This window comes from Bubalus bubalis, chromosome 8 (genome assembly GCF_019923935.1).
Source record: "Bubalus bubalis isolate 160015118507 breed Murrah chromosome 8, NDDB_SH_1, whole genome shotgun sequence".
In the NCBI taxonomy this organism is placed as follows: Eukaryota; Metazoa; Chordata; class Mammalia; order Artiodactyla; family Bovidae; genus Bubalus; species Bubalus bubalis.
In genome coordinates this window covers 5,223,177-5,465,847 of record NC_059164.1, presented here as the reverse complement: position 1 = coordinate 5,465,847, position 242,671 = coordinate 5,223,177, and the positions used below count along the sequence as shown (strand labels likewise).

The following is a 242,671-nucleotide window of genomic DNA, read 5'->3' as shown; positions in this document are numbered from 1 at the left end:
TCCTGTCTTGTCAGGCCTAGACTTCATCTCCAGACCCCGCAAGGCTTGAGGTGCCCAGAGGGAAGGAGTTCAGGTTGCAGAGGGAAGAAGACACACAAAGCACCAGCCAGCAGGGCTTAGCCCCTGGAGGGTGTGCAGGCCAAAAGGGAAAAGTCTTCTGGAAAGAGCACGATGTCAAGTGGCCAGGTGGCTGCGGAGCTCTTTGTAGCGCTTCCAGGGACCACCCAGGCTCAGCTATCCGCGTAGCCTTAGCCGCTGCTGTCTTCTCCTGGGGAGCTTGGGGGATGGGGCAGAGCTCTGGAGAGCCACCCCCAAGGACCTGCTCCCACATGTGGCCTGGGGGTGTCTGGCTTCCTCAGGCCTCGCCTGTGCCCTGGGAAGCTGGAGGAGCCCACCAGGCCCGGAGCAGCACGGTGAAGCCCCCACAAACCTGGCTTATGCCGGGCATTGATCGGAAGGTCCACAGGGCAGAGGCAAGTCTGCAACAAAGAGAAGATGGTACATGGGAGGGTCAGGGTCTGGCTCCAGGCTGGCCCGCCCCACCCAGCTGTCTAAACGTCTCTCTGTTTCTGTCTGATCTTTTTCCCTTAAGGCCTGTCCTTTCCTGGATATTAGAAGTCACAAAATTCCCCTTATCTTTCCCTGTGGTTCCCCAATTTTTCTTTCTGTCCCTCTGAGATAATCTGCAGAAGACGTTGCAAGAGGCAAGCACAGAACGGCCAGTCAACCAACACCAGTCAACCCAGCCCCCAGTCCCGCCTTGAAATTATGAGCCTCAACACCAGCCCAAACGAACCTCCTGGCGTCTTTGTAGCAACGGTTACGAGGACAGGATGTGAGTGTGTGCTAAGTTGCTTCAGTCGTGTCCGACTGTTTGCGACCCCATGGACTATAGCCCACCGGGCTCCTCTGTTCAAAGGATTCTCCAGGCAAGAATACTGGAGCGGGTTGCCATTCCCTTCTCCAGGGGATCTTCCAGACCCAGGGATCAAACCCAGGTCTCCCGCATTGACAAGCGGCTTCTTTACAGCTGAGCCACCGAGGGAAGCCCCAGGGATGTGAATGTGCATCACTTAATTTCCCAAACAGCAACCAAGTTTTGTGTGTCCCAGAATTCATGAATTCACTCATCTGTACAAGACCCACCAGTCAGGATGGAGAGATCAACTACCTCCAGCACTCAGGCTCCCCTCACTCAGCGACAGACTCAATTCCTAGCACAGAGAAGTCAGATATCCACCTGGGTCTGGATGCTCTGGCATCCGGGGGTGGAGGACCACACACCAGCTCTGCAGGATCAGGGGTGCCAGCAAGAGTCGGGGGCTGAGCACACAGCCAACTGTTCTGGAGCTCATGGCTCTGCTTTAGGATTGAGGCTCCACCCCAATCCTGCAGATTTGGCCCCAGGGAGTCTCAGCAGGGTTCAGAGTAGGAAGAACAAAGTTCGATTTGGAGCCAAATGCAGAGCAAGGATTCAAGAGGAGGAGCTGGTGACAAGGAGAGAAGTTCGGGATCATTTCAGAATCTCGTGTGAGGAGGAAGCAACTCAAGATTCCTGGATCCTCAGCAAACACTTCCTGCTGTCTCAGTTTCCAGAAGGTGCCCCTGCCAACCCCCACCTGTGGCCACAGGTGAGAAGCAGGAACTGACACCTTGAACTTGGCATCAATTTGGGCATAGAATCAAAAGAGTCTTGGGGTGTCTGGATTTAAGAATATTCTGCCCCTGCAGTGAGGAGCCAAGAATGTGGGTTTACAGAGAAAGAGGAGTCACAAGTGAGTAGCAGCTTGGGGTGTGTGTGTGTGTGTGTGTGTGTGTGTGTGTGAGACAGAGAGAGCTGAAACACCTTTGGTTCCGAGAGAAGCATCTGTGTACAATGCCATCATAAACTTTCCTACTTTGCCTCCGCTTCCCAAAGCTGACCTTCGCTTCCAGTCTTCAGCCCGTCCACCTAACGCTCCCCGCCCCACAGCCATTCCCCAGGGCGGTGTCTGCACTCCCATGTCAGGCCTCATAGGGGGAGTGTGCAGGCCTTGGGTCCCCACTCCGGCTTGGCCGATGATGCTCTGAGTGACACTGGGCAAACCACTTCCCACTTTGGCCCAAACTTCCCCTTCTCTGACATAAGGGCTGAGCTTGGATCACACCCCGGACCCAATTCAGCCCTCAGGCCCCCGCAGCTCTGTCCTGATGAGCCCAGATCTGACCTCTGATCCCTTGGATTTTGCTGCCTCCCAGGGTATTCACTCTATTTTATCATGCTTTGGCGCCCTTTGATCTTGGTGTACATAAATTAGGCTGGATGATAGCTGCTTCCAAGCATGGGCAACACTTGCCTGCCCGCCCCCCACTGGGCTGTGCATTGAGTAATTCCAGAAGTCACCCATTCCATGGACCACTCTAAGAAGGTGGTTCTTCTGGGTGTCCTGGTGGCCTCACTTCCGTCTCCTTACTGAACACTTCTCTTTACAACAGCCATGAGAGCAGAGGAAGGGCCAGTTAGATGTAGCATCAGAGTTTGTGTGGTACTATCCATTGAACAGAGGTCAAGAGACTTGTCCCAGCTTGTGCTGTGTGTTAGTCACTCAGTTGTGTCCAACTCTTTGCAAACCCATGGACTGTAGCCTGCCACACTCCTCTGTCCATGGGATATTCCAGGCAAGAATATTGGAGTGGGTTGCCATTCCCTTCTCCAGGGGATCTTCCTGACCTAGGGATCGAACCCAGGTCTCTTGCATTGCAGGCAGATTCTTTACTGACTGAGCCACCAGAGAAGCCCGAAGTTTTTCTCAGAAGTGCAATGTCCCAGCTTAGCACAGTTATGGGCTTTCCTACCTTGGGACCAGTTCTGAAGCTGTGGAAGTTGGAGGTGGTCTCCATGGCACTGGCTGGCATGGATTCTGTGATACAGTGGGTCCCCCACATATGAATCTTCAAGCTGTGAGCTTTTGATGAGAATGTGCATTCCATCAAGGTCAGGAGTGAGTGAAACTGCAGCTGGCCCACCGCCTCCTGTTGCTGATGGTCCTTCAGCTCCACTGTCTCCTACCTTCCCTTCCTCCTCCAGTCAGTAACCCTTCTGGCCTGTTCACCTGATGCCAGCCCCTGTGTGCCTGCTGTTGCCCTGCACCATTGTACTTTTCAAGGTACTATGCTGCAAGATGGAAAATCTTTTTGTATATTTGTTTTTGATGTATTGTTTATGTGAAAAGTATTATAAACCTGTTACAGTACAGAACTATATAGCCGATTGTGTTAGCTGGATACCTCGGTTCAGTTCAGTCTCTCAGTCATGTCCAACTCTTTGCAATCCCATGGACTGCAGCACGACAGGCTTCCCTGTCCATCACCAACTTGGGTTGGGTACCTAGGGTAACTTTGTTGGGCTTAACAAACAAATTGGACTTCAGAATGCACTCTCAGAGTAGAACTCATTGGTATAGAGGGGACTTACCTTAATGACCACTCAGGATAGAGACCTCATGGGAATCTGGACTTTGAGTACCATTGCCTCTCTGATTCGTTGGGGAAATCATTCACTGTGCCAAATTTCTCACCAGAAATCCTACCACACATCAGTTGGCTGGGATGTCCAGGAAAATATGCCAGAAATTATGTTTAATGTTCCCAAGCAGCTGCTCTGTAACTCACACATTAAATATTTTTATGGTGGGCTCTCTCTATGAGTCATGTGTTTGAAGCCTGAGCCCACTAAGACTTGAATGCAATGAGTTCCCCCATGGCTTCCTTGGGCATCAGAATGCACACATTTCAGATGTACAGAAATAAGCAGGCCAGCTTGGATGCTTTAAGTTGCTTTCAAACCTGAGAGGACGTTGTGCTTTATTGGTGACAATAACAGTAACTGGGCAATCTCTCTGTTTTTTTCACCGATTGCTGGAAGAGACAAAGTTTAAATGCCTGAGAGAAGCACCGCCTGTGAAGATGAATCGGGAGGGCTATGATGCAAACTCCTTATCGGGGTTGCATTGCGTGCTTGGCATCTATTTCATTATCTCCCGTTTCCTACTTATAATGTAATGACCAGCCTTTTCCTGTTGCCCAAGGGTAGCAATTTCCACTTTAGACAACATATTTCTTACATATCCTTTGGTAATCATGGACACCTTGGTGATTTCCCCTTGTTCTCTCGACAAGAGTGCCCTGCCCTCTTTCAAGCAGAAATGCCAGACTCTCGTCTGTCCTTTGCAGGCAGGAAACCAGTGACCTCTAGTCAACAGTCTGAGATTTCACAGCTCACATGGCGATGAAATTGAAGTCGTCTATAAATGCTAAGAAAATAGCCGCTTCTGAGGGTGCCACCAGGTCAGCCAGCCTTTGGAAGAAACTTTTCAGAGGGACAGTCCATCAGAAGAACAAAACATACTCCTAAAATAAATGTAGACCCCATCAAGTGTAGAAACAAGATTTTCTCACCACATCCAAACAGCAGCCTTGCTGGGTGAAAGAGGTGAAAGACGGCGACTGCCCTCCCTGGATGATGTCACAAAGTGCAACTCAGTCAGATGCACTCAGAACTCCCAGGCTCAGGAAAAGCCCATGTGTCCTCTGGTCCAGGGGCCAGAGGAAGGGTCACCACCAGGTAAAAAGGGAGCTGGGGCCAAACCAAGGGGCTAGCTGCTGCCTGAACAGGGTGAATGCTTTTGAAAAGGTCCTGGAACAGACGTACTGAGTCTGCCTGGTTGGATCACACAGAGAGAGACCAGAGACTGGCTGGAGGAGAGACTTAGATGGGCTGGAAGGAAACAGCCCGGTTACAGAGCATTCCTGTCCTCTGTCCCCATATGAGGCAGGGAGGCAAGGAGTGTGCTCCCCCAGTAGACACAAAACTGGGCTCAGAAAGGGAAGGAGTTTGCCCAGGGTCGTGGACTGACAGTGGAGGAAACCTAGACAGCCACTCAGGACAGGGAACCTCCAAGGTCCACCTTTTTGACACTAGGGCCTCATTACTTGAGGTCCTCAGACCAGCAGCACCTCAGTCTCCTGAACGCTTGCTAGAAATGCCCTGAGCCCTGCTTTGAATCCGAGTTGCCTTCCTGTGGTTCGTCTTCAGGTCCTTTAGAGTCAAATCTCAGCACCCAAGTCAGGTGGTGGCACATTCCCAGGTCAGGAAGGGGCTGTGGAATCTCTGGAGAAGAAGTTCTATGAAGCAGAACAAGCGAAGTTGCCCTGAGAAGCCAGTGTTCTAATGTGCAGACCGAAAGCGATGATTAAGTGAAAGCTCGTGAAAGATTAAACAATCAGTAGATGCTGCCTCTCTCATTGATTTCGAGATTAGGAACTCTGTCCATCTCTGCATCCAACCATTCACCAAAGTTACTGAGGGTAAAAAGTCTTATAAGGATATAGGTTATGTCATACTAGTAACTTATTTTGCCAGCTTGGTCAGTACAGAGGAGTTAAAGTAGCATGTCTTCAGAGTGAAGCTGAGCTTCCAAGTTTAAATTATCAGAATTCTCACCTAATGGAGAGGATCACTCTCCAAGTCTTTAGGAGACGGAGACAGAGCAAGATCATGCAGGAATCAAATAGACTGAGAAGCAGCAGATGGTTTAGGAAAGAGAGGCAGGGGGTGATGCGGGTGAGTGCTTGTCTACAGTACCACCCCTCCCCCCAAAATGAGCTGATATTACCATTCAAGAGACCTAAGTAGTACCAGCAATTGTCCTGGGACTTTTCCCAGGGTCCTCAAATGCCATCCATTGTCCTGTACCCTGAATCCTAGCAAAATAACTATAATTTGGCATCTTTTGAGTTGTCATGAGTTCAGGAATATCATGAATTCATTTCTGAGAATGTGGGCACTTCAAGATTCACAAAGTTGATCCTCTCCAGCCTGAAAACCTTTGCTGACATGATGCTGTAAACTCGCTACCCCATATCTGTCCCATAACTTTAAACATATTCATTTGAATAACCACTTGTACCCACATATCCACTCTCTATCCCATTCTTAGGTCCCGAATCAACTTTCTGAGATGCTCAGTACTTAGTATTGTCCTCCCCATTCAAGCAGGGAGAATTTAACACCATCACTGTCCTCACTAGGTTGAATGAGAAGCTCCTGTTCTGGTCCCTGGGTGCTGGTCCCTGTCCTGTGGGCACCCCAGTTTGCGGACAATTTCTTTGAGTCCCTTTTGCAGTCTCCATCCCTCTGGCAAACTCCTTGTTTGGGGCAGAGCTCACGCCCCTAGACTTTGAAGCCAGGCCTCTGGACACCTCACAAGATGGCTAGGACTTCACCTTTGGAAATCAATTTTCCAGATGCTTTCACCCCACCAGGCATCACGTATTCAATACACTGAAAGTCTACACTCCATTTACCACTGGGATCCTATCACCTCCTACCTATCATAATCACATTCTTAGCGTTGACCCCTGACTGAAACGTGCCCCTTGGACACTGTTGTCCAGCCTCCCTTACCCCAGGCAGCATCCTCAGCCCTGTGGGTTCCTCCAAACTCTGTTTGCTTGCCCCGGCTGGCAGACTAAACACTACGTAGACCCACCAATGTATTTCCCTCCATGGCTGAAGATGGAATTCCTTCTAAAAAGTTCACTTAATTTCAAGGCAGAGGAGCTCAAAGGACCCACCAGCATGGAGGAAGCCACATGGTAGAGTTTAACACACGTCATGAAGATGAATTTAGGAAAGGGGTAGAATAGTACCTCCAAACAGAGGAAGTGGGGTAACGCTGGCAGGGACTAGGCAATCACCAAGCTCAGCAGGAAATGGAAAGGAGATTGGTTTGTGGGGAGGCACCCAGATGGAAAGTGGGGAGGGGTGTGGCCGCCTGGAGCATGCAGCTCTCCCTGAGAGCTCGAAGCCCCTCCCCTCCGGGAGGAACGGTGGGGGGAGACCACTTCTGTGCTGAACATTCACTTTTAGCATACAAGAAAAAAATAAAATAGCCGAAGTTAAGATTTCAGGGCTCAAATCTATGTCAGACCCGCTATGAAACTATAAAACAATCTAAGTTGAGAAATTGATTTTCATGTACCATTTCACTTTTTAAGCCAGTGAAATTTTGATGATAGACTTAAACTAACTTGATTATCTCTGTGCATCATCTCATAATTCCCACTAAGTGTTCAAAATAAAATTGCATTTAATCATATATGGAAATAAACATATTTATATATACAGTATATATAATACATATATGTGTATATACAGACACAATTTATTGGGGAGAAATTAAGTGAATAATGCCATGTAGTTACAAACTCAAAACTGGCAGTATTATAATGTTGCTTTCCAGTCACTAATTCCAGTCAATGTAGTGATTAGAAAGGCATGCTAACATCACTGGAATCTGACTTCAGCCAAACATAAAGAGATAGGCTTATGCTATTTTTAATAGACTTTTCATGATAATCCCACAAATATAAAGAAACAAACAAAGGGATTGGGAAAAGTCCATTCAAAAGCACATTATATCCCTGATACAAATACAAAACCTAACTCCTCTCTTTGGCCAACTCAAAAATTAGCTATGTAAATGGGATAAAATGGATTAAGACAGCCTTAGTATAAGTGTCAAAGATAGACATAAAATGCAATATATCCTTTCCTGCTCATTCTGCATTGTCTTGTCATCTGAAGAAACTTCTCTGGTTGGTTAATAGCCTTGAATCACTTGTAATCTACCCTTGCTCTTTGCCTTCTATGAATTCTAAAATCCTTATTGTCACCAGAAAAAGGAAATGTCTTTTATAAATATAGATGCTGAAACTGTGAACAAAATACTAGCAAAATCTACCAACATATTAAATGAATTACATAACATGTATAAACACCAAGTAGGATTTATCTGAGGAATGCACAGTTGGCTTAATATCTGAAAATCAATTCATGTAATATAACATATCAATTTAAAAAAGGACAAAGAAACATATGACCAGTTAAATTAATGCGGGAAAAGCATTTGACAAAAATCCAACCCCTTTCCTGATTTTAAAAAACTGAAAACAAAAACAAGAATAAGTGATGTATTCACCCTCTAGGGCTGCCATAACAAAATATCATGAAGCTGGGTGCCTTAACCAATAGAGATACATTTTTCACAGTTCCTGAGACTAGAAATCCAAGATAAAGTTGTCAGAGTTGGTTTCTGGTGAGGTCTCTCGGGTTGCAGGTGGTGGCCTTCTCATTATGTCCTCACACAACATTTCCTCCATGTGTGCATGGAAAGAGAAGGAGAGAGAACTCTAGTGTCTCTTCCTCATCTTATTAGGACACAAGTCCTATAGAATTAGTACCCCACCCTTATGGCTTCATTTAAGCCTAGTTATCTCCTTAAAGGCCCTATCTTCAAATGTAGTCACACTGAGGGCCATTATGGCCTCTACCTATGAATCTGGCATGGACACAATTCAGTTCATAACAAATGGAAATATCCTGAACCCGATAAAAGGTATCTATGAGAAACCCACAGCTAACATCTTACTTAATAGGAAAAGACTAAAAGCTTTTCCCTAAGATCAGGAATAGGACAAGGGCTTCTACTTTTATTGCTTCTATTCATCATTTCACTGGAGGTTCTAGCTAGAGCAATTAGGTAAGAAAAGGAAATAAGTATATTCATATTGTAAAGGAAGAAGTAAAACTATCTATTTGCAGGTGTTATGATTTTGTATATAGACTGTCCTAAAGAATCCACAAAAAGATATTTGAATTAATAAGTGAGTCCAGCAAGTTTGCAGGAAACAATATCAATATGTAAACATCAGTTGTAAGTCTATACGCTAACAATGAACAATGCAAAAATGAAATTAGAAAAAGAATTCCATTTACAATAGCATCCAAAGAATAAAATACATCATAAATTTAACAAGAAGGGGCAACACCTGCACAAGGACAACTACAAATTACCATTGAAAGAAACTAAGGAGATATACATAAATGGAAAGACACATCGTGTTAATGGATGGGAGAGTTTAATATTATCAACATGGTAATACTTCCTAAGGTAATCTACAGATTCAGTACAGTCCCTATCAAAATCCCAATAGTCCTTTTTATAGAAATGGAAAATTCAACCCTAAATTCCATATACAATTGCAAGCCACCTTGAATGCCAAAACAATCTTGACAAGGAAAGAAGAACAAATTTGGAACATTGCTACTTCTCATTCTTGAAACTTACTACAAATCTACTCCTTCAGTGGTAGTGGCATAAGGATAGACATATAGGTCAATGGACAGAATTGAGAGTCTAGAGATAAACCCATATACCTATGGCTAATTGAGTTTTGATAAGGGTGCCAAAACCACTCAATCAATAAAGAACTGTCTTCCATAAATAGTATTGGTGCCATTGCATACCCAATATGCAAAAGAATAAAACTGAAGCCTTATCTCATAAAATATACAAACATTAACTCAAAATTTATCAACAATTTAAATAATAAGGACTAAAATATTACAACTACTTGAAAAAAAAAAACCTAGGAATAAACATCCATAACGTTGATTTGGCATATTTCTTAGACATGACACCAAAACACAAGCAACAAGCAGATATATTGGGTTTCATCAAAGTTAAAAACTTTTGTGCATCAATGAATACTATCAAAGAGGGAAAAAACAACTCACAGAATGGGAGAAAATAATTGCATCTTATATCTGATGAGGGTCTATCACCTAAATTGCAGTTAAAGAACTCTTACAACAGAAAGACAAACAACCCAATTTAGAAATGCACAAAGGATTTGAATGACATTTCTCCAAAGATGATATACAAATGGCCAAGAAGCACATGAAAAGATGCTTAGTATCTTTAGTCATCAGGGAAACTGAACTCTAAACCACAATGAGACAGCACTTTATAGTCACTGGGATGGCCAAATTAGAAAGTGGAAAATAACAAGCGTAAGTGAGGATATGGAAAAACTGGAAACTAATACTCTGCTGGTGGGAATGTAAAACGGTACAGTTGCTGTGGAAAACTGGCCATTCCTCAATAACTTAAACATAGAATTATCATTTATTGCTCTTGTTCAGTTGATAAGTCATGTCCGACTCTGCAGCCTCATGGACTGCAGCATGCTAGGCTTCCCTATTCTTCACTGTCTCCTGGAGTCTGCTAAAATTCATGTCCACTGAGTCAGTGATGCCATCCAACCATCTCATCCTCTACTGCCCTCTTCTCCTTTTGCCATATGACCCAGTAATTCCACTCCTAAGTATATACCCAAAAGGAATCAAAGCATGTGGCAAACAAAAGCCTCCACATGAATATTCATAGTTGCACTATTCATGATAGCCACAAAGTGGAAATAACCCAGACGTCCACTAACTGATTAATAGATAAATATTAATAAAATGTGGCCTTACCACATAGTGGGGAATAGGGAGTGACTTCTTAATGGATATATTTGGGGTGACAAAAAATTCTGAACTAAGGGTAGTGATGTTTTATAAGCCACAATTTTTTAAAAGTGTAATTACCAATTCTGTGTCATGCTTTCAACTTCATAAGATGTCGGCACATGACAAATACTTTGGAACTCAAGGAAGTAGCATCACGGGCATTTGACAGAAGAAGAAAGACACAAGTGTGGTGTCTTCCTTAGGCCCTCAGACTCTGCCTGGAACTTAGTACAAACTCAAAAGGGGAATGAATGAATGACTGAGCAAAATAATGAACAAACCAACTGGGATTCAGGAAGCATAACTGACTTTCCCAAGTTGATATAACCGGTGAGGGAGAGCTGACATGCATTATGAGCGAACTGCAGTTCAATTTTATGTTATCTTACAGGAAGTTGAGCCAGAATTTAAGCCAACACCTTCAGTCTTTGCCTGCCACATCCATTCCACTGCATCATGCTGTCTGCCAGAAATATATTATTTTTTCTGTACTTCAAGGAATTGTTAATAATTTAGTAGAACAAATGATACACATCCATCATTCCCCATTAGTTTAGGCAGCATATAACAAAATACAACAAATTCTTCTAGAAAAGAAGCCAATTTTCACAAAGCTAAAAGGCAAGATTTTCCTAAATGTAGTTTTGATAAACTGAGATATGTTCTCAAAATCTAACCACATACACAATCCCACGCGACCAGCCTATTGTCAGAGTCTGTGACATCCCAGGGCTCAGCTGTAATGCTCCCAGGCATGAAGTGGCCTCTCCTGTCCTTCATAATTGTATGGTGAAGCAGAAATAGTTATAACAAGGGACTTCGTTGCTTATCACTTTGGCCCCTGCATCATGCCATGTAATGTTAGCTAGAGACTTCTTCCACAGGACCCTAGGCATCTGCTTAAAAATAAAAAGTAAGTATCTACTTGTCAAAAGGTTTGTTTACTTGACACACAATATACAGACATGGATGACTTGTTGGATTAAGAAACTTCAGTCTGGATACTGAATCACAGGTTCCTATTTACATACAAAGACTTGACATTAAGAAGTTAGACAAGTGATGAGACCACTCAGGATCCAACACAAGGAAGGTGATAAAGTGCCCTGGCTGAGAGCTCTGCATCTAAAGTCAGACAACCTGAACCAGGACGCTAGCCAGGACCTACCTTCCCAGCAACACCCATCACCCTGACCAAGTCTCACTGGGCTCCGTTTTCTTTATCTGTTCAATGGATTAGTGACACTATCTAACTCAGAGTGTTAGTATGAGAACTGAAATTAAAATACACAGTGTATGTGAAATACTTAACATGGTGCCTGGCAGAAAATGATCACTGGAAAATATAAGGTATTATGAAAATCCACACCATTTGTTCATATATGTTAGTCCAGAAATGGCATTAAGAAAAGAGTTGAAAACCATGATAAAGGTAATAGTTTGAGCCTCTGATGCAAGGAACTTACAAGTGCAGAATTTCTCCCTAAAAACAGGTATCTAGGCACAGTGTCATCAGCATGAGAAAAACAATTGAAAAGAAGCTGCATTCCATGGCCCAAGACTTTCGAAAGGAAGTGTGTTGAAGGAGGTTTGGGTGATGCTCAGGAATGTTCAGGGATTCAGCTTGGGTTGAAATTTTCAAAGAATATATACAAGATGGAAAGAGCTCGCAGTCCAGGACGAAAACATGAGCTGATGCTTGGCCGTCCGAAGGCAATGGGGCTTCTAGAAAACTGAATACAGCGAAGCCTGCTCTTTAAGCTCTGTTCAGAGGAAGAAATGCGGGGGAGGAGCGGCCGGAGCTGGCGGTGGAAAGTGTGGGGAATTCCTAACAAAAGGAAAATGAAGCCCAAGATGAATGGGGAAATGAGAGCCTAGGGCTGTGCTGAATCAGGTCAAAGCCAAGAAAACTGCATTCCAGGCAATGGTGCAAACTTCAAGTAAGTTGACTCAATAATAATGCAGACAGACCGGGGATCAAATTCCTGTTCTGCCTGTTTCACTTTGGACTCATCTTTTTTTCTCTCTCTCAGCTCCATCTGTTTGTCTATATGATGAAAGTAGTAGTATTAGGTTGTTGACAATTTAATGACTCAATCTAATATTTAATTTGCCTATGTGTTAACAATGATGAGATTAGATAACATAATTAATTTCACTGTGCTTAGTTCACAATACAGGTTAGCTCCGGCTCACCTATACTGGAAGACTTGCCAGATAGCTGGACATGGGAAAGTACCAGAAAATGTTCTGATTTTATACAAATAGAATACTCATACTTTAAAATTTTAAATATGCTAAACAGATCACTTAAATTTCATAATTACAATAAAGTCATGTATATCATTATGCCCAGGGTACCTTTTTTTCATAACCATTCTCTTATTTTGATTCTTAAAATGATCTTTTGAGCTGTGTGACTAATATGGGTCCCCTTGCCGTATCCCAGAAAGTGAGTGATTGGTTTGAAGACAGTCCATACATGGTAGAGATGAGACTCCCAGCAGAGGCTTTAGTACCTGTTCACTGCATCACACCCCCTTTGTATTTACAAGTGAAAACCCCCAGAAATGGCTCTTCAGCTCTAAAGCAAAGCAAGCCCTCGACTGTGAGGTTCCCGGGCCATCTCCAGTGTCCCTGGAAGAGGGAGCTCTGGGTACTTGGGAGCTGGCTGGGTGGAGCAGGGATTCTCTTCACTCTCTTAAGAGGGTGGTAAGTACCAAACATTTTCCAATATGGAGGGAATCTTTCAGGAAAGCTGATCCATCTGAGCTGCTATTAATACAGAGGAATCCCTTGCGTCATTATCTAGTGGAGGGGAATAAGGATTTGGGTTTTAAGCTGGTAGTTCTTAGAATTAATTTCCTATTTTCAACCAAAGGTCACCTTCCCCATTTTGTTCGTTCTGTCATAGATTGTAACACTTCCTGCCTGACTCAGTGTAAAAATGGGGAGAAGAGGAAAAGTTCACTTATTTATTTATTTGGCCACTCAGCTTGCAGGATCTTAGTTCCCTGACCAGGGATTGAACCTGCACCCTGGGCAGTGAACCTAACCACTGGACCACCAGGGAATTCTCAAATACATGTGGTTAGATATGTAAGCACTGAGCAGTAAGGGTGAGTTTGGAATACCTACAGTAGCATCAAGTCAACGTATCTTTCATGTCTGTCTCGCTGCTTGCCTGAAATAATCCGATTACAATTCATAACCGGAAGAGCAAGCATATTCATGCACAGCCCACTGTGTGCCTGGCCCTCTCCCCAAAAAGTAAGGCTGTTGTGAATGTTGCCGCTGTCTTGGGCTCACTTTCCAAACAGTTTGAACCTCCCTGCAAGGCCTGCTCTCCATCGCATGTTCGCTTCAGTAAATAAGAGACAGGATGCAAACACCAGAGCCAGTTCTCTTTGGTGAGGGCTAATTGTTGAAGGCTTCTTCAATTTATTCATATCAAAGAAGAAAATAACAACACACCACCCACAAATGCCTCTTTTAATGTGTCACCTCCTCCTCACTCAATCTTATCCCCACCGAGGATCCAGAATTGTACTTTACTCTGCGTTTGTAGTACAAGAGAACTTCATCCTTATCTTGTTAAATACAGTTTGTATTGCTGCTGCTGCTGCTAAGTCGCTTTAGTTGTGTCCGACTCTATGCGACCCCATAGATGGCAGCCCACCAGGCTCCCCTGTCCCTGGGATTCTCCAGGCAAGAACACTGGAGTGGGTTGCCATTTTAAGTTTCCACTAAAACTGTTCTTCTTGTTAAATGAGAAAAGCAATACAAACTCTTTCCAGTTAAGTGTTCCTCTTTTCTCTAGATCTTCAGCAGTATTTTAGGGTTTAAAGGAAGCAAGTCTCGTCCTAAAATGTAAATATAGATCTTCCATTGGCTCCAGACATGGCTTTGCCTTGTGGCTGAATTTTGCAAACAGACAAAAACAGAATAGCCTTTCTGCATTACTCAAGTTCTCAAATTACTCTGTTAGACATTCAATCATTCATATTCATAATGAAGACAGAGCTTAGTATGAAGGGAATGTGCACTATTTTTTCATTCCAGGATGTCATTGATTATATCCCTACCATAGATTTAATCACACCTCTAAGCATTCAAGGTGAAGAAATACGAGATTAATTTCCTACATGTTAACCTTTATAATTTAGAATGCACTATATGATCACAATACATATATCAGTCATATATGTTTTATATAGATCATAAAATGCATCTCAATATGAGGAATGTGAGCATATGAGAAAACTCCATATCTTGGCTTTGAGAAACTTAGTGTTTGCTTTCACGCTTTCCTGTTTGTTTATATTCACTGTTGCCCCTTGTCTCACCCCAGTTTGTGTTATTAATTAAATTGTAAAAATTATATTCCTTCCTGTTGGTGAAAATTAGATTTCTGAAATACACACCAGGCATCCTAAGAGTTGGTAAACAGGAGAAACGTAAGAATGAGTAAGGATGGTGAAGAAAAGTAGCTGTTTTTAGAGAGTATATTTGGGAAGAATGCCAAATCTATCCAGGGTCCAGGATGGGTGTAGTCAGAGTAGTTTTGTCTGTTTGCTTGTTTTTAAGGCTTCAGAGTCAGAATCATCTCTGGAAAAAATGTTTCTACATAGAGGAGGATTAATAAAGTGACTGTGTGAAAAATCCAGGTATCCTGGGATCGCCTGGTTGCAAAGGTAATTTATACTGAAAACTGAGAGGTCATTACTTGGACCCCAGTAATAAAGGGCCCATGATGGAAGAAAACAAATTACCTTGCTTTGGAGAGATATCAGAGGCAACTAAAAGAAAGATTATTGGGTTAATTTGAGTAGGTCTCTATTCAATGAATTATCTGTATATACATGGTTTAAGTAATCCACTGGGACCATGTTATACTCAATATATGCCAAGATTGTTCTGGTCATTTTCTAATGTGTTTCCTTGTCTCCATACACTATTTAATGCATCATTTTAGAGAAGCCTCATTGCAAGTGGATGATTGGATATTTTAGAGGTCAGAATATTCATCAATTCCAAACACAGTGCTCTTCTGTTAAAGAAATAAGATGATCTCTACAGGCACATGACAGAATGGAAACATTCAGGAGCCACACTCATCTTGAAGAGAGGCATCTCAGAAAAGAACTAAGCCTGCAATTATAGGGATCCACCACCAGGTGGCAGGAGTGTTGAATCGCCGCCTGGTAGTGGTTCTGAAGCAGAAATCTGCATCCCATCAGTGTGGAGCTCATGCCTGAGGCGTAGCAACAGACATGATTCAATAATTTAGATTTCTTTATTTTTAAAATGCTCCTCGGGATATTTTTCTTAGATGAAGAATTATAACCAATGCTCTTTATAAATATTTGAAGAAAATCAGATCAAATCAGATCAGATCAGTCGCTCAGTCCTGTCCAACTGTTTGCGACCCCATGAATCGCGGCATGCCAGGCCTCCCTGTCCATCATAAACTCCCAGAGTTCACCCAGACTCACGTCCATCGAGTCAGTGATGCCATCCAGCCATCTCATCCTCTTTCATCCCCTTCTCCTCCTGCCCCCAATCCCTCCCAGCATCAGGGTCTTTTCCAGTAAGTCAACTCTTCCCATGAGGTGGCCAAAGGACTGGAGTTTCAGCTTTAGCATCATTCCTTTCAAAGAACACCCAGGGCTGATCTCCTTCAGAAAGGACTGGTTGGATCTCCTTGCAGTCCAACGGACTCTCAAGAGTCTTCTCCAACACCACAGTTCAAAAGCATCAGCCTTCTTCACAGTCCAACTCTCACATACTTACATGATCACAGGAAAAACCATAGCCTTGACTAGATGAACCTTTGTTGGCAAAGTTATGTCTCTGCTTTTGAATATGCTATCTAGGTTGGTCATAACTTTCCTTCCAAGGAGTAAGTAAGCGTCTTTTAATTTCATGGCTGCAGTCACCATCTGCAGTGATTTTGGAGCCCAGAAAAATAAAGTCTGACACTGTTTCCACTGTTTCCCCATCTATTTCCCATGAAGTGATGGGACCAGATGCCATGATCTTAGTTTTCTGAATGTTGAGCTTTAAGCCAACTGTTTCACTCTCCACTTTCACTTTCATCAAGAGGCTTTTGAGTTCCTCTTCACTTTCTGCCATAAGGGTGGTGTCATCTGCATATCTGAGGTCATTGATATTTCTCCCGGCAATCTTGATTCCAGCTTGTGTTTCTTCCAGTCCAGCGTTTCTCATGATGTACTCTGCATATAAGTTAAATAAGCAGGGTGACAATATACAGCCTTGACATACTCCTTTTCCTATTTGGAACCAGTCTGTTGTTCCATGTCCAGTTCTAACTGTTGCTTCCTGACCTGCATACAAATTTCTTAAGAGGCAGATCAGGTGGTCTGGTATTCCCATCTCTTTCAGAATTTTCTACAGTTTATTGTGATCCACACAGTCATAGGCTTTGGCATAGTCAATAAAGCAGAAATAGATGTTTTTCTGGAACTCTCTTGCTTTTTCCATGATCCAGGGATGCTGGCAATTTGATCTCTGGTTCCTCTGCCTTTTCTAAAACCAGCTTGAACATCAGGAAGTTCATGGTTCACGTATTGCTGAAGCCTGGCTTGGAGAATTTTGAGCATTACTTTACTAGCATGTGAGATGAGTGCAAGTGTGCGGTAGTTTGAGCATTCTTTGGCATTGCCTTTCTTTGGGATTGGAATGAAAACTGACCTTTTCCAGTCTTTTATATTTTGAAGAAAATAGAATATCTTAAAAATAATCTGCAATATCACCTTTCTGAAATTGTCTTATTTTGTATTCCTTACAGTCTTTTTCCTTTGTGTATGTATTTTCATAATTAGGATATATGTGTATGTGCATTCATACATGTCAACATATATATGCACATGTGTATCTCTCTACATATAAACACACACACATTTTTATATACATTCATCATTTTACACCCAGTGCTCAGCACAGTCCTTGGCATGTAGTAGGTTGATATAAAATTAGTTAAAGTAACTGATAATTGGATTTGTAGATTTAAAAGATTGGAGGATTTAAAACACAGCCAAAAAAAAAAGAGAGAGAGAAAGAGAAAGAGAGAAATAGAATTGCTCAAGGGTGAAAAATAAGCAACAGATTCCTTTTGTCCCTGCTTCCCTGGTGGCTCAGACAGTAAAGCGTCTGCCTGCAATGCGGGAGAGCCGGGTTTGATTCCTGGGTCGGGAAGATCCCCTGGAGAAGGAAATGGCAACCCACTCCAGCACTCTTGCCTGGAAAATCCCATGGATGGAGGAAACTGATAGGCTACAGTCCATGGGGTCGCAAAGAGTCAGACAGGACTGAGCGACTTCACTTTCACTTTCACATCAGACATAGGCTATTGTCTTATAGGTCCTTACCTTTGTTGTGCCTCTTAAAGAAAGATAAACTCAAGGAAAAAACATGCAGTTACAGGTTTGGGAGGGTGGTCATAAGTTTTTGAACCCACAAATTAATCACACAACTTCCCTTCATAGGAAACAAATGATCAGTTTATCAAACGGAAAGGCAAGATCACTGCCCTCAGGTAATAACAAGGTTAGGGATGTGGCTCAGGGTAGAAGTCCCAAACTGGACCACTCAGATTCTCTTTCATGAACTCTGTAGGTGAGTGGTTGAGAAAGCGTCTCGGTGATTGGAGGTTAGCGTAAAAGTCAAACCCTCTAAGAAGTCTGACTGCAATTCCCTACTTAGGAGAAGGTAGAGGGTCAAGGAAGATACACTAAACTCCTTAGAGAGAAACCAAGGGGTGGGGAAGACACATCCCATTTATTTTCCCTGTAATGTGTCATCTGTGTGTGCCCTAATCAGACATGACCTCTTACTTAATTATTTCTCTTATGTCCAGTGCAAAACTTCTAGGGTCTTCTTGTTCTGCTCTCATGGATTTATTACAACATAGTTTATAATTTCGGCTGATGCTGTCCCTGTCAATGGGATCTTCTACAGATATTTTTCCCATTATTTACTGCTAGGATAAAGAAATTCCTCTGTATCTGTTCCATTTACCAAACTTTATTATTGGTTGTAATAGTTTTTACACTTAATATTCTCATATTTTCTAGATAACATTATACTATCTACAAATAATGAAAATTTTGTCTAGTCTCCAATACTTAAATCCATTGTTTCTGCTTTATTCCTTGCTTTATTGGCTATAAACTCTAGTATAATGTTAAACAATGGGTACAATTATCTTTTGACTTTGTTATATGAAGTCATTTCTAATGGATCACATTTAAATAGGATATTGGCTGCTGCTACTACATACATGGAGTTTACAAACAAGATCTGTAATTTTAGAGTATATTTTGCTCAAAATCAGCTGGAGATCTCCAATTAAACTGTTCAAGTGGAGGACTAAAAATCTTCAGCCTTTCTAGGTTTCAACAAAAGGAGTTCTTTGAAATGAAGCTGAAAACACCCAAGGACCTATCTAGTTTCTGCATCCAGCTCAAAGTTGAAAGCAAAGAAAGAACTGAACAAATTTAAGCAGTAAGAGTGCAAACGATACACTAGATTTAATTGTGAGTATCTACAACTGAGTTTTGGATTATCCAAACGTGTAGAAATATTTCAGCAAAGCTTTTATATCTTTATTTTGAATAAATTCATATTCTACACCAGAATAGTACAGAAGTCTCAGCTTGTGTCATCTCAACTCAAAACAATCATGTAAAAAAAGACTGTTTATCTCATGAGTTTTATCTTATAAATGTTTGTCAAAAGGAGGTGCTAATGAATAAAGGCAAAAAGTTGATGCCTATGAAAATATTTAGACTTCAGCACATACCCATTTTAGCACAGAAATGTTAGACTACTCTTCATTTAACAGGATTTACTCAGAAGTACCAGATATCTCAGCTCTTTTGGAGAATTTTTTTCTCAATTAAAAGTAAGTTCTAAAGAGAAAACTCAATTAAAAGTGACAATCATTTAAATTATATTAACCATAAAATGCATCTATGAAAAAGTTTATATTTTTAAGCCAATAAGAAAACAGTTTTTAAAAGTGTTTTGTAGAAAGGCAAGATGTTGCAGTCTACAAGGAGCGTTTTGGTGTTTAGAGTAAACATCAACAGCACTGATAGTGGGCAAACACTGAAGACTTTGTCCTCCACTGCCTCTGATTATCACCTGACACAGTTAGCTTACAAATTTGATTCTAGATCGCAGCTCCCAAGCCTGAAGAAATTGTTGTTTTAGACTTTAAAAAAAGTTCAGATCAGATCAGTTGCTCAGTCATGTCCTGACTCTTTGCGACCCCATGAATCGCAGCACTCCAGGCCTCCCTGTCCATCACCAACTCCCGGAGTTCACTGAGACTCACGTCCATCGAGTCAGTGATGCCATCCAGCCATCTCATCCTCTGTCATCCCCTTCTCCTCCTGCCCCCAATCCCTCCCAGCATCAGAGTCTTTTCCAATGAGTCAACTCTTTGCATGAGGTGGCCAAAGTATTGGAGTTTCAGCTTTAGCATCATTCCTTCCAAAGAATATCCAGGGCTGATCTCCTTCAGAATGGACTGGTTCATTTTGAGAGGTTTCTATATTCTTGGTACCCAAATGAAATAAAGTCCATTCAAACAAAGAAAAATGTATAAGTCCATTTCATGTGTGAGTGAGGGTGCAAACATCTTAAATAAACTACTGCTGCTGCTGCTAAGTCGCTTCAGTCGTGTCCGACTCTGTGCGACCCCATAGACTGGCAGCCCACCAGGCTCCCCCGTCCCTGGGGTCACTAAATCCATTAGAATGTTTAAAATATTGCCATGAAATGCTAGGAACAGAAGTACACTTCAATATAAGAAAATCTATAATGTAATCTGCCATGTTAATATGTTAAGGACAAATATGCTATGATTATTTAAATAAATGGAAAAATGGTAACCTGTAAATAGAACACAACTTCATATTTTTCATCAAAAATTTATATTCACTTGAAGAAAATTTTGATGCATTTGATTTAAACCGGTAATCAAAAGTAATAGTCATAATCACCACTACCATTTAACCTAGTGTTGGTATAGGATTGGGAAGGAAAACATAAAACTATGCTTATTTGCATGTGACATGACTACCACTGCAGAAAAAGTATCAGATAACCTATTAAAATCAACAGGTTTTTAGCAACTGTCCTGTACACAAGGTTCATCTACAAAATTCAATAGCATTTTCAAATACCAGCAAAAAACCAGTGACTTCTGTTGTCAGTCATCATTGTTCAAGACAGTTGTTTTCTACAAATTCAGCATGAGGACTGAGATGGCAAATACAGAATTATCACTTCTGGAGGAAATACAGGCTTAAGCTCCTATGAAACTCTGGTTACAACAATTTTATCAACTGATCAATATATAACTTGATTTTGCATGCACTTCTGTTTAAAGACACCTTAGTTAATATACATTATTGATTCATTAATGCTGAACACAAGGCCAACACACACAAACATTTTCTCCATAAGGCAAGTTCTTCCTTTGGTTATCTAATTTATGGTAGTCGTTAACTTTATTTCAAGAAATCTTATATTGAAGTTAACTGTAAATTGATTTTTGTAAAAACTTTCCCAACACTCATTCCACTAGCATCAACAAGTAACACAAGATTCTTAAATTAATTTTCTTCTATTTCTTTCAACCCTTTCATAAACCATGGATGATCCATAGCCTTTGCACTAGGTACTGAAAGAAATTAACAAATATATTCATGATCCTTTAATTAAAAGCTTCAAAAAGTTGAGCAAAGATACTTGCAATATTTATCAAACTGTAGAATGAAACCATAAGAGAAATATCAATCTCTTGCTTTAAAATTCTAAGAAATCCACATTTTTAACCTAATATGGCTGGAACACTGTTTTCATTGGAATTAATTTCTCCATGTCTATCAGAAATTACACTTAGAAAAAGTGTAAAACATTCAATATTATCTATGCCACAAATTCAATTTTCTGGATTGTAAATTGACAGTATTGCCATATAAACTTGGAAGTTCTCTGAGATAAAATATACGAAAAGTATTAGCTGAGTAGCATTTCATAGCAGGTAACGCCACCTCTAACGCTAGAAATTGTGTTTACAGATTTTCAACTGTTGAGTCAATTGGTGTTGATATTCTTAAAGGAGTGTTGTACTTTGTGGCCAATTATTTGATAGCTTAAATGAAGGTTTTCACTTATAATAAAATATCTTTACTATGTATTTGCTTTATAATTTTCTAAGAAAGGTTCTATAGCTCAATAATTTCTTTTACTAAAATCTTTCTTTTTTTTTCTGTGCAAGAATTTAAGCTGTTCTATAGATGGCAAAAGTTATAAGTCCAGTTTCTCTTTAAAATCATTTAAAATTTTTGTGTTGGTCATTTAACTCTGATTTCAAGTGATTAATTCTTATAGATTATTTTTCTTATCATTTTTATATTTGTCTCTTAACATTATCATCCTTCTTATGTTTAAATGTTATTTTTTTTTGCTGTGCTAGGGCAATCTGTAATTGTCATTCATCACAAACTTTGTTACATATGTTTTCCAGTCTCTAACTCTCTCTTTTTTTAATTGGTTCTTATTGTTATACACATCCACATCTCCACTTGATTCTGCATCAGTGGTTTGGTTTCCTTTTAAATGCAAACATCTGGTAACACTTATTTTTAGACTCAGAAAATAAGTTAAATACATTGACTAAATAGTAATAACTTTAAAATGTATTTATTAATTACAATTTGCACAAGTATCAGACTAGCTCTTCCTTTTTCATAATGTGTTTAAATAAATACACTACAATGCTCCAACAGCATATAGAAAAAAAAATCTTTTTAACTAAGCCAGTTGGTTGACACCAATCATTAACAGGTCTATAATAAGTTTACACATAATAATAGAATGATGCATGTGCCTGACGACACACCACACTAAAACAGAAATATCTTACATAATGAAATAGTTAAGTGCATGCCTATCAAAACAGTTATGTGTGTTGGAAAACATTTTACATTATTTCAGATTTTACATTTAAATTAATCAAAACCAAATAAAATTAGAATTCAGTTCCTCAGTGGTAACCTAAGTGCACAGTAACAAGAGCTAGCAGAGTTCTAGAGGAATTAAGTATTTCAGTGTGGAAGAGAAAAATTTACAGTTAATTGGGGAAAATGTAGGGCTGTACCTTAATGATCTAGAAGAATGACAAAAGCATAAAGCTTAAGTATGAAACAGTCGCCAACACATTATTATCAGATCATATTAAAATTACTTCTGTCTAATGACCAAAACTGTGAACAAAGTTAATAGATAAATTTGAAAGCAAGATAGAGCCAAGCATTAGTAGAAATGTGAGATGTAAATCCCTTCCTAAAATACTGGTGGAAGTATAGGCTGGTTTTGCTACAGAGCTCAATCTAGCACTATTAGTCAAGGGAGTATAGCAGTTCTTCAGTTGCAACCCAGCAGATCTCAAGCTCTCACATGTTAGTATGCTTCTTGCAGCATCCTTATAATGCTGGAAGTTGGGGGCCAAAAAGGAATCTTTCCTAGAGGAGTAGGTATGTAAATGTGGTAGATAACTTCCACAGAGAATTATTTAATATTGGATTGGCCAAAATGTTTGGGTTTTTTCTGTACCATCTTATGAAAAATCTAAATGAAGTTTTGGGGCAACCCATTAGTGAGAAGAACCAATTGTTGACCTTCAGCCGCTAAGTCATGTCTGATTCTTTGCGATCACCTGGACTGCAGCACGTCAGGCTTCCCTGTCTTTAACTGTCTCCCAGAGCTTGCTCAAACTCGTGTCCGTTGAGTCAGTGATGCCATTCAACCATCTTGTCCTCTGTCTCCTCCTCCTCCTTCTGCCCTCAGTCTTTCCCAGCAGTAAAGTCTTTTCCAATGAGCTCTTCAAGTCAAGTGGCCAGTGTATTGGGGCTTCAGCTTCAGCATCAGTCCTTGCAATGAATATTCAGGGTTGATTTCCTTTAGAATTGACTGGTTTGATCTCCTTGCTGTCCAAGGGAATCTTAAGCGTCTTCTACAGCATCAGTTCTTCAGCGCTCAGCCTTCTGTGTGGTCCAGCTCTCACATCTGTACGTGACTACTGAAAAAACCATAGCTTTGACTTATGGATCTTTGTTGGCAAAGTGATATCTTTGTTTTTAATATGCTGCCTAGGTTTGTCATAGCTTTTCCAATTAGATGTACATAATAAACATAGAGAAATCTCTAAAACAAATAGTTCTTAGTGGGAAAAAAAGTAATAAACAAAATGGATATTATGATATCATGTGGATAAATTAAAAATACATGCCAATCACAACAATACCAATAACACAGTTTGAAAGAATACTCCCAAAATATATATTAAAAATATCAGAATTATTGTCTGTAGGATAAGAACAATTGCAATGAGGTGGACTAATGGTTACAATGTGTCATAAGCTGGGAGTATGATTAATTAAATTTTCCATTTTTGAGAGCCAAGAAAATTGTTCTGAAGGACACTGTACAACTGGATGACTTGAGATAACTTTGCACACACACACAATTCAGTATAAAACATTTTTAAGACTATGTTCTAAAGCATTGCTCAGAAGCAGGTAATAAAGTGTGAAAAGAATCCACAGATGTAAGTAGGCACTTAAGCCCTTTTCCCTCAGAAGCATTGGAGGAATACTATTGAAATCAACTTTCTGATTTTATTTCCACACATGGAGCACAAGAACAAGAGACAAAGTAATCTCCGAAGTTGGAGCATCAAATATATGCCCACTTAAAGTCAAAATTCAAAGGGATAGGGCAATTTAGAAACAAATAACGTCACACAGAGGGACAAAGGGGAAGCTCACCTACCTTGGTTTTAGCACCACACAGAAGGGGACTACACTTCCCTTGATATTTCATCATCTCTACTGGCTTTCACACACATTTTCAATTCAAATTCCAGCTGTCCCTATGTTCTGAACAATGTCAAGCCAGAAATTCAAGTGGTCTCAGGTTAGTAATATTCAAAATTGCTTAGAAGGAAAGACAATCCTTTCCAGGAAATCCAATCACTCAGTTCTCAAAGAATTCCCACAGATAAATTTCAAAGGAACATCATAAAATGTAAAAGGAAATATAGCAGAATGAGTGAAAACCAGTTGACCATAAAATATGGCAAAGAAAGAAATTCTTTCTCCAAGTATACTGGAAAAAGAAGGAAGCATACCAAATTTCTGAAACTATTCTCTAATTCTGAAATTCAAAAAGTAATAGCAGATTAGATACAGTTGAAGGCAGAATTATTTATCTGAAAGTTAAATCTGAAGAAATTATTGAGACTGCCACACAGGATGAAAATGAGATGTTAAATTTGAAGATGAGCTAAGATATGAAGAATAGATTGTCATGGTTTTACACACATTTATTTTGCGTCTATAAGAGAGAAATGAAGCAATGTTTTTATTGGTGATAATATCAGTATTCTAGAATTGATTATAAGACACCTTTCTTGAGATTCAGGTAGCCCAAGAAAACTAAAAACGAAAATTTATACCCAGATCCAAAGTATCGATATTTCAGAACACCAGTGATAAAGACTTGAAAATTAGGGAGGAAAAAGCAAAAACAGAAAAAATAAATGGCAGTTACACTGACGGTTGACTTGGCAACAGCGGAAGCCGAAGGCAGGATACCCCTGCAGTGCCGGCAAGACAGGGCCGACAATCTAGAAATGACCGTATAGTAAACCCCCTTTCAAGTTCAATCACTTAGAAAAAAGAGAGAGAGAGAAACAGAAATTTTTCTCATATAAACAACAACTGATCTATAAACATGTGGTGAAGAAAATTTTAAAGGATGTTCTTTAAACAGAAGGACTATAAACTTGGATAACTGACCAGCAAGAAGGAATAACAAGAAATGTATTTATAACTGTAACAGGTAGATCTAAATAACCATTGACTATATGGCAAAATAACAACAACAATACTTAAAATTGGTGCTTAAAAGTAGAATTAATCTAAAATATCTGAACCAAAAAACAAAAGCATACTTATCTTAAATCTTTGTGTTGTTTATGAGTAAGGCAGATATTTGGTGACCTATATGCTTTGTTCATTGTCCCTTTTAAAATATCTGGAATAATCACTGAACAACGAGGGTTTGAACTGTGTGAAAAAGTGAAAGTGAAAGTGTTACTTCCTCAGTCGTGCCTGATTCTTTGCGACCTCATGGACTGTAGCCTGCCAGGCTCCTCTGTCATGGAATTCTCCAGGCAAGAACACTGGAGTGAGTAGTCATTCCTTTCTCCAGGGAATCTTCCCTTTCAAAATACCCAGGATAATCCCTAATGCATAGTGACTCTTAAACAACAGAGATTTGACTGTGTGGGTCCACTTAAATGTGGATTTTTTTCAATAAACACTCAACCGTCTCTCTGTATGGTTCCACACCCATGGATCCAAATAACTAGTGATCACAAACTTGGTTGAATTCCTGGATACAGGACCTGCAGATAACAGAGGGCCAACCACAGGGCATGAGCATCCCCAGATTGTGGTGCCGTCCATGGATTCTGGCATTAGTCCCCCCACAGTTAGTGAGAGACAGCTATATGTACATTCTGAAAGCATTGGAAGAGAAAGAAAAGGAATGAGAAGTTTAAAGTTTCAATCAATCTGAAAGAAAAAGGAAGGAGAAGAAAAAGAAAAGAAGGAAAGGAAAAAGGAGGTATTAAAAGCACAACATAGGATGGTAGAAATACACCCAACTACACTGAAATAAAAATAAAGCAAATGAACTAACATCCCGGGATAAGTTCCACCTACACTAGAAACAAAAGTTGTAGAATATCTAGGAATAAATACAGTAGAAGATGTACAAATTTAGAAGATCTGAACAAAGAAAGTGAGATCCTTGAATAGTAAGACAATGTAGTGTAAGTGTCCAACTCTTTGTGACCCCATGGGCTGGAGTCCGCCACACTCTTCTCCATCCCTGGGTTAGGAAGATCCCCTGGAGTGGGGCATGGCAACCCACTCCAGTGTTCTTGCCTGGAGAATTCCATGGACAGAGGAGCCTGGTGGGCTGCCGTCTATGGGGTTGCACAGAGTTGGACATGACTGAAGCGAGTTAGCAGCAGCAGCATGTATGGAAGTGGTTGGCCAATGGGTCTTAAAATTACTATGAAGATGTGAAAAGACAATACATGTTGAAATAAGACATTTTGCATACATCCTGGAGCAAATACTTTTTCCTAAAACATGTGAGTATATTCCTAGTATAAAAAATAACAAAAGTGGCAAATGATCCAGTAGAGAAGTGGGCAAAGTATTTCAATGGGTGCTTCCTAAGAGAGAAAAACGTGTGAAAACATGCTCAATCTCCCTAATAAGCAAGGGAACTCCGATCAATACTACAGTAATGTGGATTTTATCACTAGATTGGCAAAAAGTCTGAAGCCTTACAATACCAAGAGTCAGATGCATTGTGCAGTGGGAGTGTAGGGGGTCCTTCCCATGCCTGGAAAGCAGGACGGTGGTGCGCCCACTCATATTAAGGGGGGTGACGTCTGAGCAGGGCGCACATCATGCCACCACTGGCAGCTCTGCAAATGACCCTCTTTCTCTCTTGCTGTCCTCTGGGCCTCCAGCTGGCTGACTTATCATTCAACCTCACCTCTGCTCCCCGGGCTCAGATGCATGTCCCTGCCCTCAGGCACCGATCTCCAAGGAATGCCATTAGACACCTGTCACCCTGGCCCTGGCTGGCGTGGTCCCAAGACCTCCCGCAAACATCACGAGCAGAGCCAGACACCAAGCAGTCTCTCTCCAGGCCTCTCCTGCTCACAGCCTCCCAACCCCAGGCTCTCGCATCATTCTGCCAGCCAGGGACATGCTTCCCTGACACAGTGTGAGGGCTCTGGACATGCATGCAGTAGAATTTCACTTCTCTGAATGATTTAAAAATGCACATAGCCCAGGCATACAAAAATATGAAAGACCCCAAATTACTGTCATTATACCCAATTGTCGAAGCATCCATCTCCTTATCTGCCCTGTTCTCCTTATCCTGTTCCAATGCAGTTCCCAGGCGACCTTCCTCCCACAGTCTCTCGCTGGGTTCCAACTGTCCTGTTCAATGAGCACAGCTCCCTGAGTTCTGATCTGACAGCCTGGCACTTGCTTTACTAACAGTCTTCCTGTCTCGTTAGCGTGTCTCCATCCTCTTCATTAAATCCTCTCTCAAGCTGCAGGAATGATGGTTTCTAAGCTGCAATCTGGACCATAACATTTGTCTCCCTAAGATCCTAAAACCAAAGATACGATCATCGGGCCCTGTGTGATACGGCACTGGATTCAGCACCCACTAGTTCTTCAAATGCATCTTCCATTCCTAACATACTGACTTATATGCAGTTTTCCAAATTGGCCACATCCTTTCTTTTGTAAAATCATGGCTTTTGGGAAACAATCTCAAATTTAGAGACAAGTTTCGAGTACACTAATAAAAAGCTTCTTCCCTGCAGCATCCTTGATACTAGGTTGCTGACCTGATGTTCAATCAACCTTCAAATGTGTTGGAGTACATTTTCTACAGACAAAGCAATTACCCTATAAACCTATGCGTGCATGCCACTAAGTTGCTTCAGTCATGTCTGATTCTTTGTGTCCCTATGGACTGTAGCCCACCTATGGGGCTCCTCTGTCCATGGGATTCTCCAGACAAGACTATTGGAATGGGCTGCCATGCCCTCGTCTAGGGCATCTTCGCGACCCAGGGATCGAACCCACACCTCTTACGTTTCTGTGGTAATGTCCCCCTTTAGTCCTTAATGTTGGTAATGTATGCTCTGTCTGGCCAGGAACTTACCAATTTGACCGGCTTCCTCAAAGAAGGAACTTTCAAGTTCTCGGTTTCCTTTAATCTGAGGTGTAAATCTTTTGTTTTCTTTTTAAATCATTTTTAAATTCCATGTAACAATCGTGACCTTTTTATTTGGAGCATTTTCAGTTTTTCATTTTCATAACTACTATTTTACATAGGTTTAAACCAAACATTTTATAATTTATTTTCTATTTGCTGCACCTGTTCTCTTCTTCATTTTCCTCCTTCCATTCTTCATGTTGGTCTGATTCAACTGGTTTTTTTAAAATAATTTTTTTTTAATTTTTTGGTTTTTTAAATTTTTACAATGCTGTTTGTTTCTGCCATACAACAACACGAATCAGTCATAATTGTACACACATTCCCCGCCCTCCCAACTTCCTTCCCTTCCCATCATCCCTCTCTCCAGGCCATCACAGAGCGCCAGCCTGGGCTCCTGTGCTGCTCAGCAGCTGCTCTGCAGCTCTGCGTCTTACACCTGACAGTGTACAGATGCTGACGCCACCTCTCCTTTCCTCCCGCCCTCTCCCTCCCCCACTGCGCACACAAGTCCATTCTCTACATCTGCATCTCCATTCCTCCCCTGCAAACAGGTCCATCAATACCATCTCTCTAGATCCCATGTACATGCATTAGTATATCATAAAAATCATTTCTTATCTTTCTCTACTTGATAGTTTTACAGTCTTTTATTGTTCTTTCAACAGTTACTCTAGATATTACAACATGCTTCCTTGGCTTATTTATAAGTATTTTACCACTTCCTAAGCAATGCTATAGTTCCCTTCCTGCCTTTAAGTCTTTTGCTTTCATGTTGGAGGGAGAAGGGGGAGTAACTTTTAAATTTGAAGACAATTATAGATTCACATGCAGGTGCAAGAAATAATAAGAGAGATTTGTCTACCCTGCCCCTCGTTTCCCTTATGGCAAGAGCTTCGAAAGCTAGGCATCACAATCATGGTATGGGGCTTGTAGTGATGCTGATACGTTGATTTTATTCAGATGCACTGTGATACGTGTGTGTGTGTGTGTCTCTATCAGTTTTATCACATGCGTGAGTCCGTGCAGCTATGGAAACAGTCAACACACAGAAGAGTGCCCTCACCACAAGAATCCCTGGTGCTGTATTTTTGGAACGCCTCCCACCCTGTACTGCTGCCCACCCCACCCAGTCCTAAGCCCTGGAGACAAGAATCTGTTCTTCATTTTTACAGTTTTGTCATCTTGATTTACTTACGCCATTTTTGAGTGTGCTTTTTGTGCGGTGCTCTGCACGGTGACGGCTCTAGGCATGGCACTACGCACATGGGACCTGCTGTCCACTGTAAGCCTGCTCACCGTCACATTCTACCTGTGGAGTGAGGTGTGAAATCCCCCCGTCACTGAGGTGTCTTGACTGTCCCCACTTCTGAGTACCATGATCTTGAACATCAAGTGTTACAGCTTTTGTTTCCATTATCAAATATCATTTATAAAACTCAAAGAGGAGAACCGTCTCTTGCATGCACCGGTGTTTCTGGGGTATTTTTTGTTGTCACTGTTGTTCCTTCTTCATTCCTAATGCTCCAAAATTGCTTCTCTCCTCATTTCCTTTCCGTTTGAACATTTCCTTTAGCCAGTTGTTAAACATAGGTCTTTATGTGACTAATTCTTTTATTTTTCTTTCACTTGGGGATGTCTTTATTTCCTCTTCATTCCTAAAAGATGATTTTCCTGAATATGAAATTCACGGTAACGGTTCTTTCTTTCCGCATTTGAAAAAGTGGGCTGCATCTGCCCTCCCTGGCTCCAGGCGAGGCACTGTCTTCCAAACTGATGTCCCCTCTAGGGAATGTTTGTCTCAGCTGCTTTCAAGGTGTCTATTTTGTCTTTAATTTTCCAAAGTTTAACTATGATGTGCTTTAGCACAGTTTTCTTTTCTTTTATCCTATTTGTGATTCACATGAATTCTTGAATTTATTGGCTTATGCTGCTGCTAGGTCGCTTCAGTCGTGTCTGACTCTGTGCGACCCCATAGATGGCAGCCCACCAGGCTCCACAGTCTCTGGGATTCTCCAGGCAAGAACACTGGAGTGGGTTGCCATTTCCTTCTCCAATTATATTCCCCTCCAAATTTGGACATTTTCAGCTCCCAGTTTCTTTAGATACCAATTTTCAGCAACATTTCTTCCCTTTTACAAATGTACTCTCTTTCCTTTCCTTCCTTGACTCCAGTGAGGGATAAACCTTTGTTATTGTTCCTCAAGCCCCTACAGCTCTGTTTATCTAGAGTTTATCCCACAGGTCCTGGCCTATGTCTGTGGATGATAGTTCCAATGCCAATGCTATGGTCAGCGCCTTTGCAGTGTTATTTCCCTCTGGTTTGTCTGCTTCTGTTGGGATTCCCTTTAACCCTACCAAGGCTTCCAGAGGGCACAAGGAGAGTTCCCTCCAGCCACAAAACCAGTGGTCTCAAGGTGGGGGAAAGGATTCTCTAGCCCGTGGGATAGAGACCCTTGCCTGGCCCTGAAAATTTCTTTGTTCCCACTCATCTGAGACTGCCTTCCCCTAGCCGAGGTTCCAGGCAGCTTTGAATTTAGATCATTTTGTTTTCCCTCTAACTACTCCTAAGACTTTGGGTCTCAGTGGGCTGGCTGTGAGGTGCTTGAATTTGGTTTTCTTTGTATTCACATTATTTTGGTTTCTAGTGGCTCCTTGAATCTCAGGACTGATGCCTTTTATAACATTTGAAAATTCTTGGCCATCATCTCTTTAAATAATGCTTTTGCTCCAGTGTTTCTCCTCTCCTGGAAATCTAATTACATATATGTGTGACCTTTTCATCATGTCTCAAATGTCTCTAAAGTTTTGTCTATATTTTCTACCCACTTTTCACCTGGCTGCTTTCTTTCAGCTAATTGTCACTTCACATTTGCCTATTTGCTATTAAAGTATCTCAATAGTTTCAATTATATTTTACATTTAAAATTCTTTCCTTGATTCCTTATTTCCTAGTTCTCTGTTATTCTCCTGCTTGTTATTTAATTCTTTGAGTGTAGTAATTAGAGTTAAAATCAGTATCTGAAAACTCCAACTCCTGGATTTCCTATTATTTTGATTTCACTGTATAGTATTCCTACTGATTTTTGGTCATTGGTCTTGATTCAAATGACTGGATATTTAATTGGCTATAAAATTCAATCAGGCCTAAACTCTGCTTTCAAGATATTGGTAGAAATATATGTAAAGAGATATACATTATTTTTTTTAAAGGACCAAATAGAAATTTTGGTCAGAATTATTATCAGAAGTTATTAATAACTTAAAATTTTTACCTCTCTGCAATAGCAAATTTAAGATGGCAGAGAAAAGATTTAGTAACCTTCAAGACAGAGTAATATAAATGATTCAGTATTAACAAAGATAAAAGATTGAATAAAAAGGAACAAAGACTCCTAGATATATGGTACAATAGCAAGCGTATCAATTTGTAGGGATTAAGAGTCCTACAAGAATAAGAGAGAGGGACTATAAACATTTTTTGAAAAAATAAAGGCTGAAAACTTATAAAATTTGATGAAAAATATTTATTAACAAATCTAAGAAGCTTAATAAACCCAAGTTGGGTAAACACTAGGAGAAGCACACCTAGACACATCTAGTTAATTTTTTAAAAGACAAAGATTTAGAAAAACATCAAGAGAAAAAGGACTCAATATGGCAAGAAAAAAATAATGCAGTTAATGCTGTCTTCTCATCAGAAATAAGGAAGGCCACAAGGCATTGAAAAGACATATTTAGAGTGCTAAAAGGAAAAATGTCAGCCAAAATTATACATTAGAAAACTACTCTTCAAAATGAAAGAGAAATAGGAATATTCCCAGCTAGAAAAAGACTTAGAAAATGTGTTGGCAGCAGATCTACCTTTCAAGAACTACTAAAAGACGTTTCCCAGCTAACAGGAAGTAGCACATAAAGGTGACTTAGATCCCAGGAAGAAATACTTACACTAGGAATAGTGCATATGTACTATTGCAAATGCACAACTTTATCTTTTAATTATTTTTTTCTTAACATCTCTAAAATACGTAAGGTAGTATAAAGCAATAATTTATTTTACAATACTGTATTTTTAAATTAATAACCTGTAAGACATAATCTATATGACAATAATAGCTCAAAGGAAGGGTGAGCCAAAGGAGGCATATTGGTATTTCATATGGAGCATACTGTGATAAGATGCATACTGTAATCCCTACTGTAAGTACTAAGAAAAGAAAAATTTTAAGTATAGTGAAAATAATAAATTACAATAATTTAATAAAAAATATTTATCTAGCACAAAGGAAGGCAATTGAAGAACAATAAAAGACATTAGACAAGTAGAAAGCAGATGTTTTAAAACCAACAACCATATATCCATTCATATCAACAATTACATTAAATGTAAATGAAAAAATGCCGTTTGAAAGGCATACATTGTTAGATGATATAAAAGTAGACTCAGTTACATGCTGTCTACAGAAAAATGCACTTTAGACTCAAAGACGCAAATAGGTTGGAAGCAAAAGGATAAGAAAAGATTGCAGCAATAACCATGAGACAGAAGTAGTAGGATACTAATAGCAGATAAAATACACTATTAGAGAAAAGCATATCATTAGAGGCAAGAAGAGAGATTTCATAATGAAAAAAGGGTTAACATATCAGGAAGATACAACAATTATAAACGTATGTGTACTTCATAACAGAGCCAAAGAATACATGAAGCAAAGCTGACAGAATTGAAAGGAAATTCATCAATAGTCATTGTAAATTTCAACAAACTCTTTTCAATAATTGGTAAGATAATTAGTCAGAAAATAAGCCAGAATAAAAGATTTGGAGAAGACTCTCCACCAATTCTACCTTACAGACACTTGTAGAACACTCCACTCATGGGCTGCAAAGTATGCTTACTTTTCAAGGACACATGAAATAGTCTCCAGGATAAACTATATCCTGGGCCATAAAGCAACCTCAATACATTTAAAAGATTGAAATGATATAACATATGTTCTGACTACAGTTGATTTTCATGAGAGATACACAGCAGAAAGAAATCTGGAAAAACCCAAATATCTGGAACTTAACACACTTTTAAATAACATGTGAGTTAAAGAAAACAAAATTGCAAGGGAAGTTTTAAGATATTATGAATTGAATTGAAATTAAGACACTGATATGAAAATTTATGAATGCAGTTCAACAAGTGCTAACAGGGAAATTCACATCTTCACCATCTATGGGAGAAGAATGTCTCAGATCAGTATGCCAAGCTTCCAGCTCTAGAAACTAGAAAAAGAAAGTAAGCTAACCCTCAAACAAGCAGAAGGCGGAGCACAGGCCGAAGCTACACTGGGCATCAGGCTCCGTCACACAACCTCAGATGGAAAACAGAAAAGAGGCCAGGACGCTTGCACTTCTAAGGGCCGGAGTATAAAACAGCGCAGGGCCCCCACTGGCCGCCTGATTGCTCTTTGTGTGAATGGATATGCCTCTACGCCTCGCTCTCCGTTCATCTCACCCTCCTCCTCTTCTCCCCTTCCTTGCCCATAAGACTGTTCTCTCTGTGTGTCTCCATTGCTGCTCCTCAAACAGGTTCATCAGTACCATCCTTCTACATTCCATACATATGTGTTAATGTATGATATTTGTCTGTGATAACCTAGAGGGGTGGGAATGGGCTGAAGGTGTGAGGGAGACTCATGAGCCAGGGAACATATGTACACTTACGGTTAATTCATGTTGGTGTATGACAGAAATCAAACCAATATTGTAAAGCAATGATCAATCAAGTAAACTAAATATTCTTTTTAAATAGCTTAAGCTTTTTAAGCTTTAGGATCTGAGGAGCAAATACTCAGCTCTGCAGTTGTAGCATGAAAGCAGTCATAGATAGCTATTTTAAAAATGCAAAAAACATTCTTGGCTAGGAATAGAATATAAATAGGCAGTGGATGAAATTTTGCCTAGGGCCACAGTTTGCACATCTCTGTATAGATAATAGAGTTAAAAAGAAAGAAAGGAAGAAAGGGAAGGAAGGAAGGAACGTCACTATAAGCATTGAGCCCCATTGAGGAAAGATTACATCGTCTCAGTCCTATACCCCAATTAGTGAAAACATGCGATAACAGAGTTTAGATGTGTGACATCCTGTAGAGTTCCCAGGATGAAAAAGGAGAAGCAGCTGGCTTACCAGTAGTAACAGTTTCTAGAAATGTGATTACTTAGTTTTGGTAAATCTTAGAGGGAAAGAACTAAAGATGCCATCAAACATGTATTAATAGTAACTGCCTAAAATAGGTACATTATTTCATGTCATCTTCACAAGACCCTTCATTTCTGAATACTGAAGTTGAGGTCCAGACAAGTTCAGTTACCTGCCCAAGATTCCATAAATAGAAAGAGGCTAAAACAAAAATGGAAGAGCTTTGTAGCTCCAAAGCTCAACTTTTTTTCATGAAATTGAGACAGGTTGCCTCCTGGGACCTGGGACCCTTTGCTGTGGTGTCTGCACCTGGACTCCTTGAGAGACAAACGTCTCCTTAGAGACAAAATACAAAGAACCTGTTCTAAGGACTTCTCTTTCAGTATTACTACATGGAGATCAAGACCTCCTGTTAGGGAACCATAAGCCTGAATTCTAGCAATGGGTCACTTGCAGGAGGCCTCCTTAGCTGTCACTTAACATGACTGAGCCTCCAAGTTTCCCAGTTGTGCTATGGTCATAAAACTTCTCCCTATCTCAGTGGTCAATTAGGAAGAAGATCAAAGAAGATAATGTGGGACAATGGGAGAAAAATGCTCTGAAAAGGGTTAAGCGTCATCGAAATGATGGTGGAACTTTTCATCATCTTTCATTGGCTTTGGCCTTATCATTTTTTTCCAGGAATAAACACACCTTTGTGAATCAATGATTCTGCTTTACAGGCACATGTGAGCTGTCTCTCTCCATGTGCTGCGTGACTATATGTGGCCCTCGTTTCTCGGCAGGCTTCCGTGTGGGAGAGATCTGTATCTTTGGGTGTTCAGATATCTAGGACACCCTGTTCTGTTGCTAAGTCAATCTTTTACTGATTGGATTTTAAGTCTCTTTCCCCCCTACTAGCTTCATCTGGACAGTATTCTTTCCTGGAAAACGGTATAAAAATAGGGTACTCCCCACCCTCCTCCAAAACCACAGCATCATCGGGACTTGAAAAAATTCTCCAAAAAACAGACATTTGTGATTCTGTTTTGGAATCTGGTGAACCTCAGAATATTTAAACTTTTAGGTTAGATAAGCATCAAGAAGCTGCACTCTTATCTGGAAACTTTGAACTTTCAGTGCCTATTTCGGTAGGAAATCTCACGAGATTAAGTTTTGTTGCCTGATTTCCAGAACTTCCTGACTTTGAACAGTCCAGAAATTCTTTGAAAAAAGGAAAAAGAAAAACCACTGTGATGTCCGGCAGCTTCTGCCCAAGAGTAGAGTAGAGAGAAGCAGAGGGAAGGGTTCAGGGACCACCCCGACAAAGCCTCGCGCACAGCCATCTCGGTACTCACCAGATTCTGAACAAAAGTAGTTGATGCCCTGCTGCTGGTAATCTGGTGCGGCAGGCAGCCCAGACCATCCACTCTCTGAGTCTCAAATTCCTCATGTAAAAAATATAAACAGTGATGCCCATGTCACAAGATTGCCATGGGGATTATCAATAAACCAAGGCACAGTTCTTGGCACTTCTCAAGTACTTAAAATGCCCATATCTTTCCTCTTTTTCCACCACTTTCCATTGGGGGACTTGTGCTCATAAGGCAATTGACCAAGATAAGATTGGTTATGTAATCTGCCAAGTGCATTGGCAACCCCTGTGCATGGGGAATTCTGCTGGGGGCCTGCATCCCAGAGTAGGAAGGGCAGGTGGAGGAGTGGGTGTGCAGAAGAGGAGAGGGGCCCTCAGGGCATGCCTTTGTGGGATAAATCTCCAGGCTTCAGAAACATCCCTAGAACTTGCTTGATCAACTTTGTCTCTCAGTCAACATTTTCTTTCTTTTTTTTTTTTTAATTTTATTTTATTTTTAAACTTTACAATATTGTATTAGTTTTGCCAAATATCAAAATTAATCAGTCAACATTTTCATCTGGACATTTCTAACAATAGCTGTGATTATCTCTGGCTGCAATGCAATGATTCGAAAGCAGAACGAGAGGAAAAGGGAGAAGAGTTTCTCCATCTGTCTCCTGTCTTTCTTATATCAGGCGAGTGAGCCAAAGAGACATCAGTGGATCTGATCCTCATTTAATAGCTGCAAACCTGCCCAAAGTTGAACAAATAGGAAGGGAAATTAGGAGGACAACAATCAACATCACAGGGCAGAGGGCACTCAGCACAGATGGTGTGTACACTGCAAAGAATCGCCACGTAACTGCCAGTCCAGAATATTTCAGAATGACAAATCTGATGTTTTTGATCGGAAAATTTCACAGGCAACATTGTTCATCTTCATCCTCCTCATTTCCCCATATTCTGCTGCTGCTGCTGCTAAGTCGCTTCAGTCGTGTCCGACTCTGTGCGACCCCAGAGACGGCAGCCCACCAGGCTCCCCGTCCCTGGGATTCTCCAGGCAAGAACACTGGAGTGGGTTGCCATTTCCTTCTCCAATGCATGAAAGTGAAAAGTGAAAGTGAAGTCGCTCATTCGTGTCCAACTCTTTGCGACCCCATGGACTGCAGCCTTCCAGGCTCCTCTGTCCATGGGATTTTCCAGGCAAGAGTACTAGAGTGGGTTGCCATTGCCTTCTCAGTCCCCATATTCTACATGCCCCTAAAATTAGAATTGCTCGACGTTTGGTGTCATTTCTCTTTTTCAATCTGTGTATAAATATGTAAGACATAAGCCATGTACATTGAGTTCACCATCGCATCATTAGCATTGGTAATATTCCTACACAGAGAAGGCATAGAATAATTCTATAATTCTGCTTTTACTGTGAATTAAAGCCCCATGAACATAAGTACCCTAAGAACAAATCTCCATTTTTTTTTTTGCCTACACATCCCCCACTATAGGGCTTGGCATCTGATCTTTCACACAGCAAGAGTTCAATAGATACCGAAGGAGGGAATGAATGGACAGAGGCCTTAAACATTTGTTGAGTACGTTCTGGAGAGAAAATAAATATAAGACAAGTCCACTGCACTTCATGAGAATAATATTTAACTGAGGAGGGCTTATACAGATGCAGAGGGTTAGACAACGATGTCAGGGAAGTTTACACTCTATGTAAAGTGTGCATATAGCAAATACTGGAGAAAATTCATCCAAGAAATGATCTCAGTGGACTGAGGTCATGTTTGTGTGTGTGTGAAAGTCGCTCAGTCATGTCCAACTGTGTGACCCCATGGATACACAGTCCATGGGATTCTCCAGGCCAGAATACAGGAGTGGGTGGCCGTTTCCTTCTCCAGGGGATCTTCCCAACCCAGGGATTGAACCCAGGTCCCCTGCATTGCAGGAGGATTCCTTACCAGCTGAGCCACCAGGGAAGCCCAGGGTCATATTTGGAGGATGCTAAGACTGGAACCACCCCACTCCAGTACTCTTGCCTGGAAAATCCCATGGATGGATGAGCCTGGAAGGCTGCAGTCCATGGGGTTGCTGAGGGTCGAACATGACTGAGTGACTTCATTTTCACTTTTCACTTTCATGCATTGGAGAAGGAAATGGCAACCCACTCCAGTGTTCTTGCCTGGAGAATCCCAGGGATGGGGGAGCCTGTGGGCTGCCGTCTATGGGGTCACACAGAATCGGACACAACTGAAGTGACTTAGCAACAGGCAACAAAGACTGGAACAGCCCACAAAGGAAGGACTATAGTAAATGCAAGGTGTAGTAAGAAAACTAACAAATTGCCATCTCCTTAATGTATGTTTTAGTTCATCTCATTCAATAATGTTCTATGAAAAAGAAAAAATAAGGTGAGCTATAGTAAACAGTGAAGGCACAGTTTTAATCCAAATCTATCTGACTCCCCAAAGACTGTGTCTTTTTCCAAATGGGGATGCTTTCCAGTGGCAGAAGGAAGAAGGGTGGGAGAAAAGGCTTTGACCCAGATCTCACAGCTGGGGAAACAGAAGCTGAAATGTGAAGATGGGGTAGAGTTTGCTTCCAGGGAGACAAGTGCTGGAAACAGATAAATGCCAGATAAAGGGAGTCTTCAACAGCAAGATCTGAAGACTGAATCTTGGTCTGTCTTAGAACAGGGAACTTTCAACATCCTTCCACATTATTTATGAATGTGAGAGTTGGACTATAAAGAAAGCTCAGCGCTGAAGAATTGATGCTTTTGAACTGTGGTATTGGAAAAGATTCTTGAGAGTCCCTTGGACTGCAAGGAGATCCAACCAGTCCATCCTAAAGGGAACTGCTGTGGAGGAAGCCGTGCAGGGCCTGCGCTGTCTGTGGGTTTCGGCTGATTTCAGAGTCAGGACTCTGATGGATTGGGAGGCAGCGGAAGAAGAGGTGAGTGCTTCTGGCTGGAGGAAAGAGGAAGTCTTAGGCCTTACAAAGAAGCTTAGTAGGAGGCGGAGGTAGCCCATGACTCATCTGTGGCTTGAGGCCTCTTTCTTTTAAGGGCGAAACTCTTTTCTTTCATACCTTGTGGAATTTCCGAGGCTGGAATTGCTGACAATGCCACAGAACTGATTTGCTGAGCCGGGTGCCTTGGGAAAGAGATTCACATTTACCTTGAACAGCTGTATGTCTGTGAAGTTGGGGAAGGTGCCAAAGAGACAGGATCCTGGTATTTTTCTATCAGAACACATTTGATTAGTTTTCAAGTTCAGTTATGTAGAAACACTTCTCATTTCAAAATAGCTTCAAAGGTGACTCAAAGTTAAACAAAGCTACCTGACACCTGAAGAGGGAAATCAATGAGCATTATACAGAAAGGACCGAGGGCGGTAGGCCAAAACCTCTGTTGAGAATTCTTGGATGAGAGGGCAAACACACAGGAACACAGAAAGGAATGAAGTAACAGACTTCCCTCCAAACTGCCTTGTCTGGTCACGACAGAGAAGGAAAACTGCGGATCCCACTGTTTGATTGGGATAATTCTTGCTGCTTATTCAGGAAAATAACCTTCCTTGGCCCCGAACTTCAAAGGGGTGTATTTGCATAAGCAGAAAAGTTATTACTACTAACATCTCTGATTAAATATTTGCCAATAGGGACTTGCCTGGTGGTCCGGTGGTTAGGACTCTGTACTTTCACTCCTGAAGGCACTGGTTCAATCCACTGTTGGGGAACTGAGATGCCACAAGCCATGTGGTACAGCCGAAAAAAAATGCCAAAGATAACTTCTCCAAGTCCCTGGTGGAGAAGGAATCATCCTGCCAGGTCAGAGTCTTTGCAGGTCTTTGGGGAGCAGGAAATATGGCCAGCTTCTGGAGTTTTGGTTTGCTGTAGTTTAGTTGCTCGGTCGTATCTGACTCTTTGTGACCCCATGGACTGTAGCCCACCAGACTCCTCTGTCCATGGGATTCTCAAGAATACTGGAGTGGGTAGCCATTTCCTTCTCCAGGGGATCGTCCCGACCCAGGGATCTTGCATTGGCAGATGGATTCTTTACCACAGGGGAGTTCTGGTTTAGCACTGGGAAAATCATCAGGTAACCTTGAAGAATCAGGCACCGTGATCTCCGGTCTCCCGGACAATGCTACCTCCGAAGGTGTGGGTCACACTCAGCTGACAGGTGTTCCAACTACTGCTCCGAGGAAAAGGCACGTGCACTGTTGGCCGGCTCTGCGTGCGGGGTGGGGTGCACTGCCTCCCTTGCCCTGGCACCTCCTCCTCCAATGGACCCACCTGTTGCACCCACTGTGATGTACACAGACCCACATTGTGATTTTCTGGTCATCCTTTGCTGGCTGTGCAAGTTGCAAAGCCTCCTCCATCATGAGAAGGATTTTGCAGGGAAAACCATCAGAGCATCTTCCCAGAGAAGCGGATGCCTCTGCCCGTCCTGACGTTCCTATCATGGCAATCCCAACAGGTGCTTTTGATCAGCAGGATTTCACTTTGCCTCTCACCATCAGGAATGTCTGTTCCAAGCCCCTGCCGTGGACGAGGTACCCCCTTGTACCTGATTGCTGCCTTCCCCTGCCTCGGCACTTGTCAAGCCCTTTTCCTCAGACTCTTGCTGCCGTACTCAACCCCCTACCCCCAGCTCTACTGCCTCAGCTTGTCCTGTTTACATTTGTAACAACAACAAAGAAAAATTCAAAGTGGCTCACCGCAAGCCTTCCCTGTATAAAAACACAACTTGTTTTCTATCATCCACAACCTGAATTACACCAGAGCCCTGACACGTACATTTCAGGAGAGATTAAGAATCGCAGGCTGCATTTACATAACATTAAAATCACTGTCTCCACGCACAAAATAAAATGAATCTCTTCCCATCTCTCCCAGGGGTCCTTGCTTGAGATAGAGTTCTGCCTTGCTTTCACTTTCTGAGCTGATGGATGGGGTCTGTCCACCCTTGGCTTTCCTGGCAGCCGCTGGATTCCCTGGGCTCTGGGCTGGGAAGAGCAGCAGGCCAGGCCCGCCCAAGCCAAACCGCCAGAGAAGTCAGGGTGAGGTGGGGCCCAGAGCTATCGCATCTCCTCCCCAACATGCCTTGCAGCTGCAGGAAGCTGGCCACCCCATTTCAGAAACCACAGGCTCCTGTGGGCGCCGAGATCCCCTGTTTTCTGTGCTCTGTGAAACACGCACACCATCTGCTCGCTTTTCGCATTTCGGAGCTGGGACAGGAGAGGACAGCACGCTCTGAGCCCCGGTGGTTGGGACTCCAGCCTCCCCATTGCCCGGTGGCCTTGGGCTAGAACGCCAACTCCTTACCTGCCTCAAAGAGAGCCCTGCTTCCTGCGGTGGGGTCACACCCGGACCGCACAGTGAGGGTGCTAAGCAAGCAGGGATGTGTGTTTAGCTGTCACTTTGGAAGCAGGGATGGGCCACTGCTGAATGAGGAGGGGAGGTCTCCGACTTGGGGCCACGGCTGCAGGCTGCCGCCCCCGCTTCTGCCCAGAGGGCCCTCTTCCTTCTTGCACCTGACTGTTTCATCTGCTGGTCGTTTAGGACTCAGCCCGGGGCCTGCATCGCAGGATGCTGCCGTGCACTTCCTGCTGCTTCTCCTCCAGCTCCTGGGGTCCCCACGGGCTGCCCCAGCCCTGGGCTCTGAAGCCCATCCGTTGGGGGCCAGGAGCCCTCGGGTCACACTCCCAGAGCCAGTCACTCCCACCCCTCAGAGGTGGCACTCTGCAGGGTAGGGGCCTCTGCCCTCAATGACCCCTCCATCCCCAGTGTGCCCTGGGATTGGCTTCCACCTGCAGAAGAGGCAGCTGAGGCCCAGAAAGGTCAGGCTGGTCTCCCAAGATCACATAGCCCCTAAGGATGTGATCGATAAAGCTATATACATTGAGAAATCCAATGTGTTGATGGTTTTCTGTTTCCCTGCCTGCCCATGTAGCCTGGCAGCTGGGCTGGCTCCCTGGGTCTGCAAACTGTGCGGTCGTTCAGGGCCCGGCTGCAGGAAGCCCCACAGTGACTGCTCCACGGCTGTGGTCTGGAGTTGTTGGTCTTTTTACCTTGACTTTGTGTTGTGTATGTGGAGCGAAGGGGGCAATGGAGCGTGTGCTGGGGGAGCCAAGCTCACCACAGGCCCCCTCCCAGCTGCCTCCCCACCCACCCATGGGTGCCCTGCCACCTGCCCCAGCACCCTGCCCATCACCCACCCTCCACCCTGAGCTGGGACTTGGGCCTGGGTGGGCAGACCTGGGAAAGGTCAAGTGCACACAGTAGGGGGTGGGTGGGGGCCTGAGAGCTGGGCCATGTGCAGTTACCCAGCAAATATACCTATGCCTGAGGGAGATGACATCAAATAGCAAATGAAAGCCGCTACAACAAGTTCAGAGAGAGACCACAAAAGAAGGAAAACATGTCTTTATTTCTTGCACAAGGAGTGCATGGTTTCAGTTTGCACGGGGCCCACCCATTACGTTGACTGCCCTGCCCACCCAGCGGGGCCCAGGGCACCTGGTTACCCTAGACCCAAGGCTGTGGACAGATCACTGGCTCTTAGGGGCTGTAGGTGATGCTCTCCTTAAGGAATAGAGTGGCTTCGGAGGAGACAGACCCGCCTGTCCCCTCTCCTGCAGCTTGGGTTCTTTCTACACAAGGGAAGCGCCTCAGTGGCCTGCAAGAGGGGTCAGGCCACCTCCTGCTCAAGGAGGGAAGGTATTGCCCAGGATTTGAGAGCTGCGTTCTCAACGCTTGTGGCTAAAATAAGGCTGTGATTTTGCATCTGTAATTATTTATGCCTGGAAATAAGGAAGTGAAATTCCCACCTACTGGAAAGACAGTTATGAGGGCTGCCTTGTGAGGCAAGTGTGGCTTCAGGCCTTGCAAACAGTGCCTCACACGTGCAGGGAGACTAGGGAGCCATGACAGGCAGCTGTTTTGCTGGTGTCCAGAAAGATAGGGGCCAGGCTCCATGTCCTCACCTGAGATATGGGAAGGAGCATGGACTCCACGGGAAGCAGTCGGGGCTTGAGGAGACGAAGTAGGCACAGGTTGGTCTGTGGAAGGCCTCTGCTCACGTGGGGGCTGTCACCTGTGGCTCGTGTCCTCCAAGGGTCCTCACTACTGGTCACCGGCCATCTTCCCCCCAGGGGACCTGCTCAAGGTGTCCTGGGCTCTGCTAGACTCCAAGTCACTCTGGTGAATGCCTTTCTGTCCAGCATACCATGCTGGTTTCCTATACGGTGCCCACCTCGTGGGCTGTCTCAGCTCCTAGCAGCAGGCAACCTCTTTGGAGCTGACGAGTGTGGCTCGAATCCCACTGTCAGTGCAGAAACAGGCCCTGAATGGCTGACACCACCAACCATGGTCATCAGTTACAGAACAAGCACATGATCCAATCACAGCTGCGACTCTTTCCTGGGGCCTCTGGATAGAAGAACATTGTCGTCTGCAAGAGCTTCAAAGGCTAGCTTTCTCTCTTCCTGTGAATGGCACAATGCAGACATTGGCTCTAGACCAGAGGGTGGAGTTTGCCTGAGCAGAAGCCACCTTGTGAATTCTGAGGCTGACCCCATAGAAGACCGACCCTGGACAGGGAGGCTCTTTGATTTCCTTGCTGATCTGCTGGGTCTTCGTCTTTCTGCGTCACCTGTTGACTTCTTATTTGAGCCGATACACTTTATATATTGTTTAGGTAAAAGTTTCAGGTATTCTTAAATTTCAAAAATGCTATTGACTTAATAGGTACTAACTTATATCTCAGGCTTCCCAGGTGGTGCAATGATAAAGGATTCACCTACCAATGCAGGACATGCAAGAGACTCAGGTTTGATCCCTCAGTTGGAAAGATGTCCAGGAGCAGGAAATGGCAACCTACTACAGTATTCTTGCCTGGAAAATTCCATGGGCAGAGAAGTCTGGTGGGCTAGAGCTCATGGGTTCACAAAGAGCACACAACTGAGCATGCACACACACACAAATTATATCTCAGCATTGTTTAACTTACACTTTGAATAAGCCATGAGATTGACTATTAGTTTCACGTCTTCTTGGCCTCATCTCAAAGGCCTTAGCAGGTAAGTCTGTGGACACCTGGAAGAGAAGACCCTCTCTTGAGCGTGGCTGCATACCTGGGAGAAGGTGACCTTGGTGCCTGCATCCCACCCCACCCCTGGATAGACAGTCTAGACAGCACTCCTAAATGGGAGATGGAGAATGAGGTAGCCGGAATTTTAAGATGACCCCCAAAGGCCCCTCCTCTTATATGACTTCCTTCCCTTGAGTGTGGGTAGAATTTGTGGATAAGATACTCATTCCCATAATTATGTCATGTTACACGGCAAAAGGGGTTTTGGAGATATTATTAGGATTAACAATCAGTTGGCTCTGCGTTAATCGAGCATTACCGTCTGGTTGGACGTGGTCCCTTTCAATCTGGCTCTAGAGGCCGGAGACAGAAAGCAAGTGACTCAGAGTGTGAGGGAGATTTGACTTTAGGGAGAGTTTCCACTGTTGGCTTTGAGAAGGGAAAGGGAGCATGTGGTGAGGACCATGGGCAGCAGAAAGATGCTAATAGCAGTCGCCTGCGGACAGCCAGGGAGGAAAGGGGAACCTCAGGCTTCCAACCATAAGCAGTGACTCTGCCTGTAACCCGGACAATCTGAAGCACATCCTCCCCAGAGACCCTAGGCAAGAACTCAGTCCAGCTGAAAACACCTTGAGTTTAGCCTCAGAAGATGCTGAGCAGAGAACTCAGTCATGCTGTGGCCAGACTTCTGACCTGCAAAACTGTGCCTCCCTAAAAAGGAATAGTTGTATGACTCCAATTGTATAGTAATTTGTTATACAGCAATAGAAAAGGGATGCAGATAGCCAGACCCAAGGACCATCTTCCATCCAGGAAACTGCAAAGCTGTTTGTGCCCTGGACTTTACAGTTGCCTGGGAAAATATGGTCTTCTATTTGCTTAAGTTTATTGAAGCTGGATTTTCATTGTTGGTGACCAAAGGGTCCTACTATAGTCCTTGTTACCATTGAACTTCTTATCCCATGGTATATTTTGATGACTAGGACAACCTGGATGAGCAGTATTAACAGCTTTAGGAAGCTTGATGACAAAACTTCATTGTTTTGTAAAAGAGTGTGTTAACATATCCTGTCATCAAAAAGCCATACATGTGCCATCCTCAGCATAACTGACCCTTTATCATTACTGACGCTTTTACATTACATGATGCTACATGATGACCACAGGATATTAATTTGTATCTCTGGGAGTTTTTTCAACTTTCAAACTGGATAATGTATAAACAACTTGGGTGAATTATCTGTTCATTAAGTTTGCCCAACTTTCTATTGAACCCCTAATTTTTTTCTTACCAATTTTATGAGAATTCATACTAAATCTCCATCATATTTATTGAAAATATTGCCTACTTGGTTTTCCTTTTTATTTCTCTTCTGTACTTTCTTGAGAGAAAATTTCTTTTTTGTGCTCCACGTCTCTTATTTGGTCTCTTCATTTCTTATATTGGATCTCAAAACTTTGGAATTATGCCAACTTTACCTCTGTATACATTTCTTGGATTTTTCTATATCGTTAGTTTTCCCAAAATAACTTAGATTTATTTATTCATGTTGCTTTTGCATGTTTTTTTTTTCTTTTATCCTATTTCTCAGGAGTCTCCCAATTGCCAGTGACAGAAACACAGTTTGAACTGGAATGAACCATCCCAGTGTCTTATGAAAAAGATGCCTGAAAAATAAATAAGGAAAGAAAGAAATTAAAAGATGCTAGAGTTAGAGAATTCCCTGGCTGTCCAGAGGTTAGGACTTTGTTCTCTCACTGCTGAAGGCCCAGGTTCAATCCCATGTTGGGGAACTAAGATCCCCAAAGCCACTCAGTCTGTCCAAAAGGAAAAAAAGATACTTGAATGGTCTGCAGCTCTGAAGGAGTGGCTGGACCATGAGCAGGGTAACTGCCACCCTCCTTTTTTTGTTTAACTCCCAGACCTTGGTGCCTGTTTTTTTCCAGTGACAGACATTTCTCTGTGCTGACAAGGACATGGGGCAGTGACCAGATACCTCCCAGTCCATCCCCTGCAGCAGCCAGGAAAGTCCAGGAAAGGCCCTACTCAGTCACCTTCTGGCCCAATGCACAGAATCAAGTTACAGTTGGTGAGTCTTTACTCAAGAAGAAATTTCCTGACTCTCCGTATTGCAAAGACTTTAAATTCACACTTTTAAATGGTCCAGGCCTCCAGGCCTCCTGGACACGAACCAGGCCACAGACTGACCTCAAAACTGAAAGCATCAGTTCCATCTGAGCAGTTCTGGGGGTTTCATGATGACCCCCAATCACATCCCACATTCTCCCTGATGATCCAGGGTCACCTGCCACAGGTGGAGAAAGGGGATTTCCTTGATTATTGTTGCTAGAGAAGGCCCATATCTGCCATTTATTCTCAGAAAGAGGTCTGGTTCCCTAAATCTGGACTCCTTGAGAAGTGGGCTAGGGTACTGGTTTTATTTAACCAAATCCTAAAGTTCTTGACTCAAGCTTTTCCCTATCATTATGATCAAGAGTTGGAGAAGGAAATGGCAACCCACTCCAGTGTTCTTGCCTGGAGAATCCCAGGGACGGGGGAGCCTGGTGGGCTGCCGTCTCTGGGGTCACACAGAGTCGGACATGACTGAATTGACTTAGCATAGCGTAACATAGCATGATCAAGAGTTGGGCGACTAGGAAAACAGCCTTCTTCATAGAACTGAAACCATTTAACCACCACAAATTCCCTAGGCTCCACTCTGCCTGAACAACTTGGCCCCAGCAACATGGGGTGCCGTGCTGCAATACATAATGATAAATTTTAAGTCACATTTTTTGGAGGGACAAACTTTTCTCAACTTGGTGAAAACTTCTGTTTTCCCAGCGCATGTTGGTTAACTTTATTTGCATCATGTGGGGCTTTGATTTCAGTCAGCACTATTAATAATTTACTTTTGTACTTAATGGTGCTGTTCAGGGGATGAGGGAGGTCCAGATGGTGTGAGTGCCCTGTATGTACAACTAAGGGCATCTGGTGTGAGTTGCCAAGTGCATTACAGTGTAATAAATGTATAATGAGCTGGGCCGCCCCACGTGTGCTAAAGTGAGCTCTGAGTTAAGCAAGAGAGGCATTTCCATTGTACTGCCTCTGTTCTCTGGGAACCTTCCCCAAGCCGTGGAGCCGTTCAGACCCCACTTCTCAGGCGGAGCAAGATGTGTTCATCGACGGCCAGCCTCAGCGTCTGTGAACTCCGGTTTATCTTAGAGGCGCTGCTTTCCCAGTTCTTTTTGTCAGGGGAGACCCTTAGCCACATTCTGGATCCCGTGCCACATGGCAAGGCTATGTGTTCCTTCACATTTAAATCAATTTTTGTTGGGGTAGAGTTGCTTTACAATGTTGCATTAGTTTCTGCTGTGCAACAAAGTGAATCAGCCATACACATACATGTATCCCTTCCCTTTTGGATTTTAGGTCTCCACCAACCATTGAGTAGAGTTCACTGTGCTGTATAGCAAGTTCTCATTAATTATCTATTTTATACGTGTGTGTGTGTGCGCACGCGTGTGCGCGAGTGCTCAGTCAGGTCTGACTCTTTGCAACTCCACGGACTGTAGCCCCCTAGGCTCCTCTGTTCATAGGATTACGTGCAAGAATACTGAAGTGGGTTGACACTTCCTTTTCCAGGGGATATTCCAGACCAAGGGGCCGAACCAGCGTTTCCTGCATTGGCAGGCAGATTCTTTACCACTGAGCCACCTGGAAAGCCGATTATATACATAGTAGTATATATATATATATCTCAATGTACATATGTCAGTCCAATTTCCCAGTTCATCCCACCCCATCCCTTTTCTGCTTCGTATCCATACTTTTGCTCTCTATGTCTGTTTCTCTATTTCTACTTTGCAAACAGGTTCATCTGTGCCATTTTTCTAGATTCCACATATAAGCATTAACATATGACATTGTTTTTTTCTTTCTGACTTACTTCACTCTACGTGAGACTCTCTAGTCCATCCACACCCCTCAAATCGCACCTACATTTTCTGATTTCATTCATTTCTCCCAGCCTGGCCTGAGCCATTTCAGGTCTGCTGGTGAGTGTGAAATGGTTAAACAGTAAAAGCTCACAGGTCTGCAGCTGTGGGCCATGGAGGTGGGGGTGTCTGCTCACTGGAATAGTCATGTTCTGGGAGGATCTGTTCTCCTTCCACTCAATCCAGAAGTGTCATATATGTTCACAGTTCACTCTACTCATGCCCAAGTCACACACACAAAAAAAAACCTGCCAGAACATTCTAGAATGGGAGGAAAGACTCTCCCATAGATGTAGCAACAAGCAGAGTCATTTGGAATGTGTGGCTGTACTGAAAATGTGAGTGTCCATCACTTGCAGAGAAAGCGAGCATCCTTTTCAGTTAGGGCAAAAGACACTACACCGGAAAGGCAGCCTCTTGTCTAGAGTGGGCCGGGAGAAGGGGACACCCTGAGGAGCGCCCACAAAGGAAGTGGGCCTGATGATTCAAGAGGCTGACCAGAAACAGGACCCAAACACTCCACTGTTTCCAGCTGAGAGCCGCCCAACCCTAACAAAGTGGACACTCTGCAAACTAGTTACAGTGTTTCTTTCGTGGGATTGACACCTGCCGTGATCCCAGTTGGGTAGAGCCCCCCCAACTTGGTTCCACTTCATGTGCAGCCACATTGCAACACTTAGATGGTAACTTTGAAGGCACAGAAATAATAGAGAAAACTACAGCCGAACAAGAGTAGGGAGACCAGGAATGCAGCGTTCTTTATAGAACTTGGCTTGAATAGCACTGTCCACTTATGCCATTTCCTATAGAGTCCAGCATTTCCAAATTTTTAAAAAACGGTGAAGCCGAAGAATTGGTTCTGGGTTGTTTTTCTACTATCTCGGTATACTTGGGCCATTTCATTGTATTCTACCCAGCCCTTAGTTCTTAGGTAGGAGCCAAGGGAACCATAGGCCCATGTCTCTCCCAAGGGCCCAAGCCGTCAGTTAGAGCAGGGGCGGGTCATTTTCAAGGGTGGGCCATGTTGTGTGTTCAGGAAGAAGTGGGAGGGAGGTGAATCCACCACTCTGCAGACATTTTCTCTGAAGCAAAGCACCAGTTCTCCTCCAGCACAAACTCTGTTGGATTTTGAGGATGGCAACCTTCTGGACAGCTGGGTCTTCCTGCTAGCATACCCACAGAGGAGCCCACTGTGGGTCTGGACAGTCTCCAGGCCTGGATTTAGCCACCATATTGAATTAAGGACCCAATCTTTACTTATTCATCCAATAAACATTTATTGAACACCCACATATACATAAAAGAGAAAAGTTTCAGGATCCTCAAAGTTCTTAACATAGCTACGATGATCAAATTTGACTTAATGAAACCAAGGTAGGGAGAACAGGGCAGGTTGCATATCTAAATAGCTCCATCCTGGAAAGATCCAGGGTGTCACAAAAGGGGCTTTCTGAAATGTACTCTTCCCTTCATGCAGAGCAGCATTAAACATTTGTCTCGGAAGACAGAGAAAACACAAGAACAGCTGTGCGGAAGTGAACACATGATGTTCTTATAGAATAACATGTTTAATTACGTGCCCGCCACATGCCAGGTACCCTCCTAAGCCCTTCGTGTGCCTGTTTAATCATCACGGCCACACTGGCTGGGGCCAGACTATGTGCTAGGCACGCTTTTACACACTTCACAAACACTAATTCGTTTACTCCTTGAAGCAGCCCTATGGAGAGGTAGTTTATAATCCTCATTTTACAGATGAGGACCTGAGACACAGAGAGGCAAAGTAATTTGGTCAGGGACACATGGAAAAGGAAAGGAAGAGCCAGGATTGGATTTCAGGCACTCTTGCTACGGACCGCACACTCTTAATCACAGTGCTTCATCCCAGGTGTCAGGCACAGAAGCAGAAGCGGGGTGTCTGGTTCACTGAGTGCCTGTCCCCATCACCAGGTATGCAAGTACAGAGACCAGCATAGGACTTTCACCTGGACTGGGGGGACGAGGGGAAAACAGAGAGTGAAGAAAGGAAAAATAAGTTCATACAAAATACATGTGAGTTCAAGTCAAGTCTAACTTTGCCAATGGACCAGCTGCCCCTGGCCTCAGTTTTACTCATCTGCAAAATGGGGATAATATTGTCTGCCTCACAGAAGTTTGGTAGGAATTCAGTGATGCATAAAAACTCTTCAGACAGAGCTAACGAGCAGAAAATTCTAATTACTTCTCATAATCCGGGGCCCTCCCTCACAAATGAAGGTTTTCGGTGGAGCAGGACAGGGCTGGGCACTTACTTAAACAGCTCCCAGAGTGTCTATGGTGCCTGCAGAGATGCTGCTGATGGGTTCCAAGACACAAGCATACAGGCCACTGGGATCACAGTGATATAAGCAAGTAGCACTTGAAGTCCCTTCTGGTTCAAACACTCAGCGTTCTGGAATCAAGGTTACCATACTCAAGGTCATTGCCAACACGCTGATTAATACCTGTGGGAGAAAAATCACATTTGTGTTGGGAAATTAAATGAAGACTATCCTTGGGCAAACTTTCTTTGCCTTAGAAAGAACACATTGGCAGGAAATGAATATATTGAATGTAATACATGCTTGTTTAAATACTAGTACAAATCAATTATTCCTCAATTCTAATAAGTTCAGAAATAACACTTTTGGAAAAAAATTATAGTGACATTGGAGGAGATGGGAATCTCCTTTGTTTAGTTGAAATTTTCACAAGGAGAAGATTTGACACATTTTCAGACTTTCCAAATGGAATCTTCTTTTTTCTTTTTTAGACAAAAAATTAAAAAATAACTATCCATACTCTGATGATGTCCAAAAAGCAACAAATAGCATCACTGACAATTCCAAGCAGCTCCTTAATATCGTGGATAGATGCTATAGCGGTCAATATAGAGGATTATATGAGTGAGACGTTTGGGAGAGAGGAAAAAAGAGGTAAGGCAAAGGTGATACATTTTTCTAATCTGATTTTACTGTGGCTCAATTACTCTCTTTCACACTTCATTTCCTGTGCGCCTCTAAATGTATACAGCTCATGAATGCGAGCCACACCCCCTGGAATATCGCCAACCAACCTCTGTACCTTAAAACCGAACACCTCGGGGCAAACTTTCCTCATCCTCTCTCTTGGCTGGGCTGACTGAGCTCATGAATTGGCCAAAAGCTATTTATTTCTCTCTAATAAATACTTCTTAATTCAATTAATGTCCTTCCTAAAGCACATGCTAAATTTAGAGATTGTGCTTTAACGGCAGAGGTACCATGATGCAGGAAGATTGCTATAATAGCAAATTCATTCTTTCCAGAACATTAGCCCAGAATTTTTAATAACCTCGCAGGAGCAATCAGGTTTGCACAGGAGCACAATGGCTAAGTCTCTGGCCCAATTTATTCTCTTACTCAGATACCCACTCTAATTCACAAGCTTGAAATGTATCCATTTTAAATTGGGATTTTAGAGGTCTTCTTGATAGAAAGCCATAAAGTAGTGTGCTCCAATTCCAGGCATGGCTAATGGAAATCTGATTCCTAACTGTTATTTAATTACCTGGATATTGTGTTCTTGGTTTCTGTGACCCATTACATACCATAACATCTTTATTTAAATGGCATCTTGGGCCATCTTTTCAACAACCTATTAAAGAAGTAACTGAGTTATCTATAGTAAAGGGACTCATTTATTAACAGTTCTAAATTGAATAAATTATTCTTTCCCTTTCAGATGGTCAACAAAGTAAATGATCAACAAACGTTCCCAAAGCATCACGGGGCAGGAGGGCCATTGTATGCCTAGGGTTGGCTGGCCACGGACTCCTTCCAAAGACTGACCCAAACATAACTTGATACCTCCTGTACCTTCTGCTCATTTCTTTATAGATCCAGCTCCCGTTTCCTGTATTTCCTAATTATCCCCAACACTCATTCTGAAAATGTCATTCCTGAAGCTTTTGGAGAAAAAGAAACCTACTAAATTTGCTGATAAGAGAAGTTCATGTAAAAGAAATTTGCATTTGGGTAGCAAAAGGGTTGAAGAAGTTTTAATAAAATGAAGGATCACGCTCACTCTCACGGAATGAAAGGAGGCAGAAATTCTTTGATGTCTTGATTACAGACCAGGATTAGAGACTGTGATTCAGCTAGGGTCATCTCAGCCTCACAGGGAGACTCACTCAGTCCCTTCTCCGCTCCCCCACCACCTCTGGAATCTCTCTTTCTAATTCTCCAAGGTCCAAGACTTCAAGTCTTCCACGTGAAGGAGTTAGAAAGCATGAGTGTGTTTGTTTTGTTAAACAGAGACACTTCCTTTTCTGGAAAAAAATATCAATTTTAAGAATCCAATTTTAGATTTGGTTATATGAGAACTGTCAAAACTTGGGGAACAAAATCCTTCAATGTACATCAGCAGGGAAATGAAGAAGTCAAAAATGATGTGTCTGTACTATAGACTACTAATATCATGCATTTTAAAAAAGAATGAAGTACAACTGAATGTTAGAAGTTGGGAATTATTCACAACATTTTCAATTTTTCTTTAAGTATTCAGTAGACACAAAATTATAAATATACATAAAGTATAATGAATAGCCAACTAATGGTCTTGAACTCACTTGACAAGTTAGGAAAACCAGCTGCATCATTACTTTGAGGGGCTCCCTCCTCATCTCATCTCCTATGGTCCTTATGTTCTTTGGAAAATTATTCTTATTTCTCAGCATCTATAAATAATATATTTAAGTTTTATGTCTTTGGACTTTACAGGACTAGAAACAAACCTTTTATATTCTTTGTGGCTTGCTTTTTCCATTAAAGAATAAGTTCATGACATTCTTTTACATCAGTGTGTAATGTACAGTTATTTCATTTTAACTACTATGTAGTACCTCCTCATAAGCATGTGCCAGTTTTTAAAAATATTCATTAGCCAGTGGACATTCTTGTCTCTTATAGTTTTGTTTTTACAAAGAGTGACACTATTCTTTATATTCTTGAATATTTTAATTTTCCAATCTGGTAATATGATTTTAATTTGCATTTACCTAATTACTAGTGAGGTTGAACATCTTTTCATGTATTCAGTCATTTACGTTCTCTTTTATAAATACCTATTCAAGCCTTTTGTTATTTTGCTACTGTTTTATTATCAACTTTAAAAATCTGAGCTTATGTATATATTTTGAAAACGAGTAGTAAACCATCTTTATATCTTCTGGAAATAACTATGATATGTATTTATATGTACTTGTGAGAAAATCCCTCAGTTTGGAGCTTGTCTTTTTACTCTTTTTATAGAGGTTTTGAATATTTTCCTTTTTGAAATGTGCTTTTTGTGTCAAAACTTCCTGACCTTAAGATTATGAAGAGATTTTTCTATATTGTCTTCTGAAATAAAAGTTTCAATATGCTTCACAATTTGGTTTTTAATGGTTTGATTTGGGGCTTCCCATGTGGCACTAGCGGTAAAGAATGTGCCTGCCAATGCAGGAGGCATGAGAGGCGGGAAGAGCCCCGGTAGGAGGATAGGCCCACTCCAGTGTTCTTGCCTAGAGAATCCCCATGGACAGAGGAGCCTGGGGGGCTACAGTCCATAGGGCTGCACAGTCAGACTCGACTAAAGCAACAGATCACTCACACACGCGCTGTTGGATTTTAAAAGAATGGATTGAGCCAAGTGTTAACTTTCTTTTTTTTCTTAGTCCTGCTGTAGACAACAAATTATTCTCTGATCATGACTTACTGAAAAATCTTTCCTTCTCCATCATTTTCAATTTTAGCTCCATTATAAATTGTTTCCCCATATGTATGAGTCTATTTCTATACTCTCTATTCTGTTCCATTGATCCATTTGTATCAATATACTAAGACCACATCATATTAGTCACTATATTATTCCTAATAATTCTTGTTAACTGGTCAGGAAAATGGTCCCATAGTTTGGATCAGAATTTTCTTAACTACTCTTAACTTTTGAATCCCTTTCACATAAATCTTAGACTCATCCTTTTTAATTCTTTAAAAAGATACAGATTTGGTTGGGATTGAATTGACCTCCTCAATCAATGTGGAAAATTGAGGTCTTTAAAATATTGAGTTATTCAATCCATGAACATGGTACACCACTTTACTTGTTTAAAGCTATGATAGTAAAGGCATCTATTTATCTATTTTAGTCCTATATGTACAATTGTATTGCTAATAATATACTATATTCTATATTAAAATTATTATATTTTTCTGACAGTGATATAGTAACTCTTATTCCCTGTACCTTAAAGTCTCTTTTGATAGGAATATAGCTGCTCTTGCTTATTTGTTTGTTTTTGATCTCTATTTTGGCTACTGTATCTTTTCCCGTAGTTTCATTTTCAATCCTTCTGAAATCTCTGCCTATGTCTATTGTTAAAAGCCCATAGCTTGGTTTATTTTTAAAGTCTACCCTCAAAATCTAGTTTAATCTCAACTAGAAAATTAAGCCAATTAAAATTTACTTTAAGTAATGACATATTGTGATTTATTTCTATCATTTTTCATTTTTTCTTTACTATTTTCTTGTTTGCTTTTGAATTCAGTGCTTTTTCTTTACTAATAGTTTGACAGTTACATACCTTATTCCTGTCTTTGCTTTTTTGTGTGTGTGTGGTCATCATAGAAGTTTTACTATGCACACTTAACACATAAAATTAATAAATATTTTAACCTCAATTCAGAGAATGTTAGGACCTGAAACACCTCAGCATCACATCTTCTTGTTTCTGGTTTACAGGCTAGTGTTGTAGCTGGAGCCCAGCAAAGCCTGGACCAAGGCTTTAGAGGTGATCTGCGTGATGTTTCTTTCTGAAGCTGAAGTTCACTTCTAAGATTTTCTGTTCTCCCAGGATCTTCTATCACCAGTTTTGGATGGAACCAGAGAGCTCATGTATAGACGTTTGTGAAACCAAGGCAAGTGGTGAGAGGAAAACACTTCCAGGGTGAAAATGCACAGGGAATATTCTCCCTATACTTTCCCTCCCCCCAGGTAAATCCAATCCATGTGGACTCAGAGGGTAGAGCAATGAAAGGCTGTGATTATTAGCATCTTCTAGGTTGGGTGAGGGTGGACCTCAATGTAGTTGTACGAATATTAAGTCCTTTTCAGAGAGGGGAACTCTGAGGCTGTGACAGGAAGTGACTGAGGTCACCCAGGAGTCAGTTGGCAGGACCAGAAATAGACTTCAGGTCTCGCTCAGTTCAGACAAAGCAGCGTGTTCTGCTTTGATGATGCTAGAGAGAGAGGTTCAACAGATACCATAGTTGTGAAGTCAATACAAGAGAATTGTTCACCTGAGAGTGGTCCTTTCTTCCCGCCTCCCACTCAAGCCCATCTAAAAGTCCTCTCCTCCTCAGGTCACTGTTAAGATAGTCCTGATGCAGGAAGCCCTGAGTGGTAAGCCTGCAGCTGCCTCCCCTGACAGCTGTGAGCACGTCTTGTGATTTCCGCAGGCCTCAGCCCGTGCCTCTTGGTTGCTCCTTGCCTTGCTGCTGAGTGTGGGAAAACTCTGCGTGGGAGAAATTCTGTCTTGAACCATGGGGCGTGTGCCACTGCCGGCTTTTTCCTTCCAAGGACACCAGAAGTGTCTGTGTCTGCAGGAGGGGTGGCTGTGAAACAGCTTGAAAGCATAGGGAGGAGGCACACTCATGACTTGCCTCTCACCCAACTCTGAAGTCCCAAAGGCAGGGCCTCAAAGAGCAGAGAGATTCTGGAGACAGATCAGGCTTCCTTTGGTTTCCTCCGCGGCAGGGCAGCTTGAGGCCCTACCTGCCCTCCTCCAAGAGACCAAGGCCCACCCAGCAAGGTAAAGCTTGCCTTCGGATTTTCTCTTCTTCCCAGAAATAAGAGGGTGCAGAGAAAACACAAATGGAATCTAAATCTGGTAAGATTTGCAGAACCATGAGGTTTCGCTGGGTCAGGAAGAGAGTAAAAATAGTCTCTCGGGATGAATCTTGGCCAGAAAAAGAGAGACAAGCGAAGGACAAGAAATGCATAGTAAAATTTCACTTTTTTCCAACTTCCTATTTGGTTTCACTGTTTTTTTTCCCCAAACCAGTCATTTCTCCCACCGCCTTCATGCCATTTCTGATGAGCAGACGAGAAAACCAGAATCCACGGGATTGGGGGGGGCGGTGAGGGAATTTCACAGATGGGCTCATAAAACCTGTGATGAAGATGGATCCCAGAAGAGGACACTCTACCCACAGAGCCAGCCAGACCAACTGCTGCAACGCAGACCTCAGCCCTCAGCGGCAGTATGGCCACAAAACAAGACTGGAGGGCAGACTCCAGAGGCTGAGGAGGAAGAGCAACTGAGCGTGCTCCCAGCTGTCCCTAACAAGCAACGGCTCTCTCAGTTCTGGAAATCTCCAGGATGGAGACATCCCTGTTTTCCCCAGACAGCTAGTTCCTCTCTGTCTGACATTTACGACCATTTCCTTTGGGGTGATCCAGCCTGCTCTCACGCAGTTCCTCCTTATCTCCAGATGCTCTTGTAATATCCTAGCATCGTGACTTAAAGATCCCATTCACCTCTCATTGCAGTCATAATTTCCTTTTAGAGGACTGTCTAAAGAAACTCAACTGTTCAAGGTCAGCAATCGTGAGAATAACTCACACTTTGAGATTCTCTCTTAGGACACTAAGTCAAGTTCTTCAGGTTGCAAGTAACAGAGACCCACTCAAGGAGGGGACATGGGTAAACCTATGGCTGATTCATGTTGATGTTTGGTAGAAAACCAATGCAATACTGTTTCTTGCTCCTTGGAAGAAAAGGTATGACAAACCTAGACAATGTATTACAAAGCAGAGACATTGCCAACAAAGGTCCATCTAGTCTGTCCAGTGGTCATGTATGGATGTGAGAGTTGAACCATAAAGAAGGCTGAGCACCGAAGAATTGATGCTTTTGAACTGTGGTGCTGGGGAAGACTCTTGAGAGTCCCTTGGACTGCAAAGAGATCCAACCAGTCCATCCTAAAGGAGATCAGTCCTGGGTGTTCATTGGAAGCACCGATGTGGAAGCTGAAACTCCAGTACTTTGGCCACCTGATGTGAAGAGCTGACTCATATGAAAACACCCTGATGCTGGGAAAGCTTGAAGGCAGGAGAAGGGGACGACAGAGGATGAGATGATTGGATGGCATCACTGACTCAATGGACATGGGTTTGGGTGGACTCCGGGAGGTGGTGATGGACAGGGAGGCCTGGTGTTCTGTAGTCCATGGGGTCGCAAAGAGTTGAACACGACTGAGCGGCTGAACAACAATGCAATGGTGTAAAGCAATTGTCCTTCAGTTAAATAAATTAAAAAAAAAAAAAAAAAAAAAAAAAACAAGTAAAAAGAGACCACTCAGGCTTCTTTAAGTAAAAAGTGTGTTCTCATTTTCTTTTCTTTCTTTGTTTCTTTCCTCATAAGGAATAAGGGATATCTTGTGTTACCCAAGGGCAAAGAAGACCCTGGGACTTATCAGAAGTTAGGACGAGGAACAGGGAAGCCCCAGGTGAACCCAGAAAGGTACCTCAGCTGCTCTCTCCTCCATGCCAGGTCTCACCACGTCTTCCCTCTTCCTCCCTGAGTGCCCCCCATTCCCAGGACTTTGCAAAATGCACTTCCCTGTTGAGACGTCTATGTGCACAACCAAACAGAACCACCCTAACCTCAGTCTCACAATCTTTCTTGGATATCAGTCACCATGGCAGGTAACAATTTCAAATTTATGGGGGTGAAAATTGAAGTGGCTTATTTTGGGTTAGGAGACAAACCCGAGTCCAATTAATTATGCCCTGAAAGAGGAGGGACTCATGGTTGAAATAAAGATATGTGCCCACCTTGTGTGGGTGAGAGCCAGGAGAGCCAGATCCCAACACCTATCTGCTATGGAGTCTAGCAAATGGCTTTCATAGACTTAAAGGAATTAATCAGCTCTGTCCAGGCCACTGTATAAGGAAACAGCACCTCTGGAACCTTGGAGGAGAGATGCACTTGCATTCTTCCCAGACATTCTTTACTTTGTTAGGACTATATTTCCCCAGGGGGAGGCCGTCCTAGAGGGGTGTCCTTGTAGGTAATTGTCTGGTTTGGGGGATTTAGAATCAGAGGGATAGGGAGCTGAATGCCTCCTACCATTTTTTTTTTTTCCCCAATATCTCACATCAGTCGGGCTTTTCTCTACCCTGATATCACTTATCAGATGCTGGCATCAGTGGTCTGGATGTTTGTTGAAGATTTATGAAGTCCAGAAAAGAAGCAGAAAGTGTTCCCAGGCTTTGTGGACAGAAGGCAAAAGAAGAAATCAAAAATTTTTCTGGCTGTCTGTCATCTCTGTGTAAACTCTGACCCTCCTCTGCCCCAAACTATTCATACAACCACCATCTCCACCTTCCCCAGCCCTCAGTCTCCTTAACTTCTGGAGTTGTATCAGGTTTAATTTGAGGGTAGGGAGCCAAAACTGTTGATATGCCATTTTGTAACCTACCCTGGGAATTATAACTCCATAAGTCTTGAGATCTAATGTTCCAGAACAATTCACCTGTGGCATTCTAAATAATCTACCATGTATAGGCTTCTTGAAATTTGAAGTTTATTTTTTATTAAATTACAGTTGATTTATCATGTTGTGTTAGTTTTAGGTGTACAGAAAACTTATTCTGAAAAGAATATATATATATTCTTTTCCAGATTCTTTTCCATTCAGTCAGTTCAGTTCAGTCGCTCAGTCGTGTCCGACTCTTTGCGACTCCATGGACTGTAGCATGCCAGGCCTCCCTGTCCATCACCAACTCCTGGAGTTTACCCAAACTCATGTCCATTGAGTCAGTAATGCCATCCAACCATCTCATCCTCTGTCGTCCCCTTCTCCTCCTGCCCCCAATCCCTCCCAGCATCAGGGTCTTTTCAAATGAGTCAGCTCTTCGCATGAGGTGGCCAAAGTATTGGAGCTTCAGCTTTAGCATTAGTCCTTCCAAAGAACACCCAGGACTGATCTCCTTTAGAATGGACTGGTTGGATCTCCTTGCAGTCCAAGGGACTCTCAAGAGTCTTCTCCAACACCACAGTTCAAAAGCATCAGTTCTTCGGCGCTCAGCTTTCTTCACAATCCAACTCTCACATCCATACATGACTACTGGAAAAACCATAGCCTTGACTAGATGGACCTTTGTTGGCAAAGTAACATTTCTGCTTTTTAATATGCTGCCTAGGTTGGTCATAACTTTTTTCCCAAAGAGTAACTGTCTTTTAATTTCATGGCTGCAGTCACCATCTGCAGTGATTTTGGAGCACCCCAAAAATAAAGTCAACTTCTGTTTCCACTGTTTCCCCATCTATTTCCCATGAAGTGATTGGACTGGATGCCATGATCTTAGTTTTCTGAATGTTGAGCTTTAAGCCAACTTTTTCATTCTCCTCTTTCACTTTCATCAAGAGGCTCTATAGTTCTTCACTTTCTGCCATAAGGGTGGTATTATCTGTGTATCTGAGGTTACTGATATTTCTCCCGGCAACCTTGATTCCAGCTTGTACTTCGTCCAGCCCAGCGTTTCTCATGATGTACTCTGCATATAAGTTAAATAAGCAGGGTGACAATATACAGCCTTGACGTACTCCTCTTCCTATTTGGAACCAGTCTGTTGTTCCACGTCCAGTTCTAACTGTTGCTTCCTGACCTGCATACAGATTCCTCAGGAGGCAGGTCAGGTGGTCTGGTATTCCCAACTCTTTCAGAATTTTCCACAGTTTATTTTGATCCACACAGTCCAAGGCTTTGGCATAGTCAATAAAGCAGAAATGGATGTTTTTCTGGAACTCTCTTGCTTTTTTGATGATCCAGTGGATATTGGCAATTTGGTCTCTGGTTCCTCTGCCTTTTCTAAAACCAGCTTGAACATCAGGAAATTCATGGTTCACATATTGTTGAAGCCTGGCTTGGAAAATTTTGAGCATTACTTTACTAGCCTGTGAAACGAGTGCACCTGTGTGGTAGTTTGAGCATTCTTTGGCATTGCCTTTCTTAGGATTGGAATGAAAACGGACCTTTTCCAGTCCTGTGGCCACTGCTGAGTTTTCCAAATTTGCTGGCATATTGAGTGCAGCATTTCACAGCATCATCTTTTAGGATTTGAAATAGCTCAACTGGAATTTCATCACTTCCACTAGCTTTGTTCATAATGATGCTTCCTAAGGCCGACTTGACTTTACATTCCAGGATATCTGGCTCTAGGTGAGTGATCACAAGACTGTGATTATCTGGCTTGTGAAGATCTTTTTTATATAGTTCTTCTATGTATTCTTGCCACCTCTTCTTAATATCTTCTGCTTCGGTTAGGTCCATGCCACTTCTGTCCTTTATTGAGCCCATCTTTGCATGAAGTGCTCCCTTGGTATCTCTAATTTTCTTGAAGAGATCTCTAGTCTTTCCCTTTCTATTGTTCTCCTCTGTTGTATGTCACTAAAAGATATTGAACACAGTTCCCTGTGCTATACAGTAGGCCTTTATTATTTATCTATTTTATATACAGAAGTGTGTATCTCTTGGTCCCAAACTGCTAATTTATCCCTCTCTCCCCAGCCCAGATCTTACTTTTAAAGCAGTTTTAAGTTGAGCAGAAGGCATCAAGATGCCCTTATCCTTCCTGCTGCATGTGGTCACAGCCTCCCTGGCCATCAACATCTCCAGCAGATGGTACATTTATTACAATCTATGAACCTAGGCTGACACATCATTGTCACCCAGAGTCCGTAGTTTATATTAGCGTCCACTCTTGATGTTGTGTATTTTATGGATTTTGACAAATGTATTGTGACATGTATCCACCATTACATGTTCCAAAGAGTAGTTTCCCTGCCTTAAAGCTCTCTGTGTCCTGTTTATTTCTCCCTGCCCTCTAACCCTTGGTAACCATTGATTTTTTTTTTTTTTAACCTCTCTCCGCATTTTTACGTTTTCCAGAAGGTCCTATAGGGACACATACAGTAGCCTTTTCAGATTGGCTTCTTTCACTTAGTAATAACATACATTTAAAATTCTTCTGTGTCTTTACATGGCTTGATAACTTATTCCTTTCTAGTGCTGAGCACTGTCAATGTCTGAATGGACTGCAGTTTATTTAAACACTCCTTTATCAAGGGACACTTTGGTTGCTTCCAAGTTTTGCCAACTATGGATAAAATTGCTGTATATACACACGTGCAGGTTTTTGTGTGGACCTTTGATGGACAGGGAGGCCTGGTGTGCTGCGGTTCATGGGGTCGCAATGAGTCGCACATGACAGAGCGATTGAACTGAACTGAACTGAAAATTCCAACTCATTTGGTAAAGGGCACAATGGCTGGATGGTACGCTGAGAGAACCTTTAGGTTTGCCAGAAACCTCCACAGTGGCTGCACCACCTGCGTCTGCACCAGCCGTGGGTGAGTGTTCTTCCTGCTCCATGTCCTCGCCAGCACTTAGTGCTGCTAGTGTTCCAGATTTTGGTCATTTAAATAGATCTGTAGCAGTATCTGTGAAAAGAAGAGAAGCAAAAAGCAAAGGAGAAAAGGAAAGATATAAGCATCTGAATGCAGAGTTCCAAAGAACAGCAAGGAAAGATAAGAAAGCCTTCCTCAGCAATCAACGCAAAGAAACAGAGGAAAACAACAGAATGGGAAAGACTAGAGATCTCTTCAAGAAAATTAGAGATACCAAGGGAACATTTCATGCAAAGATGGGCTCGATAAAGGACAGAAATGGTATGGACCTAACAGAAGCTGAAGATATTAAGAAGAGGTGGCAAAAATACACAGAAGAACTGTACAAAAAAGATCTTCACAACCCAGATAATCACGATGGTGTGATCACTGACCTAGAGCCAGACATTCTGGAATGTAAAGTCAAGTGGGAAAAAATCTTCACGACCAAGATAATCATGATGGTATGATCATTCACCTAGAGCCAGACATCCTGGAATGTAAAGTCAAGTGGTCCTTAGAAAGCATCACTATGAACAAAGCTAGTGGAGGTGATGGAATTCCAGTTGAGCTATTCCGAATCCTGAAAGATGATGCTGTGAAATGCTGCACTCAATATGCCAGCAAATTAGGAAAACTCAGCAGTGGCCACAGGACTGGAAAAGGTCCGTTTTCATTCTAATCCCAAAGAAATGCAAGGCCAAAGAATGCTCCAACTACTGCACAGTTGCACTCATCTCACAGGCTAGTAAAGTAATGCTCAAAATTCTCCAAGCCAGGCTTCAGCAATACATGAACCCTGAACTTCCAGATGTTCAAGTTGGTTTTAGAAAAGGCAGAGGAACCAGAGATCAAATTGCCAACATCCTCTGGATCATCAAAAAAGCAAGAGAGTTCCAGAAAAACATCTATTTCTGTTTTATTGACTATGCCAAAGCCTTTGACTGTGTGGATCACAATAAACTGTGGAAAATTCTGAAAGAGATGGGAATACCAGACCACCTGACCTGCCTCTTGAGAAACCTATATGCAGGTCAGGAAGCAACAGTTAGAACTGGACATGGAACAACAGACTGGTTCCAAATAGGAAAAGGAGTATGCCAAGGCTGTATATTGTCACCCTGCTTATTTAACTTATATGCAGAGTACATCATGAGAAACGCTGGGCTGGAAGAAGCACAAGCTGGAATCAAGATTGCCAGGAGAAATATCAATAACCTCAGATATGCAGATGACACCACCCTTATGGCAGAAAGTGAAGAGGAACTAAAAAGCCTCTTGATGAAGGTGAAAGAGGAGAGTGAAAAAGTTGGCTTAAAGCTCAACATTCAGAAAACAAAGATCATGGCATCTGGTTCCATCACTTCATGGGAAATAGATGGGGAAACAGTGGCAGACTTTATTTTTTGGGGTCCAAAATCACTGCAGATGGTGACTGCAGCCATGAAATTAAAAGACACTTACTCCTTGGAAGGAAAGTTATGACCAACCTAGGCAGCATATTGAAAAGCAGAGACATTACTTTGCCAACAAAGGTCCGTCTAGTCAAGGCTATGCTTTTTCCAGTAGTCATGTATGGATGTGAGAGTTGGACTGTGAAGAAAGCTGAGCGCCAAAGAATTGATGCTTTTGAACTGTGGTGTTGGAGAAGACTCTTGAGAGTCCCATGGACTGCAAGGAGATCCAACCAGTCCATTCTAAAAGAGATCAGCCTTGGGTGTTCTTTGGAAGGAATGATGCTAAAGCTGAAACTCCAGTACTTTGGCCACCTCATGCGAAGAGTTGACTCATTGGAAAAGACTCTCTAATGCTCGGAGGGATTGGGGGCAGGAGGAGAAGGGGACGACAAGGATGAGATGGCTGGATGGCATCACTGACTCGATGGACGTGAGTCTGAGTGAACTCTGGGGGTTGGTGATGGACAGGGAGGCCTGGCGTGCTGTGATTCATGGGGTCACAAAGAATTGGACACGACTGAATGACTGAACTGAACTGAACTCTAGGGGTATCACATTGTTGTTTCAATTTGCAAATATGTAATGACATATTATATCGAATACATTTATATATGCTTATTTGCTATCTGTATCTCTTCTGCAGTGATGTGTCTGTACTTCCTCACTGTTTATTCTAATAACATTTCTGAGAAGAAATTCCGTAAGGATGTTTCTGCATGGAATTACTGTAAGGCTCCCTTGTTAGCTTTTATTTGGGATCAATTTTCTCCAAAATTAAAATTTCATCCCCATTTTATAGAACTAAAAACAAAATGAACTCAAGTATTGGATTCCTCACCAGTAACATAGCTGATTACTATTTTTAGAGTCCACGAATTGATATTGTTAATCACATTATCATTTTTAGAATCACTTTGAATCCCTTTTTAAAGTTGGAAACAATGTTTATATTTTTCTTTAATGAATAAGTAATGATTCCATACATGCTGCTGCTGCTGCTAAGTTGCTTCAGTCGGGTCTGACTCTGTGTGACCCCATAGACAGCAGCCCTCCAGGCTCCGCCGTCCCTGGGATTCTCCAGGCAAGAACACTGGAGTGGGTTGCCATTTCCTTCTCCAATTCATGAAAGTGAAAAGTGAAAGTGACGGCGCTCAGTCGTGTCCGACTCTTCGTGACCCCATGAACTCCAGCCTACCAGGCTCCTCCGTCTATGGGATTTGCCAGGCAAGAGTACTAGAGTGGGTTGCCACTGCTTCTTTTTTTTTTTTTTTTTAATTTTATTTTATTTTTAAACTTTACATAATTGTATTAGTTTTGCCAAATATCAAAATGAATCCGCCACAGGTATACATGTGCCATTGCTTCTAATTTCTTAAGTATAAGAAAACAGAAGCCATTGTACTAAACTGCACTGACTAAAATCACATTTTACTTTCAAAAGTACTTTTCAGTTGCTTTCCTTCCACTCATAGCACATACATCTCACCTTTGTAATATAGAAAGCTTTAGCTTTTAGGTCATGGGTTTTTTTTTTTTTTAAAAAGAAAACAAGTAAAACCCATGAAAAGCTTCCAACTTCTGAACTTTACACTAAGGTTTTATTTTCACAAACTAGATGAAGAACATGAAATTTTTAAACAACAAAAATGGAAACAGACATTTTAATACAAATTGTTCCAGGTAAGAGAATACATTTAAGAAAATAATCATGGATGATAAAACACATCAGTTCAGTTCAGTTGCTCAGTCGTGTCCAACTCTTTGCAACCCCATGGACTGCATTGCGCCAGGCCTCCCTGTCCATCACCAACTCCCAGAGTCCACCCAAACCCATGTCCATTGAGTCGGTGATGCCATCCAACCATCTCATTCTCTGTCCTCCCCTTCTCCTCCTGCCCTCAATCTTTCCCAGCATCAGGGTCTTTTCAAATGAGTCAGCTCTTGGCATCAGGTGGCCAAAGTATTGGAGTTTCAGCTTCAAAATCAGTCCTTCCAGTTAACACCCAGGACTGATCTTCTTTAGGATGGACTGGTTGGATCTCCTTGCAGTCCATGGGACTCTCAAAAGTCTTCTCCAACACCACAGTTCAAACGAATCAATTTTTCTGCGCTCAGCTTTCTTCATAGTCCAACTCTCACATCCATACATGACCACTGAAAAAACCATAGCCTTGACTAGACAGACCTTTGTTGACAAAGTAATGTCTCTGCTTTTTAATATGCTGCCTAGGTTGGTCATAACTTTCCTTCCAAGGAATAAGCATCTTTAAACACATGAGAGTTCCTCTTATGGATAAATTTTAATATCTCAAAATACAATGATATTTGATATCAATAAAAGAAAAAAATAGGTAAGTTGGACTTCATCAAAAATTTAAAGAACAATAAATCAGAACATCAATAAATCAGGACACTATCCAGAGAGTGAAAAGACAACCCACAGGATGGCCCAAAATACTTGAAAATTGTGTATCTAGTATGATTCTGGATACTAGAAAATATGGACAGGTGTATATTCAGAATATCCTGAATGTTCAGAACACCTATAACAACAAAAAGACACACAATTAAATGTTTAAAAATTAATGAAGGCTTTGAATAGACTTTTCTCCAAAGAAGATATACAAATGTCCACCAAGCATATGAAAAGATGCTCGGATCTTTTCATATGATCCGGGAAATGAATCAGGGAAATGAAAATTAAAACCACAATGAGATATCATTTCACAACCAATAAAATAGATATAATCCTCCAAATGGAAATTCATGAGCATCAGTGAGGATGTGAAGAAAATGGAACAGTTATACATTGTTGGTAGGAATTTTAGATGGTACAGCAACTATGGAAAACAGTTTAACAGCTCTCCAATAAGTTAAACATGGAATTACACTATATCCCAGCAATTCCACTCCTGTCTGTACCTGAATAATTCAAAACGGGTGTTCAAACAAAATCTTGTACACGAATGTTCATAACAGTTCTACTCATACTCGCCAAAAAGTACAAACAACCCAAATGTTTACCAACAGATGAATGGATAAGTGAAATACCACACGGGGGACATTGCTCAGCTATAAAAAGGAGTGAAATATAGATACATGCTACAACATAGATGAACACTATTCTCAACAACTTTCTCAGTGAAAGAAACCAGACACAAAAGGCCACATATTATATGATTCCACTTATAGAGAATGTCCACAATAGACAAATCAATGGAGATGGAAGTAGATTAGCAGCTGCCAGGGGCTTTGGGAGTGGTGGATGGGAGCAGCTGCTTAATGGGTTTGGGCTTCCCATGGGGTGATGAGAAAGTTCTAGAGCTGATGGTGGTGATGCCTGCACAGCATTGCCAATATACTTAAACACCCCTGAACTGCACACATTAAACTGCTCATGATGTAAATGTTATGTAGTGCTATGCTTTACCACAGTAAAAAGGGCAAGTGCTGCAAAAGCATCATTTAAGTTTGTTTCATTAGTCAATCTCATGGCAGAAACTAGTGCTTCCACTGTGTAAAAATAGAATTTTTCTGAGTTTAAGCCTCTTTCCATGGGAGAGTTGTAACATTTCAAATGTTTCTTACCTTCATCCCACGTTCTAAAAAGGTATATTATTTGTTACACTGGTTTGAAAAGTATGTCTACTTTTCACAGTTAATTTGGCATCCACAGGTGTGTGTTAAATCTTGGAGATCAAGATGTATGATTTGTTCAGTAGCTCAGTCATGTCTGACTTTTATGACCCCATGGACTGCAGCATGACAGGCTTTTCTGTCCTTCACTATCTCCCAGAATTTGCTCAAACTCATGCCCATTGAGTTAATGATCCCATCCAACCATCTCATCCTCTGTCATCCCCTTCTCCTCCTGCCTTCGATCTTTCCCAGCAACAGGGTCTTTTCCAATGAATCAGTTCTTCACCTCAGGTGGCCAAAGTACTGGAGTTTCAGCTTCAGCATCAGTCCTTCCAATGAATAATCAGGGTTGATTTCCTTTAGGATGGACTGGTTGGATCTCCTTGTTTCCCAACAGATTCTCATGAGTCTTCTCCAGCACCACAATTCAAAAGCATCAATTCTTCAACACACAGCCTTCTTTATGGTCCAACTCTCACATCCATACATGACTCCTAGAAAAACTGTAGCTTTGACTATACATATCTTTGTTGACAAAGTAATGTCTCTGCTTTTTAATACGATGTCTAGGTTTGTCATAGCTTTTCTTCCAAGGAGCAAGTGTCTTTTAATTTCATGGCTACAGTCATCATCCCCAGTGATTTTGAAGCCCCCAAAAATAAAGTCTATCACTGTTTCCATTTTTTTCCCATCTATTTGCCATGAAGTGATGGGACTGGATGCCCTGATCTCAGTGCTGTTGGATACAAATAACAAGTGGTGGAGAGGGTGTGGAGGAAAGGTAATCCTTGTATACTGTTGGTGAGAATGCAAGTTGATGCAGCCACTATGGAGAATACTATCTGGGCATATCTCCGACAAAACTTTAATTCAAAAAGATACATGAACCCCAATAGCAGCACTGTTCACAATAGCCAAGACATGGAAGCTATCTAATGCCCATCGACAGATGAGTGGATAAAGAAGAAGTGGTACATATATACAGTGGAATACTATCAGCCATAAAAAAAATGAAATAATGCCATTTTCGGCAACATGGATAGACCTAGAGATTATCATACTAAGTGAAGTCAGAGATAGAATGCCAAATATCACATAATATCACTTACATGTGGAATCTAAAAGAAGATGATACAAATGAAGTTATTTACAAAACAGAAACAGACTCAGACAGAGAGAACAAACCTGTGACTGCCAGGGGGAGAGGGTTGCGGGAAGGGTGGAGTGAATATTTGGGATTAGCAGGTGCAAACTCTTATATAGAGAATGGATAAACAACAAGGTCCTACTTCATAAGCACAGAGAGTTATACTGACTATCCTAAGATAAACCATAATGAAAAAGAATATTTTAAAAATAACGTATGGTTATATATAACTGAATCAATTTGACACAATATTATAAATCAACTATCCTTCTTTAAAAAAAAATAAAAAAATAAGCACTGTTGGAGACATATTTCTGGGTCTTCCTAGATTTTATAGTTTGGGGCTTTATTTCCCAGTGTACAATAAACTATCTTTCATTTTTCCAATAAAGCCGATGATCAAGCTATCAAAATACCTGCATCTAGCACTCTTGGATTCATGGGTATCTTAGATTTAAATTGATTTTCAAAACTATCTTTACTTATTGTATATTTTTTCCTTACAAATGAATCAGTTATCATGATCATTTCCCATATAATTTTGACCCAACTTAGGTTCTTGTTAACACTTTTTAAATTCTATGCTCATGCTCAATCACTCAGTCGTGTCTGACTCTTTGCAACCCCATGGACTGTAGCCCATCAGGCTCCTCCGTCCATGGGATTTTCCAAGCAAGAATACTGGAGTGGGTTGCCATTTCCAACTCCATTTTAATTCTATAAAGTGAGTCAAACAAGGCCTCTTAACTAAAAATTTTTACATGTATTTAGATTAGTTGATAATATTATGTATTATTAATAAATACCACTGTAATACAGTTAAAGAATGTAGAAAATTATCTAGAAGAAAGTATAAGTCACTCAAAAACTTCTCACCCACATGTAATGTTAACATTTTAGTGAAAAGCCATGTAGATATATACATAAAATACCTTTGGAATGCTTAAGCTTATGATTTGCCCATTCTTATTGAGTTAGCTTCTTTCTCTTTTTTTATTAATTTGTAACAGTTCTTTGGCCACCTCATGCGAAGAGTTGACTCATTGGAAAAGACCCTGATGCTGGGAAACATTGAAGGCAGGAAGAGAAGGGGACAACACAGGCTGAGATGGTTGGATGGCATCACTGACTCAAAGGACGTGAGTTTGAGCAAGCTCCAGTAGTTGGTGATGGAAAGGGAAGCCAGGCATCCTGCAGCCCATGGGGTCACAGAGAGTCGGACATGACTGAGCCACTGAACTGACTGATATAGAGACCTTTTTCCATATTCATTACAAATACGATCTCAAAATATCATTTGGATTTAAATAGTGGTCTCCTCATCATTTTTCTTCCTTTCTTAAGAAATATTATCACAAAATTTTCAAATATATATGAAAATAATCATACAATGAATCCCTATATATCCATTGCCCTCATCAATAATTATCAAAGATACTACCGACCTGGTTCTATTGCTCAACTGCTTTTATTTATTTATAATTGTTGTTTTGCTGGAGTATTTTAAAGCATGGCTCATCTTACCCATAAATACACCAGTAGCCACCTCTAATTGATAAGGACATTTTGGTACATAACTATAAGCCATTTTCCAATGTGAAATTATTTTGGATGATACATCTCCAGTTCAAAATACCAACCCCAGGTCATTTTCCTCAGCCTGTTTTGCCTATTTCACTGGAGACAATCTCATCTACTTACTTTGCATACTTTCTGGCACATTTCTGTCATTGTTATCAGACTCTCCTTTCCTACAAAGAGTTTTTTTCCTACTCAAACGTTCTCTGCGCATTCACCACAATCTCTTTCCTGAGCGTCGAATGACTGTAGGCCTTTGAACCTACAGGGAGCTGTAGTTCTGATCTTCATGGCCTCTCTTCAGTTTCTGCTCAATATTTCTAGTTGTAGTGAGAGCATGTGCTAAGATCTCAGGTCTCCCTGCTAATTTTCCACATTGTAGGCATTTACACAGGCATCTGGGGGAAGTTATGGGTTTTCCCCAAAGCATTTCCTACTTACTGACTGCCTACCTCACAGTAGAGTGTAGAATTCCCCCAGATCAATACACTGACTTTAGTTTGATGTTAACTCATCTTCCTTAAACCTCCCCCTTGCTTATGCGGGAGGAAGCCTTTTCCTGAGAGTTCTGTCTTTACCAGGCACCTCTCTCCTTTTACTCAGAAGGACTTTCCCAGGAAAATCTTGCTGTAAGCAAGAAACACCCAACCTCTCTGTGAGGGCACTGCAAGATCAAAGGTTGGGGGATCTTGCTGTCCAGCACACATCTGTCTTAAAAACATTCCAGGTAGGAGAACTGTCCACTTCTTCACTCCTACTCACACAGTCCTGAAGTCACACCATCCAGGCTGAAGGAGTTCAGTCTGTGTAGGTTAGCAGGTGATGGAGAGAGGGGTTGTGTTTGTGCATGTTTCCGGGTGTGCTAAGTTCTGACTGCTTTTAGCAGTGCTTGCTCTCAATGTCCGGGACCTTCTGGGAAGGCACCGCAAGACAGGGGTGGGGGACAGACTTAGAGATCAGGGGCCAAGAACCTGCAGAGTCATTCTCCTAGGCTCTTCTCAGGTCCGTGCAAGTCCACAGGAAAACTCTCCCAAACCTAAATCAGTCATGGAGGATCATTAAGGGAGACTGAAGATACCATCTTGTCAACCACGCCAATCTTAGGAATGAAGGAACCAGAACTTAGGAAGATGACCTGAATGACTTACCTGAGGCTGGAGAGAGAATCATGGCCAGAGCCAGGTCCCCTGACTCTTATGAGCAACATTCTCCACCTACCCAACCAAACCACTCTGTCCCCAGCTGGTAACACTCTCTACCTACCCAACCTATACCAAAACTCAGAAGACCAGTGATGCTTCTCTCAAGTATCTCTTCTTGTCCTCAGCCTAAAACCACCTTGACAGGGTTGACCACCATGGTCAAGCTAATTCCAAGGGACTTCAAAGATTACTTGTTCCATCTTGGGTCCCATCAACTGCAATTGTAGAAGTCTCTCATCATGGACATCAGGAAGATGGCATCAGATACGGGTCTGTTGGATGAAATAAGGTCTACTGAAACAAAAGAAAATGGTGTGCATAGGATAAGAAGAAAAATACACTTCAGGGGGAATCAATTACTAACCCTGGTATGCTCGGGAGGCCCCAGTCCAACACTTTAATTTCATTCTACCCTTGACCTGCCTTAGTTCTTTAAGTACTCAGTCTTTTGTCTGTGAAAAGGCAACAGTATTGGGTCTTTAAGAGAAGAAATAAATACTAAGTCGTTCTCCAGGTTTTCTGCAGCTATGTCTCATATTTGACAATCTCACACTCACCGACTTGACAGTCTGCTTTCACTAATCCATATGCATATAAGGTGTATATTACCCCCACGTCTACGAGATTCTCACTTAGCCAACGACATCTGTCTGTGAACTGTCATGAAATGCTAGAATGATTCTTTTTCTTTTGTGGTGTCAATTCCTTTTTCTGTCATTATGAACCTTGTTAAATACCCTCTTTCCTCCCCTTATGAAAGGCATGAACTGAGTGCTAAGTTTCAAACATACCCCCTTAGCACATCCAGATGGGGAGGAAAAAAAGCACATCTAGCTATCTACTTAATCAAACATCTACTTTTCCTCCATCAACGGGGAGGAGGCCCTTTTGTACATTTAACAAATTCAAGCAATTTAGCAACTGGGTTAAAGCCTATGTAAAGTACTTCAACAACATGGGGAATAAAGACACTGGTCTTCTGTCTTAGAATTGGTTAATGGAAGACGTGAAGTCTCAAAGCACGCACAACCGTGAGTTCTTACCGAGCTGCCTAATGCACTGCTGGGAAAACCTTGTGAAGTTTTCCATCACGGTGGGGGGAGGGGGGCTGACAGTTTTTGCCTTTGCTGTCAGTTCCACTGTGGGAGGCTCCTAAATTTATTATATCTAGGAAGTAATTCTGCTGCAAGCCTGTCCTGGAGGAAGCTAGGCATGTAGTACACTCTTCTGAATATATTGTCGGTTATCACTTCAAGGCTGTGGGGGCTGAGCTTTGATAACTCCATAAGCGGTGACCGTGGGTGCGTCTCTGTCCAACTTGGTCAAGGGGACAGACTTCCCTGGTGGTCCAGTAGCTAAGACTCTGAGCTTCCCCTGTAGGGAGCACGGGGTCGATCCCTGATCAGGGAGCTAAGACCCCAAATACTGCAGTCAAAAAATTAAATTTAAAAAAAAAGTTGTCAACTTGATCAAGAGGAAGCAGAGCAAGAAATAGATCCCATCAGCCTTTCTACGTCAACCAGCTTGCCAAGCCTTAGATGAAAAAATATATTCAGAGAGTAAAATGGTATCATCAGAGTGGGCAGCAGTGTTTTCCACTGGTGTGCATATCTCCACAAGGTACCATTTCTTCCAAGCCTTCAAAATGCTCAACACCACCTGTTAGAAGATTAGATGTCAAATGTCACTTTCAGATCATCTAGAAGGAATTTTGCCTCTTTTTGCAATCTCCTCATTTTGGGAGGCTCCTTCACCTCAGTTTCCTCATCCACAAGATAAGAACAATAACGTGGTCCAGCTTCCTGGGGAGGAGAAGGAAGATGGATGGGAGCTTTTTGCTGACTAGCTGATAAACCATGCAAACATCAATCGCTGAGCACTGCCCATTGCCTCACTGCTGCCGTAGGCACCCGTAGCTGGCACCGAAGCTGACGGGCGCTCCAGGAGCCTGCAAGAAATATGGGCTGGAGAGCCGAGGATAGCTGCTGTAGCGGAGGGGCAGATTTAAGTGTATGATTATCGACCACCAGACTTGGACCTGCTCTAAGAACGCTGCTCCATCAGGCTCTCCAGCTCAAAGGACATCAATCATTGAGTGCAACACTGGAATCCAAAGGGCCAGAGGCTGCCCTTGGAAGTGAACAACGCTCACAGACCAGAGGAGTAAGGAGCAAGGTTGACCTCACTTTTGCTTCACAAATCATCTGATAATAAAGGGATTAAACCAACACCCAGTTCCTATTGATCTATAATAGTGATTGAGTGACGATAAATGCACATCTGCACTCTACACCTGAGCCAGTGGGGCCATATCTCTCAGTTGCATCCTCAGGTTAGTCACCTAGCTTGCCATCTTTCAATGACTGCGGACTACGTCTCCAACTACCATCAATCGTCTTACAAACATACAAAATCCCCCATCTCAACTTGTACCAACAAGTATTAACAGTGGCTCTTGCTACATTATCTATCAATCAATCAATACAACATTATCCCTTCTCATAAAATGCAGGGACATTTACTACAATGTACTGGAAACACGCTGCTTGGCAGAGAATGTTTATGAGATATAATCATAGAAAATAACGGGATATTGTAATGAGAAGCCAACCCTTCAGTTTAATTGCAAAAGACTGTTTAAGCTAAAGGAAATTGTGTATTTGAGCTCTGAAGTGGAAATAAAGTTGCCAGTTTCTGAGATGCATATCATAGTAAATGAGTTCTTTTTCTTCATTAGGAAACCATAACTGCAAGTAATAAGAATATTGCAAATAAATACTAAAAGAATACATATCCATCAGTCTGTGAGTAGCTATGGAATATATTGTATCTTTAAATAATTCTTAAATCACTGACTTAGATAAATACTGACTCCTGTCCCTGTATTCTGATCCTATAGAAATGAAAGATCGTCACCCCACACAACACAACTCGAATAGGATTAGAAAAAGTTCATTATGAATCTGGAGTTGCATTTTTACATTATTCTTTGTCTCCTTTTTGGAAAATAGCTTAAAATGAACAGAATAATATATGCATAAGGCTAGTGTGAAATAAAACGTCAAATTCCCTACAGGCCCAAGAAGGAAAGAAAGGCGGAACTTTCTGTGCTGCGGTTATCACCGCTGAGGAAGCACTAGAACAAGTGAAGATGAAACCCTACGACGTGCATGAGCTTGGTGCCCCAGATGGACTGATGAACAAAGAGAAGGCGGGTCCTTTGCGGTCTAAGGCCAATGAAAAGTAGTTTCTATGCAGACTGGAAAACGAAGATGACAGCTCTTTGTTGTTTGATTTAAATAGAATATTTTTTGCTGAGTTAGAGAAGCCAGATTAAGCCTTCAAAGTTGTACTCATAAATGGAAACAGTGGTTAGCTGTTCTGGTCACTGTTCAGGCACTAAGGGAACAAAGGGGGAAATCTCTGTCTTCCTAGAGAGTGAACAAGAGATGCTGAAGGACAGGGAAGCCTGGTGTGCTGCAGTCCATGGGGTGGCAAAGAGTCAGACACGACTTAGTGACTGAACAAGAAAGCAAGGTAAGTGTTAACTTTACAACATGTTACAGATGATAAGGGCTGTAGGAAAAAAATGTAAAGGAGAGCAGGAGATGTTTGGGCAGGGTGGGGGGAGTGTCGCTATATCTTATAGAGGGTAGAAGTGATGGTCTTTAAGCCAAGATGACATCAGGGCAAAGATCTGAAGGTAGGAGGGCAGGCAGGCAAGTACCCAGAGGATAGTGAGCTGGTCTAGATGCTTGAGGAGCAGCAGAGCAAAGTGGCTGGAGACCAGTGGGCAAGGGGCACGGAGTTGCACGTGAGACACAGAGGAGAGCTGTGAGGATGGAGAGAAAAATCACACATTCTCAGGACTTCCTTCCTCAGAGTCGGCACACCAACCAGCAAAGAAGTGTGACCTCGGAGTTTCCCGGACTCTCCCCAAGTGCTGTTAGGGACAAGGACAGAAACAGAGTGACTGGGAGGGACCACAGCTTGCAGATGGAAGGTGACAGTAATTTGGACCAGTGTGGTTGCCATGGAGATGAGAGGGGGTTGGGTTCTGGATGCCTGTCAGAGGCAGAGCTGGCAGAAGGCACTGGTAGATGGGATGGGAAGAGAAGGACACATGTAGGATGCCTTCAAGATTTTTTGGCCCCAGCAGTTTTCATTTGCTATTACATAAGATAAAGCAGGTTTGAGGGGAAATATCAGGGATTTGGTTTGAGAACATGGTAAATGTGAGAAGCCAATTAGACCAAGCCAATTTGTGCATCCAAGTAAGATGCACAAATTCTGATTTCAGAGGAAGATGTGAGCCTCAGATGTCAAGATACACATTACATTGAAAACTATGTCCAGGGCCTTGTCTGAGGAACTCTGGCATTTCAGTAAGGAGACTGAGAAGCCCTTGACATAGTAAAAAACCTGGCAGACATGGCCTCATGAACTTCTACCTCCTGATATCATCAGGGTCAAAAGAAACGTTTATGGGCATTTTTGCCCATAAACCCTAGATCAGTGCTCACTTACTATTCCTGGAATCAGCCTCACTTTGCACCAATCACTTTGAATTACTTCTTCCCAGATCTTCTCAGATAAAGAAACAATCGATTTGCAACTTGGTCAAGGTGAGTCCCAGCTATGAATCTGCCAACCCCTCTGGGCACTGGGCCTTCTTTCTCACCTGTTTTCTGCTGGTTATCACCTTCTAAGAAACCTCATGGACCCCTCCATTTAGAGGAAAGGGAACAGGGGGTACTATCACAGATACTTAGGATTAAAGACTTAGATCCAGGCTCTTAATCTTTAAGTCAACTCCATGATGCAGGATTGGCTCTCTGTTGTAGATACAAATGAGAATATGATGCTTAGAGTGGTGACATAATTCAACCAAGATCCCACTGTGGCTTTACATGGGCCTGGGAGAGATACCAAGATTTTCAGGATGGTTTCCTCTGTAGAGTCCCAAAGCTTAATCCCCTCTCCAAAACCAACCCACTTCCTCTATAGACTGGATAGGAAAGATCTATGACTTTTTAACACTGAAAAGGGCAAGTTGCTATACAATACAGAAATAACTAGATTCCTGAGAGTCCCTTGGACAGCAAAGAGATCAGATCAGTCAATGTTAAAGAAAATCAATATTGAATACTCATTGGAAGGACTGATGCTAAGGCTGAAGCTCTAGTATTTTGGTCATCTGATGCAAACAGCCGACTCATTGGAAAAGTCCCTGATGCAGGGAAAGATAGAGGGCAGAAGGAGAAGAGGGTGTCAGAGCATGAGGTGGCTGGATGGCATTACTGATGCAATGAACATGAACTTGGGCAAGCTCCAGGAGATGGTGAGGGACAGAGAAGCCTGGCGTGCTGCAGTCCATGGGGTCGCAAAGAGTCGGACACAACTGGGTGACTGAACAACAACATACTCGATGTCTATGCACTTTACAGATTGGAAAGCCCATTCACAAAACTTCATCTTTTCTGGATATGTTGATCTGATCCCTTTACCAAGACTGGTGCTGCAAAGCACCATGGGTAGACCTAGAGATGATCCTGCTAAGTGAAGTAAGTCAGACAAAGACAAATATCATGTGATGTCATTAAATGTAGAATCTAAAATAATAGTACGAATGAGCTTGCTTACAAAACAGAAACAGATTCACAGACATAGAAAACTATGGTTACCAAAGGGGAAAGGTTTCAGAGGGGAAAGGTTTCAGAGGAGGGATAAGTTAGGAGGCTGGGATTAACATATACAAACCGCTAAATATAAAATAGATAACAGATACAGCACAGGGAACTCTACTCAACATTCAGTGATCATTGTATGAAAAAAGAATCCTAAAAAGAATGGATACGTGTGTGTGTGTGTGTGTGTGTGTGTGCATAACTCAGTCACTTTACTGTACACTTGAAACTAGCACAATATTGTAAATCAACTATGCTGCTGCTAAGTCGCTTCAGTCGTGTCCGACTCTGTGTGACCCCACAGATGGCAGCCCACCAGGCTCCCCCGTCCCTGGGATTCTCCAGGCAAGAACACTGGAGTGGGTTGCCATTTCCTTCTCCAATACATGAAAGTGAGAAGTGAAAGTGAAGTCGCTCAGTCGTGTCTGACTCTTAGCGACCCCATGGACTGCAGCCCACCAGGCTCCTCCGTCCATGGGATTTTCCAGGCAAGAATAATGGAGTGGGGTGCCATTGCCTTCTCCAGAGTAAAATACAAAAAAAAAAAAAAAAAGGACTCGTGCTGCCAAGATTGGTTATTTGGTCTTGCTGTTGTTGTTCGGTTGCTAAGTCATGTGAGATTCTTTGCAACCCCGTGAACTCCAGCACGCCAGGCTTCACTGTCCTTCACTATCTCCTGGAGCTTGCTCAAACTCATGTCCATTGAGTCAGTCATGCCATCCAGCCATCTCATCCTCTGTTGCCCCCTTCTCCTCCTGCCCTCAATGTTTCCCAGCATCAGTCTTAGAGGAAATAAAACACTGAAAGTTAGCTGGAAAGAAACATTTCCCACCAATGGGAGGAGGATGTCTTAAAGGACCTTAATGAATCCTGGGAGGGATCTTAGTTCTTTGCTGGGAAACAGGGCATAAATTGGGGGAAAGGGGCGACAGGTGCATAGCTGAGAGAGGTGACCAAGATTTGTATTCCAGCCCAAGAACTTAGAAACTGAATACTTCAGAAATATCAAACACTGATTCAGGGTTAAGTATCCACCCAAGGATGCCTAGAAAGCTCTAAATCATTGAGACCACAGATATTACTCATTAAGCTATGACTCTTAGTGGTATTCGGAGAAGGCAATGGCAACCCACTCCAGTGTTCTTGCTTGGAGAATCCCAGGGATGGGGAAGCCCGGTGGGCTGCCATCTATGGGGTTGCACAGAGTCAGACACGACTGAAGCAACTTAGCAGCAGCAGCAGTTGGTGGTATTGGTGTATTCCCACATTACAGAAGAGGAAACTGAGGCATGGGGAAGGCTAGGAGTTTGCCAAACTCCCAAACTCAAGTAGATTGGCTCCAGAGTCTGATCATTAATCTTCAACCCCAGGCAAGCCACTCTGTCTGAACTTGAGTGTCTGCATTGCATCGTTAGATGGAAAACAATGTTCTAGCCATGTCCTCCGCAGAGTTAGGCTCAACAGGGCTGTTTTTTAAATATGATTATTAGTCTTTGGCCACCGGGTGCAAATAGCTGACTCCCTGGAAAAGACCCTGATGCTGGGAAAGATTGAGGGTAAAAGGAGAAAGGGGCAGCAAAGGATGAGATGGTTGGATGGCATCACCGACTCAATGGACATGAGTTTGAGCAAACTCCAGGGGGTCACGAAGTGTCAGACATGACTTAGCGATTGAACAACAACATATCAGTTTTTGGCTAATTGAGTTTTTTGAGAAAGCTCTTCTGAAGCCCCCACAGGGAGAGAAGCTCAGCATTTCCTCCACCAGCTCAAGTACCACTGAGCAGCTTCACCCTCTGTGTGTCTGCAGGCTTTGTGTTTGAATTTACCACCACACGTTTCACATTGAAATGCAATTGTTTCTGCTTGTCTGGATTAGCAGCAGGAGGTCCTTTAGGGATAAGATCACATCTGATGTTTTATTGGGACTCCCTGTCTCTCAAATTTTGTCACCCACAATGGTAGGCACTTGATAGATACATGCTCTTTGACTAAATGAATAAACACATCCCAACAGAAGGTGTGATACCTCCAGAAGTAGAGCTTCAACCCTACTACTAAACAATCCACAGTCGGGTGGGGTAGGCGGAATGCGTGACATTCAGCCCTCTGGTGTTCTTTATTCTGGTCTGTTCTGGTCACATCAATATCTACTTTTTTTTTTTACTTATACAGAATATTCACACAAAACATTTTTTTAAAACCTTTTCACCAGAAAGTTTTTGAGTGAATCTATCATCCAAATCATTACATCAGACTCAATTTGTTTTTCAGTTGCTTCTAACCAAACAATATTGATTGAAAGTCACTGTTTTTTATAATCTAAGCATTTTCTCCTTACAATACCAAAGGGAATAAGGTGAAAGAAATATCATAAAGTGAGGAGGATTTGGTTGTCACTTAGTTCACGTCCTTAATTCAAAACTCAGAGTCAGAGTTGTGAATGATCAGCAGAACTACTGAACTTCTCAGGTTTCAAAGCCAGGAGTCATGGAGTCTTCCTTTCCAGGTGGCGCTAGTGGTAAAGAACCCGCCTGCCAATGCAGGAGACATAAGAGATGCGGGCTCAATCCCTGTGTCAGGAAGATCTCCTGTAGGAGGGCCTGGCAATCCACTCCAGCATTCTTGCCTGGAGAATCCCTTGGACAGAGGAGCCTGGTGGGCTACAGGCAATAGGGTTGCACAGAGTCGGACACGATGGAGCAACTGAGCACACACGGAGACTCCGGAGAGGACACAGTGCACCCTGAGGGGCCTCCTTCTAGGTCCCTGCCAGCTGGACAGTCTTGGTTCTGCACGAGCTCCCCGCCCTGCCCCATTTCTGCATCCTGGTTCTTCACTTCCAGAAATAAAGTGAGAACCAGCAGTTGGTGATTACAAAGAGCCAAACTCAAGGAGTGAGCCCTAAGAAAAAGGATTGAGGACCTTGGCCCAGGCTGGAAAGTTTTGGTTTTCAAAAATGGAAGAAGCAGAAGCTGGAGATGATAAAAAACTGAGGAAAAGAAACCAAAGCAGCAGGGCCCTTATTGCAGAAGTTTTATCAAAGTCTTTGGTCTCGTTCCTCAAATCCATGATCCTTTTCAGGCAAAACCATGTGTTCTGTATGAGTTTCACGTTACAGAAAGATAAATAGAATTTCAGGTTTTCTTTTTAACAAAAATCTTTTTCTGTTATTTAACAATATACTTACTGCTACTCAACTGCTGGAGGAAAAAGGATGCTCATTTCATTGCTATTTAACAGATTTTTCTTAAACAAAAAAATGCCATCATTATAATAGCTACTTACATACATCATTTAATTTAATTTCACTATATTCTGGCACCATCATTCGAGAAGTAGGTACGCTCCAAGATGACAAACTGCAACTCAGAGAGGTTAAGAATTTGTGAAGACTCACATAGCTAGTGTGAAACAAAACTATCAATTATATCTTATCACCTCCCCTATCCTTTTCCTCCATAAAACTCACTCTCCTTTAAAATGCCATCCAGGCTCTGCCAGAACAGAAGTGCCTGACTCCATTATTATAGTAAATTCTGAATAAGTAGACTTTGATTAATTCTATAGGTGCTTTTTTTCTTTTGATAAGATTATCTCATAACAAAAACATGGTAATTTGACAATTATTGTCTGAATGAAGGAAGCTATTTTTTAATACTCTAACATTATGGAAACAGCTACATATATGTATTCCTAAAGAAACAAAATTAATTGAGACCTATAAATTTTTAAAGGATCACACCTGTTTCAATTTCCACTGGTATATTTTCTCTCCAGTGTGCTTTTATTTAAAAAAATTATCATTTTAAAATTTTACTTTATATTGAATGATTCTTTAAATTCTATGGTGCTTTGCAATTTTCAAAAGTTTCACACACATGGTTTCATATAATACTATAATAACCTTTTTTTTAAATCCCCTACCCCAATATAGACCCTCTGCTGCTGCTGCTGCTAAGTTGCTTCAGTCATGTCCCATTCTGTGCGACCCCATAGACAGTAGCCCACCAGGCTCCCCAGTCCCTGGGATTCTCCAGGCAAGGACACTGGAGTGGGTTGCCATTTCCTTCTCCAATGCATGAAAGTGAAAAGTGAAAGTAAAGCCGCTCATATATAGACTCTCTAATATGCTTGTATCATTATCTATATCAGTTTTAAGTTTTGATGGAAGGGTTCTCCCTGGCCCCATGGAGTCTATCCACAGACCCAGATTATATACCAGGTTCCTTCTGGTCCACCTCTTTGAGTGGTACACAAGACAGGTCAATAACAGTAGGGTTAATAATAAATATTAATCACTGCTCACAGAGTCCTCCTCTACCTAGGCATATGACAAAATCCTCCATATAGAGTGAGCTTTATCCACCAACAATTCCAGGAAGTAGCATATATGATTACCATCAATGTATAGATGGGGAAACTGAGGCTCAGAGAGGTTAAGGACCTAGGCCGATATCACAAGGTCAAACCATCTGGGCTCCTAGCCTCATGCTCTATTGCTTCAGAATGTGCTTTGCATTGGTCATATGAGGGTGAGCCTGTCAGTCCTTGACATACAGTCCTGGGGACCACGGCACACATTTAAAGAGATGAGCCTGGGGGCCAGGACTAAGGGTGCCACACTCATTCAAGACCTGGAGGGGTGTCAGGACCCTTTCGCTGCATCATCTGTCTCCTTTGGGGCCCCACAACGTTTATTGTCTCATTTAATCTTGACAAGGACTCTAGGATAAAGTAGATTTCTCTTGCACGTAAAAAGACTATGATCACAGAGTTTCAATAACTTGGCAGAAGTCATATAGGTAAGGGAAGGACTAGGAATTAAATCAATGAACCTTTAAAGCCCACCCCCCGCCCCTGGGCTTTAAGCAGGGAGTTAACTGGCTCCTTTCAGCACAGGGGAATTTCAGGAGGAGCTGAGCAGTGTTCTTGCTGAAGTGGTTGAGGAAGAGTTCGGTAGAACTTGTTTGTAGCTCCAAGACTTCATCCAGGAATGGCAGAGGCCAAGGTGGTCCACAGGGCCCCTAGCGCTGCCACCAGCAGCCTCCTTATATGCTCCTCAGCCTTCCCTGGCCTCACTCAGCTGCACTTTGCCCCACTTGGAAGGCCTGCCCGGCCCCTTTCTTGAGGCCACAACGCCCTTTCTCACTCTTCCCACGGAAAGACCCGGTGTGTCTATCCTGCTGTTAGGGATGCTCCAGCATTTATCTTCGCTTTATGTCCCAGCAAGTCTTGAAGGGCCGAGACCTTGGCTCTTGCAGCTCCGTTCCTAAGGTGGCACCTGGGGGGTGGGGGTGGGGGGGCGGGTGGCACTATCTTCTACTCAAACACTCTCGCCAGGCTCCTGTGGTTGGGGGTGGGGGGGGCGGTGCTGACTAATCAGAATGATGGATTCTTCGTGGAGGGCGAAGAGGTGAACCTCAGAGCTGCCATTCTTGTTTGAACTGATACACAGCGCCTCACACTCGTGCTTCGGGGCTCTCGGAGGGAGCGGCTGAGGCTCAGAGACACCCGGAGGGGGATTACAGGTCTCCCTTCCGTGTCCCCTCCACCGCCGCCGCCCTTTCACACTCGCGTGTGCACACAGGCCAAAACTGAAGGCGCGATCCTAACTTCTGCCTCCAGCGGGTGGGAGGGAAGAGAGACGAGAGGTATTCCATTGGTTGTCTGGGAAAATGAATCGCACCTTCCCCTCACTTGCGAAGGATCAACTTTTCCCACCCCCTCGGGTGGGCACTCATAAACTGGGGTCGCAGCCAGAACCAGGGAGCCAAGTGGGCCCAGCTGGAGGGAAGCGAAGCCGGGCGGGCAGTGGAAAAGGGCATCACTGGGTTCCGAGTCCCGGGGTAGGGCGAGCACGCGGGTGCCCCGACGAGCGGCCCGGGGCGCAAGGCTGCCGGTCGCCGGGAGGACGCCCCAGATCCGGCAGTCCTCCACACGCCATCCGCGCCGGACCCCCAGGGGTTAAGCGCGGGTCCTGCGGCGCGGTGGCGGACCCTCTGGCTATGCCTGGCAGCGGTGGGATGAGGAAGCACGGCGGCGCGGGGAGGGCAGGGGCGCGCAGCGCGCGGGGTGGCGGCGGCGCGCCCAGCGGGCCCAGTGCCGGCGAGCGGGATGCAGCGGGCGGCTGCGCGAGCAGGTACGGCCCGTGCCTGCCGCTTCCCTCGTCGCCTGTGTTGGGGCAGGCCAGGGTCCAGCCCCGCGCGGCGCCAAAGTTTGCGCACGCTGCCCCGGAGTTGCGCTCGGGACGGCGCCGCGTGAGCGGGCGACGGGCGGCTGGGGCGGCGCGCCCCGACCGGAATCCCTCTCCAAGTCCCGCTCGGAGTCCCGCACCGTGCCCGGTTCGGCGTCCAGTCCCGCTCCCCGTCTCAGTCCCTCTCCTAGTCCTGCTCGCGCCACGCCCCGGGCCCCGCTCCTCGCTTCTGTCCTGTTTGGTGCCGGAGCGTGCACGCGGGGCGAGGCAGGGGCGAGGCAACGGCGGGGCAGGGCGCGCCGGGACCGGTGTGGCGCGCAGCCACAAAGTTTGCGGAGCGCGGGTAACGGGCGCGCGCTCGGGCCCGGGCGCTCGGAGCAAGCGGCCGCAGGTGACTGAGCGCTGGCTCGCGGGGGCGCGGCGCGGGGCACAGGTGCGCAGCCCGTGGGCGGCGCTGTGCACGCGGGACGGGCAGACCGGCCGCGAGCGCGAAAGCCGGGTGGCGGCCGGCTGGGGGTGGGGATCGCGGCGGAGAAATGGGGAACAATGAGAGTGAGCAACTTCAGGAAGTCATTGTGAAAGAAAGCTGGGAAGAGCTGGGCAGCCGAGCAAGCCGGGCGCTCTAACAAGTGCCTGCGCGGCCCGCGCCCCGGCAACCGCTGCGGCGAAGGTCCTGGGTCCCCGCGGAGCGCAGCCGAGCCGGGGCGGGACGATTGGCCGCGACAAGGGGGCCCACCGGGCGAGCTCGGATCCGAGGTTACTCTTCGCGCTTGAGGATCAGTCTTGGACCTGCAAAGTGCGACGCACACATCCACGTGAGTGTTTTCAGACTGAATGTCCGTAGAAAAACTTGGATTTGAAAAGAAGGAAAGAAGGAAAAGACGGAGGCGGTCACATTTGTGAGTCCTGGTTTCGCTCGGGTCCACCTCTCCTTTCTGGGGACGGTGGGAGCGCTGACTTTCGTCAAAGCCGTGGCCATTTCGTGCTGTGACCGCAGGTGCAGGGCAGGCCGGCCGTGGGACGCTGTGAGCCGCCCCTCTGTCCCCCGGAGGAGGACGTGATCTTGTTTAAGTCGATCCACGCTTTTATAGTGAGATCACGGAAGTCAGCCTTTATAAAGTCATTCATAACGAGCTTTCTTTTCTTATTTTTGACGCGAGAGCTTTTTGCTTATACTGTAAAATAATTAGGTTGAATCTGAACTTGCTTTCTGCAGAATAGGAATTATTCCGGTTTGAAAAGTTGGTAATACTTTTGCTGAGTGCAGTTTTGGCTCTCGGATTAGGAAACCGCTCGGCCAAAAGGTGTCAGGTTACTTGGGGCTGTCTTTGAAATAGGCTTGAAAAATTAGGATGCTTGGTGATTCCTATGGAATCTCCAGAAGGTGTGATTTTTTTAAATTTTCTTCTGATTTGGAGGCACGGGGTGTGACATCTGGAGAAGTGAAAAGGGTTAGGATTCGATTCGCGTGTCTGATCTGGCACTTCCAAGTGTAGCTTTCAAATGCGGTTTCCTTTCTCCCTGGCTGCAGCCCCCCCGGAGTGAATGTCAAACCTCTGTTCTTCCCTCAATTTCCACACTCAAATTCCCCACCCTACACCCCAACGGGTAGTTCAGTTGTTTAAACTTGGGAAGACACACTGGTGTTGAAGAAATATCTCCTAACCCATCAGATCAACTTCTGTTGAAAGTTTATTTAAAAAAAAAAAAAGGAAGCTTAAAATATTTAATATGCATAACGTTTAAACTTTCATGGAAATTTAAGTGATTTTAAGACTTGGTTCACTTTGGTTCTGAGGTGAGAGGAGAGTGAGGCATACAGGAAAGGTCCAAGCCTCTTGAATTCATTGCTTTGTTGGAAGATATTTATTTGATGAGATTATTGGGACTCATCTTTTATGTGGGATTTTGAAAGGAACAATTCAAGTATAATGTATATTGTATGTGTCAGAATTGTTTCAGTAAGAAATTAAATTATTGTATACGTGGCTTAAAATTTAAGTAGTCACAAATATCTCTGACCAGAAGACGACTTGCCTACATCATGGTTATACAGAAAGTGTTAAAAAATAATTTGTGTGCACAAATACACATAATGAGGCCGTGTTTAAAAATTCTGTACAGTTTGGGTTTGATGTAGTGTATTCAGTTTCAAAACTTCTCATGATCATACATGTTTATATTTTTTTTACCTGGGAAAAAATGTATTTCCCAGCCTCAAAGTCCCCAGAGCTGAAGACCAAAAGATGTAACTGAGTTAAACCGTCTGGTTTTCTTCCCTTCCCTGCCCTACCTCCCATCCCCATTTCATGGTGATAGTTGAAGGCAGGAGTTTCAGAAACTCCACCAGGCTTCTATAATTCATCAGTATTTTAATTAAAGCACTGCATCTTGGGAAATGACATATCCTCCAAAATTCAGGAGCATCAGGACAATAAAAGCCCATCATCACGGTCTCACAGGAATCGAAGGTCCATGAATACAAGTGTGTGTGTGTGTTATGTTTGGGTCTTTTGAGAAGTTTGTCTAAAGTCTCCGGAGAGAAGGTAACTAGTGGTTTCCTTGCAGCCATTTCCCTTGTTGAAAATTAAGATCACAGCCAATTTCCTGGCCAAGAGGCCTGCAGCCAGTACTGCTAGGGCCACTGCATCTTCCTCACTGGAGCCTTAGAGTCTAAGGATCGTGGTTCTGTAGTTTGGGGAGCTTTCCCCTTGGCTTGGATGTGTGTCTGTCATGTTGGGTCAGTGTCGACATAAATGTCAAACTCTGGAAGTTTAAGAGAACCTGATGCATATATACACTGTCTACTACATGTCATTGCTAAGAAACGCTGCCAAGCCGCCCGCACACGTGTTGTGTATATCCTTCACGGTTACGTGTGTATTAATAGATACAGGAAATAAAGACATTATGTGATAGAATGCACACAGACACACAGAGAGCGTACGCATAGCATGGGCAGACACAGAGGCCAGGGGGGAAAGGGTTTTAACAATCAAACACACCTGACCTGAGTAATAAAGACCCTCCTTTCTGGCTTGGTTGGTTGGTTGGTTTGATTTTTACCTTTTAGTAAAACAAAAGAGATTTTCCTAGTTGGAATGGTGAATGTAAGCATCAATGATGCCAGTTCTTTGTGTGTCTGCCTAACATACTTGCAGTTAACCCAGAACTGGTCAAGGGCAGAAGCATTCAGAGGTGGTTTTTATTCCTTTTCCCTCCTCTGATCTTTGTAATTATGAAATAATTTCACTACAACATAACTCTTGGTTTTGTTGTCTTATTTGAATGGGCACTTACGTCAGTGGATCCAGTTCACAGGGAACAGCTGTTTGGGGCAGCCTTTGCTATTTCTTTTTAAAAAATACTATTTTTAAAATTGTATTGAAATATAGTTGATTTACAATGTTGTGTTCATTGCTGCTATTTCTACCTGCGTTTTCGGGTGCTCCTGTACTGTGTGAGTCCCGCCTGTGGCTCTGAGATGCTGCGCCTCCTGCCCCGACAGTTACCGTTAGCCCCTGCCTGGTGTCGGTCTATTTGTGTCTGAAGAGCCCTCAGGCGCGCGTGTGTAACATAGTCCATCTCATGGGAGAAAACACAAGATGTAAAAGCGACAAGTGACCCATTCTTTGTGGCTGACAAGGGGAGAACCGTTGATCCAGTTGACACCTTGAGACCAATCATTTTGGTTTTGCTTAGAAAAGGCACATGTGCACACATGTGATCCAGACCTTGGGCAGATTGTGTTTCAGAGCATAGGCCTTACACACACACACACACACACACATACACACACTTAAAATCCAGATAAGGAAGGAGACAGGAATGGAGTTCATCAGGGACGTGGGCCCCCCCAAACCAGACTCAAGCAACAGCAACCAAACTGATTTTACTATGGGGTTGACCAGATGCCCATACTGTTGTTTGTTTGTTTGTTTTTTTCCCCACAGAGACTTAGGCATGTTGTTCTGGCAATTTAATAAGTGATTCCACACCATAGCTTATCTTTCTGCAGCTCCTTCCATCTTCAGTGTTGTTGCTTTAATAGCTTGTGTTTGACACTGTTTTGAAACATTTGATGATATTCTAACAAATATTTGTAAGACATTATGAAACATTAAAAGTGAAATGCTGCATGATTACAAGTGAAACAGAGCAAACAAAAGGAGCTTTGCAGAGCACGCTGGAGAGGAGAGGTGGGTAGGGCCCAGGGCTCACCCTGCTTTGGTTTGTCCTGGGTGAGTGGTGTGTAGGGGGCCCACTGCTGAGGAGGGCCTGGTGGGGAGGCAGCCCAGACTTCTCTGTAGCAAATGGCCTTGTTCCTTCCATCCAGCCTTTTTTCCTTCTCCTATTTTGCTGTGATGAACAGGTGGGTGAATGCTTTGGGTGCCTCCCATTACGTGCCTGGGGATGAACCATGAAAAATGGTGAAAACTCCAAGTCCCAGGCCTGGGGGCCCCTTGCCTTCCTGTCACAGCCTGTCTGTGTCTCTCTTCTTCTGGGCTGATTGTCTGCCTCTGGGGAGCCCATCATGCCTGGTGACTCAAAGAGGTCCCTCTCCCACCTACCTCAAGCCCGCCAAGTCAGACGTCCTAATAATCTCTGAACCCATTTTGGTCGGGACAGGAAGCACGGGCTCCCTTTCTGCCTGTGTTTTCCTGAGAGAAAACCATCTTCCCTCCTTTTTTGCATATTTGGCAAATGGGTCCACCTTCCTCTCCGCCCCAGTGGAAGGAGAGGAGGGTGGTGGCGAAGGAGGCAACAGGGTCCCTTCCAGGTGGCTGAGTCCAGGGGGCTCCGAAGGCCCCAGGCCTCCAAGGTAGGACTGGGGGTAAGGCCCGCCCCTCGGGTCTCTGGGGGGCACAGGCTTCTGGGTGAGGTCACTGGTTTCTTTGCTGTTCTGCACAGATGGGTACTTGCAGAGTGCACTCTCCTCCCTCCCCGGGGTAGCCTGTGCCCCCAGCCCCTGCCGGCTTCCCACTGACTGTCTTGGGTGATGGAGAGTCTCATTACCTTCCATGTGCTCTCTCTGCTTTCGGGGTCCCCTACTCCACCTCCTGATGGCTCACGGAGCAGGGCCACGGCTTAACAAATTGCTGAAAATGGGTCCTAATTAGTGGGAAAGCGCCTTCTTCATCTTTTCTCATTCAAGTGTGCAGTGGTTCGTTTTTCTTCAGCAATCAAGTCACTGCTGAAGGAAATCTGACTCTCTTCCTGCCACATTCGCGTCAAAAGTTAGCTCCATTGGACATGCAGTTGGTGCGGGTCTTCTGGGGGCTGTTGAGGATGGGTGCAGTGTGCGGGGGTCCCAGCGTTGTTCCTTAGTCTCTTCCTTTCCCTCTCTCCCTCCTTCCTTTCTGCCTCTGTCTCTCATGTGTGTGGTATTTGCAGAAATAACTATGAACTGCATCAAGAATTTGTAAACGACCTTACACATACTGAAATAGACTTCTGGCCTCCATTATTGAGCTCACATGGTAAAATGACACTCCAAAGCTTTATTGGGTAGTACGAAGCTGGCTAAAACTGAACAAGATGGTTTGGTTTAGAGCCCTCTTCTAAAGCTAGGAGTCCTGTGGTGAATACAGATTCATTGGTTTTGGGTAAATTTTCATTGTTACATCAGATTTTCACTGGCGCTCTTGGAGCAAATGAAATAGCATGTAAGATACCTCTTTAGTCCAAATGGAGAAAATGTTGAATCTAGAATCTTTAGGAGAAATGAAAATGAGGGATTGATCTTTTATAAACTGACTTTGGAAGCACTCTGATGAACTCCAGTGCTTTTAATGGAAACTAGAAAGAGCCAGCGACCCCCTGGTGCGAGCCCCACTTTGAGCCTGAAAAAGTGACCTTTTCCTCCTCCTTGTGCTGAGTTTTGTGTCGGGCAGAAAATTAAAGTGATATTCAGAGAGATCCACAGTGAAAACATTGATAAATTGTGTATCCTACTTCATTAAACTAAAACTCATACTGCTAATTATTGCAGGTTGTTAAGAGATAAGGCAATTAATTACCATTTAAAAATGATTGGGGAATTTCTAATGCGTTTCTACCTGCGTTTTCTCACTTCTGTCTGGAGTTTGTGTATGTTTAACCTGAATTTCAAGACTTTTCAGTTTAATATAGAGCAGAGAGGTTTTTGTAAAAGACGATAATTTACTGGGGGGAAAAAAAACATTGAAAATAAGCTCATTTAAGGGCTGCAGAAAAATCTGACTGTAGTGTTTAAGAGTTTTCCTGTACTTGGTTCCCTGATGGATATGAACATTTTCTGCCTGATTTTAAATAAAGATGTGCTGATTTTTGTAGGCCGAAAACGAGGAAGTTGTAAGCCTCTGTGAGGTTCTGCTCATGACACCCCCACACCCCCTGGGTTTGCATGAGGACTTCGTGGGCTAAAGGTTGTGGATGACAGGCAGTCCTGGTTGGGCCTGATGCCCACTGGGAGCATGTGTACATATGGACTTTGTTATGTGTGGGGCATTTTTTCCTTGGGAGCCTATGTTGGGTTATAGGACATCTAAGCTGTCTGTCCATCGTCGAATACTATGGAAATCTAGAACTTTTTTTGCTAATTTGGTCCAACTAAAGAGCCTATTCAGAATAGCAAATGTTATTCTTTTCAGTGATTATCATATTTACTGTCCATAGCAATCACTTGCCAAATCATTGATACATTTGTATTCCTTTAACCCTTCTCAGACACAGCTGAACTCACTTCAGCCAACCCGTTTTAGGTTGGGGAAGCCAAAGTAAATTCCCAAAGAGTGCTGAAGTTGCTACAATTTAAGGAGCCAGATTTTTTATTTTTCATTCTGTATGCTCTGAACATGGTTTTGAAACGTGAATAGAGATGATTTTTTAAAGAATCTTTGTAAGAAGTTGCTTCATTTTAACTCATTGCTGCTGATAACCTTAATCATTACAACTGATAATTTGGGGATGTTGTGAACAGAACTGAGCTCAGAATGCAAGTCCTTCAGGGCGAATTTCCAGTAGCTTAGAAACCACGTGGCCATAACACAGAGAGTCAACCATCGATGTTCACACCCGTTCCTCTCTGGAGCCGCCACCCTGTGAAGCTGCCTTAGAACACATTTTCTCTCTCTGTTTCTAGATTTGTAGCTCTAGTCTCCCCACCAGCTTGGTAGGAGTGAGTTTTCTAAATACAAAAAAAAAAAAGGAAAAAAAGATTGTGCAGCACTGGGATGGTGTCCTCAATAGAAAAATAAAAAATAGCTTTTCAGTTGTTGTTGATAAATAGGTATGTCTGGGCTGTAAACACCAGACCTTCCTGGGGATTAGAGTAATTGTATTTCCCTGGGTCTAAATAACATATAACTTTAAAAAGAAGTCCAGAGGCATTTGTAGAAACCTTGGTATGACAGGTATATTTTGGGGAGTGCTATAGGACTTCCCTGGTGGCTCAGACAATAAAGCGTCTGCCTGCAATGCAAGAGACCTGGGTTTGATCCCTGGGTTGGGAAGATCCCCTGGAGAAGGAAACAGCAACCCACTCCAGTACTCTTGCCTGGAAAATCCCATGGACAGAGGAGCCTGGAGAAGGAAACACCAACCCACTCCAGTACTCTTGCCTGGAAAATCCCATGGACGGAGGAGCCTGATAGGCTACAGTCTGTGGGGTCACAAAGAGTCGGACACAACTAAGCAACTTCACTTTCTTTCTTTCTTTTCTTTATAGGTATATAAGTGGATTTTTTCTACCATGTACAGTATTAAGTTTGAATTTTTCACGTCCACATAAAGTGATACTGGTATGTTAAGATAGCTTCACTACTAAGAAGGCAAGAGGAGATACTGTATGTATTCTTTATGCCAGCATCTTACCTTGCTGAGTGAAAACTGAGTTCAGATTTGTGTTTATCTGTAATTTATGTTACAGTAACTTAGCTATCAGTAACTTTGTGCTTATCTGTTTTATAAAAAACGAGAAAAAAAATCTTTGAAAATAATAGGAACACAAAAGTTCTCCCTGGGCTCCTCTGTCTCTTCACTTCGTGAGGATAAGAGGTCAGCACTTCTGAGAATATCCCTGTAAATCATTATTTGGGCCCAGTTCCTGCTTTTTTTAAAAAAACAGAGGTGTCACTTTCGTTGCACAGTTGCTGGCCAAGCATGAAGGCTTCTAAAATCGGGACGAGGGTAGAAGAAAATGATTCTAAAGTTAGCCTTTTTACTTAAGTGATGAAGTGTAAAAGGCCATTTATATTTGAGGAAGCTACTTAGGAAATGGCCTCTGATGAGGGCCAGCATCAGGAAAAGTCCTCTAAAAGCATATGTAAATTCGGAGTGTCTGCCTCTCCGGGGCTGCTGAATAAACAGCAGTTCCTGTTAGCGGTTTGAGAGCCAGTGTACAGCGGGGCACACGAGCGGACCCGGACACACGATGGGCATGCAGCGCGGGGACCTCTCCTGGGCCGCTCGAAACCCAGCCCCGGAGCTGCTGTGAAAGCACAGATTGTCCCCAGCTCCATTTGCCGTATTATTTTCCGATTTCTAACGTCTCACGTCTTTTTTCTTGGCCTCACTTCTAGGCAGGTGGCCCCGTGATGGCTTTTACAAACAGCCTCGTGGTTCTGTTCGTTCTGTATTCAATCCTTCCTCGCTGAGAATGTTTTCAGACAGCAGGATTTTCAGCTGTATTTTGAAAAGGCTTCCTGAGTTCCCCCTGACCCTTCCTCTTTTGCATATCAGTTCCTGCCCCTCGGGGGGGAAAAAAATGTGAGGACAGAATTGCACATGGGAGCTAATTTGCCCTCAAAAAGCAGGTTCACAGTAGAACAAACCGCTGGAGGAAGAGTTCTCTGTGGCTCAGTTAAAAAAAAAAAAAAAGTGTCCGTGTGTGTGTGTGTGTGTGTGTGTGTGTGAATGGCTCAGTTAAATATGGGGGGAGGGTGTGAAAGCCAAATTGTATTCCCTGCCATCCTGTTTAAATCTTGTTTTTCATTGTTATTTGTGCCAGCCCTAATCTCTGTGGAATAATCATGAAAACGTGTAGATTGGCAGCTAATTTTGAAAAAATGAAAAGACTCAGAAATGAAATAAGAGGACTCTGAAGTTGTTAGCTTCTCCCAATCTGTTTTGTCAAGTTGTTAGGGAAACCTCTAAGGTCTCCGGAATCAGACACAAAGATCCTGCATATTACCCTTGCTTTCTCGTGGAACATTTCCTTTTTTAAGATATGGTGTAATTCACAGCAGTAGGGTAGATTTTCAAAAATAAAATCTACCAGCCTGAAGATGAAAAGACTTTCTCTCAACAGGAAGAATGAGTGTTATTAAAGAGGTCTGTGACCTAACGCATCTTAAATAGATTTTAGGTTTGGCCTGTTTCCCCCTTCAAAATAAGTATTGTTTAAAACATAAGGAAATAACCCCAAAGGTATCTCTAGTGCAACCTCACTCATCAGGGAGGAAAATAATCAATAGCATCCATTTGACCAAATAACCAGAATTTAACTGTATTGTAGAAGTTTTGTCATGGAGTTCGCCTTAATTGCAAAGTATTACCAAGAGCTTGCTTATTTTCTGTGGCGATACGGGTAATACCCATTTCTGGTCCATTTGTACTTTTAAACTTGGGGACCACTGCCTGAGTGGTCCTGGGCTCACATCTCAGCTCTGTTGTCTGTTGAGATGTGAGACCTTGGGCGGGACACTTCTTTCTTAGCCTTGGTTTTCTCGTCTATAAAATAGAAAGAATAATGTGGATCATGTATCAGAAGAACACAGTTTAGATGTAAGGATTAAAGTCGCACACATAGCAGATGGGGATTGAAAACCCGATCGGCCCTGGACGTTCTGCCGGGCGCTCAGATGGAACAGGGGACGAGGTGGCTGCTGTCCACGCCTGTGGGGTTTAGCAGCTAAATGCCAGGCACGTGGTAGTTCCTTCAAGAAGGCTGACTAACACCAACGTCCTTTCCTTTACCTTCTTTTTCTGGCGTTATATAAGGTACTCAAGAAATGCTATGAAATATTACTGGACAGAAACACACAAAAAAGGAAAAACAGTGTATGCTGTTTAAACCCCAAAGAATGGTCTTTTGAAAAGTTTGGAGAAGAACTGTGTGCTCCCAGCAAATGGGCTGACTTTGAGGGACCATCTGTGGTTCATCACAGTTCGTTTGGCGGGCTATGAACTCAACTCTTTAACCGCCTTTAATCGGGGTGCTTTGGGAGGTCACCAAGTTGGGGTTCTTGACAAGCATCTGGCTTTTACTTCTGACTTCATTAATCCAGACTCAGCTTTCTTGGATTATGGGAAAGTCCTGTCATCTCAGAGCAAGTGCTAGGAAGAGAGAAAAGAAGAGATGGGGTGTGAGGAGGCTAAGAGGGCCTGGGGACCATCCTGGCCTTTCCCCAGAGCAGCAGCCCCCGCAAGATCCCCGGCTCTGGCTGAGCCTTTGTCCAGGCTGCTCGCTCTCTGGCGGGTAGGAATGGGCCAGTTGTCCTGGAGACATGCCCAGAAGCCGCAACTGCCCAGGGCTGTTGGATGCTTCTCCTCGGAGGCAGCCAGGCTCCAGCTCCCGTGGGTGGGAAGGAGGAAAGGCAGCTGAGGTCGAGGAGGGGGCTTCCCGAAGGTTTCGCTGTCCCCCGCAGGCTCCATCTCCACTGGCCCTGGGAGCCTGGGCGCAGAGGTGCAGTGGGCCTCTGTGTGTGGTCCCCACCGTCCCCCGTTCTCCAGACTCGTCCTGTGCCAGCTTCAGAGAGGGTGGCTGCTGCGGGGGAGACGGGGCTCCTGGCTTGGGGACCCCGTCCCAGCAGGAGTAGGACGAGTGAGGGGCCTGACTCCTGCTCTGCCTCCTGGAGGGACGGCCTATGACCGGCCTGTCACGCTGGCTGTCCTTTATCTCTGCATCTGTTTCCCCATGTGCGAGATTCAGGACTGCGCGCTCCAGAGGCACAATAAAAGCATTCATGTCTGTAAGAAGCACCCGGTGACAGGTATTTACTGACACTGCTGCGTTCTTTCGTTTGTATGTGAGCTGCAGCCTCGGGTCACTTGGGTTCCCCATACAGAGCAGAAGATGGCAGAGCTCCTTGGTGTCTCCCTGGACAGGCCTGCCGTGCTTGGTTTGGGCTTAGGTGCAGGTTTGTGAAAATGTGGGGTTAAGTCACTCTGGGGATGAACGCTTCTTCCTGACGGCCAACTTTTGTACTGAGATCGGACCAAGCCTGAATCCCTTTTGCACTCAACACTGGACACTGCTTCCACGTGTCTAAAGAGAAGCACAGTGCCTGGGTGGTGCCTGTTCCCGGCGGTGGGGTTACTTCACTGTCCCCCTTGGTGGCTAGGTCTTGGGGTGGGGGCTGGTGTTTCCTCTCCTTCAGATAGTTCTCCATTGTCAAATTATTTCTTGGTCTTTGCATAAGAGCAAAGTCACCTTTACAAAAAAAAAAAAAAAAAAAAAAAAAACCTTACTACTTTTTAGTCCCAAGAAATGCAAATTTAGATCTTGAGGAAGTTTGAGGGAGTTTGTCAAACTACCCCACCCTCCCACCTCGTGATGTCAGAAAGACAGGCCATGGAATCACAGGACTGCCATGGACTGTGCCCTAATTCTTAGGAATTTCAAAACGATGGTGACAGCTGAGCATTCGTCCAAGCATGGGGGACCCCCAGGTACAGCTCCAGCCCTGGTGCGGACCACAGGCTGGCTGACTGGGTCCATGCAGGCCTGGTTGAGGAGCTGTTTGAAAGGCTAAGTGAGGCTGATGAGCTAACAGAGTTCCATGCAGACATTCCGTGAAAATGGAGACAGGCCTGCAACACAGATCCTGGGTGCTCTGCTCTCGGGGTCTGCTCTCCACCGTGCCCACTGTCCACTGCCGAGGGGTGCTAAGACAGGGCGGGGTTCAGGGAGGTGCCCTCTCTCTGCCCTGTCGGGACACATGGACACAGCAGAGCCGGGTCTGGGCCTCAGCTGCAGGCCCAGGCATCCTCTCGCTGCTGCGTGACCTGTCCTCACATCTCCCCCCGGAAAGGACTGATCACACGGGGCAGTGTGGTGTGGATAGATCCTGCCCAACAAGAAACCTGGAGGATCCTTGCAGCAGCTGGAAGGCACCTTCTCTGGCAGCACTGGGCTGGGGACCCATCACCTAGCTGGGCTTTAGGAAACATTTTTTCCTTTTATTTATTATATATGATATAATATATAATATAATTATATCATATATAATAATATATATATTATTATATATTATTTATATAATTTCCTTTTCAGAAATTACTTGAAAATACAGTTGGGTGTTGATGAAATCAATCGCTGCCATCAAACACTGCATGAACTTTAAAACGAGAATGTCGGTGCACATTTGTCAATGAAAAAGATACATACAGTATTAGATGAAGAAAATATTTTACAACAGTTTGTTTGCAGTACATTCAGTGTCCTCTTTTTCTAAAAAGTTCTGTGTGTATACACACACACACACAAAAAATGTAGTAGTCTTAAGTAGTGGAAAAGTGTGTTCGTCACTCAATCAGGTACAAGTCTTTGCAACCCCGTAGACTGTAGCCCTCCAGGCTCCTCTGTCCATGGGATTCTTCAGGCAAGAACACTGGAGTGGGTTGCTGTGCCCTCCTCCAGCGGGTCGTACCGACTCAGGTATGGGCATTTACTGGCCTTTATTTAAAAAGTTGTAAAATATAATCACTTGCATAGAAAAAAAGAAGTTCAAAGTCAACATGATAAAAACTGGGAGTTTAGAGTAGTATTTGTTGCAGCAAGATTCGCGTTCTGTCCACAGTCTGCTGCGTGTGCGTGCTCAGTCATGTCTGAGCAACCCCATGGGCTGGGGTCCACCAGGCTCCTCTGTCCAAGGAATTCTCCAGGTAAGAATACTGGAGTAGATTGCCATTTCCCTTTCCAGAAGATCTTCCCAACCCAGGGGTCGAATCCTGGTCTCTTGCGCCTCCTGTGCCTCCTGCATTGGCAGGCAGATTCTTTACCACTGAGCTCCCTGGGAAGCCGTCTGTCTACTATACATTTCCCCTATCAATCCGGGGATACCTTAGAACTGGTTGGTGATGTTTCACCTTAAAATACTACATTTGTCTTCAGAAAACTGAATCTCATATTAATGTTGCAGAGCAAACACAAAGGTTTTTCTCCTTTGAGTCTTATTTCTTTATTAATAGAATTGTTTGGACAGTTTCAGAAAAATCATAGGTGTTTTACGTTTTTTCCTGTAGAAGGATGTGAGACTTTGGACCCGTTGGTTTTTGGCAACACTAAGCACTAGACTGGTAAAGAACCTGCCTGTAATATGGGAGACCTGGGTTCAGTCCCAGGTCTTCAATCCTGGAGAAGGAAATGGCAACCCATTCTAGTATTCTTGGCTGGAGAATCCCATGCACAGAGGAGCCTGGCGGGCTACAGTCCATGAAGTCACAAAGAGTGGGATGTGATTGAAGTGACTGCACGCGTACACACAGACTGGTCTCAGGTTTGCTTCTCGAGCTGGTTTGTCTGCCTTGCTTCTTGGTGAACCCTCATCTTGGGGCTGAAACACATGTGGGCCATGGATCCTTTTGCCCTTCTGTGGTCATGAACTGTACCCCTAAGGCCCACACTGGCCCTGGAAATTCATGTCACAACCCAGAGTCGTGCCATGGCTTGCAGAAAGAGATGCAAACCCATCTGCATCCAGAACAGGGCCGATCATCCATGTCTTCTTTGTGACCAATACCAGCATGACTGAAACTCAGAGTATGTGTGCCAAAGGCACCGTGAGAGCTGTTATACACACACACACACACACACACACACACACAATACACACACGCACACACACACGCCTCGTCTGCTCAGACCCGGGGCGGGTCAGGCTGTCTAAGTGTCCATCACAGAGCAGGCATCTGCTGGAAACAGGCCTGAAAGCTCACACTCACACATCTGGACTGGAGGGACAGAGGCGTCCCCCAGAAAGAAGCAACCTGATTTCAAGTCAACACACAGGCTCTGGTGGCTGGTCGGGGAAGATGCTCCTGTGGGTTGTCCAGCAGAGCATAAATGAGCAGACTCCATGGCGCTCACCTGCTGCTGGGCCCCAGCTTTCTTATCCTCAGAGCCTCCAGATGCACCTGGTGGGGAGGGGCGCAGGCCGAGAGACCTGAGAGGTGGAGGCTGGGGCCTTGAGTGAAAAACGCAGCCCACCCCGCCCTCCTGCTTGGCCGAAGTGGCCTCTCCCCGGGGTGTTCATGGTGGCCACAAACAGTGATCCCCACCGCCACCCGCAGGCAGCTCCAAAGGCTAGCTTTCTTTTTTCCCACTGCTCCGAGGAGCCAGCTGTCTGTCTGCCCACAGCAAGGTCTGGGCGCTCTCCGAGCCTGGTGTGGCAGCCACTGTGGGCCTTCCTTCTCCTCGCGTCAGAGTCTGGAGGAGTCAGAGGCAGGGGCCTGAAAAAGTGGGGGACAAAGCCAGCGGCGGCGCGGCCCATCTGCCAGGCTGGAGGTGTATTTATTATTGATGGGGGGAGCGCCGCGGCGGCTCAGCTATGCAGCCCTGCCTGGGTAAATGAGACATTCTTCAGCAAATTGCTTCGTTTTTTGATTGCTGATTGTACGCGTGTCACCAAGCTGACTCAAGGTTCATCGATGCATGCTCAGTAAATTAGAAAGAACATAACTATGGATCAGCCAAGAGAATGAATTCTGTGCCTACAATGACCCAGGGCCATTTAATTTTCTGCTTAATTTTGTTGCAGTCAGTTTGCATTTTGGGTTATTATGCAGTAGGAAATTAACAATAAATAACAAATTTGGTCCTCCTGTGCTTGTAATGATATTTTTATAAATCTTTGTAATGCCGTTTTTAAAAGGATCAAGGTCTGTGCCAGTCTGATACTCCAGAGAGTGTGTGAAGAGGAAAATGCATTCTTCTTGGTAGATAGCCTTGTTGTTAAATAGCTCGGGCCTTCTTTATCTCTCTTTCTCTCTCATATCTTAGGAGTAATTTGCTTTCAACTAAAATCCCTTCCTCTGTTTTCTCAGATAATCCAAGGACCATGGACGCTGACGAGGGTCAAGACATGTCCCAAGTTTCAGGTGAGAACTGGTGATTGACCTATATGGGGAGTCCAGGCTTCGCTGGGTAGCAAAGCCAAGGAGCTTATGGGATGGTGGGCGAGGAAGAAGGCTGTCCTGCTAAAAAGGACAAGATGGACTTGGAGTCAGTGTCTCACTTCAGTGCTGAGAGATTATCCAGGTGTGACAGCCTGCTTAGAAAATTCTCCAAGAGAAAACGAGTTTTCCTGTTACACCCAAAACGACTTGGAAAAGATACAGTCTATGTTGATATTCTTGGGAAGGAAAAAGGACAGATTGACCTCCCCTAGATCCCAAACACAGGCCAACAAACGCGTTTAAAAAGAGAAAGAAAGAGGGAGGGAGGGAGGAGGGGGAAGGGACAAAAGGAAAAAGCAGCTTGGAAAACAAAGTTTGGGGAATAATCCCGAATGCTTGTTAAGTGTGGAGACACCACTTCCCATCATCATGTGTTTATTCCAAGCCATACTGGACACAGCTCTTACCATCCCAGGAGACCCAGGGCTGGGGACGGTCCACAGCCCTGGGTCTGTGGAGATGGGAGATGAGGCCCACAGCCAGATCACACTGTCCCACCGGGTGAGGCCGGGGAGGGCGGACCTCCAGCCAGTCTAGCCAAGCCTGCCCAGCGCCATATCACAGTCCTAGGAAACCCGTGCTGGCTAGCCCTGAACTTGGACGTGTCGGCAGCAGTCGGGCTCACAGTATTTTATATTTTCCAGTCTCAGGACAGCGGGCAATCCTGGGTAGCCTCTGTACTAGAATGGCCCATGTGGTTCTCTGGGAGTGGCCAGCATGTCGCCACCGATTTCCAAGTTATGACTCAATTCTGGCCCTGGGACTCTGTCCCTTCTGGTGATGGAGCCCAGGGCTGAGACTGTGGCTGCAGCCCTGCCTGCTTGCTCTTAGGAGATATGCAGGACCGGGGATTCAAGTTCTCTCAACCTGAAGATGGCCTGCTGCAGACCACGGCACTGTCCCAGCCACGCCTGTCATTTAGAGAGTCTGCATTGAACTCTCCAGGCTGTGAGGTAAAGGCCAACGCTTGGCTTTTTGGCTGTGGCATGTAGGCACCTGATGGGCCATTGGTAGACAGCACATCAGTCAGCACGCTTGGCCATATCTGTAGGAAGTGAAGCTGTGTTGGGGGAGTCGGCTGTGGAGACATGCTCTCCCATGGGCATGGGCAGTCTCCAGAGATGCTCCCTGCAGCCTGGTGCTGACACTGGAGAAGTTGGTTCCCGCCATGCCCTTGTTCACACAGCACTGAGCAGGAAGGACCATAGGAACAGAGGTATGGGGAAAGACATCAAAGATGTATGTAAAGGTGAGAAGAATGTGTCTCAGGATGGTTTGCAAAGTGTGAATCCATCCTTTAAAATGAAAACACATCACACGCGCACGCGCACACAGACACACACACTTTCCACATGCCTGTGTATCCCTTTAGGAAAATTCTGGAGTGATTATTTTAAATGTGTGCTTCCTCTTAGAAGATTGAGGGTGGAAGGCAGGGATGGGTTAGGGGAGAGGGTGGGGAATTTGGTTTTTCATCTTCTCCCTTTCAGGATTATTTGAATTCATTTCCCTTAAGCACATAGTTTTGTTCTGAAATCTGAGTACAATGACAACAATAAAACTATTAAAAAACAAAACTTTGGCCCTTTGAAGCCTGTCCTTTGGCTTGGCCAGGATGTGGTAGCAGCTGGTAGATGAAGCCTGAGCTGAAGGAGAAGTGGGTCCTGCCAGAGGAAGCAGGGTCCCATCCCCAGATTGTAGACCATGGCTGGAGGCGATAAGAGGGTCAGAAACGCTGGATGGTAAACGTCCCAGAAGGTGCAAAGAGACCCCTTCGTTGTCTCTGGTCCTCTGTGTCCCCTCGCTGCATTCCTCTTAGGTGGCTTCTAGAGGGACATCTTACATGATACACTGAGGATCCAGGCATACTCTGCTGTCCCAAAGACAAAGCCGAAAGCCCGACGCCGGGCTGGCATCTCCAAAAAGTTTTGTAGGAGGAACAGCCAGTCAGTACTCTGATCCCCTATGCTGGTAACAAACGTAACAAAAGCCTCATTTTCTTCTATTCTTTTTGCCCTTAACATTATGTGGAACACTCAATTTGAATAGTGGCTCTTTGAAGACAAAGGTGTCAGGGAGTGGAGATGAGGGTGAAAGTTGGCCTGAAAAAGATTCAAGATTTGTTCTAAAATTTAGTTTTGTATACTCCTAGCAAAGGAAATGGTGCTTCCAGTCCTTTACACGATTATTCCTTTGGTTTATGTTAAACCTGGAGTGTTCCAAACAGAGATTAGGGCATTTAAAGAGTTGTGCCATTTTCTCTAAAGATTTGAAGAATACTTTTTCTGTGTTTTGCTGTTTTTGCAGTAAATACCCAGTCATATCAGTTTTCATTTTCCATTTCTAAAATAGAGAGAAGTTGGCAGTTAGTTGTATTATAAGGATGTGCATTTAGCAAAACAGAAGTTGATGTTCTTGATGCAAAATATGAGGAATGTGTTCTGAATCATCCCCTTTTCCCATGAAACTATTCCTTGTTATGCCCTGTTCCCAAAAAAGAAAAACAGATTTGAGTCAAACTCTATGAAATTGCCATTATCATAGATGAAAAAAAAGTTCCGATATCAGCGATTTCATAGGAGTGCACCTAATCTGTGTGAAATACTCGCTTGAAAAACAGACAAATACTTAATATCTAACTTTCTTTTTTCAAACTACCTGGTTCTTTCTTCCCTGGGATTTATCCTGAATGTGGACTGAGCCCTGGTTTACAGTGTCCTATAGATAAAAACCACTCTATAAATATGTGCCCTCTTAGATCTCCTCTAGTTGGGAATGCTGTTGAATGGGCCTGGAGGAAAGTCTGTCTAAAGCTGGCCGTCCTGTCCTTTAGGGCCCCTCTCCTTCATTCTTTTGCTGAGTTTTTGTTTGTTTGTTTGTTCTTTCTCTCTTCTTCGGCACTCATTCTAAATTATTGGTTATGTACTGTGAATTGTTGTCTGTTTTGGTCTCCACGGGAAGAGTCAGCCTGTGGGAGAGCGGGAGTTGTGAGGCCTGCATCAGCGTCTCCTCTCCGCCTCCATCCCTGGGACCTGAGACGGTTCTCCTTGCCTCCTGGACCACTGTGTGTCCTCTGCAAAATGGGGGACTGGAGCCAGTTGAGCTTATGCGATGTTCAGGCTCCTGGGGCCCTACTGGACGTTTTCTTCCTGATCATCTATAATGTTTGTTGAAGCAGAGAAACAACAAATATGCTCTGTAGACATCCTTCCCCTGCCTGGGAAACGAGGCTCATCCATATCCATGTGTCAGTGCAAATGTCAATCACGGGAAATCACACTGATTGAATGCTTTAAATTTACCCAACACCTCCGTAAGCATTTTTTCTCATTTCAACTTTATAAGACCCCAGTGAGGAAGATACAGGCAAGCATCTTAAGTTCTCAGGGAGCTGAGACTCAGAGAGTTTCAATAACCAAACAGAAGTCCCATGAAAGCCAGACCTGGTGTAGGGTAGGAGCTTCCCCACTGTTCTGGAGAGTGGACAGTCTATATTCTGAGTTTTATTTACACCACCCCCCCCAGAAATTGTTTTTTTCTGAGTAATTGTACACAGTACAAACTCATGCACTGGAGACATGAGGAACCACAGAACTTTGTTGGTTGAATTATAATTTACTTGAGGAATTATTCACTTCCTGTTGATAAGCTAATTAAACAATTTTCTCATCTAAGTTGCCCAAAACACTTTTCATAGGTAAAGCTTTATTTGAAACATAGGCAGTAAGTAGATTAAACAGAAATTGGTGAGAAGTTTCTTTCATTTTTCTAAGTAAAATGACATCACACCTCCTAAATCCTTCCATTTAAATCCTTGCTTGCTCGCTGTCTGCAGTTCTTTATGTTTGTGGGGCGCTATCCATGCTCTTGGCCATATGGGCACTTGGGGCTGTGCACACCTGTTTCTAGAAGATGTTTCAGTTTACAAAATAACACTGTGAGCTTATTTAGCATATTAGATTCCACACACATTGTTATTTTATTCTCACAACAACCTTTTAAGCTAAGCCAAAATCATGTTCTTTAACCTCATTTTACTCCTGAGGAAAGAGTGTAAAGAAGGTGACTTGCTGTGGAAACTGTCTTCTCGTTGGTCAAACCAGAGCTGTACCCTGGGTCAACTGATTTCCAGTCACAGTGTGTTAGTATCTCCTGTGCACTGACTTGGTTTAATAACTTTATTTACTTATCATTTATCATCTTTTCATGGTTTTGTATTTTCAATGGTGAACTAGGTGGGTCTAAATAGGTCTTGTTGCTGTTCAGTCGCTAAGTCATGTCCGACTCTTTGTGACCCCATGGACTGCAGCACACCAGGCTCCCCTGTTCTTCACCATCTCCCGGAGTTTGCTCAAACTCATGTCCTTTGAATTGGTGATGCCAGACTCTAAATAATCCTAAAATCAACACACAAAGATATGTTTGCTCCTCATGAGGATTTTGACAAAGTGATGGAAGGTCTCTGTGGACCTTTCCAGCAGGGAGAGGATCCCAGGGTTGCTGAGTACAGAGGCTCAAGCCAGTGATTGATGGCTCAGCAGCCACTGCTCAAACATGGGGGCTTTTAGGCAAATCAGATGCGCTCTTACGAACTGTCACAGTGGCGGCAAGGCAAGGCTGTGTTCCAGCAAGCATGTGGGTGGCCATTCCACTCACTCTCTTACAGTCCTGACTTTTTACCTCGTTCCACTGCACACGCCGGGGCTGTGCTTTATTCTCTCATATCTTCACAGGGAGCTCCTACTGATCGACCTGACCCCAGGATATTTACAATCATGGTCCCTACTGTTTCCATTATTCCTTTTTCTGCATCGTATATGAAGCAGTGAAAACTGCTGAGATGCTGGCATGTAGCTCAGCACAGGGACCAGACAGACAGAAGCACACCTAGCATCTCAGCAAGTTCTAGTTGGTCTTGTTCCCAATAGACGGAGCGGATAAATTTGAAGAAAAGTGACTTGGATACATTTTCACATGAACTGAGCAGAGGGATGACAGCCCTTCACTGGACAAGTCCCAATTCTTTCTGACCCTCTCATGGGTCCTGCATACCTGACTGTCTAGATCGATCCCAGAGTTCTCCAAAGTTATCCTCAGGAAGCCCAGAATTAAAAAAAAAAAAAGAAAGAAAGAAACAATAATACAGGAATTCAGTCTAGTTTCTCAACCTTCTGCTTCCACCTGTCACCATGGCAGCTGGTTAATCAGAAAGGTGTACACGCACACCCCTCACTGTGCATCTTTCAGGATCCCATCACTTTGTTAAGCTGGGGTCCCCAGAGTCAGTTCTGTGGGAGCTCCCCGGGGGTCTTCACAGAAGCAAGTGGTCTGAGTCTCTGGCGTTTCAGCCTCCTTACCCTGCAGTGTCCCCACTTCACCTACGAGACAGGTTTCATGTATTAAAGTTCTGTGTAAGAACTAGAGATTTTCATCCAAAGTGAAGTCAGACAGAGAAGATAGGTATCATATGATATAACTTATATGTATAATCTAAAAAAAAATGATACAAATGAACTTATTTACAAAACAGAATCAGACCCACAGACTTATGGTTACCAAGTGTTGTTGTTGTTTGGTCACTAAGTTGTGTCCGACTCTTTGCAACCCCATGGACTGTAGCCTGCCAGGCTCCTCTGTCCCTGGGATTTCCCAGGCAAGAATACTGGAGTGGGTTGCCATTTCCTACTCCAGAGGATCTTCCTGACCCAGGGATCAAACCTGTATCTCCTGCATTGGCAGGCAGATTCTTTACCACTGAACCACCTGGGAAAACCATAGTTACCAAAAGGGGGGATAAATTAGGAGTTTGTGATTAACAGATACATGCTACTGTATATAAAATGTATAAACAGCAGGACCCTACTGTACAGCATGGAGAACTATACTCAATACCTTGTAATAACCTATAATGGAAAGGAATCTGTAAAAGAATGTTATGTGTGTGTGTAAGTGAATCACTGTGCTGTACATCTGAAACTAATACAATACTATAAATCAACTATATCTCAATATTAAATGTCAATATTATTGAATATTAATATTAAATGTCAATACAAATATTTTAATTATATATTAAATAATTAATATTAAAATGTCAATATAATTTAATATGTCAATATTAAAAAGCAGAGACATTACTTTACCAACAAAGGTCCATCTAGTCAAAGCTATGGTTTTTCCAGTAGTCATGTATGGATGTGAGAGTTGGAGTATAAAGAAAGCTGAGCGTCAAAGAATTGATGCTTTTGAACTGTGGTGTTGGAGAAGACTCTTGAGAGTCCCTTGGAGTGCAAGGAGATCCAACCAGTCAATCCTAAAGGAAATCAACCATGAATATTCACTGGAAGGACTGATGCTGAAGCTCTAATACTTTGGCCACCTGATGTGAAGAACCACTCATTGGAAAAGGCCCTGATGCTGGGAAAGATTGAAGGCAGGAGGAGAAGGGGACGACAGAGGATGAGATGGTTGGATGGCATCACCGACTCAATGGACATGGGTTTGAGTGAACTCTGGGAGTTGGTGATGGACAAGGAGGCCTGGCATGCTGCAGTCCATGGTGTCACAAAGAGTCGGACACAACTGAGCAATTGAAGTAACAATACGTCAATAATTTTAAAAAGATTATTCTTACCTAAAAAGAAAACAAAAAAAGAGTCCTCTGACAAACTCCCTAAAGTCCTCAAGATTTGAAGATGATTACTTTAGGAAATCAGAAGGAGAAAAAAGAGTCATCAGGTGGTTCATAGGCCTCCTGCAGGCTCCTATTCAGAGCTCTTTGCACTTATGAAGTAGGTGAAAGTAACACTGAGTCTTCCTTCAGCTGTTGCTCCTTTTAAAGTGGTCTACTTAGGGCAATGAGATTATTACTGATGTCATGCACATTTAGTGTAACACAAGAACTGCGATCAGTTTCCCTCTGGCTTTTGGTTTTTCCCTGGGAAATTCTTACCACGCTGCCCCCTCTCTAACGCTCCATCTTATATTGGCTATCCAAATATATCCAATAATGCTCTTTCTGAAAATATGCCAGTTGAGGTAATTACAGCTAAGCTGAGATATTAAACTGTGATGTCTCTTTGCCAGAGAATGCTATACTCTTCCCCAAAGCCGAGGTGCCTGGCAGTTTCTGTTTTAATTATTCCCCGAAGGGTCATCTCCTGTGCTGGGAATACTCCCACTGCACCTGCCTGTCCCCTGAAGGGCTGTGTTGGTCTTTCAGGTGGTTTATGCAAAGACGCAATACAGTTTCCCACTCTGCCTCGCCCTGTCTCCCAGACATGCTTTCTTCATCATCAGTACACTTTCCTGCAGGCCTGGGCTTCTGGGTGGGACTATCCTCTGTCTGTGAAGCCAGCTTGCCAGCCCAGCCAGCAGCACACAACCCCAGCCTGTCCCTTTCCCACTAATCTTCTTTGATGCTCCTCATCCCTGTGTGTCTTCCATGGCAGCGCTCATGGGCTATTCTGCCTCTGCTAGGGGCCTCACTAGCTCTTTCCCTGCCTGGGTTTATTGTCTCCTGACTCAATTTTAGGTTACATCTATCTTAGAAGATACAGGGGCTTCAATTTCACAAAAGAGGAGCATTTTCTCCCTGTCTTGGCTTCCCAGTGTTGAATTTCTGGGAGTGGGAGTGAGTTTCCCATTTCTGGAGTTTCTGGTGAAACTTACTAGATACAGGCATCCTGTAAAACCCTATCTCACTGGTAAATCCTACTTTGTGAAGCAACTTCTGGAGTTGCGTGGGTTCTATTTCATTTTCATATTTTGAAGATAAGAATTGCTAGTAGAAGACTCACCATGCACATGGGGTGGGAATTGTGTGAATTCCTTGTCCATCCTTCTTTCGTTTCCCGACCCCACTGAGTTAATCAAATTGGGCAGTTGGCTAAATATTCTCTGGCTCTGGAAAGTGAACAGACCCAGAATGTGTCGCTGTGAGTAGGATGCCCAGTCTGGTGACCTTAATACAGAGGTGTGATGAACAGGCTTGTCGGAGGGTAAGGTGGAACAAACGTACAGGCAAAATTTGGCCTGACACATGAAGAGTCTTAAAAACATTCATGCCTTTTGACCGGGCCATAAAATTCCCCAGGGTTTATACTGTGGTGATTCTTAAGAACATGGGCAAAGGCTGGCTATTAGGAGGTTTACCACTGTGTTGTTTCACTGAAAAAAAAAAAAAAAAAAAAAAATTGAATACAATCTAGGTTCAAAAGCAGAAAAAGGATTTAAATAAATCCTACTGTGCCAATGCAATCAAGTGTTATACAGACATCACAGATAAGAGTCACGGAAGCAAGGCTATGCTGCTAAGTCGCTTCAGTCATGTCCAACTCTGTGCGACCCCATGGACGGCAGCCCACCAGGCTCCCCCGTCCCTGGGATTCTCCAGGCAAGAACACTGGAGTGGGTTGCCATTTCCTTCTCCAAGCAAGGCCATAAGAATGTCTAAAAACTAGTTTATTTTGATCAAGAAGGTATGTCACCACATATTATCCATAGTATATAAGTGTCTGTGTGTGTATACACACGCACACACATCACAATTTTAATAGTGGGTGATCTCTAGGTGATTGAGGGCTTCCCTGGTGGCTCAGAGGTTAAAGCGCCTGCCTTCAATGCGGGAGACCTGGGTTCGATCCCTGGGTTGGGAAGATCCCCTGGAGAAGGAAATGGTAACCTACTCCATATGCATTTTTCATGTCTCCGTTGTCTCATGTTTTGGTGTGGCAATGATATTCTTTTATAAACAGGATAGCAGGTTCCAATCCCCACAGAGAAGCATAAACTCAGTCCATAACTTGAAGCGAAGCCATGTTGCTGGTGGGTTGCAGTGACCACCACCCTCAGGGCTGACCACGTCCCCAGAAACTCCAGCTCTTGCTTATGTCCTCAGGGAAGGAGAGCCCGCCAGTGAGTGACACCCCAGATGACAGCGATGAACCCATGCCTGTCCCTGAAGACCTCTCTACCACGTCTGGAGGCCAGCAGAGCTCCAAGAGTGAGCGCGGACTGGGTAAGTGGGCTGCCCGCCTCTCACTCACAGGCCATCACGGGCTCGAGGCCAGCACCCTTGTCTCTCTACGTCCCTCCAAAGACCACAATGAGCGTGTGTGAGTCCCGTCACCTGCGGTTTCCCCTCAGCCCCCATGTGAAGGGAACACTCAGTGCAGGGCGGGGCCCCGTGGTGGGGCTCTCAGCCCCACGTGGGGTGCAGTGTGGCCGAGCTGAAGAGCATCCCTGAAGGCGGGCACGTCACTGGTCCCCCATCCTCAGAGCACTGCAGCAATGTGCAGTTTACGGATTGTACTCACAGATGGGAAATTTATCCACTTCATGTGTTATGGCAGTAGGGCTATTTATTTTCATAGCTTTGATGTAGAAGGAGCCAAACCTGGCCCTTCTGTGTTATCCCTCTCAGACATTCACATACCTTTCCCACAGAACAATGGGTGTGGAGGTATTTGCAGTCTCTCCCCTGGTGAGCCTGCCTAGGCTATGGAGTCCATGGTGAGAAGTCTGAATCCACCCTCTCTAGAAAAACGGAGACCCAGAGAAGTTCTGGGAATTATCCAGGGTCACAGAGCAGAGTCAGAAGCAGACACCATTTCTGACTAAAGACTGGTGTTTATTCCAGTAGACCCTGTTCTCATCAGCTAATGAGTCAGCAGTTCCTTGGAATACCTATTTTCTTTTGCATTTTATAAAGAACCAAGTGTGAAGTTGAGAGCCCCTTATCTGCAGCAAAGAGTGTCCTGAGCGGTGCATAGGTGGCCATGAGACCGGACAGGCAGGAGAGATCTCACAGCATCAGCTTGTAAGACCCACAGCCGAGGAGGGCACTTGTCTGAAGTTCTGAAACTCACAAGTTATTTTCCTGTAGGACATCCTGATGTGATGACAGAGAAATGTATTTTGTATGTTTTCATGTGCCTTGGAAACCAGATAGACTCTGGGTAATTTTTTTTAAACTTAGCTATATAGTTCGCTGAACAAACGGGGATAGTGGCTAAAGTCTTGTGACATAGGTGAACCAAGAAAACAAGGGCATTTCTGAATTCCTTTTCCCTGTTAGATAGTGGCTACTGTATGTGGGCAAGTAGATGAAGAGTGTGCCCTCTTTCTATACACATCCTCTCGGGGTTTCCCAAAGCTAGGACGCAGAAGAGCATGCATTGTTGTAATTGATGTATTTGTGTTTAAGATTGTCTTCTGTTTATTGCAAGAGATACTGGTTTGTCATTCACTTGTACTGCTGCAGTTTCCTTTCAAGACACGTTTACAGAAATTAAAAGATCAAATTTAAATAAAAACATTAGGACAATGAGGGTGTGTATACATGATAAAGACTTCGAAAACCTCAGGGACTGACTGAAAGGCAGAAGAAATTATGTGGATAGGTACAGGTTAACCGTTTAAATGAGCGGAGAGCGCAGACACCAGGGTTAGGACTCTGGGGTCACTATGAAGAAACTGGGGAGACCCCCCCACTCCCCGAAATCCCCGCAGCTGACAGCCAAGGTCACCTGGGGCGTCCAGTAGAGAACTGAAAGTCGGGCTGGTTCCTGGAGAGTGAAGAACAGTCCTCCTGGTGCAGTCAAGCAAGTTTTTGTTATAAATGCCCTCACAGCCTAAATACACCTCCTCCCGTAAACTTCAGGTTGTGGGAGCTCTGCGCTGGTAGGAGGTCACCGAGCCCCTGGCTCCCAGGCTTCGTTCTCTGGGTGAGACGCGGTCTGGGTCCTAAAGGAGTCCCTGCAGGTGTGGCTGGTGGAGCCTGGGTGAGGTGAGGGGTGGGGTCGGGGCGGCCTGAGATCTGCGGGCTCTTCTCTGCCTCCCCACCGCCATGGGACACGACGCTCACTCCTTTCCGCATCCGATTTCTAAACACTGAATTTTAGAGTTGTAAAACTTCAGACATCTGAGAGCCATCTTTCCTTGGCTTGTGAATGGCAGCTGCCACGGGGACAGGCAGGGAAAGAGGTTGGCAGTGGTGGAGGGGACAGGGAAAGAGGTTGGCAGTGGGGGAGGGGACAGAGGAGTGACGGGTCACTCCCGGGAAAGCAGGAAGGACAGAAGCACAGATGGGGAGTGGGGGAGTGGCGGGGGCGGGGGGTGGGGAGTGGGGGGGCGGGGGAAGGTTTGTGGAGACAGGTGAGCGAGGGAGGGAAGCCCTGAGACCAGGGAGCACAGAAAAGCACCAAGGAAATGGGCTCCCCTTCACACTGGGCGCTGAGCTTTAGGCACTCGGCTTTCTGGCTGTTGAAGAGTCAGCCAGCTCAGGTGCGCAGTGAAGGCTGCCTGGGCAGCACTGAGAGCATGAAGTACGTTATGTTGATAGCATTACGGTGATGGTGGTTTAGTTGTTCAGGCGTGTCCGGGTCTTATGATCCCATGAACTGTAGGCCGCCAGGCTCCTCTGTACAGGGGATTCTCCAGGCAGGAATACTGGAGTGGGTTGCCATTTCCTTCTCCAGGGGATCTTCCTGACCCTGGGTTTGAACCCAGGTCTCCTGCATTGCAGGCAGATTGTTTACCAACTGTGCCACGAGGGAAGCCCTTGATAGCATTAGGACTTAAAAGATGAAGGGATTAGTAGCTGAAAGGAAATGCACTTTAAGGCCTATTTCATCAGCACACTGGGAAGAAGGCAAAGAACCCAGGGCCTGAGACCCACAACAGGAAGCAGGGCCCCTCCCTAAGCGGGCCCCTCCCTGCCAGGGCTCCTCCCTGAACGGCAGCAGGAGCAGCGTAGCGGGGAGAGAAGGGCCTCGGGGGAGGCGCAGGGGCTGTAGAGGGCAGGGCTGGGCGGAGGCCGGCCCTGGAGACCCTGCACCTGGGCGAGGAAGGGTGGAGTCGGGCCCCTCCCCTCCAGGTTCTTACCTCCCTCATTTCAAACTGGCCAGAGCATTGGAACTCAGCTCGTCTCACAGGATAGTCTCCAGGGTTAACTGAAAACACGCACACAGGCTTTGCTGAAGACAACAGCAAAGACACAAGTAGAAACACAGTAAGAGGCAGAAAAAGGTCTCTTAAAGATTTTTAAAGGAGTCTGTTGTAGCTTCCCTGGAGAGAAGGAAAGAGAATGTATAAGATTTGCAGAACCAGGAATAGAAGAGGAATTTATTAATTAAAAAAAAAAAAGTGATCCAGAGAATAGGCAAGCTGAAAACAGAGCCAAGAAGATGGGGAGGAATCCGTTAGGAGAGGGCAAGACCAAGAGAGAGACTGAGGTGCCAGCCACTCCTAGACCAAGATCAAGTTGGGGGTGCTGGCCCCTCCATTGGGAACATCAGGGAGAAATGGCGAGAGGGTAAAAGATGGTAAAATATGTGAAAGTCTTTGGTAATAATAGACCACCAGGTGTCTGTTTTAGGAAAAAAAAAAAAGATGCTTTTGAAAAACTCAGAGCCCCCACTCCCAGTCCTAGACAAGTGTGACCTCAACCAGGAGAACAGACGAGAGCAATGAACAAGTTGTTGGGAAAGAGTAAAAACCATCCCCTTAAGATGGGGAGAAGTGTCTCACTCACTGGTGGAGGGTCGTTCTCAGAAATAAGAAGAGTAATGGTTTTGTACCGCAAGACTTCCCTCCGTGTTGACGGAGCTGCTCTAGGACTGTGTGCCAAGGTGAGCTCCTGAATTAAAAAAAAAAAAAAGATATGGGAAAGAGGTGTCGAGGCAATAACTTGTCAGGACAAGGGGTCTGAATAAGAGGAAGCGAGGATCTAATGTACAATGTGAAGGATTTAAGCTAGACACAGGAGAGAACTTCCTGGCCCTGAAGGATTCAGTATTTAGTCATCAGGACAGTCTATTCAATCAGATGCTAGCTTGTTCTTCTGAAGTGGTCTCTTTAATAATGAGAGAAATCTCGCCTCTCTGAAGTGGTTGTGTATGAAACTGCTAAAAGGAGGATGTACCCAGTGACCTCCTACGGCAACCCCCAAATTTACCCACTCATCCATGGCAGGTGCCTTCGAGAAGTGGAAAATGGGTCAAGAGTCTTCTGACAGCTGTTGACCAGGGGCAATTAAAAGTGTCCCACATAGAAATGATGCCAAGACTGGCATCTAACAGAGCAGATAAGTGCTGTTAGTGAAGGAATGAAAAACTTCTTTTCTTCCTTTATTCAATAATCTATAGTTTCTTTCTTCCTTTGAGCATGGATTTTTGCCTATCACTGTTTTGTTCTCCTTTTGCTTGTGTGCGGGCTTCCCTTGTGGCTCAGTTGGTAGAGAATCTGCCTGCCATGCCAGAGACCTGGATTCAATCCCCGGGTTGGGAAGATCCCCTGGAGAAGGGAACGGCTACCCACTGCAGTATTCTGGCCTGGAGAATTCCATGGACTGTATAGTCCATGGGGTTGCAAAGAGTCAGACATGACTGAGCGACTTTGACTTTGCTTGTGTGAGTGGCCTTGTCCTAAAATTGGGTAGGGGTCCTCTAGCTCTCTGATGCTGTCAGTGAGCACACAGTCCTGGAGTGGAGGCGGGCTGCAAGCTGGCTGATCCCAGCAGAAAATCAGGCTGTGAATAAGGTGAATCAGGTTGTGAATAAGGTGGGGGGTAGGAGCCCTCACCCCCTTTGACTGTAGATGGTGGGCAGGGGGAGGGGAGGCTTACCTGGCTGGAGCAGGGAGAGGCCATGGGTAGAGAAGAGAGGTTCGGGGCCGGAAAACCAAATGACACCCTGAGAGAGATGCCTGGCAAGTTTAGGATTTAGAATGGAATCACAGGGAAAACCCAGGGGCAGAAGCACAGCAATGCCCTGGGACTGAAAAGGAGAGATGATTGACAGGAGCCACATGGGGTGGTTGAATTAGCAGAGGACCAAAGACTTGCGGTTGAGGAAGACTTTCCAAAAGGCTCAGCTCTGTGGACAGACAGTCAGGATGACCTTGTGTAGTAGTCATTCTAATGCTGAGAGAGATGTGAGGGGTGGATGCCTCTAAATATGGGGTACTAATGTGTGTTTGTACAAGCCCCTCCATGTTCTAGAATGTTCTTCCTTCACCTCTACTCACTTTCATGACCTCATCTCCAAAGAGGGAGGGAGGTGACAGCCAGCATTTCCTGGTGGTTTATTGTAGGCCCTGATTCCTGCAGGTCGCATCCTCCAGCGTGGGGTTTAGAGCATTCTTGAAGCTGAATTCTCACACCTCGAGTCCTTCGCTTGGAAGGCTTTGACCATGATTTGATTTACCCTGGTAGAAAAAGAAAAGGGAAAAAAAAAGTAGAAAAAAATCTGACTTTCTTCCCTGTGGCATCCAGGAAAATGATTAAGTGTGTCTACACATAAATTTTTTTTTTGATCCATTCACTCAAAATAAGCATTCCTTCACTCCTTCGTGAGTTGCAGGACTGGAGTGTAAATTGTAAGAGGATTCATATGTTTTTCCCTGGTGCTTCTGTTACCAGATCTCTCTTTAGTTCTAGGGAAGACACCAAGCCAGTCCAGAGGGGAAGAGTGGGTGAGGATGGGTGGAGGGCATTAATGCAGCCTGGGAATGAGAGATGCTGGAGAGACCTTTTCATGATGGAAAACCATGGGGCTTGAGTCTAATTGGAGCTGGGGCACTGGCGTCTGAGTACGGATGCTGCACCCGCTTATCTAATCAGCAGTTAGAGGAAGTCGTTTTTATCTGTGCAATGCATCTCCTCTGAACCGAGAAACCCTGCTTGAGCTCAGGAGAATTATTATCTGGCAGCATCTGAGCACTGGCTGCAGCTGAGCTCAAGCTCGCTCTGATGGGATGTGTGCTGTGAGAATCTCACAGAGAAAACCATCCAGGCCCGAGCTCCGTCCAGGGTCCAGGTTTCTCAGTTTCCAGTCTTCTTCTGAGGAACAACTCAAAGTGTGTCATTTCCATTCGTGTTCGCCTCTCTGTTGCAGTTACTTAGTCCTTTTCATAGTTGACACCCTGCTCAGTGCTTTGGGAGCCAAACCCAGAGGAGACCAAAATCCTAATTTTCCTCAGTTTCCCAAAACATGAGACATGGTATCAGAGAAAAATCATTTTGCCTACTCCCAAAATCTTTTAAGTTTGAAAAGAGGGGCTCTTATGATGTAACAGTTTCGTTGCTGCCCGTTTAAAACTAAATGTTAAGTTTTTCCTGACCTCGGTTTTGTAGGTCAGTGCCAAACATTTGGAAATCATGGTCTTTGCAGACCATTAGGACACATTAGTACATTAAACTAAACTGGAGACCGTGTGCTGCATGGGGTGCCATCCTATCCTGGGTTTTGGTATAGAAGGTGGGGCCAGATGGCAGAGGCTTAGGAATCTTCCTGGGGGAAAACTGAAACTGGAGTGTGTGTGTGTAATGCCTGTAGTGTGTGTGTGTGTGTGTCTGTGTGTCCTGAGTGGCAGTTGACAAGACCCCACAGTTGGTCACTCTGGGGAACATCTCTCTGCTGGGACCCGGCTGCAGGGACTCTGCTGCCCCCTTGCATTCTGGCCCTGGCAGGTGGCTTCCCGGTTGGGGAAGGCCATCACCTTGCCCATCGCTGTCACATAGGACAAGCGAAGCAGGGTGAGGCAGGCTGCGAGGTGGAGGGCATCTGTGCGGCTGCTGTGGGTGGCACCGTCATTTGCATCAGGCGAGTTCCCTGGGAGACACCCTGAGGATCTGGAGATGGGCTGGCCAGGTGCTGGGGTCACCTCCTGGCTGGTGACTTCAGGGAGAAGCACCGAGGTAGTGACCTCACAGAACGCCTAAAATTCCCAAGAAAGAAAGCAAACTCAGGGAGCAGCGCACGATCAGCGTGGGAAGACAGAAAAGTGTCAGGGTCCTTCCCAGCGGCGGGAGAGACTGGGATGCAAAGAAAGGCCTGGCTGGAGGATGGAGGGGTCGTGACGCCCCCACAGAAGTGAGGGCGGGCCCGCCAGAAGGTCAGGGATGAGGGGTCACACACTGCCCTGTTCTGCCCTGTGGGGGCCTCTGTGTCCTTGCCTGCTTGTCCTTGGAGGTCAGTGACCATAGTGCTGGAAGTTGTCAAGGCATGTGTGGCTCCAAGCAGAGCCTCCTGGAGGTCAGGCTGCCCTGGGCCCTGCCCTGCAGGCACCTCCCCCATAGAGGTCACTGTAGGATTTGGGACCATACCGTTTAGGTTGACTTTGTGCTTTGTTTGGACTTGAGTTTCTCTAACTCTTAAGAAATGAAGAAATTCCATCCAAAAGGAGTAATATTGACCAAGTCCTTCTCCCTGGCAGGCTGATGCAGCCGCTGCCTTGAGGAGCTGAGCAGTTGAAGCCTGCAGCCCAGTGACCATAAGGCACTGCATAGCACATTCATGGGACTTCAGGGCTCCTCCATGGAAAGCACAAAGGCTGGTTCCCAGCTGGGCTGTGGGGGGCTGATGGGGAGACTCAGGGAGCTGAAGGTCTCACAGGGGCGAGGAGGTGTCACGTTTGACCTTAGGAAATGGTGGTAGGTGGGTGAAGGGGACGGGGTGGGCACAGTCCCAGCAAGGCCCCTGGGTTCTGGGAGGGGGGTGTGGGTTTCAGAGGGACCCTGCAAAGTGTTTCCTCCGGAGCTGAGGGCTGGAGTGACCATCGGGGACAGCACACAGCGTGTGTCCACGTGGCGTGGGCATGTGAGGGAAGTGGGTAGGGCTGCCCCGTGGCAGTTAGGGTGGCAGGGATTCTCTTGGAACAGCATGGGAAATGGACACAGAGTTGGCAGTTGGGGTGGACTTGAAGTTCATTGACAGTGTGTGGCCTGTCCAGCTGTGCTGAGGGATGCTGCGCTCCAGGGCTTTGAGAGTAAATGTGTAAGACTGTCTGAGAGAGAGAGAGCAAGGGAGGAGGCAAAGACTGAGCCGTTTGATTCAGATGAAATTTCTGGAAAGAAGCATGGCATGAAAGTCCATGCGGGAGGGAGGAAGACTTTAAGGAAGATGGGGAGAGCTGGCACTAGTGATAAAGAACCAGCCTGCCAATGCCGGAGACCCGGGTTCAGTCCCTGGGTTGGGAAAAACCCCTGGAGAAGAAAATGGCCACCCACTCTGGTATTCTTGCCTGGGAAATCCCATGGACAGAGGAGCCTGATGGGCTACCGTCCATGGGGTCACAAAGAGCTAGACACAGCTTACTGACTGAACAAGCAAGCATGGGGAAAGTGGAAGGGTGGGCTTGAAGAGGGGCTGGGAAGGGGCTTCGGGAGGATGGAGCTTCCCCAAGGCAGCTGGGCAGGGGAGGAGGCCCAGGTCAGAATGTAGGGGAGCGCGAGGGGCCGAGGGTTCAGGCAGCCCTGCGCATGAAAGAATACTGGGAGGAGAGCTGGCAGCAGCCCTGGAGGACGCTCAGTGGCCTGTGTGAGACAAGGGGGAGTTTAAGTCTGTTAGAAGGCGGGTAGGATGGAGCGAGAGGAGAGAAAGAACTAGAAAGTCACCGCCCAAGTGGTGTCCCCAGGGAAGGAGGACCAGACATGCAGGAGCTGGGTGGGGGGCTCTGCCTCAGCCTGCCCACACCCCGGGGACCCTGAGACTGTCCCCCACTGGATTCAGTCTGCATTTGGGAGCCCCACATAAGAGGGGCCGTCCCTGACTCCCACTCCTCACCTGGCCCCGCTTCCAGGGAAAGCGTGCCTCTGGGATCTGTTCACTGCCTCCTCAGCATCCGGTAGGTGTCCGAGATGTGTGGACCGAAGGAATGGGATGCTGGCCCCGCTTTCTCAGGGAGAGGGCAAGCAGGACAGTAGAGAGACCTTTTAAATTAAGGTTGAGGGAGAGGAATGTAAGGCTGTATCTGAATTTAAGGTTTGTCCCGTGGATTCTTTTAGGCCCCTTTTCTCAAGAGGGACCATTGGTATTTGGGACCCAGAGGCTTTCCCAGGCTGAGACTACCCCCAGGGGTACTGGGCCAGTTGTATCACACCCCAACTCATCATGCCACCCTACATCTTCAAGTTTCTCGGCTGAGAACGATTTGTCCCTGAGAACACAGTCATCCTCACGTGGCTCCGTGTGTCCATTCGCACGAACTTCACAGTCAGATGGGTGTTTTGTGGCTGATTGTTTAAGAGTTTTTAATAGAGTCAGTGGGGGCTTTCCAGGTGCCTCGGTGGTAAAGAATCCACCAGCTAGTGCAGGAGGCACAAGAGTCTTGGGTTCAATCCCTGGGTTGGGAAGATCCCTTGGAATAGAAAATAGCAACCCGCTCCAGTATCCTTGCCTGGAAAATTCCACAGACAGAGGAATCTGGTGGGCTACAGTCCATGGGATTGCAAAGAGTCAACCATGACCGAGCCCACACACACACAATGGAGTCAGTAGTGTTCCAGAACTCATAGTAGTCTTTTTCAAAAAGGGAATAGCATGTAGAAAAACAGGGCCCCGGAGAGGCTGGAACAGCTGAGCCTGGCATTTCCAGCCACACTTCTAGCTTTCATTTTGTCACTCCAGAGGAGCAGGTGAACTCAGCAAAGCTGGTAATTTTTTACAAAGAGAAAGCAGCGATCATCTTATCTCCATCTCTTCTGACAACCTAAATTCAGGATCACATTGTACCTAGTTGGTTTACCAAGGGAAGCAACAACAGATTCTTATCTGCGGGAGCAGAGAGATCAACAGTAGTTTCTGTTCTAGGGTTTCTGGTCCCAGTTTTATTCTCCACTTTGTTCCATCTGTGCTGAAAGCATAGTTAGCTCTGGGTATAAAGCAGCCAACCGACATTTCGTTAACTTTCCTTCTACATGGGGTTTCAGAAAGAAATGGAAAAAAAAAAAAAAAAAAAACTTTTGAGCTGTGGTTGCCAGTTACCACCTGTCCTGTCTGGTTAGGACATTTCTGATTTGGGAAGTGTAAATATAACCCAGAAAAAAAAAAAAAAGCTTCCCCTCCTTTTATGCAAAAGTAGAAAGGCTTAAGCACAGTGAGCCCTAACCATTGCCCTGTGAAGTTTCCACAGCACCAGGTTGATGAGATGAGAACACTTGCCTGGTGGAGCCAGGCCCCAGGAAACTGCCTTCCTGGCTCCCACAGCCTGGGGCGGGGTTGAAGCCGAGCCACTGTGGCCTCCAGATAAGCCCAGCGCCCTGCAAAGTCTTAGCAGGAACTACAGTTCACACGTTACTGCAGAGCCAGCCGCTCAGAATTTTAAGCCCTTTGCCTCCTAGGACTGGAGGGGAACAGGAGCTTACAGGAGCTCAGAGACTGTGTTCAGGTTCTCAGGCTGGAGCCAGAACTGCCAGGACTGGGGAAGTGGGGGCGGAACAGGAGCTCATAGGCAGCTTGGAGACTGTGTTCAGGTTCTCAGGCTGGAGCCAGAACTGCCAGGACTGGCGGGGAACAGGAGCTCATAGGCAGCTTGGAGACTGTGTTCAGGTTCTCAGGCTGGAGCCTGAGAGCTGAGTTCTTGTTATCTGTTGGTAGCTGAAGGCCTACTGCGGTTGGAAGATTTACACTCGAGAAATGGGCAAACACTACAAGTTAGGAGTTTGGGTTTTGTTTCTTTCTGAGAGCTGGTTTACCTGCATACAGGTGCTAATCTATGGTTGTAATGTCTTGACAGCACCAATGGAAAGCAGGAATTTTCTTGCTGATGGGGCTTTGGATGTGTCTGTTTCTGTCGGGGGTGTTAGAAGACCCAGCCTGTCAGGGAGACCGGGGTCAGTGAGGGGTACATGCAGCTTGTCCAACATGACTTGATTGCAAATGACGCTTTGCTGTTGGTATCACACACTAGAAATGACACAGCGACTAGATTCTCTGTATTAACAAGCAGAATGCTGCCTTAGCGATTTAGTTTTGTTGCTGCAGGGAGTGTGATTAGAAAGGATTCTGTATCTTATTTATGACACGGCATTATTATTCTTATTGCCGTTATTTGGAAGAACTGTAAATGCAATGGGAGACTTGTCTGCATCCCATCGATTTGTCACTAAATTACAGTGACTTTTCCAGGAAAGCATTGGCCCGATGCTCTCCTACAAAACACGTGGGACTCCATCTTCTCTTTGTATTGAGTTCCCTGGATGAAAGACAGCTCTGAGATGTGGGCACAGATGTCACAGGAGACCTCTTCAGTGGTCCCTATGTTGTGGCTTCCTTGGGACATTTCCTCAGCCAGGGCCCAGCAGTGTGAGTGGCCCAGGGAACAATCAGAAAGCTAATCACAGCTGGAAGACCAAAGTGGCACTTTCCAGCATTCGTGCCCTGAAGCACCTGACCGAGACAGCAGCTAGATTAATGAAAGAGTCTTGGTGGCTTAGTGGTAAAGATTCTGCCTGCCAGTGCAGGAGACATGGGTTCAATTCCTGGGTCGCGAAGGTTCCCTGGAAGAGGAAATGACAACCATTCCAGTATTCTTGCCTGGGAAATCACGGGGACAGAGGAGCCTGGCAGGCTACAGTCCATGGGGTCGCAAGAGTCAGACATGACTGATCGACTCAACAGCAGCAACTTGGTGTCCTCCGTTCAGGAGTGAGTTTAGCGGCAGGGATCTTTGGGCAGGTCCAGGGCGTGTCTCTGTGAGGCCGCCTGCCAGGAGAGAACTTCCCCTGCAGGGGATGTGGCTGCAGGCTGCTGATTTCCACTGAAATCACCCGGGCCTGATTCTGGTGAAGCCCTGAACGTCCGGTGTCCTCCCCGCAGGGTGGGGTGCGATGGACGGAGCCTGCAGCACACGGCCGCACTGCACTCACAGAGCTCCTGGGGCAGGCGGCCACGCTCCTTTTCAGAGTGAAGGACTGCCACACTAGAGGTGAAACCCTGCTGAAATGAGAAAAGGACTTTTATGACAGCCTTGCAGGCAGCTCTATGATTATTTTTATTATTATTCTTGGAATCCAGCAGCAATTTCCTGCCTTCTTAATATCTCTAAGTCTCTCCAGTTAAACACAGTAACGGTAAAAATATGACTTCGCCAATACCCCCTCAGCACTTCTGACGTCCGTTTTCTCCCCATCATGTGAAATGATGACAATTAACTATTGTCCGGTATAGAGAGCACTTCGGTAACTTCAGCATTATGGTTCACGCGGTCTGGCAAAATTCATGTTCAGTCGACAACGCTGTGGTTTTAAGTGAAGTGGTTTTCATTCTGAGATGAGAACAGAGTGAGTTGGTTACGATCAGCACGGCACTTACAGTTTTAAAAAAGGACTATTACTACAAATATGTGGACTCAGGGCTGAGTTTTATACCTGAAGCTGGAGATGCTGGTGTTAACAGTTCTGTTAAGGGTTTGTATTTGTTCATTTGTGTGGCTTTCCCATTTCAGTAACTTTTTTTTCTTTTTTTGTAATTACTGAGGGAGTGTCTCCTAACAACACATCCTTAAAAGCAGCCTGCCCTGTGCATGGACATACACACACACTCTCTGCAGTGTGTGAGAGTGTCCTCCTGGGCAGCTTGGCCACAAGATTCTCAAGCCTCTTGAGCCACAGTGACCTTGAACAGGCCTTGGGTGGGGAAAGGTTTCGTGGATGGAATGACAGCCAGCATTTCTGGAACATATTTGTGAAGTCTGGGAATCCCCTACTCTAGAGTCCACGGAATATAATGAGACACATGTAGGTAATTCTCAATTCTCTAGGAGTCACATTAAAAAAGAAAAATGACACAGGCGGAACGCATTTTCATATATTTTATTTAACCAAGTGTGCCCCAAATTTTATTGTTTAAACATGCACTTATAGAAAATCAGTGACTATTTTACCCTTTTTTTTTTTTTTGTACTGAGTGTTTGAGCCCCTGTGTGTATTTGAGGCTAACAGCGCATCTCAGTTTGAATCACCCACATTTCAAGGCTCAGAAGCCTCCTGTGTCTAGGGGCTACCTGGTGGTTCAGACAGTAAAGAATCTGCCTGCAATGCAGGAGACCCGGGTTCAATCCCTGGGTCAGGGAGCTCCCACTCCAGTTTTCTTGCCTAGAGAATCCCATGGACAGAGGAGCAGCCTGGTGGGCTATAATCCATGGGGTCAGGAAGAGTTGGACATGACCGATCGACTTTCACTTTCACATACTTTTCAGAAGTGTGTCATTATATCATAGCAAAAATTAATTCTTGCAGAAATGAAGCCTTAGACTAGTTATTCATCCACTTTCTAAAGTAGTCTTTAACTCAGTTTTATCTTCAAAACATTTTCCCAATTGTCATCACAAAGGAATTGGAAATTTTGTATTTTAGTTCTTCTGGTTTTGGCCACATTTGATTTAGAGAAAATCTAGGTCCAGTTCAATGTTTTACATCATTTGGATTTATTTAATGTAGTTTGGTTTCAACCATAGATTTTGTAGGTGTTTGATTAAATGTGTAAAACAAAACAGTTTTCCAAAGCATAGAGGCTAAGTTAAACACAGGAATTTATTATTTTTTTAGTTTTCGTTTTCATCCATTCATTTTATTCTCATGCACTTTTTATGGTCACTCGGGTGGTGGGAAATCCCTTTTAATTTTTTGAAGTTTTTTGAAGTTTTTGAAATTTTGAAATTTTTGAAGTTTTCTAGATGGAAAGGATATCCCATGAGAGTGCCAATGAGACTGGCACCACGTGAACTGATCTCCAAAAATGGGCAGCATCACATGGTGGGCTTGTTTGCCAAAATTGTGGAGAAGGAAGCTTCTTGAAAGCTTCCTAGGACTGATATGTATACACTACTGTGTGTAAAGCAGGCAGCTAGTGGGAAGCGCTGTATAACACAGGGATCTCTGCAAACTGTTCTGAAATGACCTAGAGGGTGGAGATGGTGGAAGGGAGGTCCAAGAGGGAAGGGATATATGTATACATATAGCTGATTCACTTCTTTGTACAGTAGAAAATAATGCAACATTATACAGCAATTGTACTCCAAAGGGAAAAAAAAAAATGCTGCTGCACTGTGCTGAGGCAATGGGGCAGAGGTGGTAAAGGAGAGGCTTTTTTTTTTTTTTTTTTCACTGTAATAGGGGAAAGGGAAGCAGCCAGCTGCCTCTACTGCACCCTGAGAAAACAAGCCTGGGGTGTCACCTCGGCACCACGTCCTGATGCCCCTGCTTGAGGCACCCTGGCACCCGGCCAGGCTGAGCTTTTCGCAAGCCAGACCCCAGCCTTCCTGTGCAGGGACGCCTCGTGCTCACTTACTGGCACGCGGCTTGTGCTTCGGGAGACAGCGGTGCCTGTGTGGCTGCGAGGCTTCCTGAGCTCAGCGCCATCCAGGGAGCCGCAGGCAGAGCTGTGGCTTCGATTGTGCTATCTCTCTTTTGGCTGCTTTCTTTCTCTCCTCCTGTCTTTCTTTCCTTCTCTCTCTCTTTTTTCCTTTCCTTTTTCCTTTCTCTGTCTTTCTCTTTTCTTTCTTTTCCTCCCTCCTCCACTCCCTCTCCTCACCTCCCTCCCTCCCCTCTTCCTTCTTTCCTACCTGCGTTTTTTTCCTTCTTTACTCTTTTTATTGAATCAGTTTCAGAGTGTGAGGAAGGGTAGCAGCCTTTAGTTCAGGAACAAGGGGGCCTCAATGAGAGGCTGCCCCAGTGCCCTAGGTGCCACCCGCCTGTGTGATGGGTAACCTCACTTAGTAGTATGGTTGGCAGTGAGGGAAAGACTCAGAGCCGCCGAAGTCCATGGTCACTAGCTCTTGCTTTTTGCTGCTTGTTAAAGGGAACAAACGGGGGCTATCTGGTTCATGATTTTTTGACAAGAGCTACATCTTTGTGCAAAAGGGTTGTAGCAGGAAGAAATCACCGTGAGGAAAGGTTGCCATCTGGAACCGAAGAAAACAGCTTTCCCAGGTGTGCGGGGAGAGATGCTAGTGTGCAGGGTGGTGCACCCAAGCGAAGGCACCAGGACTTGTTCCGAGGGATCCAGATATTTACATCAGTCACACAGACGTTGCAGCTTCTCTGCTGGCATCCCCTGCCGAGCCCCAAGACTTACTTTCGAATATTTGAGGGGAGACTTTCTTTTTTACTTTAGGAATAGTTAAAAGTGCATCTGGAGCCTTAGACCTTGGTGTGAAAATGTTGAGTTCATCTGGGAAGAGCTGTTGTTTGGTTCAAAAACAAGGTTTAATCGTAACGTAGTGAGAAGTGTTTTCTGGGTTGATTTGTAAGTTCACCCTGAGAAATCACCCCTGGCAGATGACGAGCCCGCGTGTTGTAGGATCTGAGGCGGAGCGCCCTGCCTGCACTCCTTTGCCTGCAGATGCACTGAATCAGATGCTTCTCCTGGTTCATTCCGTGTACAGTGGTCTTTCAAACAGTCTTTAAGTTCTTAGCTGGCTTGGGAAGGATGACCAGTCTGTTTGCTTCGCGCGGCTCCTCGTGCCTGTGGTATGGACAGGCTACATCCTTTGTTATTCTAAGTTAATCTCTTTGTCCCTCCCTGTGAGTCCCTGATGAAGCCCTGTGGAGCCTGTCTCCCTCCTTCTCCTTCCAAGTAGGTGCCATAAGGACCCATCACCCACGTCTCAGCTCTGTATCCACTGTGCTCAAGGAAATGTGTTTCCCAGCTTCCACACTATGCACCTCAGCTCACCTGCGCACACATGCCTCCCTCTGCGCCACCGGTACCGCAGGTGCAAGACCAGCATGCAGATGTCGTGAGGCGCGTGCGCGGGTGACGGGCCGCCCGAGGCACCGGGCGTCCTGTGCCCGTGTGCTGCAGCCGGCTAGAAGGAGGGGTTCTCGCAGGCTGCCCCTCTCCCACTGCTTCAGCTTCTGCTCCAGCCTGAAACACAGTATGAGGAAAAGCAAACCGTCGTGAACAGCCTGCCACTGGGAAGTAACGAAGCGCAGTGTCTTGTGAAAATCGTCTTTACTGTGTCTCTTCCTGAGACTGGCTGTAGAAATAGAAAATCATCTCAGTTGAAAGTTTGGAATAACTATTTTAAGTATTGAAGGAAAATAATGAACACAAACGGGAAGGAAGCAATGCTTAACACGGTCGACGGGAAATATCTATAAAATGTGTCATCTAAAACTTTAAATAAAATATATATGGGAAGAAAATGGGAAATGAGTATTTTCACTTTTGCTGTGTAGTTAGGATTTATTTTGCTGCCTAGAGTCTGAAGGTCACTCCCTCTGAACTTCTCCCAACCTTCAGAGAGACAAAGAATCCACATTAACAGCATCCTGGGATCTCAGAAATTATCAATGTGCCTTACGTGGAAGTGCCACCTTTTTAAATGTTTACCGGCATAGACTATGGGTTCGTTTGATCCTCTTCAGTCTTGAAAATTGAAAAGAAGTCAGATGGCTCATTGACATGTTACTGAAAACCATATCTTCAGAGTGTGTCACTGCATCTAGACAGGCTGCTAGACTAGTTGTAGTGGGAAGTCAAAGCCTGGGAGAAGTGGTGTCCACAGGGGTTAAGTGCACAGCAGGGACCTACAGGGTCCCTGGTAGGTTTGCGGCTAAGTGACCAGCCTCAGTTCTAAGTGGTGTCAGCATTCCAGAGTGCAAGGGAGCAGGCTGGAGGTGGGATTAACAGAGGATCAGTTGAGGAGACAAATGCTTGTAACATACTTGCTCTGTCCCAGCACCCTGCTAGGCAAAGGGTGACCAAGAAAGGTGAGATTCTGGGGCCCAAAGCGAGAGAAAGGATGCTGCCGAGCAGAGAGAGAAAAATAGTAAAAAGGGAAAAGATAGAAATAAAATAGACAACAAACTGTCTTCTTGTCCAGCAGACAATTCTGCCTGGTTATAAACCTCAGCTCCCTAGACATGAAAACATTTAGCTTGATTCACTGAAGTCCATGGCAGCTCCTATTGATGGCACGGACCGCAATGTGACTAGTCCCCAGGGGAGAAGGTGAATGAGCATCTCCATCTGCACGTTGTTGAAGCCAGAACAGTTTAGGAAAGCTTCTGAGGCCGACACCTTCCCCCACCCCAGCACCCACTGAACCAGCCATGCACACAAGTTGTTTTCCCTGTGCTTGGTGGCTGAATTTGGATGGGTTCCCAACCCTCTAAAGCACTCCAGACCAGGACCCCTGAGCAGCCCTGAGCCCAAGACTCTGCAGCCTTAACAGGGAATAGCCAGCCTGTTTGGATACCTTATAAGACAACCTGCATGAGGTTTAAAGAGGCCCTGAACATTAGAAAAGACTCAAAAGAATCCTCTGTCCAGAGCCAACTCTGCAGCTGTCTGCTATAGCCATACTTTTTCCTAAGCATGGGAGCCCCTCCAGTCATGGAGACAGTAAGTAGACCAGGCCCTCTCAGCATCCCCTTCTCCTAGCCAACATGTCCTGGCTCCTTCCGAGTGTGATGAGGTAAACAGAATCCTGTATTTGCACTCCATCTCCCTACTACTCTCACGGTCCCCGGGCATGTGCAGTGTGCCCAAGCCTCCTGAACCCAGCACTGAAGGACCTTGCTGGCTTTGGACCAGGATGCAGGTGAGAGAGAAAGCCCAGTCCCTGCCGGGATGTCTAGGCCTGTCTCTGCCCTTGGAGTGCGCAGGGAGACCACGTGACAAAGCCAGTTTCATAACCACATAGGACTCTCCACTGTTAGTTTATAAACGCATGGGCATCAAACATATCTTCCGTGCTTTTGGACTTTAATGTTCTACTTCTTAAGGGCAGGGAGCCAATGTGATTAAGGTCTTCCTTGCTTTGGCATGGACTCCTCCTGGATGCACTGTAGGGTCAGCAGAGGCCCAGGTTGAGGGCCAACTAAGAACTCAGCATCAGTTTTCAGAGCAGTTCTGAAGACTGTCTCCCTCCTGTTGCATCTCCGCCTTTGGTGTTTGGAGTCTCACGTGCTGCTGGGTGCAGTGTTTCCCTGCAACCTGTCAGTGTCCTTCTGGAAGCACTGTGGGTGCCTCCTGCAAGTACAGTGGAAAAGAAGAGGGTGTTTCCCTTGACACGTTGGTTCCACAGCAACTTTGTGAGATGTCTGCTGAAAACGTAGCCTTTAAAAAAAAAATTTCAGATAATCTAGTGCTTTTTTTTTAAGATGAAACTAGCATACATGTGCTGCTAAGGACTCCACTGTGTCTGATCCCTGATTCCCTTAGCACCCCTGGCCTTGCTGTCAGGACAAACTGGTACAAAAGCGTGCAGTTCATGATCGTTTGTCAGCAAACCAGGCCTAAGGTGAAAGTCTTGCTTTTAAGCCAGAATTTGCAAATTTCTTAAGAGGGGCAAAGGGCACGCTGTGCATCAAAGCAGAAGCAGAAAAATATGCTATTGTTCCCACGGGCACACTCCCTCCATCCTACTTGATTCTACATAAAGCTAGACTTGCAAACAGCTGGGTCTGTCAGAGCGTTCATTGGGTCTGTTTTACTTTTGTAAATGGAAACGTTATCTTACAACAGATCGGTCCGTTCCTTCGATCCAGAATTTTCCACGGCTCAGTTGAAAGGTCCTGTGTCCTGCCCCGTGATTCTGTGAGTCACTCACGTGCGGGTGGCACACCATGGAGACAGAAAGATTTCTCAGGAAGTTTTAAGCGAAAGGGAAGTCGGGTAGAAAGAGTTGCTTTGCAACACTTGTCCTCTTAGTGACACTTTGTGCAGTCCTCACGGCGTTGCTGCTGGGATCAGAGTCAGGAAGGCTCACATGCTAAGACGTCAGAGAGACAGGGGGAGTCTGGAGGGAGGGTGGGATGCTTTACTGTCCTCAAAGGATAAATTCAACCCATTCCTTCGTTTAAGAATGAAGAAAATGCCAAGATTTCCCTATGAGGTCCCAGAGGCACTTCGGGGAGAATTCCCTTCAGAGGGACACACCTGTTGATGCCCGTCAATTGACTATATCTTGCAAATTGTCAATAGGAAAAGACACTCATTTGTTGAGTCTGCCAGAAAATTTTAATTCTTCTTTTAGTATTGTATTTTATTTGCGTGTTTGGCTGCCCTGAGTCCTGGTTGCGGCACACAGGATGTTCATTGCATCATGCGGGACCTTTCATTGTGGTACGTGGGCTTCTCTCTAGTCATGGTGTGCGGGCTTAGTTACCCTGCAGCATGCAGGATCTTAGTTACCCAACCAGGGATCAAACCTGTGTCCCCCACATTGCAAGGTGGATCCCTAATCCCTGGACCACCAAGGAAGTCCCAAAATTTCATTCTTTGAAGTCTTCCAGGGCTGCCCCTGGGAATGACAGCCCTGACTTTTCAGAGTCCACGGAAAGAGCATGTGATTCCTACAGGAAACAGAAAAAGAAGAGGCAGGGTGGCTGATGAGGGTGGCTGTAAGACATCAGGAGATGTCTTACAAACTGACTGTTAGCAAATGTTCTCGCCTCAAAAAAAAAAAAAAAAAAAAGGAGTGGGGTATGTACACGAGAAACAGATATTTTTGGCACATTCTTTGAGGTCAAACACCTCTGTGAGGGGCTGCTTCCTTACTACTATGGCACCAAGGTCAGAACTAGAACGAGGTGTCTCTGAAACCATCAGTGGCGATGAGACCAGCTGGAGAGGACCCGGCCTCCTGCGCAAGGAGCCGGCCCCCGTGTTGGTTCAGAGAGACCTGCGCCTGGTGTGACCAAAGCAGGCAGTTCCTCCGAAGACACACCAAGGGAAACATAAAGAAAGCACTTCTTGAGATGGTGCAAAAGAATTTCAGTAAGTGGACTGTTATCTTGCACATCATACCCACTCACTCCATAAAACACCCCGGAATCATGCCCTGCAAGACCCTGCTCTTGGATGACGCACCATCATTGGAGGGAGATGGAGTGCGCATCGTGGAGACAGGTGGGCAGGTGGGCATCATGCAGTTTTACAGAGGAGAGTGTTCCCAGCACCTGCCCGGACCCTAACACTGCTTAGAAGGGTGGTTGGTACTTGCAGTCTTCACCTTGGGTAGGTAGTTTGTTATACAGTTAATGAGGTTAATTAACTGATCTTCAAATCAGACAACCCATGTGAACCCAAGTTTGTTGATTTTAAATCTTTTCATTCTTTTGACTTTCACCTTTTTTAAAATTTTACATTTTTAAGCCTGCATGTTTATGATATTTGTCACCATTCAGAACACAAGCGTTAGCTGCGTGACATTAAACAGTACTGTCTTAGATTCTCAGTGGGACTGAGCTGGTGGGAGAAAGTGGTCCCGATGGCTGTGCTCCGACCGGCGTCACTGTGCAGCATTCACAGAGCCCAGAGGGGAGAAGAGGGCGGCACACGGGCTGCAGGAGGGTCACTGTGCAGCCCAGAGGGGAGAAGAGGGCGGCGCACGGGCTGCAGGAGGGTCACTGTGCAGTGTTCACAGAGCCCAGAGGGAAGAAGAGGGCGGCGCACGGGCTGCAGGAGGGTGCGGAACACGTGCAGTGCTGCCGGAGCCAGAAACCCCGCAGCAGGCCAGGAGGGGGCCAACTATGAAGAGAACAGTGCAGGACATGACATACACTCTGTCCCTTCAAGAATGGGTAGAGTTTTCAGAGCTTGATGGGAGAGGGGATCAGTGGGGGGCAGATAGCACTGCAGCTGTGGGGTCTGCGTGGGCCGAGGGGGGTCTTGATCTGACCTCAGAGGAGGCGCTCGGAAATGTATTCCGTGGGCAGACACAGTTGTGGTGATACCCGCTGGGGTGGGTGTGGGGTCACTGGCTTACCTTAGTCCCCAGATGATTGCAAATTTGGATCTTTTATTCCATTGCCTTTCACCAAGAGATCTTGTAGCCTGGATCACCCTAATTAAAACCCTACCAATTCAAGGCATTCATTCTTCTGTGTTATGTCATGTTCTCGAAGCTGTGGGAAAGGAGTTGTGGGCAGTTTGGGACCCCACCCCCCTCCCCACCACCATGCAGTTTGAGTCAAGGCTTTGGAAACCAGACAACTTATCTTATCTCTCTTACAGATTCATCCAGAAAGCTGTCGGTTTGAGAATACCAAAGTTAGGGATGAGAACCCATGTGAGAAACCCCCAAGGTCATTTCATGAGAAATGACCCCCAACTCGGACTGAGGTGTCAGAGCAGAGCTTACTGGGTGCAGTGGCAGTGAGGAGGGGGTGGCCCTGGGTGGGCCCTGCGGATGGGCGGGCCTGGGTATGACTCACCATCGCCGTGGCAACGGCATGGCTTTAAGGCAGCTCCTCCCTCCTCCTCCGTCCCCCTACACCAAGCGCCTGGCACTGCTGCCCTTGGCTGCAGAGGGCACAGCGGGAAATTCTGGGACATGGAAGCCCCTTTGGGGGTCCCAGTGGTCGTGGCCACGCTGTGTTTCTCAGGAAGACAGCACAGACCTCTTCCTTTCCCTGTTGCCACCTCCATGGGTTTTCCCGATGTGGATGCCAGTCGACTCTCGGGGCCCATTTGGAAATTGAGTGAGCTGAGCAGGTCAGCCAAGTAAAGTCTCTGAACCCATCGTAACCCAGGCTGTGGTCCATCCTGCGACCTCGAGACAGCGCGCAGGTGATTCTGCAGGTGGGGAGAGACCCGCCCAGGATGTGGAGGCAGACAAATGAACAGGAGGATGATTCTGAGTGCTTGTGTCCCTAGCAGACTCTAACATGGGTGCACACCACGCACAGAGAACCGCCCTGACCTGGGCCATTGGAAGTGTGTCACTGAAGTGTAAAAACACTTATGCTGTTCGGTTTCCCGTCATTTTCTCTTCTTTCACTTCCTCTCGTTTGCATTGGTTACTCACAGGTGGAAACTGACAGTGTGATTTGTACAACTGCTCTGTGTGCCAGGCTGTAAAAAAAATCTTGGGGCCAGCCGAGCCGTCGGGGCCACTCTGCCCCTTATGCCAAGTGCCAGTGGGGTCACAGTGGGCGGCCCCATCAGCACACGGAGGACATGGCTGCTGGCTCACCCACTCACCGTGGAGGAGCTGCTTTGGAGCATTGAGCTGGGTCTTTTAGCAGGAGCGTCTGGAGTTTTCACACAGTGGCTCTAGTCGTTTAATTCAATTTGTGGATTACACCTCTGAGCAAACCCAGTGATTATAAACTTTATATGTTCTGATTTGAGATCATTGAAACACTCATTGTGTCACAGTTGCCCATTAGATACTTTCCCTTTTTTTATTATCTAGTAATAAGAAAATACCCAAGCATCCAGTACCTTAACCATTGTATAGTTGTTTTAAGTTTAAAAAGTCATTAATCATGATGAGATATCGTATGCCTTAACCTTGATAAACCATGTTTTGCATGATTACACCTTAAGGTTGAAACACATTTCATTTCATCATTTCCCAGAAGGGGCACCGAATTCACCCATTTCCTGTTTTTAATCTCAGAATGTTCTGTATTTCCTCCATACCTGCTTTCCTGGCAGCAAGACCCTGGAAGCAGCTGACACCAAATGCATTTACCTCAGGTGTTTGCACTTTGTATGAAGTTGCAGTCAGATACACAAGACTTTTGCACAGAAATGGAGGCATGAGGCCAATTCACTCTCCCCACCGGGCATTAATCATTCAGTGAACTGGTCCCTGAGTGCCTGTGATGTGGGTCTGACCCTCACAGCCAACAGTTCACAGCCACAGGCCGCCTCAGCCAGCAGCGCATTCACACATTTGGGGAGGGAACATTTCTTCAGCATGTTCCAAACTACTCAAGTCTACTCCGTTTTACTTTCAGTGTGTTTTAACCCTTCTGACTAAGGAATCTTTCTGGAGTTGCTAAACCACCCCCCTGCCCAAGATCCTTTGAAGAATATCTTGAAAATGCTTTAGCCTTTTTATTTTCAGTCCAGCTCACTGTAGTAAATGCTTAGACCCAGTATGATGGACAGAGGATTGCATTCATACACCTGGCAAAGCCTGCCAGCAGGGAGGTTTGTATTGTCGGGGCGTTCGTCATTCATTTATTCAGGCCCTCAGGAGACATTTCCCATGCCTGCGATGTACCGTGCAGACCACAGGTGTGTATTTTTCTTGCGTCTGGTGGCCAGAAAACTCACTTGTACATGTCTGACCCCTGGGTCTTGAACATGGCTTCAGAAACAGTCACTGTGTGTATGGAGCTTATCATTCACCGCTCCTTAAATGACCCCGGCTGTGAATTCTCTTATCTGTTTGCATAGTATTTTCAGTCTCTTCCTCAACTTTCTAATTTGCAGCTTTGAATCTGCTGAAGATAAGAAAGAACCATTTAATCGTTTTCACGACAGTGAAGGGCAGATGCCCCCGGCAGGTGTGGAGGGGCTCACCCACGAGTAGACAAGTGGATTTTAGTTCAGAGGTTTCTCAGTTCCCTTTCATTGGTTGTCTCAGAGGCCAGTCTTGCTTTGCTTTCTCATTCCTGACCTGCTGCCGTGGGTCATTGTGGACAATAGCTTCGCCTCTGAGTGAGGGTAATGTCACTGGCGTGAGGTCAGCTATGGACAGTGATGCTCTTGAGTTCCCCAAGCTTATATTTTTATGTTTTCATTCTCTCTCTCCTTTTCTGTGGCTGTGCTGTGAGGCATCTTAGTTCCCCGACCAGGGATTGAGCCTGCTCCCTGCTGCACCAGGAGCACAGATTCCTAACCACTGGATCACTAGGGAAGCCCAGTCAATCTCTTTAATCTATATTTCCATCCTTCCAGCTTTTGTTGCACTTCTTCCAATCACTTAAATCAGAAGCCTCCAATCGAAATGAATGGCTCATAACAATTCTTTATCTCAAGGGCAAATGTGTCTTCTTAGTTTTTTCACTGGAAATGTTATTTTACTTGGCTCTCAACCATGACATACGTGGGAATAATTGGCAACCTAAATGTGAGTGTTCTGTCTTTACAGGGAGTAAAACTTTCTGTGAATTCCAAGGAGTGTCTATTTTTCCATCTTATGTATTTAGACTTTTTGAATACTTAGTTGTCTGAAAATAAACTTTTGCTCCTCAGCAAGGTTTGTCTTGCTCTTGTGCTTAGTCACTCAGTCATGTCAGATCCTTTGCAACCCTTTGGACTGTAGCCCTCCAGGCTCCTCTGTCCGTGGAATTTTCCTGGCAAGTATACTGGAGCGGGTTGCCATTTCCTTCCCTAGGGGCTCTTCCCAACCCAGGGCTTGAACCCACATCCCCTGTGTCCCCGGCATTACAGGTGGATTGCTTATCTGCTGAGCCATCGGGGAAGCCGCTGAGTCCCCTTTTCTTGCCTCGATGGCAGAATCTCCTCATGGGAGTTGAGCTGGAGAGCCGGAGTCCAGAGGGGAGATAGGAGGGGCCGGCAGGAATGTCACCCCGTGGGACGAGCCTGGGCTCTCCACTTTCCCGCATCCCATGGAAGTTGTGGTTTCACTCTTCCCAGACTTCCAAGGCACTCGGCAGAAGAACTTGCCTTTCTGCCCCCTCACCTCTGCTGATCACACCTCTGTGCATAACGTGCTGTCCTTGTCTGCAGACCTTTGACCACCACTGCCCCTCCCCAGGGTGGGGGCTGATGTCAGTCACCCACCCGCTGCACAGACGTCTGTTACTCTTTGCTTTGTCCTTGGCCTGTGAACTTAAGGCTGGATTCCTGCAAGGCTTGCCTGTGAGGGAGAAAAGCACCCTGCCCCCTCCCTGCTCAGGCCACAGCGCTCGGGCTCTCTGATGTCACCAGATGCTGCAACTGACCCTCGAAGCCATTCCTCTGGTGGGGACACCGAGTCTCCTTTGGCCCACAGAGGCTGCAGAAACCTGACTGCCCGGGTTCGGGGGCTGCAGCTCTGGCTCCATGATCCGTCGCATGTGTATGCTCAGTTATTCAGTCATGTCCGACCCTTTGCGACCCCATGGACTGTAGCCTTTAGTGAGTCTCTAAGTTTCTTCATCTGTTGAAAAGTGTCAAAAACCCTTTTCCCTGTTTCTCCCTGGGCCTCTGTTACAAGGAGGGAGACCCATTCATCCCAGGGACCCAGCCTGTCCCAGAACCAGGATGCGGAGCTGTATGAAAACTCTGAATGAAAAGATGATCCAGGGAAGGGGAAATTCCCTCCCCTCTGGGAGCTGGTGGGTTCTGCCCGTGCTTATCTGTAACGCAGAACTCACATCCCCATGGCGACTGTGTGCAGATGAGCTGCTTCTGGGCTAGAGCCCCTCATCTGGAAGAGCTCAGTGGCCCTCCCAGCCCAGGTTCCCTCTGGGGCCGCCCAGCATGAGTGCTGTGAGCAGGCATTTCATTTCACTTAAAAGATGAGCCTGGGGAGGGGGCACAGAGGAAGGCGCTGGGCAAACGGAGAAGAGAGAACCTGCACACAGGCAACCACCGTGCCTCCAGGGTGCTCTGGGTGCCAGGCTGGGTGCGGGAGGGGTGTGTGAGGTGCCTGCCGAGGGCTGCCCTGCGGGAGGCGGGGGGGAGCGGGGAGCCTCCCGTTACCGATATCAGAAACCAAAGCACCAAAATGCAGGGTTGAAAAAGGACTCAGACTCCAGGAGTCCTGAGCCTTAAGTGGCCCTCTAGCCTTTCTGCTCGTTGTCCTTGACTTGGAAGGGACTTAAAAGTCAACAGTGCCCTTGATGATAGGCTGTGGTCCCTGGTGGCTGTGGCATCCTGGGTGACGCAGAGAGTTGGCTCAGCGGGTGTTCGGTGAGAGCTGGTTGAGCAAGTTTGCCTAGCACTGAGTCTTGGTTTGAGGTGAACACTTGGCCAGTGTCAGGATGAAAGCATCATGTGGGGGTAGGAATGATGGGTGATGCACAGAGTCATCTAGAATGTTCACCCAGAAGGCCTGGAGGTGGAGTCCTGGGGTCCTGCACCCCAGGGGGCATGCCCAGGAGTGAGGTGATGCCTGCAGGTTAATTGGCCACCATGTCCTTGGGACGTGGCCTGTCTTGTTTTAGATTCGTGGTTACAGCTTGCAGGGTTGTGAAGAATAACTGGGAAGATGCTCCTCAAACGTAGTCTCAGGAGATAACCAGTAGTTTTCTGGAAGAACAATCATAGTTCCTGGAAAATAAGGAAGATGAAAGACAGTATGTTCATTTTAAAACCTGTGCCTGGAAGGGAACTTTCCATCTGAATTCAGAGACCTCAGAGACTGGCGGACAGGGCTCCCCACCTCCACCCTGGAGCCGCACACGTTGGAAACTCTAGATAAGCAGCCTCCAGGCTCCTCCGGTGGGAATGCCTGGTGCAGGGCTCATCCGCTGCTTATCTCCACGCACAGAAGATGCCGCAAACGGGTTCATTCCGTCTTTTTCTCAGTTTTCCCTAGATTTCATGCTTTTCTCTCTCAGCCTGTTCTCATCTCTTAAATGCTATTTGGGGGTCCCAGAGGGGAGCTGCCTACATATGCTTTCTATACCTTTGGTCCACTGTTTTGGTCTCAACTCCAAAATTATGTGTGTGATGATGCAAGGCAGTGTGACCATGTTTTACTCCTGCTTTTTAAATACAAGAGAAAAAAAGATTGTCCCCCACTAATTTGTGGGGGTTTCTGAATCTAGAACAATATAGGGCAGACATGCAGGTACCCTGGACCACCCCCCTAAACACTGGGTGCAGGACAGACGGCTCCTTCCCACCAGGGCTCAGAACTAGGAGACGGCCCTGCCTGCAAGCTTGACTGGAATGCAGTGAAGTGTGTGAGCCTTTGTGTCTGGGGTGTGTGCATATGTCTGTGTGTGTGTATGTGTGCACCTGTGTGTATGTGAGTGTATAGCTGTGTGTGTGTGTGTGTGTATGTATGTCTGTGGGTTGGGTGTCTTTGTAGCTGTGTGTGTGTGTGTGTATGGTGTATGTGAGTGTGTTTTCGTATGTGTGTGTGTGTGTATGGAGATGTCTGTGTCTATGTCAATGTGAGTCTGTCTGTTTGTGTATGTGCAGGGGGCATGCGTGTGTATGTGAGTGTATCTGGCTCTTTGTGTGTATGTGTGTATGTCTGTGTGAAGGGGGGCGTGTGTGTGTGTCTATATATGTGAGTGTGAGTATGTGTATGTGTGTCTGTGTATCTATGGGGTATGTAGGCATGTTGTGTGTGAGTGTGTATATGTGTATCTGTGTGTATGGGGTATGTGGGCATGTGTGTGTGTCTGTGTGTGTATGAGGTATGTTGGCGTGTGTGTGTGTATGTATGTCTGTGTGTGTGTGTGGGGTATGTCAGCATGTGTGTGTGAGTGTGTGTGTGTGGGGGTATGTCGGTGTGTGGGTGTGTGTGAGTGTGTATATGTGTGTCTGTATGGGGTATGTCGGCATGTGTGTCTGTGTGTGTGAGTGTGTGTCTGTGTGTGTGTGAGTGTGTGTCTGTGTGTGTATGGGGTATGTCGGTGTGTGTGTGTGTGTCTGTGTGTGTATGGGGTGTGTCGGCATGTGTGTGTGTGTGTGTGTCTGTGTGTATGGGTGTGTCGGTGTGTGTGTGTGTGTGTGTCTGTGTGTGTATGGGGTGTATCGGCATGTGTGTGTGTGTCTGTGTGTATGGGGTATGTTGGCGTGTGTGTGTGTGTGCATGTGTGTCTGTGTGTATATGGGGTATGTCGGCGTGTGTGTCTGTGAGTGTATATATATGTGTCTGTGTGTGTACGGGGTATGTCGGCATGTATGTGTGTGTATATGTGTGTCTGTGTGTATGGGGTATGTTGGCATGTGTGTCTGTGAGTATATATATATGTGTGCGTGTATAGGGTATGTCGGTATGTGTGTGTGAGTGTGTGTCTGTGTGTGTATGGGGTATGTCGGTGTGTGTGTGTGTGTGTGTGTCTGCGTGTGTATGGGGTATGTCAGTATGTGTGTGTGAGTGTGTGTCTGTGTGTGGGGGTATGTCGGTGTGTGGGTGTGTGTGAGTGTGTATATGTGTGTCTGTGTGTATGGGGTATGTCGGCATGTGTGTCTGTGTGTGTGAGTGTGTGTCTGTGTGTGTATGGGGTATGTCGGTGTGTGTGTGTGTGTGTGTGTGTGTGTCTGTGTGTGTATGGGGTGTGTTGGCATGTGTGTGTGTGTGTCTGTGTGTGTATGGGGTGTGTCGGCATGTGTGTGTGTGTGTGTGTCTGTGTGTATGGGGTGTGTTGGTGTGTGTGTGTGTGTGTGTCTGTGTGTGTATGGGGTGTATCGGCATGTGTGTGTGTGTCTGTGTGTATGGGGTATGTTGGCATGTGTGTGTGTGCATGTGTGTCTGTGTGTGTATGGGGTATGTCGGCGTGTGTGTCTGTGAGTGTATATATATGTGTCTGTGTGTGTATGGGGTATGTCGGCATGTGTGTCTGTGAGTGTATATATATGTGTCTGTGTGTGTACGGGGTATGTCGGCATGTATGTGTGTGTATATGTGTGTCTGTGTGTATGGGGTATGTTGGCATGTGTGTCTGTGAGTATATATATGTGTGTGTGTGTATAGGGTATGTTGGTATGTGTGTGTGAGTGTGTGTCTGTGTGTGTATGGGGTATGTCGGTGTGTGTGTGTGTGTGTGTGTGTCTGTGTGTGTATGGGGTATGTCAGTATGTGTGTGTGAGTGTGTGTCTGTGTGTGTATGGGGTGTGTCGGCATGTGTGTGTGTGTGCACAGGCTCCACCCGGCCGCCCCCCCATGCAATTCCTGCTCTGCTTCCCTTTCTGTCACTTCTCCATAACTCTCTGCTTTTCGGTTGGGCTGCTGTCCCCGGCTTCCTCTTTTCCTGCATTCCTATATTTCATTATTCGCCCTTGTTCCTCTTCTCGGGCTTGTACAACACAGCCAGGAGGATGTGGAAACGCAGTTACAATATGACACCCGAGCCACGGTGTCACAATCGTGCTTGGTGGGGCCTGCGTCCCGGCGGCTTCGGGATGAGGCGGGAGAGGGGAGCTGGCAGAATGCAGAAGTCCTGGCGATGCTGGGATGATTTTCCCCTAAAGCCCCGCGTTTCCGATTAGCCGAGGCCGTGGAAGCCGTTGGCCACCGTTTTTGCCTCGGGAGCCTGAGGCACCTCAGAAATGCCTTCCTGAGTCACCCCCTCCTCGCCCTGGGCCACCGCTGAATCCCAGCTTCACTGTCTGTCTGTCTGTAGGCTTTTTGTCTCCTCAGCATCCCGTCTGCCCAGCCCACGGCTGCAGCCCCTCATTCTCACACCTACCAAGGCCCCCCCCATGACGTGGCCTCCTGAGCAGGGACCTCGATGGCCCCCTCTGGCCTGGGAGCCTCATCTCAGCTTCCAGAAGCCTCCATAGCCTCATCTCCCCCATCCCCCACTGTCCGGAGGACCCCCGCCCTGCGTGTCCTCTGGGAATGCCTTCCTTCTGCTTCGTGTTTTGAACATGATCCTCCGAGGTGGCCAGGCCCCGTGTCACTCACCCAGCTCCAAGCAGGAGGATTCCCCGGTGCTGGACCACCTGAGGTGGGGGGCTCCCTCCTCTTGCCCCTCTTAGACTGAACCCTCTTGCCCTCAGAGACCCTATTCCCCACTCAGGGCTCTGCACGCACGCTCTGCACGGCCTGAGCATAAACCATCTTGGAGTGCTAGATGCCACATCTCCTCCGAGGACTCCCTCCACAGCCTCCTTCCCTACTGGCCCCGGAGGGTCTGCAGAGGCTGGTGCAGCCCTGGGGCCTCAGGGAGGATGGCGTGCAGTGGCCCTGCCCAGTGACCCCCGATCTCAGGCACCGCGGTTCAGTCCCTTTCACCATCGAGCAGGCATGAGCTGAGTCAGGTGAGCTGCCGAAAGCAGGCATGGGGTGGGAAGAGGCAGGCTCTGCTCCGCCCCATCCGTATCACCGCTGGCGGCCCTGGGCAGGGCAGGGGTACTGTCTGAGGCTCATTTCTCGGTTTGTAAAGTGGGTTTGTAGGGCTCCAGGATAGTTCCCAGCTGGGAAATGGAGGGGGCAGTTTCCTCGTGTGATTTCCTCACAGGACTGCTTCAGAAAGGAAAGAAATGGGTGCCCAGAAAGTATTTCACGTGTTCGCTGCCCCTAGTGACAAGCACAGAGCAGAGGGGACTCTGGGCGGTGGCCGGGCCACCTTTGGATTTTACACGGGAGGAACGTGTGACCTGAACTGGTCCTTTTCACACGGTTCTCAGTAAATGGCGTTGAATCATAAAGCTAGGAGGGGCGGACAAAGGGGGAAGGAGAAACCTTCCTTATTTCAGAGAAACGTTGCCTGAGGGAAGGACAGGACTTTTTGAGAGATCCTAGTCCTAAGAAACAGCTGAAACCTACTAGGAAAAATGTGATGCTTCAGGTTCTTCCCGCGAGATGTGAGATGTGGGCTCAGCTGCCAGGAAGCTGAGCTGTGAGTAACTGGTGGTCCCTTGGCAGGGCATGAGGTGCCCATGCCCTGTGGCTGCCAGGCCCTCACCCCACCCCCCTGAGGGTCTGGACCCCTGGCCCGGCCTTGTACACTGGTGTCCCATTCGACGGTACCTAGCCTGAGGCCCGATGACCCTCTCAGGCCCTGGAGGCCCTGAGGCAGAGCTTTCTCCAGCACCTCCATGGACCAGAGCACAGAGTCACAGCCCGGAGCTTCATTGCCAGGGCTGGGTTACTGGCCTTGTGTTGGGCATGGAGCTGAAAGTGGGAGAGTGATGAGAGAGGGGAGAGGGGAAAAGGGAAAAGTTTTAGAGTTCCCTAAGAGAACTGTCGGAGAAGGCAGTGGCACCCCACTCCAGCACTCTTGTCTGGAAAATCCATGGACAGAGGAGCCTGGTAGGCTGCAGTTCATGGGGTCGCTAAGAGTCGGGCACGACTGAGTGACTTCACTTTCACTTTTCACTTTCATGCATTGGAGAAGGAAATGGCAACCCACTCCAGTGTTCTCGCCTGGAGAATTCCAGGGGTGGGGGAAGTCTGGTGGGCTGCCGTCTATGGGGTCGCACAGAGTCGGACATGACTGAAGCAACTTAGCAGCAGCAGCAGCAAGAGAACTGTAGACTGCAGAGTATTCAGGCTACTTTCACCATGGTTCGCAGTAAGTCCACCTTGGACACTGAAGAGCTTGCAGGAGTTGTGTCTCCAGCCTGTGTCTCCCCTGTGTGTGAGTTTACTGTCAAGATGGTAGGGTTCCTCACCCAGGAATCCCTGCAGGATAGTTCCCAGCTGAGAAACAGAGGGAGCAGGAACCTCACCGTGACTTCTGGGTGGTGGAGACTCTCGGATGGTGAGATGTCATCTGCTTGTGGGGCTGGGGAGTGGGGTGAGAGGAGTGGGACCCATCTGTGCTCAGGGCCCCGGGGACTCTGCCCTTCACTGTAAGAGTCACTGTTGCAAACGGGCCCTCTGCCTCTGAGATTATTTTTCTAAGCTGACTTTGTAAATATGTGGGCAGGAAGACTGGGCTTTGCCATTGACACGTGCATGCACACACGTGTAAGCCCTGGCACACTGACCAGGAGCACCCACCCCCCGCATGTGTATCCCAGCCTCCAACCTCAGCCCTGCCCGTCCCCAGACCCAGGTTGCATCCTACTTTCTGCCGGGTCCTCCCCCATCCTAGCCTCTGCTGCCAGTGCTTTTGGGTGGAGAACAGGAAGAAGTGGGAAAAGTAGGGTGAAGGCTTGTCTCCTCCCTGGGCCTCCAGGTAGGAGTGTTGCCCAAGGTCTCAGCCCCAGAACCCACCCCAAGCAGCCTCTGCTTACAGACCCGCACCCTTGAGACAGCGCGCTGCTGTACCCGCGGGCTCAGGACAGCGGGCCAGGGGGCAGAACCCTCCTTCCAGACCCCCGCCTCCCCTGCTGAGTCACCTCGTGCTTGGAATTCCGTCAGGGACCCCTCCGAGCTTCTGGAAGGGAGGGACAGCCAGGGACCCGCCCTCCTGTGTCCTGGAGGAGATTACTTTATCTCTGGCCTCCCCGAGGCGGGGCCCTGGCTCCTGGGATCTGCGGGGCTTGACACGGTGCCAGCTGGGGAGCTGGAGGGAATGGCCCGGAGCATCTGCAGAGCCCCACAGGAGCCCCCTCTAAGCCCCTCTGCCCCCTCTGTGATGGAGCAGCCTGTCCTGTGCCTCCTCCGTATGCCAAAAGTGCACACAGCGACCGAGCCTCGGAGGCCAGGCACAGCTGACAGTCAGGACTCTCCCAGCCTTCAGCGCTCCATTCCCTCAGCAGTGCATTCCGCCTGCTGTTTCAGTAGGAACGAGCCCTGGGAGAACCGCATCAGAAACACGCTTAGAGTCACGTCGGCTAAAGCACTTGTGCGGACCCCGGGCGGCAGTAAGCTGCCTGTGCCCGCCCCCACCCCCGCCTGGGTGCTCAGGGACCCCGCACCCAAGGCCTGCTCGCCCCTGTCTTCACGGGGCCCCGATGCTGCAAGCTGGCCCCTGCACCTGTGCCGGCCCGCCCGTCAACACCACCCACAGCCCCGCGTGCGGCCTGAGCAGAGTGTCCATCTCGGACTGCTTCGGCCTGTCTGATCCAGTGTAAATTCCCCTCCCTGGAACAAGATTTGGGATGGAGAGAAAAAATAAGTCAAGGTCTCCGTACACCCAGGCCCTCACGCTCTCTCAGCCTCCCCCCACCAGTCCATGCTGACACTTTTAGGGCTTCTCAGGGCTTCCCCAGTTGTCTGAATTTTCTTCAGTCCTTATTTATTGCCTGAAAATGTCCATTTCCTTCTGTCTTTTTAAAGCTTGAGCTAAACTCTCTCACTCTGTTTATTATTATTATGTTCCTATTTTCTCTTTTTCATAGTTTTCTTTAGATTCCAGGAGTTGGAGGTGAATTTTAGAAACTTCATCTTGGTATTTACGTATACTTGCTGTCTTTGAAGAGGCAAATACTAGTTTTACCAATCGGAGAAGGCAATGGCACCCCACTCCAGTACTCTTGCCTGGAAAATCCCATGGACGGAGGAGCCTGGTAGACTGCAGTCCATGGGGTTGCTCGAGTCGGACATGACTGAGCGACTTCACTTTCACTTTTCACTTTCATGCATTGGAGAAGGAAATGGCAACCCACTCCAGTGTTCTTGCCTGGAGAATCCCAGGGACGGGGGAGCCTGGTGGGCTGCCGTCTATAGGGTTGCACAGAGTCGGGCATGACTTAAGCGACTTAGCAGCAGCAGCAGTTTTACCAATGCGGCTTCCCAGGTGGCTCAGTGGTAAAGAATCTGCCTGCAATGCAGGAGACTCAGGAGACCCCGGTTCGATCCCTGGATGGGGAATTTCCCCTGGAGAAGGAAATGGCAACCTGCTCCAGTATTCTTGCCTGGACAATTCCATGGACAGAGGAGCCTAGCGGGCTACAGTCTGTGGAGGCAGTCCATGGGGTCTCAAAGAATCAGACGTGACTGAGCAACTACATGTGCACATTCTTACCAATAAAAATGTAATTTCCATAAAAAAAAAAAAAAACAACTAGAAGGACATAACTTTCTGAAAATATCCCTAAACATATCCTTTAACCAGTTCACCCCGAGTGGTGGTGAACTCTGTCTCAGAGGGTGAGTTAAGGACACCAGAACAATGGCTGCAGAGGCACTCCCATGAACAGAATCCTCATTTTTGAAACACTTTGCTCAGATGTACTCTTTAGAAGAAGAATCTTTGCTTATCCTGGTTTCTCTTTCTACATGATAGGTTTGTCAATCAGAGCTTTTCCACGCTATTGAGTTCACTGTGAACAATTCAGTTGTACTAATAAAATATAAACAAAAATAGGGCTGGTCCCCAGCTGTGCTACACGGAGAGAAGATCAGGAGTTGGTTTATCCCCATCAGATCATCAGGTCCTGGGTTAGTTGTTATGGGAAGGACGGCAGAGTTCACTTTGGCCATTTTTGTCACTTTTCACTTCAAACAACCGCTATTGTTCCATGACCTGGCGTCACCTGGAAACCCTGTCAGGGCAAGTGATGGCCTTAAAAGGTCACCCCAGTCCCAAGTGGAGGTGAAGATCTGCCGGGGTTTTGGAATGGAAGGGAAGTCTGCGTAGACTTGGGTTTCCAGGCACCGAGGGCAGCTGTCCTCCGAACCACATGGTCTTACAAAGCCCCGCCCTGTTGTTTTTCCTGCTTATGAAAAATTTGGTGGGTGCCATTCGGCTGTGGCTAATCCCTTCGGCCTGAAGCCTATGCTGACGAGAAGGTAGGTGGTGTGTTAGCCGTGATTGTCTGCCTGCGCCTTCCCACTGAGGGGAGGGCTGGCCGAGAGAGAGGCCTGAGGAGCGTTGCCATGAATCTGCGCATGAGTCTGACAGACGGACGCAGTGGTTCCCATTCTGTGGATGAGGCAGTCGGGGCTCAGGGCGGCTGGCGCCTCACTGAGTGCACAGCCCCGGGGGAGGCAAAGCCAAGGGGCCGGCCCTGCGGCCCTTGCACCCGGCTCTCTGACGCTGCCCCATCCTTCCTAGAAGTCAGCGAGGCTGCAGATTCAGGGACATCTGGGATGTGACGTCCCGGGACTCAGGTAGGAGCAGCCAAAGGACTCATTCCAGCAGAAATCCTGGGCCTGTGTGCTCAGTTCTCTAACCTGAAGTCAAGTCCAGCACTTTCCCCATGACTTACTTGATCTAAACACACCCCACTGCTTGGGAGTCACACTCAGACATAAGCAGCACGGTGCCTTCTGTCTTCCAGCTTCTCCTGGAATGTATGTGGGTTTCTGAAAATGTTCAAGTCGGATGGTTATGTCCAAAAGGAATAGTGAAGAGTTTGATTCAAGGCCCCTGTGGTGAGCCCTTCACGTTCCAGGTCTTGTGCCGCAGGAGAGGAAATGCAGAGAAGGGAGCCACGGCCTGCAGCCCTTTATCTGAGCACAGGATTGAGCTCCAGACACACCAGGTTCCAGAACTCGGCGTGCATCCTAAGGGCTCTGGAGTGGAGTTGGCAAGGGCTGTGTAGCTGAGAGAGAGGGTGGGTTCCAAGTGGGTGTCACAAGGATGGGAAAGCAGAGGGGCCTTGCAGTGGGTGGGGAGTCTTTGCTAGCTGAGCAGGTCAGGGGACGAGGCTTGGGGGAAGAGTCCTTGACATCTGCACAGGACGCAGATCTGCTGGAACAGGGACAGCTTCACACCAGCTTCAAGGCATTTCCAAAGAGGTGAGGATGGCGGTTTGCTTCCTCTAGCGTTTGGTTGTCTGAATGGTGTTACCAGCTGGAGAATCATTGTCATTGTTGATCAGGATTTGACAGGACCTGGGGTTTTGTCTTGTTATAACAGCGCATGCTACATCACTTAGTCATGTCTGACTCTTTGGCAGCCTATGGACTGTAGCCCACAGGCTCTGCTGTCCGTGGGATACTCCAGATCAGAATAGTGGAGTGGGTTGCCAGCCCTTCCTCTGGGGCATCTTCCCAACCCAGGGACTGAACCTGTGTCTCTTATGTCTCCTGCATTGGCAGGTGGCTTGTTTACCACTAGCTCCACCTGGGAAGCCCTCATTATAACAGAACAGACTAGTGGAGACCTTAGAAGTAGGTGCCCTGACAAAGTCAGCCTTGAGGATGAGGGTCTCAGGCCCAGGGGTCAGATGGTTTGAGAGGGGAGCCAGTGCCGGGTGGGGGTAGGAAGCCCTGGAAGGAGGTGAAGCAGGTAGAGGCAGCCCCGCCAGACAGCATGGCAGCTTCATGCATGTGCTGGACGCGATGTGATTGGAAAAGGTCAGAAAGAAACAACTCAAGAGAATTGGCCATCGAAGGCCAGGGGTAGGGGTGTGGCCATGAGGTCAGAGAGAGGACCACAGGCACGTGGGACGGGAGGAGGAGAGCGGGGTGTGGAGGAAGACCTGGAGTTTGGATTCCACCTGCTTGTCTGCAGCATGAAGGGACAGAAGGGCGGGCAGGCAGGCGGGCTGGAGCCCCGGAGAATCCCGCCATCAGCAGGTGCTGGCACGTCATTGCTTCCTGTGTCCACCCAGGACACAGGGCTGAGTGGACACTGGGGCCCTGGGGTCTGAGGAAGGATCTGGAGTGGGAAGGGGGTGCTGCAGGAGGAGCCTCTTAGGGATCACTCAGCTGACATGTGAGCCAGCGCTCATGGGATCCGTGTTCAGGGTCAGACTATAGCTTCCTCTTCCATCAGTCTGGAAGGACACCCCTTTCTCGGCATAACAGTCAGGAGTGTCAGAATTCTCTCCCCTGGTAGGACGAGGCACTCCCTCGATGTAGAGGGTGGTCTGAGCACAAAGGTCCACCCCAAAAACATCTGGTGTGGGGGAATCTCAAGAGAGTCTAGATCTGGTACTTCTGCAGGATGTAACTAGCTCTCCTGCAGGAATGTGGTCTTGGAGTTTCGGCTCTGACGGTCCCTGGTCCTCTCCTTTGCCCACTGGCCCATGCAGGGACCCTTTCACTAGGGCCGTGACAGGACAAGAATGCCCATCCCTGAAATGTGAGATCTGCAGGCATGGGAGAAGTCACTGCAAACCATACTCAAACGAGTTACTGAGACTAATGATCTAATCGTGACCAACATTAATATGATTTGAAGAATATGTATAAAAGTCATATGACAGCACATTTCTAAATTCTTCTAAATACAAATCTGAATGTATTTACACTAAAATCATCCATCTTTCTTTGACTTGAGAGGGGACAGACTTCTTCTCTCACAGTTTGAAAATCCCAAGTACATCTTCATCTCTTCCAAAGGTACCAGCAGTGTGAGAAGTGTAGAATTATATTCTTGATAATTTGCACAAATAAAGGGACCTGAAGAGTGTGGTTTCTGGGCCTTTCACCTTTTTTTCTCAGAATGGTCACCAATGTGCAATCTGAATAGGGTTCAGAATCTGAGGCATTCCCAGCATTTTATACAGAAATGTTCATGACAACTCAGGGAATAAAAATTCCTACCAAGTGAGCTCAATTTGCTCTTGGCGACAAGAATGCATCCTGTGAAATTTAGGAAACTTAGCAAGGTTCACTAAATCTGCTTCTGTCTGCACCCTTTTATGAAGCAACAGCCTGAAATTTAGGGTGGAATTTACAAAAGAAATGAAGAGGCTGGGAGTCAGTTGAGACATCACTCCTGCTCCCATGGTGGAGCTTCAGGACCAGCCAGGACTGTGACCAGAACACATCGACTCTGCACCTGTAACACAGCCCCCCCAGTGCCCAGGAAGAATGGGGATGCGGCCAATGTCATGTTCATCAGACACGGGGACACCATGGGCGCATGGGGCGCTGGTGTCAATGGCTGGGGAGAGTGAGAGCCTCTGCGACACGGTGCCCGCTGTGCATGCTTACTGCCCGTGGGCATGGGGACCGGTGGCCCTGGAGAAGGCAGCTCTGGGGCGGGGGTGGGGGGGCTCTCACTTTCCAGACCACTTGTTTGTAGTCATTTTAATCATGTGGGGGATTCTTTATTTTAGTAAACATATGTATTCTTTATTTTATTATCTTTAAATGAAATACAATTGATATACAGAATTATATTAGTTTCCAGTGTACAGCTTAGTGATTCAGTGTTTTTACAATTTAGACTCCTTTAAACCTTGTTACAAAATAATGGCTGTAATTCCGTGTGCCACACAATACATGCTTGTTGCTTATCCATTTCAAAATTTTATACTGGAGTACAGTTGCTTTACGATGTTATGCTTTGGGTGCACAGCAAAGTGATTCGGTTATACATGTACATGTATCCACTCCTTTTAGGTTCCTTTCCCATATAGATTATTGCAGAGTACTGGGTGGATTTCCTTGTACTACGCAGGATGTCCTTATTAGTTATCTATTTCACATACAGTGGTGTGTGTGTGTTAACTGTGTGGGGAATTCTGTTGGTAAACACTCTGTAACTCCCATGCGTGGTGAGTGTGTGTTAACTGTGTGGGGAATTCTGTTGATAAATGCTCTGTAACTCCCATGCATGGTGAGTGTGTGTGCACACATCTCAGTGTGTGCTTGTGTTCAGCCGCAGTAACTTTTAAGCTCTCCAGCTTCATAGTGGAGAAAGCACAGCTCCCAAAGCCCCATCCTGCAGGCAGAGTGTGTATTTGGAGTAGTGAGTTTCTGTGTTAATTACATATGGCCTCAGATTCACCTGGGCCCCCGCTCACCATCAAGAGGACCAACTCCAGGGCTTCCTGGAAGCCCCAGCCCCTCCCTGATGCCTTAGTGATGGTTCCTGCCTTGTAGGACCATGTGGGGACTAAAGGCAGTTTGTGGAAAGAGCTTATAAAGAAGTCCCTGTTGTTTGTAGAGTTCCTGGTGCCTGCCTTCCACGAGGTACTGGACTGATGAGAGTAAAATGGGATGAGATGGGACAGAGCAGGACAGGAGAGTGTTCACGCTTCCCTACTGTGTGCTTGTTCCCCGCAGGAAGAGAGGAGCTTTCCTTTTTCTGAACTCAAAAGTTGGTACTTGCAGGAACATAGGTGGTGCCCAAGCAAGAGTGAATTTCTTCTGCTTTCCTTGGAGAAGCAGAACATTATAGCTACAGAGGATAAGCAGAGAACTGATGCCCTTGGTGAATGGGTAACGTTCGCTGTCTGATGATGTGCGGTGCTGTTACTTATATTCAATGCAAGGTGTGCTGATGGGCTTCGGCGTTTTAAGATCTATGCTCTCATCATCCAGGACCTGTGCGAGTACACATCTTCTCCCAGGGAGGCAGCTTTTAGATGAACACTGTTCATCTCCTTCACTCATCCACTCTATTCATCCTCCACCTTAACCTCCCCTTCCTCATTGTCATACCTGGCCTCTAGCTGAAGGGGTACCAGGAGGTCGACTTTCAAATCAAGCCGTGCTCAAGCCCCTGTCAGAAGTCTCAGTCATTTCTCAGAGAATCAAGGCAGTGATGTCATTTAATCAGAAAATTTTATATTATGTCATGTATTCTGATGTCCTTGATTTTAAAAGGTAATACTGACCTTTCAAAACATCTTGGCCTTTTCTCCCTCATCTAAGATGGTAGCACCCTGTGATATGGAGGGCTTCAGAAGTTGGAGCTCATTGAAGACGACAGAATTGCAAAGGTCACTGTGAAATCAGTGTCCCTGGTTGACTGTCTGCTGACCGTGGAGCACGGGTGGACCAGGCAGACCAGCTGATGCCAGCCCTGCTGGGCAGGGGGATGGGAACACCAGTGCTGACTGTTAGATTCAGATGATCAGAAGGAAGGAGCATCCGAGAAACAGGAGGAAGACAGGAAGGCTGAGGGTTTACTAAGAAATGATTCAGGTAGCAACTTCAAGGAATAGCTTTGGCGGTGTCTCCGAAACTGTTTCCCATTCTCCCAATATTTTCATGGGGAAGAGGGGAGGGCCTGTGGGCACATAAGTTTGGAAAACACTGGCTTAAGCCAAGTTCAGTAGGTCTGTTTCCTGCAGGAAACTCTGCTCTTCAGTAGTTCAGCAACATGTTTAATTTAGCAGCTACTCTATGGATGTAACTCAGACTGCCACTGGGGTGTCACTTCAGCAGACAAAACTAATGTGTGTGTACGTGTGTGTGTGTGTGTGTGTGATGTGCAGTGTCTGTTAAGTTCCAAGACATAGGCACACACTGGAAAGCGCTAACCTATAAAACAAAACAAAACAACAAAAAAACAAAGAAACAAAAAACTTGGCAATTTGAGGTGGTGATAGTCTTTATGAGGGCAGCTGATAAGGAATACCCACGGAAATTGGTAGTTCACTTTGAGGTAGGGGAAAACACAAATTTTTCCCCACCCAGTGTGTTGCATGAACATTTTCTAATTTTCTGTGAGGACTTTCTAAGAAAAAGCCAAAGGAAGAACATTTGCAACGCAGTCAGCCCGTTAAGAGTCACACTGCTGCTGTGAAGATAAGCACTTTCCCAGGGGAAGCTCGGCTATGATGAGCAGATCCTGGGCCTGTCTGTACCCACTCTGCTGAAGGGTTTCTCACTGTTCTAGAATGTTCCAGAAGCAGTGCCTAAGATGCTCAGCACACCAGAGGTTACTCTATAGCATCTGTGCGATTTGGTGCCATGAGCTCAGACCTCTGGGAAGTGGGATCCCGTTTCGAAGTAGGCACTGTGTTGCCATTTCAGCCCTTGGTTTGAAGGCTGACAGTACCAGACTGGTAGCTAAATAATGGCATGGAGTAATATTACTTTCCTTTTTTAAAACAACAACAACAATAGTTTCTTTTCAACTCTTACTCTGTCTCTTGGATGGTGTTACAGCCCAGCTTTCTTTTTGCCTTCTTTGTTGCAGCGGCTTATGGGGCTGACGGCTTTAGGGATTTCCATGCAATAATTCCCAATTCTTTCTCTCGTAAGTATACACTTTGCTTCTAGAAAACGATAACGCATGTTCATTTCATACTCAGTTTCCATAGTGTAAATATTGTGAATGCATGATTTTTCATCACCTTCCTCCATACTTGAAGCATTGAGATAAGTATCAGTCATGCTGTGGATGAAGCATCTGCCACCGAGAACTCCACTTAAACACTTGCGGTGTGGGCGCCTGGTTTTACCATAGACTGTTGGGTGCACTGTGGCGCGTGCCTTCCATGCTGGCAGCGCAGTAACAGTGAGGGCAGAAGTAATAATAGTTTAACGGAATTATTGCTCTACTAATGCTGTTAAATAGTTTCGTTATGAATGTTACCAGTATCTCCTCTTTGGTTGAGTATAATGATACTGACCAGACTTTCTGTCACCGTTAAATAACCCAACAAACTTTCAAGATGCCTTGTACAATTCTGTAGGACAAAGAAGGATGCGCGCTGTCCTTCTGTAGCTCGGAAGTATTAATTTCAGAACTGAGAGGAGAAAAGTCGCAGGGCATCAAGGCCGTTAGTTCGTGGTCCTCACTTCCTGAGCAGACACGCCGAGTGCTTCTGTGTGCAGGGCGTTCCTGGTCTGAGCTGTCAAACCCAACGCAGATGTTAATTTCATTTTTCTTTTTTAGGTATTGAGAGATGATGAACGATAAATATATTTGGGCGACATCCTTAAAGGAGTATTTTAAGAAGTGGAAAGGGCTTTTTTAAAATGTCCAGAGAGTTGAATACTAAAAGTGATGCAAGTTGGTTGCCCCCTTAGGATGTAGTCTTCAGAGCCTATATTAGTAAATGTTCTAAGCTTATAAACAATATCATAAGATAAGTCATGCTTAATCCTGTAACAAGTATTAACACAAACTCTAAGCTCAAAGGTGTCAGTAGCAGTTAAAGGTTTATGACATCCTGGCTATGAAAAACCCTTGGCAGCAAAAGGGCTTAGCACTTATCAACCTAGAGTTACCCCTTTTCTTGCAACCTACACTGACCAGCTTATAAAAGTTACAGAGATCTTTCTCTTTCTTACTAATGTTCCTTTGAATTGACTTTAAAACAGCTTGATATTTATTTCTGTGAGATCTATATGCATGTACATATAAATGTTTATACGTGTGTATATATGTATTTATATGTGTGCTTATGTGATTACATAAAACACTTTTAAGGTACTAGCACAGAGAACTAATATTAATTTTGAGGTGAAATATGGAAATATTTGTTGAAATATTAAAAAGTAAAATGCACTTAAGAGTAAGATAGTACATTCTGACATGTTTTCATTAAATCTGAGAAGGTTTAGGATCAAGCACGTTGCAGTGTTGGAGAAGATCCTTTGGTGAAGACTTCAGTATGTAAAAACTGCTGCCTATAAAGATACACAATACTTGCAGATACTGTAAGACAGATGATACATGTTTCAGTGCCCTTCCTGTCTTTACTTTTATACAGTTGGGTTCACAGGTTTTAGTATCTCTTCTCTCCTCCTTCCCCACCCCCTCCCACATACCCAAGTTGCAACTGTTGATCTTGCCAGGTCCCCACCCAAGCAAGCAACCCAACTGTTCTGGGCCAACATCACCACCTAGTGGTCATGATAGAGGATTGTCCTCCTCATTTACCTCTTCCTTGTCCCTTGTTGAAAATTAAAAACAAACTGTTTGACCCTATTCTATCTCAATTTGTGTCCCCTGCTACCTGAGAAAAATGTAAATAAATGCTAGTAACTCATTCTGTTTTTCATACTCTTCCTCTTTTATCTCTCCCTGATTTTATTCCTTTTAAAACCCAAAACATCGAATAAGGATAAACATATTTCTAGTTGAGGCTCCCCTAGTGGCTCAGATGGTAAGGAATCTGCCTGCAACGCAGGAGACCTGGGTTCAGTCACTGGTTCGGGAAGATCTCCTGGAGAAGGGAATGGCTACCTTCCCATTAGGGGAGTAAAGAAAGTAATCCTGCCTCCTTGCAATGAAAAATCCTGCATTTTTAATGGTATAAGCTCTAATCAGTGGTTTCATTAACCTTAAAGTGCTTAAAAGTTTTCATAAACCCTTAGAGGCAGCACAGAAACTTCTACACATCTTTCTTCATCTAAAATTTTTAATTACCTTCATTCAAGATACACCTTAAATATATTTGATCTTTCCTAGCTAGTCACCAGTTGCAGGAATATTTCTGTCTCCTGATTTTTCATTTAAAATATTGAGCATTTTGAGCTTACCTGGTCTAAACTCATAGTTTAGGGAATATCTGTTCAGTGGAACAATGCCATCTGAGTACCAATGCTTTACCTCACCTATAAATATATAGACACATTCTAAAGGGAAAGGAAAGTGATGGGGAAACAGAATCTATCTGTGAGGCGAGGCTGCCAGTGCGCTATATCCCTTTGCATTAACATGTTTTAATCTTTCATGAGGCATACAATGGTTGGCAGCAGGTCCAGGCCTCCTGGCCCCCGTGACCCCGAGTTCTCTGGATTCTCTCAGGGCTAACCTTGTCTGTGTGCTAATGACCAGGCACCCAGGGTCACTCTAAGGACTGTCCTGTTGCTAATAACATAGAAAGCCTCTGAGATGTGTAAAAACGAGACTTTCATTTCCCCAAATTTTAAATTGCATCTTGGAAAGAAAGTGGCTTTTGGCTCAGGGTTTGAAGGCACATCCACTCTGCAGGCAGCCATGCTTATTAAATAATGACACTGCGGCCTCGTCCATCAGCTCCTGGGACTCGGTGGAAAAGTTAGCTGCACGGTTAGGCCTGAACCAATGTGTTCCAGGGTCAAGAAACACAAAGTCTCCATTTCATGTTCTATATTTAATCAGTTCCATTCAGCACCATACTGAGTTTGACATTTTTCTAAGCGGTGGAAGGACAGAGTTACAAAATATTTATAAGTATAATCCCCATATTCAAGGAGAGTATAACATTTCATAGAAGCAGTAGTGCAACTAAGCAGCTTGGGGTCCAAAGAAACAGAACTGATGGAATGGTTTAGGAATTTAGAGAGGGGATGACCACAGAGACAGCATCCGTGGGAACACTAAATGCAAGTTAGGAAGGATGACTGGTTCCTGGAATCGATGACAGGATGGGCCTGAGGAAGAAAATAAGAGAGGGCTGATCACATGGCCTTCTCACACAGGATGCAGGGGCCCCGCTTGTCTCTGGGTGGGCTCTGGAGTGTTTGGGTGTGAACCTGCGAATGGCCGAAGTTGGTCCCAGTCTCCTCCTTCACTAGTTTGAGCAAAGGCTGGTGCCCTTGAGTGCCCCGGGGTGTGCAGTTCAAAACCACGGACCCACCAGCTCTCAGACCCAAGAGCCTTCCTGGGAAGGCCTACAAGATGCAGGGGCAGGCCCTCCACACCCACACCTGCCCTCTGGTGCCTTGAGTGGAAGCCTGGCTGCCAGAGCCGCCCACCACCACCACGCTCCAGGCATTGCCTTCTGTCCTCCAGCAGTGTGGAGGGCTCCCAGAGCAGGGGTCCCCCTCAGGAGGACCTCCAGTCCCCCTTTTGTCTTCCTCCTGCTTCCCTTCGTTCAGGAACCTGGGGTCAGGGGGCACTTCTGCTCTCAGCCCGAGGCTTGTGTCTGAGCCCAGCGCATCCGGGCCCCTTGACATCTAGGAATGGGCTTCCTTCTCACCCGCTCCGGACTGTGTGCCCCTGTTTAAAGGAGGCTCCAGCCTGTGCGGCAGGGAGACTCTGTAGGCCAGTGACACGGGCCCCCAGGCCTGCAGCATCTACTGTCCTTGGGCCACGTCACTAGTCAAGCTCACCATCACGTAAAACCCCTGAAGCCACTTTCCCATTTACAGAAGTGAACCTGTCTGAGCTTGTGTTTCTCCAATGTGTTTTTTGCCTTATGTGGACATGATTCATGGGGTCGCAAAGAGTCAGACACAACTGAGCGACTGAACTGAACTGAACATGGATGTACGTTAGATTTCAACTCTTGAGATTGGATCTGTGTTTGCCACATATTAAGACAGTTCCCTGCCCTGATTTCCGTCATGTACAAGAATAATATGACCGCCACTTGTATTCACCTCCCCGTGAGACGAGAGCCCTTTCTCGTGGACACCCGCCTTGGGTTGGGGGCGTCTCTGCACCTTTCCCACGCAGCTGGCACCTAGGGTGCATTTGTCCACAGAGAGATAGGAACTTCCCCCTCACACGGAGAGAAAATTCACACATGCTTGAATCTGCTGAGCCAGTGGCTGATGTGTGGCCCACTGGGTCTCACCTCCACCCCCGGCTCCCCTCTCACTTGCCACAGACCTTTCTGTGACCGTCTGGCCTTGAATTCCTCCCTCTTCCCTCCTCCCCCAAGTGCAGGCAGCTTCCAGCTCTGCATCCCCAGCATGTGCCTGCTGGCTCCTGTGACTCCATGTGTCTCCATGTGACTCCAACCCTCTGTCCAGTCCCCGTGATTTACGCTCCCCTGACCTTGCTCAGGGATCTGGGGACCCCCAAATTGGGGGGCTTCCTATTTTTTTTTCATAAAACTAGAATATCACACGATACTGAATTTTCTTCTTTGCACTTAGCCTGTTGTGGTGCTGAATACATCTACATAAAACCATACCAGAGGATCCACAATGATCGGAGGGTAATTTACAAAAAGGATCTCAGGCCTTTTCAGCCTCCTGGTTTCTTGAGTCTATGAATACAGTTCTCAGAGAACATGTCACTTGGCAGAAAATGACAAAGTCCCGCCTTCATGGACTGCTGTCAGATGAGTGTCAAGACTTCTGGCGTCAGGGCATCTGTGAGATTTAAGATGACATCCGTCCCTCACTTTCCATTCCCTCTGTTCTCATCCTGTTCACTCCTGACATGCTTTACCTGTGCCGCCCACAGCCTGCCTCCAGGACCGGGTGTGGGTCCGGATGGCAGAAAGCCATCTCTTTACCCCCTCAATTCTCTCAAAGCTCCAGTTGGGCCGGTGCTGACAATCTCCAGTTTTACAGATGAGGAAACCGAGGTACAGAGCAGGTACATGCATTGTACCAGATCTCAGCATTTATAAAGAATGGAGTTGAGATTCCAAACCGGGAATTCTGATTTCAGAGTCCCAGCTCTGAGCTTGCCAATCACAAGAACTGTGTTGAGTCCAACCAGCTTGTTCCTGGCACAGGCTTTCTCAGACTCCAGTGGAAGTGGATGTGTCCAAGGGGTGGGTCTGAGATGGGTCTCATTCAGTGGATCTGAGGTGGACCCCAAAGTCTGCTCTTGCCAGCGCATTCTCAGGGACTTGCTTTTGGTCCAGGGACCATAATGGGAGAACCACTGATTCACAACGCCAATCAAAAACTTTGTAGTCATGGTTGCTGTCTATCTCATTGATAATTTTACTTGGCACAATTTACCTCCTTCCTCTTGTTCATCCATAGAGACTGTGATGAACATGAGGGCTTTCAGTGTAACCACGGTTTCTCCTGGTCATCGCAGTGTTGGACTCAGCCATCCCTTATCAGTCGGTGTTTCAGAAGAGTGCAAACCAAATATCTGTTTTCTTTACCAAGAAAAACACATGAATGACAGAAATAATGACCCTAAATGTGATGCTGAGGAAGCAACAATGCAAAGTGGACAGTGGTTATTGTATCATAACCGAGAGCCCTTCACCTCCCCTGCTCCCCCTCCCCATGCCCACACATGAGTCTTTCTTTCTGGAAAGCTAGTACAGATCTGTTTACATTCACAGACCATCCCAGTCAACCCTTGAGCAACTGGAAGAACCCTCAGGCTCGTGGCCCTACTTTAGGATACAGGTTTTATTATCACTACAGAATAAGAAGGGTTTAGAGTGGTCATGTGCCAAAGAAACAGACAAAATTCTTTCAGGAATCTGCAGACAGAAATCTGAGGGTGTGTTTGCTGAGTTTTGTCCCCACGTTTATTAACACATGAATGAATGAAGGAAAAGAAGCTTATGGTTATCCTTATTCTTAAGGGGACTTTCTCAGCTAGATAAGCACTTCTCAGGGGGTTTTGCCAAACAAGGGCCCCCACCCGTGGGGGCTGGATTACTTGACGATCACTTATCTTCTGGGATCAGGGGTTCTGCTGGCTCACAGGGTGTTGGACTTGGCTTCGGGTCACTCCAGAGGGGCTGTCACGGTGAACCTGGTGACCTTACCCTGTGAGAGCCCCCCATCCCCCCCCCAATCTAAAGTGAGAATTTATAAATAGCTTTCCCACGCATCTTCACCCTCTGCCATTTGGACCTACAGAAAGGGCAGGCAATTGACCCAGCCCCGAGATGCCGACTGCCAGCATCACAGCCCACTGTGGGCAGACGGGTCCAGGCTGGGCTGCTGTCCCCCGGGATAAGGTGCTGAGAACCTGTGTTTGGAAGCTGTCGCTCTCACTGGGTCGCTTCGCTGCTGGGCGGTGCTGTTCTGTTTTTGCCTGACACTGAGCGGCCCCTGTGTTGTATTGTCTCTTTCAGCCGGTAATGTTAAAGTAGAGACTCAGAGTGATGAAGAGAATGGGCGTGCCTGTGAAGTGAATGGGGAAGAGTGTGCGGAGGACTTGCGGATGCTCGATGCCTCCGGAGAGAAAATGAATGGCTCGCACAGTGTCCAAGGCAGCAAAGCTTTGTCAGGAGCTGGAGGCATTCGACTTCCGAACGGCAAACTAAAGTGTGATGTCTGTGGGATCATTTGCATCGGCCCCAATGTGCTCATGGTCCACAAGAGAAGCCACACTGGTAAGGCCTGGCGTAGCTCCTCCTTCGGTGGCCCGGAGGGGCCCGCGGTGTGTCGCAGAGGACAAGGCCCCTCCCGGCCTAGTGTCCTGAGCGAGGTGTAGCCTCCCTGTTCATCCAGAAGGATTTCTAAACATGTACCAATTCGATCCTCTAAACTAAAGCTATAAACAGAAAGGTAAAGGTAACAGGTGTGCCAGTTCTGACAAGGGCCTGAGGTTCTGCTCGCTAAATAGGGGCGGCGGGGCTGTGCTAGATGGTTCACCCATAAGAAAACCAAACAGAGTAAGAGACTGATGCCCTGAAATCCACTCCTCAGATTGTCCACCGAGAAACCAGGAGTGGGAGATGCATGTTGGGGGTATTCGTACTAATAGGACTTGATTCTTAGAAACACTCATTGAATCCTGATGGAATAGCAGCGAAGTGTAGTCTTTCAGAAAAACTTTGTTTTCAGAAGGCTTCTCCTCCCAGGCGACACTCCCACCGAGATGGTTTGGTTGCCACCAGCTCCCATATGAGCGCTTCCCTGGTGGCTCAGACCGTAATGACTCTGCCTGCAATGCAGGAGACCCTCTCAAACTGGTAAAGAATTTAATACCTAAACCCCCGACCTAGCGGATGTGGGGGATGGAGGCTTTGGCAGCAGAAGAGAAAGTATTCTGGATCCAGAAATGAAGGAGTGCAAACTGAAGGCTGCACCCAAGCTCCTGACATGTTCCCACACCGGGGGCTGGAGACAAAAGGTCTGCATTCTGCCCCGCCCGTGTGCCCCGAGTGCAGTCATGGCGGACGACCAGTCACGTGCTTACCCACCGGAAGTGTCGCGAGTGGCCCTAAAGAGTCTTCAAAATAAAATATTAACAGGGCACACCTTACCTTTAACGGCATGCATAGTCTTTAGAACTGAATAGAAACCTTACTCTTCTGCTCTAAAGGTGGAAAAAACATAATAAATGTGCCAACTCCAGTGATCACTGAAAGTTTGGACATAAACATACCCTAGCCCCTGCTGCCCAGGCGAGGGGCTGTGGTTAGGGTTAGGACTAGGCTATCTTAAAGCCAGGGTCTTCCACTGTTCTCCACAAGAGGAGACTAGCAAACTGGCAAAACAGCAGACTGAGAAGGCAAAGTGGGTTTCGTAATCTAGCTCGGGGAAGTGAGGAAGAAGATGAACATCGCGACCTCATGTGATTCTTCCCTGGGCCACACGCTTATCTGATTATCAAAAATGAAGCAGGAACTCAGAAAATTCGTGGAGCAAAACAGCTGGGTTGTAAGGAAATGCGGATCTTTGTAGAGCTGTCATTTTTATATTTGAATCAGGCAGTTCCCAAAATGATTTTTGGTTGTCATCCATCTGGAAAAACCGTATCATATGTCTACTTTCAATGAACATTCATTTTTGATAAAAACTTAACTTCTACAGTTTAGCAAACTTTGTTTTCCCTACTGTGCCTGGCAATCCCCCAATTATCCCATGAACAATCCCCAGCACATCTAGCCCTAAGGGAAGCTCACAGGAGAGTAGTCGGGAGGTGAAAATTAAAGTGAACGGAAGTTATGTGGTGAGAGACCCCTTACAGGATGCACTGGGACCCATGTTAATTCATTCCTGGCAGAGAAATAGACCTCACAAATGAATTACTTTCCTGTTAATTCATGTAAAACCTCACTATACAGTGAAAGTTCTCTTCAATAAATATTTGATAACTGAATGAAATGCTGGCATACTAAATGGCCAGATTATAATGACTGCCTGCCCTGATAAAAAGAATAATTGCATTTAATGATAAACCTGCCAAGTATAGATATGCAGAGTAGACTGGCTGTTTGCTGCCCACTTCTGCCCACGAATAATGGCTACGTGCCAGATAAGCACCAACACATGGAGTGTTTCGCTAACGGAACAGTTCATTCCAGAAAGAGGGACTTAGAGACCATCAGCTGTATGATTCCAGCTTGATTTCTATTAAAAAAGAAAAAACAAAAAAACCTGAAACAAGGAACTCCTGGATTGCCTTCATGATGCTTTTCTGCTTTGCATAGATAGAGTGGTAGGTTGGTATGTATAGAAATAGCAACATGTTGGCCAAACTAGGTTTGAGTAGACACACTACAAAGTATCCGCATTTGTGGGGTCAGAGGGGAATGTATCAGAAAGGCAGGCTTTGCTAATCCCCAGCCCTGCTCCGAATTCCCTAAAAGCAGCATTTCCCAAAGGTAAAGTTCCCATTACTCACCGGAGGTCCTGTGAAAATGCAGACAGGAGTCCAGATCCAGAGGATGCTGGGAGCTGGAGCAGGGACCCAGACTGTCTGTAGGTGGCGCAAGGTGCAGCTTATAGTGAACCGGAAACTGCCAGGAGCCTGGACTTGCACCTGCTGTCACCCAGTGGGCTGGGCACACCGGGGTTTCCTTCTGAAAGACTCGCCTGCCCGGGGCCACCTCCCTCATCACCAGCACCACAAGGGCTGTGGCTGCCTTCATCTGAGTGGTCCGTTGATGCCATCATTTCACTTCCCCAGTTTTGCTGCTCAATTTCATTTTTTTAACTCAAACATCATAGTAACACCTTCCTGCCAACCTCAGAGGGCTCCCTGGAGAATCAGAGGGAGGCTGTTAGGAGAAGAGCATGTAATGCAGGGAGAACTCCACCATGCAGATGTGTAGCATCCTGGTTCTAAATGATAGGGTTTTTAATAGGAAGCATCAATAAAAATGTCTGAATTGTGGTTATCCTGTCCAGCCCTGTGCCCGCTCTGTGCCCATCTGTAAGGTGAAAAGGTGCAACCATTAGGCTTTGTAAACAGCCTCACATTGGCTGCTGGGCTTCCCAGGTGGCTCAATGGCAAAGAATCCACCTGCCAAGCAGGAGACTTGGCTCAGTCCCCAGATCGGGAAGATGCCCTGGAGAAGGAAATGGCAACCACTCCAGTATCCTCGCCTGGAAAAATCCCATGAACAGAGGAGCCTGATGGACTGGAGTCCATGGGGTTGTCCATGGCTCAATGACTAAACAGCGGTAGCAGCAGCATGCTGATTGCTGATCCAAGGCATGACTGCAATAAGCCCAGGCAAATCCTTGTGGTTCAATATATTTATAAATTCACTTTCTTCGGATACAGGATCAGAAATTTTATGATGTAGGTGTCCATGGACTTTCTTTTTTACCCAATCAAATTATGAAAAGAAGCTTAGGCATTCTTCAGAGAGTCCCTGAAATGAAAGATTACAGAGTCACTGAGATTACAGACTAAATTTTGAATTAATGATACAAAACTCCTCATCCCAATTAACTAAAAGGGAGCACAGCCTTGGAGGAGCTTGGGCTCACTCGCCATCAGCTGCATGCTGTGGGGCCAGCAGCTGGCAGTAGCAGCAGAAGGACCAGGGATCATGTGCTGAGTTCTGCCCTCTGGCTCTGGGGCCCTTTCCTGCTAACACCTCCAAAGGGAAGCCACATCGAGTTGAATTCCGTGTCATGGCTTCAGGGAATGCTCTCTTCCAGGCCCCAGGCCCCATGTTACATATTCATGCTGGCACAACAATCAGAAACAAATAGATTTCCAGGAAAGCTTGCCAGTGGAATTAAGACACCAGGCCCAGCAGGCTACATGAGAGCAAATTAGAAGACAAATTTCACTCTCGAAGTCATGGCCCCTGTCTTTCCTGCCTGCCCTGTTCTGCTGGAGGGATTCATGACTGTAACCATCTGTCCTTTCTCTGCTGATAACACTGGCTGGATGGCAGTGTTCCCTGCATCCTTTCAGACCTCAGGAGAAGCCAGGCGCCCAGCACCTCATCAGCATAGAGGGGGCATGTCACATGGGCACGGGTCACACCGAGGCATGTTGGTCACCAGGAACGGTCCACATCCTTGTCATGATCATATTCATGGCATTGGACTGCCTAGCTCTCCAGAACACTCACCCTAAGGGTCCGCCCTGCCGGTCACCCTGACTCTTCTTCCTTCTTCCATCTGCTTAGAGCTAAAGACCGCAGTCACACACACACGTGTAGGGGAAGGCCCTGAAGTGTTTCTAGTAGAAAATTAACAATCTCTATTAGATGCTCCTTTGTTCTGCCGGCTACTAGCTGTTGTAACCCCCTCATCTAGTGTGGGCTTGTAGCTCAGAGATTGAGGAAGTTTTACTTTTACCATCACCTTTCCACCTGCTGGACTTCCTCTGCTCAGTCAGATCCAATCTAGATACAGACTTTGGAAAATTACAAATATATTGTTATTGTTAGGATTCCAAATGGTCTATAACTGAATATCATTGTAGGTTTGCTTCAGTTTTTCCAGTAGCACATCTATCCCTCCCACTTAAGAATGATGATAATCTTGAAATTCAGATGCCAACACAGGCTTCTAAATTTAATCTGGTGTAGATTTAGTAGTACCAGATGCACTTCTGATCGCTCTTGATAAGTGCTGTCTTGTTCACCAAAATCATGCAGATCGATTGGGAAAATTGTTAAAATACATTTTAACACATTTCTTCTTCCCTAAGGTAAAGTTGTTACTAGGAAGTGCATTTTCATGGTATCTCAATACCAGATATCATGGTCATACAAAGCCTTTCGTCTAAAAGAAAAAAAAAGCACTTTTTAAAGAGTTTTGATGTTTACTTAAACATGACAAATGTATCCCTGTTTTAAGTGAGAGTTAAATATTCACTGATTTTAGATTCTGAGACCTGTGACTAGTCAATAGCATATTTCTTGACCGCAGCGGCCTGTCCATCCCGTTGTTGGACCCAGAGTCTGGGGACATGAGCTGACACACAGCAGAGAGCTCAGTGGGTTTTTTGTTTTGTTCTGTTGTTTTTGTGACCACTCCAGCGGTTCCGCTCCCGAAAGAGTTCCCAATAATAACTGAATTTCATCTCTTGGAATATCTGTACTGAAAATATAACTGACTTCAATAGATATGGATAGACTTCATACTGGCTTCAAGGTTGCAGGATTAGGAGGCAAAGGAAAAAGCCAGAACCCTCAGTGCAGCTCAGATTTTGACAGAGATTCAGGACTTCTCTTTGGATGATGGAAACCATCCCTCCAGTTTCTCAATTTCTCATTTTATTCAGTCTTTCTCCTTCTCTCCCTCCCACCCTCACACTCTGTCTGTCTCTTTCCTGATTTGCCTGCATAGGGACAGACAGGTAATGGAGAAGAAATTGAAAGGGAAAATACAGGGAAAATGTAAATGAAAAGAAGTTATTATAACTGTTATAATGAAGTGCCTTTCATTTAAATATAAGAATGTAACGCTGAAATGAACTTGTGATCCTGAAATGCATTTTTAATGAGTTTCCTTTTTATTTTGCTGCTTCAGTGGCATATTTTAAAGACCCTTTGAAAAAAGCCACATTAAAACCCCCACCAAATGCCACAACACGCAAAATTGGATATTGGTTTATTCCAAAACTGCTGATCAGGAAGAGTGGCTCTTCATCACAAAATGTTGCAGTCACTTTATTTAAATGAGTTTGAATTTGCATTGTGATGTGCCATTCTGATTTAGGGAAAAAAAATTAGATTTTCAGATCAAATTGACCCAACCAGTGAAGCGTTAAGGAACTGGCAGGTTTAGTCTGAAAGCCTCATGTTCTATCAAACCTGCAGCCGGTGGAAGTCACCGGGCCCGTGGGAAACAACTTTCTCGCCGTGTCCTCCTCTGTCCCCGCCGAGTTCCGCTCTCACCGCTCTGCCTCTTGTCCCCCCAGGAGAGAGACCGTTCCAGTGCAACCAGTGTGGGGCCTCCTTCACGCAGAAAGGCAACTTGCTCCGGCATATCAAGCTGCACTCGGGGGAGAAGCCCTTCAAGTGCCACCTCTGCAACTACGCGTGTCGCCGGCGGGACGCCCTCACTGGCCACCTGAGGACACACTCCGGTAGGTCCCCTGGGTGGGCACAGGCGGCTCAGCTCAGGGGCGCCCGGCTCCCTCTGGGGCAGCCCTGTTCCCAGGGCCAGTCGCCTGGGCATTGGCTGCACCCAGTCAGAGCATCAGCTCCCTCCCGCCGTGTGCTCTGGTCTCCCACAAACCAGAAGAGAAGGGTGGGGAAATAGTACACACGCTCGTGCACGCACCCACACACACACACGTCTCCTCTTAGAATATTTTAAGAGAGTCCTCCTCATCCCATTTTTCAGGTAAGTGGGTTTTTCTTTGCAAAGATTTTACCAGCTTGCCCTTGTCCTGAGTCTGCAGCCAATGCCCCGAAGTTTCCAAACACACATCTCCGTGATCGTTGTGAAGCCACCCTCATGGCTGTTTAAGGCTGAGCATGTCGGGGGTCATCATGGGGATAGTTTTCTTTGCAAAGATGTCGCCTGGCGCACCACCAAATGGGCCCAAAGGGACCGAGTGTAGCAGTCACACCAGAGGCTGACTGAGGCCCCGGTGGGAGAGGCCAGTTTGGAGCTGTTACCAGAATGTAGCAAGCCCATCCAGGTAATTGGGTCTCGGTGAGATGATGGTATCTGTGAATGCTCCACAGTATTTGGAGCGCTCCAGCCTGGGAGCCCAGATCCACCTCTGATTATACTAGATCTCCTGCCTCTATAGAAAATTCCTTGGTGTTCCATGATCCAGTGGCCCTGTGTTCTTCCAGGTCAGAGGAAGACAGGGTGAGACCTGTGTGCTGTCCCTGGGGGCATCTGACATCACGCCCTTCCCCTGCCCTCAGGGAGCTCACCACCTAGACCAGCAGCTCCCCATCACCCCCAGGGCAGCACCTCAAAGAGGCCCCTGGCCCGGAGGAGGGGGTGCATGTCCTTGGAGAAGGTTGGCCTGGACTCAGGTGGTCTCTCCCCCATAGGAAGCGAGTGTAGTTAAGGCCAGGGTTTGAAGCCTTCACACATTTGTCGAGCTCCCCAGGGAAGAGACAGCAAAGCCCCAGTGTGCACCAGGTGCCACGGTGTGTGTGAAGGGATGGGAGGGGCACAGGGAGGAGGCGGCAGGTCTCCAGGGAGAGGTTTCTGGGTTCACCTTTGGAAAAGTTCCCAGTGAATGTGTGGCTCTGTGAGTGGTCCTAGAAAGGGGCCTGGAGGGCATTTATGAGTATGGTGGGGATGTCCTCCCCAAGGGGCTCATCGGGAGGCCATGGGGACAGTTGTGGGGGGCAGGCTGCTGGTCTGGTTCTCAAGTGCTCGGCCCAGCCATCTCCCCTTGTTCTGACCTCCTTCCTGACCATCAGCATAGAGGAGGCTCCTAGGTGCTCTTAGAAATCCAGGATGGTGTGGTGTGGGCGAGCATCCTAAAATCTCCTGAGAAAGGAGCCACTTGAAGCCAATGGCTCCTCCCACAGCAGGAGATCAGTGGGTGACCCGGGGCCAGGGCCCTGCTGAGGGCTGGGAGGACTTTGCTGCAGGGGACAGGAAGACAGCATTTCCCCAAAGTGGGACAATGACACCGTGACAGTGAGCATTCTTGGATGCTTGCAACGTGGGCAATGAGGAGTGCATGTGTTGTCCCCTGAGAGGTGAAGGTTTACAGGGTCCCTATAGGCTTCAGATGTGACGGTTACACCGTCTGTTTACAGAGCCCACCAGGAAGTCTGGGACAGAGCCACTTCACCATACCCTTCTGGTAGAGTCAAGCCAACACCATCAAAGTTGGTAGTGATGCTGCACTGGAGTTGGTAGGATACACAGCACCCCTTTGGTAGACAAAGCAAAGACTCAGTCTTAGCTTGACACCTACCCTTGTCATCCCAGGTCACTCTGGCTTGCAAGAGAAATCTCTTCTGTGTATCAGTCATGTGGTGAAATTAGAAACATCTAGTGCCGTGTTTTAGGTTATTCTGGCTCCATTCCTGCTTATTTCATTTGTGGCATGATGGTGTCCTGCTCCAAGTATGGCTAACAATATAGATAGTCATAGGCTTTGGACAGTTTATTTCCATTAAGGCTTCACTGATGAGCGAGTAGATAAAATTATAGGGAGAGAACCATCATTGATCCAGGGCTGCTGGTGATTCTGCCATCAGAAAGTGCCACTGACACGCAGCTTCTGGGGGAAGAAAGAAAACAACAGTGATTTAGGTTCTACAAGATGATTTCGTAGGAACAAAATGAAGACGTCAGCCTTTGTCTATAAACCTAAGCATGGTTGTGTTCCATTCCATTGTGAAGTGGCCACACTCCCGTTCCACTAAAAACTGCCATCAACTTGGTAGCTTTCCCTGGCAACTGGTGTTGGCCTGAGATTCCAGCTATAGGACTTGTCCCATACTAATAAGAGGGTGGTCTGGAGTGGTGGGGGAGGGTCCCCCTCCCTTCTTCTCTGCTTTCTTTGGAAGTTGCAAGCTTGGCTAGTGACCTTCCTTCCTACAAAATAGTGGGCTACACTTTAAGATACACTGTAGTTCAGTTGCTTCCAAGAACTGAAGTGTGTTCCAGAGTTAAAGTCAATCATATACTCAGACAGAAATGGGTATTCAGATAGAAATGGGTTTTCAGGCCACATGTACAGGAATTTGCTAAAGTTACAGTGTTTCCAGGAAAGGACATGGAGTGAGTTATCTTTATTCTATTAGTTTCTAAAGGGCATACTCAACAAAAAGTGCAGTTTTAAGCAACATTGTATATTTCAGTGTTGTTTCTCTGGTGTTAGGGATACAGCACTTTCTCCAGATAAAGAATTATTCTTTTTCCCCACTAGTAAATGTTCCAGAAGTCAAATTTTGGTTTTCATCCTGGTTGTCTTAAACTGCAGCTTCTGTTCACCTAAGTAAGAGATTTAACCAATACAAGCTTTGGTTAAGCCATTTCACCAAACAGTCCTATGTGGATGGCATAGATTTTGACATAATACTCTCAAATATGTGAAATCTAACAATATGAGCAGGGAAGAATGAGAAGATTCTGGCTTTAGGATGGAAATTAATAGAATATCCTTTATCCATTTCATCTCCTAAAATGCTATCTATTATAATCTTTAAGTGTAGGTATGATATGGATTTGTGCTAGTCTTTTCCTAAAATATCACTCAATAAAATTCGTGGAGAACTAAACTGTGTATAGAAGTACACTACTCAATACAGTAGCCACAAGCCATAGGTGCGATTTACTTTTCAATTACTTAAAATTAGAGTTCAAATTTCTGTTCTTAGTGGCACAGACCATACTTCGATCAGTGTTCACACATGGCTCATGGCTGCTGCATTGGACAGCTCAGGGGGAGAGCACTTCCTCTTTCACAGTGAATTCTGTTGGACAGGGTGCTCTATTTAAGAGGAGCCACACTATTCTAAGGGTCTTTGAGGGGAGAAAATAGAGCTTTTCCAAGTTAGAACCAGAAAATACATTTTGGGAACAGAATGCTTATTTCATTAAAGTCTGTTTATCCACTGTGGTTTCTTCCAGACCTCAGATTATTAGTTTCACACTAATTTAGTAGTTGAATTCACTTTGGTTGCATTAAATCCGGCACCAATGTCATGCCAGACCTGGCCCATGGTGTAGAAGTGGACAAGAGGCTGACTTGTGTATATTATCCTGCCAGCGTGGGTACATCTTCCGCACATCTCTGCCTTGGTGTTGGGCATCCCTGGTATCACACTGCAGTGGTTTGTTTTCTTCAGTTAAAAGACAGACTTCATGGTTTAAGTAGGAGAGAATTTGGTAGGCTGGAGAGTGAACAAGTTAAAAAGAAAAAAAGGTGACAGGAGTTCTTGGTACAATCAGGAAACCCCTGATCACTCACATTTTTAAATTCAGTCATCTTAACTGAGTCCATAATACTTTTAGCTCTCAAGAATAGAGGGGTTGTGTTTTTTTTTTATTATTATTTTTTTACCTTTTTGATAAGAAGTGTATTGCATGCCTTCCCACGACACTTATGGCCGCTATTTAATCGGGGTCTCGAACTCCATTGTGTCTCCCGCAGTTGGTAAGCCTCACAAATGTGGATATTGTGGCCGAAGCTATAAACAGCGAAGCTCTTTAGAGGAACACAAAGAGCGCTGCCACAACTACTTGCAAAGCATGGGCCTCCCAGGCACGCTGTACCCAGGTAAGCACCGAGGGCACAGGCTGCCTGCTGCGCGCCCCCGCCCGCCGCGGGCGCAGCCCCGGAGCCGCCGCAGCGGGGATGGAGGGGCGGCTCTGGCCACTAAAGTCTCGCTAGCACTGCCTCCTGCTCCCCAGCTTTCCCAGACTTCCTCTCGCCAGGGAGCACGTGCTCATGAAACCCCTCCCTCCCAAAATCTGGATCAGCTTCTAAGATCATGAGATCAGATCAGTCGCTCAGTCGTGTCCGACTCTTTGCGACTCCATGAATCGCAGCATGCCAGGCCTCCCTGTCCATCACCATAGCGACCCTTGAAAGTCTCAGGTTTTTACTTTTCTGTTTTTTGTTTTTTTTTTTTCTTTTTGATGGTTTTTTTTAACCTAGGAGTATAGATTGCTTCTTTGTGCTAAGATGTGAAATCTGGCTATAAAAATGATTTTTTTTCATACAGTGGATCAAATAAAAGTGTTCAGGCCAAGTTTTGATTTATCGGTGTTGGCACCTGCCTGGCACATGGGGAATTGAAAGACCCTGACTGTCTGTGGTCCTGCAGCTGGCACGGGATTCGAGGGAAGCTTCTTTTTTCCCTCGTGCTCTGATGCTTTGCTGTGTATCTGTTGCATCTCAAGATGTTTGGCTCTGATCTGAGACAAGCTGAAGTGAAAGGTGTTAACAGACAGAGTATGGGAAGGGCTGAATTTACTCAAGGGTCCAGCAGTATTGTCAAAAGTACCTTTCTGATTTTCTAAGACATGAAATTTATGGATAGATCAGCTCAAGTTCACCTCTTTCAAAACACTGCTCATTTAGCATGACTGCTGGAAAAATCCTCGTTGGATGGAGGTGTGAGTACATGTTAAGTCACTTCAGTCGTGTCTGACTCTGCGACCCTATGGACTGTAGCCCAGCAGACTCCTCTGTCCATGGGATTCTCCAGGCAGCAATCTTGACGTGGGCTGCTATGCCCTCCTCCAGGGGATCTTCCCAACCCAGGGACTGAACTCTCATCTCTTACATCTCCTGCATTGGCAGGCAAGTTCTTTACCTTAGCACCAGATGGAGGAGTAGATGTTAAATGAATAGTTGAGATTTTATCAAGCCTCATTCAGCTTTCTGACTTTAATAAATGGCTCATAAAGAAAAATCCACCAGGGAACTCTCAGGTTATTAGTTTTAAATGTTAACATTTATTTTATTTTGTTATTGGGATTAGATACATATAACATGAGGCTTACTATCCTGTTTTTAAGTGGGGTGGTGGTTTTAGTTGCTAAGTCATGTCCGATTCTTCTGACACTATGGACTGTAGCCCACCAGGCTCCTCTGTCCGTGGGATTCTCCAGGCAAGAATACCGGAGTGGGTTGCCATTTCCTTCTCCAGGGGGTCTTCCCGACCCAGGGATCAACCCAGGCCTCCGGCACTGCTGGCAGATTCTTTACTGACTGAAAGGGAAGCCCCCTTTTTAAGTGTGCTTCAGTGCTATTAAGTGCATTCAGTAATGCTCAGATTACTAATGGCAGCTGAGATCAGAGGAAAGAGTAGTCAGCGTCAGAATAAAGTCCTAAAAATTGAGTAGTCTTGGCATCAAGGAGTAGGATGCTGTGGTCCTAGTACCATGTCCTCTGCTGATCTGGGGTCAATCTGGGCCCAACATTTGATTTCACTGGGCCTTAATCTCACCTGTAAAATGGGGAGACTGCATCAAGTTATCTTTTAGCTTCCTTCAAAGTCTAAGGTCTATTTCTAGAACATAAAGGCATTGTAGCTTAGTGGAAGAGAGGAAAGTAGATATTAATAATAATAATAATAATTTATCAATTTGTGGCCAAACCCTCGAGTAGGAGATTAAGGGACGAGAAGATGATTATAGTCCTTTAAAATAAAATGTAAATACTTGATATTGCATTTTTTGGTTAAAAAATGGGTATTGGAAGTCAGTGCTTTTAATGAATGATTAAATAAGTCATTTATCTACTCAACAAATATTTACTGAGGACATATTATATACCATGCCAAGTCTACTGAAGATCAGTTCAGTTCAGTCACTCAGTCATCTCAGACTCTTTTCAACTCCATGGACTGAAGCATACAAGGTTTCTGTGTCCATCACCAACTCCCAGAGCTTGCTCAAACTCATGTCCATCAAGTCGGTGATACCATCCAACCATCTCATCCTCTGTTGTCCCCTTCTCCTCCTGCCTTCAATCTTTCCCGGCATCAGGATCTTTTCCAATGAGTCAGTTCTTCGAATCAGGTGGCCAAAGTATTGGAGCTTCAGCTTCAGCATCAGTCCTTCCAGTGAATATTCAGGACTTTTTTCCTTTAGGATGGACTGGTTTGATCTTGCAGTCCAGGGGACTCTACTGAGATAGTAATCTGAATTTCCCTCCAAAACTGCACACGTGGAATTGGGATGGCAAGATGATCCAGAGGCCCTGCAGAGCTCACAGGTTGCCTCCACTGTTTTCATGACTAAGCAGACAAGCCCTAATGTCCAGTGGGCTTCAAGGAGCTTCTCCTTCACCGAGACCCGGATGCAAGCTTTTTTTCTGACTCTGTTTCCAAATGCCTCTTAGGCTTGTCTCTTAGGTGGGAGTTAGGCAATTCCTGCCTGTCTGATCTCATGCAAAGGCTCTGAGCAGAGATCTGCATCATGCCCTCACCCGAATGCACACATTAGGAACTCCCTGGAGCTGGCGTCTCCTGTGTCCATGTCAACATACTTCTACGTCAGGGATATATATATTACATAGTACCCTACGGTCAGAATTCATTTAGTCCTAAGATGTGAACTGATCCCCTTTGGGGGTCAGATGGTTTGAAATTCCACACGTGGCTTTTAGTCCTGTTCTCAGGAGATGAGAAGGCTTCTCGTGTGAACTTCATGCTGGTGGAGGATCCATAGAAGCCCTTTGAAGAAGGTCCTTCAAGGCTGCATCAAGGCGCAGGCAGGCAGTGGGTGAGGGCCTCACTGGGCTGTGGCCGGTTGATCTATACTTTCTATGCATTTCTCATGAGCATCCCTCCTACACCTCCTAGGACCAGGCCTCACAAGCATGCACATGGGCCCTGAAACAGGCTTGAACCCCTCCAGTCCACCTTAGGTTGAGGCCATTCTTTGGGCTTAGGTAAAGACAAAGCCAAGTTTATGAAACATGGTCAAGACTTAATTTTTCTGAATATGATTTTATTTATGAAGAAGCTTTCTGGTCATCCACTATAATTTCCTAATGTCTTTATAGAAAACAAGTTTCTCTTGAGCCTTTAGGTGCACAGATTGTGTTAGAAGCTTAGAAAGAAATGTATCAGTGGTCTGGGAGCTCTGGACTTGTGGTCCGTCACTGTGGTGGCTCGGAGGGTCTCAGGAGGCCCCAGGTCTGGCAGAAGGGAAACCCAGCTCAAGGTGCTGTAGGCACTCTGGGCAGGCTACAGAGTCTGTGTTTGCAGAAAAGGATGAGCACATCAGGAAGCATATTAGCTTGATCAGAAAGACAACCAGTGCAATTGACTTCTGTGGGTTGTATTCATACCCCTCCTGTAAATCAGGATGTGGGCTATTATGTTTACCTATTTAATAAAAAACCCACATTTCCAAGGCTAAAAAACCACATTTACCGGTGGTAATAACTGATTTGAAATATATTTTTTCAACGTGGCATTGATTGTGAAGCAATGAAAACATAAAATTTAGAAATAGGGATTTTCCTGGCAGTCCAGTGGTTAAGACTCTGAACTACCAGTGAAGGGGGCACAGATTCGATCCCTGGGCAGGGAACTAAGATCTCATTAAGCTTCATGGTACTGCAAAAAAAAAAAAAAAAAGCTAAAGAAAAAAATGCTTAGAAATGCTCAGAATTGCTTCTGGCCTCACAAGCTGTGCTGGGGCCAGAAAACACAGGGGAGCCATGGGGGAGAAAGGCCTGGATGCTACATGTGTGTCTTCTGGGGTCATGGGATGTTTTTAGCACAAAATTGGTGTCAAATTTTGTCAATTTGTCAATCTTGTTGGAATAATATAAAGTGTATGTGGAAAAATAAAAGAGGAATTGGCATTTTTTAAGAAGAAAAGTAATGTCCAATGTTATATTAGAACATTGCTGTCAGCTGGACCTCTTTGAAGAACAGACAGATAAATCAATAATCCTATCCTATCCTAAGTCACTTCAGTCGTGTCCAACTCTGTGTGACCCCATAGACGGTAGCCCACCAGACTCCCCCGTCCCTGGGATTCTCCAGGCAAGAACACTGGAGTGGGTTGCCATTTCCTTCTCCTAAATCAATAATAGAAATGGATAAACCTTCCAGAGACCCTGTGATCAATCAGCATGTCCTATCTAAGAAAGGAAGGCACACAGAGGACTGGGATTTCAATGAACTCTGCAGAACTGGTTTGGGAAGAATTGATTAGCCATTAGGAAGAAAATCAGTTTAGATTTTTAGCTTTCTTGTGTATTAAGAGAAATTGCAAGGAGGTGAAAAATTGATATTTCCAAAAGTCCAACCATAAAAACTAGTACACAGAGAGGCCATGCAGAATATATAGCTGTATCTTCAACTATGGAAAGAAAGGGATGATGTAGCAAAGCAACGATCAACTAGAAGTACTCCCTAGATCACCTCTCATCTCCACAATTTCTAGACTTCCTACAGTGCTTGTTCGTTGACTTTCTGGGTTGCTGTGTTCAGGGCCCAGGAACTCCCGAGTTCTTTACCCCTCTCACCAGGGTTGGCTGCAGCATTCTTGTGACCAGGTTTCTCCTACATCTCTGTTCAGTGTGACAGAGTCAGACCCTTAGATCATTTCTAGCTGAGAATTCTTTCATTCTCAAGAGGGCTGTTGTCAGGAGTGACTGAGTGAGTGTACTGGGGAGTATTTGAAACATTAAGAGGACTTGTCAACGGGACACAATTGTAAAATCACAGTCCAGCTTCTGGGGAGAGTGGTGGTGGTTGTTCCCTGATCTTAGGGGATAAGGCAGGTGTCATCAGCTCTGATCCTCCTCTGTGTGGCTGGCAGGGTTGCTGGGAAGATTAGAAATAATCTCCGCAAAGATCCTGGCTCTTGTAGGCACTTAACACATGTCAGATTTAACGCTGGAAGATGAGACTGAATCCTTTGACTATAAGCGTTTCTAAACTGGTCTCTCTAACTGTCTTTGACTTTAGTCATTAAAGAAGAAACTAATCACAGTGAAATGGCAGAAGATCTCTGCAAGATAGGATCAGATCGCTCCCTCGTACTGGACAGACTAGCAAGTAACGTCGCCAAACGTAAGAGCTCTATGCCTCAGAAATTTGTTGGTAAGAGTTAAACGTTTCCTGTCTCTTAAAAGAACAACCATGTGGGTGCCTTAGACGGTGATTAGTTGAGGGAAAAAGAAAGGAAACATATCTTGTTTTTTTTTTAAAAAAAAAAAAAAAGCAAAAATTAGCAAGCTTAATATTTCTCAAGTCTCTCGGAATGGTTTTCCCATAGGCTTCTTAAAAATAATACCAGATCTTCTCCCAGGGGCTGTTCTTAGAGGTGATTTTGCAAGGTCTGGGGCACCTGGTGAGATCTGCTCTGTGTCTATTGGGGATGGCTGATCAGTGAGCCCAGGGCAGAGGGCACACCGCTCAGACCCCCAGCCTCAGCAGCCTTGCTGAGCCTCAATGGCTCCTTTGTCCAAAGTTCATAATACTCCCCACGAGGGCTACTTCAAAGTCTGAAAGGACAGAATTACAGGGCAACTGGTCTGCGAGCTGCGCAGCAAGGAGTAGGCACGGCCTCGATTGCTGTTTTCCCTGCTTGGTATCTGTGCAGTGCTGCCAGAGTGGGGTAACCCTCTCCTCCAGTGTAGACGGTGGGCTCACTCACAGCCGCTTCGTCCAGCCCCGATGCTGGAAGTGTAACTAGGGTAACACCTGGGCAGGTGGGAGGGTAGAGAGGCGCTGGGCTGGGGCTCAGCCTGAGGCTGTGAGCTCACAGCCAGGTGTGAGCTGTCACGTGAAATGACTCTCCTCTGCAGCCCAGGTTCCATCTTTTACGTATCTCCCAGGCTTTTATGGGCTTCTCTGGTGACTCAGACAGTACAGAATCTGCCTGCAATGCTGGATACCTGGGTTTGATCCCTGGGTTGGGAAGATCCCCTGGAGGAGGGCATGGCAACCCACTCCAATATTCTTGCCTGGAGAATCCCCATGGACAGAGGAGCCTGGTGGGCTGCAGTCCATGGGGTCACGAAGAGTCAGACACGACTGGGTGGCTAAGCACACACACAGGGTTTTATGAAAATAGGGTAACACCAGGATGTGAGAACATTTAAAACCCTCAATGTGAAGATGGTATCTGGAAAGAGGATGGGGGAAGGGAGGGTCACGTCCAGGGAATATGGATCAGTAAAAGCTTGTGAAGTTGACAGTGACCTTGAGATAGGAAGAGGATTCCTACACATTTTTCACAGTGGAAGAATGGAGGATTCTAGGCAGATCAGAACAAATACAGAGCAATGGTGATGCTGGTTGGGGACTTGAGGGGAACATGTGGACAGGCTCGAGAAGCAGATTCCACGGTGAGTCACGGACCCTCAGGGAATCCCCTGAGTAGCAAAGCCCCAGTCAGCTCTGGTCACAGGTGAATGGCCTTTGAATGCCAAGGTGAGAAATGCAGCCTTAACCCAGCAGGCAGAAGAGAGCACTGGCACGTCTTTAACTGGAGTCACCTCTTGGAAAATAGAGACCTCTGGTGCCAAAAATTGATTGGAAATGGGAGAACGTGGGGCCTTGGTGGCCTGGAAAGAGGAAGATATGGGGCAGAGGCTGGTGAAAGAGGAAGGTGGGGGCCACACGGCTGATGGAAACCGCAAGTCATGGGGATTCGGGGACACGTGTGCCATTGACAGGTTCTGGGAATCAACAGTCTGGGTTTGGTCTGTCCGTTTTGAAGGACTTTCTGAATGATGCCCCGTGGGAACCTGGGGAATGTGTGTTAGGAGAGAGGATGGTGCTAGAATGGAGTCAGTAGTTAGTGAGGCCTGGGGTGGGTGCTGACCTGCAGGAGGGAACAGGACCCAAGGGGAGGCCAGGTTCTTGGGTTCCAGCCTCTCTCCGACACTGAAGAAAAGGCTCCATTTAGAGGTTTTTTTGTAGGCCTGGAGTTGGGAGGGGTGATGGGAGGAAGGAATCAGTTAAAAAACACTTTTCAAAGAACCAGCCGGAGACAGAGTGTGGGGAGTCGCCCACAGGAGTGTGAGCCTTTAGACTGTGAGAAATGGGGAGGCCACTCACTTCCTGCGCGGAAGGGGTGAGGTGACTCAGAGCACTGACTTCTGGGGGTGGGATTTCAAGCGGCAGCAGGTGGGAGTGAGAGCAGGGCCCCCCACCCCTCCCAGGAGGCCGTGTGTGGTGGAGGGGGGATGGGGGCCCCCGTAACCAGGGGAGATGGAGCAGCAAGTGTGTCTGAGGATGGTTGGACCGTCATGGGCCCTGGGGAGCTGGGTACCACTTCCTTCTTCAGATCAGAAAACTGGAGGATGCCAAAAAAAAGTCAGTCATGTCCGACTCTTTGTGACCCCATGGACTGCATTGTCCATGGAATTCTCCAGGCCAGAACACTGGAGTGGGTAGCCTTTCCCTTCTCCGGGGGATCTTCCCAACCCATGGATCGAACCCAGGTCTTCCTCATTGCAGGCGGATTCTTTACCAGCTGAGCCACAGGGTGCCAAGGGCTTTGTGAATGGGTGTTTCAGCCCCTGTGGCTGATGGAGACTTCAGACCAAATTACCATCGGTGAAACTCTGCTGTAGCTACCTCCAGTGAGAGCACAGTTTAGGTGTTGTATTGAGATTTAGATAGTTTTTGTGTTGAAAAATATATATATATAAAGAATAAAAAAAAAAAACAGAACCCCTCTCTCTGATCAAACAAAACTAAGGTTAAAAGAAGTCCCTGGGGAGAGGTGGACCACACAGGAGAAGCGGGGTGGGGACCGAGGTAGAGGGCGCCAGAGTGGAGACTGGAAAGAGGGGCTCTGAGCCAGCAGTGTGCTCTGCTAGATGTTTCCCCAAGAGTTCGGTGCTTGGCAGTTTATTTCTAGAATAATGTCTCTTGCCCTCACATCAGCTTGATGGGGTTTTCATCAACGACTCCTCCCTTATCATGGTTTCTCCACACCAAAAATCAAAAAGGAAATGGACCTCTAAGACCTCTCTTTACCTCTAGAAGCTGAGTTTATCTTCTTATATAATTTCAGAAAGAGTGTGTAGGAACCCAGCTGTTACTGTACAAGCTGGCCCAGTAGTGGTGGGGTTGAAAGAGCGCCAAGTTTTCATTCAAGAGAGGCTCAGACCCAGCCCTCTTACTATCATGCTTGGTCACTGAGCCGTGTCCAACTCTTTGTAACCCCATGGACTGTAGCCTGCCAGGCTCCTCTGTCCATGGGATTCTCCAGGCAAGAATACTGGAGGGAGTTGCTGTTTCCTTCTCTAGGGGATTTCCCCAACCTGGGGATCAAACCTGCATCTCCTGTGTCTCCTGTATTGTAGGCAGATTCTTCCCCATTGAGCCTCTGGGGAAGACCCTTACTACCATTTGTATTTATTTTGAATGATCTCTTAATTGATCGGACTTTGCATGCAAGCAACTGTGTTCAAGAAGCTTCTGCAGGGGTTCTGTTTCCATATACTTTTCTGTGTTTGAGGAGGCCTGCCTGCTGCCTTTCTTCTTGAAGAACATTGTGACGAGTGAGGTTGGTCACTGTCTTTGTTCCCCCAGTCTAGAACTTTCTAGATTTTGCCATCATGACTGAAGGCAAGAGTTCCATTTTCTGTCTGAGTGCCTGAAGAGTTTTTTCTTTAATGTAAAAGTTGAATACAACCAGGTTGTGTCTTGCTGTTTTGCATTCTGAACAAAAATGTCCTGACATTTTAATCTGGGGATTCCCTTCTTTTCCATTTCTTGGAAATTCTCTTTTTTATGAATATGTATTTTGTTCCCTCTGTTATGATCTCTGTTCAGAGATACCAGTCGTCCTTTTATTGGAGAGTTTGTCTTCCATATCGGAGAAGGTGATGACACCCCAGTCCAGCACTCTTGCCTGGAGAATCCCAGGGATGGGGGAGCCTGGTGGGCTGCAGTCCATGGGGTCGCTGAGAGTCGGACATGACTGAGCGACTTCACTTTCACTTTTCACTTTCATGCATTGGAGAAGGAAATGGCAACCCACTCCAGTGTTCTTGCCTGGAGAATCCCAGGGACGGGGGAGCCTGGTGGGCTTCCATCTATGGGGTCGCACAGAGTCAGACATGACTGAAGCGACTTAGCAGCAGTCTCCCATATCTGTTAGCATTTCTATAAGTTGGTTTTTTTTTTTTGCCCTTTTCACATTTATTCACTGTTTCTATCTTGTGTTTTTCCTCTAGGTCGGTGATTCCATTTTCAGGAGTTTATGTTCTATTACTTGCTATTTCTAATCCCTGTATTATCTGTAAATAACACTGTTTGGACCTCATTTTGCTTCCTGAGATCTAAAATCTCCTTTTTCATCTTCTTGTGTTGTTCTAGCCTGCCATGTTTCAGTATCTTTTTAATTGAATTCATGTCACAAAGCAGTTATGAGATATTCTTCTCTTCCTTGAATTAGGCTTTTTCCAAGGATGGGCTTATTGTTCTATGTTTAACTTTCTTCCCTTATCTGGCTAGAAAATATATTCACAGTAACCATGACCTTTTCTTTTCATCTTGCTTATTTGACTTGGGCTGATAGAGCTTGACTGATGTCTGCTACGTTCTTCCCATTGTATCTGAGATGTGGTTTTTTTGTTTGTTTGTTTTTTTCTGAGCAAGCTCAGCTTTTCTCAATGCTGAAGGAATGCCAGAGATGAGGTTGGAGGAGTTCAAGGAAGGCAAAGTGCAGTCTTTGTTAAAAGACTTCCTCTCTGCCCTTTCTCCCTCATTCTGAGATTTGGTTAAATGCCCTAAATCAGTTATCACTGAACCTGGTTGGGAAGTATTTCTAGCTGCCCCAGGATGCTCTGGCCCTTGGGGTGTTTCCTCCCAGTGCACAGCATCGAGGACTTAACTCGCATCTCCCACCTAGTGAATCAACCTCAGCACTCACTCATCCAGTGTCACCTGGTCTCAATAGGAGAGGCTTCAACTGCTTTTTGATCAGAAGTGAAAAAAGACAGCTATTTGAATTGATTCTCTATGGATATGAGGATGTTAGGGAAACTGCTGAGGATTTTGTTGCTTCATAGTTAAGGTTTTATAAGTAAAATCAGCTGTCAAGCTTAGCCATGTATCTCATGCCAGAATTTTCTTTCCTTGATTTTTATAAATAAGTATTTCCTTAGACTATGTACCTTTCTTTAGCATTCTGCCAAAGTGAATGTTGTGGGATTTTCTTACTCTGTGGAGTATTAAGGGAAGAAAAATTCTGTGGGTGGTTTTAATATACCACGTGGGTCTTCCCCCTACATCCTTTGATTGTTGATACCCGGTTTTAAAGAACAGTTGCTCAGGAAAGCACAGAATGATGACTCTGGGAGAAACGGGATCATTACTGGGAAAGCACCATTTTGGGTGGAGCTATAAGCACTTTATATGTATCAGAATTGTGAAGCCCACTCCCTTCCCCACCCTGCCAGGCTTTAATGGAGTGATAGACCAGGCTAAAGGGATTCATTCTCCTTTGGGGTTAATGTAACCAGACATTTATCACCTCGATACAAAAATAGGGCGGAAAAAATCACATGGCTTCTGTATTGCTGTTCAGTTAACTTAATGGGGAGAAACACCACCTCTATGATCACTGCCACCCAACTTCCATAGAGATTCCAATATGTCCTGGTTCTGCAGAGGGTGTGGCTGGCCACAGACAAGTATCTGTGTGTCATGTAAGGGTCATGTATACCATTGTCAGGGCATGTGCCACTCCTGACTACCAGCAGATTGAGATGAAAGGGAGCCAGGCTGCTGTATGATACACTTCCCAACAAAGCAAGAAGCAGGACCTAAGGATGCTTTCTAGTCTGATGCAGCATACTTCTGGATAGCTATCACTGGCCTCAGATTTGTTAAGGATTGTTAGTAAGTCTAGGAACTCTGGAGCAGTTTACCCTTCTGTTGCTGGAACTGGCTTCAGGCCATGATGTCAGGTGTCAGTGTGGGAGGTGTGGGGGTCTTCACCATGATCGGTCTCGCCAGCCACCGTCAGCCATAACCTGGGCCCCTGGGCTGCCAGAGGCATCCTCACTTCTGCCTTCCACCAGTAGGGCTGCCCAGGTGGCATGAGTGGTAAAGAACCCAGCTGCCAGTGCAGGAGACATAAGAGATTCAACCCCTGGTTTGGGAAGATCCCCTAGAGGAGGGCTTGGCAACCCACTCCAGTATTCTTGCCTGGAGAATCCCATGGACAGAGGAACCTGACAGGCTCCAAGGCCATAACGTTGCACAGATCTGGATTCGACTGAAGCAATTTAGCACGCATGCACACACGTGATGGAGAAGGACCCTTCTTCCTTCAAAGCCTTCCAGCTTCCTTTGATATAGTCTTCCCCGGGTCTACCCTTCCCGTATATCTGCTCAGGGCTCTGGCTCCACTCACTCGTCCATCTCAGCTTCCTAGCTCCCTCTCCCCTTAGTTTCTTCTTGCTGCTCCCTGTGTGGGACACATATCACGGTCTGCAGCTGGTGCTTAGCAGCTGAAGGATGAACTACTCCATAGTTCCCAGACTTATTAATAATCCTTAAACAATCTGTGACATTAACCATCCAGAAATATGCCTCATCATACTAGAAAGCAGAATTAAGTCCCCATAGCAAACCTTCATTTTCCTTCACAGAACTTCTCAGACAGGAATGCGCCCTATATGACCCTGCACTAACATCTGTCTCCCCTGTGGGCTGTGAAGGATGTTACTTGTTGGCCATTCTGTCCCTCCTGTCTGGTCCAGGGTGGACACTCGGTGGACATGTGTTGAGAGAAGGAAAGAGAGTGAGGGTTGAAACGTAAACAGCTTAGACCTGCCTCTGAATGCCCCTCTGCCCATGACTTATTAACTAACCACCACAGAAAGGAAAGTGGATCAACAGACCTTAACAATGAGGCAGACCGTTCACTCATGAATTTGCTAATGAAGCCAAGGTTTCCTACTGAGCTTAGAACCTGAACATCAAGAAGGTGTTATCTTCAAGGATATTCATTTTATTTCTTTATGAAAACTTGTACTCAAAAGCTAATTACAAGAAGTCAAATCTTTTCTCAAATTTCCCCTTTCCAGGGGAAGCGAGCTCGCTGCCTCCTACCAACCATGATATTAGATCTTAGGCTTCTTGAGGCCAAACTCGCTGACAAGTCATTGACGGTAATTTCTTGCAAATCATTCCTGCTCAGTAATTGTTTGAAGGAACAAGTAAATGTCACCCCTGGAACTTGCTCCGTCTGCTCTCAACTTTCTACCAACTTTCCACCAAATAACTGCAGCACAGGCTCCTTGCTGCTAAGAACTGAGAAGCAGGCATGGAATTAAGAGGCCAGGGAAGATGTGGAGGCTGGTACATATGATGGTGCTTTTCACTCTCACGCAAGTCAGAGCCAGATTTTTGTTGTTGACAAGACTGATATCATTTCACTATGAAGAATATAAAGTTTCTGTATTTTTGATTAAGCTTTATTCTAGAGTATTATAGTTATGAACTTAAAATATATGATATATCACACATTGTTATAATCATATAACTGCTTGAATTAAATAGTGATGTTAACCAGCCATTGTGAATTACTTAGAACTCTATATGAAAACATATCATTTCAATATTAATTTTAAATTACATATAAAAATCTTTAGAGCTTCCCAGGTGGCGCTAGTGGTAAAGAGACATAAGAGAAATGTCAGGAGACATAAGAGAAATGGGTTCAATCTCTGGGTCAGGAAGATCCCCTGCAGGAGGGCACGGAAACCCACTCCAGTATTCTTGTCTGGAGAATCCCATGAACAGAGGAGGCTGGCAGTCTATAGTCCATAGGGTCGCAAAAACTCGGACACAACTGAAGTGATTAGCACACTCAGCGAACTCAAAATGTTTATTAACACCCAGAGTAAATACAAGTATTGGTTTGGTGTTTGAATATGTGCTGTTTAAATTGGCACACCATCCTTGGTTCACCTGTTCGTTTATTGATTTGTGTAGACAAATTGGTTTAAATGCCACCCCGAGGCAGGGCACCATGCCAGGTACAGGGCAGGCAGAGACGTGTCAGCTTTGCCCATTTTGCTGATGTCCACATTGTGTGTCTGCCCGAGATCGTTGCCCCCATGGGTGTAAATGTCAGCTGTTGCTGCCGGGCACAGAGGTAACCTGGGCCTCTCTGACTGTCACCCGCTTCCCACAGGGGACAAGTGCCTGTCGGAACTGCCCTACGACGGCAGTGCCAGCTACGAGAAGGAGAACGAGATGATGCAGACACATGTGATGGACCAGGCCATCAACAACGCCATCAGCTACCTGGGGGCCGAGTCCCTGCGCCCCCTGGTGCAGACACCCCCTGGCAGCTCCGACGTGGTCCCAGTGCTCAGCCCCATATACCAGCTCCACAAGCCGCACGCCGAGGGCCCCACGCGCTCCAACCACTCAGCCCAGGACGGCGCCGTGGAGAACCTGCTGCTGCTCTCAAAGGCCAAGTCCGTGTCCTCTGAGCGCGAGGCGTCCCCGAGCAACAGCTGCCAAGACTCCACGGACACCGAGAGCAACACGGAGGAGCAGCGGGGCGGCCTCATCTACCTGACCAACCACATCAACCCCCACGCGCGCAACGGCCTGTCCATCAAGGAGGAGCACGCGGCCTACGACGTGCTGCGCGCGGCCTCCGAGGGCCCCCCGGACGCGCTGCGCGTGATCGGCACGAGCGGGGAAGCCCTCAAGGTGTACAGGTGTGAACACTGCCGCGTGCTCTTCCTGGACCACGTCATGTACACCATCCACATGGGCTGCCACGGCTTCCGAGACCCCTTCGAGTGCAACATGTGCGGCTACCACAGCCAGGACCGCTACGAGTTCTCGTCCCACATCACGCGCGGGGAGCACCGCTTCCACATGAGCTAAACCTGGACTGCGGGAGCCCGCGGGAAGAGCATACGCGCCCTGCACGCACCCCTCGGCAGGCAGCCGGGGTTGGACTGGGCCGCTGTGCTTTGTCCTCTAGGTGGTACTTCGTTTTGTTCTGAGTTGGTTGATTTGCTTTTGAAAACAGGACGTTTTTCTTGTTAGAAACGGGGTTCCATTTACAGCCCCTGGAATGCTCTCTTACTAGACGATTCTGTAGACCGCAGGCTGAAATCCCCTCCCCTGTTGCTTCCTAGAAATCGCCAGCCTCCAAGTGATAGGTCATGTTCGGAGAGAATTGTATCAAAACAGGCGGAAGCCCGGAAAGGAATGAGCTGGTTCCGTGCTGAGCGTGGTTTCGCGCACCAGATGGGGTTTGCAGGGTCCCGGGAGCCCTGCGCACAGCCCCTGCGCTGTGGCCGTGACTGTGACCCTGGGGTGAAATGCCCTCCTCTCAGGGCCGGTAACTGCATCCGGCACCGACAGGCCACAGGTTCCAAAGGAAGAAAATTATTCTGAGTCAAATTCTGCACACTGCTGGGAAAAGTAACTATTGGACAGAGGGTAGGGGAGGACTTGCAGAGCCTTTTGGATTCATTCTCCCTTTCCAAACTTTGTCATGACGTTGCCCAGCCCAGAAGCCTCCAGAGGCCTGTTGTCCCATGGAATGAACTCTATTTCCGTGGGGCACCTGGGCCCACTGTTCTCTGCTCTCTCATCTCCTAAGGGCCCCCAGAGTCTATCACTACATTGTTAACACCAGCCCTGAAATTTAGACGTTAATTCTTTTTGAAATGTTCAGATGATAAAATCCCTCAGAAACCAAACCTGTATTCTAAATTCCACACTCATGTCTGGTTCTGTTCTCCTTCCTGCCCGGTTCCGCCTGTGACCAGAAGCCTATTTTCCCGCAGAAAGTCTGTCCTAAACTTCATTTAATGTTGTGTTTGTAGCTCCAAGCAGGGGTTCTTATTGTGGGTATAATTCTCTCCCTGCCTTCTGTGTATAGTATTCTCATTTTAATATCCATTAAAGGATTCAGAATGACCATTTTCAGGTCAGGGAAATTTGGCAGGTGAAGTCCAGAGGCTGCTGCTTACACACAGCACCTGTTGGTTTGAAATCACACTTTCAAACCATCTGACATGCTTTTCCTCCAAGGGCAGAGCTGCACCCTTGTGTCCACCTAGGCAGGGTGCACCTGTCTGACCGGGGGCATGTCCAGGATCATCTCGTCACCAGAACTCGAGGTCCAGCTGGACAGAGGGAGGAGGCCCTGGAGGTGAAGACTGCTCATGCCCTCAAAGGCCCACAGAGACGTCCATGGGTTCCAGTCCTAACCTGGAAAGCAATAGGATAGGTGCAAGCTATCGTTAAGAACATTCATCTCAACCACCTGGCAGGAAGGGCATACAGTTGCCAGTATTTTTCATCACCAAAAATGTGCAAGGAACATAAGGAAACAGCAAAAATTGTGCAAAGCATCTCTGCATTTCAGCCAACTCCAGAGATCCTGGGCTCAGCACTCTTGACATTTGGGGCTGGATACTGGGTTGCAGGGGATTTCCCCAGGCATCCTAGGCTGTTTAACAGCATGAGGTCAACCCCTGGGTTGGGAAGATCCCCTGGAGGAGGGAATGGCAACCCACTCCAGTATTCTTGCCTGGAGAATCCCATGGACAGAGGAGCCTGGTGGGCTACAGTCCATGTGGTCACAAAGAGTTGGACACAACTGAGTGACTATCATTTCACTGGTCACTTACCCAATAAGTGCCAGTAGACCCCCCCAGTTGACAACCAGAAATGTCCCTGGGAATAAAAAGGTGTCCCTAGTGGAGGACCACTGCTCTAATTGAATTGTAAGCCAATCAAGGGTATGGAAGCCTTCCAGAGATGAAAGCCCTGCCATGAATGTCCCCAGTCAGCAGTCTCGAGCGTGACTCCTGTTCCTTTGGATTTATTTTAATTCTCTCAATGAACTGTCCCACCTTCAGTCTTCAGAAGCTTACCTTCCCAAGTGCACTTGAATTTTGTGGAAAGGGTGGCAACCTAGCATCCCTGAGTCATGGGATTCTTTGCTTATGGAACTGTGTGATGTTTTGAACCTGGAAATAGGCAAACGTGTAGTAACTTGGTCAGTGACACGCTGAGGCACTGGGTGAGGGGCAGAGGGGGACTCTGGGCTGTGGACAGCATTCGTTCAACATGAAGTTAAAAGACAGACCCCGCTTATCCCCCTGCATGCATATTCAGGGTGAGAGACTGCTCATACGTCCAGTTTGCAGGCCAGTTTCATCTGCCACATCTGTTCCATGGGGCCCATTGGCTGGACAGAGCTATCTTTTCCCCTGTGGCTTCAGATGGACCTCAACCCACCACTGTAGATAGTGGCTGAGGAGTTGTTTTCCCCAGGACTTTCCCCTCCCTCTCTCCACCTTTTGTATCCAATATAACCTTATTTACACACCTTTTGTTGTGGTTTTCTAATGTAACACCATTTTTCTCTGAAAATATTGTATTTAAAGTAAGGTTTCATTAATGCCAACAAGTAATGAAATTATGCCTGAAAGATGGCCATGTTCTGTACCCAAAGCTGTTGACGTTTTCCTTCTAGCTGGTAAAAGTAGCATTTTGCATGACCTTACCCCGTTTCACTCTGTGGTTTGTTCGGCTACTGATGATGTGAGTGTGTGTCTCGGGGACAACTGTCGAGGCACTAGGCTTCATGCACTCTCGTTGTGTTGAAAATAAATATCAACCAAAGGAGGGGCACCAGGAGCAGGTGGGTTCCATTGATCGTGAGAAGTCCCTGCTTGGCATTCTGGCCCATCCCGGTCACCCAGCTCCCCTCCACTCAGAACACCTGGACCCTATTCCTCACCCAGGTCCTCCTGCATCACGTATCTTAGAGCGTGGGCTTGTCCTTGTAGAAAAGACATTACAAAGAATCATGTTACTATCGCTGTGTCACCCAAGGGCATGTCCCAGCGCCTAGCATTTCAGATACCAGCACGTTTCACTGCCAGTTTAGAATCAACCAAAAATGAGATCTCAGACTCTTCATCAAGAAAGACAGCTATCTCTCAATGCAATGTGAGTTCTTCTTCTTCTTTTTTTTTTTTTTTTTCTATTTTTGTGCCTTTCCTTGTTTTGTTTTCAGTGGAACCTTCTTAGCATCGTCTTTTTGCCAAAGCAAAAGCAAGATGCCATGGACTGCTGTAGGCCAGTCGTGAAGTAAATCTATTTCTCTCGTGCACTTATGTTCCAGCAATAATGAAGGGGCAGCGCTACTCGGAATCCAGATCTCTCTCCTTCAATTGAGTGTTTTTTTTTGTTTTACTTTAAAAGAAACCAAAATTAGACTTATTTAAGATATACAGACATCAGAAATTAAAGGAAAAACAAGCACATATGCTGTTGGTGCCATAGCATTCACTGTGAACAAGTGTGACCAGAAATGAATATGCAATCTTGTTTCCAATACTTTCTAATACACTTTTTTACAATGTTGTGTGTGGTGACTGTTCAGGGTTCAGTTTATGTGTATCTATCTAATACATCTTTAGGTCTGCCGCTGCCATTCTGGCAGATACTTGTACAGGACTGTAAATGAGAAAATGCAGTTGTATTTCCAATCTGCCTCTATGATGATGTTAAATTATTTCTGTTTTGCTGTGAACAGGGGCGTGGCCTTGGAGGAATAGAGTATCCTTTTGTACACATTTTCAAATGCTTACTCTGTGGTGATAGAACTAATAAATGCAGTGAATACTCTGTCTGCCCCATGCTGTGAAGCCCACGCTGGTCTTGAGAGAATCGCCGTGCAGACCTGCCACCTGCTACAGACTCCCTCTAGGTCGGAGGAGGAAGACGGGCTTGGGGGCGGGTGCAAGACAAGGTGGGATCATCTGTGATCATATGCATTCGCCGTTGCTGCCGGTGCATCAGTTCACTTCGGCAGGCTGAGCACCTCCTGTTCAAGCTATGCTGGGCTTGGAGTACTTGTGGGTTGGAGGGTGAGTGGAGGTCGTGGGCAATATGACACACATTCCCCAGCTCTTCTTAGAGCAGTGCTTAATGCCATGTGCAGCGATGGGCGGCAGAGGAGGAGCACAGAGGCAAGTGCTGACCACAGTGGCCACCCTGGGGGCAGTCTCCCTGCTGAGCTGCATGTTTAGGGCAGGGCGCGCAGGGCTGGGAGGTCTCAACTCTGTCTGTCACAGACGCGCACTGCTCGAGACGCTCGGTGGTTAAAACCCTCTGGCCCTTTGGGAGAACCAGCCAGACACGGTGTGGGCTCAAATCTAGTAAATAAGATGAAGTGATCAAGTTTACACGGTTCAACATTTGATCCAAATGGGGTGAAACTTGAATGAAATCCACAGACTGTTCAGTTTCACATCAGGCTTTGGCATCAGGGGTTTTTCATAAGTGTCAGTGGCGGGGCAGCATCCTTCAAAGAAGTTTTCAGCACCCTTAAGTTACTGCACTGAATGAACGCATGGCTTAGAGAGAGATAATGACACAACCATTGCCAGATCCGCTGTTTCACAGTTACACTGAGAAGTGGTCATGGGTTCAAGAAATAAAGGGTGTCTGCATTAACTCAGAAATGACCTAGGCTCAATTTAAGGCAGAAAAATGACTCCAAAGTGGTGGTGGTGGAGGGCTGGGTCTGTTTGTGAGAGTGAGGAATGTGTTTGTGTGCACCTTACCAAGGCTAATGAGTGTGTCTAGAAGCGGGCTTCTTTGGTGACTCAGATGGTAAAGAATCTGCCTGCAACACAGGAGACCTGGGTTCAATCCCTGGGTTGGGAAGATCCCTTGGAGAAGGAAATGGCAACCCAATCCAGTATTCTTTCCTGGAGAATTCCACAGACAGAGGAGCCTGGTGGGGGGTTGCAAAGAGTCAGACACAACTGAACGACCAACACTCAACTAGAAGAGATCTGAGGAGGGCAGTGGCCTGCCCTCATCTCTCAAGCTCATCGACTGAGCTTGGGAAGGGGTTGAGGAGCAATCCATCCTGGAACCCAGGACGTGGTAACAAGTGAGGGTGAAGTTCAAAACCCTCACTTTTAAGAGCATTCCACAGGATGATAGACTCCATTTCTTGGTTTTCACTACCTTTTATATTATTGAAGTCATGCTAAGAATGATTATCCTCAGCATCTTTTTGGTGCTGTAAGCCATTAAGCTTCCTCTGGTCCCCTTGCAAGCCCTCAGTGAGTCAGGGGTGCACTCACCCCATGTGCCCAACCTGGTGAGCCCCACTCTGGGAAGTCGGCCCTGGAGGGTGTTTCCTTCATGGTAATGAGCAGAGGTGATGGAGAGGAGCAGAACAGCTCACATTCACGCCTGGGAGGGGTAAGAGTCAGGGACAGTCTGCCTGGTCAGCCCCAGGATGACTGCAACTGCTTCCAGGTGGATGCACCAAGGTTCAAAGAGCCTGGTTGCCTGCACAGAGGGCCTGGAAGATGCTGAGTGAAGGAGGCGAGGTGTGGCTGCAGCTGTCAGACAGACACTGTTCCCTGCACACCTGGAACAGCCTGGCATGTTCTGGACAGCTCCCCCTCTGCTGTTCCCCCTGGGGCAGCTCTGGCAGTTTCCTGAGTGCAGTTTTTTATCCTCCCTTAAGACAGCTGCTCATCCAATTTTATTCCTGATGAGTGCTGTAAATTTACAAAACATGCTGTGTTTTATATATTAGTGTGAAATCTGAGGAGCTAAACATCAGAATTGGGGGCTCAGGTGCCAACAATTTCTGATCACATTTCCAATTAATTGGTCATATTTTCTATCAAAATAAAACATCTTGGAGGTTTTGTGACTCCTTGGTGAAGTTCTGCATTTCCCCTAAAAGTACGTGCACTCTAAGGAACAGGATTGCTCAGCTGTTGCCAAAAGTCTCATTTTTTTCATATGGCCAGCCTCTCAACTCCAAATCCTGAGCAGGGCTCGAAACAGACATCTAGGAGCTAGACAATCAGTACAAGACTTGGAAGAAGTGCTCAGACCACCAAGGCAGGGGTCCCCTGTTGCTCAGAAGCCCAGGCATCACTCTGAACCCCACTGGTCTTTCTCTGCACTGGAACCCAGAGAGCAGCCCAGCACAGCTGCCAGGCAGGGCTGGAGCTCAGGTGCGGCCGACGCAGCCTGGATCTTCTCTGCCTTCCCCAAGAGCCTGGCCCTTGCGACCTCTGACGAGGGGGAGATGGAGCCGCTCGGCTCCTAGAATAGCACTTCGGCCTCATGGCCAGGCTCCTGTCCTCCCATTGGCCTCTTCCAGCATTAACCCAAATTCCCAGCTCCCAGCTCCCAGCTCAAGACCACCTCCAGATTTCCTCACCCACACCACCTTCCCCGGGCCCTGGGGCATCCAGAAATCCCCCATGACCCTGGTTCTCAAATGCAGCTCAGAATCACCTGGCTGGTTCTCATACATGGAGTTTCCAGAGACCCACTCCTGACCTTTCTGGAGCAGGAGGTCTGGGTGGAGTCTACCTGCCTCATATGGGACCAGTTCCTCAAGTCCAGATAAGCTGACCCCACCCACCTGGTCCCCATCAAGGCAGATACAACCTTAACCCTCTCCTCCAGCCCTGCCACCTCCCTCTCTTTTTTGACAGAGGAAGAAACCTAATAATTGATTATTAATGAAATTAATAATTATTCAAAATTAATAATGTCTCTCTCTTCCCCTCTTAAATTTAAAACAATTCATGCACGTGTGCTAAGTCACTTCAGTCATGTCCAACTCTGTGATATTATGGACTGCAGCCCGCCAGGCTCCTCTGTCCATGAGATTCTCCAGGCAAGAACACTGCAGTGGGTTTGCCATGACAAGAGAGTCAGAGAGTGGAAAACCAAAATACTAGCTGTGCTACCTGTGAAACCTAGATTAGAGGAACCAGCTTCAGTGCCTGACCACGGTGGGCTTGCTGACTCCAGGCAGACTTGCCCCGCCGGATGCAGGTAGGATTTAAACTCAGGCACCACCTGAGGGGGCTGAGCCCGCACCCTGCAGGAAAGGGGAGGGGGAGCAGAACCCTCATCCTGCAGGCAGCAGAGCCCAGGAAAGCAAGAGAAAGCAAGCTCAGTTCCTGCAGCCAGAGGAGTGTGAAGAGGAGAGAAGCAGGTGCAGGGGAGCCACCAGAGGCAGAGAAGAGAGTGGCGTGATGAGAAGCAGGCGAGCGACGAGAGGAGCCGGCAGGAGGCCTGGCAAGGGGGAAAAGGCATAACCTTCCAGCAGCGGGCTGCAGAGGACTTGACTCTCTCTTACTGGGGTGTGGTCTCCAGGAGCAGGGTTTTTTTTTTTTTTTTTTTTTTTTTTCTGCCATATCTTCAGTGTCAAGAAGAGTTACCTGGCACATAGTAGGTGCTTGGTATGGTCTGAATGTTTGTGTCTCCCCAGAAATCATATGTGGAAATCCTGCCTCCCAAAGGTATTTGGAGGTGGACGTTTGGCAGGTGACTGAGTCAGGATGGAGTCCTTGTGGTGGGATTGCTGTGTACTAAGTCACTTCAGTCGTGTCCGACTCTTTAAAACCCCATGGACTGTAGCCCGCCAGATTCCTCTATCCATGGGATTCTCCAGGCAAGAATACTGGAGTATGTTCCCACGCCCTCCTCCAGGGCATCTTCCCAATCCGGGGATGGAACCCACATCTCAGGTCTCCTGCGTTGGCAGGCTGGTTCTTTGCCACTAGCGCCACCTGCTGGGACTGGTGTCCTAATAAAGAGGCTTCCAGGAGCTCCCTCACCCTTGTCTCCTGTGAGGACAGTGAGAAATCCACCACCGGGAGGGGGCCTCACCTGGCCCTGACCTCAAGACTTCCAGCTTCCGGAACTGTGGGAAATAAAGTTCTGTTGTTCACAAGCCACCCGGTATCTGGCGTTTTGTGACAGCAACCGGCAGACTGGGATGCGGGTCAGTAAACATGGACGCATGTAATTGTCTACTGAAGATGACTGAGATGATTGTGTGCGGAGCACTTGTGAGGTGCTGAGCCCAGATCTCAGGTCCTGTGTGAGCGGTTAGTGAGGGGCAGGGGCAGCGTGGGCTGGGCAGAGGGATTGAGCAGGGAAGCTGGGGAGGCACTAGGTGACGAGAATGGGTCAGCTGTGAAGACAGGTCACAGTTTGAGAGTCAGGTGGTCAAGAGCGAGAAAGCAGGATGGACCCACGAGGCGCCCGAGGGCAGAGCGAGCTGGGAGGGCGGCAGAGCTCTGTTCCCACGGAGAAGAGGGCCATGGTCCCAGACAGGAGGGAAGCCCGCGGAGCCCGGCACCCAAACTCCCTCCACGAAGGAGAGGCCGAAAAGCAGGCCCAGTAAAGCAGCTGAGACCAGGAGCGGGCTGTAAAGAAGCTGCCAGCTGAGCACCCGGACACTGGCCGTGGCAGTTGGCAGGGGGCCCGGGGAGGGAGATGCAGGAGGCGGGGATGGGCTGGGGACCCCTGAGGCTGATGCTGGCAGGAAGGAAATGGGGAACTTGGTGCAGCCCGGACCTCAGGCCTCAGCTGGGACCAGATGCTTCAAAACATGCCAAGTTCTGGGCTGTTTTTTCCTAAGGAGGAAGGTGAAAACCTCAGTGTGAAGTCCCCTCGCTTTTTCCGCTTTTTGGCAAAGCCAAGGACAGGAACAAGGCATGATCCCTGTGTGATGTCTGCTCTCGGCACCCCCCACCCCGCTCCCCCAACACAGGCCGCCCGCGCCCCCTCCCTGGCAGCGGGGTGCTGTGCCGGCCCAGCAGGTGGGCTGTGGCTACGGGGATCGCAGGACGGGAAGCAGATGTGGCCCCCGCAGTCCCCAGGCACAACTGGAGGCTGGCCGCTTGGGGAGGAGATTTGCATAACAAGGATAATTTGGTACCAAAGCTGTCCCCTGAAGTGAACTGCCTGGATCTCGGTGCAGTTGACAAATTTCACTTCTTCTTTCCCATGTTTTGTCAAACCAACTAGATGTGACGTTGAGTGTGTGAATTGTCCAAAGATACTTTCTTTCTCCCTGCATGATTCCGGCCTCCCTCCCTCTGTTCTGCCTGATCCAGGGCTTCCCGTGCCCACTCCCAGGGTCTCTGGCCCCCGAAGGCACTGCAGCAGTGCCTGCCCCACTCAAAGCCTTGCTCCCTCTTGGAGAGATGCCACGGCGGGACTCCAGGCCTCCGGGCACCTTGCCTCTGCTCCCCGCACCTGCCGCTGCGTCCCTGTCAGCTTCCTCCCTCCTGCTTCCTGTGGGCAAGGGCGGGCCGAGGCCCCACCGTGAGGAGTGCATGTGGTCTCGGGCCCTTGGTTTGATTCCCCTTTCAGGGCCCTCCTCCCTCCTGGGCACTGCCCTTCACAAAACCGGCTTGGCTCCCCTTCCCACACCCAGATCCCACTCCTTAAAGCATCACGATTCTTTGAAGCTGCCTTTATACCATCCTACAGGAAAACAATCATGTGTTACTGTTCAAAAATAAAATAGGTAGAGTATATTCTTGGGGGGCCCCCCTGGTGGTTCAGTGGTAACGAAACCACCTGCAGTGTAGGAGCTGCAGGTTCGATCCCTGGGTTGGGAAGATCCCCTGGAGGAGGGCATGGCAACCCACCCTAGTATTCTTGCCTGGAGAATCCCATGGACAGAGGAACCTGGCGGGCTACAGTCCATGGGGTCACAGAAGAATCAGACTCGACTTAGTGGCTGAACAACAACCATGTGCTTGAGGGTCTGTGAGCCTTGGAGTCAGGGAGCCTAATTTGGGGTCCAAGGAGCCTTGGAGTCAGGGAGCCTAGTTTGGGGTCCAAGTTCACCCCTTGCAGATGTCATCTGGTCTGATCAGGACCTGATTCTCCACATTGCTCCAGGCTCCTTCTAACCTTGGGCAGCCTGGCACCATGATGAGCCCGCAGGCCCTGGAATGCTCCCCAAGCCATGCCAGCTGCTGAGCTAGGCATGTAACAAGGCTGAACCTTTGTTCTTAACTAATCTTTGGAGCTGTCTCAAGGCCAGATCTCCAGGCTTCCGAGCTGTCTAAGTCTGTCTCAGGCCTCACATGGTGCTCTGTTAAGTGGCTGCCTCCTCCATTGGACTATGAGGCTGAGGTCTTGACTCAGCATCCCCAAACTTCCACTCCAAGTTTGGGGTGAGGCCCTAGAGGGCACATGGCATATAGGATGGACACTTGTCCCCTGCTCCTTGGGGTCTGTGAAGTCTTATCCCACCGAGATGATGGCCTGGACCCCCCACCCCCGGGCAGGGCTCTTCCTCCTGAACCCCCCTCCCATCTTTCCACATACTTCAGGGCCAGCATTGTCTCCCCAGAGAAAGACAGGAGACAATGGGACACAGGCCTCAGGCTCCCGAGGTCTCCAGGAGGGCCCTCTCCTGTGGGTCCTGGTGGTCAGACCCTGGCAGGGCGCCGCATCCAGGGGATAGGCTGGGCAGTCCTGGGGGACACAGGTGATGGGGAGGAGGAGGGTTGAGAGACTGGGTAGCCAGGCTCCACCAGACACAGCTAGTCTGAGCCAGAGGCAGAGAGAGAGGAGACAGGAACCTGTTTACAAAACAATTAAAACTAGAGAAGTCAGGACAAGTGGAAGACAGTGAAAACAAGCAAACAAAAGGGGGTAAGAAGAGAAAATAGTAACGAGTGTGGTGGCTTCCAATCCAGCTGTATCAGTCTTCATTTTAAACATCATTGGTCTAAATGCACCACTTGAAACATAGACACTGTCAGAGTGGATCTACAGACAAGACCCAACTACACGTGGTCCATGAAGAAGTCACTTTAAATGTAAGACATGTGGGGCTTCCCTGGTAGCTCAGACTGTACAGAATCTGCCTGCAATGCAGGAGACACAGGAAATGTAGGTTTGATCCCTGGGTCAGGAAGATTTCCGGGAGAAGGAAATGGCAACCCACTCCAGTATTCTTGCCTGGACAATTCGGCTACAGTCCATGGGGTTGCAAAGAGCTGGATGCCACTCAGCGACTGAGCACACATAGATTGAAGAGATGAAGAAGGGCAACCTTTGCTAATACCAGTCAGGAGAAAGCAGGAGTTGTTGTAAGTTTAGACACAGCAGACTTCAGAGCCAGGGAGGTTATCCAGGATAGAGGGACTTTGCCTGATGACAAAGGGGCCCGTTCTCTGGGAGAACATAGCAATTCTTAACATGCGTGTGCCTAACAACAGAGCACCCAAACATGCCCTAGAACCACAAGAAGAGACAGACAAACCCACTCACTGTTGCACATGTCAGCCCCTTCCATCAGAAACAGATCCCACAGACAGAAAACCAGGAAGGACAGACTTGAGTGGAAAGACAGAAGGAGGTATTTGGGTGAAGAAGGTTGGCCCAGGGAAATTTGGGCCAGAGGGATAGTGAGCACCAGCCCACCAGAGGCCTGAACCTGGAAACACGTTTGGGGACAGCCATGCCATTAACAGACTTTATGTTTCTGGGCTCCAAAGTCACTGCAGATGGTGACTGCAGCCATGAAATTAAAAGACGCTTGCTCCTTGGAAGAAAAGCTATGACAAACCTAGAGGGAATATTAAAAAGCAGAGACATCACTTTGCTGACAAAGGTTCATATAGTCAAAGCTGTGGTTTTTCCAATAGTCATGTACAGATGTGAGAGTTGGACCGTAAAGAAGGCTGAGCATCAAAGAATTGATGCTTTTGAACTGTGGTGCTGGAGAAGAGTCCTGAGAGTCCCTTGGAAGCAAAGAGATCAAACCAGTAAATCCTAAAGGAAATCAATCCTGACTATTCACTGGAAGGACTGATGCTGAAGCTGAAGCTCTAATTCTTTGGCCACCTGATGGTAAGAGCAAGCTCACTGGAAAATGCTGGGAAAGATTGAGGGGAGGAAGAGAAGGGGGTGACAGAGGATGAGATGGTTGGACACCATCACCGATTCAATGGACATGAATTTGAACAAACTCCGGGAGATGGTGAAGGACAGGGAAGCCTGTCATGCTGCAGTCCATGGGGTCACAAAGAGTCAGACACAATTGAACAACAACAATGCCATTGATTTTAGCCAGAGGGTCCCAGGAGGGCTTTGGGGGCTCTGCAGCTTCTGTGGTCCTGAGGGCCAGCCACCCGGGGAGTCCAGCAGGAAGAGCGGCATGCACACTGAGCTGGAGAAGGGCCTTCTCAGCATCAAGGCTAAGCAAGGGCCTGGGGGGAGAAGCAGGAAATGAGACCCCATCCTGGTCCTGGAACACCCGGCTGTCAAGGGACAGCCGGGCTTTTAGAGGAAGGGTGGGGATGGGAGTGAACAGCCGCTTCAGGTAGTGAAACCAGTGCCCAGGACACAGAATGACTTCTTCAAGGTCACAGGGAGTCACCCTGAGGCACACTTCCTAACGCCCGCCCATTTCACGCAAGAGCCACAGTCACTGAATGAACACTTCTCTGGGTCACACACATGGAAAAAGCATAAGACTACAGGGCCGTGCGGACAGCAATACTGCAACAAAGGCCATACCCTTGAGACAATGTCAAAGAGGCTTAAATGGTCCCCACTCTCACCTTGCACCCCCAGCTGGGGGGGTCAGCCCACATTTATGGGGCCATGGGGCAGCTCAGACTCCCAGTGATCTGGACCGGAACTCGTGTGCAACAGAATCGTGTTAACCAAAAAGGAAAACAATAGCAGTGTCTTACCCTGAGGATTACCTGGTCACTCCAACACACTCTGGGTGCACACCCAGCCCATGCTGTGCCTCACAGCAGCAAAGACCAATTCTGCTTCTTGCCTGTTTGCTTCGAGAAACGGGGCACCCGTTCTCACACCTGCAGCATGGAAATTCCAGGACAGAGCATTTGTTTTCATCCGCAAATAGGACTTATGCAAAGAGCGATGCTGATCCACACAAAGGCCACTAGCCACAACATTCAGAAAACGAAGATCATGGCATCCAGTCCCATCACTTCATGGCAAATAGATGGGGAAACAGTGGAAACAGAGACTTTATTTTTGGGGGTCCAAAATCACTGCAGATGGTGATTTCAGCCATAAAATTAAAAGACGCTTACTCCTTGGAAGGAAAGTTATGACCAACCTAGATAGCATATTAAAAAGAAGAGACATTACCTTGTCAACAAAGGTCCATCTAGTCAAGGTTATGGCTTTTCCAGTGGTCACGTATGGATGTGAGAGTTGGACTATAAAGAAAGCTGAGCGCTGAAGAATTGATGCTTTTGAACTGTGGTGTTGGAGACGACTCTTGAGAGTCCCTTGGACTGCAAGGAGATCCAACCAGTCCATCCTAAAGGAGATCAGTCCTGGGTATTCATTGGAAGGACTGATACTGAAGCTGAAACTCCAATACTTTGGCCACCTGATGTGAAGAACTGACTCATTGGAAAAGACCCTGATGCTGGGAAAGACTGTAGGGCAGGAGGAGAAGGGGATGACAGAGGATAAGATGGTTGGATGGCATCACCGACTCAGTGGACATGGGTTTGGGTAAATTCCAGGAGTTGGTGATGGACAGGGAGGACTGGCGTGCTGCAGGCCATGGGGTCGCAAAGAGTCGGACATGACTGAGGGACTGAACTGAATTGAACTCAACAGCGAGTGATCTAAACTTAAAGTCATCAAAACTAAATAAATGAGAAAATTCAGCCTGCCCGCCGCAGCAGCCTCATTCTAAGAGTGCCATGAGCCGCGTGGGGCTGTGGCTGCCACACTGGACAGAGCAGACAGGAGAGCTTTGCCTTGTGCATCGTGGGGCAGCTCTGCTGAGCTGGAGCAGAGCAGCACTGTTGCCAGGATCTCGGCTCTCTCTGCACCAAAAATGACTCCATGGAGTCATGGAGGAGAAAGATAGAGGGCCTTCATTACTCAGCCAGGCAAAGGGGGAACACAGCAGGCCTGCGCCTCAAGAACTGTGCCCCCCTCCCCGGTGAGTAGGGGAAGGTTATATAGTCGGGCCAGAGGATGTGACTGTCTTGTAGTCCTTTTTATTCTGCAGTTTCAAAAGGGTGGGGTTGCCGAGAAGCTGAAGGTGTGTGCAGGGCCCTAGGTGGCGCCTCTTCTAATGTGGCTGCGCCTCTGCCTCAGGTGGTTTCGTGGCTGCTTCTCCTTTGTGGAGCTGCTGTCCTGCCCTTTGGAACTCAGAGAAGGTGGTGAGGCCAGAGTTCTGGCTGCAAGGGATGGGGGACAAAACGGCCTCCCTGCCCTGGAGTCCCGCAGCCACTGTCAGCATCAATACCCCACAAACGCCCTTCCTCCCGCCTCCGAAAACAACCGTGGGTTCCCAGCTTGTTCCTGAGGAAGCCTGCCTGGGGTACTGAATCCTGGAGGCTGCCCTCGATATTCAAATTACGGAGCAACTTTCACTTCCACTTGGGGACCGAGGCTTCCACTCTGCCAGCAGGGAGATAGCATTTGCCCGAGGCCATGTGCCTTCAGTACAGCAGGTTCACTGGCCCTTCAAGGTGTCTCCGGGGTGGGACTGCTCTTCCCTGATGCTCCCCGCACCTCCCAGACTTTCACCGCACTTCCCCTGGGTCTGTGCCCCAGGCCCTCTGCTCCCTTGACCGCCAGTCCCCTCCAGGCAGCGGTGACCTGCAGGAACTGCTGAGAAGCCTCGGAGGGTGGGATTTCCAGCAAATAGGGAAGGAGTCTGACGCCCTGCTGGTAGATTCTTGCAGGATCACTCTCCTCCCAGGAGAAAAAGAGGAAAAAAAGGCAAATCACTTTCCTCTTGCTTCTGCTTCTCCCCAATAAACTGCTTGCCTCACTTCCTTTTGCAGTTAGAGAAATGTTCCTTGTGAAAGTGATTTCCACACATCCACACGCCATGCTGCCCCAGCCTCCAGGAGGGATTTGTGTGGTGCTTTGCTCGCTGGCTCCCTGGACTTTGACTAAGAAAGTCCTGTCAGAAAATAGGAGCTGACTTGAACCATCCAGCTCTTCCATCAATGGCGAATGCCTATCTCCAGGGGTGAGACAGGGTGCAGATCTAGAAGGTTCCACCTGAGAATCAGGGTCCTTCAAGCATGGCCTGTGACCACGTCAGCCAGCAACAGCCTCCCAAGGGTCCAGGCCTCTCTGTGGCCCTGCTGCACGTGGACAAAGTCAAGGGCTCTGTGTGTGCTGGGGGCTGAAGGAGACCCCTTAATCAGGAACTCTGACTGCCTCTTCTGTTACAACAGAGATTGAAAGTGCTTGTTCTGAGAGCAGAGGGAAGGATTCAGGAAGATGCTCTGTATCAAGGGTTGTTGTTCAGTCCCTCAGTCATGTCCGACTCTGTGACCCCATGGACTGAAGCACGCCAGGCTTCCCTGTCCTTCATTATCTCCCGGAGTTTGCTCAAATTCATGTTCATTGAGTTGGTGATGCCACCCAACCATCTCATACTTTGTCATCCCCTTCTGCTGCAGCCCTCAGTCTTCCCCAGCATGAGGGTCTTTTCCAATGAGTTAGCTGTTCGCATTAGCTGGTCAAGGTGTTGGAGTTTCAGCCTCAGCATCAGTCCTTTCAGTGAACACTATGTCAAGGGAACAGGTGCAAAGCGCCCTCCCAGGGAACCATTCCCTGTGTGTTTAGTCTGTGCTGATGACTTGAAACCAGAAAACACGGAGGCTTGGAAGGACCAAGGACCAGCCCACCACCATGTACATCCACCAGTTCACATGTCTGGTTGGCCCTGGAAAGGACAGGTCCCTTAGAGGGAATTTAAGGCCCTTCCTGGGTCAGGAACATCCCCTGTAGAAGGACAGGCTACCCACTCCAGTATCCTCAGGCTTCCCTTGTGTCCCACCTGGTAAAGAATCCGCCTGCAATGTGGGAGACCTGAGCTCGATCCCTGGGTTGGGAAGATCCCCTGGAGAAGGGGAAAGGCTACCCACTCCAGTATTCTGGCCTAGAAAATTCCATGGACATCCATGGCATTGCAAAGAGTCAGACACGACTGAGTGACTTTGACTTTCACTTTCCCGTGTACACAGGAGTGAGTGCCAGTAAAGCAATTTAGCTGGAAACCTCCCAGCAACACTATAGGCCAAAGCATTTTTAAAAGCTGCTCCATTAAGCGTAATATTTTAATTTAAATACAAAAGTGAAGAAACTAAAAGTTTGAGCTTTGTGGCAAATTAGCTAAACATTCTCTAACATCTAAATTGGAATTTTAAGGTAAAATGGTACCAAAATTCAAAAGGCTGAGAAAGACAAATATCTTATGATATCATCACTTATGTGTGGTATCTTAAAAAAATGATAAGAACTTGTTTACAAGACAGAAACAGACTCACAGACTTAGAAAATAAACTTACGGTTACCAAAGGGGAAAAGAGGGAGCACAGAGTAAATGAGATTGAGACTGACATATACACACTGCTATATGAAGATTAGGTAACTGTTAAGAACCTGCTGTATAGCACGGGGAGCTCTGCTCAGTTCACTATAATGTCCTATATGGAAAAAGAACCTGAAAAAGAATGGATATATGTATATGTATAACTGATTCACTTTGCTGTACAGCAAAAACTAACATGACATTGTAAAACAACCATACTCCAATAAAAATTTAAAAATAAAGAGCTCACTAAATGAAATTAAAAAAAAAAAAAAATTTAAAAAGGCCAAACACAGCCACCTCCAGGGAACTGCTGAAGCCCCAGGCAAAGCAAGGCATGCGCCCCCCCTAGTGGTGAAGGCAGAGAGTGCAGCTGTCCACCCCTTGCTTCCAGGACAGGGTCTCCCAGCGCATGCTTGGAGAGCGCGTTTCTGCACCCCTAGCCCAGCGCCCCACTGACACAGGGGAAAATGGAGCTCTGCGGCAGTGAAAACTGACCCGCTGACTTAGCAAGTTAAGGCTGGAAACAGGCTTGTCAGCAGGTAAACGTGTTCTTACACATGAGCTTATAGTTTGATGTTCAATAGGTGGCACTCGGAGAAGGCGATGGCACCCCACTCCAGTACTCTTGTCTGGAAAATTCCATGGACGGAGGAGCCTGATAGGCTGCAGTCCATGGGGTCGCGAAGAGTCGGACGCTACTGAGCGACTTCCCTTTCACTTTTCACTTTCATGAATTGGAGAAGGAAATGGTAGCCCACTCCAGTGTTCTTGCCTGGAGAATCCCAGGGACGGGAGAGACTGGTGGGCTGCCGTCTATGGGGTCGCACAGAGTCGGACACGACTGAAGCGACTTAGCAGCAGCAGCAGCAGGTGGCACTAGTGGTAAAGAATGTGCCCGCCAGTGCAGGAGACACAAGAGACGCGGGTTCAGTCCCTGGGTTGGGAAGATCTCCTGGAGAAGGAAGTGGCAACCCACTCCAGTATTCTTGCTGGGAGAATCCCATGGACAGAGGAGCCTGATGGGCTGCAGTGCATGGGGTTACAAAGAGTCAGACATGCCTGAGGAATTGAGCATGAACACACCCTAAAAATTTGTTATTCAGCTCTTACACCCGCTGAAGTCAATTCTGGCAAAAATTCAGTTAATAAGCATAGGGACCTCCCCCCACCCAAAGAAGTGTCCTCACTCTGGCCCAGAACTCTTCTAACCTTGCTGGAAACTCCTATTCGACCCCTTCCTAGGGTCCCAGCTCGACCTCTGTGGACCTTCACCCTGGTCTGAGCAAGGAGTCTCAAGAGCTCACCTTCTTAGAACATGATCCTTCACCCTGGACCTCCAGGTCCCTGCAGCTGAGATCTCTGGTGTCTGTAGGGGAGGGAAACTTGGCTTCTACTCATGCAAGTTCAGTGGATAAGCCTGTGAAATAAGGTAATAATAGGTCAAAGGGAGAAAAGGCACACAATTTTATTTGGTGTTAAATGTTTTACGTGGCATGGGGGACTTCATGGGTAGGAAAGAAACTGCCCCCTGTCCCCCATTGCTGAACCTCCAGCAAGGCTTGGAAGCTGTCGAGCCATCTGAACAAAGAAAGATCAATTTAAAGAGAAGGATCCTTTCCTAAAGAGAGGCCCTTGGAAAGGGCCTCAGTGTCCAGGACTGGCAGTTTGTGGGAAGGCAGTTCTGGGGGGAACACAAGGGCTAGCTAGTGAGGCTGGTGTGGGCATGCAGTATTGTGATTTATAAGAAGCACACATATACATATGGTCATTCACCTGGTCACTCACATGTGGTTGGTCTTCACGCACCCTTCCTAGCCCACAGCTCCCGAAAGCCCCTCTTCTGTCCTGAGTGATAACAGCACTGGGATCAGTGCCTGAAAACCCCTCAGGGAAGGAGCCTTAGGGGTTCCACCCAAGGATGGGGATGGTTACCAGGAGAATCAGCCGTGTGGTTCGACAGTAGGAATTTTCAGTTCCACCTCCCACCCCACCCCACCCCCGATTTCCCAGGAGGGAAGAGGGGCTGGAGGTTGGATCTATCACAATAACCAATGATTAAACCAATCCTGCCTATGCTGAAAAGCACAGACCCCCATGGAGACGCTACGGGGCTGGGCTCTTCTCAGGGTACAAAGGTACCTAAAAGCAACGAGAGGCTGCTGAGTGTCAAGCACCCTGAGTCTGTATCTGCAGCTGGGAAGCCAGGGCTGGCTGAGGACTGAAATCAGTGAAGTTGTGAAGAATGTGGGAACTGCTCTAAAACCTCAGCATAAACGCTGACCTAGAGCAGCAAAGATGCTCCCTTGCTTCAGCCTGGCAGGACGTGGAGCTAGGAAGCGTTCCTTTCCCAGAGTGCAGAAACCGGAGACCCCAAGATGGAGAACCTTCTGGGATCACCATCCTTGCCTGGTTTCCCCCAAGAAGCACCCTGGCTGTGAAGGTCACAGGCGTGGGGGGAAACCCAGGAGCAGGTTGGAGGCTGAGGACAGGCACGTCGAGTGCCACTGACCAGTTGACCAGTGATGACCCGAGGCTGGGAGTCAGTAGAATCATCTGCCTATCAGCTTGTACCCTGTGATGTTCCATGGTTTAGGTAAAAAGTGGTTCAATGTGGGCAACATGGTGGGACAAGTGTTGGGCTTCCCAAGTCATTCAGTGGGTAAAGAATCCACCTGCAGTGCAGGAGACACAGGTTCGATCCTTGGGTCAGGAAGAAAAGGACATGGCAACCCACTCCAGTGTTCTTGCCTGGGAAATCCCATGGACAGAGGAGCCTGGCTGGCTGCAGTCCATAGTGTCACAAAATGTTGAACACAACTGAAGCAACCGATCATACACACACAGCCTAGTGTAAGGCATGCACAGAGATTGGTTGCCATCAATCTTTGGAGTAATTTCTGGTAAACAAGAAAAAAGGCTGATCTACAGCCACATTTAGGGGAAGACTCCAGTGATGGAGAGACATTCCATGTAGGGTGAATACCTACTTATAACTTTGGACTTATAAAGTTCAAATAGACTTGTTCTCCTATTTAAAAATTAGAGCAGCTGATGTTGGTGATGAATTAAACTATGTGTAGCATTATCACAGGAGAAACTGGGAAAGTGTACAAACTCTGTACCAATTTTTGCAACTTCTTATGAGTCTGAAATTTTTAAATAGAAAGTATTTTAAGTGAATAAAATAGGAGATATTTTAATCAGACCCCAAAACATGGGTGAGCTGAGCAAATTTCAAATAAGGAGTGGGATCACTGAGTTTTTAAATAAATTTAGTACTTACAGGAAAGACACCCTGGAATCTACGAAAGCAAATAAGTCTTTTTTTTAACAAATTTTTTAGTGATAACTACATATGGTTAGCAGCAAAATTGTGCATACTGTAATGTATTTGAATTTTGGGTCACAAACTCGGGTGTGAAAGAAATGTCATTTTACAGGCTTTGTTAATTATCTACAGCCACATTCACCAGATCCCAACACTTAGCAGCTTCAAACAGGAAACATTTGTTCTCTATCAGTTGGCCAGGAATGCAGTGCAGCTTGGTGGGGTTTTCTGGTTTGAGGTGTCTAACAAGACTGACATCAAGGGGTTTGTTTGGGCTGAGGTCTTGTCTGCAGGCTCAACTGGGAGAGTTTCACTCGGGTTCTTGTATGTGATTGTCAGGATGCAGTTCCTCTCAGGATCTTGGGCAGAAAACCCCATCTCATTGCTGGCCGCTGACGGGAGACCTCCGCTGTCCTTGGTGTGTGGGTCTTGCACAGGGCAGCTCACACGTGGCAGCTGCTACCCCAGAGTGAGCAAGTAAGGGCAAGAGAGAGTGAGTGAGTGAGCTGGAAGCCAGCCTTTTTGAACTAACCATGGAAGTGATTGACGTCCCATCACTTTTGAACTGTGAACAAATGACATCAGGATCATGGAAACCGAATTGCAGTCCATTTATCCACCTGCTGGCTCCAGTGATTCCATCCTGACACCTGTAAGATACAGTCACTCCTTGAAAAGTCTCATCAAAAGCCGCCCAACTCAAAGTCCAGACTCTCACCACCTGAGTCAAGTCCAGGTCCAGAAGTGACCCCTGAGCTGTAGTTCTCTAAGAAAGTTCCTGGGACACAACTTCTCTTGATCCATGAGCCCACGAATGAAAGTGACAAGCTGTCTGCTCTGTCACACCCTGCATATTATGGTGGGACAGCAGCTACGCACACCCTTGCTTCAGATGGGGACATGCGAGAGGCACGCAGGCATCACTGACCCTGTGTGGGTCTGAAATCCCTCCAGACTGACGCTGCAAGTGGCTTCAGTTTCAAGGCCTGAGTACAAGATCCTGTGGCTGTAGGCTCTGCCTTCTGACACATCCTTCCTTTTTCATGGAAGGTCCTGGCAGGTGAGTGGTTTCATCAGCCTGTTTTCTGGGAGCCTGCCATCTGCCTTCATTTTCATTCTTTGTCCCTGTGAGTCTAAGCTCACAGTGTTTCTGCTAAAAGTAGTTTTTCTCAGACCCCATATGGGCCTTCTGTGGCTTTGGGTGGGTTCACCCCATCAGACAAGAGTTGTACCCACAGATCACTCTTCCTGCTCCCTGATCCAGAGCGTTGACTGAGGACAGAAGCCTGCCAGCTGGACAGGGAGGGTCTCTGGGATCTCCCATGTGAGTAAATGTTCTGAATTTTCCATCCTTCTGAGTTCACACCCTCTGCTTTTCCTTGAGAGACATTCTAACAGTGTACACCTTAATTTGGGCATCTTTGCGACCAGGAGGGGTTGAGGATTTTCAGGATCATCTAGCCCTGGTTGTTTTGTCTGACAGTTCTGTCGATATCAATACTCATCTCTCCTCCTGTGTTCCACGGTGAGCAGAAACCCGGCAGCACCTTCCACACCTCACTGGAAGCCCCTTGTCTGGCCACGTGGATGAGTTAGTACTTATAAGTCCTGCTTCCCCTGTGACTATAAGAGACAGTTAGGAGCTAAGCCTTCTGCCCCTACATACAGGGATGCCTTTCCTTTAGTCCACAATAACCCACTCCTCACCTCCATCAAGCCCTCAACAGCAGGGTCCAGTCCGTGTTTCTGAAGTGAAGTGAAGTGAAGTCTCTCAGTCGTGTCTGACTCTTTGTGACCCCATGGACTATACAGTCCATGGAATTCTCCAGGCCAGAATACTGGAGTGGGTAGCCTTTTTCTTCTCCAGGGGATCTTTCCAACCCAGGGACTGAACCCAGGTCTCCCACATTGCAGGCAGTTTGTTTAGCAGCTTAGCCACAAGGAAATCCCAAGAATGCTGGAGTGGGTAGCCTATCCCTTCTCCAGTGGATCTTCCCAACCCAGGAATCAAACCGGGTCTCCTTCATTGCAGGTGGATTCTTTACCAACTGAGCTATGAGGTAAGCCCCCTATTAGCCCATGTTTCTAATAGTCATTGCTCAGTGTAGTTTAGTCTTTCTCTCTTAAGCTCCGCCCAATTCTCTCAGCCTTCCCATGCCCTCCTTCCAAAGCCATCATGACATCTATGATCCAATTCCAGACGCCAAAGTCTGTCTTACTTATCTATTGTTGCATAACAAGCTAGCACAAACTTGAGTCAAGATGACACCACGTCTGTGGTTACAGAATCTAGATGCATGGCAGCTGGGTTCTCTGACCCAAAACACAAATGTAACGATAAGATCTCTGTAGTCTCTCACCTCTGTCTGAAAAGAGGCTTTCTGAACCGAAAGCTAATATAGAAATCACAGAATACAGATGTAAAAATTTGACTAATAGAAAAACTCATTTCCAAGTATAAATTGAAAGTAATCTTTAAAAATTGTGTAAAAAATTTTTAAAAACTAAGAAAGAAATAAAGTTTCCTAGATTTAAAAAAAACCATTTTTAGGATAGCTACTTTCTATTTCAGTCCAGCTTTCCTCTGAGATATTCCAGACTGCAAATCACTTTTCTTTCTTTCTTAAAAAATACTTATGCACTTATTACTTGTTTGGCTGCACTGGGTCTCAGTTGTGCCGTGTGGGTCCTTTCCCTGCAGGGCACAGGCTTCTCTAATTGTGGCACGCGGGCTCTAGAGAGCCTGGGCTTGTTAGTTGCAGGTCACTGGCTTAGTTGATCCAAGGCATGTGGGATCTTGGTTCCCCAACCAGGGATTGAACCTGTGTCCTTTGGACTGGAAGACAGATTCTTCACCACTGGACCACCAGGCAAGTCCCTTTAGTCCCATTTCTTATGTGTAGCCTGATACAGTGGGCAACAACATCACCACTGGGATGATCTCAAGAATCCTACCCAAAGGCAGCTGTTAATAGCATTTGAAAGTGGGACTTGGCATCATCCAGTTACATACTTCCTCTGTTGCCTTAAGCAAATCTTCTTTAAGAATGTGAATCTCATGGGGCCTCGTTGAACCACAGACACTTTGTTCAGTAGGTCTGGGGTGGGGTCCAGAGAATCCATGGTAATGATCCACGAAAACACAACTCATTCTCCACTAACTCATGGGTTGAAGAAACTAAATATGTAACAACAGTCTCCTGTTGTAACTGAGCTAAGGGCTCGCTGTCCAACACACACAGAAGCCAGAACTGCAGCATCAGGTTTTAGGAGAGAAAAGAGCTTTACTTCAACGTCAGCTGGCAAGAGGATGAAGCTCAAATGTGTCTCCTTGATCTGGGGTTCTATCAGACTTCCAGGAGTTAGGGGAGAAGGGCTTGTGTGCAGAGGTGCTGGGGTGGGGTAAAGGTTTCAGTGGGAAGGCTGTGGGGGTGGCCATTCACGGTAAGGTAAGTGAAGATCCGGCTTCAGCACTGGACCTCCTGGACAGCTGAGTCCTCGCTTCCAAAAGGGCTCTGGTGGCCGTGTTCTTTGATCCGTGGGGAGAGAGACTGGTTTCGGGAGTTATTTAAGGTCAAAGTTTTCTCTCTTGCTTGCCCTGGCTGCGTGACTTGTGGATTTGTTCTGTTGTCTCTGAGAAACAATTCAGTATCTTATTAGAATCAGGAAAGTGCCAGTCTGGGGCTGGTGCTGTGGTTACTTTGTGAAGGTTGTCGCCTCCCATTTTTTCTCAGCTCATATAGTTCTCTGCTGTCCTTATAAAATTTTTCTTAACACTTAACAATCCTGTCCTTTACAACAGGTCAACATCGGGGCTTGGTTGAGTAAAGTTTGATGTATCCACCCGGTGGAGTACAATGCAACCCTGAAGAGTCTGTAGGCATGGAGAGGTCCACTTATGGTGGACTGTTAAGTTTCAGTGCTAATTGCTTCTGCAGCATAATTCTAACTACATAGAAATTTATTATACTGTGTGCCTCATGGAGAGAGTGTCCTAAACATTCTGGGTTGTGGAACTGTGTTTTGTTTCCCTTCTCATTCTGTACTTTTCCAGTTTTCCTCAGTGAGCATATAATAATTAAACATGTTATATTCATTAAACATTTCCAAAAATTAAGATTGCTCTAGTGGGAAGAAGTGAGAGAATCTATGACAGGAATTCCAGTTGGAAATTTCTCACTGGGACTCATGAAGAAAACTTTTATTCTAGTCTCAAGATGATATTTTCAAAGATAAATGTTTTGAATTGGAGTTGTTTCTTTTAAAAGGATATTAAGTACTGTGTATCCAAATACTAATCAGAAAGTTTCAGTTAATACTTTAAGAAAAAAATACAGAAAACAGGGGGAAAAGGAAGGAAAAATGGAAGGGAAAAAAAAGAAAAAGTTTTAATATGTATTGAGCATGCTTCTGATTATCCTTATGAAAAATAAAACAGAAAACAATAAGGAGAGACAAGAAAAGTAAATATTCTTAAATCTCAGTAGCCAGAATTTTGTATTCTTGAGTTTTATGCTTGAAAGAGCCAATCTCAGTTGTTTAGTTTTTTGACCCTGAACCTTTACATACCTTTACAGTTTCCTTAGACAACGTGTTGGGCTTTCTTCTCATGCAGAATTCAGCTTTGTCCATTTAATATGTTTTCTTCTGTTTCAGGTTGACAACTAAACTTGGAGGAGCTCATCTATTTTGAGCAGATAACACTTTATCAAATCTCATTAGGGAATTTGTTTCTTTGCTTTTAAAAAATGTCATATTTTCTCCAGGACAGGATAAGTGTGTACTATGTTTTATGTAAATTAGCAAATTTAAAACAATAAAGGAAATACTATACTGGATTTCCCGTTTCTTAAGGTAAATATCTATGAATTGATTCCTGAACTTGGGTAGAATCTTGGGAGAGTCTGAAGCTGTCAGTGTTTGCTCTCACTTTGTTAAGGCTCCTCTTCTTAATCTGTCTGTTGTGTTGGCTTCGAGAAAGACAAGCCTTGCCAACTACTTAATCACATTGCTCAATAGACCAAGAGTTACCGAATTGGAAAGTATTGCAGCCTTTTGCACTGGGCTCATTCCCACTGCCCTTTTGTCCGGTAGTGAGGAAAGGCAGGTCTGTCTGTCCTGCTCACTAACCTATTTTTTGCTGAATGAAAATACCTTCGAGCCCAGAGAGACTCACTTGATCAAAGAGAATTTGTGATCGGTTCAGCAGTGAGCGTTGGTAATGTTTGGCACAGAAAACATGCACAATAGATCGTGGAGTGGAGTTGAAAGAGTCAAAAAGAGCCTTTGAAATTAACTATACAATGGGATTAAGTCTTTCCAAAATAGTAAAATGGCTTAGGAAAAACATTTGTTTTCATTTCTGTGTACAATTGTAGACTGGATATTGTGTGCATTTCCCATTCTAATTTAGGGCAGTTGAGAGGAATAAATAATGAACTACTGACACATTTATTTTGCATCTACTAAGCTTATCCATTAAAATAGATTTATCTGCATCATTTCCCTCAAATTGCAATCATGCCTTAGTTTTGTGGCAATTTTCTATATTTTGTGAAATTATGTCTCCAGAAGCTTATCATATATTCCAGATTGCAGTGTCCCACAGAGTCAGAAGCATATGTATGGCCATGCCATTTCTTCCAAATGTGAGGGCCCGACATTGTCTACACCCCAAACTCTGAAGAAATAGAATTTATCCACTTCTGCGGTCACTGATGTAGTCATGCATGTATGTATGTTGCTTGCTCAAAGATTCCTTTGTAAAATGAGTTTCTGAACAATTCAGTTCCTTAAAATGCAGATGAAATCTGTATTTGTCTCACAGCTACTTTTAAAAGCAATTTTGATAGTCTTGCTCAATTTGGAGTTGGATGAATGACTATTTGCTACAGATTCTGATTCTGAGAGGTTTACTTCTAATGCAATCTAATGTATGTGCAAAACTTCCACCCTGGTTTTTAAAGATTTATTTTCTGTTCGGCCATCATCTTTTCAGCGTCATTTTCCATATGAAATAGAATAATGTTTTCTGAAAGGAATTTATAATAGGGGCTTTCAATTCTCACCCCTTGCCACTTCCTTACTAACAAACTTAATGGCTCCTCTAATCTAAAAAAATAAAGCCATGTTCAATACCTTAAAAATACTATTTGAGTTTTTAAAAATTACAAAAAGAATACATTGTTGTTGTCAGATATGGAAACCGCCTGCCTCCTCCAATTCCCATTCCAGAGAGGTAAGCAGTCTTAATTGTCATTGACTGTCCTTCAGGACCTTTTTTGCATCCTTTTACTTACCCAGAAACACGTGAATTATCACGCAACTGGCTCCTTGCAGAAGAGCTTGGTGCTCTCACCTCATCAGTGTATATACAGATGTAATTGATTCTTAAAAACCACTGCTAAAACCCCATGGAATGGACTTAACCATTCTCCACTGATGGATTTGGGGTTATTTTTTCATATATTAGAATGTTTCCATGAGCTCATTTTCATAGTATGGAGGCCTGGAAGTGGAGTCATTTGGGGGCAGATGTGATCAAATTGCCTTCCAGAAAGGCTACACTTATGTATATTCTCCCCTAGAAAAGTGTGCAATGACCTCTTCTCCAAGTCTTTATCAGCTCTTGACAATATGGATCTTTTCCAGTTTTGCTGGTGCTTTCATCATTTCTAATCATCAATTTTTGATGCTTTTGGCTCCATGTATAAAGCTGGAGAAGGCAATGGCACCCCACTCCAGTACTCTTGCCTGGAAAATCCCATGGATGGAGGAGCCTGGAAGGCTGCAGTCCATGGGGTCGCTGAGGGTCGGACCCGACTGAGCGACTTCACTTTCACTTTTCACTTTCATGCATTGGAGAAGGAAATGACAACCCACTCCAGTATTCTTGCCTGGAGAATCCCAGGGATGGGGGAGCCTGGTAGGCTGCCGTCTATGGGGTCGCACAGAGTCGGACACGACTGATGTGACTTGGCAGCAGCATAAAGGTGCATGAATGGTGTTAAGAGGTAGGAAGAGTTTTATCAACAAACAATATTTTTCCTCACGGAGTTTATTGCTTTTGAGCCTGACTCCCCTCTGGTTGGGATTAAGGGCCTGCTTGGTGTCTGCACACTCCTTTTGCATCTCTCTCCAAACCTTTATTGTCAGAGTTCTTTTATAAAAATATCATTGAACTTTGCCTTTTTACCTAACCTATGAGGCTTTGTTTATTAGTCAAGGAATTCTTCACATGTATTGTGAACCTGAAGTGTTTAATCTTTTTTTCTGACATCTTATTTTAAATTTTCTATCCTTTCTCTCCCCTCCTTATTCCTTTTAAAAGTCTTTTTCCTCTTTGTTTGGATTGATCAGGTTTTCCTTGCTTTATTTTTTTCTCTGAGACTTGGAGGTTTTAAATCTCACTTCTGACCTATGTCCTTTATCTATATTACTAACATTTTTACTTACATTTTAGACAGATATATTTAAAGTACATAAATATATATGTACAACCATACATGCATGTATTTATTACTTTTGTTTCTACCTTAATTTAAATGGATTATGCATATATTTAAAATGAATATTAGTCATATATTACATAGTCAGATGTTTAATCAATGCTGATTGAGTAACAATTTGTCATTTATTCTAAAGGAGTGACAATGTGAAACATACCATCAATATTCAAAGGGTAATCCACCCCAACTATTAAAGAGAACATGAGAACATGATACAATAATTTAAAATGCAATATTAAATACACAATACTTTGTGAGTTCCAAACTTCAATATCAACCATTTTAGAGACACCATTTTAAATTTATTTATTTATTTATTTATTTTTGGCTTCTCTAGTTGTGATGAGCAGGAGCTGCTCTGTAGGTGTGGTGCATGAGCATCTCTTGTTGCAGAACATTGGCTCGGTAGTTGCAATGCACAGGCTTAGCTGCCCAGAAGCATGTGGAATCTACCTGCACCAGAGACTGAACCCGTGTCCTCTGCATTGTTGCTGCTGCTGCTGCTGCTGCTAAGTCGCTTCAGTCGTGTCCGACTCTGTGCGACCCCATAGACGGCAGCCCACCAGGGTCCACCATCCCTGAGATTCTCCAGGCAAGAACACTGGAGTGGGTTGCCATTTCCTTCTCCAATGCATGAAAGTGAAAAGTGAAAGTGAAGTCGCTCAGTCGTGTCCGACTCTTAGCGGCCCCATGGACTGCAGCCTACCAGGCTCCTCTGTCCATGGGATTTTCCAGGCAAGAGTACTGGAGTGGGTTGCCATTGCCTTCTCTGCTCTGCATTGTTAGGTGAATTCTTAACTCCTGGACCAGCAGGGAAGTCCTAAAGACACTTTTAAATTAAACTTTATGTCAACGAAGGTGCTGTTATTTTTAAGTATTTCTATTTTTATATAGTGTCTTTGTTTCTTTTATATTAAGTATTTCTAAATTTCTTACAGATAAAAACTCCCCTCTAACAATAATCTCTATCCTATAATTTACACCACTTGATTTTGGATGACAGAGGGAGCCTGGGCTGCAGCAAATGCCTGCCAATGAAGCCTGGGAGAGTTTAAAGATCATTGTCAAATTTGCAGCAACCCTGAGGTAACACGATGAGAAGCTGTGTGCATAGAAGCCAACATTGTATGAAGTTCACCAGTTCCCAAAGCCAGATTCTTCACGATAGCTTTAACGGTACAGAAATTGTTTCCTACATCAAAAGGCTGACTACATATATAGAACACAGAGTTTTAAAACAATTGCTTACACTGATTACCAGTGTGGGGCTGATGACACAGCATCTGGACCTACCCTGTCCAGTATGGCAGCCGCTGGTCACGTGGGACTGTGGAATTTTTGAATGTGGCTACTTAGATCAAGATGTGATGTGAATGTAAAATATTCATCAGATTTCAATGGGGCCAGTGGCTGAGCTTCTGATTCGATTTTTTTTTTTTTTTTGCACTATGTTGATTTTTTTTTTTTTTTTTTGAAGTACAGTGGATTTATTAGGTTGGTACAAAAGTAATTGTGGTTTCAGACCATGAATTTTAAATCATTATAACTAGGCTTAAACACATCCTTATTAATCAAAATAGGAACCATTATAATCAACACATTTTTGCCAGTGAGAAATAAGTTTATTTCTGTAGCATAAAAATCCATGCTTAAGGATTCAGTGAACTCTTGGAAAGCATTTCCTGCCACCTGCTGGAAGTGTTTTCCCTGCAAAAAAAAGTTGTTGAGATGCTTGAAGAAGTGGTAGTTGGTTGGCGAGAGGTCAGATGAATAATGACAGATGAGGCAAAACTTTGTAGCCCAATTCGTTCAGTTTTTTAAGCATTGGTTGTATGACCTACAGTCAGGTGTTTCTGTGGGAAAGAATTGGCCCATTCTGTTGACCAATGCCAGCTGCAGGCATTGCAGTTTTCAGTGCATCTCAGTGATTTGCTGAGCATAACTCTTAGAGGTAATAGTTTCAACAGGATTCAGAGAGCTGCTGTGGATCAGACGGGCAGCAGACCACCAAACAGTGGCCATGACTATTTTTTAGTGCAAGTTTGGCTTTGAGAAGTGGTTTGGAGGTTTTTTTGTACAACCACTGGTCGTCACTGGTTGTCACATAACATCCACTTTTTGTCACACATCACTATCAGATTGAGAAATAGTTCATTGTTGTTACGCAGAACAAGTGAAGATGATACTTCAAAATGACGATTTTTTTGATCTTCAGTCAGCTCGTGACACACCCATTTATCAAGCTTTATCACCTTTCCAATTTGCTTCAAATGACAAATGACCATAGGATGGTTGACAATGAGTTCTTCAGCAACTTCTCATGTAGTTGTAAGAGGATCAGCTTTTACGATGGCTCTCAGTTGCTCATTGTCAACTTCCGATGTCAGGCTGCTATGTTCCTCATCTTCAAGGCTCTCACCTCCTTTGCAAAACTTCTTGAACCATCGCTGCACTGTACGTTCATTAGCAGTTCCTGGGCCAAATATGTTGCTGATGTTGCGAGTTGTCTCCACTACTTATGACCCATTTTGAACTCAAATGAAAAAATGGCTCAAATTTGCTTTTTATCTAATATCATTTCTACAGTCTAATATAAAATAACAGCAAGTAATAAGTCAGTAGGAAAAAATGAAGTGAGAAATGCACGTTAAAATGAATATAACATAACCATATTTAAGAATGTATTCCAAAATCAAGTAGCCAAGTTCAACAATGTAAAACCTCAATTACTTTAACATCAACCAAATACTATGTTGTGTTAGCTTCAGATGTGCCACATAGTGACTGTTTATATATACATAGTTTCTTGAAACACCAACAATTCAACACATATAAATATATATATAACCAAATATATATATAAAACTTATATTATTTTCTAGAGTTTTTCCCCTTTTAGATTATTACAAAATATTAAGTATTGTTCTCTCTGCTATACAGCAGGTCCTTGTCATTTATCTATTTTACTGATAGTAGTGTGTTAAAGTCAATCCCAGAGTCCAAATTTATCCCTCATCCCACTTCCCCTTTGGTGCTAAGTCACTTCAGTCGTGTCCGACTCTGTGCGACCCCATAGATGGCAGCCCACCAGACTTCCCCATCCCTGGGATTCTCCAGGTAAGCTTTTCTAAGTCTGTGAGTCTGTTTCTCTTTGTAAATAAGTTAATTTGTGTCATCATCTTAGATTCCACATATAAGTGGTATTATATTTTTCTGACTTCTTTAGGCACATCCATGTTGCTGCAAATGGCATTATTTCCTTCTTTTATGGCTAAGTAATATTCCAATTCCATTGTGTATATATACCATATCTTTCTTATCCATCCATCAGTGGACACTTGGATTGTTTCCATGTCCTCACTATTGTGAAGAGTGCTGCGGTGAACATTGGTGTGCATGAATGTCTTCAAATTAAGTTTTTGGTTTTTTCTGCATATATGCTCAGAAGTGGGATTGCTGGATATGTTAGCTCTCTTTTTAATTTTTTAAAGGAACCTCCATACTGTTCTCCACAGTGGCTGCACCAAATTACATGCTCAGCAGCAGTGTAGTTAGGGCTCCTTTTTCTCCACTCTCTCCAGCATTGTTTACTGGTAGACTTTTTTAAAAATTTTTAATTGTAGGCTAATTATTTTACAATATTATGGTGGTTTTGCCATACACTGACATGAATCAGCCATGGGTGTACATGTGTTCCCCATCCTGAACCCCCCTCCCACCTCCCTCCCCATCCCATCTCTCAGGATCATCTGACTGCACCAGCCCTGAGCACCCTGTCTCATGCATCGAACCTGGACTGGCCATCTAATTCCATATGATAATATACATGTTTCAGTGCTATTCTCTAAAATCATCCCCCCCTTACCTTCTCCTACAGAATCCAAAAGTCTATTCTTTACAATTCTATCTGTTTTCCTGTTTCATATATAGGGTCATCATTACCATCTTTCTAAATTCAGTATATATATGCATTAATATACTGTATTGGTGTTTTTCTTTCTGACTTATTTCACTCTGTATAAGAGGCTCCAGTTTCATCCACCTCATTAGAACTGATTCAAATGTATTCTTTTAATGGCTGAATAATACTCCATTGTGTATATGTACCACAGCTTTCTTATCCATTCATCTGCTGATGGACATCTAGGTTGCTTCCATGTCCTGGCTATTATAAACAGTGCTGCGATGAACATTGGGGTACACGTGTGTCTTTCAGTTCTGGTCTCCTCGGTGTGTATGCCCAGCAGTGGGATTGCTGGGTCATATGGCAGTTCTATTTCCATTTTTTAAGGAATCTCCACGCTGTTCTCCATAATGGCTGTACTAGTTTACATTCCCACCAACAGTGTAAGAGGGTTCACTTTTCTCCACACCCTTTCCAGCATTTATTGTTTGTAGACTTTAGGATAGCAGCCATTCTGACTGGCGTGAGATGGTACCTCATTGTGGTTTTGATTTGTATTTCTCTGATAATGAGTGATGTTGAGCATCTTTTCATGTGTTTTTTAGCCATCTGGATGTCTTCTTTGGAGAAATGTCTGTTTAGTTCTTTAGCCCATTTTTTGATTGGGTCATTTATTTTTCTGGAATTGAGCTGCAGGAGTTGCTTGTATAATTTTGAGATTAATTCTTTGTCAGTTGCTTTATTTGCTATTATTTTCTCCCATTCTGACAGCTGTCTTTTCACCTTGCTTATAGTTTCCTTCTTTGTGCAAAAGCTTTTAAGTATAATTAGGTCCCATTTGTTTATTCTTGCTTTTATTTCCATTACTCTGGGAGGTGGGTCACAGAGGACCTAGCTATGATTTACATCAGAGACTGTTTTGCCTATGTTTTCCTCTAGGAGTTTTATAGTTTCTGGTCTTACGTTTAGCTCTTTAATCCATTTTGAGCTTATTTTTGTGTATGGTGTTAGAAAGTGTTCTAGTTTCATTCTTTTACAAGTGGCTGACCAGTTTTCCCAGCACCACTTGTTAAGGAGATTGTCTTTTCTCCACTGTATATTCTTGCCTTCTTTGTCAAACATAAGGTGTCCTTGCTGCTGCTGCTGCTAAGTCGCTTCAGTCGTGTCCGACTCTGTGTGACCCCATAGACGGCAGCCCACCAGGCTCCCCTGTCCCTGGGATTCTCCAGGCAAGAATACTGGAGTAGGTTGCCATTTCCTTCTCCAGTGCATGAAAGTGAAAAGTGAAAGTGAAGTCGCTCAGTCGTGTCCGACTCTTAGCGACCCCATGGACTGCAGCCTACCAGGCTCCTCCGTCCTTGGAATTTTCCAGGCAAGAGTACTGGAATGGAGTGCCATTGCCTTCTCTGGTGCATGGAATTATCTCTTGGCTTTCTATTTTGTTCCATTGATCTATATTTCTGTCTTTGTGCCAGTACCATACTGTCTTGATGACTACAGCTTTGTAGCATAGCCTGAAGTCAGGCAGGTTGATTCCTCCAGTTCTATTCTTCTTTCTCAAGATTGCTTTGGCTATTTGAGGTTTTTTGTATTTCCATACAAATTGTGAAATTATTTGTTCTAGTTCTCTGAAAAGTACTGTTGGTAGCTTGATAGGGATTGCATTGAATTTATAGATTGCTTTCGGTAATATACTCATTTTCACTATATTGAGTCTTCTGATCCATGAATATGGTATATTTCTCCATCTATTTGTGTCAGGGGTGGCGGCGGGGAGGAGCTACCCCATGCCCCCACGCCCGAGGCCAGGGATGGCAGCCGGGAGGAGCAACACACGCCCGAGGCCAGAGGCAGCGATGAGAGAAGTTACCCGGAGCCGTGGCTGCACGGGCACAGGAGGGCCTAGAGGAGCTATCCCACATTGAAGGTCAGGAAGGGCGGTGGTGAGGAGATACCCCTCGTCCAAGGTAAGGAGCAATGGCTGCACTTTGCTGGAGCAGCTGTGAAGAGATACCCCACGCCCAAAGTAAGAGAAACCCAAGTAAGATAGTAGGTGTTGCAAGAGGGCATCAGAGGGCAGACACACTGAAACCATACTCACAGAAAACTGGTCAATCTAATCACACTAGGACCACAGCCTTGTCTAACTCAATGAAACTAAGCCATGCCCATGGGGCAACCCAAGATGGGTGGGTCATGGTGGAGAGATTTGACAGAATGTGGTCCACTGGAGAAGGGAATGGCAAACCACTTCAGTATTCTTGCCTTGAGAACCCCATGAACAGTATGAAAAGGCAAAATGATAAGATACTGAAAGAGAAACTCCCCAGGTCAGTAGGTGCCCAATATGCTACTGGAAATCAGTGGAGAAATAACTCCAGAAAGAATGAAGGGATGGAGCCAAAGCAAAAACAATATCCAGCTGTGGATGTGACTGGTGATAGAAGCAAGGTCCGATGCTGTAAAGAGCAATATTGCATAGGAACCTGGAATGTCAGGTCCATGAATCAAGGCAAATTGGAAGTGGTCAAACAAGAGATGGCAAGAGTGAATGTCGACGTTCTAGGAATCAGTGAACTAAAATAGACTGGAATGGGTGAATTTGACTCAGATGACCATTATATCTACTACTCCGGGCAAGAATCCCTCAGAAGAAATGGAGTGGCCATCATGGTCAACAAAAGAGTCTGAAATGCAGTACTTGGATGCAATCTCAAAAACGACAGAATGATCTCTGTTAGTTTCCAAGGCAGACCATTCAATATCACAGTAATCCAAGTCTATGCCCCAACCAGTAACGCTGAAGAAGCTGAAGTTGAATGGTTCTATGAAGACCTACAAGACCTTTTAGAACTAACACCCAAAAAAGATGTCCTTGTCATTATAGGGGACTGGAATGCAAAAGTAGGAAGTCAAGAAACACCTGGAGTAACAGGCAAATTTGGCCTTGGAATACAGAATGAAGCAGGGCAAAAACTAATAGAGTTTTGCCAAGAAAATGCACTGGTCACAGCAAACACCCTCTTCCAATAACACAAGAGAAGAATCTATACATGGACATCACCAGATGGTCAACACCGAAATCAGATTGATTATATTCTTTGCAGCCAAAGATGGAGAAGCTCTATACAGTCAGCAAAAACAAGACCAGGAGCTGACTGTGGCTCAGACCATGAACTCCTTATTGCCAAATTCAGACTGAAATTGAAGAAAGTAGAGAAAACCACTAGACCATTCAGGTATGACCTAAATCAAATCCCTTATGATTATACAGTGGAAGTGAGAAATAGATTTAAGGGCCTACATCTGATAGATAGAGTGCCTGATGAACTATGGAATGAGGTTTGTAACATTGTACAGGAGACAGGGATCAAGACCATTCCCATAGAAAAGAAATGCAAAAAAGCAAAATGGCTATCTGGAGAGGCCTTACAAATAGCTGTGAAAAGAAGAGAAGCGAAAAGCACAGGAGAAAAGGAAAGATATAAACATCTGAATGCAGAGTTCCAAAGAATAGCAAGAAGAGATAAGAAAGCCTTCTTCAGCGATCAATGCAAAGAAATAGAGGAAAACAACAGAATGGGAAAGACTAGGGATCTCTTCAAGAAAATCAGAGATACCAAAGGAACATTTCATGCAAAGATGAGCTCGATAAAGGACAGAAATGGTATGGACCTAACATAAGCAGAAGATATTAAGAAGAGATGGCAAGAATACACAGAAGAACTGTACAAAAAAGATCTTCACGACCCAGATAATCACGATGTTGTGATCACTGACCTAGAGCCAGACATCCCGGAATGTGAAGTCAAATGGGCCTTAGAAAGCATCACTACGAACAAAGCTAGTGGAGGTGATGGGATTCCAGTTGAGCTATTCCAAATCCTGAAAGATGATGCTGTGAAAGTGCTGCACTCAATATGCCAGCAAATTTGGAAAACTCAGCAGTAGCCACAGGACTGGAAAAGGTCAGTTTCATTCCAATCCCTAAGAAAGGCAATGGCAAAGAATGCTCAAACTACCGCACAATTGCACTCATCTCACACGCTAGTAAAGTAATGCTCAAAATTCTCCAAGCCAGGCTTCAGCAATATGTGAACCGTGAACTTCCTGATGTTCAAGCTGGTTTTAGAATAGGCAGAGGAACCAGAGATCAAATTGCAAACATCTGCTGGATCATAGAAAAAGCAAGAGAGTTCCAGAAAAACATCTATTTCTGCTTTATTGACTATGCCAAAGCCTTTGACTGTGTGGATCACAAGAAACTGTGGAAAATTCTGAAAGAGATGGGAATACCAGACCACCTGATCTGCCTCTTGAGAAATTTGTATGCAGGTCAAGAAGCAACAGTTAGAACTGGACATGGAACAACAGACTGGTTCCAAATAGGAAAAGGAGTTCATCAAGGCTGTATATTGTCACCCTGTTTATTTAACTTACATGCAGAGTAAATCATGAGAAACGCTGGACTGGAAGAAACACAAGCTGGAATCAAGATTGCCAGGAGAAATATCAATAATCTCAGATATGCAGATGACACCACCCTTATGGCAGAAAGTGAAGACGAACTCAAAAGCCTCTTGAGGAACATGAAAGTGGAGGGTGAAAAAGTTGGCTTAAAGCTCAACATTCAGAAAACGAAGATCATGGCATCCGGTCCCATCACTTCATGGGAAATAGATGGGGAAACAGTGGAAACAGTGTCAGACTTTATTTTTCTGGGCTCCAAAATCACTACAGATGGTGACTGCAGCCATGAAATTAAAAGACGCTTACTCCTTGGAAGGAAAGTTATGACCAACCTAGACAGCATATTCAAAAGCAGAGACATTACTTTGCCAACAAATGTTCATCTAGTCAAGGCTATGGTTTTTCCTGTGGTCATGTATGGATGTGAGAGTTGGACTGTGAAGAAGGCTGAGCACCGAAGAATTGATGCTTTTGAACTGTGGTGTTGGAGAAGACTCTTGAGAGTTCCTTGGACTGCAAGGAGATCCAACAAGTCCATTCTGAAGGAGATCAGCCCTGGGATTTCTTTGGAAAGAATGATGCTAAAGCTGAAACTCCAGTACTTTGGCCACCTCATGGGAAGAGTTGACTCATTGGAAAAGACTCTGATGCTGGGAGGGATTGGGGGCAGGAGGAGAAGGGGACGACAGAGGATGAGATGGCTGGCTGGCATCACTGACTCGATGGACGTGAGTCTGAGTGAACTCCGGGAGTTGGTGATGGACAGCGGGGCCTGGCGTGCTGTGATTCATGGGGTCGCAAAGAGTCGGACACGACTGAGTGACTGATCTGATCTGATCTGATTTCTTTCATCAGTGTTTTATAGTTTTCTATATATAGGTCTTTTGTTTCTTTAAGTAGATTTATTCCTAAATATTTTATTCTTTTCGTTGCAATGGTGAATGGAATTTTTTTCTTAATTTCTTTTTCTGTTTTCTCATTGTTAGTGTACAGGAATGCAAGGGATTTCTCAGCGTTAATTTTATATCCTCCAACTGTACTATATTCATTGATTAGCTCTAGTCATTTTCTGGTGGAGTCTTTAGGGTTTTCTATGTAGAGGATCATGTCATCTGCAAAGAGTGAGAGTTTTACTTCTTCTTGTCCATCTGGATTCCTTTTATTTCTTTTTCTTCTCTGATTGCTGGGCTAAAACTTCCAAAACTATGTTGAATAGTAGTGGTGAGAGTGGGCATCCTTGTCTTGTTACTGACTTTAAGGGAAGTGCTTTCAATTTTTCACCATTGAGGATAATGTTTGCTGTGGGTTTATCATAGATGGCTTTTATTATGTTGAGGTATGTTTCTTCTATACCTTCTTTCCGGAGGGTTTTTATCATAAATGGATGTTGAATTTGGTCAAAGGCTTTCTCTGCATGTATTGAGATAATCATATGATATTTATCATTCAAATTGTTAATGCAGTGTATCACATTGATTGATTTGCAAATATTGAAGAATCCTTGCATCCCTGGGATAAAGCCCACTTGGCCATGATATATGATCTTTTTAATATGTTGTTGGATTCTGTTTGCTAGAATTTTGTTGAGGACTTTTGCATCTATATTCATCAGTGATATTGGCTTGTAGTTTTCTTTATTTGTGGCATCTTTGTCTTTTTGGTATCAGGGTGATGGTGACCTCATAGAATGAATTAAGAAGTTTACCTTCCTCTGCAATTTTCTGGAAGAGTTTGAGTAGGATAGGTGTTAGCTCTTGTCTAAATTTTTGGTAGAATTCACCTGTGAAGCCATCTAGTCCTGGTCTTTTTTTTGTTGTTGGAAGATTTCTGATTATAGTTTCGATTTCTGTGCTTGTGATGGATCTGTTAAGATTTCTATTTCTTCCTGGTTCAGGTTTGGAAAGTTATAGTTTTCTAAGAATTTGTCCATTTCTTCCAAGTTGTCCATTTTATTGGTATATAGTTGCTGATAGTAGTATCTTATGATCCTTTGTATTTCTGTGTTTTCTGTTGTGATTTCTCCATTTTCATATCTAATTTTGTTAATTTGATTCTTCTTCCTTTTGTTTCTTGATGAGTCTGGCTAATGGTTTGTCTATTTTATTTATCTTCTCAAAGAACCAGCTTTTAGCTTTGTTGATTTTTGCTATGGTCTCCTTTGTTTCTTTTGTATTTATTTCTGCCCTGATTTTTATGATTTTTTTCCTTCTACTAACCCTGGGGTTGTTCTTTTTCTAGTTGCTTTTCATGTAGAGTTAGGTTATTTATTTGATTTTTCTCCTGTGTCTTGAGGTAGGCTTGTATTGCTATGAACCTTCCCCTTAGCACTGCTTTTACTGAATCCCATATGTTTTGGGTTGTTGTGTTTTCATTTTTATTTGTTTCCATGCATATTTTGATTTCTTTTTGATTTCTTCTGTGATATGTTGGTTATTCAGAAGTTTGTTGTTCAGCCTCCATGTGTTTGTATTTTTAAAAGTTTTTTTCTTGTCAGTTCAGTTCAGTTCAGTCACTCAGTCGTGTCCAACTCTTTGCAACCCCATGAATCGCAGCACGCCAGGCCTCCATGTCCATCACCAACTCCCGGAGTTCACTCAGACTCACGTCCATCGAGTCAGTGATGCCAGCCAGCCATCTCATCCTCTGTCGTCCCCTTCTCCTCCTGCCCCCAATCCCTCCCAGCATCAGAGTCTTTTCCAATGAGTCAACTCTTCCCATGAGGTGGCCAAAGTACTGGAGTTTCAGCTTTAGCATCATTCTTTCCAAAGAAATCCCAGGGCTGATCTCCTTCAGAATGGACTGGTTGGATCTCCTTGCAGTCCAAGGGACTCTCAAGAGTCTTCTCCAACACCACAGTTCAAAAGCATCAATTCTTCGGTGCTCAGCCTTCTTCACAGTCCAACTCTCACATCCATACCTGACCACAGGAAAAACCATAGCCTTGACTAGATGGACCTTTGTTGGCAAAGTAATGTCTCTGCTTTTGAATATGCTATCTAGGTTGGTCATAACTTTCCTTCCAAGTTTCCAAGTTCCTTCCAAGTTTCAAAGTTCCTTCCAAGTCCAAAACTACAACTTTTCTTGTAGTTGACATCTAATCTTACTGCATTGTGATCAGAAAAGATGCTTGAGATGATTTCAACGTTTTTGAATTTACCAAGGCTAGATTTATGGCCCAGGATGTGATTTATCCAGGAGAAGGTTCCGTGTGCACTTGAGAAAAAGGTGAAATTCATTGTTTTGGGGTGAAATGTTCTATCGACAGCAATTATATATAACTAGTCCATTGTGCAATGGCACCCCACTCCAGTACTGTTGCCTGGAAAATCCCATGGATGGAGGAGCCTGGTAGGCTGCAGTCCATGGGGTCACTAAGAGTCAGACACGACTGAGTGACTTCCCTTTCACTTTCCACTTTCATGCATTGGAGAAGGAAATGGCAACCCACTCCAGTGTTCTTGCCTGGAGAATCCCATGGACGAAGAAGCCTGGTGGGCTGCAGTCCATGGGGTCGCACAGAGTTGGACACGACTGTAGCGACTTGGCAGGCAGGCAGTCCATTGTATCATTTAAAGTTTGTGTTTCCTTGCTAATTTTCTGTTTAGTTGATCTATACATAGGTGTGAGTGGGGTATTAGGTCTCCCACTATTTTGTGTTACTGTTAATTTTCCCTTTCATACTTGTTAGCATTTGCCTTACATATTGCAGTGCTCCTATGTTGGGTGCATATATATTTATAATTGTTATATGTTCTTCTTGGATTGGTCTTTTGATCATTATGTAGTGTTCTTTGTTGTCTCTTTTCACCGCCTTTATTTCAAAGTCTATTTTATCTGATATGAATATTGCTACTCCTGCTTTCTTTTGGTCTCCATTTGTGTGAAATATCTTTTTCCAGCCCTTCACTTTCCATCTGTATGTGTCCCCTGTTTTGAGGTGGTTCTCTTGTAGACAGCATATATAGGGGTCTTGTTTTTGTATCTATTCAGCCAGTCTTTGTCTTTTGGTTAGGGCATTCAACCCATTTACATTTAAGGTAATTATTGATACGTATGATCCCATTGCCATTTACTTTGTTGTTTTGAGTTCGAGTTTATACAGTTTTCTGTGTTTCCTGTCTAGAGAAGATCCTTTAGCATTTGTTAAAGAGCTGGTTTGGTGGTGCTGAATTCTCTCAGCTTTTGCTTGTCTGTAAAGCTTTGGATTTCTCCTTCATATTTTAATGACATCCTTTCTGGGTACAGTAATCTGGATTGTAGGTTTTTCTCTTTCATCACTTTAAGTAGGTCCTGCCATTCCCTTCTGGCCTGAAGAGTTTCTATCGAAAGTTCAGCTGTTATCCTTATAGGCATCCCTTTGTGTGTTATTTGTTGTTTTTCCCTTGCTGCTTTTAATATTTGTTGTGTTTGATCTTCATTAATTAGATTAATATGTGTCTTGGGGTGTTTCACCTTGGATTTATCCTGTTTGGGACTCTTTGGGTTTCTTGGACTTGGGTGGCTATTTCCTTCCTTATTTTAGGGAAGTTTTCAACTATTGTCTCCTCAAGTATTTTCTCAAAGCCTTTCTTTTTGTCTTCTTCTTCTGGGACTCCTATGATTTGACTGTTGGGGCATTTAACATTGTCCCAGAGGTCCCTGAATTTGTCCTTATTTATTTTAATTCTTTTTTCTTTTTCCCTCTCTGCTTCATTTAATTCTACCATTCTATCTTCCACCTCACTTATCCTATCTTCTGCCTCAGTTATTCTACTCTTGGTTCCCCCAGAGTGCTTTTGATCTCAGTTATTGCATTATTCATTATTGATTGACTCTTTTTTATTTCTTCTAGGTCCTTGTTAAACTTTTCTTGCATCTTCTCAATCCTTGTCTCCAGACTATTTACCTGTAACTCCATTTTGTTTTCAAGATTTTGGATCATCTTTACTATCATTTTCTGAATTCTTTTTCAGGTAGACTCCCTATTTCCTCCTCTTTTGTTTGTTCGCTTTTATCACGTTCTGTTACCTGCTGAATATTTCTCTTCCTTTTCATCTTATTTAGATTGCTGTGTTTGGGGTGGCCTTTCTGTATGCTGGAAGTTTGTGGCTCTTTATTGTGGAGGTTCCTCCCTGTGGGTGTAGTTGGACGAGTGGCTTGTCAAGGTTTCCTGGTTAGGGAAGCTTGCATCGGTGTTCTGGAGGGTGAAGCTGGATCTCTTCTTTCTGGAGTGCAATGAAGTGTCCAGTAGTGAGTTTTGAAGTGTCTATGGGTTTGGTGTGATTTTGGGCAGCCTGCATTTTAATGCTCAGGGTTGTGTTCCTGCACTGCTGGAGAATTAGTGTGGTATGTCTTGCTCTGAAACTTGGCCCTACGGTGGAGCTTGGTTCAGTGTAGGTATGGAGGCTTTTGCATGATCTCTTGTTGATTAATGTTCCCTGGAGTCAGGAGTTTTCTGGTGTTCTCAAGTTTTGGATTTAAACCTCCTGCCTCTGGCATTCAGTCTTATTCTTACAGTAGCCTCAGGACTTCTCCATCCACACAGCACCAATGTAAAACATCTAGGCCCATGGTGAAAAGATTCTGCATAGTGAGGGACACCCAGAGAGGTTCACAGAATTACATAGAGAAGAGAAGAGGGAGGAGGGAGATAGAGGTGACCAGGAGGAGAAGAGGGGGAATCAAAAGGGGAGAGAGCAGTTTAGCCAGTAATCAATTCCCTATTTGCTCTCCACAGTCTGGAACACCCAGAGAGGTTCATGAAGTTACATAGAGAAGAGTAGAGGGAGGAAGGAGATAGAGGTGACCAGGAGGAGAGGAGGTGGAGTCAAAACAAGAGAGACCAATCTAGCCTGTGATCAGTTCCCTAGGTGTTCTCCACAGCCTGGAACACCCAAAGAGATCACACAGTTAAGTAGAGAAGAGAAGGGGGAGGGAGGAGATAGAGGTGACCTGGGGGAGAAAAAGGAGAGTCAAAAGGGGAGAAAGCAATCAAGCCAGTAACCACACTCCTAAGTAAAAATGGGTTCTGAAGACTGGATTCTTAAAGGTATAAAATTGATAACAATTACCAAAAAGCAAAGATTAAAAATCTAGAGTTGAGGTTAGACTCTTAAAAATACATTATTAAAAAAAAATCACAAAAATTATGAAAAATATATATTAAATTTGCTTTGATAATAGGGTCTTTTTTATGGCATGTAATAGTAGGTTTTAAAAATGAAAATTAAAGGAGTAAAAGAACTTAAAAATAAAAAAAACTTTAATAAAAAATGATAATAGTAAAAGTGTCAGACTTTATTTTTTGGGGCTCCAAAATCACTGCAGATGGTGATTGCAGCCATAAAATTAAAAGACACTTACTCCTTGGAAGGAAAGTTATGATCAACTTAGATAGCATACTCAAAAGCAGAGACATTACTTTGCCAACAAAGGTCCGTCTAGTCAAGGCTATGGTTTTTCCAGTGGTCATGTATGGATGTGAGAGTTGGACTATAAATAAAGCTTAATGGCACCCCACTCCAGTACTCTTGCCTGGAAAACCCCATGGACGGAGGAGCCTGGTCGGTTGCAGTCCATGGGGTCACTAAGAGTCGGACACGACTAAGGCGACCTAGCAGCAGCAGTCGGACACGACTAAAGCGACATAGCTGCTGCTGCTAAGTCACCTCAGTCGTGTCCGACTCTGTGCGACCCCACAGATGGCAGCCCACCAGGCTCCCCCATCCCTGAGATTCTCCAGGCAAGAACACTGGAGTGGGTTGCCATTTCCTTCTCCAATGCATGAAAGTGAAAAGTGAAAATGAAGTCGCTCAGTCCTGTCCGACTCTTAGTGACCCCATGGACTGCAGCCCACCAGGCTCCTCCATCCATGGGATTTTCAGGCAAGAGTACTGGAGTGGGGTGCCATTGCCTTCTCCGAAAGAAAGCTGAGTGCCCAACAATTGATGCTTTTGAACTGTGGTTTTGGAGAAGACTCTTGAGAGTCCCTGGGACTGCAAGGAGATCCAACTAGTCCATCCTAAAGGAGATCAGTCCTGAGTGTTCTTTGGAAGGACTGATGCTAAAGCTGAAACTCCAATACTTTGGCCACCTCATGCGAAGAGTTGACTCATTGGAAAAGACCCTGATGCTGGCAGGGAATGGGGGCAGGAGGAGAAGGGGATGACAGAGGATGAGATGGCTGGATGGCATCACCGACTTGAAGGACGTGAGTTTGAGTGAACTCCTGGAGTTGGTGATGGACAGGGAGGCCTGGCATGCTGTGATTCATGGGGTCACAGAGTTGGACACGACTGAGCAACTGAACTGAACTGAATAGTAAAATATATCTAGGAATTCCTCTGGAGCTGTTGAGGGCAGTGTGGGGTCTGTTCAGTTTCAGACAGTTCCTTTTTCCAGCTTATACCTCTTCTCAAGGTCCGTAGGCCTCTTCCAATGTAGTCAATGCTAACTACAGGGTTTTATTTGTTGCACCTGTCACTTCCAAAATGGTTCCCTTTTCTTTGCTTATTTTGGCTTCCTCTGTTTGCAAGTATTTTCAGTGTCTAATTTCTGCCCTGACACAAGGGCAGTCACTTATTTAGGCTCACTTGTTCAATTGTGCTGCAGGGAGGGAGGAACATTGCAAACAAATATCACTGGCATGTGTGGGGAGTGCTCACAGTGTCTGGGCCACACTGGGTTTGCCCCTGCTCACGGCAAACTCTAGGTTGCTCTGCAGGGGAACTGTCTAAAGCGGGCCCTGGGTTGTGTGCACTTCCCAGGTCTAAGCCACTAAGGTTCAGGTTCTCGGGTATCCCACAAATACACAGACTCGGTTGGGCTTGTGTTTTGTGCCGTTCCCAGGTCTGAGAAGCTCAGGTCACCAGGTGCTTAGCAAGCACACACTCCCCAGGTGGGCAGTGCATCTTATCAACGCCCCCCTCCCCCGCCTTTTTCCCAGCTCTGTTTCCTGGGAGCACGGTCTCAAGTGTGCCGTGTATCTTCTCTGGGGAGCTGATCTCTGGCTGCAACCCTCCTGGCGGATATCAACCACCAGGACTTGGTTAGCAACTGGGAGCCTGCTCACCATTTGGTAGAGGATGCCATCTCTGGGGCCGAGTTTGCCCCCTTGCCTTCCAGCTCTGGCTATCGCTCACCTGCCTCTCTGCCTCCAGTGGGGGAAGGACTGGTCTGTAGCTGGCTAGCTCTCCTCTGGTACTCACTCAATCCTTTATTCTGTGAGCGACCCAGCAGTGCCTTAGATTAGAGCTTTTCATGGGAAAGTTCTTTTTTACTCTCTCTCTCTGGCTATCCCACGGTTTGGGTTGTTAGCTCCCTCAGATTGTCCTTAGGGCATTCAGGCCTGGTCCTTACCCTAAGCAATGAAGCCCACGCCTCCCTGTTCAGCCCCTGCTTGATGTCGGTGCATGCGAGTGTCTGTCTGGGATACTTCTCTGGGAGTTGCGGTTAGGTACACACTTTTATTTTTTCCTCCCAGTTATGTTGCCGTCTGAGATTCCAAAACTCCCCACAGAACCACCGGTGAGAGGATTTCCTGGTGTTTGGAAACTTCTCTTTTACGATTCCCTCCCTGGGACGGGTCTCCATCCCTCTTTTGTCTCTCTTTTTATCTTTTATATTTTGTCCTACCTCCTTTCGAAGACAATGGGCTGCCTTTCTGGGTACCTGGTGTTCTCGAACAGCGTTCAAAAGTTGTTTTGTGGTATTTGCTTAGCATTCAAATGATCTTTTGATGAATTTGTCAGGGAGAAAGTGATCTCCCCGTCCTATTTCTCTGCCATCTGAGGACCACCCTCTATTGGTAGACTTTTTGATCATGGCCATTCTGATCAGTGTGAGGTGATGCCTTATTTTAGTTTTCATTTGCATTTCTCTAATTATTGATGGTGAGCATTTTTTCATGTGCCTGTCAGCCATCCGTATGTCTTTCAGTTCAGTTCAGTCACTCAGTCATGTCCGATTCTTTGCGACCCCATGAATTGCAGCACACCAGGCCTCCCTGTCCATCACCAACTCCCAGAGTTCACTCAAAACTCACGTCCATTGAGTCAGTGATGCCATCCAGCCATCTCATCCTCTGTCATCCCCTTCTCCTCCTGCCCTCAATCCCTCCCAGCATCAGTTTTTTCCAATGAGTCAACTCTTCGCATGAGTTGGCCAAAGTACTGGAGTTTCAGCTTTAGCATCATTCCTTCCGAAGAACACCCAGGACTGATCTCCTTTAGAATGGACTTGTTGGATCTCCTTGCAGTCCAAGGGACTCTCAAGAGTCTTCTCTATGTCTTTAGAGACATGCCTATTTAGATCTTCCAAGTAGGTTTTTTTTTAATTGAGCTGTATAAGCTGCTTATATATTTTGAAGTTTAATTCCTTGTTGATTGATTCATTTGCAAATATTTTCTCCCATTTTATAGGTTGTCTTTTTCCTTGCTTGGGTCCTATTTATTTTTATTTGGGAGACTGAACTAAGAAAACACTGACAAGATTTGTCAGAGAATGTTTTGCCTATGTTCTCTTCTAGTTTTATGGTGTCATGTCTTACATTTGTCTTAAAGCCATTTTATTTCTGTGTATGATGTGACAGTGTGCTCTCACTTTGTTGATTTATATGTCACTGTCCAACCTTTCCAGCACCACTTGCTGAAGAGGCTTTTCTTTTGTCCATTGTATATTCTTGTCTCCTTTGACACAGATTAATTGACCATAGGTGTGTGGGTTTATTTCTGGGCTCTCTATTCTGTTCCATTGATCCATATATCTGTTTTTGTGCAATACCACACTGGATTAAGGTAGAATTAAGAATAAGCTAGAATGAACAACCACATGAAACAGTTGAAAAGAAAATGATCCTTCAAAGCAATGAAGGCAGAATCAAGCCAGAAAGAGGAGGATGCACAATTATTGAGCAATCAGGCTTTGTAAAGCCTGTATTGTACCACAGGATTCTCATTCTCCAACAAGATAGGTACAGATTACTCTCATTTCACAACTAAGACTGAAGAGTCATGGGGGCTATAGTCCCAATCAGTCAATGACAGACTCAGAGTCTAACAACATGTCCCTCTGGTTCAAGTCCATGCCCTTTACAAGTACTCCACCTTATCAACTGGTTGACATGGAGGTAGACTGGATAAGTATTTTGGAAGTGAGAAAATGAATTAGAATTTCAAAAGGATGGCAAAGACAGTAAGTTGGAATAGAATTTCCCAAAGAATACACACTAAAGAACCATAATCAGATGAATAAGAAAAACATTTAAAAATCCCTGATACTAAAAACGCAGATACTCTGCCTACCAATATTTTTAAGCATTGATATACAAATGAGTTACATCTGTTGGTAAAATGTGTGTATTTCTACAGAGGAAATGTATCTTTCAATGATATTAAATACAGGTAATGTTTACTTCTCAAAAATAATGGATAAGGATAGTGACACACAAAACACTTGGAAGCAAAGAATTCAACCAAACAATACCATATTCAATCAAGAGAATACTCATAATGTAGAGATACAAAGAAATTTCAAGTCTAAGTTTCAGGAAACTTCCTACCCAAATGCCTCAAGAAACATACTGCAAATCACAAAAAGCTGAAAGAATGCTTCTAGTATAACGTAGAAACAACTGCCAAGTAACTCCCTAGCTCAAATTTTCTACAAAAATCCAATGTTATAGTGCTGTTATGTTGAATGGAAAGGGACATAGATAGTAAGAAATATGGTGAAATGCTTAAAGATTTTAAAAGATACAACAAAAAATTAGGACAAAAGATTTAATACCCAAATTATAATAAAAGATATATCTCAAAGGTAAAAATTAAAAGTTGGAGAAATAAAGCTTTTAAAAGAGCACAAAAATAGCAGGCAGACCAAGAATAAAAATTAAAACAATATATAAATTGCCTAAATTCACCTACTAAAAATTTCAAATTTCATTTCTTAAGTTGTATTGTTCTCAAAACATTAGAACATGAAAGTAATCTCCATGAAAACTGTGTTGTTCACTGGTCTATTTTCACCACCTAGAACACTGCCTGGCATCTGATAGTTTTTTGAATGAACGGATGCAAAAGAATGCTAACAAAACCTGCGTCTGTCCAGCTGGTACAGATAAACAGGCACTTTGATTCAGTGCACGTGGGAATTTTACACAGGGTGTCACTGTTTCAGAGGGCAATTTATAATAGAGCACATGCTAGAAGCCTGAAAAATCCTTAATCCAAGAATTGTACTCAAGAAATGTATATAATTTTTAAAAGATCACTAAGGCATTTAATATATCTTTGTTTACAATAAACAAAAGGTGAACCTAATGACCTGATTTAAATGTCCTCCAACAGAGGGCTGACTAAATTACAGGCCACCCATACCACAGGATCCCAAGCACTTACATAAGGAAGATGTCATAGATGTCAATGTGGAAGATGATGAGGACTCATATAAAGAAAAAAGTGAACTACAAACGAGAACACAGAGCACAACCCTACTCCTATATAAAACATCTGGAAGAAGCAACACAAATGTTAATAGTGTGTTCTTCAAAATGGTAAGGTAAGTGATTTTTATTTTCTTTTGTTCACCTCTATTTTGTAATGTTTCTACACAGAACATGTATTATTTATAATATGAAACAGTCTATTTGAAAAACCTAAAAACATTTTTCAATTAGACTGACCCTACAGGCTATAAAGTAGTGTCAAATAAAATATTAATTGTAAACATTACCTACCCCCTGGAAAAACACATTCTTCCCCTTTCTGTTTTGTGGATGCCTCTGATATTAGATTACACCCATTTCTGAACATGCTTAGTCTTGGTAAAGGAAGGAAACCATAAGAGGTTACATGGCAGAACAAAGTAAAAACTGGTACTTTTACTCTAGCTTTGGTTGAGATCATTAAACAACAGTAAACAACAGTTTCTAATGTAAACCACTATACTAGCCAACACTATGGAGAAGGCAATGGCACCCCACTCCAGTACTCTTGCCTGGAAAATCCCATGGATGGAGGAGCCTGGTAGGCTGCAGACCATGGGGTCTCGAAGAGTCGGACACAACTGAGCGACTTCACTTTCACTTTTCCCTTTCATGCATTGAAGAAGGAAATGGCAACCCACTCCAGTGTTCTTGCCTGGAGAATCCCAGGGACAGGGGAGCCTGGTGGGCCACCATCTATGGGGTTGCACAGAGTCGGACACAACTGAAGTGACTTAGCAGCAGCAGCCAACACTAAGCATGATGTGATCCTCACAAGAAACCTTCTTCAATAAAACATGCATGTAAGTCAGATACATTCTCATACAGAAATCACATTTTTTTTAAGTTTCTGTTTGAGCTTACTATTCATCACAGTATACATCCTGAAAAGACCTCTTAGCAACAAAACAAAAAAGTGCATTCCTATCTTGTATGTATAGGCTTAAATATCAGGAAACAACTGGAATGAAAATTGAGCTTATATTAATATAGTCTAAGTCAATCAATTGTAAAAGTTAACATATTGTTATTCTATTTTATTTTAAGGTACAGATTCAGAATATACATTTCACAAACAATTCATTAATTTCCTTGCTATAATAAAAAGTGGAAAGACAAGACTACAAAGATGCCATCCTAAGTGTCCCATTTATTTTCCACAACCAAAAGTCCTGTTCCAGTTTTCATAAAGCTCTAAATCTTCAGGAGATACACTAGGTCGCACAGTTCTGAAAGCACTTTCAAAGTCACTGTAAGCTATTGGGCGAACTTGATCAGGCGTTATGGTGGCAATGTCAGCAGCCTGCAAACTGCGAATAGGACCCAGAGACGCCTCCCGGCACAGCTGAGTCATGTCTGCCCCAGAGAACCCGTCAGAATGCTGCACCACCAGCGCGAGCTCCTCCTCACTGAGGCAGCACTGCTCCTTGGACATCAGATTAACTACTATCTGTTTCCTGGCTGAAGCTTCTGGGAGGGGAATATACAGCCTTTTCACCAGCCTTCTCCGGGCAGCCTCGTCAATTTCTTGTGGCCGGTTGGTTGCTCCCACCACTAGAATACGGTCTTCAGAAGATGTGGCTGCCCCATCTAACTGAACTAGAAATTCGGTTTTTATCCTTCTAGAAGATTCGTGCTCACCATCTCCGCGTTGAGATAACAAGGAATCAATTTCATCAATAAATATCACAGCTGGTTGCTGACATCTTGCTACAGCAAACAATGCACGGACCATTTTCTCCCCCTCACCCACCCACTTGGAAGTCAAGGAGGAAGCAGAGATACTGAAGAACGTTGCCCCAGCCTGACTAGCAATGCACTTGCCAATCAGAGTCTTACCAGTGCCAGGAGGACCGAAGAGCAGAATGCCTTTAGGGGGTCCTCGTAGGCCAGTGAATATGTCTGGCCGCAACATGGGCCACACAACTATCTCCTTTATTGTGGCCTTGGCAAATTCCACGCCTGCGATATCTTCCCAATTTACTGGAGGTCCCTGATCCATAATCTCATTCATAATAAGCTCAATCATTCTGGGCTCCAAGTTCTTCAGACGCTCGTCCATGGGATGTGCTGGGTCTGCAGTACCTGTACCCTGAGGCTTATACTGCATCCCCCCACCCGGATCTCCCCCATCTTGCTTAGGTACAGGAGGAACAAACTTTCCAAATATCCCTCGGGATCTACCAGCCCCCAGAGACTTTTTCACTCCACCATATGAAGACCCTGATGCACGTTGGGGCTGGTGGTGCTTTTTCTGCTGATCTACCCATAACTGTTCCTTTGCAGTTTTAAAAGCAGGCAGGCTGCTCTCCCCTCTTTGGCCATTATCTTCTGTTTTACTAAAAGCCTTATTCAGTATTGGGGTGGAAAGTGCATCAATGGTGCCAGCACCATAAAAAGCTTTTTTGTCCCGTGCATTTTCACAGAAAGAAGGAAAACAAGACTGATTAGATGAGAACACATTGAGACCTATATTGCCTTTTACAAAGCTGTTATTTTCCTTTTTGACATTCCCAAATAATGGTTTGGCATGGAACTTTGCAAGGCCTGACTCACCAAAAGGTGCTGAGGCTACAGGACATGTCTTAGTGGTGTTAATGACCAGAGGTGGCTGGGCACTCTGAGGGCACGTCAAAGAAGGACCACCCTCTGGAAACTCTTGAGTCCTGTCGGCACCATGGGCTGAGTTAGTCAACAGGTTGCTCTCCCCAGAACCACCACAAACACTAAATGTAGGAAGGTCAAAGACAGTGGCCTCTTTGTGGATGACTAGTGATGCGTCAGCAGGCGCCAACAGAGAGTCTTTGGATTTCTTGCCAGCACGCATCATCTCCTGCACACTGCTCAGTTTGAACACATTATTTACTGACAATCCAGACTTCCATTTGTCACTGTCAGTTTGCTGAGATCTTGCAAGAGTCAAAATGCTTTCTGCATAGTTATTCAAGCCAGTTTCAACATTGTCAGAATCAATAACTGCAGAATATTTCTCTGCGTATTTTCTGAACAGTGTAGTAGCACAGACCTGGGAGATATCCGAGTTTGCCCATGCATACTGAATGCGGAGTATCTGCGCTCGGTAAGCATCTGCCTTCTGTCCAGGTGTACACGTACCCGATGTAAGTGCAAAGTAATTCTTCTGCCAGTCACTCAGGTGTACAGACCTGGAGCTGGAGGCCTGCATTTTAGAGGCTCTACAATAAATAACAAAGATGAAAAAAATTCAGTTTAGAAGGAAACAAAGACATAACACTTTAAACATACTTTTAAAATCTTTGCCCATCTTAAGGAAAACACACTGGACTTTGTATTTATAAAGTAAATTTATAAGGAAAGGCTGTTTATAGTGGAAACATCTATTTAACCATCGCTTTCAAACAGTCAAGATATAAAAGATTAAAGAGTTAATAATGCTCTGTTATGGGTTAAACTGTTTTAGTTATATAACAATTTTCCCTGTGAATAGGAAAAACATTCACAAGGTTTAGAGGGTGGTGTTAGTGACCAGAGGTGGCTGGGCATTCTGAGGGCACTTCAAAGGACCGCCCTCTGGAAAGTCTTGGGTCCTGTCAGGGCCATGGGCCTAGTTAGTTAATAGGTCACTCTCCCCAGAACCACCACAAACACTAAATACAGAAGATCAAAGACAGTGGCAGCAACATGGAAAACAATGGAACCAGAGACAAGCAAAGCAAAACAAACCAAGTCAAGCAGAGGGGAGTAAGTCTAAGTCCGGTCTCTAAGGACAATCAGAGGAACAATGTCATGGTAGCTTCTTCCTATTGCTGGGCCTTCAGTTTTATCTGTAAAATGAGAGAAATCATTGTGAGACTCAAGTCAAATAATGAATACGAAAATACCTGAAAATTACTATTAGCCTCTTTACTGCACAAATGCAGACACTGAGGCTGAGAGTTCAGAAACTTGAGTTGAGGTCACACAGCCAGTGAGCAATGGTGCTAGAATTCACACATGAGCAGTTTCACTGAAGTTCATGTGCACTTTACCCTGGACAAAATGCCCCTTCACAGTGCCACCAAAGGTCACAGATAACAAACATGAACAATTATCACATACTAAATGTTTCCAAGGATTTGGAACAGGTAGATGAGTACTTAAAACAGGATGCCCCAGAATCTCTCACAATTTCCCAGTTTCACAGGATGCTTTATAAAGTGAAGCTGTTATGATGAAATACGAGAATGAGTGAGTAGTAAGGTGCTTTATTTTAGATCTTTTTCCCCTCATGTTAGTCTTACAAGCCTACTTACATTAGGTTAAAATTATTTTTACAGAACTGTAGATGAATGTTGGTGGATGTGTAGAATTTACCTGACAATCCACAAGAAAAATGTGTAAGAAAATGTTGAAGCTTTACTGCAGTAAAGTAAAAACCAAGAACTTTATGTATTTTAAATTTTACCTTCGAAATTACCTGTAAATATAGCTTAATAATCAGCAGGTTCTTTTGGTGCAAGAGCCATGCTTAATACAGCTTTCTCCCACGAAGCCCACAAAGAACCAGTCATATTTTAAGTAGGCGTTCATAAACCTCTGTAATATTTTTGAAAAAAATAAACAACACTCAGAGAGATCCTAATTTGCTTACAGCTATAAAGTCAAAATTAGTACCGACATCTCGTGACAATTTATCCCTCTTTCCACTATCCCATTTTACCTTATTTTAATCCCACAATACCAGAATTGAGAAATTGCAAGAGAGGTGACTTGGAAGTCACTTACAACCAACTTTCTTGTTACCATGAACATCCTATTCCTCTCCCACAGCTTCATCCCATCTTATCATCTGTGACCCTAGGATTCTTCCAGTCTCAGCGTTCTAATCACTGTCCCCCCAATACCCTGCTCTTTCCTTTCCACCCTTTCCGATTTCTTCAACATTCACCTCTCAAGTCTTCCTTTTTACTTTCAACGCAATCATTCACCCAAGGACTGCAAACACACAAACCAAAGACGGCTTGGCCAGCGCCCCTCAGCAGCACAGCCTGGCCCCAGGCACCACTTCCTAGATCTCTACAACGGTTACTCGGCAGTGATGTGTGAGCTGCAGTCCCATCTTCTGGGGTTTTCCCTGCCTGTTGTAGGATGCGGTGTTGATCCAGACGGTAGGTGCTCCCCACCACACCGACCCTCCCCCTGCACCCGGAGGAGCGTCCCCGTGGACAGTGGTCACCCCGCTGACCCGGCTGCGGATGGCGGACCCCGCGGTGCTCACAGGGAGGGACCGCCCACTGCCCGCTGGCCCTGACCTCGGGTGCAGGCCCTCCCTTCTGGCCCCAGGCCTGGCCCCGCCTACCCCCGCGGAGCCTCCGGAGATCGCCGCCCGCCCGGCCCCAGGGACACTGCCTCCCTAGAGGCCGGCTCCGGCCCCGCCGCTGCCGGAACCTTACCAGCCGCGAGACCACACTCCCTGCCCGCACATGGAGCCACTAGCCCTTCAGCCTTCCCGGCCCCGTGCCCCACCCCAGCCTTAGCCTCCCAAGGTTCTCCCCGCCGACCTGCAGCTTCCGAAAAGCGCGCGGACCGTGTACGCCTGCGCACTGCTGCCGGTTCAGCCCCGCTGTGCGTGCCTGCGTGCATCCCGGCGTGCGTGAGTCTGTGAGACACTGAGAGAGCGGGCGGGGAAGCGCTGTAGGCTTCCGGGGGCGGGGTCTGAGCTGCCGGCCCCGCCCCCGTGTCTCAGTTACCAAGCTCTGCCCTAGGTGAGTTGGTTTGGTTGTTTCCCTTGGGAACGGGACCTCGCTCTCACACATTTTTAGACTCAATCTGGGAGTTAGAATCCGCATCTCAGATACCCCTGTCACTCAGCCAGCGCGTCCTTTTCTTCCGTGGGCCCTGGAGGACTTGCTCCTGGAAGACTGGGAAGCATGCTCTTCTTCCCAGGGACTGTCCTGGCGAAGGACAAGGAACGGAATACCCCTCACAGCCACCTCTGGGTATTCAGTTCAGTTCAGTTCAGTCACTCAGTCATGTCTGACTCTTTGCGACCCCATTAACCGCAGAACGCCAGGCCTCCCTGTCCATCACCAACTCCCAGAGTTCACTCAGACTCAGGTCCATCGAGTCAGTGATGCCATCCAGCCATCTCATCCGCTGTAGTCCCCTTCTCCTCCTGCCCCCAATCCCTCCCAGCATCAGAGTCTTTTCCAATGAGTCAACCCTTCACATGAGGTGGCCAAAGTACTGGAGTTTCAGCTTTAGCATCATTCCTTCCAAAGAACACCCAGGGCTGACCTCCTTCAGAATGGACTGGTTGGATCTCCTTGCAGTCCAAGGGACTCTCAAGAGTCTTCTCCAACACCACAGTTCAAAAGCATCAATTCTTTGGCGCTCAGCCTTCTTCACAGTCCAACTCTCACATCCATACATGACCACTGGAAAAACCATAGCCTTGACTAGACGGACCTTTGTTGGCAAAGTAATGTCTCTGCTTTTGAATATGCTGTCTAGGTTGGTCATAACTTTCCTTCCAAGGCGTAAGTGTCTTTTAATTTCATGGCTGCAGTCACCATCTGTAGTGATTTTGGAGCCCAAAAAAATAAAGTCTGACACTGTTTCCACTCTTTCCCCATCTATCTGCCATGAAGTGATGGGACCAGATGCCATGATCTTAGTTTTCTGAATGTTGAGCTTTAAGCCAACTTTTTCACTCTCCACTTTCACTTTCATCAAGAGGCTTTTGAGTTCCTCTTCACTTTCTGCCATAAGGATGGTGTCATCTGCATATCTGAGGTGATTGATATTTCTCCCGGCAATCTTGATTCCAGCTTGTGCTTCTTCCAGTCCAGCGTTTCTCATGATGTACTCTGCATATAAGTTAAATAAGCAGGGTGACAATATACAGCCTTAACGTACTCCTTTTCCTATTTGGAACCAGTCTGTTGTTGCATGTCCAGTTCTAACTGTTGCTTCCTGACCTGCATACAAATTTCTCAAGAGGCAGATCAGGTGGTCTGGTATTCCCATCTCTTTCAGAATTTTCCACTGTTTGTTATGATCCACACAGTCAAAGGCTTTGGCATAGTCAATAAAGCAGAAATAGATGTTTTTCTGGAACTCTCTTGCTTTTTCCATGATCTAGCGGATGTTGGCAATTTGATCTCTGGTTCCTCTACCTTTTCTAAAACCAGCTTGAACATCAGGAAGTTCACGGTTCACATATTGCTGAAGCCTGGCTTGGAGAATTTTGAGCATTACTTTACTAGCGTGTGAGATGAGTGCAATTGTGCGGTAGTTTGAGCATTCTTTGGCATTGCCTTTCTTTGGGATTTGAATGAAAACTGACCTTTTCCAGTCCTGGAAGAAACACCTCGAGTAACAGGCAAATTTGGTCTTGGAATACAGAATGAAAAAGGTCAAAGAGTTTTGCCAAGAGAATGCACTGGTGATAGCAAACAGCCTCTTCCAACAACACAAGAGAAGACTCTACACATGGACATTAACAGATGGTCAACACCAAAATCAGATTGATTATATTCTTTGCAGCCAAAGATGGAGAAGCTCTATACAGTCAGCAAAAACAAGACCGGGAGCTGACTGTGGCTCAGATCATGAGCTCCTCTGGGTATTAGGTTGGTGCAAAAGTAATTATGGTTTCAGATCTTGAATTTTAAATCATTATAACTAGGTTCAAACATATTGTGACTAATTAAAATGGGAACCATTACAATCAACACGTTCTTGACAACCAGAAATGTTTGTTTATTCCCATCACATAAAAATCTGTTCTTCGGGATTCAACAGACTCTTGGAAAGCATTTTCTGAGTCTTGCTGCTTGTGGAAGCATTTTCCCTGCAAAAAGTTGCTGAGATCCTGGAAGAAATGGTATTTGGTCAGAGAGAGGTCAGCTGAATATGGTGGATGAGGCAAAACTTCATAGCCCAACTTATTTAACTTTTGAAGTGTTGGTTGTGGTAGGGCATTGTTGTGGAGAAGAATTGGGGCCTTTCTGTTGACCAATGCTGGCTGCAGCTTTGTAGTTTTAGATGCATCTCATTGATTCTCTGAGCATACTTCTCAGAGATGTTTTTGCTGGGATTCAGGAAGCTGTAGTGGATCAGATGGCAGCAGACCACCAAACAGTGACCATGACCCCTTTTTTGGTGCAAGTTTGGCTTTTGGAAGTGCTATGGAGCTTTTTCGAGATCTGACCACTGAACTGGTTGTCATATAAAATCCAGTTTTCTTCACACATCACAATCTGATTGAGAAATAGTCCATTGTTATTGAATAGAGTAAGAGAAGATGACATTTTAAAATGACGATTTTTTTTTTTTTTTTGGATTTGTAGTTAGCTCACGAGGTACCCACTTACCACACACTTTTACCTTTCCAACTTCAAATGCCAAATGACCGTAGAATGGTTGACGTTGAGTTCTTGGGCACCTCCTCATATAGTTGTAAGAGGATCAGCTTCGACGATGCCCTAGCTTGTCATTGTCAGCCTCTGATCAGCTTTCATGATGGCTCTCAATCGGTCATTGTCAACTTCTGAGGGCAGGCCACTACGTTCCTCATCTTCAGGGCTCTCGTCTCCTTTGCAAAACTTCCTGAACCACCACTGCATTGTACATCTGTTAGCAGTTCCTGGGCCAAGTGTGTTGTCGATGTTGCAAGTTGTCTCTGCTGCTTTATGACCCATTTTGAACTCAAATAAGAAAATCACTCAAATTTGCTTTTTGTCTAGCATTATTTCCATAGTCTAAAATACATATAAAGTAAACAGCAAGTAATAATTCATTAGCAAAAAACATGGAGCAAGAAATTAGCATGAAAATGATGTATAACATAACCACATTTAAGAATGTATTCCAGTATCAAATGGCAGAGTTCAACAAAGCAAAAACCACACTTTTGCACCAACTTAATAGTTCATGCCATGAGTCACCTGGGAAGTGTGGAGTCGATGGAATGAGCTGAGGGGGTCACAAAGCACCGTCTTCCCACCTTCTCATCCTGCCATCATCCTACCTGGGCTCATCACCTCAGTGTCCCAAGGGCACACCTACAATCCCAGGAACCTGCTGACATATTCTGGTTTAGAGCAAGAAGGGGCCGCGCTGGGGAAGAGTGTCCCCTCCTGAGCACCTCTCTCAGAGAGGAAAGAGGAGACGCTCCTTGGGGAGCCACAGGGCCTCCTCCTCTCCTGCCTGTGGGCACTGCTTCCCCAGAAAGTGAGCACCTGGCACCGGGCTGGAGAAAACGACTGTGCAGTTCCTGGAGCAACTAACAGCACACGACACTGAAATGCAAGGCCTAAAGGAGTGTGAGATGGAACACTTCTTTTAGGACCTTTCTTTAAAAATTTTTCAAAGTGGGCATAAAATAAAAGGGAATGATTGGACAATACCTTTTAAAAATAAACAAGGGAAAAGGGTAGCTCACAATTCATCCCTTGGATTAGATAGTAACAAAAGACTTTTTATTGTAATTCTTCATAATATACTAAATAATTTATTAATTATTATAATTACCCAGAATAAAATGAAAATTAAAAACATTATCTTAAGACCAGCTTAATAGCTTTGTTTACTAGCTGTTTTTCTACTTGTATATTTAGAAATCATATCAATACTACATATTTGGGTAATAGCAATTTTCAGTGATTTTCATCACCAAAGTTTTAGTGATTGCATTTTGGAGAATTTGTATTATATAAACTACCACCTTAGCCTTCTAAGAGTACTGTTCATGTGTGTGAGTGTGTGCTAAGTCACTTGAGTCGTATCTGATCTTTGCGACCCTATGGATTGTAGCCTGCCAGGCTCCTCTGTCCATGGGATTTCCCAGGCAAGAATACTGGAGTGGATTGCTATGCCCTCCTCCAGGGGATCTTCCAGGCCCAGGATTGAACTTGCGTCTCTTGCGTCTCCTGCGTTGGCAGGCGAGTTCTTTACCACTAGTGCCACCTGGGAAGCCCATTGTTCACATATTAAAATTTCTCCAAGGGACACTAGCATTGCCACTTTACTTTTGCACATTTGACAGAAAAGCATTTCCCAATCCAGTAGTTTTTTCTTCCTGCATAGTTGGCAAAAATCTAACTCAATTCCATGCCCTGTCTGAATTTCAACCTCCTCCTCATGTATAAAACAAGAATAAGCATCTCTAACCCAAGATGTTATTGTAAGAGTTATGGTTAATATGAGCTCTAATACTTAAACTGTCAAAGCAGAAGCTTGCACATTGCAGACATTCAGCAGAAGCTGTGATGCTGTATTATATTTATTGGTACCACTTGGCAATCCACTCCAGTGTTCTTGCCTGGAGAATCCCAGGGATGGCGGAGCCTGGTGGGCTGCCGTCTATGGGGTCACACAGAGTTGGACACGACTGACGTGACTTAGCAGCAGCAGTGTTATTAGTGATATTTGGGGGATTCAAGCCCTAATCTATAGCAAGACCTTTTCTGTTACAAATGGGATATTTTGGAATACTGTCCTAATACTTTAGCATAATTTGTAAGAGTGTAGTGCTTGAGCTAGGCAGGTCTTCCTCTTTCCTTCTGAGACCATACACTGTTTTTTGTTATTGTTGCTGTTGTTTTCCTGCTTAGTAAAAATTTTAAACCTGCAAGGGAAGAAGTTTTCACTTACAGTGAACAGAGTGCAAGCTCTTGGTGTGAGGGATTCTGGGAGCTGGCCTCTCATTTCCATATTCATGAATATTATAAACATGATCTCCAACAAATGCCAATGCACACTTCAGTAATCTCATTTGTTTTTAAGCAGAGGGATAATATGGCCTCAAATAATGTACATCTTCGTCTGCCAGGAGAGTCACTTTAATTTTAAAAGTGGTGTGTTTGTAGGTCCAGGGAAATGCATGTGGTGGAGGGGATGTGGAAGCAGATGGAACAAGAGTCAATTCCTTCTGCGTGGGATTCCTGATTGTGGCTGGACTCTGACCAAGTTCCCACCTTTCACCTCCTTAACTCAGCATTAAGGAAGAAGGCAGAGTGAAAATTGAGGGTGGAGGGCATGGGTCCCTGCCTCCATCAGAGAAGTAAAGGGTGGGTGGACCTGGAGTGAATGAGACGTGCAATTTCAGTAACAGGTTTTCCCTAGCTCACTGGATGAACCCTGAGGCTCTGACAGGCTCCTTGGCATCAGCAACATGAACAGAGCTGGTGAGTGGGGAGATGGGCCTCCCCTGAAATGAGTGGACAGAGCAGGAAAGGAATGACCCACATCTATTGTTTTCCTCCTGAATCTACTGCTAACATGAGTCCATACCTCTGGCGCTTCCAGTTTAATACCGTATGTTGTGAGTTGAATTGTATCCCCCCCTCCAAAAAAACCATACATACATCCAGTATCTGTGAATGTCACCTTATTTGGAAATAAGGTCTTTGCAGATGTAACTGAGTTAACCTGAGGTCATACAGGATTGAGATGGACCCTAATCCAGTGAACCGATGCTTCAATGGAGAAGAAGAGACAGAGAGAGAAGACAACCACCTGAAGAAGAGGCAGAAGTAGGAGGTATGCAGCCACACGCCGGCGAACACCTGGGCTGCCAGAGGCTGGAACAGACGAGGAAGGAGCCTCTGTGGGGCTTTGGAGGTAGTGTGGCCTGGCTGGCCTCTCCACTTCTGGATCCTGGCCTCCAGAACTCTGAGAGCAAATTTCTTTTCTTTTCAGCAGCCCTAGGAAGCTAACACAAGGTATTCTTTTTTTTTTTTTTTTTTTTTTCAGTTTTCTGACACTTATTCCCTGGAATTTGAGAATTTTTATTTATCTATTTATTTTTTAATATAAATTTATTTTAATTGGAGGCTAATTACTTTACAATATTGTATTGGTTTTGCCATACATTGACATGAATCCACCACAGGCGTACATGTGTCCCCCATCCTGAACCCCCCTCCCACCTCTCTCCCAATCCTATCCCTCTGGATCATCCCAGTGCACCAGCCCCGAGCATCCTGTCTCATGCATCGAACCTGGACTGGTGATTCATTTCACATATGATAATATACATTCAATGCCATTCTCCCAAATCATCCCACCCTTGCCCTCTCCCACAGAGTCCAAAAGACTGTTCTATACGTCTGTGTCTCTTTTGTTGTCTCGCATACAGGGTTATCGTTACCATCTTTCTAAATTCCATATATATGCATTAGTATACTGTATTGGTGTTTTTCTTTCTGTCTTACTTCACTCCGTACAATAGGCTCCAGTTTCATCCACCTCATTAGAACTGATTCAAATGTATTCTTTTTAATGGCTGAGTAATATACTCCATTGTGTATATGTACCACAGCTTTCTTACCCACTCATCTGCTGATGGACATCTAGGTTGCTTCCATGTCCTGGCTATTATAAACAGTGCTGCAATGAACATTGGGGTACACGTGTATCATTAAATTCTGGTTTCCTCAGTGTGTATGCCCAGCAGCGGAATTGCTGGGTCATAGTTCTATTTCCAGTTTTTTAAGGAATCTCCACACTGTTCTCCATAGTGGCTGTACTAGTTTGCATTCCCACCAACAGTGTAAGAGGGTTCCCTTTTCTCCACACCCTCTCCAGCATTTATTGCTTGTAGACTTCTGGATCACAGCCATTCTGACTGGTGTGAAATGGTACCTCATTGTGGTTTTGATTTGCATTTCTCTGATAATGAGTGATGTTGAGCATCTTTTCGTGTGTTTGTTAGCCATCTGGATGTCTTCTTTGGGAAAATGTCTGTTTAGTTCTTTGGCCCATTTTTTGATTGGGTCGTTTATTTTTCTGGAATTGAGCTGCAGGAGTTTCCTACATATTTTTGAGATTAATTCTTTGTCAGTTGCTTCATTTGTTATTATTTTCTCCCATTCTGAAGGCTGTCTTTTCACCTTTCTTATAGTTTCCTTTGTTGTGCAGAAGCTTAAAGATCTAAACATAAGACCAGAAACTATAAAACTCCTAGAGGAGAACATAGGCAAAACACTCTCCGGCATAAATCACAGCAGGATCCTCTATGACCCACCTCCCAGAATATTGGAAATAAAAACAAAAATAAACAAATGGGACCTAATTAAAAGCTTCTGCACAACAAAGGAAACACATGGTGTTCTTATGCCAGAGGGGCTGGTGCTAGGTGGTGGGGGCAGAGTTCAGATCCTGACCCCACTACTCATGATCTACCTCCAAGGACTGTGGGGGGATAAATGGAGCTGACTTCTGAAAGGCATTGAGGCCAGAGCCTGACCCCAGGAAACAGCTCCCAAGTGATAGGCGTGGTTATGGGCAAGTCCTTTGCCAGACATGGGTTGCACAGATTAGAGCTTCTCACAGAAAAATAACCCATGCTGTTGGTGGTATTTCTACTGTGTAATTTAGCCAGATTCTCTTATTTTCATAGACTGTTGGAATCTCAGATACAGAAGAGAGATTAAAGGTCACGTACTGTAGTTTTCAGTCTCTTGGAGGTGTTTCCCCCACCATTTCTCAACTGTTGATTTTCCTGTCTCCAGCCAGCACCCACCGAGGTGGAGCATTTACTGACCTGTGAGAAATCTCATTCTATTTGCTGATAAGTTGACTTTTCACATTGAAAATAACTCTCCCTCTGTGTCACTTGCTCTTTGAGGCACAAAGACTCTTCAGATCAGAATGAGGGTAACATTTGAAGACAGTTACCAAGTAAGGCCTCTCTGTGTCTTTCCCAATAAAGTATTCTTCCATTTTAACATTCCTCATGTGACTTGGCTCCTCTCTAATGCCTGGAGATGTCGCTGAAACTTGTACTCTGTTCACCTGTGCTGAATAGAAATGAGGAGACAGAGTTTTGCGTGAAGCAGAAAAGAACAGGTTTATTGTTTTGCCAAGCAAAGGGGGCCATGGGAGGCTAATGCCCTCAAAATTATGTGTCCCGCCCTGGACGGGGTAGTGAGGAGTCGTATAGTGTTCAAGGACAGGGCATGATCAACTTGTGGACATTCTTCCGGTGGGCTGGTGGTGAGGTAATTAATTAGGGGTCAGTGTCATCAACCTTCTGGTTCCCTCTGGTCCAGGTTCCATGAGTTTGTGAGCAGCACACAGTTAATTTCTCTCACCTGGTGGGGGATCACAGCCTCTGCAAAACAGCTCAAAGGACATGGCTCAGAGTATTAGCTACAGTCCTTGAGGAGGAACTAAAGTCCTTGACTTTGTTTATTGGCTAACCTATTATCATTTTGTCTTGCTTGACTGTTTTCCTTTCTGTATTTTCTCACTTCTCTGAATAAATTTATTCTTAGACTAAAGTTTTCTATAGACAAAAGGCAGGTGGAAGACATGTGTGGGGGTCTGTTCTGGGAAGGCCTCGTAGGGTCCTGCTCGGTTACAGAGATATCACCGTCTCTTACCAATGGCAGGGTCTGGATTTGACTTCAACATTCTGGACATTTTTGGAGTCTTCTGTATATGAGGTGTATATCTATAGTCTTCTGTATATGTCATGGGGTCTTCTCTGTATGAATCCATTGTTCTTTTATTCCTCCTTTCTTCTTTCCTCAACCATCCATTTTGCATCTCTACCTGTGGAATCACACTCAACTTTCTCCAAAATGATAGTTCCAGATTTATCCAATTCATACAAGCAACTTACTCTCACAGTACTTTCTTATTTTTTCTACTATTTATGACAAGTGTAGGTGATGGCAGGTGACACAGGAATACTGAAGAAATAAGTATTGATATCAAATTCAGTTTTAAAAAAAGGAAGAAATGTTCTTATATATTTGGAGATTTCATGATTGAGAAAAGCAACGAAACAATCCTTCGATCAAAAAGCCATTAGGCAAGCTCCATTCCTTTCCTCGAATACAGGCCTTCTGAATAAAAGACCAGAAATATTTGTTGCTAACCTGGACTCTCAGGTTAAGGGGCACAGGTGTGAAGTCAATGGATGGTTGGAACCTGCTTCCTCTGGGGTCTTCCTCCTCATCCCTTGGGATAATCAGCCCACCTCTCCTTTGTTTTCAATTTATTAGTTTTTAATTTAATTTTTATTTTCTACTGAAGCAACTCACTCCAGTATTCATGCTTAGAAAATTCCATGGACAGAGAAGCCTGACAGGCTACTGTCCAAAGGGTCGCAAAGAGTCAGACACAACAGCAGGAGCACACAGATAGTTGATTTACAATGTTGTGTTAGTTTCAGATATACAACAAAGTGATTCTGATGTACAGATTCTTTTCCAGGTTCTTTCCCCATATAGATTATTACGGTTCCCTGTGCTATAAAATGGGCTTTCCAGATGTCTCAGTGGTAAAGAATCCGCCTGCAATACGGGAGACCTGGGTTTGATCCCTGGGTTGGGAAGATCCCCTGGAGAAATGAATGGCGTCCCACTCTAGTATTCTTGCCTGGAGAATTCCATGGACAGAGCAGCCTGGTGGGCTACAGTCTATGGGATCGCAAAGAGTTGGACACAAATGAGCTGCTGAGCACGCACACACATGCTGTGTAATAGGGCCTTATGTTTCTCTATTTTATATGTAGTAATGTGTATATTTTAATCCCAAACTCCCAGTTTATCCCTCTCCCTTCCTTTCCTGTTTGTTAACCATAAGTTTGTTTTCTGTGTCTGTTTTGTAAATAAGTTCCCCTGTATCATCTTTCTGAATTCCACATGTAAGTGATCTCATATGATACTTGTCATTCTCTTTCTGACTTACTTCACTTAGTATGATCACTTTTAGGTCCATTTATACTGTTGCAAATGTCATTATGTCATTCTTTTATAGAGCTGAGTAATATTCCTGCCTCTTTTTTTTTAAATCTTGGCTTTTCTACAAATTCCTCCTGTGTCAGGTATGGAGTCAGCAGGAATGAGATTCTCTGTTGTCAGGAAATTTGGCTGCATTCTGCATTTTAGGGAGGAGGTATATCATTCCAGGAGGTATCTTAGGTCTGATATAATAAGAGTTATATATTAGGTCTATGTCCCTGGCTCCTGACACAGAGCTTCTAAATCCTCTGGATTCTGTGGGTAACAGGAATCTCTTTTGTTCTAGGGAGGCTACTCTTGGCAAGTCCACAGACAGAGTAAAGATGGAGGTGGTCACCATAGTGAGAAGGTGGGAACATTCAGCACCATCCCATCCCCACCTCCAATGGGGGAGGGGGACCAGAGACTTGGGTTAATCACAATGGCCAGTGATTTAATCAACCAGTGATGTACTGGAATCTCCATGAAAACTCCTAATCAATAGGGTTTGGGGCACCTTCATATTGGTGATGGCATCACTGACTCGATGGGCATGAGTTTCAGCAAGCTCTGGGAGTTGGAGATGGACAGGGAAGCCTGGCATGCTGCAGTCCATGGGGTCACAAGGAGTTGGACACGACTGAGCAGCTGAACTGACTGACTGACTGAGTACATCAGGCTGCTTGGAGAGCCGTGCCCTCGAGGGAGTGCGGGTGGGGAATGGAAGCCCCCACTGCCTCCCCCTGCCCCACCCTATGTCTCTCTGCTATCTGGTTGTCCCTGAGTCGTATCCTTCATGTGAAACTTGAGGATGCAAATAAAGTAACTTCCTGAGTTCTGTAAACTGTTCTGGCCAACAGTGGATCTTGACATGGGAGTGGTGGGGACCCCCAATATATAGCAGGTCAGGCAGGAGGCCAGGAGGCCCGGGCTGGTAGTGAGGTGAGGGTATTTGAGGGACTGAGCCCTTAACAGGTGGGGTTGGATGCTGACTCCAGGCAGTGCTGTCAGACGGGTGGGAAACTGCTGTTGGAGAACAGTCCATGTGTTTGGTGCCAGGAGGGAAAACCCTTTTATTTGTGGTCAGAAAGTGTCATAAGAAAACACAGATTTCTTGGCATCAAGATGTTAGGTGTGTCCAGATGGATCTGGGATTTTCCCAGCGCTGATTGGAGGTGCCTGTTATCGGGAGATGCTAGCTGGTTCCAGGGCCAGCGGTGGCCTGTGCGCTGCACCCTGACACTGGATTGCTTATGAAGATGCTGCACAGATGGGTTAGGCTGCACAGTGCAGACCTTCAGAAACTTCCCCACATTGGGCTGTTTGGGGATTGTCTGGTTAAGGTCAGGGTCCAAGACTCTACCCTGGGAGGCGAAGATGGGCTTTTCCCGGAGGGGAGTGAAAGCTCCTCACTGCCAGTTATCCTGAGAAATGGCTTATCTGGGCAAGAGACAGCACACTTGGAATTGAATGGCTAAGACAGTGTGAATTCCAGACTGCCATGTTCCAGACCTCATGCAGAAAAGTCACTAGACCTCTTTCTCACCTGTAAAATGGGAATAATAGTTGATAACTTTAAAATAAGTATTAAATAAATTAATATTAAAATATTTACAACATAGGGACCATTCCATGAGGATATGCGTTAAATAAACTGGGAGGAAGTATGTCCTTCTGTTCTGCTGGGTAATTTGGGGTTTGATCACTGTGCTATGGAAATGCCTAGAGAGGTCAGGGGTGGGGGGAACTGCCACGAGTTAGCCAGAAATGAGCCAGAAGTGGGCAAGCTGCAGTCTCTCCTGTGTCTACATTCCAGCTGAGGTCTGAGATTTCCCTGACACAAAGATCCAGCCTGGTCAGTGGGAGCTCTTCATTCACCCACGAGCTTCCTGCTCCCTGTCTGCCCATGTCCCCCGGCAGCATCTCTGCAGGCACCTGCTGCCCTGTCTCCTGCCTCAAACACAAATCTGGGTCGTCTTTCCAAAGTGCATTTGTGGATCGGCTGGGTGGAGCCACTCCCAAAGGCTGCGGGCTGCGGCTGCGTTGCTGACTCAGGCCCCACGTAGGGGGCCCTGCAGCAATCTTAACTCCAGAGCACACTCGGGGCAGACCACCTCACCGTACGAGGCAGGCACCTCGGCCTCCACACTGTGATCTGAGCTCAGATCACCACCCTCTGCGGCCCCTGACGTGGTGGCACCAGTGGGTCCCCGTGGCCCATCCCACGTCTCCACGCTGTGCTGGAGGCCAGGTCTGTCCACTGATGGGCAGAGAACAAATGACCTGACCAAATGAGAGGGGGACCACATGGCATCTGATGTGTTAACAGATTTCAAAAACACAGATAATTCAACGACATGCACGTAGACCACAGAGATCTATAAAATTCAAGTAGCCCTAATAATAATTCAAGGTCCCATTCTGAGAGTGTTTTTGACAATTCTATAGTCTCCAAAGAATAAAAACTTGTCTTGGGATTAAAATATATGTGTTTCTAAGAATAAAAATAGTTTCAAATAAAGATCAGTTATTTGGACAAAAACTGCATCTTCCTGATATTTATGTGTAAAGAGAATCTTCAGGTGTTTATTAGTCATGATACCACAGGGCAGGTAGACTAATCAGATGAGGAGACCAAGGCCCCAGAAGTCTTTCTCACCACACCAGCAGAATTTGGTCTCTGGCTGTATCTTGATTCTAAATTTATTGATATTTCTTTAGAAGTTGAAGTCATTTCCAAATAAAACTCATGTTGCTATTACATCTAG

At 45.4% G+C, this 242,671-nt stretch overlaps 2 protein-coding genes across 27 annotated transcripts; one reads left to right on the top strand and one right to left on the bottom strand.

Moving 5' to 3' along the window:
* The first annotated feature begins 82,212 nt into the window (after positions 1-82,212).
* IKZF1 (IKAROS family zinc finger 1) lies at positions 82,213-201,687 on the top strand. 18 transcript variants are annotated; one of them, XR_006552608.2, is made up of 10 exons: positions 82,238-82,294; positions 97,376-97,429; positions 106,407-106,526; positions 146,340-146,399; positions 152,869-153,129; positions 158,859-159,026; positions 163,026-163,151; positions 168,316-168,420; positions 197,202-197,922; positions 201,519-201,687. XR_006552608.2 is itself a non-coding variant. In XM_044946406.2 (9 exons), exons 1-9 carry the CDS (start codon positions 82,270-82,272, stop codon positions 172,553-172,555), a joined length of 957 nt encoding a protein of 318 aa, XP_044802341.1. In that variant the 5' UTR covers positions 82,214-82,269; the 3' UTR covers positions 172,556-176,059. The 18 variants fall into 18 exon arrangements, 16 of the variants coding, with proteins under 16 accessions (XP_025146587.1, XP_044802341.1, XP_025146581.1 ...); XR_006552607.2 differs by having other exon boundaries at positions 168,316-168,450; positions 201,519-201,685; XM_044946406.2 differs by lacking the exons at positions 197,202-197,922; positions 201,519-201,687 and adding an exon at positions 172,548-176,059 and having other exon boundaries at positions 82,214-82,294; positions 168,316-168,450.
* A 23,540-nt stretch (positions 201,688-225,227) lies between these two features.
* FIGNL1 (fidgetin like 1) lies at positions 225,228-229,868 on the bottom strand. Of its 9 annotated transcripts, none has more exons than XM_044946403.1 (5): positions 229,725-229,868; positions 228,641-228,759; positions 228,477-228,537; positions 227,908-228,008; positions 225,228-227,399 (listed from the first exon to the last, which is right to left on the bottom strand). In XM_044946403.1, the coding sequence occupies exon 5, from the start codon at positions 227,387-227,389 to the stop codon at positions 225,356-225,358; it is 2,034 nt and encodes a 677-aa protein (XP_044802338.1). In that variant the 5' UTR covers positions 227,390-227,399; positions 227,908-228,008; positions 228,477-228,537; positions 228,641-228,759; positions 229,725-229,868; the 3' UTR covers positions 225,228-225,355. The 9 variants fall into 9 exon arrangements, with proteins under 9 accessions (XP_044802338.1, XP_044802337.1, XP_006073573.1 ...); XM_044946402.1 differs by lacking the exon at positions 229,725-229,868 and adding an exon at positions 229,112-229,475; XM_006073511.3 differs by lacking the exon at positions 228,477-228,537 and having other exon boundaries at positions 229,725-229,867.
* Positions 229,869-242,671: the final 12,803 nt, after the last annotated feature.

Coding starts and splice junctions, on each gene's coding strand:
- IKZF1 (XM_025290788.3), top strand. CDS start 82,270: ATGCAGCGGGCGGCTGCGCGAGCAG. Junction 106,527..146,339: donor CAAGAGTGAGCGCGGACTGG/GTAAGTGGGCTG, acceptor TCTTTGTTGCAG/CGGCTTATGGGGCTGACGGC. Junction 159,027..163,025: donor CCACCTGAGGACACACTCCG/GTAGGTCCCCTG, acceptor TGTCTCCCGCAG/TTGGTAAGCCTCACAAATGT.
- FIGNL1 (XM_044946403.1), bottom strand. CDS start 227,389: ATGCAGGCCTCCAGCTCCAGGTCTGTACACCTGAGTGACTGGCAGAAG.